The following is a 255,831-nucleotide window of genomic DNA, read 5'->3' on the forward strand; positions in this document are numbered from 1 at the left end:
CGATGAAGCGGACGCTTGCGGGTTTTGGTCTTCGCGTGCTGTGTGACCCCGCCCCCAGTCGCCACGCACGTTGACACGCCACTGTAATGTGCAGTGATTTCACATTAGTGTGTGTCGCGCTGTTCTCGCAGGGGACCCGCGCGCCCTGGATGTCAGACCCCATTCCTGGGCTGCCTAATCTATCACGGCTGAGAGGAGTAGAGAGCCGTGTCCATCCTCTGATCGATCGCCTTGAATACAAATTTCCCTTTTTGTTTGCATGAATACTGTGTTGCCGTGGAAGCGGGTGGCTTTCCCCCCGTGTTCCTGCGCCCACTTTTCTTTTGCAGGAAAGGGGGTTTTAACGCTTCCAGCTCCGCTGAGGAGGTCTTTCCCAACAGCTCCTGGACATCACTGATGCTGGAGAAAAAGAAGCCCGAGCTTCCCCCTTTTCTCCTGACAAATAACCTGACATTTTCCACACATGAGTAAAAAACTATTCCACATCGTTACATTGATAAGACATTTTAATATCCTGCGCAATGACAGCCACAGAAAGGCCTATCTATATATATATATAATATACTGTTTAAGTTTCAGCTGAAAAAAAAAACATATCAGCTTTGAATTGTATACGATCAGCGAGGAAGTGAGAATGTTTCTTATTTGGTTCTTGATGTACAAGTGCTGGATGTGATACAACGTAGCAGGGCTGCGATCTGAAGGACGTTTCACACGCAGGAGGAGTTGCCCCGCAAGTCCTGCACGGCACTGACCGGATGGCCATGTCATTCAAGGGTCTGTGTGAGGACCCTTCTTCCTGGGGGGGTCACTGCTGGTTGGGTCCAGACTCGGATAATTAACGCCGTTAATTAGCGCCGGTTTATTGTGTAACGGTGGGAGGGGGAGCTGCGGTTCGCTGTGCCCCCTGTGGCGCGGCGACGACCGATCGTAAACTTGACGTGCGCTTGTGCGCGCGCCTGTGCCCTGTGGAAATCTGTCGCGCGCGCGACAGCGCACCGCCTGCGGATGGTCCGCAAAGACGGTCGCGTGGAAGCCGCCGACCGGCGCTGCGCGTGCGAACGTACGGACAGTGTTTAAGGACTTGTGAAGGGAATGCCTTCGAGGAAAGGCAGCGCGCGGGCACGCACGGGACCGGAGGAGCGGGTCGCGCGCCGAGACGCGCATCTCAGACCGTCCGGATCGCGAAGGGAGACCCGCGCAGGGGTCACGATCCCGTCCCGTGCCGCTTATTAACAGCGCAAGCACCCTGCTGCTGTTATAATCGGAATGGGATGTAGAGGACACACTGGACGCTGGTGTATGTGGCACGTACCGTACTGTATTATACAAATGTGCAGAAATGAGGTATGATGATAGGGAGAGGAACACGCGCGCGGGTTGCGAAGCAAAAATTCCATCGAAAAATAAACGGGTCCCCGAAAAGTGCGAGTTCCGGAAGAGCACAGTGTTCATGGATTTTTTAATCTTCTAAAAGTATCTCCAGCGCAGGTGCTCGCAGTGACAAGAGCAGGAAGAGAAAACCAGGTAAAACATTTGCTTTCACTGAGGAACCCCCCCCCCCCCCCCCCTTCCTCCCCGCGGCCCCCCCCGCTTTGCCTTTGCTCTTATAATAAAACAGACGGCGAGTGAAGATGATGAACTTGTGAAAAACGGCTTTCTTACCTGTGACCCGCGGCTTGGAAGGAGCTGTGAGGTGCCACTCGAGCCACGGAAACAAGTTGATTTGTTCCAGTAGTGGAATAAGGCGACTCGGTCCCGCGGACGGCGGCGTCCCTGCGCTCCGGCGGAGACGCGCCCCCTGTCGGACAAGAGCGGACGCCGCTTAAAGACGCAGGGCGCGCGCGCGCGCTCGCGCACACCTCCGCACGCTGACACACAGTGAGACGCGCATCCTCTGCAGCGCCGCGGATACAGCAAAGCCCACCCTGCATCAGCCAATTTTTATTTGCAAACAACGATATTTATGCATAATTACTTTGAGGCGCAGTTTTGATAAATGGCCTCTGGAGTCTTCGTTCTGAGGAGGCAAAGCAAGAGCAGGTGCACGGAGGGGGACCCCCTCTCACCCCCCCAAGGAGTACTGGCAACCTATTGAAAATATATGTCACATATATTATATGTTCCTCCACGTGTGTGTGATGGGTGGGGGTGCTGGAGTCAAGTACGATGTTCTAACTATCATGCAGGCTGAAGGTACTGCAGTGTTGAATAGAACTAATCACTATCTATACATACAAGCAAATTGAAAGCTCCCACTGGAAAATATTGGAATACTGCATGTTGCACATATTCCTCCAGAATTTGCATTCAACGCACTGCGTTGGGCGGCTCTCGGTCGGGTTACATTCCGCACGTCCGTCGCTCAAAGCCACGCGGTTGTGGGTTTGTCTTTGAGATGATGGAAGATGAAAAGCAAAGTGTGAATGAGACATTTGGCACACCTTCGGGTCTCCCGGCTCTTGTCCAGCAGTCAGGTAAGAAACGTGCGTCCAGCGGAGTGGGGCGGGGGATGATGAAAGAGACCGGAGTCGAACCAGTGACCAAATGAAAGGGGCCTTTGATATGACCCCTCGGTGAGTCGCATAAAGAGCACCATTGTGGGGGGCAAAAATACTGAAAGACAGCCCTGTGATCGTGCGCGTGCGTGTGTGTGTGTGTGTGTGTGTGTGTGTGTGTGTGTGTGTGTGTGTGTGTGTGTGTGTGTGTGTAAGTGTATTTGCATGCCATGACTAGTGGCTCAGCTGCTTTGCCCTCCCTCTTTAATCATAGTCATTCTTCCATATCTGGGAGGAAATCATTATTTAACTAATCTGCCAGAGGAAATAAACGTGTACAACCACACATACATGTTAAAAGTTCCTGCTGTAACATATGCGTCGGTCTTCCAAGCACACACACATAAATCATTATATTTATTAATTATAAGACTTTAACTTTTTTAACCACTAAGATGGCATTTTTAGGCAAAATTGACCATTTTAACCAGCGAGTGTGGGAAATTTCAGCTCTGTATTTTGGGTTTTCTCTACATTCAGTTAGTTGAGTGAATTGATGCTATGTGACAATTTGACTGTACCCAAGAATCACGTGTCCACATCCAAATCGCTCCTTCTGTTGATGTGATGCAATGCTTTTTTTTTTTTATATTGTTCTCTTAGATGTACATCGCTTTGAGAAAAGTGATAAATGAATAAATGTAAATTGCCTGTTTACCTGTTTATATACACTATGTAAGGGGTGGCCGGTATGTGGGCTGAGGGCTGCTAGAACATTTGTATAATTATTGTTCTGCCATACTTAACATAAATACTATGAATTTATTGAACGACATGATCATACGCATACTGCAAGTAAATGAAATAAAACATTGTTTTTCCAATGAGACACACAGTTTTTCACTTTGATTTTTACACATCTGTACCCATCTGTATAAAGCTTAACACTGTAAGTCGCTTTGGAGCAAAGAGTCAGCTAAATCAGCAACTGTAAATGTACGCCTGATGGTGGAACTCGGTGAGGTGTCTTTATGAAAATTCCCGTGTAAATAGAATACATCACATTCATTATTTTTTGTGTCGAGTGCTGCTAGCGCCCGTGCGGAAGTCCCATAGCTGGTGCGGTGCTACAGCTAATAGCAGCAGAGAGATTGTTGTCAGCCCCTTTTACACCATGTCCTGTCATGTTTGAGCTCTGCTGAGAAAAGGCGTACGAATCTGAACTTCCACGATTGTTATGGAGTCATCGGGGGGGAAACAGTGGCTACAGAAAACAGTAATGAAATTACTATATAACCGCAGTAAGATAGTGAAGTTGCAAAAGGGAAGGTTAGTCAGTCCATCTATCCATCCATCCATCCATCCATCCATCCATCCATCCAACCAACCATCCATCCATCCATCCATCCATCCATCCATCCATCCATCCAACCAACAATCCATCCATCCATCCACCCATCCATCCATCCATCCAACCATCCATCCATCCATCCATCCATCCATCCATCCAACCAACAATCCATCCATCCATCCATCCATCCAACCAACCATCCATCCATCCATCCATCCATCCATCCAACCAACAATCCATCCATCCATCCATCCATCCATCCACCCATCCATCCAACCAACCATCCATCCATCCATCCATCCATCCAACCAACAATCCATCCATCCATCCATCCATCCATCCATCCAACCAACCATCCATCCATCCATCCATCCATCCATCCATCCATCCATCCATCCATCCAACCAACAATCCATCCATCCATCCATCCATCCATCCATCCATCCATCCATCCATCCATCCAACCAACCATCCATTTCCATTAACAGCTTGTCCTGGTCGGGGTCAAGGGGGTCTATAGGTTATCCTGGAATCACTGGGCTCAAGGCTGAGGGAGTGTACACCGTGGACACGTCATCAGTCCATCACAGGGTAGGAAAGGTCAGAATAACATTTTCAACACTGAAAGAAACAATTTATTGTTGCAACCAAACATATCTGTGCTCCAAATGAAGGAAACAGCCGAAGGACCCGGCTGTAGAAGTTAGACTGTTTGCATTTTCTTCCATCTCCCATTTCCCAAAAGTGAACTTTTTTGACAAAAAAGAAATCAGTTTGTAAGTGAAATACAACAACATAGCCCTGCAAATCAAGTCGTCTGACAGAGAGAGACAGGCGAGGCGGGCAGGAAGGGCCAGACCGAAACCCACACACACACACACACACACACACACACACACACACACACACACACGTGCGCGCACGCACACACACGCACAGGAGATGAGCTGGAAGACGCGGAACAGGGCAGGGAGACGGCAGGAAGGAGGAAGGCAGGCCCACAAGCTGCAGCCCACGCCGCGTGGCGTCACTTTCCCAACCCGAGATGATGCGCCCCTCAGCAAGGTACTTAACCTCAGCCGCTCGGATAGGAAAGCATCCGTCCGGATGAATAATGCGTGAGATGTAAAGCTGGGAGCATCGCTACATTATTTATTTGCTTCTCAAATGCCCTTTTCCATGGTGAGTGGCATAGCTTACATTCTACGCTCGGCCCCGTTATCGAGTTTGTGTGTTTACCGAGGAGAGTGAGGGTTAAGTAGTTTTTTAAAGGCATATGGCGGAAGTGTTCCTCTGGGAGTGTGTATCTGCAGTCATGACCACCATACTCACATTTCTCCATGCTGCCCAAAAAAAGACATTGCAAAAAACCACGGTACGATAGTTGTCAACTATTATTGGGAACTTAGATAGATAGATAGATAGATAGATAGATAGATAGATAGATAGATAGATAGACAGATCACCACCCAATGCTTGTGACCTCTCCTCCTTCAAGCCATTAGCACATCTCTTCCCTTGTCTGCTCAGGTCTCCTCTGTCCCCAGAGAGACACCGAGAAATTCCGTCATGAGCTGATCCACGAGACAAATTCAGCACGAGGTTCGGAGCAGCAGTAAAATGAGGCCCGGTATTGATCAGCTCCTCTCTCTCCCCCATTGTCTCCTTCCCTCCCTAATTCAATTCAATTTGCTTTATTGGTATGACAGATGCATAAAGCTGTTTCCAAAACAGGAACTCGGATACAAATGTTCACAGTATCCATTAGATATGAAAAATGAATGCCTAGAATAAAGATTTGAGCTTTCTAATTTTGTTTTAATTTAGTGTTAGATGCAAGCAGAAGAGATTGAATCCATTCATTCTCTGAATATAAATAACTTTAGTTTTTTCCCAACATCAGTTAAACATGCATTTTAGTGATATTGAGATATTATGGGCATAATATGCGAACAAGCGAGGATGACGGAATGCAACAAAAGGATCTTTCTGGGGTGTTTTTCAAGCTCTGTAAGCAGCGCCTTATAGATTGGAATTATGACAGTTGTTGTGGAATTGTCATGACATCAGTGGAACGTGTTGTCAACGCCATGGAACCCAAGTAAATTATTTTATTGATCAGACCATGAGAGGGTCAGTAATAACAGTGCAGCTTTATTACCATAAGGCAGTCAGTTGCACGGAAGATGGACATTCACAACTGGGGGTCATTTCACCGTGGTCATGGTGAGGTTCCTTATCTCGACATCACGACACAAGTCCCATATCACCGTGGTCATGGAGAGGTTCCTCATCTTGACATCACGACACAGGTCCCATTTTACCGTGGTCATGGTGAGGTTCTTTAGCTCGGCATCACAACACAGGTCCCATTTCACCGTGGTCATGGAGAGGTTCCTCATCTCGGCATCACAACACAGGTCCCATTTCACCGTGGTCATGGAGAGGTTCCTCATCTCGACATCACGACACAAGTCCCATATCACCGTGGTCATGGTGAGGTTCCTCATCTCAGCATCACGACACAGGTCCCATTTTACCGTGGTCATGGTGAGGTTCCTCATCTCGGCATCACGACACAGGTCCCCTTTCACCGTGGTCATGGTGAGGTTTCTCATCTCGGCATCACGACACAGGTCCCATTTTACCGTGGTCATGGTGAGGTCCCTCATCTCGGCATCACGACACAGGTGCCGTATCACCATGGTCATGGTGAGGTTCTTTAGCGCGGCATCACAACACAGGTCCCATTTCACAGTGAGTTCCCCTCAACAGCTGTGCATCATCAAAAGAAGCGGTTGCACTGCACTTTACCTCAGCAACAGTCATCTAGCGAGCAGCTGCAGCTGGAAGGAAGGGAGCCTCTCAATAGAGCGGATTTATTCGGGCAGACCGCACGCGAGCGCGGGCGCACGCTCCCAAAATCAGCGAAGGAAGCGTCGGTGCTCTCGATGACACATTGTTCCCCGAGGAAGATGGAGGTGCCGCCTTTAAAAGGGAAATAATTTCACGTCCTCAGCAGCCCTTTTTGTCTTTCATCCGCAGACTTGTACTTCGCATTTCTATAGAGAAAGCGCAGTTTGAGTGTTGCATAGCTAGGAAAATTTACGATAATGGAGGAATAAGCATTTATGAATTTTTAATCTCCTGAAAGGACTTCCATCACACGGGAATGTCGATACTCTGTAAACACATGCAAGCTTCACAATGCTCCTATCAGCTTCAGCTGTCTTATTTATAGGCATTATATATAGGCCATAATAAGCCATTTATGGGAGAGTGTCACCCTTGGGAGTCAATGGTCAGAAAAGATACATTTGGGCAAGCAGGAGACCTGAATTTTCTGGTATTCATGGAGGAGGTCAAGGTAACTTGCTGCAGATGTCTGTAACTTCCAAGGCTGAACAGCGTCAGGAACCCTAAGGAAGTGACCATCGCTCAGCGTCAGCGCATGTCCAATATTCCTAAATCTGTCTTCATGGAGATCTGATGTTTGGCTTTGACACCACATAAGAAGAGATGGTTGAGGGTGCAGCATGTTTTGTTAATTTAAAGACCGTAGTTCAAGTTTTCCAAAATGGTTAAAATGATAAATAATCATTTTTGCATAAAATAATGTTGTTGGCAACCAACCGAAACATTTAGCTTGGTTTTATCCGTGTAATTAATTGCATTTAGGGACGTTACATTCGATGTCGGTAAGAGTGCCAACGCTCTATACAGCCGTAAGTTGTCAGCCACACTCACAAACGGATAAATTGAACTTTGCCGTTTTACCGTGTGATTTCTATCTTCTTGCTCATTCAGCCGCCAGGTCATCAGATATCTGGTCATTTAATTGATGCCATTTGTTACTTGGTCAGCTGGATATCAGTTCATCGGTTTGATCTGAGACAACCTGCAGACCCCAGCGGCACGTCAGCGTTAAATAGAGTTACGTTGGGCGGGATACAAAGCAAGAAAAAGCACAAGAGACAAGAACAACACCGCTCCTGAAGTCATCTGCGTTGCTATGTATTCTTTTATAAGCAAAGATAAAGAAATGAATAATTTTTCAGAAAAAAAAAAGTATTTCGAGGCGCATAGTACATCTGTTCACAGCTCTGCAGTAATAATAGTAATAATGTAGTCATAACAGAAAGAATAGTATATTAAAAAGTAAAATTCATAAGAGTACACCCACTCCTTGATTTGTGAACATCCAAGTACGAATGTGATCTTCTGCAAACCCATTGAATTTTTACCATTAAATTTGATTTCCAATCAATTTTTCTGGCGATACAAGCGTTCCCCGTATTGTACGAGGCACATTTTAGCAAATTTTGCAGTTGGCGGCCCGTTTCCTTTTTGTGATTGTCATTGCTGTTAAAAATCAGACTAACGTGAATCCTTCAGTAGACTTATATGTCTCAGTTTTCACCAGCGTTCTAGCTACTGAGCTTTTTATTTCGTTAAGGATAATTTATGATAAAGCTGAAATAATTTTGTACGTGCAATATTTTTGTCTATTTTTCTTTGCCATACATACACGAAATTCAGAAATACATACAGTAAACACGTACCGTGCGTTGATGGGTATGTGAATGTACGGTATTGTATTTGTAACGGCTTAAATTGTTTCGCATTTTGATAATTGCATTCTCTGGTGCGATAAGGTGAATTTTTTTTTTTTATTGCATTTGGATTTTTTTTGGGTGATTTTTAAGTGTACTCGCGCCTAAGCCCTGCTTGGAACAAGTCCGAATTTCCCCCCTTCAGAAATAATGGAATTTTGTCATTTCGATTTATAGATTTTCGCCGGATTGCCAAGTCAACGAACATATTTCCAGAATCAAATTAGGTTTGTAAACTGAGGAATAGGTGTATATTTTAGTAGATATTGTCAGCGGAACACTTTATTAGAAGGCTTGTGTATGACAGCAGAGCTCAATTTACCGCCTCTTGGTGTGGCAACCGGCACCGCACAGTGGCCAAGAGGAGCTTGAGGAACTTATGGTCGAGAGGAGCCGGACCCGGAGAGCGACGGCGATGCCCTCGGACAGAGATGAGCCGCTGGGACCGGCAGCTAAAGACGGAGACCCTGAGAGGAATCGTACGAGGAGCAGCTGCCGTCCGTGAGCCGCCCCTCGGCGCCGCTCATCTCGTCGCGTGACCTCGGAGCAATAGGCACCGGCGAGAAACAGGATTACCGAAAAAGAAACAAAACATTAAGGCGGCCGCCTTGCCCCCGCGCCTCCAAATGCAAGGAACGGCTTGTGATAACAAAATAATGCGTTTTAAAAATAGTTTGCCAACAGAGATTTCGCTTGTGGGCTTGCTTTTATGTAATTTCTGCTCTCTCCACTTCCATCCTCAGTCTCAATAAGAGCAAGAGCATTAGTGGAGGTGACCTCCTCACCTCAGAAGACCCCCGCTGAACCCACCAGGCTGGGGCAGAGAGCCGGGGATGGCAGCCAGGTGACCGCTTGTGTGTGTGCGTGTGTGTGTGCGCGTGTGTCCTCGGGCCTCCGGCGAGAGTGTGGCCACAACTATGGTTACGCCTGTGGGCGGACACATGGAACAACATTCCCTGAGCAACCGCGGCACTTCAATGAGGTCGGAACAGAGATAATGGATCTCCTCAATAGCTGCTAATCTGCCTTTAGTATTCCTCCGCTGCGGAAATGAATAAAGAGAAAATAGAGGGGGGTTAATAGTGCGGAAAGATCACTCTCCTCCTCATTTGCCGGGGCTCCCGATGCCACGAGGTGCCAGGATCTTCTGGAAATGCTATTACACGATTGGATGTGAGTCTGAGCCAAGAGCAGCAGCCCAGGATATTCACAGAGCTACATGAAGCTGTTGCAATGCGCAGCATGTGTATGAGCACAGTCGTATATAAGGTTTGTGGAACTGCGTGTGGACGCAGAAATGCACGTAATGCTCATGAACATGGCAGCATTGAATATTTGTGGAAATGTGTGAAGATGATACAATGTACACTATGCAGTATATTTTAACATAGCGGTATAGGATATTCACGATGATCTATGTATGTGCCATAACGTATATGTAGCACGCCGGGGCGGTCTGAAGAGGGGGCGGAGCCGGGGACGGGCCGGCGGCGGCTGGAGCTAATCGTTATCTCTATTTCTTTCCCCGGACCGGCCAGTGAGAGAAAAAGAGAGAGAGACCGAGGAGCCGATGACTGAGCGTGCCCCGAGATGTCCACGACCCCGAGCACGACCCCGACACCGACCCCGATCGCAACCCCACGGACGAAGTTCCCCCACGGTCTACCCGTTCCCTGTCCCCCCGTTCCCCCCTACGTCACCTTCCCCGCACGTCCCTGAATAAAACCCCCTCTCACGAAACTTCCCACCTGTGCCGGCGCTTCCTTTTCACACTATATTTTTCTGTATATTTTTGTCAAGCTGAGGTTTGCAATAAAGAGGTTTGCTGCAGACTGTCAGACTGGCAAAGCAGCATAGAGGAGCTCCTCAATCTATTGGCGCCACCACTCAGTGTGTTTCCCAAGGCCTCATGTACTGGAGACCTGGACGGATTTGTCTCGGATCTTTAATATATTAGTACGAGTATTAATATGTAAGCACTGTGAGCCGGTGGGAGGTTCAGCCTAGGGCAAGAGGCGGAAGCATCAGGATGCACAGCCCCCGGGGACCCACCTTTGCCCTAACCGAATTGTGACGATCGGCTGTCGGCTCTTAAGGATCAATTGAAGGGACTATGAAGGCAGCTACCCTAAGGACTTGGGAGGGTAGTATTAGGGTGGTGTTTTGTGGAACAGGTCAAGCGCATGGCCCAATGAACAGCAGCTTCGGTTTGGTTTTGTGACTTATGGCCGGAAAGCCCTGTTTTGTTTTTCTTTTTGATTTAGAGTAAAACTCCTTTTTTGTTTAAAGTCCTGCTATCCTGTGGCTTAGCCCAACCCTACGGCTTCCCCTGCCCCAAAACTGGCCACGGTACTGAATACATTAGTGTTTCATACCGGGGGGGAGCGGTGGTGCACCAGGTTTGGCCGGGTCCCGCTCTCTGGCAGGTCTGGGGTTCGAGTTCCACTTGGGGTGCCTTGCGATGGACTGGCGCCCCGTCCTGGGTGTGTTCCCTTGCACCCTGTCTTGCCGGGTTAGGTTCCGGGTCGCCGCGACCCAGCTTGGCACGAGCGGTTTCAGGCAGTGTGTGTGTTTCCTAGTGAAATGATCATTCACAGATCGCACGCTTACCTTTTCGAGAGGTCGCCCTGGTACCTTTACCATTTCCTTTTAACGCACAACTGACATGATAATGCACGGTCATGAAAGATTTATCCATGTTGTCACGAGGAGTCAGATTTTTGGTTGTTTTCGGAAACGCTGCGGCCGTCGCAGAGCTTAAATAAACCTCCTTTCCTCAGAGAGCGCCGGTTACGAGATGTCCTAATGGACACGACTGTGGCAAAATGACCCGCTGAAGATGGAACGTCACCCCGAAGAACCCGTATCAGTAACTCGATTTGTAATAACCTCTGTGTCGCTCGCATCATTACGTTTTCGTGAAGCTTTCTTGTATTTATTGAAGCTTTGTTATTACAACAGCGCGGTCCTCGGGTCGGAAGGGGTCTCGGCGAACTCGGTGAACTCACGCCTCTAGGCTTTCGGCCCTTGGTGACGAGATGACCCCCGTGGTTGGACCGCCCACACTCGGGCCCGGCAGCTGTCGAAGGGACCAACGGTGCGATCTGCTCGGGGGGCGGGGGGGCCAGTTCGCGCAAGAACCATCCCAAGCCCTGGGCTACTCATTTACTTCGAGCCTCGGTAAGAAAGCAACAAGTGGATGTGCTTCATCACCCCAAAGTTTGCCTCCAACTCGGAGAGCGAAAGCAAACGACAGACGCCTCGGGCTGTTTTATGACACATCTTCTTCCTGTTGCGTGCGAATAATAAAATCGACAATTAACCTCATATTTAGCGCTGCTCTCCGAGACAGTCATCCGTGGGCGAGCTCCTCGCCGAAACTGTTGTCTCTCCTATTAGCTTCCGAAAAGCAACTGGAAAATTCAATTGAGCATAATAAGTGAAAATGTGTGCTTATTGACACAGTGAAACGCGGAATCTGCACCACTAAAAAGAAATCCATTAACCAAGCGGTCAGACGCAATAGCTGCTGCCACCCATTAATGCAATTAGTTGCAAAGTTGTCTTTTTGCACCGCGCTTCTGTTTTCTTAAGGGGCATTTCAAAGCAGCCATCGTGGCATGTTTGTTCCCACTAAGTGTTCTGTTTGCACGTGGAAAACAATTAGCTTTGCAAGGATAATTCTCCTCGAGCGTTTCTGGGAGACACTATTAACACCTCGGAGCTAAGCATCATGTAAATGGACTTTTTGAATCTCAAACAATTCTTTTTTTTTTCTTTTTTTCTGATCCAGGATCCGGAGACATGAGGGAAACGATAAAAATTGCCTATAAAATCAATTAACTTGTAATTGAGTCGGTTGCCTTTTTTTTCCTTCCCATACAGGGAGAGACAAACCTTTCGTTCTCGTAGCAGAGCTAACATCACGAGCTTCACCCTTGTTTCCGCGGCTGCCGTAGCCAAGGGTTCGGCACGCCGCCGGCCCGTTCTACCACAGACGCTCAGGAGCGAGGCTCATGTTTTGGACGGTTTCCATGATCAACATTCAGAGGAGAGTCGCCTCTCTCCTTCCCTCCCTTTTCTCTCCGTTACGTGAAATTAAAGGTTCCCGCACAGTCTATAATTAGTCGACCGTGACAGTAATTAGCGGTCCTCTGTGCGATGCCACTTCGCATTACAGCGGATGGAATATTTTCTTTAGTATGCCGACAGTGCTCGGCCCAGCGGCAGGGTGCGGCGACAGACACCGTGCGAAGGGACCCCCTGCGTAGTCGCCGTGGAGCGCCGGCTGCAGACATCAGGGCTGCAGAGTGGAAAGAGCAAGAAAAATCCTGGTCAATAAGCACTAAAATTAGACCAATCTTCTCGCTCTGTGAGTTGCAAACATCGTTTGAACTGAATGGCGGTTGGCGCGGCAGGTCTGGCCGACGCACGCCGTGCGGCGGGTCTCGGGTTTGAGTCCCGCTTGAGGCGCCTTGCGGCGGACCGGCGTCCCGTGCTGGGTGCGCCCCGTGCTGCCGGGTTAGGCTCCGGCTCACCGCGACCCCTCTCGGGACAAGCAGTTGTTCACAGCGGACAGATGGATGATTATTAGTATTAAAATTTCGATTGACATATCCAAGTCTTTCGTGGCAGAATTGGTACAGGTCATCAACGTTCGCATTTAATCACAGGTACTCCAGTTTTTATCTCATGTTAACTAGCGTTTGGCCTGTTGTCACATTTATTTCATTAAACTGCACTGGAATATCTAGCACATTCTTCTGGAAAATGTCAGGAAATATTGTATAAAACCTGTTTAATTAAAAAATGACCGGCAGCAGCATTCCAGTAAAAAAAAAGGCCGCTGTTGTTCCTTTCTTCTGCTCGTAGGGAGGTTCCTACTGCGCGTGGGAAGTCATCTCGGATAATGTCTCGCTCTCAGATGCGGGCTTAAGCGGCGTTAGACGGTGGCAGAAAACGTACTGGTGGCAAGTAACGCGATAGGACTGTTTCCCTGAACAGGATGTCAGTCTTGCAGAGCCGCCTATCAGTATCTGCGATGCTGAGCGTTAGATAAGCACGGGTTCGAGAACTCGAGTCTTCCCGGCGACTCTGCCTCGGATCTTCGTGCGAGAAGCGCATCCGGCGGGGGCTTCGCCGAGATGACGCGACGGCTTTTCTGCGCTCCGCGGGAAAGCGGCAGAAACACCCGCTGTTGAGAGAAGAAAGACAAGATTATATCAACAGAGGCTTTTGCGAGCAAGACTCTGCGTTGGATCCCTAGTAGAATCATAGGTGTTTTGTTTTTAATGCTTTTAATGGAAAAGCATGACGACGAATAATTCGGTTAGGTTGTTAATGTGTCAGCGTGAAAGCACCCTTCTCTCCACCAGCTGAGTCAAACTTACGCTGAGCTACCCATTTACACAGTAGGGTAATTTTTACTGTATCAGGTACAGCATAAGTACCTTGATCAAGGGTACTACAGCATGAAGTGGGATTGGAACCTGTGTGAACCACTGTAGTACTTGCTGGCCCAGGTTGGGAGCTACGGAAACATGAACCATGTGGAGCTGGATTACAAGGCACTAAGGGAGGGGGCAATAAAGCGCACGGCGATGAAGTAACAAGCACTCGACAGAACATTGACCCAAGAGCGGCGATTTCTTTTGCAGAGGGTACTCATACATTCCTAATGAGAGCATCTTGCAAAGGGAGTATGAGAAAAACAAGGGATGAAAGACAGAGAACGAAGTATTTCGTCCCACTGTGTGGTCAATTGGAGAGAGGGAATCGAGGAGCAGATTGACGGGGGGGGGGGGTGAAGGATGAAATGAACAAGAGAAGAAAGCTTTGGAGGAGAAGGATTAAAAAGCTATTGATCGAGCTGCGCAATCATTCCCTCATAATTTGAAGCCATGTTTAATTTATCCCAGCGTGGAAAGAGATGGAGAGACAGACGGGGAAGCAGGAGAGCAAAGAGAAAAAGAAGCGGACGGATAGAAAACGGAGTGACGGTTGGTGCTGGGGGTGGCGGGGGTCGGGGGGGTAATCACTGATTGACCACTCAGCAAATAATAACCTACCCATTCATTCAACACCTTAATCTTATACCCATTCAGTTCCACAGTTATGTATTAATATGTGTCATTATTACATCATTATTCTTTATAACGTAACATTACTGCGTATCAGTCAGTCTGCAAGTTCTTACCGCGGTCGTACTTAGAGAACATAATCCGGCCCAGGCAGATCTACACTCCGGGACCTTTAAATTACTCCAGTGGAATAAGATTATGCTGCATAAATGCATGGACCTGTCAGTTGCTTTTGATAAACTGCTGGCCACACAACAACAACATCAAGAGCAATATAATAATAACAATAATAATAATGATGATGATGATGACGATGATGATGATGACTCATTGCTCATCGAAATCATCACTCATTATTTGCCCAACTCAGTCGCAGTGATCCAGAATCTATCCAGGAAGCATGGGGTGCACCCAATAGGGGATGTTAATCCATATCCGTAATAATAACGATAGTAATAATAATACTAATACGTATTCGTAAGAAGGCTAGATACTGTATTTTCCAGTGGACGTATTGTTCTTTTCCGCAGTCCCTGCTCCCGCACTTGTTTAGGGAAATGATGTCGACACAGAGGATTGCAAAGCGCTTTCTGAACAGGACAAATGGCCCAATCATAAAACCATTATGTTCACTTGCCATGACGAATTTGGGCGCACATGACGGCAGCCGCCGGATTTGCCGGGCTCTCTGGAGCCGCTCTCTCCGCCTGAGTCATGCCTGTCGCGGTGTGGCTGTCTTCTGAGCCCCCCCCCCCTCGGGATTAGTCGCTTCTGGATCCTTGACAGCTTCCTCTCCATTCCTGGACGCTCAGGCGGGGGTCCTCGGGGACCGTCAGGGTCTCGTCTATCTCGGGATGTCAAATAAGAGTGGATTATACTTCTCGTCACACTTTGGCGTTTCCTGAGCGGTGACATGGTGTTATGACAGGCTGCTGTCCTACAGCGGCACCGTTCGAAGGGAGGTTTGGAACAATTAAGCTTGCCGACAAGCGAAGCACAATTATTCCTTTTCAAAAGCACATACGATAAATTCAAATAAGTCCGGAGTCCACCAGCATGGCGGCACGTGCTTTGAGGTGGTCTGCGACAGGCAGCAGCTCAGACATCTGTGTTTGCAGTGCTTGTCCACGATGAGCTCCCCACAGCAATGGATCACATTCACTCACACGAGAAAACCGCTTGTCCCAAGCGGGGTCGCAACAAGCCGGAGCCTAACCCGGCAACGCAGGGCACAAGGCTGGAGGGGGAGCGGACACACACAGGATGGGACGCCAGTCCATCACAAGGCACCCCAAGCGGAACTCGAACCCCTAACCCACCGGAGAGCAGGACTCGGTCCAACCCACTGTGCCACTGTGCCACCGTACCCCCCATGGATTATGTTCATTTTTTTATTATTTCACCTTCTTACCCTCTTTACTTATTAATATTTACTGTTAGTTACCCATTATATTATTCATGTCTTTTATTGTGTTGCCCTATAATAGCATTTTTATTCCTTTTATTCACACGTGGCAGACATTGCTGTGATATTGCACACTATGGAAGGTTCTAGAATGCAAAGCACCAGTGCATAAAAGACCGAAGACGCATGCCTTCTTTGACTCACACTAAGGTACATCAGTGATGGTCAGCGTGGGCTGCAATGAAGAGCAGCGGCGCAACATTTTTCACCTTGATCGTGCCTCATCATTGAGTCCGAGCCAAGGACAGCGTGAAAAGAGATCCGCTCCAACACCAGCGTGGGTCACTGAAGAAGAGCCGTCTGAGGGCGACCGCGGCCGGGTCGACCCTCCAGGACGGAGCACAAATGGAGCCCTTTGCAAAAAAAATGCCACCGGGAGCAGACCGAACCGCTTTGCTACAAAGACCTGCAAAGCGCTACGAAGAACCGCGGCCGCCCTCGGGTACCACCCTGCAACAAGATGTTACCGGGAGAAGAAACAATTTATTTCCCTTCACACAAAATGAAAAGATATCTGATTGAGACAATAAATGGATGAGCTCCTCAGCACATTAAAACATGTTTTAGAAAAATGGGAATTACTAATATACCTGTTATCAGATATTCCTTCATACTGCATAACGGCATATCAATCAGGCTGAATGTGCGGTGGGATTTCATTAAGAAAGGAAGTTTTGTGTGTGTGTGTGTGTGTGTGTGTGTGTGTGTGTGTGTGAGACAGAGAGCGAGCGAGAGCCAGAGTTTTGTAACTCCGTCAGATGGCTCGTACATTTTTGCAGCTCTCATCATAAACAGCATTTGTATAATCCATTTACATTTAAATGTACTCTTAAGATTTCGAAGCTTTTGTAACTTAATGACTTTTTTTAAGGGGGAAAACCGAATGAAAAGTACGAAACGCTTTTGCGTCAGCCTGGGAAAGTTTTGCGACATTATGTAATGGGGACGTATTTAAAATGAAAGAGAAAACAATTTTCTCGCCAGCAAAGAGCGCAGCAGAATCAGAGCAGTCGCTGACGGGAATTGCCATTAGTTTGTTTCATTTTTGTGGCTATTCTTTGTTTACTCAAATTAAATCTTGTCGTGACAATTGGTGTGTGACAATGGAAAAGGCAAAACTATAAAGAAAATAAAGGAGGCAAATTGTGTACACAGAGTGATTTGCCTGCGCATAAATTGCCTGCCTGCAGTAATATGTATATGAGCTCATATTTTGCTTCTCATAGCAGCAAACTGTCACGAGTGGAGGAAAGAGCAAAGAGGACGGAGTGGCATGAGAAAGGCAGTTATTCCTAATAAGCATTAGGCGACGGTAGCCCCAGCGTGTTAAACAACCATTAGTGTTTTCATCAGCAAATTTCAAGCCGCCTTTGACATAGCAGGAACGCGACGTTGACTTCCGCCCTTAAAAAAAGGATCTCCTTAGCTTGACTACATTTACGTTTACATTCATTCACTTAACAGATGCTTTTCTCCAAAGAAAACACGCATGAACTTACCGGGGACTTAACTCTTCTGGATTCGAGCGCGTCGTGCAGGAGACTGGTTCCGACGTTTCGCTGGGGGCTATGGGTTTCCCGCCGGGTCCCCCGACTTTGCGGGCTCCGTTCTGACTCGTCATCTGGTGACTGCGCATCACCGGAACCAACTCGTCCGCGCCCCTCCGAAACCAACTCGAGTCGAGGATACCGAACATCACGCGGCACCGGCCTGACACACTCTGGCTTGCCCCACACGCACAGATTTGTCCCCGCATCCCGCATCACCGAAACCAACTCGTCCGCGCCCTACCGAAACCAACAGGCCACTGAGTACAACTCGAGTCGAGGAGTCACGAGATCCCCACATGCGCCCTCCTTGTGACACGAACGTACTCCGACTGTTACTCACGCCCTCCGGCCTTCGCTCGCGCCCTCCGACCTTCCGGAACCAGCGTCCTACACGTCGACGCGGTCGAATCCAGAAGAGTTAAATCCCCAGTCAGTTGACAGCAGCCGCGGAAGCCTAGGGGTTTTGATACATAAACGTACGTTCAATCGATTCATCTCGATACGTTCAATCGATTTCCTTCCACTGGAGAAACACGTAACGGGGAAATGTGGGAAGTCACGTTTCCACAGCCCAACGGAGCGCTTTCGTCTACTTGGGCGCTTTGCGGAGTCAATGTATGGAAATGTCCAGGTCGGCTGCCACCTTCCCTCTGCGGCTCTGGATGCTTAAATCAGCACAAAAGCTACTTTCCGAAGGCATGATCTCATTTAGGCGCCTTTAGATTTTGCACAGTTGGACGATTCCCCTCCTCTGTTGTTTGCGCTCGAGCCTAAAAAGATTTAGCGCCTCTAACACGTCTTTATATAGCAGCCCTTTCAGAACAGGAATCATTCTTAGAGTTCGGCGTTGGGCTTGGTGTAAAACAGCGATTGCGGGAGCTTACGCCGTCCTGTTTTTGCTTTACAAACAACACCATGTGTCAGGAGCGTGTGGAAGAGGAGGGGTTCGCTTGGCTATAGTCTCTCAGCCAAATGGTGCCGAGGCCTGTTGTTACTGATGAACCTGCTGGAGGGGATGATCGTCGCAGCGGCGCCACCTCCGCCGTACGAAAACCCACGGGGCGTGCAGAATCGCGCACGCTCATTGTAGCCGTCTCCGTGTCCAGGCTGCCGGTCCATTCCCCGTCCAGGATATGTCGAGTGTTACAACACCCATTGTTCCGAGGCAAGGCAAGCCCCCCACATCTCTTCCCGCGGCACGGCTGATCCGAACACCAATCATAGTAGCTCCTCTGCTGCCCTGGCGTCCATGCTCAAGTCCATCCTTAGCACCAAACCTGCGACCAGCAGTGGACTCGACAGCGAACTCCGTGGTCGCAGCTCAGCCTGATGCTGGTGTTGTATTTTTATTGTTTGAGTTGATGTTGTGTGGAAAGGTGTTGTTTGTATTTGGTTGTCAACTTGTAATTGCTGATGAATGATTGGCATTGAGTTTAATTGTACAATTTGAAATGCGATTTCTTTCATCAGCAATTACAAGTTGACAACCAAATACAAACAACACCTTTCCACACAACATCAACTCAAACAATAAAAATACAACAGCTGGATCCCATGGCGTGGAGCGCCGACCAAGGAGATCGCCGTTGTGGTGTTTTACACCAAGAATGAATCCTCGAGAGTTTTGTAAAAGAAAGGTTCCTGCTGGCCTGTAGGGTTTAAGTTGATAAAGGAAAATTGTTATTGGTTAGTTCCTAAAAGAAGCGGGAACCGTTATTGGGGGCACTATATATAACGGGGGCTTTTTTCGCGCGGACGCAGATGAGGTTCCGCGGTGTGAAGTGAGTTTGTGACGCGAGCTACTGTTCCTAATAAACTCTTTGTTTGCAGACTTTAAGTGTTCCAGTGCTTTGTTTCAGGGAAACCTCCAAAGAACGGTGTACCTTCCTTTTCGGACACCACAGCCGTCAAGCCGACTGGTGTGCAAAATGTAGACAAACACCCTGTGCGCTTTTTGTAGTGTTCATTTACGGCATCGGTCACGTGTCCACGTTTTGGAGAGCACGAACGAAGAAATTACCGCGGAGAGCGGAAGGATGCTCTGTAATGTCAAGAGCCAAGAGGAGCCCCGGGTCTATTAATCGGCCTCATTTACTCTGCGTTCCCTGTGTGTCTGACAGCTTGTTTGCTACCCAGAATGCAGTGCTGGCCCGGCCCTGGAAATGAGCACTGCAGGGCTTTTGAAGTGCCAGGATAGCAGTTCGGGCACAAGGGGTAGGAAGCTCAGGCGCCGGCACGAGCGTTTCCGCAGAGAGGAAGCCCAGGTAGTTGACTGTCACGGTTGAGGGTTCAGGGAGTCCAGAGAAGTACTATGCGTCTCGCACCTGCTTCCCAGCGGAGGTCTGACAATACTGGTGCCCGCCCCCCCCCTTGCACCCCTGCCTCCTCCACCCCATAGCACCCTCTTGCTGGGGTTAATCTGTTCCCGCTTGGGTCACATTCTGCACTGATTGAAGGTGTTATCTGATGGAGAGGCAACAGGACGGTTAAATGGAATGTCAAATGTCCTCTTAGACACCCCGGCACAGTCCTAGAAATTACTGAACAACTGCCTCCTATTTCCCAGCACAAGCCTTAATGGCATTTTATGAAAATCCCAATCTTCTCTGAGAGGGTGGAGTAAAAAAGAGCAATAGGTATTCATCTTCCTCACTGTTTTGCACTATTAAACTGATACAGGCAGGACAAGGGGACGTGAACGCCTGCCCTCGATGCAATTTCCCCAAGTTTGTTCCGCAGCACATCTCATAAAAAGACCTCCTGGTGTTCCCAGACTGAACTAACAGTGCAGCATTTTTACTATTATTTTCATTTTATTTCTTTTTCAAACAATGAGCTCAACTGAGGCAAAATAAACCCAGGCTTCACATTTGCTGCAGGTTATTCTGTGCCCTTACACCAAGGGAATTAATCTTTAACAATAATTTTAATTATTGTTATCCTTATTATCATTTTTTTTCCCGAATTATTTTAATATATAAATTTTCTACATATGCATATTTTAATAATAATTACGGTATATATAGTTATTATTTAAATATTTAGGCGACACCTTTATCCAAAGCATTTACAGCTTATAAAAACTTCTGCCAATCAAATGTACAGATAGAGCAAAGATTCTGCTCCGTCTTGGTTTGCACCGCCTATATTTATTACTCATGTTCTCTCAACAACCACCGTATTGTTGGTGCTTCAGGGTGACTTGCAGTGCACTCTTCCTTTATCTCTTCAATTGTTATTTTTGAATTTAATATTTACTGTGTCTGCAGCATTTTACGTTACACGATACACTACAGCAAAGTTCTTACAGGTATGGACCCAACCATACTTCAGGGTACTTGCCTAACTAGTATGCTCACATTTACAGCATTTACACACACATTGTCTGAATCGCTTGTCCCATACGGGGTCGCGGGGAGCCAGAGCCTAACCCGGCAACACAGGGCGCAGGGCCGGAGGGGGAGGGGACACGCCCAGGACGGGACGCCAGTCCGTCGCAAGGCACCCCAAGCGGGACTCGAACCCCAGACCCACCGGAGAACAGAACCCGGTCCGACCCATTGCTCCACCACACCCCCCGTTTACAGTATTTATTGTATATTTATTGTTATGCTTGTTGTTAATCATGTAGGTAGCTCTGAGTTGTTTCTACGCAGCACCATGGTCCTGGAGGAACGTTGCTTCGTTTCACTGTATGCTCTACCAGCTCTCTATGGTTGAAATGACAATAAAGCCTCTTTGATTTTAACACACATTCGCACACTGCAGGCAGTTTAACATCACTAGGAACACTTCTCTTTGGACTGCGGGAGGAAGAGCTGTGAGGATGACTCCTCCACCGAGTCATCGTAAGATGCTCCGGGCATTTTCAGTGCTTGATTTTCTTTCCAGTCAAGACAATGCTGACTGTTCTATTCTCAGTCTGCTGGCATGCAGACAGTTCCTGGGTACGAGACAAGAGGCAATGATCAGCGGAGGAGCCAATTCCACCGACCTCCCCATCTGGGTCTCAGTCTAACGCATGAATACAATTTAATATGGAGCTGAAGGGACACAACTACCAGCTGAGGAGGGGTCACATTGTCCCTTTCTAACCAATTACGACTCATAATGTCCATTTGTCTGAAAGTACGGGCTATTCTTAAAAAAAACGTCTTTTTATAAATTTAATATTTGCTGCGATGGACTAGCATCCCACCCGGGGTTTACCCTCTTCAGCCTTGTGCCCTGTGTTCCCAGGATAGTCTCCGGATCACCGCGGCCCCGACTTGGACAGGCGGTTGGGGATAGCGAGGGAGTGAATGAAATTTTGTCTTGTCAACAACAATGGCCAAACTGGACACATAGAGATCAAAAACAAAAATTCCGGAGGGAAAAAGCCTAAAATCTCGTTTTCACGACGGTAGCCAGGTTACAGCCAGCGAACAAATCATCCTGCCTAGACCGGCAAGCCTCTCACAGAAGGGGATCACTGGTGCGAAACCTTCACTTCGTACCGCAGGGATGAAACACCCCGGCATGCTGCATGAATTATCGGCAGACTGCGAGCGAAGCCTGGCCAGATTGGATGCTTCCTGCAGGGGAGTTATTAAGATGTATCCGATGGCGGCCGGCCGCCGGGATAAGGCCTCGCCTCCTCGGAATGTGAATAATTTGATCGGGAGCCCGGCACCGTGGAGACGAGCAGAGCTCCGTTGTCCCGGAAGCCCGTTAGCGGAGTCTTTCCGCCGCCTTCCGACACAAACAAATGACCCCCGCGGCGCGGCTGATAGCGGGACTCCTCAGAGAACCCGCTCTCGTCCAACCATCGGGTGCCGTGCGCTTACAACCCAGGACTTAATGTAGATTGTAGAAGTGAGCGGAATGAATGCTAAGGAGCAATTGTTTCAGAAACAAGGTAAGCCACTAGCCAGGGGCTGTCCGTTCTGTGAAATCGCAAAGAGGTGTGTTCTGCATAGAACAGATGTTCATCGCGGTCCTGCAGGGAGTGTTTTCCGAGCCACGGTGAACCGAATGACTCCATCCAACCTCTAATGGTATTAAAGACATGCAGAAGGAAATAGTTTCAAACCAGAAGCTCTGTTTAATTGTCTGGGATAGTCTATTAATAGTCTTTAATGTCATTACCCTTATCTTTGAACGCTGATGTGATCATTATACAGATTATTATTGTTTCCCTCTTCTAAGGATTCTAGCTTAAGATTTAAGGGAAATTTTGCTTGGGAGGTAGTGATGACATACTCCGGGGGGGTTCATGAATAAAACATCTCTCGGTGCTGTAGCAACACAGGGGTCTGTCACAAGGTGCGTGGAAAGTCTGTAGCTGTCGGGCCATTGGCCTTTGACAGCTGCAGGAGAACACGGCATTAGTTCTTCAGGACCGAGGGGCACTTTTTCAAGGATGTCAACGCCGCTCTCCCATGTGGATATGGCCAAGGCCCGGGCCAGATGTTGCCATATCAGTACGTCTGTAAAAAGTGCCTGGCTTCTTCTCTGGAGTGGAAGGTACCAAGTGGAACATCTACTGTAAGGATTCCCGTAGATGAAGCATATACATTGAGGAGAGCCGAGAAGAGCGGTGCTGATGGCAGGCACTGGGTCTTAAGACATCAGCTCCACTAGCAGAGCCACGTGAATTATCGTGTTCCATATCCAAGCAGAACACCAGCAGCTTTTTACTGCTCTCTATGTATAAAGGCACTCATTATTATCATTACTGAGTTATTGTTATGTTCCTGTTTAGATATTTTATTAAAACAACTCAGATTAAAAGGTTTGTTCACTGCGCTTAAGCAGGCTAAGTCACTTTTCAGTGTGCAAGGATATGTCAAGATTATTAAGAATTGTTTTTAAGATTTTTAAAAAAACTGAAAAACAACAAAAAAATATATTTCCATTGGCATAAACCAAGGATTTGGTCATCGCGCCATAACAGTGTCCGTTTCTGACGCGGTCACACTGCATATGAACGTGAAATTTGGTAAATAGATAGATGAAGACCATTGATCTCAAAGGAAATAGCGCATCTATACATGTCCTGCACATTTTTTCACTTGTTCTTGCTCCTAAGGTAGAAGACCCCAGCGGTGGCTGACATCGTAGGCAAAGCCATCAGGCTGAGTGGATTCTGCAGTCTGCTGGAAACGCTATCCCGTGCGACAGAACCGACGCTGGGATTCAGAAGAAAGATAGTCATCCCAGGAATAAAGGAGGTTAACTGTCAAAGTACACTGTTTCGTTCTTCCTGTGGTCCAACATGCGAGACCACCCCCTTCACCATGGATATCTAAAAGTACTTGAAAAATTAAGCAAAAAAAAGCCGAAGTGATGTATTAATTTACAAGCACATTTTACTCACAGGAAATCACTGCTGGGCAGTGAAAAACACTCTGACTTTCTGATTCTGTATCTAGCATGTACAGCCTGCGCCCCATGTTTTTGTTTTCCGGCTCCAAGAATGATCAGTTAGCTCTCACAAAATGACTTTGCCTGTGGTAAAGTCGAAACCCGTGGCATTCACATGAAATTAGGTTGCTGTTAAAATACATGTGGATACACACTGACACCCTTTGCATGAGTTAACTTGGGACAAAAGGAAAATTAACACAGTGTAAAGTATGATGAATTGGGAGTGAAGACCAATGACCTAATTCAGGATAGATCTAGGTTCAAAATGTACTTTAATTTGTGCTGTTTTTCTGTTTGGCGTTATGTAATGCACATGCAGCGCCGCACAACTCACGGTAAATTAACCTGTCCTAGAACAACCTCAACTGGTGTTCCACAGGGCTTAGTGCTTGGTCCCTTACTATTCACCATCTATACCTCTTCCCTTGGCTCTGTCATTGTCTCTCACAGGTTCTCCTATCACCGCCATGCCCAGCTTGCCTTCTTAATTTCCCACAAATATCACTGATGTGTCTTGTCATATCGCCCCCATCCACTCAGATGTCTCCAATCTCCAAGACTGAGATCTTCCACCTTCCAGGAGGTCAGTCTACCTGTCAGGAACTTTTGATCAAACGGGACTCATTTCATCTGCTTCATTACTCAAAGTCTGAGAATAACGCTTTTAAATCTCTACTCCTCCCAAAACACTCAGGTCATAACTGTAGATACATCCTGCATTGCTTTGTTACTTGGACTCAAGTAAATTTTTGGAGAAACTTTTCAGAATAAATGTTGACATCAATACTCAAGTACATTTGCAACGAAAAAAATGTACTTGTACTCTTTACCCATTTTTACCCTCTTTTTTGTAACTTTTGATTTTTTTCACGTTTAACGGGTTAATTTTCTTTCCTTATAACTGGTTAAGTTAGTCTTCCAGGCAACCATGGCATCCTCTCCAGATTTCACCAGCTGTTGTTGGTTGTTAGTCACACTTATGGTGAATTATTAAAAATGTGTTTTCACTGTCATTTGATGAATTGTATTGATTTCATTGGCCAAGTTTACTATTAGTGTCACCAATCCAGAGTAAAGCTGGAGTTGCATTTCATTCCACCTTGACTGAGTCTCTTTTCTATCTTGATGTTAGATACACTAACTGTGCTTAATCACAAGTCTGTATCTAAAGCTTTTTGTTGCAAAATGTACTGCTTTTATTGGACTTTGTATGTCGCCTTGAAGAAAAGCATCTGCTAAACTAATAAATGTAAATGTAATTACATTAGGGAGTCTGATCACCTTATAAAAACAAGAATGTGGGCAGTGCAGTTTATAAATCATTGAGGCCAGACAGGTGATGATCCCCAGGACCTGCTGCCTGCTTCAGCAGAAAGCTGAGAAAGGACAGCGGATCACCTTTGGGAGATTAAAAGCAAACAAACAAGCAGCACTCTGCCTGTGGCTGTCGTACGTGACTTTCCCCACACTGACGAAAGGAGGCATGACATCAGACGGAGCCACAGGATGAGCCTCCAGCCAAACGGGTGCTATGAGATGAACCACATGAACTACATTGCCCCCTCACCTAGGGAGCAGTGGTGGAAAACTGCCATCACAGGTAATGACAGGAACCTAGAAACCTGACATTATTGTTCTTTATTGTTTTCCTCCAAGACAAATAAACACAAAGTGCAGCGATTCGATGCCTTTGAACATGACTCAAAGGATTCCGAATTCAGAGCACAATTTCCCCCTATTCCTTGCAGAAGGTTAAGAGCCTCATTTCTTTACAGAGCATTTGTATATTATTCAGAGGCACTGGCCCCTTTGCTGGAGATTATGAATCTAGGTTCAGGATTATCATTAGCTGGAGTCTGGATGAGGTTTTAGTTGAAACTAAGGATCAGCGGAGAGATTTAAATGTATTATATAACTGAATTTCCTACACCAGGCTTATTTCTTTGCTGGTATAAGGACTGATTTTCCATTACATCACATTTATTCATTTAGTGACACTTTTGTCCAAAACAACTAACAATTATTTATACATTTATACTCTAGCAATTCGGGGTATTACAGTAGGAGGGGGAATCAAACCTGGGCTCTTCGGGTCCAAAGGTAGGAGCTCTAATCTCTGCGCCACCTGATGCCCTTGTCACAATAAAGATGCACGAAATGCAATAAAAATATCATGAAACAGGAGTGTCTAAACATGAACAGTACCATAAAATTCAACGCTACATCTTATGTTCCCACTGTTAACTGGGTTTGCTTATGTGACTGCAGCGCTCCACTGTCTGCACAGGTACCACAGGTGTGCACAGTTAACATCACGTGGTATTGGGCACAGTACTAAGTATATTACATTTCTGAGACTGCATTTAATACATTATTATCAATAAAATTAATAAATAATTACAGAAATTTCATAATGATACTGAGAAAATTATTATTCCTTCAGTCAGTGTACATCATGCGGTAAATATATTATATGTTTTTCATTGTTGTACAGCAGCGTATTGAATACTAGCCTGTTCACAAAAAATAAATTTTTTATAGTGAGGCAAAAAATAAATACATAATTTTAAACATCATTTTATGATCATAATTTATTTCACAAACGAACCAATTATGCATTGAATTTATTATGACTGTGGAGCACATAAAACTGTTTACCCGTTTTGTTTTTTCCGCATTATCACATGATGAAAGTATATTTTTATTTGCAAATAATGTACAGCTGCGCGAAACCTGCCGTTTGAAAGTTGACCGTGAACTATCAGCAATTGATTAACTCGGTCTTCACGTTTTACATAGGTCCTGTAACGACTCTTACGTCATTGTCAGTGTCTATGGATGTTGTAGTCTTTTTCCGGCACATCTGCCTTCTTGAAGACGTGCGCCCGTCCAATGATAAACTACAATACCCAAGCTGCTCCGGGGTTCCCACTGATTCGCTTTGGACTGGCGGAGATACTGTTCAGCAAGTTTCCGACGTTCTTGCGGTTTACTGAGGTAAAAAATATATAATTTAGATTATTGAGGTAATATAATCACCTTATTTTAACGTCCACGCCAAGAAACTGCGAAAAGATATTATCGACGTGGTATCTCAATGGTCAGTCTTGCCTTTGAACCTTTTGCAGTCCAGTCTCTGGTCTATCACTCACTCAGTCAGAGACAGACACTCACTGACTCAGACGTCAGAGTCAGTCAGTTGCTTGTTTGTTAATTTATTTCGTGTTTCTGTGAGAAAAATAATAAAACACGCTTTTAAATATGTAATTTAGATTTGGTCACACTGTTGTGGACACGTGTGTCTCAGTGTCCAAGCTTGAAGCCCGGTTCGTGATGGCTGTCACCCGGTCACGGATATAATATAACTTAAGTTAGTTATTGGGTTTTTGATTAGAACATTTTTCCTTCATATAATCGATGGGACTCGCAATGTGTGATGGGTAAATTAAATAAATAAAGGTGATAAACCAACACTCCAGTAACACATGCCAGTTAAAGTTTGCCCAGTGATGCAGTCACATAATGTGTGACGTGGAATTTCTAATTATACAGGAAAAGTAATAATAATAATTATAATATTACAACCATCATATGTAAGCTTTCTTGCCATTTATAAAAGTATTTAGCTGACACATGTGACGTGATTTACCTATTTATGGAGCGGGGTAGTTTTTGCTGTATGAGTTCAGGGTAAGTACCGTGGTCAAGCCAAGGGTACTGTAGCAGGTTAGGATTAGCCTAGGCCACACTGGGTGTCGTTCAGGAGCTCATCTCGGGTTGAGTTCCAGTTAAGGGTTTGCGTTTCGGCAGCGACCACGGTTACGTGTCACAGCTGTTGCTGCACAAAAGAACACATGATGTAGTTGAGCGTCCGTTTACTTTCTTTCCCTGATCTCCTGTCCGTTGCTTTGTTTTGCAGCCTCTGGGTCTCTGAGCGAGGGATTGATGGTTCCGCCGCGGCTGACCGGCGCGCTGCGCTCCTTCTCCAATGTCAGCAGGCAGGATGACTGGACGTCGGAAGCGTACGACTTGAAGGCAAGTCATTCCCGCTGTGTGCTTCCCGGAAGGGAATGGATCGGCAGCTTTCAAGTGTCCGATGCTCGGGTACATGCCTGAAGTAAGCTAAAGCCCTTTCTAGTATCGAGAACTTGAAGATATGATATGGATAGGTAATGATCCCGGAGGGAATTGCACAAACTACAGCAGAACGCACACAACCCTTAGTGAGAAAACATGCGTGGTGATAGAAGGGAGAGCACACACACACACACACACACACACACACACACACACACACTTTCAGAACCGCTCGTCCCTTATGGGGTCACGGGGAACCGGAGCCTACCCGGCAACACAGGGCATAAGGCCGGAGGGGGAAGGGGACACACCCAGGACGGGACGCCAGTCCACCGCAAGGCACCCCAAGTGGGACTTGAACCCCAGACCCACTGGAGAGCAGGACTGCGGTCCAACCCACTGCGCCACCGCACCCCCTGAAGGGAGAGCAAAGAATAAGAATTAAACATAAAAAAAATAAAGCCCGCAGTGAGCGATGCGAGAAATTGACTCTAGTGTTATGTAAGATTATTAGCTTTTTCTACTTTTAAAAAAAAAAAAAAAAAAGTTTCTCACTCTGGGTATTTCAGAATTAATCTCTTTTCCAAATATGTATCTGTGCCTTTATATGTTGGTCAGGCCGCGTACATATGCATGATAAACATGTCAATGGTCATGTTTAGTAATTTAGCCATTAAAAATTGTTGAATAGTGGATTAACTTTTATGCAGATTCTCATGGGATGTACATTGTCACATTCCACCATATAAACCAAATTAACTGTAGTTGAGAATCACGTGTCTGGATCCGCATCTTTACATCTGATGAAATGCACTCATTGTATTTTTCTCTGAGATTTACATCACTTTGGAGAAAGAGAGTCTGCTAAATTGATAAATGCAAATGTTTTCAGTGCTTGTATTATGGAGGAAATGAAATTGATTTGTTTACTGAAATTTGATTTCATTTGATACAAAGGAATGTAATGCGACTGGCCTTGGGTGGATGACAACATGATGGGGGACGCGATTAAAATGCTGCTCAGCAAAACAAAATGGCTCCTTCTGGTCTCCACACCTTTTTTAAATATCTTTTTTTTTCAGTCATCTATTTATCCCAAGTGTACAATTTAACAGCACCACCCATCACATGCTTTTTCAGGACAAAAGGTGGATTTGATGCCCATGTCCTGCAGTTGTAAACTGCACTCTGCAGTATGAAAATGTGAGCGAACAGACTTGTCTGCTCCACGGTGCTTGTCCGCTTGTTTAACACAAATGGAGTGCCGCGCTGCAATGTTGTTAGCTCTTTGACCATGGTGCTTTTTTTCCCCAGGTACTAATTTGTACAACAGCTGATTTCAAGGTCAGTTCTGCTCACGTTAATGCTATAGGGCAACAACCTCGCAGTTTGATCAGTTCTTCCACGCTGGAAAATTTTGTGAGGATGAGGAATGGTTTTTGGAACTGCTGGTCATTGGGAAGCTTTTAGTTGTTGAGTCTTGGTTGCTTATTTTATTTAGTTATTCATTTAGCTGACAACTTTCTCCAAAGCAGCTTTGCCCGTTTGTACAGCTAAGTCATTTTTATTGTATCAATTCAGGGTAAGTACCTTGCGGCAGGCAGGACCCTGACCACGTCCACTTGCTGTCTGACCTGACTGGCAACACCTGGATGGGACTCTAACAAGGAATGAACAACAGGCGTAGCCAGTAGAGGGGATCGATTAAAGACGGACTGGCAGGAGAGTGAGTGGTAGGCAGGCAGGCAGGCTTGTGAGAACTGGCCGGCTTTCTGTAGAGCCTTCGCTTGCTGAGAGTTTACGTTAACTGAGGCTTTGGCTTCATAGTTTTGTTTGTTCCTTAGTTTGACCAGGAGACCCCTTTTTTTGGGTGTGCTTCTATAATTTTGGAGGGAACTTTGGTTGACTGACCTTGTTAAAATGGGTTAAAGGAATAAGAACTGCAAGTCATGTGACCATTTCTCAGCACTTGATCAAGGGTCCTACAGCAGGCAGATCTGACTACTGCACAATCTGCTGCTCTATAATTTAATCACAGTTTCATGAGGCTCCTCTCCTTTTGCCCTACTGACAGAAGTGGTTCAGCAGTTCTTTCGTGTTACTGTTTGGTTTTTTGGGGTGCGAGTGGTTATAGTGCCGTGGTCAGGGTCCAAAGGAGAGAGCGATCCCATACCAGCTGCATTCCAGTGCTGGGCTGGGGTTCAAGAGTGGTCACTAAGCAGACAGTTGCGCAATGGTGCAAGAACTCCCTAACCCTCCCCACCTTCTGCTCGGTGCCACCTCAGCCTGCCGGTTTTTCTACACCGCAGTTTATTCCTGCAAAACTTCGAGATTATACTATCAAAGCAAGTGTGCGTGTGTGTTTTAGCTCTGGAATTTAATCGAGTGCCAGCATTTAATCATTTAAGTATTTTGAGTAGGATAGGGACACCTCATGCTTAACATCCTGCGAAAGATTAATTGGGCTTATGTGGGGGGAAAAATGCAAAGTTTTAAGGCACATAGAAAATGCTGATGAGAGTGAAGTGAGACTGTTAATATTACGGCGCCCGGTGTCCCCTTCCACCTTTGAACCGCGGCGGATTGATATTCCTTTCAGAAGGGAGCCGAGTGTGAATATTTAACCGAGTGTATCGCTTCCTCTGCGGGCCACTGGAAACCCCGCAGTCAGCTATTCTGTGCAATGTGCACTCACTGAGCTGTGAGATAAAGACCAGCTCGCAGAGGATAGTTGCTCTCTCCTCCCTGGTGTGTGTGCCGTTGGGAGTGGAGGTGGTGCTTATATCTGTTCAGTGCCACCACTTCTTGCCTTGCTCTTTTGGGCTGGGCTTAGTGCCTTTCAGTGGCGACATGGTGAATGGCCTCTTTCACTTGGTCACATAACAGTGATCAACAAACTTTTTTTTTTTTTTTTTTTTGTTGCTGTTGCCTCCGAATAACATTTAGTGACTTTAACTAAATCACATGCCCTGAATTCAAAAATGAAACTGTTGTATCACCTAATGGTTTTTTTCAATGAATAATTTTTTATTCAGTTACTGAAAACACATTCATCACATTATCTACCAATGCTCATGGCATCTCAACATGTACTTTTTTAATTCAAACATGTAAAAGATAAATGTGATGTTAAATATTCTCTGATGCGCAAAACATACTTTAAACTTGCAGTAAGAAAATGCTTACTGTTTCATTTAAAAAAAAAAAAAAAAAAAACTCTTTCTGCAAGTCTTTTGTCTGCTACTGGATTTCAAAACTTCCATGATGAGATTCCATCAGTCGTGTGTTTGGTGACCATCTTCCTGTACATCTTTTCTCTGTGGCAGGAATATCTGAATGGAATCTTTTTCCATGTGCGTCACTCATGACACCCAAGTAAGGGAATGTTTTTTTTTTTTTTATAAAGTTTATGGTGATGTCGCCCCCCCATACCATATGCTCGACAGCCTTAACAACCACCATACTAAAAGGAACAGCTTCGACTTCAATGAATTTCCTTATAACAGAAAAACTTTAGGTGATGATAAACAATGCATTCTGCGTTGAATGGTGTAGTTGATGAGCCTGAAAATGTGTGTATTTCTCTTGTCTCCGGACAGGAGCCAGCCAATGTGTGCAGCCAGGTCTTTGCTGAGCTCTGGCAGTGCCGACACCTGGCTGATGGGTGTGTGTACGTTTTTCTTGGCAGTCAGTTTACCGAACAGTAGTTTTAATTCTGCTCCTTGTATCTTATTGCAGTCAAAACGGTTGCAGAGGCAAGAGCTGTTCTCCAAGGAGGGCCTGACCTGGAAGAAGGTCACGCAGTTCTTCCGGCAGCACCTGGATAAGGCTGAACAGCAGACTGCTGCCGAACAGCTGAAGCGCATCCTGCAGGCTGCCAAGCAGATAGGTATTTGACTCACTGTCCTAAGATACAAACAGTCCAGCAGGTGCCCATTTGGGTCCATCAGACATGGTTGCTTTCGTGTACATTTACGCATCTAGCAAAAGCTTCTCTACAAAGTCGTATACAGAAGTATATTTCTCGTGGCCCTCACCTTGTCATCCAAAAAATGTGCCCTTGTGAGAGAACTCTTCCTGGCAGAGTACCTGTGTTTTTTTTTCGTGAAATGGGAAGTTTGTCATTTCAGCTCTGTTGCAAGTTTGCAGCATTTAAAGTGTAATGTATTTTTTTTCCCCTCCTCATGTTTCAAACACAAGAGCCAAAACACTGTGCTGTGGCTCATTTTCCGCACAGGTCATGGCTTGATAGACGCATCGTTGCCTTGGAAACAAAGTGATGGATTTCAGAAGTGATGGACACTGTCCTTGAGCGGTCTATTTTCCGTGGCGCTTAGGAGGGAGTTGGGACGCCTCGCGGTATAGCATGCTCCGTGCTGAGTGGAAATAGGCAATCGGCTTTCTCTCCCTGAGAAATACACGTTTGGCCAGCATGTGCCGCTGCGAGAAAGAAGCGAGTTGATGCAAATCTAATCTTGTTGCACGTTGGCTTGAGCACGGTGTTATCTCGACACTCCATTCGTTGGCATAAAGAAGAATCCGTGCTCATGCAGCCTGTTGAATCTGGGCGCATTTCCTCTGTGTTGGACACCCCTCGTGAATCCCTACCTCGGACCCGGCTGGGGAACAGAGGGTTATGGGCCACGGTTTTTTAAACCCCTCAGTTCGGCTACACACACCCCCCCACCATCCCAGGCCTGCTGGTTATTATTTCTTCTCAAGAAAAAAAGGCAGTTCTGCAGAGATGCACTTCAGCAGGAAACTCAGAAGGAAAATCCAAAAATATCACCTGTACAGAAGAAGTGAATTCAGACAAAGTGCTCATTATCCAGACTTTACTGTCCCCTTTGTATGCAGAGTCTTCTTAAGTACATGTTGCCTGAAGGAAGTTGGAGACGTAGTTCATGTGTAGTTAACAGGGTAACTGGTTTAATGCGGAAAGGGAAGCTGTCCCTGAGTACGGTGGTTCTAACAAAACCAGCACAGACAGTTGAGATCTTGATGAGTTTGCCCCTGTGCATGCAAAGTGAACTCTGACCAACCCATTACACATTTGTACATGTTCAAGTCTTTATCTGTATTGTACTTTAATGTTTTTTTTTTTTTTTTGTGTTTTTACCGTGTATAGCTAAGAAGTGTTAATCTGAGTTAAATCACGACCACTCTAGTCCTAGGCTTGCAAAAACAAGACACTTTGATTAATTTTATGTAATCCGATATCTAATGTTTTTTGTGCATTTGCAGCTTTTAACCATCCAGGGATGTTTTGTTTTGATTTGTTATGCTTTTGCAATATTAGTTCAATTTGCTGAATTAGAAACATGTAAATGCTCATCTACTCACTGTCCATAACTATTTGTCCAGTGCAGGTTCATGGTCGCCTGGAGGCTTTTGAGGAGGTGTAAGGTTTGTGGCTAAGGATACCGGTCCATCACAGAGAGTCATGTAAATCCTTTTGAGGATTACTATTTGAACCTGTAGACTTCAGTAAGTACAGGGTGTTTTGGTATTCAGTCTGCCTTTGCTCTTATTTGCTTTATTGAAGTAATTACTTGAATAGTAATTTTCATAACACGGGTTTTGAATTAAGTTAGTTGAATATGGGTTCTCTTCAGCCTACTGAACTGTGGTCTTTGCAGCCTGAGGTTGGGCTCCCTGTTATAGTGTTAGAAGCAAGGAGGCTTGAAATCTGTGTGGGTCACTGAAATCTCTAAGAAAATGTGGAAGATGGTGACTTATGTTCCTGACCAACTGTGTCCTGAAGGCCCAGCACTCTCTGACTACAGGCAGCATGATGCCAGCATTGTGCAAGAGCTGGCTCATTGGGTATGATAAGCTTCAACGCCAATATTAAGACATGGTGCCCTTATGTGACTAATTATGTTTAGAATCTAATCCCCCAGTTATGCAGTTTTCCACTGTTCATACTTCCTGTTGCATGGACAATACAGTAGGGGTGAACTGGGAGAGTGGCTGCAGAGGTTGGATTCCTGTTTGCCCAGATAATCCCTGCATCCTGGAGAGAACCTTTGCCTTTCAGTGCTTGTAACTGTAAGATCTTTGTGTTCCCTTTGAAATACGATAAATACTCAGTGCCGAAAATGCCTGGACACAAGAGGTTAATCTCTCGTGTAGATGTGCAGCGCGATGAGGTCGGCGTACAGCAGCAGCTTTTCCAGGAGTGTCCTCTTAGCTTCAGAAGTGAGCGTGCCTTGATGCTGAGCATACACTTCCTTTATGTGTGCAAAAAATGTCTTGAAAAAATGTTACATAATGGGGTAGCAAGTGGTGTAGCAGTTTGAGACTTGCACTCAGAGGATTTGGTTTCGCATCCCACCTCTTGCTGCCTTGTTCTTGATCAAGGATTTTACCTTGTATTCAGTAAGTAAAAATTACCCAGCTCTACACACAGGTGAATCGCTGACAGAAGCTGTGCGTTAAGTAGCTTTGCAGTAAAGTGTGAGCTAAATGAATGAATGTAGATAAATATAGACTTCAATAATCAAATCAACATGGGCGCTGTGTTAGATTATACCAGCTCGCTGGAAGACTTTTGTTACATCTTTATTTCCTTTCCATATGCATCCCTGATTTATCTCTTGGTGATGACTGGCAGCCTTCATTTTGCCACACGTGAGCGCCTGGAAACACCGCTGTTAGATCTCTTTGGTGCAGCCCGTGGCCCGATTCCTCGTATCCGTCCCAAGCTGAAAGTACCTATCGAAATGAGCCATCAAGCATCGCTGTAAAGCAAATGGGGGGACGGTTCCAGTCCATTTTAATTGGCTTAAGTCATTTTCATCTGTTGGCACTCTTCTTTACTCATCCTCCCTACCTTTGACATTTTTTTTCTACTAATTGGACAATTAGCCTTGATTCTCATTATTAAACTCTGCTGGAATTGGTGGGAAAATGGCCCAAGTGAATAGAGAGAATGGATTATTTTAAAGAAATGGTTCTTTTGTCATTGACTGCTCACTGTGTGAGCTCTGTGGTACTTCCCACACTCCGTTCCTCTGGGTCACATCATGTTAGAGCGTCCCGTATCTGTGAATGTGGTTCCTTAACCTTTGCTTCCTGGGTTCAGTGGCTGTAAAGCAGCTTTTTGTTTTGTTCTTTTTTACCTGGCTCAGCGTTAATTTTTTTGTGTCCATGGGAGAGGTAGATTTTACATTTCACCAACAAATTTTGCAGCGGTCAAATTTTGCATCCCAGTGAAAAGACAAAAATGTAAATATCTAGGTTTAAAATATCAGGAGCTCAACACAAACCTTTATTGTTTGAGTCTCCCTTGTACAGCCTGTTTTAAATCCATCTTGGCTAGGAAATGCTTCTTTCCATTAAGACAAATGTTTCTTTACATTTTGTTATAACTTTGCCTCTAATTCTCTCAGACCCTCCTGCTTCAAAAAATTCAAAGACTGTAGATTCCTTCTTCAAGCATGGTCTGTGTGACATTTTCATTACACGGTGCTACTGACAGCATTTCCTTGTGCCCAGTAGCACAAGACACTGGAGCAGATTTGCTTCATTTGACAAATATGGGTGCTTTCTAGTGGTAAAACTGTTTGAAAACTAAAGCGCAGATGATGATGGAATTAGTGATATTTCACGGTTTCTGATATGACTGAGATTGTTGTATTCCATCAAATGTAGTGTTTTACCTTAAGTTATTGTCCACTTGTCCTTTGCACAGATATCAGAATGATTATGCCTGCCCTGTTATGCCTAGTTTAGCATATGATCCATCCTGGACAAACGTACAACTGTTACTGTCAAGTTCAGTTATATTGTTACTTAAGAAACTTGTGTATGTAATAAAGGCACGGAGGATGTCGGCGTTGTCTCTCTGTACATTTGCTGTGGTGTGGCGTTTGAAACGGGTGGGTGTCTAATACCTTCTTTTTCTCCCAGTGGGCACAGACTTTGGCCAGGAGACTATTGAGAGCGCAGCCGTTTTCCTTTTCAAGACCTTCTACAATAAGGACCAGGTGGGCCATGAAGAGACCCGAGCCATCAAGCAGATGTTCGGACCCTTCCCCTCCTCGGCAGCTGAGGCCTCCTTTGCTGCTATCGGCCAGCTGGCTGCACTGTCTGATGAGGTCCAGCTGGAGGCCTTTGTTCGAGCCCAGGACTCCCGTCCCTCTCTGGACCGCACCCCCTTCGGCCGCAACATTAGCTTCTCCTACGAGAGCTACGCTTTGGACTACCTCGAGGGGGTGCCCTGGGCGTGCCTGGAGGATGGTCTGAGCCGTGACATCAGCCTAGACTTTGACAGGTTCCTCAGTGGCCAACAAGAGAACCGGAGGGACCAGCTGGCAGATGGTGCCTCTGCCGTCAGACCTCCCCGTGGAGCTGTGTTGCGAGAGGAAGTGGATAGGTACTTGTCCCAGGGCAACATGGGCCAGTCCAGTGCTGAGGAGCTCTGCACCTCACTGTTTGAGATGTTGGCGTCCCACAAAACGGACGACGAACTGCAGAATGAGGTGAGCCCATGGTCCCTTCTGAAGCCTCCGCTCTTCAGCATGTCCTAAGCCGTTTCGTAACTTTAAGTTCCTCTGTCATGATTCACTGACTGTCTCCAGTCGTCAGTTTGCATCTTAGCTTCCCTTCTCCAAGTAAGGTACACACAGCAGAAAGACAGGGTTATTCTGCTTTGGTCTTGTTCACAAGAGTGCATCCAACTCAGATTCTTGATGATCAGGCTCTTGCAGGTTTTTTGAACATGTAATTTAGTTTAAATTCCAGATGGCTGACTTAATAAATTAAAAACTGAGGCTGAATTGGAGGGGGGGAGCAGCAGTTACTTTTTGCTTTTCTCAGGATTGAAGTTTTGTGCCCTAGGTTTATAATACAGTTTAAAAGCTCTTGTTACGTGCATGTCCCTTGCTGAGATGCTCCAGTGTCTACTAAAAGTAGGCCGGTCGTGCGTTTCCAGCTACGTGTGTGACCTTTGCTTTGAAAGTAGTCTCACGGTACAGGCAGCTTGAAGAGCATTGCCTTGTTGAATGTTCGCCCTGAGGTGAGGGTGAAGGCGAGCCAACTGGTAAAGGTCAGACGCTTGACCCATGGAGGAGGAAACCCCAGGGAATTCAGCAAACCGCAACACAACCACAGGTGTTTGAAATTGGTTCCTACTGCTTTTTTTTTCTGATGTTTGCGGTGCCAGTTCTGGGATGGTATAGCAACTGCTGTTTTCTTAGAGCAATATTCCATATTCACGAATTGGGAGCTGCTGTTCTAACACTTTTTGTGGGCGACAAACATACAGATTTTTGAGAAAAGTATTGAAACCCGTGGAAAGCTTCAAATTTTGCAGTATTCGAAATTATACTTTTTTGTTTTACTGCAGATTCAGTGAGAATTAGAACATTCAGATTAGTTGTCAGCAGATGTCTTAATGTTAGTGCTTTTAAGTGTTCATATCCCTGTACTATGATAGTTTTCAGTTTACGCAGATGGAAATTACCCTGATGAGGATAAAATTGCCCTACTTTTCTGTTTTGTTGGTGCACCACTGTCACAGTCACTGAATAAAACCCCGAAGTATGTTGTAGGGTTATTGATTAGGCAGTGAAGCTGAAGGCAAGGTGTGAAAATGAAGACAAGAAAACATGAGGAAAGAATTATAGTGGTACAAATGCACTGATTAGAAGAAAGGGTTGAAAATATCAGTGTGTGGATATTCCGGTAGGCACGCGTGGCTCAATAGTGACAGCATGGAAGTAGCTTCACACAACTCAGACGCTGCTGTCCTTCAAATCCCCATCATTAAAGATTAAATGACATATGTAAGGTAAGTAGGAAAAACTAGTTGTATCTGTTTCTTCCTCTGTCTCCAGAGTATCACATTCTTTGCTGCTGATGTTTGCTTCATGTGTTCTGGTTTTATGCAAACTTGATTTGATTTGCTCACTTCATTCTGAATATCTTTAAAATATGGCCAAATAGAATGTATAACCCCCTGCCCCGACACCTAAAAGGTGAAGAACTGAATTTCTGCTTACTTTTGAGTTGTTCAGTTATGTCACACCCATCTACATTAATGACACTTTCCCTTGTTTCTGAGGGGGTAAAATAGCCCTGTGATACATTCTTTCACTTGAAGGTGTGTTTTTTGTTAATCTTAGTATAGTATAACAGGGTCTTGTGATTTATCAACAGCTCTGCTTAACACTTGCCTTTGTGGGAGGGTGGAAAGAAGGGAACTATTGCTCCAAAAGAGCCGTTTCACATCTTGGCACACGTGGAATGTGCCAGACTGCAGCATAGGGGTCCAGCTAATGCTTGAGAAAAGGTTTTGAGAGCAGAAGAGACCATGGTAGTGCTTTTTTGGCCAAAACTCAAAACACCGACTCGCACAAAGCGAGCACTCCCCATGTCTGAAGAATCCGCATCCCCTCAGTGAAGTCTGCCATCTGTATCGAGAACATCATCCTGTATAGGTTGATGTTCTCGTGGAAAACCTTATTAGAGCTGAAGGAAAGATTTATGGACCAAAGTACATGGGAATACTGTAAAAGAACTTTACTGTGTTTGAAAAGGTGACGTTTTGGAGAAAAATAACTTGATCTCATGCTGAGGGCCAAAGTGACATCACATAGCTCGGGAATAAAGACGTGGAAGTCCTGACCTCAAGCCCACGGATAATCTGTGCCGCTGTTTGAAAACTGATCTGGAGCAAGTCGGCCGGGAAGCAGGGCTGAACGTCCCTCTTAATCAGTGTGCAAAGCTGGTAAGCGCATACCCCGCAAGACTTGAAGCATTTTTTGGCAAAAGGTAGCTCTATGAAATATTAATGCCTGCGGTCTGAATGCTTATTCAAGCAGTATGTTTCAGGTTTTCACTTTCTTTATGACATCTAGTGACAGATAATTAATTTTCTCGATGCAGTGTCTCCGTTTGAGCAAGTAACTTTGTGTTGAAAATATTAATTGGAGAAAGATGTGTTAAGTGTCAAGTAACATGTAAAACTTTCCAAGGGTCTGAGTCCTTTCAGGACATCATTGATGAGGATGTGTCACCAAACAGGTTGTCCATGATGGGCTGTTCAGTAACCCTTTTTGGAGGAAACTGAACACACGTTAAAGCTCCTGCGTTTGAAACAGCAGGCGGATTCTGGTGGATGGGAGAGGATTCATGGCGTCCTGGGCAGGACTCCCATCTGATAGTAACAGGTGCTTAATTCAGCCAGCTCTCCCAGAGCTGAAACCAAGGTCACTGCAGAGCTTAATTAATATCCTCTATCTATAAAGAGCTCACTGTTGGTTCCAGCAATGGTGGATTCATTCCATCTGGGCTGTCCTGAAGGGGTTGCTGAATCTGTAGACATATCCCAAAAGTTTGTGTGCTTATTTTATTTATTTTTTTTTCCCTGGATCATTGTCAGAACAGCAACCTCTTACTGAGCTTACTCAGGGAAAAGCGGTTTGGAATATTGTAGGGAAAATCAAAGAGGTAACAATGGGGCTGAATGGCTTCTTAAACAGGTGGCTCTTGGCCAGAGGTCTTAAGTGGATGTGTTTCATAGAGCTCGATTGACTCTAGTCTCTAGGCCATGGTTGACACACTCTTAGAGTGTGTCTTGGAAACCTCAACACAGACAACATGTTGTTGCTGGATTTCTCATGAACACTATTGAGAAACTGATGAGAAATGGAAAGCAACTGACAAAAAGGGAATATTTTGGTTTGTCAAGAGCAGGGTGTCTGGCCCATGAAGAACATCTGTAAAGTAAAATATACTTTACCTACTATAAATACTGTAAGTTTAATTAAATTATGTGATGTTAATGAGACACACACTATACTGGTCAGAAAATATGAGTGACAGCACAGCGAAAGTCGGTGCTACTGTCCCCAGTCAAGACTATTGGCGTATATAGTATACTAATATATACTGAATATAATGCATAGTCTGTAGGTACTGGTGGACAGTGGACCTGGTGTCCCCAGTCAGGGCTCTGCTGGAGTCTGTGTGCTGTGTCTGGCAGCAACTTAATCATATTCCATGGCAAGGGTTGGCAGTTTTTTTTTAATAATATCATTGATATTTGCTTGATTTTGAGTGCTGAACACAAAAGATTAATTTCAGTTGAGATGGGCTGGTCTGGTCTACACTTCTTTATTGAGATGAACAAGCTAGTTTGATATTTAGTGCATTGGTTTTAGTTCTTAATGTAATCTTAAATGATATTATGATATGAAATGAGCATTTACATTTGACAAATTTCAAAACCAATTTGGTAAAGGCAAGGTATCCAGACTAAGAAATAAAGGTGATGCACAAATTGTATTTTCTGAGATGTACGTCGCTTTGGAGAAGAGCATCTGCTAAATGAATAATGTAAACTTAAGTTAACTTTGGCACATTAGAATCGCAATTTGTTAAAATAAGCTTATTGTGACAGACTGTGGCTTGCTGTATTGAGAGCTCATTACAATTTGGTTGACACTATTATTATTACTATTAATAATAATAAAATAATAACAATAATAATAATAATAATAATAATATTGCAGTGTTGATTTTCAGTTTATATGTGACTTAAAGGAAAAGTTCAACAATTTCTCTTTGCACTTTTACAAGAATTGTCTGGCAAGAAAAGTATCCTGCTGTATATCTATCAATGTGTTTGAATGACAATATTATATCTTGGTAAAAAAGCGGATGTAATGAATACTTTTACATTAGTAGAATAAAATCATTTTCGGATTATACATTTAAGATCCATTAAGTCACAGATTTTTACGTGTACAACCCTCGAACCAGATCACAATAGCGTTTGCGGCCCTTGACCATAAAGGGTTGAACACCACTGGACAAGGGAGTGTCACTAATGATCAGTCCTGAGGGGGTCAGGTCATATACAAGTATGTAGTTGACAGCTTATTGAGGCTGAATGGAAGCACCTGGTGTGTACAGGTAGGAGACAACTGACCTCTTGACAAACTCTACATCTAATGTCCCTGCACAGCTAGCTATCTATCTTCCCTTTTCAGAGCTGTGACGGCACTCCCTGTGGGTTGAGGGTTGTGTACAAAGGGCACACAATCAGAGGCATCCCTGCTGACACCCTACATCTCTTTTCAGACAGGCTGTCGTTGCTTGTACACCCCAACTCCCCCACACACACACATGCGCACACACTCTCGATTGTGTTCCCTCTTGCTGCACAAGCTGGGAGTTGTCGCACCTGAGCTTCAGCATGAGTTCTAATGTTGTTCACGTCGCTGACATTTGGAGCCCAGTACCCCCCTGCTGACGCCTCCGACGGGGGAGATGACTTTGTGCGGTTCTGTGCCATGTGCTGTTGCCTCCGCCGCCCTCCCCCTCCCAAGTCAACACTGCGCTTTAAAGGTTTCCCGCTTCATGAAATCTCTGCCATTAAACCTGCAGAAAGTGAGGAAGGGGCAAAAGCAAGAGCTCTGTGCCATTTCAATATTTCTCAGTTTAGAGTTTGTTTCCCAGCCCTCTGGAGGGAGGGACAGAGCGGGCTGCTCGACAAGGCTACGGAACAGCCATGTCTCGAGTCACTGTTTTAAAGTGGGGTCATTTAATATAGCTCGCTGTGTTTACTACAGCAGCCGGAGGGCTTCTGATAGCAGTAAAATATGAAGACCACACCCTGTTAATATATTATCACACCCTCAGGGGGGGTCACAAAAGAATAGAGCTGGAGGCACCTCTACTGATGCTTCTCAATCACACAAATGCGTACGTACAATATTGACAAGTCATTATAAATAAAGCAGAAATGGTGATAATTACAGTAATAAGCATCATTGTGATTATAGTAATCATAGTTGATAATTGCTGTGTACGTTGGCAGGTATTTAAGTAAATGTCCATGATCCTTACTGGGAAATTATACATCAGTGCTGAGTCTGAGAGATGTTGCCATAGGATGTGGGAGCATGTCCTGTCTGGAAATGGAATTATGTAGCCAATCAGAGATTTTATTCCCTTTTATTTTGCCCTTTATAATTTAAAAATGTTTTATGAAGCAGCAGTTTGTTAAAATCGTAGCTTGTAGCCACCTTCTTTCATTGTACGGTGAGCAGTTTCACTGAGTGGTGTCAGGGTGTCCAAGTGGAGTGGTGGGTGGGCCAGCAGGTGGGGTAGTGGTTAGAGCAGCTGCATTTAGATTAAATGGAGACAGGTTTTAATCCCACTTCTGGCTATAGTACCCTTGAACGAGGTATTTACTATGAGTTGATAGAGAAAAAAAATTATCCAGCTGTATAAATGGATAAATCAGTCTAAGTAGCTTAACGCTCTAAGTTGCTTTGGAGGCAAGCACCCGCTGAATGAATAAATGTACTCCACGTGCTTTAGGGTTGCCCTGCTTTAGGGCTTACAGACAGCCCCTCGCAGACACTTGAATACTTCCCTTGAGAAGGTCCCTCTACGACACGACTATTTAATGTGCAAAAAGCAACACTGGGAATCTCTGCAGCTTGTTTGACCTTTTTCGTGCTGTCTGTGGGGCTCCTGCGCCTGCTTTGTGTGGTGAAAGGTACAGAGCGGCTTCAGGGTCTCAAGAAAAGAGCACATGTGGTTTGCGAAGTTGTTCTGCGGGTTTTATGAGAATGAGAAACCAGAGTAAACTGTGGAGCTCAGAAAGCCAGGCGTGAAACTTCTTTACCTTTGCTTGCCAGGTGCTTAAGCTCTTAGAGGACTTTAAATGTGTTGACTGAAGAAACACAGCCACGTCTTGCAGAGACAGAGGGAATGTGAAGTAATTTTCTAAACAAAATAATTGTTAAATTTTGTACCTGTGCAATGGGTTTTGTCCCTGATTAAAATTCAAATTAAGATTCTTCTCCATCAGCAGGTGGTTTCCCAAACACAGAGCCATATATTTTTTTTTTTTTTTTTTGGTCAGGTTTCAGGCACGGAGCAGTTTTTCCACCCCCCCCCCCCACGTGATCTTTTATGATTCGTGAAGGAGGATGACGTGTTAGCACTTTTGATATTTAATTACATAAAAGGAGACGCTTTTAGAGATCGGGACTGTAATGAGATTCGTAGAAATGGGCAATTAAGAGACCGCACTCCCGTCCCTCTCCCCCACGTAGCAAGAACCTTGTACATTCCTACATTTTAAATTTTAACAAGATGGTACAGCAAGTACATGCAGTATTTCTTAATTACTGTGGCCCAAGAGGCTGTCCGTACAGAGAATGTAATGTGGCACCGGCTCCACTCTCGGAAGGATCGTGAGGAGTCTTGGCTCGTGCAGAAGAAGCGGTGTGTGTTTGGAGCTTTGTGAGCCCTACGCTGTGACCTCTGGAGTGTTTCTGTGAATGTTTCTCTCTTTTCTTTAAGACCACGTGCCCCTGATATTACGTCTCCCAGAACTCCCTTTGTGGCTGCGACTGCTGCCCGTTGCCCTCTGCTGTCGGAATGCAGTAGCTTTGGATGCTGAATGGGAGATGGGTGGTTTGGATTAGGGTTAATGCTACTCACCACTTTTCCTATCATGTTGTATTGCTGTAAACTATAAATCAAGGCTATTATGGTGATCAAATACAGATTTGTAACATTAGGTTGTCCAAGTCCCCACAAATGGCCCTGCTTTTATATATTTGTATCTCTGACTAGGGGGAGGGCAACTCCTGGGTTTGAGGGGTGTTTTGAGGGACTCGCAGCTGGGCTTTTGCTGCTCTTTTTTTAATGTAACGTGATACCTTTCCTATATGCCTTTCACCAGCTTATTTTTCCCTGAAGTGCATGGTATGTTGTTTAAAACTGGGCCTGTCCTGGGGGTTCTGGTCTGTCTGCTGTTGAACCTACACCTCCTGTTCTCTCTCAGTTGTTCGAGCTCCTGGGTCCTGAAGGCTTCGAGATGATTGAGCGCTTGCTCCAGCGACGGACAGACATTGTGGACGCACTTCTGTCTGCTCCCCCCGACCAGAAGCTGAGCCACCTGACAGGTGAGTTTCATCCCAATCGGGTAACGGGGACCAAGATGTGTGCTGGTAAAGCGGTCGGCTCACGTCATTCTTCCTGTTTTGGTGTCCCATACCATGGCAGGAGGATGTGCTGCATTTCCTATAACTTTAGAACTCAGTGGTGTCATGAAGAGCGCTTAATTGTTGCTACTAAGCCCCACAGCCGCACGCTTGACTTGGAACCCAGTTGTATGTCTGTGCAGGTTGTATGTTCTCCTTTTATTTCCCACAATTGCTTGATGTGTTCCGGTTTCTACCCACACATCCAAGACATGTTTGCTCAGCTGTCACATGTGATAATGTCAGGGGCCAGTTGAGGCTGTACTTTGCCATCGCTGCCTGACACCCCAGAGAATCCCAACCCCAGGATGAGGACTGACAGTTCTGCAGCCATAGAACAGGATTTTCAGTGCGTGGCAGGACAGGGTTTGGACACAACAGCATCCCGGGATGCCTTTTTTAGACATGCGGTGCTGCTGTAATATTGCAGCATTGTTACCGCGGTGCTCTGAGGATGCGGTTCAGCCGGGTATCGACTCCCTCCTGCCGATCCCCACCTCTCACTTTGGGCTCTTTGAGCACTCGGTCAGCCTCCCCTCCTGTTTTTCTGTGTTCTTGTCAAGAGGGTTCATACAGGGGAATGCCATTATCAAAAAAATAGTCCATTAGGTGAAGCTCAATTCTTCATTATTCTGTTGCGTGTAACTTATTTCCCTGCAGTCTTAGTGGAAATGGTAGGGAGATAAGACAGCATGGAGTGGGGGATGGCAGTTATCAGCAAATATTAGACAAATGGTTGTTGAGAATCTCTCAGCACCCGTTTGGTCGGGACGCTTTCACAGTGTTTGTTTCTCAGGCAGGCCGGTGGCTGTGTTTCTGTTATTACCGCAGAGCGCCGTGCTGCGCCGTGTCCCCCCCCCCCTTCCCCTTTATTGTGGAGACGAGTCGCTCAAAGGCTGATTTCTACTCCTTAAGAGAGAAGAAAGCTCCAAGGGGACTGAGATGTCTGTGAGAAGATAAGGATGAATAATTTTGTCCATGCAGGAGCTGCTTGCGTTCCTGTATTCGCAAGTCATCAAAGGCTTTTTTTTTTTTTTTTTTTTTTTTTTTAAAAAACGGAGAAGTCAAAGCTTTTGGGTTTATTTATCTTTCAAATCCTGAAAAGCTACATTTTACAGGCACTTGCTGGTGATATGGGAAGCCGAACAGCTCCTGCTTTCATTCCTGACTGGCCTCTCAAAGTGGTCACAGATTGATGAGACTGCCACTGCTACTTGTCACGTATGAACGATTCCGTCAAGGTTTGGAAGTGTTTTATAGCGGGCTTTATTTTTTTTGGGCTCCACGCAATGTGTTGACAGCAGTGTTTGGGCTTTAATGTAGACAATTGAAACTATGTGGATGTGGAATATTGGATTGTTTTTGGTTCTTTCTGGCTGATGGGTTGTTTGGGACTTGACACTGACTCAAAGGCTGTACTTTCTTGCCACTCCTTGCCTGTTGTCTTAGTCGGGTTTATTAATAGCGTATCAGAGTGGCATTGATTCCTTTGAATGAGGTCAGGGAGAAACAGTCTTCTGAGCTGTTGTGCTTAGGACCCCTAGAAGATGCTTGAAGTCTGTCAGCCATGACCAGTAGCTGCCTGTAAGAACCTCCCCTCCAGGCCCCCTTACCAACATTACACACTTCATGTTAAACCTTTCGAATTTGTTTATCCTCAGGTCATGTTCTTCTGTATCTTTGCCTTTCTCCTGTCTAGGTGAAACATTTAAATTACCAGTGTGTCCCTGGTGGGACTGGAACTCATGACCTGTTGATACAGTGGAGCGATACCTCGCTCCTCTGGAATACATGGGTCTCGTTAAGCTGAGGTTAATTGTTCATTTTGAAGGTTCCGGTTTTCCGTGATGCTCCCATTCCTTTGTGTGCTGACGGGAGAAGGTGAGGGCTTGAGGGTTGCAGTTGGGAACTTTAAAGCTCTTTCAAGCTAATTGTGACTCGTCGTGAACATCTCAGCTAACCGTTTTAAAGAAGAAATAACGAGTAACGAGACAGTCTTTCCCCAGTGCTTATCTCTGTTTAATTTTCTTAGCGGTTTACTTTTGATGTACAGTGATGCACAAAACTCTTGCTAAGGAAAATAGAAGATGTGTGTTCCACGAGTCAGAAAGGTCACACACCAGACTGCTCAGGGATTAGGGTTACCTTGGCAACCGCTGGAAGAGGTCAGAAACCAGGCTAAAAGTTGATGTCTTAATTTCTCACTATTTGCATGCAATTAGGATTGTTGGAAAAGGGCAGTGCTGGATAAGGTGGGTCCTGGCAGGGCAAAACTCTTCCTTCAACCTTCTTTATTACATAGAAACTCCATTGATAAACCCAACATTTGACTTTCTTTCATAGTTGAGGGGATTGAAACAGGCCACCTGGTGCAAGGTGGTGGTGCATTCTCATTGGCTGTGTTAATGCCGAGCATCATGGGAACTTTAGCTGTGGTTGTCATTTTAAATCAGCTCTTAAGTGTCTCTCTCTTTCTCTCTGCTCTTCTATACATGCTCTTCGAGACCTGTGTCAATATTACAATATTGCGATATATTTTTTTTTTTAGAAGGCAGTAGGTGGCGTACTACTTAAAGCAGCTGTCCTGCATGTTAAAATCCTTGTTCTCCTGTAATGCTCTTGATCAAGGTACATACCTTGAATAGATACAGTAAAAATTACCGAAATGGAAGGCGTTCCTTCTCAGATAGCTGTCAGCAGGCTGGTGCCTGTCGGAGCCCAGGACAGTCTTATAGCACCATTGTCGTCGTGGTAGAGAAGTGTGCATATATGAAAGGGCTCTTGGAATGGGTTTCTCTGTCCTCTCTGGCTCCCTTGGCTGCTTCTTTAATCGTTGCACTAATGATGAGTAGTTTTAATTGTGCTCCGTCTTTGCACGTTGCTAGGTGTGGATTAAAATATGTTGTGATGGGCAGTGTGGGGTGGCGGACCAAGGTCAGCCGCTTGATCTCAGAGTGCATTACGGTGCATTACGTATCACCTCACTCTCATTTTTTTGTTGGGGGGGTGAGGGTTGTTTTAATGTTGCTCAAAGCTCTTGTGCATCCCTTTTACATTTGCTGATGGTTAAATCCTAGATTCAGCCTTTTACCCAATTTTCATAATTTAATGTTCCTTCCTGTGCCTCTTGCACAATTGCCTCAATAAATGGTGTCCTACTGGTTTTCAGAGAGCCCAGCGGCTGTGGTCATGTGCTTACCATAAGCAGCAGTGTTCGAGCTGATCGCCCTGATGGTTTGTGGGTGTTTAGGACTTGGAGACAGACCCGTTGGCTCTTGGACATATCATAGCAGTGAGCTTCTCCTCGTAGGAGGAAACTGGTCCATTTGCTGCTCCACCAACAAAAGGAATTCCCCCTACAGAGGAGAAGCCGCAAAGGTGAGGGAGGGCCATTCGCTGTGGTTATCTCATCAACTGTTACAGGAAGACCCTTCCTTTGGGGTGGACCTCTTTGGATTCCAGGCCTCCCTTCCTGCTCTTCCACTCAAGTCCAGCTCGGCAGGAAACAAACAGCATGCATCCCCGACCGCTTCTAGGTCTGAAGGTTTTGGAGCCTGTAATTGGAATGAAAGTCATTTGTGCAACACGCGCTGTCATGTAGCTCAAGACGGCGCTTGAGTAATGGGCCACATAAATTCTGCTTGCATGGCAACACACACGGGGGGGAAGAAAAAACACCTACCACAGAAAAAAGTAATTGATGGACGCCACATTTAAATGTCCAGAACAAATACTTTTGAATTCCAAAGAAACTAATCAAAAAAGAAACAATCCAATCTAAATGTATTTGCTTATCTTGTAAGAAATCCTCCGCTCGGTGTCGGACTGACAGACACAAATGGGCACATCACTTATGTTGGCATGCATAGCGGTGGGGGCGCCGCCTGCCTTTTGGCTGTCACACAGCACTGAGCAGACGCAAGGAGCTGGGCTGTCGTCTCTCCTCATCGCGCACCTTGACTCTCTCTGAATCGTCACACCGCTGCTGTTGTACACCTATGGGAGGTGCTGACATTTAAAAATTGTCCAGGGAAAATATGGCAAATTGTTTAATTTGCTGGATGCGGGTTTGAATACAGCTCAGTGTTTGAGTCGAGTTTGCACGCTCTCTCCGTTTTCACATGGGTTTCCTCCCAAAGACATGTTTCATGTCTCTAGTGTGTGTGTTAGGGTGCTCTGCTGTAAATGGGTGCTTGACCGTAAGCAGTTCAACATATTGTAAGTGAGCTTGGACAAAGGTTACTTTACTCAACTACTAGTTAATACTGCTAGTAATATAACTGTTAGTAATTGTATGTTGCATTGGAAAAAATTGTCGGCTAAATTACAAAACGTAAATGTTTCTCTTCAAGGGCAGGTGATGCTGGAGACAAGATTTTTTTTGAGGCCTGTACCACTTGTCTTTGAGACCAAACGGTGTCATATGGCCATTGATAAATAAAAATTTCTCAAGAATCAGCTTCTACGTATTGTTACCAAATAAGGCTTGAAGACTTAAGGGTTGTTTCCTGTTGCTGTAACAAAAATAACATACATAGAAACATAATTCTGTGTAAACAGCTCAAGTATGAACTTGTTAGAACCAGAGGAAAGCTTAGGCTCACCATGTGAAATGAAAACACAAATGCGTGTCACAAAATTGGAAGGGGGAAAAAAAAAAATCCACAGTAACAAAATGAAGTATCTGGCCCATTGTATCCTGCTACTATTGCTCTGTGTGTGTGTTTGTGTCTGTCTTTGTGCGTGTGTTCATGGGCCAGCGCTCACGGCAAAGCCTGTCTCTGTGAGTGACAGAGCTTCACTTTAGGAGGAGTGCCGACCTCCAGTGTCAGAGGATTAGTGAAGGAGCACCCCAGGGGTGGAATTCGAGCCCCAGGGGCAGCTGCCGAAAAAGATGTGGTGTGTGTCTGAGTGTATGGGGGGGCGTTTGAACATTTTTACAATTGCAGTTCAGGCGGAAGGAAGGGCCAGGTTGGCGTTTTGGCCAGACAGTTATGACTTCACTTGTGCACTCAAAGGGAATAACCGCAGCTGTAAATGTCCATCATGCCCCGGGGGGGGGGGGGGGGGGGTTTAGTTATGGACCACCGCCCCCTGGTGTCTCTGAGGTGCACTGCAAACACAAGCACCGTTACTCCTCCTAGTGGGAACACAGGTGACTTTCGAGTGGAAGTGAGAGTCTTCACAGGGTGGTGGATGAGAGCTGTACAACAGAACACCTGAAGGGTCTACTGTCACACTTTCATGCAGTTTCACCCAAGATTATTCTGTACTGTAGTCATTAACTTAGCACTCAAATAGTGGCGTCCTCTACAGTCAGAGATCACTTTAGCAGCTAATTAAAATATATACCTCTCTCCCACACCGCAAGCCTGTTTTTAGTGCACCTTTTTTTTTTTTTTTTTTAACCTGTCACATGGTCATTTTACTTCCATGTATGTCCTTCATGCAGTCTTATAAACACGAAAAGGTTGTTTCCTGACAGCAAAACCCCTAACTGCTGATTATATCAGAGCATCAGTCAGCACAATTCATGTAGTATGACTGAAAATTTCAGTATCTTTGGTGCAAGGCATCACGGAAGAAGTACTTCCCACTTCCTATCACGCAGAGTCTGAACTGATCACAATAGTTCAATATGACCTTAATAATCAATTGAACTAGCAGATTCAGTACTATCATTGTTAATTAACATTTGGCTTTTAATCAAAGCAACTTGTGAAGCTAAGCTGTGCTGATTTACCCATTTATACAGCCGGGTAATTGTGACTATCAATTTGGGGTAAGTGCACTGATCAAGGGTACTGCAGCAGAAGTTGGGATTCAAACCTGGGTCCTTTGGGTGTAATGTGACTATTGCTACCCCACCTCTTAGAGTGAAAGACATTGGCAGTAATCTTGTACACTTTATTGCTTCATATCAATAAAGAAAATCCGTGAGTCGAATGAGTGAGAAACGGTTATTAGGAATGAGTGAATGAAAATGTTCATAACATTAAAAAATATTTTGGTGTTATTGTTATGCATAAAAATTCCTTGTATTCTGGTATTTCAATTGTAAATGACATTTGGTGGTGGTGGTGGCAACACAGTTCTGCCTGTAGATCAGGAGAGAAAACATTAATTTGTCCAATATTTATTTATATGCTTCCCTGCTACCCTGATAAACATTCTTGAGGTTGTGAAACACTTTGTTTGGTTTCAGCGGGAGGAAAAGGGGCTTCATTTGCATCATGTGTGTCGGCTGGGCTGGCGACTCCTCATCTCCCATACTTTGAAATGTGCCGTCAATAAACAGCAGCTGTTAGGCTGTCATCAGCCTCCCCATGTGCTCTTTATGGTTATTGTTATTATTGGTTAGTTGCAGCACGAAGGCTTTTATCCAAACGACTCAAATAGCTTACAATTATTGCAGTTTTTTTTGCACTTTAATCATTCATAAATTTCGATCTCCACATCCCGGCTTGGCAGTTCAGGTTAAGCACCTTTCCGAAGGCTGCCACGGTATTTATTGCCAAGGTTCTTTAATGAGTAACCTGTAAACCTCCGTCCCTTGAATGTGTGCCGCTTTCTGCCCTCTTGCTCCTTTTGAGCACCTTTGCGCACATTTTATTCATTGCCGTGAGAAATTGCACATAATGAGCATCATGACTCCTCAATTTGGGACTCCGATTTGCCTGTCTGACTCTATCAAGTGTGCGTCTGCCCCACCCTATCCCCGCTCCTGTGTCGTGGGCTCCAGTCGAGGGCCGTACGGTACATTAAGGGATTAGAGGTCTGGGGACAGTGGTGCTGTCAGCACGTCAATGGAGCTACTGCTAATTTAGTCAAGAAGCTCCTATGAGAGAAGAGCAGCGTATTTGGGTTGTGTATCACAGAGTCTGTGTACTTTCATACTGCTCCTTCACACACCTGTCTTGTTTTATTGGATTAGTTTGGCTTTGCCGTGTGCGGTGCAATACAGAATACGCTGTAAAGCCCCGAGTGGAAACACCAGTGTCACTCATGTGTGCTAAGTGCCCGTATAATGGGCTGAACTGTTTCCTGCTCCCAGTCACGGCTGGCAGGGATCCCTGCCCGCAATTGCGCTGCTGCTCCCCCCTTTCTTCTTTCCATAGACAACTCTCCTTCTTTCCTCTGGGTGAGACAGCTTCCTATTGTCTGTTTCTGGGTGAGATGCGTTCATTTGGTGTTGGGGGTTCCACCGTCTCTCTCTGAGCTCTTGGCCGGTGGTGTGGGATGCCGCACAAAGGTGTCCAGCTTGTCCCTGTTGCTCCCCCAAGGTGTGTCCCTGTATGTTCACAGGTTGGTTTCTACTGGCTATTTCCTTTTCCAGCTGGAGTCCACCCTGTGGACACTGCTGTGAGCCCTGACCTCAGCACAGCAGTGACTGTGGAGCCTCTCCACTGTGGTGTCGCCACAGAAACGCACCTCTCCTGTTCCAACTGTGGAGCCCCCATTAGTAGCCTACAATCACCCATAGCCAGCTCCTCATTTAAGAGAAGCGATAATGATCCAGAAACTTCTTAGGCAGGACCTGAAACTAAATGGCAAACATACACTGTGCTCTTATCTGCCGTTTGTCTCAATCAGCGATTCTGTTTATTGGCAGAAAGAGTTTTTTTTTTTTTCTTTTTTTTTTTTTTTTTCTTCTTGTGCAATGTGATTTGTGTCCCTTAGGGCTCCTGTTTACTCTGCTAGAATAGTGCTAGAAAATGGAAGCGCCTTCAGTATTGGCCGGCAAGTGACCTGAATGGGGACAGCTGCCGCTGGGCATGATTGGGTCGGGGTTGGACTGGTGTGGCCCATTAAAGCAGGTGAAGAAGACGAGTCAATAGGGAAAGGTTCTTGGTGCAGGATCTGTTCAAATTCCCAGAGCTAAAAGCTGCTAGTTCACTAGAAGTCTTTTTAAAGATACCGTGAGCAACGCACTACTCTCTCTCCGCACCTCAGCACTCATGTGCCGCCCGCCACACGGTCAAGCTCCGTGCCACCGCCATTCTAGAGGTGTCAACTGCACAGCAAAACCGGTGCACAGGGATGGTGCACAAAGCCGCAGGAAGTGCCTGCGGGCGTTGGTGTGAGGTGGGGAATGGAAATGGCAAGTAAGAGCTGAGATCTCCAAGGGTTGCAAACAGAAACAACACTTTAAACAACAAATTAATGCCTTTTTAAAAAAAAAAAAAAAAAAAAAAGGCCATGGGGTTCTGGAGGCAGCAGCATTGCAGGGCCTTCAAATGATGGAACGTGGTGCCTTCCGGCCCACTTCAGTCAAGCCAGTCTAGTGGTATACCGCTGATGGGTTTCTTTTTTTTTTTTTTTTTTTGGGCTTGTGTTACTTTTGTTTGTGTTTACTGGTGTCTGTCTATCTGACACTTTTTTCCAAAGTGACTTTGAATACTAATCTGGTTTCAGAGACTGGCCATTTGTACAGCTGGGTTGTATTTACTGCATCGGTTCAGGGTCCCATGATAAAGGGTACTACAACAGAAGGTGGTGTTCGAACCCACTTCCTTCAAATGTCAAGGCAGCAGTTGTAACCACTATACCACCTGCTGACCTCTTTTGTCAAAATGCCCAGAGGGTGTGCAGCTGAACTGTGGTGTCACTGTGTCTACTGGTCATTTTAGGGATTGCTTGCCGAATTGTCAAGGGCATCATAAATGGATAGTTGAACTTGGGAGACATGGGCTCTTGTATGTGCTGAACGGAAGAGCTTCTTGAGCTTAATCACATGTGAGTTAACGTCCTCGCACAGAGTGAACGTGTTCTGAGTCTGTTGACGGTAGCGTGTTTGTGCATGTATGGAAGTTTGACCCGTTTACCGTTTTCTCCTGCAGAGGGTGGCCGCAAAGGTAACGGAGAGGGCAGCAAGCCAACCTATGGCTGCCAGGTGACCATCCAGTCAGAGCAGGAGAGGCAGATGCTGAAGGTGCAGCGGCGGGAGGAGAAGAAGAGGCGGGAGAGGCGTGGAGAGGAGCCCGATAGCAGCGCTGTTGTGGACTCGTCCTTCCACTTCGACCCGAAGGAACTGCGACTGCAAAGGTAACGACCACCGATACCTCTGCATGTCTCTGTTTCTGCCGTCGTTTCTCTCGCTGCCGCGATCCTATCTTTCGTCAGGTACCGCCGTCCCCTCCTGCATATTTCATCAGGGCTCGGCCTCCCATGGAAAAGAAAATGAAAAGTTAATAAAGTGAAGAGGAAGGGGAGGTGGCGTGGTGGGTGGGAGTGAGCGTGCTCGTGCGTTTTGGTCACAAGTGTTTGGTCACATCTTAACTTTTCCCCCTCCTCTTTAACTTAAGGATTTCTCTAAAAGTTTAATTTTGCCGGATAAAAAAAGCAGTGATCTGTTTAATTAAAATTTGCTTGGCCAAATCCACATGGTCGGAGGGAAAAGATTAAGGAGAGGTAAGCTTGGAGAGCAGAGAACAAAAAAAAAAAGACCCCAGGGCTCTATCTCCTCTTCAGCCTGCCACACACGAGCACGCGCACACACACCTATTTCTTAACGCATTACCTGGAGAGGGAGGAGCAGCGGCGGGGGGGCGGTGAACGACAGGGCCCCCTGCTTCCTCACCTGACACCAACCTGCTGAGCTTCACTTGCCACCTAGTGGGACTGAAATATTGATGATACACACGTAAGACCATCTGTGTGTGTCGCACACCTTCTCACACTGCTTTGTAAGATGGCGTAAGCCACTCTTTCTGGCAAAGAGCATCACTCCGGTTTAATTATCTCTGAGCGCACACAGCAGGCAGTACCTGCCGCCCCTCCGATAACCTGTTTCAGTGTGGTTTATTATTTTTTATTTCCCCAGCTCCGAGAGGTATCAACTCCCCACCCCTAAGCTGTAATGAATCTGGTGAGAGAATCCGTACCCAGGAGCTGTCAGGAGAGACATGATCTTGATCTAGCTGAGGCTCTCTTAAACTCCTTATAGATTGATGTCATTGATGTGCTGTTTGTTTTGAAAGCATCTGTGGTCTTGTTCAGGTTGTTTCTAGAACCAACCTCAAAGTCGCACTCGTCTCTTCAGGAGTAACCCCCAGTGGAACGGTTTCTCCAGTGGGGGTGATGAGCATGTTTAACAGGACCATAGATGATCTCTGGGCCATCCTCATGTCATGGCTCGTTTTTACAGAAACTTTAAATAGTTTTGGCGCTAATTTGCATCCAGGCTTTTTGTTACGATTCAAGGGTCTGTAAACTGCTGTGTCACACCTCACCTGCCATAAGACTGTGTGCGAGACGTGAACGCTGGTGTCACTCCGCATCCTTCATGATCCTGTGGTGGTGTCGTCACTCCATGTGCGTTGGATTCAGGTGCTGATAGTCGTGTTCTTTGCAGACGCAATGATGAGACGCATAGATGTGAATTTCAGGAATTTTTTTAAAATTTTCAACTATATATAGAACATCTCTCTTTTGCACACAAAGATCTATACCTGCTTACCATAGTGATAAACTTGCCACCCTAACACTGAACTGTACCTAGTTATTGTTAACAAACATCTAGCTGCAGTAACTCCCCTTTTTAAACCCCTCTTCCACAGTGAGAATGGACTGACCCTGGAGTAAGAGACTAGAGACCAACATTGTTCTGATTACTTTCTCTCCGGCAGCTTCTCCAGCCTGTGTAGCAGTTGCTCCGAGATGTTCCCCTTCTACTCTGTATCAACAAGTCCCAAAACCATTGGTCTCACCAGTCCTTTATAGCCTCACTTGTTATTGCTTTGTCTAATTTTAACACACACATTTGTACCAGTAGTGGTTGTACATTTCAGTGCAATTCTGGGTGTGTCGGTCCTGATCTCCTGTCCAGTTGACTCTTGTACTCAGGTGCAAAGGGATATGTCCAGAGTTATCTTGTAAGGCAACCACTGGACACTGAGTTACTGTATCAGGCCGCGTGCCCAGGTTGATCTTGTGTTCGACCATAATTTTATGAACCGAGGTTCTGATCACCAATGACACCCGGCATCCTGACTGTCAGTCCGAGTTCTTTTCCATTAGTCAAGTTAATGCATATCCATCATGATACTTGTGTATGTGTCACTCTGCATTTGGATACATGCTGCTCGCTCCTAATTGGTGAGTGTGAATGGCATTTTCTGTCGGTCTTGATATGGATTCTGCTTTTCGGACCTGCAGAGAACACGCCCTCCTCACAGCCCGTCGCTTGCCGCTGCTTGGTCGGCAGAGAGATCACCAGCGGATCCGATACCCGCATGTGTACGATGCCTATGCTGAAGCCACCAAGATGCCTGCCTTTGTGGGTGGAGCCAAGGTGAGATCAGTATTTTTTTAAGAAATTTTCTCTTGACATAGCAACAAGAACAATCACTGTAACTGTCCTGGAGATGGTTGCTGAGATCCTGAGGAGTCAGGATCTGAATAATTCTAGTAATGTGTTGAAGTATAAAGTCCAGGAGTTGAAAGTCCTTACTTTGGCATTAAATTTTGCCACGGGGTGTCGCAGGAGAACAATGTTCTCGGGTTACACAGCCAAGCTGAAGCGGCAGGATAAGTGTCCATCCAGGTGAGGTCCTCTTTACATCTGCCACAGATATGACATTTTGCCTTGTCCTCTGTCTTATGTTCATAGAATCCTCATCAGATGGTGTCACTGGTCTCCACCGAGTCCATTTGCACACATTCTGTCATTTTGCTCGTTGAATTGCCTGTGCGCTCCATCCTTTTCTCTGTTGTGTTCCTTCTCATAATGCAACGTGTTGATGGACACTGCTTTCTGTCAGTAATGAGCTTTTTGGGATGTGTGTAAGGAGCATTAGCGCTCCAACTCAAAGTGGCGAAGAAACGCACCATCCTGTCCAGCCCTGAGAGCCGGTGAAGGACGAGGGAAAAGTTGTTAGACGGCTGTACACAGTGGATTTCAAAGTACACTCCTGTCTTCTTTGGTCTTTTTTTGGACATCATCATGGCAGCATGTCTAGCCTTTGATGCTAATACATATTTTCTCTCAAACTGCGGATGGATTTGTGTTTTCTGTGCTTTTGCATCAAACTTTTTTCTCTGGGAGAATAAGAATTGGCACAAGAGTTAATTATCAAGTGGGAGTAACAAATAAAAGTTAAACCAACATGTAAAAATAGCGCAGTAGTGCTTTATTTACTGAAATACAACAGTCAATTATTTATCATTATCACTCAGAAGATTACTTGGTGCTTTTCTTTTATAATCCCTTTTTATGATCTTTTCAATTTTTCTTCTTAGATTTTTTTTTTCTTCTGTCTTGTCAATTTGCATAAATTAATTTGAAGGTTGTTTGAATTGCTGCTGAGAATAGGTGCATCAGCAGGGATGTCTGTATCTGCAGCCTGTGTGTGTGTGCTTGTGCGTGCGCACACGCACGCATGCACGTATCAGGTTCTAGGGTTAGGAGCTGACAAGTGCCCACTTGGGTTCCCAATGAACCCCCGTTAAAGCTGTTTTTTGCTTTATCAGAAGTTTTTCAGTACTTAAGTAGAATTTTATGAGAAGCATGCTTGCTATGATGAAAGTACCAACTGTTTCTTAATACTTTAATTCTTGAATTACTTCTTGTTTACCTCAACACATATTAATTAAATGGATATTCTTTAAGGACCTGCAACATGGGGCTCCTAGGATGTCAGCTGGTAGTTTTGGATTGTGTTTGTTGGGGGCACATCCACACGGAGGTTAATGGACAACAGAATGCAATTAATATCCTGACAGATTATATCCAAACAGAATAGAGTCAAAGTTAGATAATGTTGGAAGGAAAAAAAAAAAAGTCTTGCAATAGACAGGAGGCAGGATCCGCGGAGGTGAAAATGTGTAGGACAGCATCTTTTAAGCAAAGTGTTTATTGTATGAAATAAAGGAATTGGTCTGAATAAGCAGGTGGAGAAGTAGATAGCAGTGCTGCCTTGCACCTGAAAGGCCCAGATTTGAATCCATGCTGTAATTTGCTTGATCAAGATGATTACCCTGGATTGATACAGTAAAACTTACCCAGCTGAATAAAAGTCTGCAAAATAGGTAAATGTGAATGAATACTTTTTTTAAACTCACATTAGATGCTCAGCCTGTTAGAGAGCAGTTCAGAGGGTCAGTGTATATATATTGTGAAGCTTTATTGAATTGTATTTATATGTACCTTTCTAACCTCAAACTGCAGTTGTAATGTAATTTTGTTTGCCGAGTTGTGTTCCTGCTGTTGTAGGACATGGTGCTGATCTGACTGGAGCATTCATGTTTGTTGGCTATACTCTGCCCACAGTTGCTCTTGCCCGAGGGGATCAAGCGGGAGAACAGCAAGATGTTCGAGGAGGTAGTGATCCCTCCCAATGAGCCTATGCCCATCGGCTTTGAGGAGAAGCCTGTCTACATTGAGCAGCTTGATGAGGTTGGTGAACGTCCACGATGTATTCAACTAGTTAAACGCCTGCATGTTCTCCTCTGTGTCCAATTCCTCTCACACGTGACGTCCTTCTTGGTAGGTATTTGGTCTTCACTTGCACACAGTGGGACCCTGACATTGATTATTAATCTGTCACATTGGAAATTAGCTCATACGTTTTCCCCCGATTTATTAGCATAATGAGATTCTGAGAACTGATCCTGAAAGCAGTTCTCATACACTGGTGTTTAAATTGCAATTAATTGAAATGGTAAAAATTATCATGTAGCCCTGAGCCTGTTTTTCCACTTAAATATGGTAAATTTTCACCTGTTGATATGAGCAAGGATATAAACAAGGACGCACTTGGTTATCGTATCTGAACCTAGCAAAGTACCTCCCATTGTGGAACTATTTGTGAAAGTATGAATTATTGTCAGGGGGAGCGCGATGGCGCAGTTGGTTGAGCCGGGTCCTGCTCTTCAGTGGGTCTGGGGTTCGAGTCCTGCTTGGGGTGCCTTGTGACGGAGTGGTGTCCCATCCTGGGTGTGTCCCCTCCCCCTCCAGCCTTATGCCCTGTGTTGCTGGGTTACGCTCCAGTTCGCCGTGACCCTCCTTGGGATAAGCGGTTTCAGCGCGTGTGTGTAAGAATTGTTGTCACTTGTAACATCCAGTGGATGAAATTTAATATGCTACATTTTCATTGAGGGCATGTGTATCTGCAGTCATGTAAGGGTAGGCAGCCCATGCTGTGGTAGTGTCTGATGCCATTCACCATGCAGTCCTCTGCATTTTCAACGGCTCTGTTTTCCAATTAGAGGTTTTTTCCCCCTCATGCTGTGTTTCTCGTAACGGTGGGTTAGGTAACTTATAAATTGATCGTAAGTACAAATTGCTTGTAAAAGCAAGCGCTTGTAATTTAAGTCTTAGTTAACTAGAGGAAATGTGTGTTTGTACAACATTACAGTTGTCACTTGTTGTCTTTTTCTGCACTGATGCTTCTGTTTTGTCAGCTCTGCTGTGCGAAGGTCCCCAGCAGTTGCTGTATGCTTTGGAGAAAATGTCAGATAAATGAACAAATACCACAGATAATCTAAAATAAGAAGTGCATTTAATAGACACACACATTTCTGCCTGGTTTGCTAACTCACTGTGTGTCTCTTGGTGTTGCTTTTCTAACTAGCTGGATGTGCGTCATTTTAACTGCTTTGCTGTATGACATGGTGTGTAGTGTTTGCTTTAATGGCACTAAATAACTGTCGTCGTTTACTCTTTAACAAGCATGGTGGGTGGCAGCATGTGCAGTGTAGCTCCTTAAGGCATTGAGTGGGAGGGGCTGTTTTATGGTTCTGTGGTATTGTACTGTGATCTACTGCGACATGACTGTGTGCCTTTATTGCTTGATTCACAATATAAAAGCATAAAAATAGCTGTGAGGTATTGCCCAACATATTGCCAGTCTCAGAACAGGGGGTTGTGATTCTGTCCTCACTGTGGGTGTTTGTCACCTACATGCCACTCCCCTGTAAGACGACAAACGTGCTGTCCCCCTCATGTGGGTGTGAAGTTGGTGCTGCTGATCTGTGGCCGGACCTCACTGTGCTCTCTGGCATCGGGTTTCGCACTGAACAGAGCGGAGGAAACGGAATGGTTCTTGTGTCTTAGCCGTTTCTTATGTCTTTTGAGCAAACAGCTCACACACAATTGTCTTTGTTTTAGTAACTGTTGGTTGTGCACCAGGGTTGTTGCGTAGCCAACCTCTAACTTGCCAACACCTTGCTAAGTCAGTCACTCGCTCTACGCGGTGTGTTGTTGTAATTTTCTCTTTTATGCGGTACATTACTTTTATTTTGTGTTACAGATTACAAATGAAACTCTGGAACTCCATTCAGTTGTATTTGACGCATACATAAAAATAAAGCAATGGTAAGTTGTATTCTAATGGTGTGAGGTTGAGTATTGATGCACAAGGGCCAAACGGAGGGGAAAATCATCAGCGCTGGTATATTTCGGCTTCAGCCTTGTTTGTGGATCACAGCATAGCCTGCAGGTGGCATAGCAGTGAAGGAACTAGACCACTACACTGGGAGGGCACATTGAGCTTCCCTGGGAGAGCAACACTGAGGGCTCTGTCTTCTGGACGTTTAGCTGTTGCTTTTCACAATGCCTCTAAAAAGGAGTGGACACAGGAAGCACCTATTTGTCTCCTGGTTTTCCCATTTCCTGTATTTCCCAAGTAACTGTTCATTAGTGTGCAAGGAGGAGGAGAGGATTTGCTATAAGCAAACAGATGAGAGACAGTGAAATCGATGGGCACTCCCCATTTTTCCATGTTGCAAATGCGAAGCGTAACTCTTGTATCATTTAGCAAAAGAAAAAATGGAAACCGGGCCAAGTGAATCCACTCAGTTTTTTTCAGTTGCACATTATTTTTGTATAGAATATTTCTCCTCCCTTTCCTGGTTTTGAAAGCTGTATAATTTTTGTTATATATTTCTGCTGGCAGCCATTTCAAATCCCTTCCTTTCTGCAGACTTTGTGACAGAAATAGATTGAAATCATGCTACTTCATCTGAGTGATGTGAATTAGCCCCAGTGAAGTGTGGGCTCTATTCATTATTAGATAAAGCTTCTTGAATTCTAAAACAAAGTGCCTCCCCCATATACATCAGCGTTGTATAGTAGCTAATAAGTCTTCACACAGTGTCCGGGAGCCCGGAAGGAGGCACAAGAGCACGCCCACCTTTTAATACACAACTACTTGTTTATTGACCTCTGTAATGGGTAGCAAGGGCACAGTGACCAGTGCTCTTCAACAGCCACAAAAACACTGAAACAGCAAATTTATTAGTGGCCCCTTCTTAAGTAATGAACCCTGGGGCTCAGACTTTCTTTGTGTGGCTTTACTCTTGGAGAAACCTTTCTGGTCACCTGTAAACTGAACCGCAGCTCTCATCTCCCTTCACAGGTGTGTCTTACATCGTCCTGTCTGTCTCTCACTCATATGGTCCCCAGTGGATGGTGGAGTCTGGGTCTATGGGTTGTAGCTTTGTATGCGTGCATTAAACTAGTACAGCTGGTCCTTCATTTGCAACAAAAATATAAAGAATTAGCATGCATGAATGCTAAATTGAATAAGAGGGCTTTGTTATATTTTCTCCCTAATTCTACACATTTTTCATGTTAAAATAATACTAATGTAGAATAATATACAGTGCACTACTGTAATTATATTTTCATGCTGCACTATTTTCATTTGCATTTTTAAATCTCTTTTGTTTTTTCTTATCAGCACCACCAGTACAGTAATTTTTTTACTTTCTTGCCATTGTAAGTAAAAAGTGACTTGAATGGAATTGCAAACAAGTTTTGTAAACAAAACAGTCACTGTTACACACTGAAAAACCAGTTGAGACCCAAACAATGGCAAACAGCCAATGTTGTAGTACAACAGATGGAACGCTTGTTGTTAGATGTTATGACCAGACATTTGGACTCAAACAATAGAATAGGGTTGAGGGAACAGTCATCATAAGTCAAGGACCACCTGTAATATGGTGATAAGTATTCCTACAGCATTGCTTCTTCTGCCCGTCCCTCTCAGTTGAGCCTCGTTTTTAGAACAGATACTCTGAGAAACCAAAATGAATCCAAGATCATACAGTTCTGTCTTACCATGGGTGGAGGATTGACCTGAACACGTACCGTCTTTTGCGGGAGATCGGATTCAAGGAGTTGGGTGCAGTCCTGAGGGAGGGAACCACCAGTTTTAGAGCTAGTACTGAGAGGCAAAAATAAGGCATGTGGAGCCAAATGAGGAGATGCAAGATACCAAACTGAAGTCGGTATAGATGCAGGGAAAGAGAGAATACCAATGCCAAATAGTGAGTCTCCCATTGCTTCTTCAAACTTTGGTGATGACTGACTGCTGTAAGCCCATCCCCTTTGTGAGTGGGGTACCACATGCTGAGAAACCTCGTGGGCTGTGGACTCGAGAAGTAGTGTCCTGGAGGGACCCTGACAGCTCTTACAGCTCCCACCTGATGAGTGAAGTACATGAAGATCTGAATGATGGGTAACACCATCTCAAGTTTGTTGACCGGTACAGAAGGAGCAAAAGGGCGGAAGTCATTGGACGTGAGATGAAGAAAGGATAGAAAAGGAGGCTACTTAAACATCCTGCATACTGGTAGAAGCAGGTGACATTCTCATTCTGAAGCTAATCGGATCACACCTGGATGCCTCCATAGTGCCTTCCTTCTGAATGACTCCTTTAACATGAGCTAGGATCCAGTCGCAGCTGCACTATCCGATCTTGCGTTGGAACGAGACATATTAAGCCATTGTTTTCTGCAGTCTCAGATATGACAAATGGATAGTGAGAACTTCATGTTTTACTAACTCTGCAATAACACTTGTCAGTCAGGGATGGATTAGCTCTAGAGTTGCCAAGGAAGAGGAGTGATGGGGTGATAGATGTATAGACTGTCTCCTCTGTTTCTGTGTATGTTGTAATGCATCACCTGGGAATCTTTCATTTGTGCTTATATCTTCTCTTGTGCAAAGCAGCTCTAATATAGTTCATCTATATTGTATTGAGCCTATTATTATTAACAACCTTTTTCAGCTGAAGCCTTAGTCTAAGGCCATTTAAAATCTCAGATAAGCAACTTTAGAATGATTTACCTATTAATACAGCAGGGTAGTTTTTACTGTGTCAGTTCAGGGTTTGTACCTTGATCAAGGGTACTACAGCAGGGATGTGAACCTGGAATCTTCAGCTTGAAAGGCAATGGCTGAACATAACAACCCTAATGTCTCTGGTATTCCATGGTAATGTTTGCTTGCTGGGTTTCTTGTGTAATGAGATACTTACTGTCGGAGGTGAATTGTGCTGGCAGTAGGCTTTTTGGGCACAAGCTGCGGCAGCACGGTGGTACAGCGAGTAGCGCTGTTGTCTCGCAGCGCCTGGGTGGTGTGAGAGGACGTGGGTTTGGTCCCCGCTCAGTTTGTGTGTAGTTTCCATGTTCTCCCCGTGTCTGCGTGGGTTTCCTCCCACAGGCCAAAGACATGCTGTTCAGGTTCACCCATAGTGTGTGAGTGACAGAGAGAGTGTGTTCCACTGATGTATGGATGAGCGAGTCAGTGTAAGTAGTGTATCTGGCAGTGTAAGTCACCTTGGCGAATAAGGTGTGTGGGCTGAAAACACTACATAGTTTGTTGAAAGTTGCTTTGGAGAAAAGTGTCTGCCTAACAAACAAATGTGAATGCTGGTGCTGTTCCTGCGGCTGCCCGTGTCCCCCGATGATCCCCTGCAGGATGCGGATGGAGACGGGCAGGAATGAGAGGAGAAGCGACTCCTCCCTGGAGCACTAACTTTGTAACCACGTTAAGGAGTCTGCATAGACCCATTCATAAATGAATCCTCCCTGATTGCCTTTTGTAATCCCGTTTTTACTTTTAATTCATACGGTTTTTAATTCATGCTTTCTTCCCCCATAATAGAAGTGTGTTAGTGAAACTATCAATGTTGAGGTGCCTTGTCTCTGGTTGCAACACCTGGATGTAGAGGAGTATGATGTAAAGGGGGATGCTGGCTCTTCATTCGATGTAGAAAGGGGCGATGGGGTGCACTGTAGCAGCCAGCAGTTGGGATATTGTTTCGAGCTGCTAACTTCCAATCAAAGGACCCATCTCCTACTGTGTAGCCCCCTTGATCGAGGTACTTGCCCTAAATCAATAGAGTAAAAATTACCCAGCTATATAAATTGGTGAATCACAGTAAGCAGCTTAACATCGCTGGGACATGCTGGGGTTTGGGAATGACCATATGAGGAGTGGCAATGGGAGAATTTGCAGCTCCTTTTATTATTTTTTTCCACACATAACAAAATACAGAACTGCAACCAAGCACTTATATGAGTGAAAATGCAACCAAGGCAGTAAAGAGTTGACAGGACCACTCAGTCTGACCAAATGAAATCAAAGCAGCAGCTGCACTAAACTTCAGACTGGATCACACACTGTTTTTATAAACAGAAATTCTGAACCAGCACCCTGTACTTTCAGTGAGTTGCTTATTGGATGATTGGCCGCACCTGGGGCTTATTATTGCATTAAGCTGCTCATAGCTACAACTGTCATTCATGTGGATTGGGCATGGTATGGCTTTAGTTGTCACAGTTGCTTCTGACAGAAAGGCATTATCTAAATAAAATGTAAATGAACTGTAATATTAAAGCATGGGTTGTATTCCAGTCAAATTTGACAAATTTTAAAATTTCATCAGTCATAACTATGGCTTCTTTCATCAGATTGCTGTAAGGTTTCAAGACAATCCTTCACACCAGGCATTTGACAACATGAAATAAATGATCAGTTTCATTCAAAAGTTTATTCACATTTTTTACATGTGTGATCTGTGTGGTCTGATCTGGTTGTAGGAAATGAATGGGTGACACTGTAATAAATAGCAAACATCAAATGCCAGGTTCAGGAGTACACACACTCTCGCACTCACCTGTGCACATACAAGTGGAACCATTTTATGTAAATGAGGTCTACAGAGCATAAACTCTATGAAGAAGTGTATAAGTTGTGATGACTATAAAGGAAGTTGTTTGAAATGTGATCACCTGTGTTTTGTAACAACTTTTTAAATCTGAAACACAAGTGAAGGCTTAATGGCAGGATACTGACATAATCCATATTTGTATGTTTTCTGCTTTGCATAGCCCTTATTTTATTCCAAAATAATTTTGAAATAGAACTTGTAAATGGTCCTCCTCATTCTTACATTAATTATACTGTGCACTACTGGGGCTCAAATAAACAGAAGAGCATCATGTAGAAACTCTTGGAGGTAGTGAATAAAACTGGACCATAAATAGAGGTGGAGCCCAAAATAAACACAGGGTAGCATTAAGTGAAGGCCTCAAGGAGCGTGGGACTGAAGGTCCTCAGCTGTGGCCAGGATTGTGCTGCAGGGCATCATCACATGTGGTTTTGTCATCACCTGTCTAGCGGAAAGAAGCTGTCTGAGGTTTAATTGGCTTCTTCAGTACCGGCGCAGTTTGGACCGGGGATTCCATCGACAGGTGTTTCAGACTCCTTTGAGAGTAGGGTAAATAAAATCAAGTTTTTAAACACAATTTAACTCAAGATTTGACTCCATTACACAGTATGCATTTGTTTTGAAAAATCCATCAATGTCATTACATTGCATTACAGCACCAGATACTGTATCCAATCTATCTCACATAGTGTATAACCTTCATTTAATCATAATTACCCATCACTGTGGTCATCTTTGCCATCTCTGTCACTCTAGACTGCTGCATTGCTCTCCTCGTTGATGTATCTTATCAAAGACATGGGATTAACAGTATACAGCATGTGCTCCAGTTATTTTTGTGTCAAAGGGTCATTTTACTTTTCCTTCAGGCACCGAAGGATGGGGATACCTTCCATACTTCTCTTGCTCATATCATGATTTTTTTTTTTTTTTTTTTTTTTTTTTGAATAGGTGGACATGGCTCAAGCAAACATGCACTCTGCAAAGCATTAAAAGATGGGGATTGATAGTAGCTGCTCAAACGGTCAAACCCAAGGCACAGTTACTGATGGCTGATGAAGGTGATGTCTCTGTACGCAAAATGAGTTAGGTCTGGTACTTGATTTAAGTCCTTTGATTTGTTTGGTTAACCCATTTTGAGAACCTATGAGAACTTGGCATTGGGCTTTCGGTGAACATGGATTTGATGTCTATTTTGAGCACAGGGAAACTGCACTTTGTGTGTCTGTAATTCTGAGCTTGGTGATGATTCAGGATGTTCAGTAAATTGGTAGCTTTGTTTTGTGGTTTCACACCCATTTGCTCAGTTAACATCTCCTTTAATACCTGAGCACCCCCAAACAATGAAGTTTGCTTCATCTTTGGATACTAATGTCAGAAGAGCAAATTTTTCAACTTATCAACTGATTTATTTTGAGTAAAAGAGCAAACTGTGAAAGATGTGTTTTTTTGTTGAAAGATGCCGTCTCCCTTGATGATGATGGCTCTTCATAGTGCACTTAGCAGACATCTCTGCAGTTTTTTTGCAGTCATTTGATGCAGCTTGTGTACTGCAGAATTAAATGTATTAATTCACAGCTTTTATGCATGCCGTAGTCTAAAATTGCAGTTGCCGTTGATTTATGTTTAGTTGTGCAGCTCTGCTGTTGGGTGCTTTGTTGAAAAGGAAGATCTCAGTGTGGGGTGCTGTGTGTATGTGTGTGTTGAACAGCACCTGCTGCTTGGATGGTCTTCAGCCCGTTAATTCCAGTTACATTCTTGCTTTAATGTTTTGTTTATCCAAAACAGAGGCACGTCTAAATAGAGGTATTATATCACTATAAATTTATATTAAGTTCTAGATCCAGTGTAAAGGCTGGTTTAGCTGTTTTTGGATCTTGTCTTTAGTCTGACCTTCTGATACATTAATGAGCGTGATAATTTTATTTCCAACAGATGTTACTTTTACGACATGTTGAGGATGTGCGGTGATATCATTAAAAGACATGAAGGTGACCGTCTTGAAACTGTTAACTAGGACATGGCTTTTTCACAGATAATACAATAATATTGACATAGTGCTTGCTGCGGTGTCCATGGTGTTTGGTGTACCTCAATATTGATGATACCAAAGGCCTCAGGCTCCGCCCACAATCCTTGCAGTCGGACATTTTCTGAACGCTTTGTTTCATGGCTTTTGAAATGGACATGTATTATAAAAATTACAGTAATCTCGCACAACCATGTTGCATTTTGAATTTGGTGCTATATATAATGCTGGTCACCATTACGAAATGGCAGTAAAAGGGCGATTTGTTAAGAATATCTTATCGGATGCCTTAGAAACGTGCGGTCATGTTGAAGAAAGGTCATATATTTCTGAGCTGAAGGCCTGAAATGGAGTGATTGTAATCTGAACACTGCTTGGAGAAAAGCAGTGAAATGGGAAATGGGAGTAGCAGGGGAAGGACATGAGAAACGGGGATCCCTTTATTTTTTATCATTTAGTTTGAGGAGGATAAAGCTATGGAGCAATGTCCTGCAGGCAAAGTCAGACTGTTTGGTTTGTCTGTTGTTATTAATATAATAATAACAATAATAATATAGAGCAAGGTAACTTTTCTGCATCAGTTCAGGGTAAGTACTTTGATTGCGAATACTATAGATGACATATGAGTCTGGGTCCTCCAAGAGGAAGGCAACAGCTCTAACCACTAAGCCACCCGCTGGCCCTTTCTGGCCTCTTGTGCTCAACTGTTGTTTACTTCCCTTCTCACTATTCCTGACTGCATTTACCTTCGAACCTATGCATCTGTCCCAGTTGTCCCGTTCCCTCCGGTTCTCACCTGTCTTGACTCATTTATGTTGACCCCTGAACACAAGGGGTCTGTGTTTCCTCAGCTGCATTCCTCTCTGTCTTTTGCAATGTCATGTGTTCTGTCCTTGAGCTACACCTCTCTCAGCTACTCTGTCATCCTGAACACCTGTCTTTTGTATTCTGTCCTCTGGTTGATTTACATGTCCCTTTCTGCAGTGACACCTGTCTTACCTTTGCATACATGACTCTGGGGCAAGTAGTCTGTACTCATTTACTTTTCAGCTTACCTTGTAATTGGCTTAATTGGCTTGTAAAAAAAAAAGTGACTTAGTGTCACATCTGTCTACTGTTACATAAACAGGCCCTTTAGAAAGTTAATTAAAAACTAAAATGTAACCTCTTAATCTTATTCATTTCTGACACTTAAATACAGCATAGTAAATTACTGTTGTACTTTATATTAATTGAAATTTGTTACTTTATTCAGTTGCTTGGGCTAATTTTGATAGTTAACTCTATTATTGCTAAGTAACAATTTTAATATGTCAAAATTAAATCATGTCCAGAATCTGAGCAGCAGCTAAATAAATGGGATTTAAGTGCACGTGGAAAAACAGCCTTAAACAGAGCTCACTGGTGCTATCCCATAAACATACCCTTCACCTGTCCTGGTTAATAAACATCTTTCTAATGAGTGCTAAATTCCACGTGTTCCACAGATCATGAAACCGAGATGTGTATGTGTGTCTGTTTGTTCTCTGGCCTGGTCATTTGCTGTTCCGCTAGCTTCGGGTCTACAGATAAGCTGTTGACTGCAGCTTCCAATTAAATTGATCAAGCTGTCAGTTGGTATGGAATGAAATGGAACCAAAAAAGTAATTAAAGTGATTCCACACAAACACCCAACAATTACATCCCTTGGTTTTCTCACTCCTGGGGCAGAGAGTTTAATTAGTGCGTCAGCTTATGGCATTCTCGCTTCTCCACAAAGGAGATGAGCTAGCCATGCCTTTCCTTTTCTTCTCCGCCTTGTTTCTCTCTCTCTCCTTCTCACACACACACACACACACACACACACACACACACCAGAGCCTTAAATCCAGGACTAAAATCTACAGCAGCACTTTTAGTGTTTTGGCATTTTAAATTCTTCAGTAGCGAAATCTTTGGACTAATCCACGGGGCCTCAATTAACATGGCTTATTTTGTTTTGCCGGATTCAAATCTATAGCTCCGCTATCCCCAGTCGGCACGTACGGTCAGCCGCTCGTTTATCCGCTGCGCTAATTAGGCTTTGGTTTTCGAGCGAAACCAGAGATCTCATTGGTGGGGGTTACATGGGCAGCAAGCCTTCCAGCTGCTGTCCGGATAGGTGGTGGAAGGGGCTGTCCACTGGTTGGGGAAGTTCTTTGCATCACACTTTTACAGAAATGCTTCTTCTTGCCCCCAGGCAAATTGTAGAGTATGGGCTTCAGCTCATTTCAGTCTGCAAAGGACTAATGTGGATCAGAACACAGACAAGAGGGAAACGGCAGCTTTATGACCTTTCCCCAGGTCTCTGAAATACCTTGACCCTATCCTGTCCTGAGCTAGGAAGGAAGATGGTGCCTTGCTTCAGATGATCTCAGTTCTATAGCCATTCTCTGCTCAGTATCCCAGGGTCTGCTGGCTTTCTCAAGACCTCAGTTAGGAGATGCACTTTGTTCCCTCCTTTCTTACCCCCGATCCCAAAATGCAGGGCACATTTCTTTCATTGAGTGCTAGTAAATAAACATGTTTGTATTTCAAAGAGGGCATGAAGCAGCTGCTCTCAAGTCCTGATCTGAAGCTCTTTCTTTTCCATGGTCCTTCCCTCCTTGTGGCATGAAACCCAAAGCTACCAGCTGACGTTGATTGCTTTTAAGCGATTCCATTGAGCTAACTGTTATACAGTCATTAACAGTGTCATGGTGACAAGATGCTCTGAAAATTTAGCTGCTACATCATGTGGCCCCTGGGTGGAGTCGTTTGACCACGTGGCATATTTGAATGGGGAAGAAAGGAAAACAGTGAAGCGATAGCACAAGATCATTAAATGATGCCAACTTCATTTCGATATATATACGTTACCTCAAGGTGAATATTGGGGCATGCATTCATCTACATTCATTTGCATGTCTAATGAGTACAGGGACACTGGTGCCTCGTTGTAAAACAACCGAGTCCATTAATCACGGCACGAGGAAGTGGCTAAAGTGAGCGTGACAGCTCCGTCTCCACGACGACGGCGGAACGCGCCGAGGAAGAGAGGGTGAAGCCGCTCTGCCTCTAATTCGGAAATGAATATTTATAAGTTTGTGCTTGCAGGATTTAAGGGGAAGCAATCCTAAAAGCTTTGCCTTGAGGGAAATAATTGGGTCGACACAGAGAGCCGCACATCTGCGCCGTAGCTGTGCAAGTAGAAGACTTTGACGCTGCGCGCGTTTATTGAGGAGAAGGGGGAGAAAGAGAAACGTTCTTTAAGTGCTGTTTTAGAACAGCGGAAAAAGCTCCACTGTGGTCTAAATTAAGCCCTAATCTTTTTAGTTGTCAGCCCTCTTTTTTTTTAATCATTTTCCCTGAAAAAATTCTGCCAATGGGAATATGTATTTGAGCTCTCTTTTCAAGTGGAGGAAGTTGCCCACACTATATGTGACATCCTCACACTAGTTTCCATTCACTTGTTCGTTCACCCACACAGTCGTACAGACACCGGCTCGAGGACACCCGCTTCTTGCTGTCCCTTTCCCTTAGCTACATAATGGTTCTCCTACGCACGCATGGAAACATGGAACAGATGTGGGTTTCAAGTTTTCCATGTTTCTAGTACCTGCTTTTTTTTCAGTTTCAGGACTCATTTAGGTATTTCTCTGTTATAGTTGTCCTCTGGGTCGTCCTGCTCACAGCCCGACACGTGTCCTGTATTGTGTGACGTAGCAGTTTGAACATGTCAACTCGTGCTTTTAGGAGTTACAGCATCGAGACGTGTGGAGATGGACTTTTGTAACTAAAGCTGCTTTGGCTGAGGCACCTGGGTGTCCTTTCCGCTGGACTTTGACTCAGCTGTTGGACTTAGGTTCCCATTTTATCAGTTTGATTTAAGTTGCAAGTAAGTTGTTAGTTTTTGCTTTATTTTAAATTTACTTTTATGCAGCAAAAAAATAAACCCAAACATACAAGCAAGTGAACATCAGATTGACCAGCGAAAAAAGTTATGGAATGAGCTAGTCGAAGTCCTGACGTGAATCTGATGTTGGGCCAAAACCTGAAAGGAGCTGTTCTTTCTCAAAAACCAAAAGATCTTGCTGCATTAAGGCAGTTTTGCATGAAAGAGCGTGATGAAATTCCTCCACAGCAATGTGGAGACCCTGGTCAAAAGCTACAGAAAGGGACAGCTGGTAGTGTAGTGGTTAGAGCAAGTGCCTTTGGACTCAAAGGTCGCAGGTTTGAGCCTCACCTCTGGCTGTAGTACCCTTGAGCAAGGTAATTAGCCTGAATTGCTCCAGTAAAAATGACCCAGCTGTATACATGGGCAACCTTAACATTGTAAGTCGCTTTGGAGAAAAGTGCCAGCTAAATGAAAAAATGTAATGTTGAAAGTGTTTAGTTGCAGTCATTGCTGATAAAGGTGATACATCCAGTTACTGACTTTAAAGGGATGATCACTTTTTCCACGCCCATAACTTAACATTTCATTATCTTTCACCACAAAGAAAATGGCATAAAAATATTACTCCTGTCACATTTTCCGTCAGGCTCCATTCATATGCTAGTAGAGCTGATGGAGATCTGATCAAATTTAACAATCAAAGCTGCAAAAAATAGAGAAGTAGAAAAGGGGCAAATGTTTTTTTCTGGAATGCAACCCCTCTGTTGGTCCACTTTTCTGTCTATTACTGAAATGAACTACATGTTTATGTCACAGGACATATCTAAGGAGAACTGCTTCACCATGAGCCTTACCAAGCTTCCTTCAGAAGTGCTCATTCCCACGTGTTTGTGTTTTCTCCCTGGCATCTTTTGTGTGTGGGACTGGTGCAGAACTAAAGTGTTGACGGTTGTTTGTGTTTATCCTACAGTATTCGGTGCTTTGGAGGAGAAAACCAGGGGCTTCTGTAGCAGCCTCTCATTTTCACTTCACTCTTGGCATGGCTTTTGCAAGCTGTGTGTTTCTCAGTCTTAGTGATGCATAGATGCTCACACACACATTTGCCCCGACACACACAGGCATGGAGAGAGAATGAGCAGTTACACTTATTCACTTACACTCAATCAATTATGTACACTTGCTTCTACACTCAGATGTCCTCGTTTGTATTCCCTTCTTTTGACTCAGTCTCCTTCACACACTCCTCTGTGCTCCCTCCTGGGGGAACCAGGCCCTGCTGCAGTGCATCCCCTCAGCCTGACTGTCAGGATATGCTCCCTCATCATATGCGTCCTTCAGCCTCCTGGTGCAAATGGGCTCTAATAAACCTGCCCTCTGGTGTATTAATAACCCGCTGCATTTTGTCTTTACCACTGGATGCCTGTGTGTGTGTGTGGGGTGGGGGTATGCAGCTTCACATCATGAAATAGATGCACAGGAACGATGACATCAGGCCTTTATCACCCCTCCATCCTGTCCTTAGCTGTGTACCCACTCCTTTTCGTTACAGATGAGTAGTAGTCTGTCTGTATGTGTGTGTCCATGTGTATGTCGCTGCCTCTTCACACAGCATGGAGTTGTGTTGAAAGCCCCACTGTATCCTTCAATGTATTTGTAAACAGGATGTGTTCCTGTCCCCAGGGGTCCCCCGCTCCAGTCTGATCTTCCTCATTAGCCAGTCGGGGGTGTGTTCTGCCTCCGTTGTTGGAAGGAGATTGGTTTATATCACTTGAGTCAAAGGCAATTATGGCTGATCATTGAAAGATAATCACCGGTTGGGCCACTGATCTGATGACACACTTTCTGACAGACAGAGAGCTCCCTCCAAGCCTCAAGCAACTGTTACACAGTGAGGGCACACGAACACGTCTCTTTGCGCTCATCGTTCTGCACACATCCCGTTTTATAAGTAATACTTTCTTATTGCTGTTGATGGCTTCGAGTGTGTTGTTCTGTGTGTGTGCTTTCGTTAATTTGGCATTGCTTCTCTCAACTCAAATGTTTGTAACATGTAGAGCAAGTGTGTGTTAGTATACCAGTACACAGGTTGGGGGAGCAAAGGCCCAGGTTTGAATCCTACCTTCTCCTATACCCTTGATCAAGGTGAATTTCCTGAATTGCTCTGGTAAAAATTACCCAGCTGTATAAATGATTAAGTCATTGTAAGGCGCTTGGGAGAAAAGCTAAATGTTAGTTATAAAAATTGTACTGAATCTACTATTTCAGTTGTCATATAGCTTTATATTAAATGACGGTTGTTATTCGTTGAGATTGTCATTGTGACGGAAAGTAGTTCTCGAGTGTTGCCTTGTGCCAAGCACTATTTTATGTTCGTAGTTAAATGAATTTGTTCTTTTAAGTTTAAAACTGTTCAGTGTCAGTAGCTCAGAATTGTAAGGTGCTTTGGAGAGAAGCTTCAATGAAATGATTAAATGCAAAGATGAGCAGGGAGAAGCTGGTAGTAATAGTACCATTGGGTTTGTACCAGTTTGAACCCTCTCTTTTCCCATTGCGGCCCGAGAAGCAGAGAATGTGGTTCCTCACTTAAAGAACAGCCTCAGACTGAATTTTTCGCGGTGGACACAGCGAAGTACATAAGCAAGGAAGCATGACCGGTGAGAGGCACTGTAGCTGTGAGCGTGTGTATGAGTGTGTGTGTGTCAAACTGACAAGCAGAAGTTGTGCGCCTCATAACACATTGCTGCTGGACCCTCCCTGCGACTCGACCCAGCCTTTAGGTTACAAGTCCGTACCCATAGCTGCTGTGCTGCATTACTGAGTGAGGCCAAAGCCACATCTAATTGTTGTGTTTTTGTGCCCCACCCCACCCAGATTGGCCAACTTGTGTTCAAAGGGATGAAACGGCTGAACCGCATCCAGTCTATCGTGTTCGAGACGGCCTACAACACCAACGAGAACCTGCTGATCTGTGCGCCCACAGGCGCTGGCAAGACCAACATCGCCATGCTGACGGTGCTGCATGAAATCCGCCAACACCTGCAACCGGGGGGTGTCATTCGCAAGGACGAGTTCAAGGTGTGCATGCCTCACCACAAGTACTGGAACCCCCTCAGTCACATATACATGCATGCACTCAGACCCCAACAGTGTTTGCCCTTGTAGGGTGGATTTTTGGTGAGGGACTGGGGAGACAAGGCCAGCTGCTCATGAGAAACAAATATGGTGAGGTGAGGGGGGACACCTGTGCGATCAGAATTATCTCGCGCTGGTTCGTCTCTGTTGGCCGGCCATGTAAACAAATAAACAAATCGATTGTCCTCTAAACTCCCCCCCCCCCCCAAGCACTACAGCCAACTAGGATAACTACTTTTCATACATCACTATTAAACTTTTTCATTCTAAGTGGCCGGCTTCATATTTCACAATAAATTGTGATTTGTGCTGGTTGCCTGGGAACAAATGATACGACGGTGTTTACCCATTTATCATAGCTGTGTCCTTTCACTCTGCACCCCCTTCCCCCCGACCCACTGTGCTAACACTCTCCGCAGATCGTCTACGTGGCCCCCATGAAGGCCTTGGCTGCTGAGATGACAAATTACTTCAGCAAGCGCCTGGAGCCACTGGGTATCATTGTCAAGGAGCTGACCGGGGACATGCAGCTGACCAAGGGGGAGATTCTTCGCACACAGGTATGTCTGCACGGATGTGCTCTGCTCTGCCCTTCATTTTCGAAGTCATGTGTGTCCGCAGGGGTGTTACCCCTCCATGCCTATTCAGGTGTTTCTCCCCATGCTGTGTAGGAATATGTGTGACCTTGTAGGTATATATAGGTAAACACCTGTAACACCTCTGGACAGAGGACTTTCTGCAGGTATGAGCACATCTGGCTGTGGTCTTGAGGTAGCTGTTCACATCTTCACAGGGTTGAAGTCAGTGCAGTTTTTTTTTTTTTTTTTTTGGTCATTTATTTACCCTCTGGGAACATGTTGATGTGTAGAGGACTGCACTTGAGTACGTTTATTTCTGTGTCTGTCTGTCTTTCGCGGCCCAGTTTTTAAAATCCCATAAAGGCAGAAGTATCCAAGGATGTGTATTACCATAGGAGTGTGGTGGCGCTGAGCTGAGAGCTGTCTCCCATTCAGAGGATATCTCTTCGGGCATTTTCGGGAGAATGTGAGGCAGATACGGTGCTGAAGGAGTAAGACCCTGGACCGCTGCAGATTTCGGCTACATTCAGTGTCTCATAAATGAATTTCTTCACTATCCTCCAATTCCATTCAGTCTGAGGCACAACGGCTAGCTGCCACTGTGACATACGGCCCTACACAGACGCCAATGTAGACACAACTGCAGAATTTTAAGGTAAAACCTTCTTACGCTAGCACACACAAAGAGGGTCTCACATATTCATGTAGGCAAACATAAGTGTACTTACGCATCCGCATTTGCAAAAACTTGGTCATATGGTGATCATGTTTGCATTTCTCTAGCACACCTTGGACCGCATTTTCTGTCAGTCTTCATTCTGCGGAGCTGTATGGCTGTTTCCTCCTGTCGAAGGGGCTGAACAGGGGTTCAGCTCAGCTTTCAGCTGAACATGTCAAAGTGGTGTCAGTCGTTGCATCAAAAAAGTTGAGATTAACCTGTGTTGATGACCTGGCTGTTTTTTTTCTTTGTTATCCCCCCGTGTTCTTTTTTGTAACTGGTATATACTGCTTCCCCACACCCCATATCCTGTGTTTTGTGCTCTCTTGGGGTGCAGAGCTTTTCATTTACAAAGCCTGCTTTTATTTGATATAACTGTGTTGTGGTAAGTGTTCAGGATGATGTTTGTGCCAGTGCTCCCAGCGTGGACAGCTAATTGATTTATTCTCCCCGTGGTTCTGCTGGTTTGCTTGTTCTGCGGAGTGGAGATAGCATCACAGCTTCTCAGCATTCCACAAGAGGCAGCGGAATTGAAGGATTGTGGGTAAATCCACATGCAGCAGCAAGGCGTTTTACTTTTGCTGTGGCCTTAATATAAAATGATATATGTGGAGTTTTTAGCCATTGCAGAACAGCCATTGCAGTTTTCAGCAGTGGATAGGGCTATGGACCCAGGGCCCTGTTTCATATGTCCAGTAAATATGTTGAGCAGATACCTGCTTGCTGTTGCCTCTTTACCTTGGTGGTCCTCCCAGACATGGAGGATAGCTCAGCACATTGACCTCAGGGTTAAGTTAAGGCTCTTGGGTCATTATGCAAGGTTTTCATGGACCTGCTGTCAGCGTGGGTATCAGCTTACTGTGGCCTGCTGGGACATACTTGCTTTGGCAAGTGACCAGACATGGACTGGCTGAGTTTATTTTTTTACTTTCCCATAACGTGTAATAACAATAAATAATCGCAAACAAAATATAAATGCCTTTTCAGTAAGAACTAAATGCAATTAAGCAAAGAATGTTACAACAAATCAAACCAAACTTTTAGCACAAAGCTTTAAAATTGTGTCTGACTGTGAAATTGAAACAATCTGGAACACCTGAGAATTTAAACCACATCAAGCATTTTTCACCCTGCTCCCACCCAGCCTTTTAAAAAAAAATAAATAAATAAATTGTCAAGTGGTTCTTCAAATATGCCACATTGGCTGCACCTGGTGCTTGTTTCCACCTACCAAGCTCACACCTGGTATGGCTACCAGTCTGGGTGGAGAGTGTGTGCGGGTTGACTAGTGGCTGCATGTTGGGCATCAGGCTGCAGACAGAGGGCTCAGAGTGCCACACATAAAATGAGAGGGCTCAGCAAGCACTTGGGTGCAGTAGGACAGGAGTTAGATCTCTGAGGGACAGTTGGTGGTGTAGTGGTTAAACTTGCTGCTTTTGGACCCAGTGGTCACAGGTTCAAGTCTCACCACCTGCTGTAGTATCCTTGAGCAAGATACTTACCCTAAAATATCCAGTAATATTACCCAGCTGTAGACATGAGTAAATAATTGTAAGTAGCTTAACGTTGTAAGTCGCTTTGGAAAGAAGTATCAGCTAAATAAATAAGTGTGAATGTAGATCTCAGGTGGGAATGTAGCAGAGCTGCTGACACCACAATACACCCCCTCATTGGCTGCACTCAGAAACTCCCATTTTTACTTTTTCATGTAGCTTATTTCAGTAAAGTGGCTGGAGGTGAAGCGTACAGCTTCAGGCTTTTCTGCTGTCCTTCACTTGTGTATATCCTTCTAGTGTACTGCATCAGGAGAATGTTCTGACCAATCAGAAGACGATCAGCACATAGCTAGAGGATGCCTGGACCAATAAGATTGAAGCAGGTGCAGAGCAGCATGGGAAGGATAGTATGGCTGGTGGCGGGCAGCTCTGCAAGCGGAGGTGCTGCCCCCCTGGGCTTCCTGCTGTCTCTCCTAGGCGTTTAATTAGTCATTAGAGGAAAGGACGCTCCCTCGTCCCGCTGCTGCTTTTGTGCCGAGGCCATGGAAGACGCCCGCTGAATTTCTTTGACATTTTCACAAATGATAGGAGAATCTCCCCATCGGAAGAACAGAGAAGCTCTTTACCAAAGACCTCCGGTCCTGCTGAGTTGCTGTGGGCTGCCTCTTAACGCTGCCCGCTCTTTTCTTTTTCATCATCTCTTGGGGAAAAGCATTCCAAGTGTAAAAAGCAGAAAGTGTGGTTATTACTGCAATGTGAGAATTTGTTTTTTGTTTGAATGAAATGAGTTGTCATATTTGCTGCACAATCCCTTACATTAGATGTTGTCCCGTCCCCCCCCCCAAAAGAAAAAAAAAAAAAAAAGAAAAAAAACAGCGCACCTTCTGAAATGCTAAAGTGCCTGCTGGAAAAGGGAGTTGGCTCAGACTCGCAGAACAAGCCGCGTCCAATAAATCACACCACACGCTTTGGATTTTATCAGTTTTTATAAATTGTACCGAGGAAGCAGAAGTAATAAAGGCGGAAGGTGTGTTGTGATTAAGGCAGGGGAAAGGGGTACAGTGAGATGCCAGAGAGAAGTTACCACGTACCCATGGGACGATGGTGACTCCAGGGCTACCCCAATCTCTCAGGCAAAGCAGTCTATGCCCAAGAGGCCGACGAGGGGTGAGCATGATCAATAGGGCAGCCTCTGCTCCCTCAGCAGAAAATGAAGGTGATTAAACTCTTAAATGAAATGAGACCCCATCTCTCCTGTTGCTTGCTCTCACCCAGGTTTTGCAAAGATCTCAGAAACAGACCAGCAAACAGACGTTTGGTGCCCAGTAGAGTACAGAAGGGGTCTCCTGTCGAGTCTCTCTGACACATATGCTGGAAAAGTTCCTAGGTCCCACTGGAGGGATTGGACATGCCAACCCCCTACGCTGCAGGTCCTTATTATTTTCTCCAGGATGGCACTCACTTAAAGGCCGACCGGTCATCCTAATGAGTATGAGCTTGGGGAGACGGCCACTCCTTTGAAGGAGATGTTTCCTTTCTGTGAGGGTGGTGGCATGTCGTTCACATTCTCCATTGTTTGTCTGTCATCAGTTCATGTTCAGAAGCTGCGACTGTTATTTCTGCTGGGGCAGCTGCTGATGTGAGACTGATTCTATTGCTCTCCCAGAGTTCTATGCTTTTTTCAGAGAGAAAAGGTGCTGTAGAGAGCTGGGGAGGGAGGAACCCAAACAAGAATTTGAGGAATATCCTCGAGGAGTAATTGGGCTGCGGTGGCAGCAATGGCTCATTTGACGGACGATGAAAAGGGCCATTGATGTAAAGTGTCGGCTGTAAGCAACAAGCATTCTGAGTGCCTTGGCTGACTTCAGGGCTCATTTCTAACATCTGGGTTCCGACTGCTCCAGACAACACCTGAAAGTGTGGCCTGTATATTACTGCTCGCTGGGACTGTCTTTTGACTTGGGAACTAGTGTGGTTTTGCTGCGGTCTTGAAAGTGCGAGCTGGTGGATTGAGTGCACCCTCGGTCCTGATTGCTGCCGAGCAGACAGAGGGCTCATAAAAACAGTTTATAGGCTGGCGTGAGTAATTGTAGTGAAAACAGTGCTGAAATTCACACAAGGGAAAAGATATGTGCCCAATTAACCAGTCATGGACCGAGCAAGGTGGGTCGGGTGTCTGTGGCAGCTAAGGCACGTGCCAAGGGGGCTGTGAATGGACAGGTGGTCGCTGACTCTGCTGTCCTGTTCTCCGAAGCCTCCCGTTCATGCCCAGCGCTCGCCATGAAACGCTCCAGCTGGCAGCACGTACCAGCAGAATACAAAAGGCAAGCAGTTGCTCCTGCCACTCCAGAGAGGTTAATTACCCAGCAGGGCATCTTGGTCATTGGGGTCTGCGCACGTCTCCTTATCGAGCCCCTCAAGATGTTTGTTATCTATCGATCGTGCAGTCACCCGGGAAAGATCACAGGCTCCACAGCAGCTGACTTCACCACGGTCAGGGTATGTTACGTTCCGTTTCTTTTCTTCTGTCCTTGTTCGATTGCATGTGCGCAGCCCCCCAATTCTCCAGCTGACAAACTCAGCCGCTTATCTCCATCTGAGAGCTCCCCACACACCCTCCCACCCACTCACCAGGAGCTCTTCTCCCTTATTTGAAGTTGCCATGACAACTGCTGTTGTAGTCTAGCAGGCTATTATGTTGAATGCATAGCAATACAAAGCAGTGTTTGTGTTCTGCACGGGAGTTGCGTGAAAACATCGATCCGTTGTCACCATAGAATGTGGAAAGTGACCGCTGACGACTTCACCACAATATCCGAAATGGAAGGCATTCCTGCTCAGGTGCGCATGTAAACAGTGTGCACGGGGGTAAATTTTTTTTGCCTGCCCAGCCCTGGGGACTTGAGTCCATGTGCTGCCGTCAAACACGTGTCTAGCTGCCACCCACAGGGGCTTGTCTCAAAGCCCCGAGGGTGACGTGGAGGAGCATGAAGGGTGCTGTAAATCTCAGGAGGGGGATACTCTGCTTCTACTTGTGTGGACTGCTGCAGTGTCCACACATATCACTTGCTCTGCTGGTCCACAGCTGGCTTCAGCTTCCCTCTGGCTTGATGTAAATGTGGCCAATTAAACTGCAGAGCTTCGTCAGATTCTCGTTTCCAGCTTATTAAGTAGCAAAGTCATTTTTTTTAGATGTCCATTTAATGTGAGATTCGTACATCCTTTTCTGTTCCGCTTATCCAGTTGAGAGTGGTGTAAAAATGTATTTTTTACTTATCGCACTTGTAAGAAATAGTGATTGTGTCTCTACGACGTGGCTTGTGGTCCTAGTAGGGACTCGTGCTTTGCTTTTAATGGAAAGGAGCAACGCAGCGGTTCTCACTAATGGCAAAGTCGTGTCCGAGTGTCGGTTTCAGAATGGCCGGAGCGACACGCCTAGTAATTGTCTAGATGTGCTTTGATTTCATTCTCGCTCCTTTGGCTGTGATGCGGCTCTCTGCTGCATCCTGGGTCGCCTGAGGTAGATGCCTAGTACGCCTAGAGTGCTCCCTCGCTCACGCCTAGTCATCTGTTCCTCTTTAATCGCACTTAAGACGTCGCGTCAGATTAGGACCAAGAAACAAGCAGCCTCCTCTCAAAGCACCTGATCAATGTTTGATGCTAAGACTGAATAAATGACGTGGGGCTGGCTTACAGTGACATTTTTGTGATCCACCTGCCAAAGTGTGGCCCACGTCTCTGTAGGGCTGTTCGAGAGTTTATCGATTGGAACACATGCAGATGTGCATTGGTTATTTATATGTGTCCTTATTTACAACACTAAGAATTTCATAAACTTTATCAAGAGAGCAACCTTCTCAGGTGTCGGCGTTGACTGTTACTGCATCTTAGAATATGAAAACATTTTAAATTTCTGTGGGTATTGGGTATACACTTGTACCCCTGCTATTGGGCTCAGTTCTTAATGGAACAACTTTTTTTTTTGTTTAAGTAAACCTTTTTTTGTTTCATATGGGCTCAATTAAATTGCATTCCTCTAACTGAAAAGGTCATCCAGATTTCACCAAAATATTTTAAAAAAAAAATAAAAAAAAAATGCTGCCCTCACCAGTGGACATTAGACTAAAGGGCCTTTTAAATGGTAGGAACTATTAATGCATATTGAACCTACTATAAATGCTACAGATTTTAGTTACTTTAAATCTATTCATTTATCAGATGCCTTTCTCCAAGCGATGTATTTTCTATGAAATGTACAATGTGTACATTACATTAGTAGGAAGAGAGGTTTGGATGCAAACGCACAATTCTTAAGTGCAGTCAGCTTCTTTTCATTGTATGAGCCAATGCTCATCACGTGAGTAGCTGCCTAAAACTTTATCAGAATATCCATGATCCTTGGTTACCTTCCTAGTATTTTTTGGAGATATATATACATATAAACATATACATTACATTACAGGAGTAGCTGCGTAAGGGTGTATCCATGCGTGATCTTAAGTTATAGTGCATGAACATTTACACCTTACATGAACTTAAGAGATCATGGGTGAAGCGAATCTAGAAAAGGTGAATTTTAAGACCCTTATTAAATATGGACAGAGAATCAGCAGTTCTGAATGAGAGGGAGAGGTCACTCCACCACAAGGGAGTCAGAACCGAGAACCTTCGTGCTTTACCTTTTGTGCGTGGGACCACCATGCGGGCAGATGAAGAGCGTAGCAGTCTGGTAGGAGTGTAGCGGGTTATCAGGTCTTGTAGATAGCTAGGAGCAGTTCTATTGATGCATTTGTAGGAAATAACCAGGGTCTTAAATTTGATCTGGGCAACTATAGGAAGCCAGTGCAGAGAAATGAGTAGAGGAGATACATGGGAACGCTTCAGCAAGTCAAACACATCTCCGGCAGCAGTGTTCTGTATCAGCTGTAGAGGTTTGATGGCAGTAGCGGGAAGGCCACTGGAGAGAGTTACAGTAGTCCAGGTGGGATGTCATCATGGCCTGGATAAATAGTTGTGCAGAGTCAGTTGTGAAATAAGGACAGATCCTGTGGATGCTATGCAGGAAGTATCTGCAGGTTCAGGTTGTGGTTTCGATGTGCTGAGAGAAAGATACACTTCCCAGACTCTTAACTGAAGAGGTAGGCAAAATGAATGAGTTGTTCAATTTGATCGAGAGATCATGACAGAAAGACAGGCCAGTTGGGAGGTGTAGGATCTGTGTTTTGGGGAGGTTGAGTTGGAGGTGGAGAGCAGACATCTATGCAGAGATGTCCGACAGGCGGGCAACGATGTACACAGAAATGTTTGATGCTCCAGATGGAAAGGAGAGGAAGAGCTGGGTATCATCAGCATAGCAGTGGTAGTTGAATACATGGAGGCAATGATGGGGACAAGGGAGGAGGTATAGATTGAGAAGTGCAGAGGACCCAGTACTGAGTCCTGCATGACACCGGTTGAGAGAGGCAGAGGAGAAGAGCGGGAGCCCCGCCAGACCATTTGGTAGGATCTGTCAGATAGGTAGGACTGAAACCATCTTAGTGCCGTTCCTTTGACCCCAAGCTGACTAAGAGAGGAGAGTAGAATCTGGTGGTTGACAGTGTTGAATGCTGCAGATGGGCCGATGAGAGAGAGAGGCCACTCTAGCCAGCTGGAGAGCATCAGACACTGCCAGGAGAGCTGTCTCCAAGTGACCAACTTTGAATCCAGACTGATATCCAGTGAGGAGATGGTTCCGGGTGAGGAATTCAGATAGTTGATCATAGGTTGCCCGTTCTAGAGTTTTATACAGGCCTGTAGTTTTGGACTGAGTAAGGGTTTCTTACCAGAGGTGAAATGAGGGCAGTCTTGAAGGCAGATGGGAAGGAGCCAGAGGAGAGCAAGAAGTTGATGATCTTGGAGATAAAGGTGGAGACTTGTGGGGAGATGGTCTGTAGGAGTGTTGATGGGATCAGATCTAGTGAGCAGGTGGTGGCTCTGTGTGATATTAGGAGGTTGGAGATTTCAGTTTCTGACAGTGGCTTGAATTTGGAGAGTGTGACTTCGCAGGGATGTCCAGCGCGAACAGGGCAGGGTGATGCTGAGAACTTGTCCATTATTGCGTTCACTTTGTCTCTGAAAAACAAAGCAAAGTCATCAGCAGTGAGAGAGGGAGGAGGAAGGGGCGGCAAAGGACACAGTAGGAATGAGAAAGTGGCAATAAGTATGTGTGGTTTTTTTAGTTACAGGCTGTATTTTGTTGTGGAAGAAGGTTGTTTTAGCTGAGGACACAGTAGAGTGAAAAGTAGCTAAGAGTTGTTTTTAGACATCCAGGTCCATGCGAGTCTTGGATTTTCACGTGGACCTGGATGTCGTCACTCTGTGGCCCGGAGTTTGGTCTTGTTAGCACTTAATGTATGAAAAATGTTAGCATTGTCTGTTGAGTGTTGTGCAGCAGTAGGGAGAGCGGACAGTGTAGGAGAGGCAAGGCAGGAAGGCAAGAGAGATTTTAAGTTACGGCAGAAGCTGACAATAGGTGCAGAAGAAGGAGAGGGATTTAGGGGTAAGGCACGGTTGGAAAGAGATGAAATGATCGGAGACATGCAGCGGCGTAATAGAGAAGACAGGACACCGACAGTTACGGGAGAAGACAAGGTCAAGGCAATTGCCAGCAGGGGACTGGGACTGGAAGAAGTCAGAGGACTGCGGGAACGGCAAAAGGCCACTTGCATGAATGTCCTCGACATGCAGGTTGAAATCACCCAGGGGAATCAACGAAGCGTTGTCCCCTGGGAGAGCGCTCAACGCGATGTCGAGGTCATCCAGGAAGTGACCGAACAGGCCAGGACAGCGGTATGAACAACCGCAACAAGAGTGATTGGGGTAGTGATGGAGACAATGGTAATTGTCAAATGGCAATTCAAAGGAGGACAGGTCATACAGATGGAAATGGAGATCAGAATATTCCCACCGGGGAGAGATGAGCAGACCTGTGCCTCCACCTTTGCCAGAGGGACGAGGGGTGTGAGTTAGTGGGTGTGGGTCTGGCTCTGTTGTCTGGGGTGATCCAGGTTTCAGTTAGAGCCAGGAGGTCCGGTGAGAGATGGGAGGCATAGTCGGCTGGTATGGAGTCAGACTTTCTCACAGCAGACTGGCGGAGTCCCATGGAAAGGTTAAAACAGGACAGATAGCTTGACAGACAAGGATAAACCAGGTTACTGTAGCAGCGGGAGCGTCTGAATCTTTGGTAGTGGTGGTGTTGCACAGTTTGGTTGCCGTAGACAACTTTGATGTTTGACTCATAATCCCTCGCGGAACACGATGGTGATGGGAGAATTCACGTAGTGGCGGAGCCCTCCCTCAGTGGATTGCTGCAGGTAGACTCCCTTGTCTTCACACCCCAAGAGGCTGCTGCTACCTCTGTCACTACAGGTCACCAGCTGCTATTTGAACCAGGCTAATTCACGTCAGCTGAGTCCGAATAGAACTCCTCCGACAATGGTAACCAAAACAAACAGACGCAATTAATCGAATCGACTGAGTCACACCCACTCTACAATACGTTACACAGTATTTTTGCTTTTACACGCACCCTAACAAACTGCAAATACATAAATAGAGTCGACAACTGAACAAACGCACAACCGATTGCTTCTATCTGTTCGTACAACTACACGAGAAGAATGCGTATTGGGATATAGCAATAGTAACAAATAAACTTACCAGAATCACAATGAACTGCTGTGACGATCCTCTAACGCAAAATATAACATATAATGCATAATGAGATTACGACACAGTGAGATCGTATTGACATTCATTCATTTAGCAGAGGCTTTTCTTCAAAGTGATGTACATGTCAGTGAAAATTTTCCTGAATCCCATGATAATGCAGTTAGATGCACGCATCTAAAAAAGTACAATAAAAGTAATTTTTCAGTATAGACATTTAAGATTCAGGATGTCACTCATGATTTTTTGTTGCGCAGCCCTCGAAGCAGTTCACAGGAATGATTGTGGCCCTTGGCCAGAGAATGTTGGACACCCCTGAAGAAAATGATAAAAGCTCTGTCTTTGTCGCTTTCATACTGACAGATTCGTCATCCTGTTCATCAACATAACAAATAAATGCAATTGACATGTGTGAAATAAAACCTGATAATCATCCTAGCTTCTTTAGTCATGGAAGCCATTGTGCTGTGTGATATTCTATAAGTGGGCCACGTTTACATGATGGTGGTGATGATTGTGATAACTTTGTCTGCAGCTTGACCATGTTGGCCAGTCCAAGATCAGTTACTTTATTGTTGGCTGGAACTGCTCCTTAATGCTGCATTTCCCTTAAAAGCCCACATTGTAACGCCAACCTGGGGAGAGACTTTATTCATCCCTGTGAGCTCATTCATGTACCGTCCTCAATGGCAACCTTTCGCTCTCTCCAGATGAATAACACGTCATCTGTAATGTCATTTCCAGCCATTATTCCATGGCGATAATACAATCGTCAATATCATCATAAAATAAGGAAACACAATATAAAAATGCAAAATAAGAAATCAAAAGGATGACAGTTAAACAGGACATTGAAGAAGATGGGAAGAAAAGGAGAGTTGATATGGGGGAGGGGCTTGTGCAGTCATTTGTTGTGTTCTGGGGGTACAGAGCAGGGGCTTCTTTGTTATTACCATATTTACCATAAATCATCTTACATTGTGCTCTGCTATGTAGACGATTTATAGACAGTTTTATCCCCTGTGGTGCAGATCTTTGTTACATGTATAAACTGTCAATTTGCTTTGTTCTCCATAACCCGTTAAAGGAATGTCCACTAACTTGGGAATGATTGTTACAAAATTAACACAATATTGTTAATTAACATACTGAAATACATAATGAAACAATGTCATTTCTACAGGTGACTGTTGCGTTTTTTAAGGGGTTGAGGAACACTTTGGTTGTTTCTATTTTTTGACATTCTCTGGTGGTAAAACACACGGTCAAGTGTGTTGTGACAACTTGATTTGAAAACTGTGGAATATGAAATACATGTTGATGAATGGGTTGGAAAAGAGCAGAAGAGAATTGACTGGCGGTCAGTCCCGCTTGCGGTCCAAATGGTAAGGCCCTGCAGTTGTTTGACATTGAGAAGATTACTCCGGAGTAATGGGGCGGCCACCAAAGGATTGTGCGTGGAGACCGGCCGAAGGGGCAGGTGGGCGGGCAGGCGGGCGGAGGGCCTGGTGATAAGGACCCTGCGTGGGAGGAAGAGTCCGACAGCCCAGTGATACAGATGATAGTGCTGATGGGGTCTGTCAGCTGATGGACTTCGGAAGGCGGCGAGTGGCCTGAGAAGTGTGAAGTGGAAAAGAAAGTACCAGGATGAGCCATTTCCCTTTCAGCGCTGCTTTGCTGCAGCGGGATTGGTGACTGGGTACGGTCCGCTGGGGCAGATGAAGGTATATATAATATTGAAGTTCAGCTATGTCAGCTGTTTTAACCTCAGTGTCATTTTTGTATTTAGGAACTTTTCTGTTTGGCAGTCCCCCTTCATTTGCTCTCATCCCACTGTGACTGTGACTTTGTGTTGCTAGTAATTCAGTTTACTTCATAGCCATGCTCCTGCCCTCCGCTCTGCTGTGTGAGCCGTTTTGGGGTAGTTGAAGGAAAAAGAAACACACACGATATGTTTACATTTATGAGTCGTGGTGGGCAGGAAATGGCAGTTTTGTGGGTGCTTTATAACTACCACTTAGAAAAACACTCCCTCCACTACACCTGTGCTCATCCCTTCCCTCACTTGTGATTCTCCCTCGTGTCATACACGCGATGATTTGCGCTCTCTCTCTGGGGGTATCAGCTTGACAGACAGCAGTCGGAAGAGGAAGTGAGTCTCACGTTTGGCTCCTTTCCACTGAAGGGAGACATCTTTGTGCTTGTGGTCCAGGCCTGCGTTCATCACTGCTATGTCACATCACTCTTGAGGTAGGGCTGGAGTTGCCAGGTCAAGTGTCAGCCATCCAGACATGGGGGAAAGTACATTATTAAATCATACTCCTGGAGACACATTCTGTATGCTGGCCTTTGCTCCAGCTGAGCTTTTAATTAAGATTAAGCAAACTCTGCTTTCAGGTTTGCCTGTGATTTGACAAATGTTGACAGCTGAAATCTTTGCATTTTCACTAAAATTTTCAATGATAAAGTATCACGGAACACAATTTGATTTACAAGGACTTGGAGGCTCTGTTTCTGCAGAAGTATGTTTAACCCTTCAATAGGGTAAACACTTCACTTGCTTTAGCATAAATTTTCCTGTCCTGCTAATGTGTAACACTGAAGGTGTCTAAAGATGCTTTTTATGAAAGTGTTCTTAACAGTTAGTTTGATGTTCAAAGGTGCTCTCACCAAGGACAGGTGCCTTCAGAAGACACAGCCTTGTTTGGAAGTTTCCTCCGCTGTTTGGAACTGACCTTGGCACATGATGGTCTTCCTCTTTGTGGCCTGTATTCAAAAGTTTAATATTTCGTGCCATAATGACCATTTTTGTACTGAGCAAGGGTCTGAGTGACCTTCGGTTTCACACTCCTGAGTTTTTTTTTTTTTTTTTTTTAAAAAAAACACTATGGTCAATATGTGTAAGTTAGTAAAATACAGATTACTTTCTCCTTAGGTGTATTTAAGAACAGTATGGACAAACTCTTATAAAGTTCCCACAATATGGGGAAATTAACAATTTTTTTTCCCTCAGTTCAACCACCATTTTTCCTGAACTTGAATGAACTAGGTTGTCAGTGAAGGTGACATGAAACAGAGCAATAAACTGATTGGTCAATAATAAATCATGGCCAGTGGAATCCACAGAGTACCACAGACAACCGAGAGGGTTGACTTTTGGATTCTTTTGGGCAATTGTTAGTTTGGAAGAAACCATTAAGCTTTAACATGTACTATGAAAAAATAAAAAACAAGAAGGTGATGGAAATGTAATGAACTGAAAGTATTTTTTTTCTTTACAAATGTAGTCAAAAGGAAAAAAAGCATTGAGGTGGAAAAAATAACTCTAAAAGTACTTTTTTTTTTTTTTTTTTTTTTAAGAAAAAATACTAGTACAAGTAACAGAGTAAAAGGGGTGTATTACCACCTGTCGCTGCTGCTTAGGTCTAGATTGCCTCTCCTTGTCCGTGGGAGCAATAGCAAAGGGTTTGTATTGTGATGCGCTTGGTTACTCGGAAGTACGTCTTTTCACTCATTTACAGCAGATTTGAATTTGTTTGATCTACATTTCTTATCATCACTATGGTAGAAAGAGAGAGGAACTATGGATCTATTCTTTCCCCAACTCCTCTTTTGTGGAATGAAAAGCCAAAAAATAAATAGCTGACAAAATCGCTGGACGCGTAAAGCTCTTTCCAAGCCGACGGTAAGCAGACACTGAGGCGCTTGCTCTCTGTAAGACAAAGCAGGTCTGTGAAATGGATTAACAGGCAGATCAAACGAGTGATGGTGATAATCTGTCACATTTCCTCAGGCCATTTAATCCCTGTACAATAAAGATAAAAACTGCTTTAGTAAAATCAGGCTCCTTGAATTAAATTTCTACTAAACTCACTGAATTCATACAGGAGCAGGAACATTTCCATTTCTTTGATTTACTTCATGCTGCAATGCAACTGAACAAGGATCGTCTTTAAATAGGCATCTGTTTTATTTAGCTACGTCTGTGTCTTTGGGTTTTTTGTGCAGCTCCGCATAGTTTATTAAACCATTTGTAGAATAGTTATTTCACTGACGAGGAATCGTTTTTGTCCCCATATAAAACACGTTATTTCCCTTCTCTGACCTGAACCAGTCTAGCAGTATTCCTCCTACAGATTCCCACTGAGGCCTGGTGTTTTTGCACTACAGACCAGCTGTAGATGATGAGGAAGAGGCGTCGCCAACGTTTGAACCGAGGACGACCTCAGGTTGAAAGCCATCTTCAAATTCTTGCTTTATCAAGTATGAGGTGGATCGGGGCGAAAGCAAAGAGAGAAATGAAAAGTGCATCCCACTCTTGTCACGTTGTTTTATTTACTGTGGGGAGCGTGGCGTTTCCCACAGCATACACATTTCCTTTGCGCGGACAGAATGTTTTATTTGGTAGTGGTTTAAATATCCTGTGTGTGACCTCTGCGTCCTGCTGGTCAACACTCCTTTCCTGCTTTCATCTCGGCCACCCGCCTTACCTTCCTGTGGCGCTTCTGCGCTGGTGTGTTCATCTGATTCACGTGCCAGGTACGGCGATCCAGAAGTCACTGGCTTTCTCACACTTGCAGAAATAAAATTACTGTAGACTGTCAATGACTGGCTGCTCTTACTATAGCACTTCACTGCCAGATTCAGGTTTTTTGCTTTTATGACTGCTGGGAAGTGGTTTTAGGGAAAGAAAATCAACTGAAACATGTTTACCTTTCTTTAAGTATCTGTTGCTTTTCATTTAGTTTTCTCGTTCTTCTGTCAGGTAGTACTTAGGGAGACAGGTTGGTTTCTTGACATTTGCTGGGTCCATGTCCAGTGTTGGCCCAGCTGCAATAAATATCCCAGAAAGAGGGACTTGGCATAAATCAGTAAATGAATAAATACAATTTTGTGCATTGGCATATAATTTTATCATATTCTTAAAATAAGCATTGAAATATTATTTTAAGGACATATTCAGTTTTAATATTGAGGTGATGTAATTGACAAATTTTCGGATCGGTAGTTGAATGATTTCGGTAAGTGCGCAACCTTTAAAAGCTTTAACTGTCTGTTTTTCCTCTAATCGTTTGTGCTGTTCTTAGCTGGTGTTGAATTGATGCCCACTGAAGCTGGTTTTGCTGTCTCGTTCATCTCCCCGGCGGCTTCACATTCTCGCGACCCTCCGTCACTGGGGCTCCGGACCCAGCAGGAGCCGTAAGGGGCGAGAAATTAAGATTCCTACCATCAACATGTAGGCAGCGGGAAAGAACCAAAAATCTGACCGCTGAAAATGAGAAAATGCGATTCAGAAAGGAGATTGTCTAACTTAATGAGCTGGGAAAGGGTGCTAATTTATGTTGCTCAAAGTTAATTTCCCTTATCTGGAATTTGACGTTAGACATAAAGTTACACAAACTTTAAATGATTTGGTGGGAAAGGAGCGTAAACTTTAAATCTAGGGCAGAATGTGGGAAGTGCTCGCTCACGATGGTGCTTGCTTTATGGGCCGCACCTGAGAGTTGCTGCAGTAATGGAAAAAGAAACTGTGCGACTTAATTTCCTATTTGTTTTACAATTTAGAATAATTTTTTTCATTAGTTATGGTTTAGTAATGAGAGGAGTTTGTTGAAAATATTCATGCTTTTTCTGTTTGTATTGGTGTGTATGTGTGTTTCACCATGGTAATATTTTACACCCCCCCCTTCCCCCCAGCACTCTGTCAGCAGTGTGGCGTCAGCGGAGCGGCCTGTCCTTTGTCCCTGTGCACTTCATTAAGGAATGCGAGCAGGCAGCCACTTCATTAGCGTCGAAACTGACCGCACATGTTGACCCGTACAAGTCCATCTTTTCTAATTGGACGCTCCGGTGGACCACGGTTCCCTGCCTTGCTGGCCTGCAGGCTCGGCTGGGTTCTGCCACAGTGGCTCAACCTCTGAGTTTTCCCTTCATTCTTTGTTTGGGTGCAGAACTAATGACTCACTGGTGCAGGGATTGAAAAGAGAAACAGACGTCAGCTCTGAGAATGTGCTGCGGTCTCGTCCTCATGTAGACCTCATTCGCCTCCTGTCAGGCCATGATGGCGAGTCAGAGGTGGAGCCAAAGGCAGGTCGGTAAGTGTGGCTCTGGCTTGGTGTGTGGCGTTTACATTTGTACTGCTGGAAGAAACCCTGGGGAGACATTATACCAGACCGCACGTGATATTATTATTGCTTACCTTGTGAATAAATACAGAGACTTTGCTGTTGTGCAAGAATGTTTTTATCGTCTTACATGAACAAGTGTGTGTCTGTGTGTATGCTTGTTTTATAAACACACTCCAAGGTTCTTGAGATATAGGTTCAGATTGAAGCTTTGCTCTTGTCATGTCATCTTTGACAAGGCATCATTCACTTGTCTGCTGCAGCACTGAGTGCTCCCTTGGCGGTGACAGTGGTCACCATGGTAACGGCAGGCAACATCAACCGGTTGCAGGCAGACACACCTTGCCATCACTGCACCGGATAGTAAAAAGTGGGCTACCCGCGGCCTAGCCCGGCCCACCCAGCCTACACACGCACGCACGCACCCTGCACCCCCAGGAAGTTGATAAATATTTGCGCCTCTGAAAAGGGGAAGCGGACAGGCGAAAGCTGGGTAATTATGAGATAAGTTGTGGTGCGGGGGAGATGTCGTCAGAACCGGTTGTTAAGGCTCTGTCAGACGTTCCGCTTGGCTGGATACATTCTGCAGCCCCCGCCTCAGTTCTACTCTTGTAACACGCTCGTGCTGGTTGGCTCTGTGCACGGAGGGGGACGCGGGGGGCTGTCGCGGAGCTGGGCGAGTGCGTTCACCGCGAGTCCTTCGGCTGCTCCGGTAACCGGAGAAACGGCTGCACTTGTTCCGTTGACTCCGCTGACCGTCCAGCACTGGACAGTGGTCACCCAAATGACTGTAATGAAATGGTTCAACATCTTATTTCTCCGCGATCAGCGGAAGGGAGTCGTACGGCTGTTTTTGGTGATTAACGGAAACACTTTGGCCTCGTACCAGAATGCTAGGACTTCCATTTAGATTAGCAGCAGCCTAATTAACACCCGCACACTTATTTTCCGTAAAAGTGCCGGTCTCTAATGGGTGCAGCAGATTGATTTAAATGCAAACTGGAGAGGATTTAATGAACTGCCTTTACAGAGGCGGTTTGAGAGGAACTTCCCCGCTCACAAGACAGGTTGGAGAACGGCACTTGCACAATTAATTATTCATTGCTGTTCTTTTCTTCTAAAACACAGCTTAATTGCATTAAAACAACAACACTTAGAGAGCGAGGAGTGTTTTGGGATGCTGTGTGTGTGCAGTTAAGGAGCATGTGAAGCTGGGAGACCTGCAGTAAAGCAGTGACTGGTAGAGGATACTGTACATTAAGGTGCGGTAAAGGTGATGTAATGGCAGCAATAAAGATTCAGTTACAGGTGAAACAAAATCCCAGGGACCTGCTAGCTTCCTAATGAAAATGTGTTATTGACGCGCTGTCAGTTAACATGTGCTAAATGCGTAATACATGATTAGGTTAGGGTTGTGCGTGACGCTCCTGTGACCTTGTCACAGTCGGTCAGTGCTTAACTTCTGATTCATATTCGATCCCCTAAACCGCCACCTAAAATTTCTGAAAGCTGAACAGTATTTTTGCGTAGCTCTATGTTTTTCCCAATAAACAGAACTGCAGAAGACCTCCCATTACATGTCTGGCAGGGTGAGAAGCGACTCCCAGCTGTGAGTTCACTGCTCATTAATGTTGGCATTTTTATTTTCACAGGACACACACTGATTCACTGTATTTAAACTAGTGGTATTTGTGACGACATAGATGGCATGGGGAAACGGCCCAATGTAAGTCGGGAAAAACCGGAGCGTACTGTCAGGTTCCAAGTAAACCGAGAGCAAGAATATTAAGGCAATTGTGATGTTCTCATTAAAATAATCTGAAGGTGGAGGTGAGAAGGCGTAATGAATGTCGGAATAGACTGTAATGTTACACTGCACGCATACCATGAATGTTACCTAAGTCTGTGAGCTTGGTTTTTGCAATTCAGCTCACCACACACCCGGGGTTGTAGATTTGTGATTGATTGCGGTTGTGTATCGACAACTCGTGGAGTGCGTTCAGCGAGTGTATACATGACCATCTTAGATTTTCAAGGCGTGTGTTTACTGGCGATGGCGTGCCATCTGCCATGAAGACTCTCCTTTCGTTCCGCTGTCTTCGTCCTTCTCGGATCAGGTGAAAATACAGGCGTATGTCAGGAAGCCCTTGGATTCGACCTCACCCAGTCATCTGTCTTCTTCACAGGTGTCCAACAGAAAGAATGCACACCTCCACTACAGTGCGATCAAACCTGTCAACAGCAACACACATGTACACACACCTCCTACGCTCGTTCTACTGAAACATTACGGTCAAATAACTCACACTTTACATTGCACCCAGTGTGTTTGTACGGTAACCACCAAATCACTTAGCGACAGTTAAAGGACGTTGTGACATGCGGCACACACACCTCATGAGGTTCACAGTTCAGACATTAGTTTGCAGTGTTTTTTGAATGTGCCATTTCTCACATTTGAAAGGCAGGGTAATGGGGACTGATGCGGCATGGATCCTTCACTGCACCTTCAGGAAGTTTGTCTGTTTATCGTACACTCCCCCCCCTCCCCACACTTCTCCCTCCAAAGCAACTTACCTGTTAATCTTCTTACACTCATTTACCCATTTGTATAGCAGAGTAATTTTTACTGAATTCATACATCATATACTGTAAGGCTTAGAAAAATGTAGCAGTGTTTTCCTGCTGATAAAACACACACACACACACACACACACACACACAGAGAGAGAGTCAGAACCGCTTATCCCATATGGGGTCTCGGGGAGCCGGAGCCTAACCCAGCAACACAGGGCGTAAGGCTGGAGGGGGAGGGACACACCCAGGACTGGATGCCAGTACGTCGCAAGGCACCCCAAGCGGGACTCGAACCCCAGACCCACCAGAGAGCAGGACCCGGTCCAACCCACTGCGCCACCGCGCTCCCCCTGCTGATAACTAAAAAAAAATAAAAAATTATATATTCTAATTAATCTGCTGCATTTCCCCAAGCAGACTTAGAATATTAAGCTACTTAGCCATTTATGCAGCAGGGTTGTTTCTGCTGTATGACTTCAGTGTAAGTACTTTGCTTGAAGGTACTGCAGAGGGAGCTGGGATTCATACCTGGGCCCTTTGATTGCAAGGCAGCACTTGTAAGCACTACATCACCTGCTACTCTTTCATGAGCAACACTGTTGGAGGTACTGGTGCTCTGCTCCCATCAGGGACTAATGCAGTGTGTGTTTAGGAGCACCCGTGTTCATCCCGATTACTGTGTGTATGTACAGCATGTGCTTTTGGATTTGTGTAGCGGTCATCATCACTTCCTCCGCAGTTTCAGCCTCTATGTAGTGTTACAGGCTCTCAGGTGGGTGGTGGGTGAGATCCAGACTCAGCAGATCCACACAGAGCCCTTTCATGTGAATACAGGGAATCGATCTCATGTGCAGGCCACTGTTTTCCATTACAATGAAGAAGTGACCTATGCGTGTGTGTGAAGCGGAGGATTTCTCCTAACTGGGAGACAGCCGTGTTGCTGGAGTTTCCCAGGGGCGGAAAGCGGAAGGGTGCTCCAGCCAAGAGGGGGGCGGTTAATACAGCGGCGAGTGGAAGAACAAAGCCGATTAGCTCACACAACTCTGCGGCCATCGCCGCTCGTCGCCCAGGCGTGGTCTCGGGAGTGGAGTCCACTCCCATTTAAAATGAAAAACAAAATAAAATTCTGAAACAACACCCACCGGTACTGTACTCACATCCGTGGGTGACGGCGGGAAGGGATCGCGTTGATTGTTTAATGCAGTGCAGTGTTTTGGGGAATGGCCCCAACTGGGCAGCAGCGCGCTGCCAGCTGATGGAGTTTTCACACTGGCGGTCCCGTCTGGGTTCCCAGCATTCCTCTCACTCCTCGAGCAGGCTGTGTAATGAAGTGCGGGCAATAATGCTGCGGATGGAAGCTCTCCCTCTGGGATAGATTGTTCCAGCACTTCCACAGCTTGGCAACAAATGCAGCGGGTATCTTATTAACAAGTGGGGTTTGGGTCCCCGCCGCAGGGACCCCGTTGCAGCAGCTCGCTTGTTCAGAGGCCGGGAGTGTGTTAGGTCCAGAGGCATGGTTGTATGTGGGCTGCCCACCCAAGGCCTGCCTGCCCAGTTACAGGCCTCTACCCAGATGACTGCTGTCTGCATCGGTCTCATCCGGTGCTTCGTAAATCCCTGTCTCAGCCAGCGTGTCTTGGAGCCTCCAACCATCCCAATTTTAGTGCCGTTTTCCTTGAGCACTGTGGAAATACTGCTCTCTGCGTTTGTGAGCACAGAGCCAGGCTGCCCACGGGGGTCCACACCTTATTGTTGCCGTTCTTCGTATCATTTTATTGTTTGATCAGCACTGCAGTGTAGAGCGGTTTTAACATTTATAACATGGATTTATATAGCAGCAGTTGAGGCTGAGTGTCTTGCTCAAGGTTATGACAATTTCAGACCCTCTTGGGTTGTGAGCCAGCAACCTTCAGGTTATAAATCTGTTTTGGTGACAGCTGTGCTGCCTGCTGCCCTGCAGTCAGACTTTTGCAGTCCGACAGTCCCTGTGCTTTTTGCCTTATTCCGACTCCGCTCTCCGTTCTTCAGATGCTGGTGACGACCCCGGAGAAGTGGGATGTGGTGACCAGGAAGAGCGTGGGAGACGTCGCTCTATCCCAGATCGTACGGCTGCTCATCCTGGACGAGGTGCACCTGCTCCATGAAGACCGGGGACCTGTGCTAGAGAGTCTGGTGGCCAGGACGCTGCGACAGGTACATTTACATTTATTCATTTAGGAGATGCTTTTCTTGAAAGTGACGTACATCTCATAGAAAGTACAAACCACCTTAAGCCACCTCCATGGCACTGTCTTGTTTGTTTACACCGGGTGGCTGCGACAGCTGTCTTTGTCCCCCTTGCTCATGTTGGGAAATCTTTGTCTCTATTGGTGTCCAGGAGATTTGGAGAAGCAAGTTATGTGTATTGCTATGATTTTAACACTTTTATTTAAGTGTGCTTTTGACCACCTACCTGATTCAGGTTCTCTGCACCGTCTCCAGGTACATAATATCCTGCTGTAGGTTGATGGCCTTTACCTGATTGCGATTTGTAAGATAACCTTTTGTGTTATTCCAGCGAATGTATTTATCCCAGAGGCAGCCTCAGCCAACACATAAACTGAGTAACCTTTCAGCTGAAGAAAAATGGCTCCCAGTCGACAATTCATTCTTTTCGCTGTGCTTTTTTTTTTTTTTTTTTTTTTTAAAAGGGCTCACGAATCAAATCCTAGATTATTCCCCGTAAGACCCCCTCCCCTCTTTTCACAGCTCAGGACCCTCTGTTTATGGAGCAAGGTGCTGCTCCTCAGGAGCGTCATGGCCAATATGTGGCACTCGCAGGTGCTCTGCTCCCCTTGTGGGAATTGTAGTTCTTACTCTGCAGCCATTTTTGAGTATACAGTCATCAGCAGCCTTATTTCTCAAACTTTCACTGTCCTGAACCCATATAATAATATGGTCTTGTGTCGCTCAGCTGCGAGGAGGTGCAAAATTCAGATTCGATCTTTGTAAAATATGAAGAAATGTTCTGTAAATTGAAGAAGAGATATTGAGACTTGTTGTAAAGTCAAATTCTCTTTTTTATTAAGATCTTGTGTATTGAATTTACCAAAAATAAGTTATTAACTGTATGGGAATGGCTCATAGGCATAGTCCCAGAAAAACCTATTCACTATCGCTTGTTTTGTTTAGTATGGCAGCATAGAGCGGAGTGCAAAAGCCAAAGCGGGAGGACAGAGTTTTTCTGCGCCGAGGGGACCTTCCCTCCGGGCTGACGGACGGGTTAATGGGAAAGCAGTGGAGGCCTGTGCCCGCTGTTCACTCAGTTCACAGCCTATTTGCTTGAAGCTTAACTGATATCACTTCCAAAGGGCTGAGTCAGAGCTTTGTGTGACCCCTGAGAGCGCCGGAGAGCGAGGGTATCACGGTGGAAAGCCACTCCGCTGCACACAAGAGCACTGGAAGCTGGCAACGGCAAGGGCTCTTATTCTGTATTTGACACTTGGAACAATGGAAGATGAACAGTCCCCTTTATTAATGGCAAATTTTTATGAGTTTATGTGAGAAGATCTTTAGCTGCAGATCTTATTTTTATCTCACAGTGAAATAGTTGCCTGCTTTATTTTCGGAAGCCTCTCTGATTTGTGATTAGCTGGATTATTTGTCTATGATGTTGTTCAGATCACCTTCCACTGGTAAACTTTTTAAAAACTTTTGGCTGAAAAAAGCAAAACTGGTCCTCATCTTACAACTGGATTGCATTCTGCCAAAATCCCTTCAAACTGTATTCTATAAACCACCAGAATATATAAACAATTAACATGCACAAATGCTTTGTTGTATTATGGGCTTTGTTATATTCCTAAACTAATTTCATGTTAAAATAATACTAGTATAGAATAATAAAGTACGTCATTATATATAATGTTACTGTGTTATTTTCACATTTATTTATCAATTTGTTTTCTTTTGTTTTTTTCTTTTCTGTGCCACATAAGTATTCAAGTTTTTGCTTGCTAGCAATCGTATGAGTGGAATCACAAAAAAATTATGTAAATAATACATTTTAAATTTTTCCTCTTTCGAAACCTCTGTCACTGATAGACACATTGACTGAGTCAAGAAGAAATATGGTTACTTGCTGCAGCATGGTCACCGAATGGTATTGTACAGCAAATGCAGCGGTCAGCATTAAACGTTATGACCAAACATGAGGACTCAAATAAGATATTGATGTTAATGAGAACGACTCCCCTGCTTAGGGTGTCTTGTGACAGACTGGCGTCCCATCCTGGATGTGTCCCCTCCCCTTTCAACCTTGTGCCCTGTGTTGCCGGGCTAGGCTACGGTTCGCCGTGACCCCGCTCGGGGCTAGCGGTTGTCAACATTGGTTGGTTGCTTGCTTGTTAATGGGATAGCCATTGTAGGTTACGTGTGTTCTAAGTTGCATATGATGTAAGTTGAGGACCTGTCCACCAGCAGTTATGGAGTTGGGACTGTCCTGGTGTCAAAGGATTCTTCGCTAGAGCTGTGAGTGAGGTGGCCTGGACCCTGTCGAATTCTGATTTCATGAGCCAGGCTGCAGAAAGTTTCTCTCAGCCATTTTCTAGAATTTTCTTCAGGGTTCCTGAAAAATGTTCCTATACTGTAGCTAATGGTGTCATACCCAGGCACATGTCAGCCCTGAGCACTTCACCTTTTGGTTCTTTTTCTCTCCCCTATTACCTTAGGAAACTTCCTTTAGACTGCACATGCGTGTGTCTGTATTTCATCACTAAGTGTCATGGTTACATACAGTATATGCAAGTTATGTGTGTGTTTTTAACACCTTCTACGTAGTCCCATGAATAATTGCTGTGTGCCACAGAGTTCGGTTCGAATCCCTGTGCCACATTAGCCCTCTGAAGTGAGGAGCCTCAGTAGACAAAAACAAGGTGGTGGTCTTTCAGGTGGCTGTGACAGCTCGGGTGTGAAGCCATCCGCTGCTCTTAGCAACACCTACAGTTGCTTACACACGTAGCTCTCTGTGTCTGTGTGTTGTGTATCAGTGGGGGGAATGACTGCAACTACACTGGGAGTGGAAAAAAATAAGTTTTTAAAGAGGACAACAGCAAAGCTGAAATGGTTTTCTCATGTTCTCGGTTTTATAGAGGTACGTATGCAAAGCCGGGCCGATGTCGTGGCTTTTTGAAGGCATTCTTGTTTTTAAAAGATTTTGAATTATGGATTGGAGCATAGTAAGCAAGAATGTTGCCTCTGGAGGTTAAAAAAAAAAAGAAAAATCACTGTATTCATCAATAATATATGGAGGTAAAGCTGAAAGAAATCCAGCCCTGGAGGAGAACTCTTTACCTCTGAGTTGGAAAACAGAATAAGCTGTTCATGTTGGCTGCACAGGGGCTGTGTTTCTCGAACCCTCTGGAGACTTTCGGTCCCCCTCATTGTCCAGTGGGCCCTCAAAGCTTTATTGTCAGCCTGAGAGCCACAGCGGAGAGTAGGAGGTGGGCTTCGCTGGGGATCACTTGATCTCTGTACTCATATGTCCTTATGATAAAGGTGAGGATGTGGTGCAGTGACGTTGCGCCGAGATGAGGTCGGGGTCTAGAACTTTCTCTTGTGGCTGGAGCGCCACTTTAAGTACACTTTTGGCAACTGGTCACTTTCTTTCGCACGCGAACACAATTATCGGTTCTTGTTCTTCCAAAGATGATGCGTATCCACTTATGAATCGATAAGGTGTAGGGGGGAGGAACGACTCGCTAATCAAGCTGTTTAACTCATTTTGCTGGAACGCTTCTGTCAACACACTTCCACTCAACTACACACAGTAACACACCTCTCCCAAACTCCAACATGTTGCATTCATTATGTAGGGATGGCAGGTAGTGGAGTGAGCAGCACTGCCCTCCTTACATCCAAAGGTCACAGGTGCAGATCCCACTTCCTGCTGTAGCCAAGGTACTCAGCCTGATCTGGGACGGTACAAGTACCCAGCTGTATAAATGGGTAAATCTTTATAAATTGCTTAACATCATGAGGTGCTTTGGGGAAAATTGTCAGCTAAATGTAATATATCAGCATAAAGTAGATTATTGTACAGTCAACACATATACACAGTGGTACATAAAGCAGCAGTGTGGATCTTATAATTTTAGGACACAGCATATGTATATTAACTTACTTTCATGGTTGAAAGCAGTACATGCATTGGATGGATATAGTACCGTGTATAGTATATGTTGACCTTCCTTATTTTATTGTACCACTCAGATAAGATACATTTTTCTCTTATTTTTTTTTTCATTTTTTGTTTTTTTGTGGTGAAACGCGTTCTTTGCGCACCAATCTGTGGGTCTTCACACTGCACTCTTGCGAAGGATGCATTTGTTATAGCCAAACCAGCCCTGCTTGACCCCGTGCACACTGCACTCAGCACCTGCACACACAGAGTTGACATGAGTTAATAATTTAAAATTCTTCAGACTAGTCACATCTCAACAATCTTGGCCAGTCACGGAGAACCCACAGGTATTCCTACAGCTCCTTACACACTCGTGGACATGATGGCTCCCTGGAGGCAAAGGTCCCCAAGCAGAGCCATCAGTAACACTTTGGCTGAAGTAGGGTGTGATTTATGAGATGGTCAGTGTGGCTGGTTTTCATTGTGGATGATGTCTTAATTGGCTTAAATTAGTTCTAACAAGAGGAGGCTGGTTTTTCAAAAATAAGGCATTAACTTGTGTTTAAATCATAGACTTGGAATGCTGGATAACATTATTGTTGCTTCGCAGAGGTGAGTGTGATGTTCTAGGATCACGGGGGTCCGCACATAAAGCGCAGAGACATTGTGCCTACATAGCAACATCTCTAGAAGTTAAAAACACGACCAGGAGACTACTAGGTTACCACCTATCATCTCCCTTTATTATTACTCATTCCATGCATATGCATCATGCTATGTGATTCTCTGATTATTAAAGCTTGAAATGATTTGGTTGGAGATGACCGTTCCGCAGGCAGTTGGCTAAGTCTTGCAATCGGAAGGTTCCTGGGTCAAATCCCACTCTTACTGTATAGCCCTTGTGGGAAGTACTAACCCTGAATCGATTAAGTATAAAACACAGCCGTGTTAGATGGGTGAGGAAAAATGTTAGGTCACTCTGGTGAAAAGTGTCAGCAAACTGAATTGCAGGTGGTCCTTGCCTTACAATCGTGTTCCCTTCTAGCGACCTTGTCAAAGTCAACTTTGTCGTAATTTAATTTCCCCTTATGCTTCGTTATATCAACCAAAAGGATTCATAAACAATTAAAATGCACGAATGCTACATTGTATAATATGGCTTTATTTTTTCCGTCAATTTCACACATTATTCCTGTTCAAATAATATTGAGCAATAATTTAAACCCAGTACAGTATATTTTCCTGCTGCACTGTAATTTTCACTTTCATTTCAAGTCGGCTATCCTCTGCTTTTTGTTTGCAACCCCACCAGAACACTCCTTTTTTTGCCTGATAGCAGTTACAACTAAAAAGTAACTGAAGGGAATTGAAAATGAAAAGATTTATAAATAAAACGCAGCTGCTGATGGACACAGTGACTGAATCAATGGTATGGTGCCTTGTGGAGCACGACGAGTACAGTGCTATGGTACAGCAGATGTAGCAGTCGGCGTTAGATGTTACGATCAAACGTTGGGATGATTACTACAGAATAATAAGGTTGATGGCATAACCGTCGTAAATCGGGGCCGTCAAAAGTCGCATGGGTCGTAAGTGGAGGACCAGCTGGAGTGTGAGGCGGCGCCTGTGTTGGACTCTGTCCCTTAGATCAAGGGCAGCCGTGCTGTCCTCCTCCTACCGCGCCACAGTGGGGGAAGCTTGCAGTTCATCGACACATTTATCATAACAGTTGTGGACGGTGGCATATGTTGGTCGTGGCAGTGGCTTCTAATGAAGGATCTTTTTTTTTATTCTGCGTCAGTAATACTAAGGAGCTGCATGTGAATAAATCCTGGTGTCGCGTTATGTTATGGAGCTGACGGGGGGCGAAGAAAGAACCATCAACGATAATTACGGACTGCGCTGAGCCGTAAAGCTCCGCTGTGCCGTGGCTCTCGGGAGGAGGAACCCGCTTGCCCGACCGACTGCCCGTCCGCCCACAACCCCTTTGTCCCTTTGGTTCCAGGTTGTAAGAACCGCCCTCCGTCCCCTGCCATCATGTCATGGGAGAAGGCAAAACAGTGGTTTTGCATGGCTATCTTAGAAAGTTTTCCTGCTAAACAATGGTGTTTGGTGCAGGCGAGAGTTTGGGGGCGCTGCGTGAGGAAGGGGGGCTGGCGGTTGAGGAATCGGTCCTGAGCCCCGTGTCTGCGGGCTGTTCCATTAATTCTCATTGAAAATGTCAAGCTGTAGTCTCTGCGCTCAGCAGCCCGCCCTCTCCACCGTGTACGCCTGGCCTGCTTGTTTACCCACGATGCACCTGGAGGATCAGAGGCTCTACTCCTGTCTCCCTAATTAGACACACCTGACAGATTGTCTTAATTAATACTTGTTAAGGGATTACGAATTATGCTTCTAACAAGGATGCAGCAAGTTAAGAATAGTCAATTGCATGAGCGCTGGAATTAGCACCTCTTAGCATCCGCGCTGTAAAATGATTCGGTGCCCTTTATATTTGAGGAGCGTTGTGGTTTCAGATTACCTGATATCGCTTTTTTAGACGTCCTTCACAGTGCTTGCGCATCACGGTGAAATGTAACAGTCCTCTGTGATGCTGCAGTGGTAGAGCACAGTGCTGGTTACTGGCTGCCTTTAGCCAGGGGACCAGATGACTTGTGTCCTCCTCTCGTTTGGTGGCAGGAAGATGGGGATGGGGACAGAGGGAGAGGAGCCTGGAGAGCAGCCTGTAGACGAGAGTGATAGAGGAGAGAAGTACAGGGAAGAGCAAAGATGAATGAAAGTGACGGAGAACCAGCAGATGGGTGTTTGATGCGAGTTAGCCACGCTGGTCTTTTATTCTCAGAGGGAGGAGACATGATGCGGATGATCGGCCGAATGCTCATCCGGGCCTGCGTGCGTGAATGAATGCTCATGCTGCCTTTGGCTGCTGTCGGAGCCCTCATTTCTGGCCTTTGTGTGCCATCCTGCAGGACGGACTCACAGGTCAGGATAATAAAGAGGCAGATTGATGACCATTCAGTCCAGGTCCGTGTTCGTGGCACAGCCCTACAGCTGTTTGTTTACTCACACGTGGACCTCATTGGCACATGCATCTCCCAGATAGTCCAGTTGCCTGCGTTTAGAACCAAATCAATGCCCCTGGCTGGCTCATGGACCATCTTGCCAAGGGTACGAGTGACCTCGCTTTCTTCTGATAGCTACCTTTGCGCCTGTCTCTAAAAGCAATGTATGTGACGCTCCAAGTGTGTGCTGTGACTGCACTGTGCTGGGGTCATGTGGGTGTCTGGATTCGACTGCAGTGCTTTACATTATTCGTTATTCATTTATGCACATTGAAAAGGTGGTTTTTCGGGAATGGAGAACCTCTCTCTTTGTACCATTGATATCCTCATCCCTTGTGCCAGCGGTCCAGCTTCGAGATCAGGCCTGAAATGAAGAGATCACACACCGAGCTGCGTCTGCCATTCTAACAGGTGCACTTAGTATTCATGGCCTTCGCAGGGCCTTAGCACTGCTGTCTCGGGCTTTTGCCCATAATTGCTGTCAATTGATCTACAGCTTCATTTAAAAACGTTGCCTTCCAGCTTGTGCTGCAGGAGCCTCAGCTTCACTGTCTGGGGAATTGCGTCCGAATCAGAGGTGAGATGAAGTGATTGCGGTCACTAATGTGTTGCCATATGGGGCTTTTGGCAAGGTGCACGTTACCTTTTCCTTTCTCTTTAGATGCAAAACATTTTTAGAGGCAAAAGTTTTGTTCCCCTTGAGTTCCAAAAAGAACTGTGCAGAACTAAGGTGATGTTGTTGTTGTTAATATTATTATTATTATTTAATTGCTTATCTTAGATTGCTTAGACAGTTCTCGGCAAAGTGACTTGTCCAGCTGTATGTTTCGCTGGAGCAGTTCAGGTGGCTCAGCAGTCCTACAGCAGGACATCAGTAAGCTGCTTTCAGGTGACACGCCTGGTATTGGTTTCAGTGTATCTGCTGTTTTATTTGGGTTTTGTTTAAAATCCCTTATGCTTTATGGTTTGCCTACACAGTTTTCTCACGTCCTGTCTGCAGCCCTCCCCAGTTCCACTGCTGAATGTTCAGTGATAATGCAGGACGGGTATCTCTCAGCAGAGGCTCCTGGTTTCCTTCTTTCTCCTGGATCACGTGCTCAGTGTCTGCAGTTGAGCACAAGGTGTGCGTGCTGGGGAATGGGTGCGCTGCCACTCAGTCATGATGTATTACGGGGAAGAAAAGTATTGGATTTTTGATAAATAATTGCAGCCGGTAATTTAATTTGTTGATATTGCTGAAGTATACACAGCTTCATTCAGGAAAACAATCCGTGTGTCAATATCTCAGCGAGCCGGCTGCAGAGGTGCCAAACGGATCCTCGGCAATTAACTGATTTGAAGCGATAAAACAAAAAAAAAAAAAAAAACATTGGGAAGCAAGAAGAGAATGAGAAGGTGAGAGAAGGATGCGAAAGAGAAGGGAGAGACACAAAGGAGGCGAAGTATGCTGAGAGATGTCTGTGGTGGAGAGTGAGGAGTGTTAACTGGTTCTGCAGGCCCATTATTTTCACACTGTGCTACACAGTCGCGTCCGAGGTGCATCCCAGTTGCAGCTTCCAGCTGTCCCTTCCACACGCCGTGTGGGGTCCGTTTCGGCGGCCGCTCAGAAGAGGAACGTTCAATTTCCCTTTCTGGGTAAATGTCAAATTTGCACCTGCCCTTTGTCATAGGTCCTGCACAGAAAAGGCGAAAGGTTGTCAGAAAATAGGGTTTGCAAAGGAACAGGCAAGTTAATTGTCAGCTTTCATCCGAGTGTCAAGTTAATGACACCCGAGCGGGGTGATAAGACTGGGTGCGAAAGTGCCATTTGGCTGGCCGCTCGGCCCCTGCTGTGCCGCACGGAAAGGCGGCCTGCCTCCGCACCGAAAGCACGAATAACAGTGATGCATGGAAAGAGGCTTTAATTATTGAGGCCATTATCACGAACGTTGCTGTTCTCACAGTGGTGATTACAGGGACTGCTATGGTTAAGGGCTCTGCAGCAGAGGCTCATGGGGGGAAAGCACTGCTTTTGCCGAGCACTCGGCTGCTCTCCCAGCATCTGCGGAACTATAGCAGGATTCTCTGTTACTATTTGGTCATCCACGGGACATACGTTGTACCTTTCCTGTTCAGTTGGGTGCCTCTCCAATTTTGGAATATGTAGGAAATGCAACGGTAGGTAGATGTCCTGGTTTAAAATATCCCTGTAAAATGTAGTCAAAGAAAGGCAGTCGGGCACTGTGGGAAAGGTCTCTGATATAAAGAATTCCCTCGAAATGCAAAATATTGGGATTCTTTCACTTTATTTTCACCAGTTTCAATGATTTAATGATGCAAACAGTGACACCACATGATTTCATTATTACAATTGTGGTTGTCATTTTCCATTGAGTTTATATTACATTTACATTTTTTCCATTTAGCTGACGCTTTTCTCCAAAGCGACTTAGTGTTAGGATTCCTACAATTATTTACCCGTTTATTCAGAAGGTTAATTTTTTTTTCCTGTAGCAATTTAGGGTAAGTACCTTTCTCAAGGCTACTACAGCTGGAGGTGAGATTTAAACATTTTACAGAAACCTTGTGATCCAAAGGCAGCAGCTCTAACCACTGTGCTACCAGCTGCCCCGTTTCCTAATATTTTTAATTTATTGTGCACAGACCAACACACAAGAACAGACGGAGAAAAGATAGGCAGAGCATCAGTCAAAGATCCTCAATGAGACAGACGGAGACGGTGAATTGCATGTCAGAGTGATGGATTCAGAACGGCAGGCAGTTGATCAAAAGCACATGCACAAACACAAGACAAAAATGTACACACACCCAGCATTATAGCTCACAGAATACAGGTTGGCTGATTCAGTGATGTAGAATGAGCCGAGATATATCCTTGCACTTGCATGGTGGACAAACATCACCATGCTTAGAGGTCAGGAGAGAAGCGTGTCTGAAAGAGACGTGTTTTGTGGCCCTCCTTGAATTTTGTTGGGGATTCAGCGGCTCCGAGGGACACATGGAGCTCATTCCTCCACATCGGAATCAGAAACGACAACCAATGGGTTTTGGATTTTGGACCCCTCTAGAAAAGCAGACATGATGTGCCCATGTCCTTTTGTCCTTATAAAGCACTTCTTTCTAGTGAGCTGAGAATTCTCTTATGTTGTGAGTGATGGGGAGAACGACGTGACCAGTGGCATGACTGCAGTAGAACGGTCATTCGGCTCTGCGAGAGACAGAAACCGCTTCTTCTGTGGAATTCCTTGTGAGCGCTGGCCTCCCTCACATTTGTCACAGCGGCAAGATGAAAAAACGCCGTAGGTTGCAGAGGGGCAGCTGGAGGAGGGTCACAGAGAGAGGAAATGGAGCGCTGGCGCAAGTCCATTCACTTTCGACTTCTTGTTGTCGTCACTTGATGGCATCCCAGGCAGTTTGACCTCCTCTGTTTGCTCCCACATAGTGAAAGAGTTTTGTGAAGCAGGGTATTATGGGATGTGACAGAGGACAGGGAAGATCATTCGGGAACTGTTTTATTGATGGATAGCCAGCAGGTGGCAGCGTGGTCAGAGTTGCTGCCTTTGTAGTCGAAGGACCCAGGTTCGAATCCCACCTGCGACTGTAGTGCACTTGAGGAAGGGTACCCTAAAAATAACCCGGTTGTGTAAATCACTGTAAGCAGATAAGCTGCTTTGGAGAAAAGCTTCAGATAAATGAATAAATACAGGACAAAAAAAAAAAGCTGAGCAGCACCTTCATGTTGGAGGAGAGGCCCCCCACAAGGGGAAGAAGCTCTTTCTGTATCACATTCGTTTATGAGGCCAGAGTCCTTCCTGAACAACGGGTGTTCTGTAATCTTGATACCTGGTATGGGCGAGGTACTGCATCATCTTAAATGCCTTACCAATCTTCTCTGTCACGCAGGCCACTGGAAGCGCCGAGATAGTCTTCTGTGCTATGGCCATCGCTTTGTGTGTTCTGACAAATTCTGCTGTGTACAGCAGTGCAGGTCCAAGGCTCTCCTTAGGTTAAATGGGATACAGTGCCTCTTTACGTTTACATTCATTCATTTAGCTGACACTTTTCTCCAAAGCGACTTACAGTGTTAAGCTTCTAACAGCTATTTACCCATTTATTCACCTGGACAATTTTTTTTGTTTTTTTTTTTTGGGTAAGTACCTCGCCCAAGGGTACTACAGCTGGAGGTGAGATTCAAACCTGAGACCTTTAGGTCCAAAGGCAGCAGCTCTAACCACTGTACCACCAGCTGTCATCATTCAGTTTTTACCTCTTCTCTCTGTCTGTCTGTCTACCTGTCTAGTCGGTATTATGTAATGCGATGTCCTTTCTGCAAAAGACACACTTGTCTTTGGAGGGGGACAATGGAAAGCCATACCTACAGTACACGTGATATTTTGTGTGTCTCTGGAGCTGCTGCTCTTTTTAAGGGATTGAGGGTTGTTTTACTGGTGTGTTTAAAGCTCACTGAAAAATAAAATTGCAGTTTCACAGGTTGGTAGAACTTAGAATAGTGGTCACGATTTTAGTTTTCACATTGCCAGCACTTTGATCCCCCCCAGAGTCTAATGCAAGTCTTTACTGGAGAGACATTATTGCTTTGAATGCACTGTTGAAGTGGTGGTACATGGCTCGAGTGAACTTTGTCGCATTCCCGCAGGTGGAGTCAACGCAGAGCATGATCCGCATCTTGGGACTGTCAGCCACGTTGCCCAACTACATGGACGTTGCCTCATTTCTGCACGTGAACCCCTACATTGGCCTTTTCTACTTTGACAACCGCTTCCGCCCCGTTCCACTAGGCCAGAGCTTTGTGGGCATTAAGACCACCAACAAGGTGAGAGCAATGCGGCAGTCACTACTGGGGGGCTGGGAGACCAGTCTGTGGCTTGCTTCCAACTCAGGGCACTAAAGCAATGAAATTTAAAAAAGAGGAAAGAAAAAAGGAAAAAATAATCCATTAAGAACAGGTCTCTTAGAAGGTATATGCAGTAGTAAGTTTAAAAAAAAATATGCAATATTCATGAAGCCTTTTCAAAAGCATACTATTCGGGGTCATTTCCTGAAGGACCAATGAGATTCATTGTGATTAAACTGTACCAACAAAGGAAACTTTTGTGGACGTGATCAAGCTTAAAAATTTACTTTGTTTGTTTTTGTCCTGTAACAAATGTGGAAAAGTAAAACTGTGTTAAATAAATAAATTGATTAATAAATGAAAATGAAGGGTTTGATCGATATGACCAAGTTACTTTATGTTGATTTCCGATGTCTATCTCCCTAGTAGTGAAAGTGTATTTATTATTCTTGATGTCTTGGACTGCTGCTGCACTGTAACCTGGTTCACAGAAAATTTAAAAAAAAAAAAAAAAAAAAAAGAGAGAAACTGAAATCTTGACCCCCTATCGCATTATGTCGTGCTTGTGTGCAGATGGTTGTGGTCTCATGTATGTGTTTGTCTGTGGGTTCAGATTCAGCAGCTGCATGACATGGACGAAGTGTGCTATGAGAAGGTACTGGAGCAGATTCGCGCTGGACACCAGGTGAGGACTCACACTGCCCATCCTGCACCATAAGTCAGGAGCCCATCATGTGGAAGGGGTTCAAAGTGCTGCTGTTATGACATGTAGAAGCTCACTGGTCAGTCGTCACCCACCTGCTTATTGGGGATTTCTTATTTTCGTATTTTTGCTTTTGCAGCTCCAGATAGTTTTTCTGAGCAATGCTGGCTGATGAAAAGATGTGAAGCCCACAGCTCCATTCCATCTCTTCTTTAGTTTAATATAGACCAGGAAGAAAAAAAATAATAAAATAAATCACGTTGCAGAACAAAACATTTCTTTTTTAAGTCTCCCGTGCAGACTGTCTTGGGGATAGGGAGTCGTGAGTTTTGGAAATGCTGTAGGAGTAGCTCAAACATTTCCGTCGAATTGAAATGAACGTTTCACAGGGAACGCGCAGCTTTGTCTCACAGATCAAAATGTGTCGTTAGCATTTTGTCTCTCTTTTTTTTTTTGCTTTTTCCCCACAAATAGCTTAATGGCGGTGGTGATGGTGGTGTGGGTTGTTCTTCCAAACTCAAAAAAAGAAAAGGACGATAATGGATGCGATAGACCTCAGATCTCACCACGCTTTCTCTGGAGATTTCCCTCCCCCCCCCAAGAAAGACGACTTCTTAGCGACTTTGAAACCCAAAGTAAATGTGTCTGTTTTGTGTAAATATAGGAACTTCAGACACCTGAAAGGACTATCTCAGTGTTTACATGGTGTCTGTCAGTCTCCCTGCTTTCTGCTCCTCATCATATTGAAGCGTGCCCTTTTTCGGAGAAAGTGGAGCACCACAACTTTGGACGGCATTGTTGCAGGTACAAGAGCCATGAATTCTGAGTTGTGCCCCTTCTTACAACATCCACATGTCACATAGGGAGTTAGGCATGTACTGGAACGACATTAAGTACACAATGAAACTGCAGGTGTTTCTCTCACTCCACTATCGCTGTTCCTGTAAATAAGTGTTGGACTCGAGTTCAAGGAGAAGTCAGCACTGGATCTGGGGCACAATTCGAATGAACTTTGGAATTTTACATCTCAATTTTTGGACCTTTGTCCACAGGGTGCTGTGATAACCCTAGCTGACTATTGTACCCCTTTGCCTTTGACGTGTTTTGTGTACTGATATGAATTAGCACTTTCTTAGCATATTGAATATGTCTTATATCAAGGTGGGCAGCCCATCCCCTGCCCTCAGGACATTTCTGTAGCCAGTAAACCGCAGAAATTTTATTATACTGCTATTAAAAATTGCTGTTTTGTTTCAGAGCTTTAATAGCATTCGAAGTCAAATAATATACACAAAATGTATTAACGTATTTCAGTGAAAACTGTCACTTTGCTTTTTATGTTGCACGTCTTTATGCATTAAAGATGTACAGCGTTTATATGCATCATCTATTGGCGTAGATGACGTACCTGACAAAAGGCAAAACTACAGAAATTGTAATAACTAAGTGAGAAGCTTGTGTGTTTCTCACTCGCCGGAGTACGTCATCTGCACTCTTGACATTTTGGTTTGCGCCAAACCATCAGATGGCAGCTCTACTGAACGTAGACAAAGTTTTTAATGCAGCGCATAAATTGCATAGTACACAATCTTACAGTGATGTACGTTCATGCAGTAATTTGGAAATATTCAAATATTGATAACACATTAATTTGGTTCACCTAAATTGAGTTGACCACATAGTTTTCCACAATGGCCATGGGTTAGTGGGTTGCCCACTTCTACTCTGTATTGCTTTGACTCACTTCTGTTCTGCTGGGTCAAAGGGGTGGGGAAAAAAGACATTTGTGTTTTGTTGTGGATGCTGCTGTTTTTCAGTGTTTTCCAAGTGAAAAAAGAATAGTAGGATTTCACTGAGTGGGATGAACCCTCCAGGAGGCCCTATTGAGTGCGTACCGCTGTGCAGTGTGCGACACTTGTGTTTTTTGTTGCGTCCGAGTTGTGCTGCCTAATGCCGTGCTGTGTATGATGGCGTGTGTTGGCCGAAGCACGATGTGCTTTCAGCTTTCGGTGTGTCACCTTCAGGTTCCTTTTTCGCTGTCAGTGTACAGTGTAGGCACATCGCTCATGGTGTAAATGTGGGAAAAGGAAAGAAACCATTTGCGAAGAAAGATGAGATGACATGTTGCCAGTGGCTGTGCAGAAATAGCTGCAAACGACTGTTTCAAAGCAGGATTCAGGGGTTCAAAGCCCACGTATTGTAACACATATGCTTGTGTTTCTATAAGTGTACGGTGAAAATCTTCTGATTATCTCCTCGATTTTCCACGAAGATGGGAACCTGCAGGTAAGTTTTCAGCCTGATGCCGGAAACCGGCGACCTTTCTACATTGCAGTCAGCCTTACAGTTCCAGATCTGTAATGCTTGGCTTTTTGTCAGCTTGATTAACCCCTTTCTTTGATGACAGTTATTAATTGTGTATCACATGACAGTTGTTTCAGCACACGTGGGCTGTGTGTGTTGGAGTGTGTGCTGTAGCAGGTGGTTAGCAGCACAGCTCCAAGAGGTTTCCCTGGTCTGATGCCCCTGAGAAACGGACTCCCAGTGATTCAGTCAATTGTATAAATCATTAAATGTGAGCAGCATAATTTTCCATAAACATTTAAATTTTTTAACTGAGCAATTTGCTTTGATTAATTTAGATGGTTTTCTTTAAAGCAACTTACAATGTCAGAATAATTTCACTGATATACCCATTTATACGACTGAGTAATTTTACTGGAGCAATTTAGGGTAAGTACATTACAGCAGAAGGTGGGATTCGAACCACTAACCTTTGGATCCGCTGCACTATCTTACCTTTATAATTCACAGCCGTGTTTAATAATTTGGAACACATGGGGGCCTTTAAAGCTCACTCTTTTCCTTGTGGCGACGGCTTGTAGAAACGCAGCATTTCCTATTAAAGGAACAACAGCACTGACACCGAAGGCAACGCCTGGATACCATAAGCGGCACTTTCCGCGCTTGGGTCCGAAGGGCTGTAATGGGATATTAATCAGAGGAGAGTTTCTGCCTTGATTCGTGTGGTGAAGCTCGGCATCGAAGGTCAGATCAGGCAGCGTCGCCTTTTCACTGTAGCAATTTCTGCCTCCGCCACGTTCCCCGAACTCAATTTCTGAGTGCCATAAATCACAAAACAACGCCGCGGTAAATACCAGCCGTACGCTCGGAAAAGCCCTCTTCTGCTGCCGTTTTCCTGAATTAACCCCCTCCCACCCAGAGCGGTGTCTTTCTCTTTGTCTCTCTCTCACTCACTCATTCACTCAAATTTGGACTCTTCCTGTCTGCCCTCAGGTGCTGGAAAGCTGCCTGTTGGAAATATTGTAAGATCACAAGATCGAAGGCATGTTAATTACTCTATTAGCATATGTGCTTTTGCCCCACCACTGTGCCATAATCTGTTTGGGTTCTAATTGTGGGAGCCGTGTTTTGTATGTACACTCAGGCCTCGCTCCATTCTTGTCGGCTCACGTGTCAGACGCCAGCCAGGGGTGGGGGGTTAGGTATTCAGCTACGTCTTAACATGATGAATGTTTATCCTCACCTATTAGGCAGGAACCACTGGAAAACAAAGCTGGTGAAAAAATCAGCACAAAAAAGCCATTTAGTTGGGAAAGTGCTGAGGCGCAGGGTTTGTGCGTGGGGTGGGATGGCGAAGGGCGGTGGGGGTTGGGGGTACAAACTGCTGGAGGGTTGATGGGTTGTGCTTTTTGGGTGCTGTGCACTTGGTGCTGGGCAACAGCTTAAATAGCTCTCCGTCTGCATTTCCGTTTCAGCCTTGAACCGAGTCTGCGTGTCGAGCTCCGTTCACACCAACCCTCAGCCATTGACCCCGAAGCCGTCGAGATGAGAACGTAGTTGGGACATGGGGGTGGGTGAGGGGGGCAGAGGGCCGAGGCGCACGCCGAGATAAATGGGATAATGGGAGATGATACAACAGAAGGGTCTTTGATTATACAAGGGTCTTTGGGAGAGGTGCTGGGGAGCGCGGTAGGGTTTTGTGTTGGCTCTCGTAGAGGTGATGCTCTCCCTTTGAAGGCTGAGCAACAGGGGCACAGAGCGCAGATCGAGTGCGGTCACGTGACGCCAACATCATGCATAATTCATGGAGTTTCGGTGTCAGCGCTGAGCATCCGACAGCAGCTTTAATCGCTCCTGATTTAATCTGGCTTTTTGTGGGAGAGCAGCGTGTGTGTGTGCACGGAGGGGGATGTCTCACTTCTCACTTTTACGTGTGTGTGTGCGTGTGCGTGTGCGCGCGTGTGCGTGCGCATTCTCCTTTGTGTAGTTATTTACGTTGCCTGTATAAGGATATCTGAGGTTTTTTAAATCCTTTTTTATCTAGGTTGTGTGTGAGCAATTAAACTGGTTAGTTAAAATCAGAGTTGCTATGCTGGGCTGTAAAGAAGCACATGCTCAAGCACTGAGAGCTTTATTTTGTGTAATTTTTCCAAAACGTTTTGTAGGCATTCCTGAATGTTCACTTTTCTAATGTCTCAATCAGTATTGAAGCGCAGAACAGGACACCTGCGGACCCTGTCCCTGCTGGAAATAACAGCCGACAACAGCAGGGCCGACACACTGGTGGAGTGTGTGCACCCAGTCACAGTGAAACCCCCTGGGAACCCGGCAGAGTGGATTATGCCACGGCCGTGAGCCATGAGAGGCAGAGGCGGTTTCGGTCGCCCCTTACTCAGCCAAATGAGGCCTGAGTGCAGCGAAGATCTCCGGTCAGGAGCGCCACTTCCTGCTCGTTGCGCTGACCTGGGAGCACAGCTGAGGCTGCTGGGAGGGGAGTCTGTGCAGATCGGTTCAGGCTCAGCCCAGTCATGCTCTTGCCCATTTACCTTGGACTGTGCTGTAGGGTTTGCTAGCCTAATCCTCGTCGCCTAATCACTTCACTGTTTGCAGGAAGCAGTAATGTGTGTGGTTTTGCCCTTTACTCTGGTGATTTATTAGCAAAATTTTGGCAGCTGCTAGCAGATCTTGCCATCGGTCTCTTCGAGGATCCATGCATTCAGCTGGATCAGATGTATGTTTACTTTTGGCAGCTGTATGTTGGACACTTTCCTTGCAGGTGCTCCGGATGCTTGTGTCCACTAAGTCAGCGGTCTGGCCTCGCACAGCGGGCAGCGGGTCTGCGCTAGCAGATGGAGGTCTTTCCCTCATGCGCACACGCACTCACAGGTCTGAGCCTCACACCACTGCTGGGAAATTAAAAGCGGGCTATTGAGCCCTTGTGTTCCCCCCCATCTGCTCAGGCTAATTAGCTTCAGCACCCCCCATATCCCCCTGGACAGAAGGGATGGATGGAAAGGATCAGCTATCCACTTTGTGCTCCACCTCAGCCTCTGCTCCGGTCCCGCCTTATCGACACATGCCCTTATTACCCTCTGAAAACCCTTCTTCCACCACCTTTGCAATGTGAATTACGCTCCCAGGATGTCTGTGCCTTCCTTGTCCTCCACTGGGAGGCGGACCGCACTGTTTAGTCGTAGAAGAGGTCGAACCTGCATAATAACTTTAATAACCTCTCCGTCTCTCTCATAGTCTCGGTGTACAGTACGTAGCGTCTGTCGGTGTCCCACGCCTTCGGTTTTGCCCTCACACTGTATCCTGATCGACGAAGGCACGGCCAGCAGCGGGAGACCCCGCTTGTGTGTCCTCTACGGGAGTTGGGTTCCTGATGTTAGAGTTCAGGAGACTGCCGTGAGACATGGTGTTCACCGGTTCGCATCCCTCGCACGTTTGTTTCATAGCGGCGCTGTCAAAGTCCTGATCTCAGTCTCAAGTGTCATCAAACCAGGCAGTATCACCCAGAGTAGATTTGCCTACAGGAATGGACCAGAATCACTCCCAAAAGGTGTGCAGGGATGGTACGTACTTACTTCAGAAGACTTCAGTCTGTTTCTGCAGCAAAAGGTGGTTCTACTAAGTATTAATGTGAAGGGTTTGAATTCTCACCAAGACAGCATGTTTCATATTTAATTTTTTTTTTGAATTATCAGAATCACTGTCACTTTAGAATGTATTTTGAGTTTTAGTGTGTTTAAATATCAAAAGAAATTTCACTGTACTATCTGTGATCCCGTAAAATGAGAGAATTGGTCAAGGGTCTGGAAACTTCTGGAAGGCACTGCATGTAAGCAGATAATCAATAATAAAGTAATTTGCGTTAAAGCATGGAAATTTTAAAATAAAAATTCAAATCTTGCGCACTTCAGTGACGTGGTTACAACCCAAAGTCTTGTCGAAGTTGTGCAGGAGCTTTCTGGCAAAGAAAGGCTCAAAGTAATCACCTGGCCTACCCAGTCTCTGGACCAGCAGATTTTTATGGCATTACTGGACAGAAGAATGAATGCAAAACAACCCGCAGGATGCCTTGCGTCTTTGGGAATTGCCGCAGACGAGCTGGGAACACATGCAGTCTGATTTCCGGCTGAACCTTGGTGACTGACCAAAGCTCATGGTAAGAACTATTTTTGTGTACGGGGGGGCGCGGTGGCACAGCGGGTTTGTGCGGGTCCTGCTCTCTGGCGGGTCTGGGGTTTCAGTCCTGCTTGGGGTGCCTTGTGATGGACTGATGTCCCGTCCTGGGTGTGTCCCTTCCCCCTCCAGCCTTGCGCCCTGTGTTGCCGGGTTAGGCTCTGGCTCGTCGCGACCCCGCTTGGGACAAGCGATTTCTCGTATGTGTGTGTATTACCTGAACCTGTTAGTCATGGTGTACTCAAACTTTTGACAGGTGCTGTAATAATGTGAGCAGAGATGGATGTATGTCCAGCAGATGTGGGGTATCTGGTTACGTACTGGTTAGAGCCGCTGCCTTTGGACCCAAAGATTGCAGGTTTGAGTCTCGCCTCCGGCTGCCGTATCTTTGAGCAAGGTCCTTACCCTAATTTGCTCCAGTAAAAATTTACCTGACTGTATAAATGGATGAATAATTGTATGTATCGTAGCGCTGCAAGTTGCTTCCGTTTGGCCCTTTTTCGAAATGTGGCGTTGGCGCCCTACTCGCCTCGAGCGATTGTACACCTGTGTACGAGTCACGAAGGCCTGCTGAAACCCCATGTCTAAGGGCCTCTGTCAATCACAACGAAAGGTTGTGTGTAACACTGTGAGCGAGACAGAGCGGTGGAGGTTCTAATGAGAATCCCGTTTCGGTCTTCAGTGTGTCGAGTGTTCAGTTCAGCTGTACTTTTACTACAGCTCTTTGAGAGTGTGTGAAGTGGCACTTTGTTTTCACATCCATGTGGGGGACAGTACAGACTGACCCTGTGGGTGAACACATTAATACAGTGACACATAAACACACACACACACACACACACACACACACACACACACACACACACACACACACACCATTGCTGCAGGCTGAGGAAGCACACACACATCACACTGCTCACTGTACACCACCACCACCACCCAGTAGCCCTCTTTCTCGCTCTCTCTTACACACACACAGAAAAATCATATAGTGTAAGCTGTATATTTATATAATATTCATTCACTTAGCAGACTGTTTTCTCCAAAGCTGCTTATAGCCTAAAGCTGGCGACAATTATTTACCATTTTATACAGCTGGGTACCTATGTAAGCAGCAGCAACAAAATGTCTCCAAATAATGTGCTCTCTTGTCCTTCCAGGGTCCCTGTAACAGTCTTGCTCAGCCTTTTGTGGAGATTTTGCAGGATTGCGTGCGTGCGTGCGCGCACACACACACACACACACACACACACACACACACACACACACACAGACAGAGCTGTACCGACTGCAATAGGGACTGTTCTTCCAAGGCGTAATATTAAATTGTCAGAAGTGGCTGTGACAGATATTAATTTCATCTACGAGTGTGATGGATGGAATTTCTTTATGATCTGCCCCCCACCACCGCCATCCCCCACTGGGTCTCAGGACGTCTCTGGCAGAAGGCAGACGGAACTTTAATAAGCTGAGGACCCACCAGTAACGGTCGCGACGCCTCCGTGCCGGCGCACGCAGATAAAAGCGATTTCGTAAATAGCATTTGCTCGGGAGATGCTGCTCTTTACCACGAGGAGCGCGCTCTCCCACCCGCTGTCTTCCACTTCTGCAGCCCAAGCAGGTGCTGGTGAAATTCCCCACGGGTGGGGTGGGAGCAGGAGGCATGCTGCTGTTCTGCGCGCGCGCGCTCACACACACTCACTCACTCTCATGTGCCTCATGTCTCTCCAGAGGCTGTGAAAGCAGATAAAGTGAACCCATCACAATAAATCAGTGAATCTGCTAGATTTGTTTTGCCCAACTTTATATCCCTAAAATTTGCCCCAGGTAGCAAACAAAGCGAGTTCAGTAACCACTGTCGCTAACAGGCTTCCTGTCTATAGAGCTGCTGCTGTCTCTCCAACTTGAGCTCCCTGCTCCCTCCCAGTGGTCCTCGGACAGTGCTTTGCACAGTTACCGGCGTGCCCGCTCCCTTGTGACCTCACTACAACCTCGCTGCCGCGCGGACACGCGGGGAGTGTTTGCCTAGAGAACTTTATTCTATTGCTGCTGTCGTTTAATTCTCAAGTATCTTGAGAAGCCTCCAGATACACCGTCTCGCCTGTCGCCATGGAGACGCACTCCCCTGATTCATTGCAGCCGATGAGGCACCGGTAACAGCGCAGCGCGTTCCTCCTGCATCCCCTCGCTTCATCTGTTCCTTTTTTACCCTCCTCACGTGGTCTCCCATGTAAAGGGCCGCTTATTGATGTTGCTTGTGTTAGAAGCGCAAACATTGGTTACTTAACGTTTACCATGTTAGTCCATTGTGCTGATGGCACTCGCAAACATTGCGGTACTTTTTACTTCTAATGCAGAGCAGCAGTGTTCGTCCCCCTTTAGCTCACTTTCACTGTCCACTATGCAGTGTCCTCTGTCCCCCTTCAGTCCCCTTCACTGTCCACTATGAAGCCCTCCGTCCCCCTTATGTCCACACAGTGTTGATCTGCAGTGTGCAGAGGTGGGAGACCTCTGATGTTGACAACTTCACGGCCAGCAACTCCTTGCTGATGCTTGTGGATACTTTACTGTAAAATCTCTGATATAATGCTCACCTGTGATGTCGACTCTTGCTATAATGTACACGTTAAAATTATGTGTAGTGCACAGGTTTACTTCAGGATCAGTTTAGAGACTATTCATGACATCTGAAAGACTTTCTGGAGCTCCTTTGATTTATGCAGGGAATAATTACCTATCATTATCTGTGTTTATAAACAGCAGCTTCCTCTGTATTTGTTCAGACTTTTTTTGCAACCATGGGAAGGGATACATTTGTTGAAATGAAGGAAATCTTGAAAATAAATTCAAAACATTTTTCAGAACCGCTCGTCTCATACGGGGTCGCGGGGAACCGGAGCCTACCCGGCAACACAGGACGTAAGACCGGAGGGGGAGGGGACGCACCTAAATTCAAAACAGCATGTCTTTAAGTTGTTTATAGATAATCATGCTATAAATAGAACTGTAAAAGTCGTGTTTCTGCTTTGTGATGGTCACGTGGTCAGTGAGCCCCTTTGGAAAATTTCTTGCTGTGAATAATTTGTACCTAACTTTAAAATGAAGAAATACATAATTTTTCTTTTTTTCTTTTTCTTAAAAGCATTATATCTGAGATTTAACATATACCCCCACCGTCTAAAGGAAGTAGTGATTTGTTCCGCCGACAGAAAGTACTCTGTGAACAAGCCAAAAAAAGCGCACAGACATCAATGTGCTCCCTGCTCTGCTTTAATACACACACCCAGGATGGAACGCGTGCTGGAGGCAGGAGCCACTAAATCTGCTCACCGGTAATGCACTGTTACGAGCGGCCCAGTTTACACTGAAATAGAGCCACGATGAATGGAGCCTCAGATTACCCTGCAAGATTACTCCATATTTTCCGAGGCATGGCGGTTCTTTTACATTCACGTAGCGGCACATTCTGCCCTCTTACACAGAGGTGTAGCTGGGGTGGCAAACGTGCAGCACGTAGAGGGTGTTATCAGTTCACTTGGGTGAAGGAACGGTAGTATTCACGTTAATTAACACAGTAAATTTGCAGTTAACAGCAGTGCTGAAGGGCAGAATCAGTCAAACGCCACGCCTTGGTTTTGCTGATTAAGGCTCAGTGTGTGATTCCTTAGTTTGTGTTCTAATCTAAACAGGGATTTGATTCAGCACTTCTGACAGATGCTGGGCTGCGATCCCAACGGTGTGGGCAGCGTTACGAGATGAGCAGAGTAAAGAAGGGGTGAGGAAGGTGCTGTTCAGTGGAGCTCTGTGCATAATGAGGTCCCAAGCCTTGTACTGCCGGAAAAATTAATATGCACATGTATTAATGTAGTGACATCATGGATTTCTGGTACCTTCAGCTGGGTTTGGATCCATGGCTCATTGACTGGAGGTTTTCTTTTTTCCCCCTACTGTAGGTTTTCCTTTTTTCTTTCCCCGTTTGCTTTCTGAAGTTGCTCTTGCGAAGGCGTGTTCCGCGGCCTGTGAATTCTGCTAATCCTGGATTGGTTTGGTGTAGTAGGTGGCGTAGTGGTTCCAGCTGTACCTTTATAACCTTATAATCGACAAAACTGGGTTTGAGTGGACCCCTGTAGTAGTCCCCTTGAGCAAGGTACTTTCTCTGAATTGATTTGGTAAAATACCCAGCTATATAACTGATTAATTCTAGGTAACTCATTATACAAAAACAGTGTAAATCACCTTGTACAAAGGTGACAGTTTACATTTATTCATTCAGCTGACGCTTTTCTCTAAAGCGACTTATATTTACCCATTTGTACAGCTGGGTAATTTTACTGGAGCAGTTTAGAGTAAGGACTTTGCTCAAGGGTACTACAGCCGGAGATGAGATTCAGACCTGTGACTTGTGTCCAAAGGCAATAGTTCTAAATACTGCACTCCCAGCTGTCCTAGCTGTATCCCAACTTGTAGACATGCTGAGCATAGGAGAGCTGTGTATACCCTCTTTCTACTGTGTTTTGCTGTGTGACACTGGGTTTCACACGGGAATGCTGTGCCTGTCCTTCTCACCAAGGGTCCAAAAATCTACAACCAGTCAGTTCTCAGAATTGGTCCTGGTGTGGTGGAATGAGCTTACTCTGTGCCTCAGAGCTGCTAAATCCCTCCCAGCTTCCAAGGAGAGCATCAAACCCATTTCTTTCAGACCTAATCTCCTGACACCTTTGTAAGTTAGTCCTTCACACCTGCTACTTTTTGCCTGTTGCCCTGTTTATATGTCATTTCCCTGAAATATATACACTGTGACAATGGCACCATCAAAGCAGTAAGCTGTGTTTTGGTGATTGTGTGTATGTTTATGCCCTGGTGTGTTGGCAGTTAGCTGCCCTGGGACTATGGGGAACATTTTGCATATGTTGAAGTATAGGGCTGCCCCCTGTGGGCTCTAAGTGCACTGCAGGGCTTGATGAAGCTCATACCATCGTATGTGTGAGTGAGCGTCACTGAGGTACTGCAGGTTACTGCAGGTGCGAGTGTTAGCCTGTCAGACACACTGCCCAGGTCTCCAGTGCAGTTTCCAGTGATGAACTTAATGTGTTCCTGAAGCACCCTAATGGAGTGCCGTTGGTCACGTTGAGTGCTCATTTAGACGTATGATTTGGATATTGATAGGGGTGCGCTTCCCCACTCACCAGACCGGTTCATCTCAAGTGTTGTGCAGTGTACTTCTACACCTAAGCCATTTATATATTAATTTCCCCAGGGATGCTGTTATTAAGCACTTTTCTAAAGAGTACAGCCCAGCTCAGACTGGAACCTCGTACATCTTGGCGAAAATACATTGTGTGGATTACATTTAGAGAAAGAGACATGGCTGCAGACGTGTTTCTTAAGTAAACCTAGTTTGTTACTTTCCAGTTGATGCACCGATGTTCATCGCTTGAGTAGGTGCATAAAACGCAGGATAGATGAATCCTGATCACCTTTCTACAATTTTTTTTTTTTTTTTTGAATAAGGTACACAAACATTCACATACAGTGCAGGAGTAGCAGCTGTGTAAAGGCTTATCTGAGCATGATCATAAAGTTATGGTGCATGAACATTTACACCATATGTGAGCTGGAGAGATCTTGGCCGAAGTGCATCCAGAAAAGGTGAGTTTTCAGACCCTTCTTGAACATAGACTGTTTTTGCAGTTGTGAGTGAGAGGGGGAAGGTGTTCCACCACAGCGGAGCCAGAATTGAGAACCTCCGTGCTTTACTTTTCGTGCGTGGGACCACCAGTCGAGCCGAAGTAGACGAGCGAAGTGGTCTGGCTGGGATGTAGCGGTTGATCAAGTTTTGTAAATAGCTAGGAGCAGTTCTATTGATGGATTTGTAGGCAATAACCAGGGTCTTGAATTTGATCTGGGCAGCTATAGGAAGACAGTGCAGAGGAAAAGAGTAGAGTAGATACGTGGGAATGTTTCGGCAAGTGAAACACAACTTGTGCAGCAGCGTTCTGTATCGGATGTAATGGTTTGATGGCAGTAGCAGGAAGGCTACACATGAGAGGGAGCTGCAGTAGTCCAGACAGGATGTCACCATGGCGTGGAAAAGTAGTTGGACAGAGTCAGTTGTGAGGTAGGCTTATACTTGTGGCCTCATGTATTCTCTGATGTCCACTGATGGATAGAGATTTCGGCGAAGTTCAGCGAGAAAGTTGATTTTGCTTTGAGTCCAAGTGTCTGTCCGCATCATAGGGAAAGAAGCTGAGTCTGCTTTCTGTTGAGAAGTCCATTATTATGCCTTGAATATTAATGGGCACTTTATGTCTTTAGTAAAAGTTTGATACAAGAAGAAAAGGAATTCTTTTTTTTGTTTGGTCAGTTAGAACTTTATTTCCTGTTTGAAAGAAATTTTTAAAGAAATGCAGTGTTCTGTGGATCTGTGTGTATCCTGTACTGTTGTTGCTTTAAGCAATATAAATGTTATATATAATTTCTTTGCGTGCTGATGGAAATGACGTGACGCTAGAAGGTTCTCGCGAGGTTTGCTGTGTCTGTCTCCTGTTCATGAGGACAATCAGAGGGTGAGCGCAGTGTTTTAAGTCCTTGTCATCTGGCCTCTTGTGCCCATGTGTGTATCAGCATGTGGGACTCTGTGCTTGGGAAAATCCAGTTGTCATCATGTATTTGGAAAAGGATTAGTTACTGTCAAAGTTTCAGTTCATTGGGCTGCCGTTGAGTGCAGGTACGAGTACATCCATCAACGTGATCGGATAATTAATGCGATAAAGCGTCCTGCGTGCTCAGCCCTCTGAACGGTGATCACCTGCTGTTCGTGTGGAAGGAGATGGTCTGAGAGGTCATCACAGATACCATACCTGAGGGCATGGTCAAGGAAGGGCAGCAGATGCAGCACTGTATGGTCAATGGGGGGCTAGCAGCGCAGTACGGCCATTGAGGGGGTACATACTCACTGTGTGAGGGGAGCAGTACTTATGTGGTCAGAGAGCGGTCATAAATATAGTAAACATTCCTTGGGTTGCAAACATTCAAACTGCAAACCCATTCAATTTACTATCAATTTGTTTGGAGGCAAATTGCAGCAATGTATTTTTTTTTTTTTTTGTCACCTATTTTGAGTTTGGGGGGCATGGTGGCGCAGCGGGTTTGGCCGGGTCCTGCTCTCCGGTGGTCCTGAGGTTCGAGCCCCACTTGGGGTGCCTTGCAGAGGACTGGAGTCCCGTCCTGGGTGTGTCCCCTCCCCTTCCAGCCTTCCGCCCTCCGTTTCCAGGTTAGGCTCCGGCTCACCGCAACCCTGCTCGGGTCAAGCGGCTTCAGCCAGTGTGTGTGTGTGTGTGTGTGTGTGTGTGTGTGTGTGTGTGTGTGTATTTTGAGTTGGCACCTAGCAGTCCAATGTTGACACGGAGGGATCATATGTTTGTATCCCTTTAATGGTGCTGAGCATTGTGGGGACAAATACCATATTAGTTCATATTTTATCTCAAGGTGGTTGTGTTGTGTGTTGTAGTTATTACTTCTGAAAGTCAAACTAATCTGAATCGTTCACTCGTCACCTTCTTGCCCCTCAATTCTCCAAGTAGTTAACTTGTTTGAAAATATGGTCCTTTATAGTTTTAACATCTAATAGGCCTTCTTTCTTTGCACCACACATATTGTACATAAATAAATGTATGCCTGTATATAGTGCAGAAATGTAGAGAACGTTGATGGTTCTGTGTCCCAGCAACACCACCGCAAGGCGGCAGCAGAGTTAATGTACAGTAGCACAAATTTACTGTTCCTTGGAATTTCTGACATTTAGCCAACAGTTTGTCACTCCCATGTTATGTAACCCAGAAACCATCTATATTTTCCTTTGCAAATCAGCAACAAATTTATTTCCTGGGACAAATTATATTCATAAACCAACGGACAGGTGTATACTTTGCGCGGTTGGTCGGGGTTTACAGTCCCTGTAGTTGTACATGGAGTGAGGTGGCAGAGGTGTGGTCAGTGAAGGTTTCCATACACGTTACCTTTGTGCGGTCAGTGGGAGCATGAAGCTTCTGATCGTGTGTGGTCAGTGGCTCTGGGCTCAGCAGTCAAGGTGAAGGGGAGCTAAGTGAAGCCAGATGAGAGCTCTCAAGCAGCCTCTAAAGCTCCACGCAGCTCAGGTGCTTCTCTTAGCTTCTCCACTTCTCCTGAGATGTTCACTAAAACCTCATCTGATCCGCTCAATCCCACCCCTTTTTTTTTTTGTCCTCAAGACAGGGAAAGTGGAAGTGGAGTGTTTTTTTTTTCCTCCTTTCTTTCTTTGTTTCTCCTTCCCCTCTCCCCCCATCAGTTGCAGTAGCACATGTTTCCATGCTGATGGTGTGTACAAGGCTCTGGTGTTGATCATGTGTGTTTGCGCGTTTCCTAAAGGGTGATGCTCACATTGGGCCCTGTGTTCATGGGCTGAAGGCCTGCAGCCCTGGAACCCACACGTGAGATACTGAAACTGGCTCTAATTACACCCCCTGAGAGGCTCGAGCTGCTACTCCTGACTCCACATCGGTTCTCCTCTCTTATCTGCATAATGTGGCACGCAGAGGTGGGCTGCCCAGGTGCTTGGACCCCTTTAAGGTCAATCAGCTTGTGACCTGATCGCTGCGCTCCTCCTCATCACCTTCTGCATTTGTCTAATGAAAAATAACAAGCGGTCACCCAGTTCAGCGCGCTGACCTTTCACTACCGGTGGCCATTACTGCCTCTGCCCGTACCAGGGTAATTGTTATCTTCAGTGTGATTGAGTTTTAATTCGGAGCTGTTAAACCTTTGTTCCGGCTGACATCTGCTGCATCCTAGGCGTTGGAGACAAAACAGTTACCGGCTCATCTGAGCCGATGCGTTACATCTGCCTCTCTTCCTCTGGTCAGACCCTCATTTTCAGGTTTATGCTCTTTGTGTTGCAATGTATTATTCACTTTTCAGGTTGTTGTTGTTGTTGTTGTTGTTGTTGTTTGAAATCAGGTGAGCAAAGCGTTCCCTGCCCACTATGCCTCTCTCTGCACACTGGCTTCCTGCAGCTGCGTGTGTCATGTTAGACACTCTGGGCATGGTCAAAAAGATGAACAAATGTGCACCCCAATACTTACAGAACCTGATCTGTGTGCCATGGTGGCACAGCGAGTAGAGCTGCTGTCTCACAGTACATGGGTGGTGTGAGAGAACGTGGGTTCGATCCCCGCTCAGTCTGTGTGGAGTTTGTATGTTCTCCCCGTGTCTGCGTGGGTTTTCTCCGGGTGCTTCGGTTTCTTCCCATAATCCAAAGACATGCTCTTCAGATTCCCCCATAGTGTGTGTGTGTCACAGAAAGAGTGTGTTTCACTGATGCATGGATGAGTGACCCATTGTAAGTAGTGTATCTAGCAGCGTAAGTCACTTTGGTGAATAAAGTGCGTGGACTAGTAACACTACATAGTATCCATTGTAAGTCACTTTGGACAAAAGCGTCTGCTAAGTAAATAAATGTAAATGATCACTCCCTCCATCCCAGCAGGAGCGCTGTGCTCCTCCACCTTTGGCCACTCGGTAGTCCCACTCACAAGGGGCCCAAAATCAGAAGTCTTCGGGTTCTCTGTTTTGGCTTCGCTGTGCTGCAATGAGCTCCCTTTGTCCCTCAAAGCTGCTAAATCCCTCCTAGCTTCCATAAAGGGTCTGAAACCCATCTGTTCCAGGGCTATTTCTCCTGATCTCATAACTGCTTAATAACTTGCATGACATTATCCAGTCTGTCACGATCACCTTTGTATGTCCTTTTAATTCTATATGCAGCTCTCTAAAGCTATTTTCCTGTTGTAAAATACACTTTGTTTACTTGGATTAGTAAGTCAGTTTGAAGAAAAGCACCTGCTAAATGAATACATGTAAATGCAAACATTTTCACCACAATTAATCATGTCAGAAGCATACATTTAAATCTCTTTAGCAGTGGGCCTTTTCACTGTATGGCGTCTGTTACCAACCTATTCGTTGTACTGTGATCTGTTACGTCCCACTCGTCCTCTGTGTCCAGTTTGCCCCGAGTGACTCGTTCACAGAATTACGCCCTGACACCTTACACTAGTGTATTCACAGCATTATGTTCTGCTGTGTCACATTGCCGCCGGACTCCCTTCAGTTCTATCCCAGCGGTCTCTTCGCACACTTATTCATCAGTGTGCGTCCTCTGACTCCTGGCTCTGTTACAGGTTGTTGTCCTCTTTCACTGACTGTCTTATGCACCGGGGTAATTCCGTGTCATCTTTGACATCAGGACAGGGCACTTTGTTGCCTGCCTGGAGGACATGGACATCATGGTCTTTCTCTCCAAAGCATTAGCGAACGTTTTTCCCTCTGGGAAACGGACCGTGTGGCCCGCTGCCACGAGCACCTTTTGGCTTGTGTTCAAGGTTATTGTTTCCTTTTTATTGCTGCACTAAAATTAGCACTCATAAATACAGACTAAGTGTCATGACAAACAGCTCATCTCAGTTACTCGGACGACTTGCGGCTACCAGAGAAACTTGAAAAAAGTATTTAAGAAAAAAGAGACACTTCTGTGGTTTCTGATTATATTGAGTGGGGAAAATGAGCATGCGCTCAGGCCGATGTGCGGGGTAAGATTGTGCGTTTCAGACCCACTGGGGCAATGTTTCACTTGCAGACATGTTTCTTATCTACAGTAAGACCAGGCATGTGTGTGCCAGTCTGCTTCCTGTTTATAGTCACCTAGCTGAGCAGGAAGGGTCCTGTTGTGCCTCCTGTGCATCTCCGTGACTGGGGTTGTTCACGTTAGTGGCAGCACATTAGGGATAGCCTACAGGTTGGTGCTGCTGTCTTTGGACTTGGAGCACTTGAAGGACCCAGGTTCAAATCCCACCTCCTGCTTGTAGTACCTGTGATCAAGGTGCTTGCCCTCAATTGATACAGTAAAAATTGCCCAGTTGTATAAATGGATTAGTCTCTTTTAGTAGCTTAATATTGTAAGATCCTTTGTAGAAAAGTGTCGGAAAAATTAAAAAAACATAAACAAGTTTAAATACATGGGGCAGCTGGTAGCATGGTGGTTAGAGCTGCTGCATTTTGACTCAAAGGTTGCGGGTTCAAATCTGACATCTAGCTTTAGTACCCTTGAGCAAATTGTTTCAGTAAAATTGCCCGGGTGCATAAATGGGTAAGTAATTGTAAGTAACTTAACATTGCAAGTCGCTTTGGAGAAAATCATGAGATGAATGAATACATGTAAACATGTTAAAAAATAAATAAATAATAATAATAATAATAATAATAATAAAAAACATCTGGGGGAAAAAGTAAAACGTCAAAGGCGGTGAGGATTGAGACTGCAGGTACCAGCACTGAAGATCCTCTATAAAACAGATGTACATTGTGGTGAGAAGATTAAACTGTCAGGTTTGCTTCTGGTGGAAAAGTCAGTGAAAATAACTGTTCAAAGAGAGATGGAGAGTGTTTACATGGTCCAGAGTACCGAGGAGCCCCAGCGGAGTGGGTGTGTGGAGAGATATGGACTGGGGTCTGCTACACAGTCTCACACGTACAGCCAACCTTTTACGTCACTGGATGACAATAGCTTTAATTTCACCTCTGTCAAATAGCTCTTACACAGATACACTGACAAGGTGGTGCTCAACGCATGACTGAAATACGTGAAAATACTTTGAATGAAAAAATATGAGCGTGTTTCAGAGTTCTGCCTGTCATGATAGCCTGCGACATGGGTTTGAATCCAAGTTGCGTGGCACACAGGACTGCACACCACATCCATCACAGCTGCACCTGGGTGGGAGACAAGGGTCAGGTGCGGCCAAAGCGAGTGATTTAGAGTGGTCTGGGAGAGAAGTGAGGAGACAGGAGTGCAGAGCATCAGAGTGGTATGGCTGTGACAGAGGTTGAAGGATCTAGATGAACAACTCACTGGTGCCACAAGTCCCTCTGCATCTCGACTGAGCAATTACTTCAGAGCGCTTTCAAAGTACAATAGCGCAAGGTCCTCTGCTTCCGTTTCATAACTCTTATATTTTTGCCATTGATTGTTTTGTGCTCGTTTATCGACAGCTTTGCAAGGTCGCCCAGGGCCTCATAAGAAAATTGAGGGTGCTTCTTCAGAGTCCATGGTCCACCTGAGCCACCAGGCCGCACATGTATGCCCCATACACACCTTTCTCGTGGTAATTAAGAAGAAGAGCACAAGATGTTCATGAGCAGACACATTGATTGTTGTGACATAGCTTGCTGGGATAAAAGCAAGGCTAGCGCTGTTTGTACAGCTCAGCTGTGGCACAGAAGTGGGATTTACTTTCAGCATAACCTTCCATTTCATCCAGTAGATGAAAATGGGAAGAATGTATATGCACTTATATCCTCAATTCCGTAGCGCTGCTGTCTCACAGCACCTGGGTGGTGCGAGAGGACGTGGGTTCGATCCCCACTCAGTCTGTGTGGAGTTTGCATGTTCTCCCCATTGTCTGCGTGGGTTTCCTCTGGGTGCTCTGGTCTTCTCTCACAGTCCAAATACATGCTGTTTAGGTTCCCCCATAGAGTGTGAGTGACTGTGTGTGTGTTCCACTGATGTATGGATGAGTGACCTGTTGTAAGTAGTGTATCTAGCAGTGTAAGTCACCGTGGTGAATAAGGTGTGTGGGCTGATAACACTACATAGAGTTCATTGGAAGTCACTTTGGAGAAAAGTGTCTGCTAAATAAATGTAAATGTATGTTTCTATCTATATGTATACATCGAAGTTGCCAATGTCCCTAAGACTAACATTTCCTAGTTTATTTTTGGTTTTTTCCACAGTTTTATTTTCTAAAATTCTCTGTTGTGAAGTGAAAATGCCTGTGTTCCACTTTATGCCTTTAGAGGGCAGGTATGCAGATGCGATTTCACCTAGAAAATGTTTTAGTACAGCTATTATCTGAGACTTTCGCAGAAGCTACCCATTGAATAACTAGGGGTATGTGTCTTTTACTACGCTTTTTTTGGTTGGAAACTGGAAAAAGTTCAGATTCCTGCAATCAATTTAATGTGATCCATTGGTTGCTTCCCCATGGCTGCTTTTGTGGAAATTTACCATAAGGTGTGGTTGGCATTTAAGGTGAAACACTTAAATTCTCCCCTAAGCATTCTCCCCTCCTGATCTTCCTTCACACTACAACTCACCTTCCTCTTTTTTGTACACCTTCAATGTTAAAATTGAACCTCTGTGCAGTTTGTATGTCCTGGGACCATGTGTGTGATCACTGTGTTGCAGGTGATGGTGTTCGTCCACGCCCGGAATTCCACGGTGAGGACAGCGCAGAGCCTCATCGAGATGGCAAAGAACCGCGGCGAGGCCTCCTTCTTCCTGCCGGAGCATGGACCTGACTATGGCCAGTGTGAGAAGCAGGTGGGTTGCTGTCTTGTGCCAGCTATTTTACAAGTCGTCAACCTCCAGCAGTAAAGGTGTTTATGTAGTGAACGAAATCTCTCACACAGGTGTAGTATCCCATATACATTGTGCTCACTAGTTACAGGTGATCGTAATTTGGTAATATTTACATTGCTGCTCGCAAATTATTCAACGAAGGCAGAATTGGATGTAGGTGCTGGAGGGGCTCGAGTTAGGAGATGTAAAAGTACCGCTCGTGTCAGGTCCCCAAGTCCTCAGGAGGAATAGGGGATAGAAAGAAGCCTCTTTTCTTGGGCAGCGATTCCCAGTAGCGAACAACACCATTTGATTGGCAGTACAAAAAAAGATGCAGGGGGCACCACACTTGTTTGGGTCCTTGCAGGATATCATGTCCTGGGCACAAAGGTGTGTTTGAGACTTTTTTAAATTTTCTTTTAATTTAAATTGGACAATAAGCGAGGCTGTAGATTCTCAACAGAGCCTGTGGGACCCTCTGAAATCATTTAGGGTTTGTTCCGTGGAGTGTATCAGCAGAGCATCACGCAGCACAACTTGGGCCTGAACACCTCTTGTCTCTGGGTATGGCAGCCGTCAGCCTTGATGGCATCTCTCTGTGCACCTGCACACCCAACATCGTGCCAAGGACAACGGTGTCTCACACATGTCCTTTTGCTCAGGTGAAAGAGTAAACTATCACCTGCACTCTTATGCAGCTTCATAAGAATAATCCTCACTTCACTGTTGTGTTCATGCCAAAAGTTCACACTTACTCACACACTGCTACACAAACTGTACATTAGCTGCACACCCCACCTTCTCCCAAAAAAAAAAAAATGTAAACTTGTAACACGTTTCACCCGATGAAATAAAGAGCCTCACTTGACACATCTCCACCCAAGCATGGGAAGTGGAGTTCTTTCAAATATTGTTGGATGAAGGTGTGGTGGTCTAATGCAGTGCACTCGCTTTACATTCCTCCAGGGAGAGTTTTCAGTTGGAAACGCTGAACGGTTAGAATAAAGCAGCCCACTTTATGTCTGTGTAATTTTTTAACAACTAACACCTGACCCTAAAGCTATGAAGTTGTAAACTTGTTGGTGACCCCTGAAACGGTGACAACAGGGTTGAGAGAGAAGAGGAGAGCACAGGCGGACCCTCCAGTCCTGCCTGAACCAATCGGGGCTCATTAGTTACTGTCTAGCCCGGCGGCCGAGGCCACTGTGGCCGCTGATCAATACCGCAGGATGATTGATTTTATTTAGCCAAACGTGATACTGTAAGACAGGGAGTCGATAATCCGCCTCGAAAGCATGTCTGCGCAGAATTTCTCGTCCTGTCATGATTTATTACTTTCCCAACATCGTCAGTCCAAATCGAAGGCTTTCATCGGGCCTGCGCCAGTGCTCGCTGGCTCTTGCAGCACTTTGTTACAGAGCACTTTTGCGCACGTTGGAGTTCCTGCAGCACCAAGATATGGGCAAGCCTCTTTTCTGGTGTGTGTTTTGGAGGAAAACCCCACTGGAGTTAAAGGTCAGCAGCTTATCTCCTTAAGTACATCATAATGGAAAAAGACACCACATTGGGGGGTTTAAATCCCACCATTGATGTTATTGTTGAGATCGTGAGGGATTTACACTGCATGTATGAGTGACGATATGATGCGTGTGTATGGCACATCTCTCTTCCATAATGTGTACATCAAATTATGACTTATACACCTGGTATCTAATCAGCAGGAAGATAGATTGGTGTATAGTTCGGTGTAAAGATAACTAGATGGCTATATGGATACATGAGCATATAGATGGATAAATGGACATGTACATGGCTATAAAGACTGACAACTAGATGGGTACATGGATGGATGGATAGACAGCTAGATAGAAAGAAAATAAAGAAATTGATCCTGGGGGAAATAGCACAAAGCTACAGCAGCATACCTGCAAAGGAGACCGAGGCCACTGTAATAACACAGGAACAAGCAAAGGTCATAAGTGTAAACAGTGGAAATAAATTAAAAGTTGGACAATGGGAGTTCAGCGCCATGGAGACAGGGAGGGGACTCATTGTAGAACTTCATGGTTGCGAAGGAGTGAGTATGGGCAGCATAGTGAAGAGACAGGTATTACTTAAACTATACTGATGTCGTTAATGCAGCAGGTCTTCATTTGAAGTTAAATGTATTTGAAATGCCTCTCGTTCGGTCTTGGTTTATTCAGACTGAGCGTCAGATGGAAAATGGAAACATAGGACAGGTCACTACTGGGGTCTCCGGAAGCATCTTTCTGATTCCTTATAGGTCACCAATGCTCTTGGAACAGTACAGAGTTTGAGTTGAGCCTTTTTTGGTGCCTCTGAAACTACAGTGACACAAAGAATTGCCTGGTTAGTATTTATACCAAAGTGCACATAGCGTGGTAGAATAGTGTGTGAAATATATTTTTGTAATGAATGAGTAGCTTGCCGAGTTGGTGTATGGAGGGCCAGGACGCCATTGATCTCTGGGGGCTGCGCTGGGCTCTATCTATTTTGGATGCTAACGCCATATTTAAATATCCCCCAACAGGCTGCGTGTGATAAATTTAGTAACCTTTCTGCTCTGTTCCCTGGTGCTTCGCCAAGATTAATGCCTCACTCAATGCCTTCTGTAATGTTTTTTCTATTTAGAAGAGATTTATATTAATATAAAGATCAAGCCATTCATTTGTATTATTCTTTTTGGCAAAAGAAATATTTACAGCTGATTATTTCTCATCTGAAAATAGCATTCATTTTCTTTCTGGAAGAGTGGTTAAAATAAGTAAGTAAATGTAAGTTGATGAACAGTAGGATCTGTTTTTGCACACCACTGGAGGGGTGAGGGTGGCAGCAGCAGGTCTGTAAGGAGGAATCATGTTCGAGGTGGGACTTTTTACTTCTTCACCAGGTGCTTTTTGGGGGGGGAGTGTCACAGTAGTTCAACTGATCCCCAGGGATGGACCCTGGCCTCCACATGTCAAACAAGTTGTGCATGTGGAAGCATACAGTACACATCAGCTGTGATTTATTTTTTCCTTCGTTCAACTGACAACTTTGTCTGAGGTGACTTAGTGTTAAATAATTAGCTTGACCCATTTACACAGCCAGGTGTTCTTACTCTGTAAATACCATACCAACCCTAGGACCATTGGACTGCAGGACTCAGATTGCTACACTGACTGCTGTCCCTTACCTATTTAAGAAAATTAATTAATCTGTCTTTCTCTAGGTTATTTGATGACTTTCAAAAAGATTCACTTAATTGAAAAAATTTCTAAGTAATAAAAATAAATGTAGGGATAAACAATGCTTACCTTAGGCCAGGTTAGCTCCGTTGTCATGGAAACAGACTTCGGCTGTATGGTATGACCCTGTGAGTTTCGCTTGGTATCCATAGGCGCTGAGTGTCCCCTTCCCAAATCGCTCGGAGCCAAAAGGCCCTTTGACTTGCGTGTAGTGCTTGTAAAGGGGTTAAATTCGTGTTTATTTTCCTATTCCATTTTTCTTCCACTCACAAAATCGGTTCCATTTTAAAGGTTGCCGTGTCATGCAAACAGCTTGATTAACGTTGGGAAACTTGGACACTGTTTTTGAAACGAATAATAACTGGTTGAAATCCGTTGCGATAACCCAGTGCATTGTGGGAGTGAGCTTAACACAGCCCCGAGTCCCCGGCCCTGGCCTGGAGCGCATCATCACGCAAGGCCCATCCCAGGGTGCAGAAACGGACACCCACCAGCTCCAGAGACAAGCTGAGCGCGCTGCTTGTTAGCACAGCTAAAGTGCTCCGCATTAATATTCATAGGTGTTTTAATCTCTCTTTTGCATGTGCACTGAAACATTGCACCTATAAGGTCAATTATATAATTTGGCATTTTTTATCCTACTTAGCAGACCCAGGTTATTTGTCAAATCTTTCTGCTTATTCCTGCTGTTGTTGTTAGTTTGTTTTATCTGAAGTTCAGAAGCAGCTGTCAATCAGGCTTAGATATCTTATTGCCTCAATTTGAATAATTGATAGAAAAATAGGAAGAACATACTAGTTTAAGAAATGCCTTTACAGATCTTGCCCATTAAGTAGAGCTAAGCGACTACTTTGTGATTCGTTAGGTAACAGGTTGTTAATGTTGAACGTGTGTCGCTGTGAGGGGATCTGACTATCTCAGCAGGACTGAGGCTGGATTGGGGTTTAGGGTTAGGGCAGGGATACTGTTAGGTGGATGGCAGACAGAATGGAAATAGTGCCGTACAAAGGGCCATGTCGTATATAGAAATAGTCATACCTCGAGACACAGAATTTGCCCACGATTTGCGAATTTGACCCGTTATAATCTGTTACTGTCACCCTGTTTGGTCTGTCCAGACTGTGTCAGTTTGTTTTGAGAGTGTGAATTCAATAAATGTGGCTGAGAGTGGCAGTGCTCAGTCACCAGAAAGGATTTGGAAATTGTTGGCTTCTCAGGAGCAGAGACCAGAGTGCCAGGGCTGTGCAGGATGACAAAACCTGTGGGGGTCCAAGGCCACCTGGCTGCCCTTTGCCACACAGTTAGGGTAAAAATGTTCTTCATCGGACACTTTCCGGAAATGCCGGGAGGTCAATGAATTGAATTCGAGTTGAAACAGCCTAATGAGTCATAGGTTTCCTAACAGTCTTAGGTGTGTTGATGCCCCAAAGAGCTTTGCACAGGATGAAAGTTTCATGGGTCCTGTAGTAAATGGTTCTGGTAGTCCCACATTGGGGTAGTAAACACTGCTATGGCTGCAGAGGCCCAGTGCTGTGTGTATCAGTGTATGTTAGAGAGACTCACTGAGACCTACTTGTCCTACGCCTGGACTCGAGAGCCACAAGGTGTGCTGCTTTTTTAGTGTCGCCTCCCAATTGCTTTATTGAAGGTAATTGCTTAGATGGTAAGTCACCTTACCCAGCTGTCCAGGGTAGATCGTTTGCCACTTTAAAAAAGCCGCATGTTCAGGGCTGCAGTTGTGGACGCTTATTCAAGCTCATTCTGTCTCCCTCTCCCTCTGTCTTTGTGTCTCACTGCAAGAAGGGGCCCTCGTTGTGCTGACTTGCCATGTCCAGGCTTCACTAGCTCTTCTAACACCTGACATTTTTGAATGTGGGCATAGCGCTGGTTTGTGGATAATGCTTTGGTCTAGTGATGCTCGCACTATTTAGCACTAAAGATGGCAATTCTTACTTGTTTACACCACTCAGTGTGTCACATTGTGCAGAGAGGTACTGTAACATCTTAAAGGTGTGTTTTCCACTGGGATTGTCTAACACTGTGGGTACAGTGATTTGATAGCCCCTCTACAAGTGTATGGAACGGCTACGTGTACGTGGCAGCAAAGTGACACCTGTTTTGGTACATAGAGCCCCACTACCCTTTGTAGCAAGCCCAGAACTTAGCAGTAACGGGCAGCAGGTGGCATAGTGGTTTGAGCTGCTGCTGTGCACTTCACCACGAAGGACCCAGGTTTAAATCCCACCTCCTGATGTAGTGCCATTGACAGAGTTAAAATGTTTATTGTTAGAATAGAAGTGACCCGGCTGTCTAAACGGATAGATGATTATAGTTTGAAAGTGAAAGTTGCTTTGAAAAGCATTGGTTAATTAATGTGACTGTAAAATGTCATGGTTAAAGTTCTCAGCACCTGCCAAGCTTTAGACTGCCGTTGGTGATCTCTACAGGAAGGTGCCGTTTCTTGATGTTCCACATGTGGGAATGTCTCATTATGGTGTGCCGCCTGTAACCGCAGCCATCGTGACCCTGCCAGTGCCTCTGTGGTCACCACGCCCTAACTGCACCGCCTGGCTGTGTCTCCAGCCCTATATGGCTCTCTAAGCACACGCCAGGGGCTCGGCATGCCCTCTGGAAGGGAGCGCTTGACGGTGTCCAAACTGGCTCACTTGTTACCACTTTCGTCAATTTCATTTGCATTCCAGCATTTCAGCAGGAGGCCATCCGCGGGCAGCACGATCTCCTGCCGATCGGAATTTTTGCTGCGCGGGGAGTTGCAGTGGACACAAAGAGACATCTAGTGCCGAGGATTCGGAATTGCACCATGTAGGCCGCTCAACTGCGGCCCCATGATTGATGGATTGATGCCACTGCTTTGCTCGGGGCAGCATTTCGTCGCTCTTTCTAATTGAGGTTCCCCCTTCAACATCCTAAATCACTTCAAGTGCCTCCTCAATAAAAATATCTCTAATTCAAATTTATATTTCCAGCTTTTCGTTTGTGTGCGAAGCACGCGTTAAAAGCACCATTGCACAGACAGCACCCGAAGAAAACTCAGGCAGGGCTACGGTGCTTTACCGTATGATTTACCATATGATATGTTCTGCATATGTTGGCTGTGCTAATGGCTGCATTCTTCGTGCTCTTCATTTGAGCAACAGAGAGCCCCATATGGCACACAGGGGAAGACCAAGAGCCTAGGAAATGTCAAGTGCAGTTTGCACTGGTCTTCCCCAGTGACCATCAGCCCCCAGATAGGGGGAGGGTCACGTCCTCATGTTGCCTTCATAGCGCCCTGGTTTCTTACAAACTCCGCCTCTTGGCACTGTCCTGAGCATTGTCTGTACGTTTACCTGAGGTCTTCCTCTGCTAGTCGCTTTCCTATGACAAAGGAGTCGTGCCAGAGCAACGAGCCTGATTGTCCAATCAGTGCACACTGCTGTAAGCTTTTAAACTGATAATAAACTGAATTTCAAAATGTGAAGAAAGAGCCCTAAATTGTAGCCCTTGGACTCGTCCTGTCCGACATACCCAGAATATCTGTGTAATCTCTTTCCTTTTGTCTCTCTCTCTCGCTCTCTCTCTCACAAACACCCACCACACACAAATAGAAATGTGCGACTGGTAAACACCTGCTGTCAAAGCCTCTAAGTGGGGAAATAAAAGCCCTTTGAGTACCCCTGGGATGCCTCTCCAGTAATAAGGAGATTTATTATGGATATGTGTGCGGCGTGACTGTGTTCGTCCAAAGACGCCCAAGGGCTGTGCGCAGCACTCTGATGCTCCCTGAACGTTGCAGGTCCTTTGTCGCCACAAGGAGTTTTTTATTCTCAGGACGTTCAGCCTTGCTCCAGACAGCAGGGATTTGCTGTTGTCTTAAGCTCCTGCAAATGAGAATAATTTATATGCTTTTGTATCATGGAGAAATAATTGCTCAGGACAACACTTTGATGCTGGAATTTTTCTTATCTGTTCAGTGTCCATTTTACCTGTTTATTTATATATCCGCTTTATGGAGCCGCTGATCAGACAGCCCATAGAAATGAAAGAAACACATATAAAGTCCCTGACAGTGTAGATTGTGCTGTGGTTTACTGGGGAGCACTTGAGTTGTAGGTGGCAGATTTTAACGGTGGGGACTCAGCCGTGGAGCTTGAGGAGAACGGAGGTGAGTTTGGTGGTTGAGAAGGTGGAAGGCAAAACAGGAGCCCCCCCTGCGAATCATAGAGGGAGCTAAGTACTGTACTTAACCAAAAGCTCCAGTTACATAAACAGATGCGCGCTGAAAATGTAAGCTCTGGAAGTCACTTTGGATAAACATGTCTGCTGAGCAGCTGAATAATGCAACAGCAGTAATGCAAAAGATGGATTTATATTTAAAAAACTTACATTGAAGAAAACAATGCTACAACTACACCTTAAAACAACACCATCTGGTAGTTTTCTTGAGCTTTTCCGATGTGTGTAAACAGTTTTTTTTCATCCAACTGCTGCTGCTCATGGGAGTTCTGACTGAATGAGCGCCTGTCAAATGGAATTACAGTAAAAGATGACCAGTGTGCGTTGCTCTCAAAGACGGTGGCACATTACATTCTCCCAGCCTGAACTCCCTGCCTGCGCTCAAGACTCAGACTAGGTAGGGGATTTTAGGTATTGGAGCTGCTGCTGCTTGTGATCCCAGAGTGAACACATGGGGTGAGCCTCACGAATTCAAGTTTGGAATTTGCTGGTGGGTTCCTTGGTTGGGGGTGGGATCAGTTTTCTCCTGCCCACAGGGAGCCTGAGGTTCCAGTGATGTATCAACCCAGCAGGGAATCGATGGGAAGAATTGGTCATCCAGGAGGGTATTGAGTGTGTGTACACGTGCTGCATGAAAAAGTGTGTATCGGTGCATGTTTCTATGAGGACCTTGACTAACAAAACTTATAGGAGAATATTTGACAGTTGGTGAAATTAAACTGGTAATACTTTTGTTTTCAGTTTAGAAAATGAAATGATTGACTGTGTTGCTCTCTCTCACTCTCTGAGGACATTCCTGATTTTTCCATACAAAAATTGGTTGGGAGGCAAGTGCGGCAGAATTACATTAGAACGTGTAGCTTCATTAGTGGAGGTATGACAGTTGTGTGGTAGATCTTGCTGTTCTGGTAGAATTGTGGTAGTTGAGTGGTAGGTGTGGCTCACTGTTGTGCAAAAAATAATTTCCCCTTAAGTTTAATCAACCTAATTAAGGAGGTTATTACAGTCAGCTGTCAGACAGTCGGACCTGTCCAGTATAATTTTCAACTGTTTTTCAACCTTTGCCTGCAAAAGCAAAGTCGGCAGAACTGGGATTCACAGAGGCACATTATGCCATCCTTTAAGGTAAGTTCTGATGGCTTTCAGAGGTCTGTAAAAGATTACACAGCAATTTCTAAGACTCTGAACCTCAGTGAAACCATGGTCAGAGCAATGGAGAATGAAGTAGTGAATTCATCCAGCAGTGGGCATCCTGGCAAAATCTGTTCACCGGAATGGTGTAAAATGAACAATCTCAAGAAAATCCATAAAAACAACATCCAGGAAACTGCAGGCCTCTCTTTCTTCAGTTTAACTTTGTGTTCATGCTTTCACAAAAAGAAAGACACGGTGCAAAAGTAGGGGCACGTTGGACAATAGGAAGGCAGAAGCTATTGCTCACTAAAAAGAACATGAAAACCATCTATAGTTTGCCAAGAATTTTCAAGATTTCTGGAAGAATGTTCTGTGGCCTGATGAATGAGAAGTAGAACTTTTTTCATCACTTCGTCCACTTTATATCTGGCAAAATCTGAACATGGGGTTTCAGAGTAAAAAACTGCAGTTGGTGGCAGTGTGATGGTCTTCGGATGTTTTGCTGCCACAGGACCTGAGTGCCTTGTTATCACTTGAAGGAGCCATGAATTCCTTTCTGTGTCAGAAAATACTAAAGGAGAATGTCAGATCATTGGTTTGTGAGTTGAAGCTGAACCACAGGCGGGTCATGCAGCGAGGTAATGATCCCAAACATAAAAGCAAGTCAGCATAAGAATGGCAAAAAAAAAAAATCAAAATTAAAGTTATGGAAGGGCCTGGCAAGAGTCCTGACCTAAAACTGGTTGAGATGTTGTATCAGGACCCATTAATTTTGGAAGTAGTTCTGCATGGAGTGGACCGAAATTAGTCCATAGGGATGTGAGACCCTGGTTAACAGCTGCGGAAAGTGTTGAGTTGCAGTCATTGCAGCTAAAACTGACACAACCAGTTACTGACTGTAAAGGGATGATCACTTTTTACACCTATGACTGCACATTTTATTATGATATGAGCCAAGCAAAATGCCATAAGACTATTACTGGTGTCACATTTTCCTTCTCAGACTCTGTTCATATACTAGTAGAACTGGCAAAAAGAACTGAACATCAAAAAATGGAAAAACGGAGAACATTTGAAAGGGGCTAAATATTTTTTCCACAGCTCTCTAGGTGTGGCCGATCTGTTAGGGGTGTGGCTCTTGTGTCATGGATCCTGCCACTCTGGCAGAGGTGTGGCACCTTGAATATGTCAGTTTTCCAGAAGGGGATTCATGATCAAATAGCTACAAGGTGTGTGTAGCTCGTAAACAGGTGAATTATGGAAATTGCACCCCTCCCCACCACCACCACCACCGCTGAGATAATGAAATCCTTTTCCATTTTCACATTTCTGGCTGTGCTGAGGTGGATTATGGGATATCAAAGAATGATTGGAGCAGGGAGCTCAAGGTTTTTAATCTAAATATTAAGACAGTTGATTTGGAGAGTAAACACAGGTCTGTTTGAGCAAACTTTAGGAAGCCATGCAATCACAATTGATATGCAGATCACATTCATAGAGATGTAGCAGCACAGACACACAGGCGTGCACTTAAACCAATTCCGAAAGGAGAGGTTCAGAGAAACACACACATATATGTGCAATACATAAACACAGAAATACGTGCTGACACACGCGCGCTAAACTCTTACATGTAGACTGAATCGCACACGTAGACACAAAGGGAAGATCACACGCAGGAGCTGCGTGCAGCACTGTGATGGCTGCAGGCCCTGTTGTCAACTTTGTTTAAGGCACCGTTGGCGGCTCGGCCGGCTGGCACATTAGCAGTCGGAGCGAACGAAGGCGATCATCACACAGCCGCTTGGCCTAATCTGGCCTGATCACAGCCGCCATGCGCTGCCACCTTAAATAGAGGAGTGCTGTCGGCCGCTCGCTTCGCATTCTGCCCGAGCCGAGCCGACCTAATGCACCGCGACACCACAAAGCAAACCTTATCTTTGGCATTTCAATTAGGCCTTGGTCCATACACATGTGCACGCGTACACACACACACACACACACACACAGAGTGCAGAAGAAGACTCGAGAATACACAGGTCTGGAAAGTCCTGCTGCATTTTTGGTGTTAAGAAGGGTAATTCGCCCCTCCACATCTGACAAATTGGTGGTCCAAATTTTAAAGTCACTAGGTTCTCGGTTTTAGCTCCAATGTGGATGTCTTTTAGACCCACTTCTCTTCCGATCTCCCAGTGGGTCTGTACATTTGCATCACGTCATCTGTCATAATCACCCTTTTCATATCAGTCTCTCTTCTAAATGCACCAGCAAAAACTGGTAGTATTAGACAACAAACTGACTCTGACAGTCGTGTGTCTGTATCTGAGACTCTTAATCTTTTGGAGGAATGCACTTCTGTTTACTCTGATTTACTCATCACTTTGGAAAAAAGCATCTGCTAAATGAATAATGTAAACGTAAGTATAATAAGATTGAAACTAGGAGCCTGGAGATGAGGAGACGAGAAGGGAAGTTAATGTCTTTTCTCATCTTACAGCTGTAGTGCGTTTAATGAGTTCAATAGTGAATGTTTCATATCGTTTCTAAACCTGCTCCTAAGGTTAAAGGTCACTGCCAAGCAGTGTGGTCTCATCAGTTGAGCTCCATACAGGACTTCATGCAGTGGGGACCCCTTATCATAGCTGTAGTAACTGATAAATGGTGTTTGTTTCTTCTGTGTGTATGTGTGTTAGCTTTGCCAAAGTTTGTGTGTGTATATACTCCTCATGGAATGAGAGAAGACGGTACATTCTGGGAACTAGCTGAAGAGACTAAGGAGTTGTCTTGCAGCATGCGGAATGATGCTGATGATCCCTGTCCAATTGTCATAGCAACCGTGATCAGTGGAAAAACGCAGTACATATAAAAAAAAGTGCAGATCCATCTTTTTTACACTAATGGAGTCCACATCCATGCGTAGATACACTTTCAGCCCCTTGCACATTTAGGGCTGGTGTGCACTTAACGCTCGTTAGTCACACACTTTCGTGAGCACACGTACACAGTCTCACAAACCCGTGATGAAGGGTACCGGAGTGCTGCTTTGTATCGGTACACTTTGATTTCACACAAGTGTCAGCCAAGGCAGCTTGCACTTGCTGCCAAACACACCAGATCTGTGGTACAGCACACACACATACACACACACAGACAGAGGTAGGCAGCAAGACAGCGGGAATGGTTTGAAAACAGCTCTCTTGCGTAGAAGCGTACGGAGGAGAGCCCTCTCTGACAGCCGTCCACAGCCCAAGTCCAGGCCTAACAGGCTTAATTAGCCGATCAACACATTCCCAGTGCGGAGAGACGCTCACCGCAGAACCGAGCGCTCTGGAGGAGGCAGCTTGTTAGGAGACAGGAGGGCAGAACTCATTATGGAGCTCCTCCAACCCTTGAAAACCAGACAAAGGCATGGCACTATCCTGAAGCTCAGCGAGCACAGGGTCTGTCCACGCGTGTGTGTTCAAGCAGTTTACACGCATGCAGCACACCAAACAGTACAAACACTGATCCAGACATCCAGCATCTTCGTCCATTCCACGCATAACAAAACGTTCAGCAAAAACATATGCTTTCTGGTGGAGATATTATATCATAAAACCAACATATAGTTCCATCTCTAGTTCCTTCTGTCTGCCGTGAACCCTTCTCTCAGTTTGTACTCTGGTAAACTGAGGAAGGTGACACGTACATACAGGATATGTTCTTCACCCTTCGTGAACAAGGTGCAGATGAGTGGAACTGGAGGGACAGCAGTGTGGCTCCATGCCTGGCCACTTCTCTAGAGGCTGTGGTGGGACACCTGCATCCCTGGGGCAAGGGTGATGATGTCGCTCATACATACAGCCTGTGTGTTGGGCCAGGAGATGCTGTGAACCTGACTCTTGTCACGGGTATGCTCTACCTGAGGACCGCTGGGAGACTGAAGACAGCATTACATCACCAGTCCTGGTGACAGCGCACAACCACGATCAGTTCTGTTGTGCCATGTGATATTGGGATCGAGGTCAAGAGAATGCTGGGCGGAAGTCAGAGCCATGCGGATTATTCGTGCTGCGTTGACAAAGTGTGAAAGGTCAAATTGCCTTTGGTCAGCTCTCCTCTCCTTGATCGCTTCTTTCACCTGTGACATGCTGTCCATTGTATTAAACAGTGTGTGTTTAGGCTCACACAGACACCCTTCAACAACACAGGTCACCATTTAATAATCCTCTGATAGACCCAAGAAGCGGCAAGCTTGATGTCTTTTGGCTTTTCCCAGGAGAATGCACCATGATACTCCATTCTTTTAGGGGTTTGGCCTTTGGGAAGGGATCTGTGAACGTCATGACGCTAACCAGCGCTGGCTGCTTTGCACGTGCCCGTAGACGTCGTCTATATTGGTGTTCTAGAATGAATCAGGCGTGTGGGGTGGGGTGGGGGGGTCCGGCAGACGCTCCTCTAATGGTCTTTTTCATGATAGAGCTGCAGCCTTGACGCCCATTGACCTCTATTTGGACGGAGAGGGAGAAATCAAACTATCTAACGGGGTGGTGATTATTGCCTGGGCAGGTTGCGACCTCCCCCACCGCAGCGCTGCACCACATGCATTTCAATCGCCCTTTTCCCCGCAACCCACTCCCAAGCTGTGCGTGGGTGTGCTGCGATGGGGCTTCTGGGGTGTGTTTGAATAGGGTGTTTGTGCCTGTGGTCTTTTGTGGGCATGCAAGTGTGATCCTCTCAGGTGGAGGAATTGTATTTATATTTATTTATTTAGCTCCTTACACTGATTTACTCAATCATACTACAAGGTAGTTTTTTTCATTTTATCAATTCAGGGTAAGTACCTTGATAAAGGGTATTACAACAGGGGGTGGTATTCGAAGTGCAACGTAAGACACACACATTGTTATGGATTAGCAAGGTCTTTTATTTAAGATAGAACAAAGTAAAGAACAAAAGTGCTTAGGGTTTTATATTACTTGGTTACTGTGCCAGTGTAGGAACCGTTACTCAGTGAGGTAAAGCTGGTCATACTGTGATAATGGAACTGGATCGGGGTTTAGGTTACATATTCAAATCCCCAAAGGGGTACAGTTTTAGCAAGGCACTTAATCTTCAGCACCCAACTACATAAAAAGCAGTAAAACTGATAAAATTGTAAGAAAGTGCTGAATTACAGCATCTTTTTAGGAAATTAGTGCAGTGCTATTCCAGTCACGGAGCGGTGAGTGAGCAGCAGCAGACACAGGTTTCAGGAGCCCATCCCCCTTTTACACTACGAGCAAATTCCTTGTGGCAGTAATTAAGAGGATTATGTTAATGAGCCGGTGTGACCCTCACATTAGACATCCTCCTTCCAAACTTGAGCATCATTCCTGTCATGCTGTCCCCATATGGGCTTCGTTCATGCAGGCTCTCGACCAGGTGATTGCCGGTTTTGTGTTCTGCTGGACCTGCTGGTGTTCTAGACTGTAGGTTTACAAGGTGAGGGTGTTTGTTCGAAAAGCAACTGGGTTTAGAGATGTTGCTGTGACCCGTACTGCATGTAGGATAATATTGTGGTGTATTCCGTGTTCGAAAGGGTGGTACGAATACTAATGGTGGTGTATGTTGGGGCACTGTTTGTAATTAGAGAGACTGTGGTTCGAGCCAAAACCCGCATCCCTCTCGTTCCCCTGTGAACAGGCAGCGGTGCGAGCGGATCAGGGTGTGTGAACGCCGACACAAACCCCCTTTGCCGAGCAGGACAGGCTGCCCCCTGCTGTCAGCGTTACTTCTGCTGTCTGTGTTCCCATGTGCTCTGTGTCGGCGCCGTGCAGAAAAGTTTCACCTCTGAATTACCCCGTCCAACAGTGTGGCTGATACGATGAAAACATGACACGCGTTTGGATTTAAACATCAAGCAGTTGCCCTGTCAACTGAGACCCAGGCAGGGAGGATGAGGCAGGAGGTGGCGTCGTGGTTAGCGGTGCCACCTTTGGACTCACGAGCCCCAGGTTTGAATCACACCTCCTGCTGTAATGCCATTGATGAAGGTATTTTCCCTGGATTGATAAAAATTCTCCAGCTGTATTAAATGGGTAAATCGCTTTAAATAATGTCATACTGCCAGTGGAGACAATTGTCAGATAAAGGAATAAAGTAAGTACTGTGCATCGTCTCTGAGAACTAAAGTGTCGCTTTGCTTAGTTCTGTAGATACAAAACACCTCTCTGCTTGTGGGCCCAAACGAGTGTGTGTGTTTTCCTTTCCCCCATGGAAAGGCACTTGACTTTTCACGCTTTCACACGGTGCTTCGTAGGCGTTGCGGCATCGTGGTTTCACAGATCTGAAGTTTATGCAACCCTGCCAAGAGCTTTGGTTTGCCGTTAAAGTAACAAGGCGAAATGAGTGATGTACAGTACACAGAATTATTATTATTATTTAATAGCAGGATTTCCGGGGATGCCTGTGAGTGTTGAGATGACCTTCACCTGGTTCATTGGCACTTCCCACTGTAATTTTTCACTTAACTGCTGAACAGTTAATTTCCTTTTGGAGAAGTATAACTGAGCCCAGCAATAATTATTAGCAGAGCATAATTAGCAATATCCATAGACCTCATTTATCCTTGTCCCATACAACACAAATTGTCTGAAGCAGTTGATAAAAATATATATGCTTTTTCGTACAGCAGGCTTATTATTGAGTACAAAGGCATTTCTCCCCATTACACTGCCATTTGACTGGGGGAAGAGTTGATGTAAGAACAGCAGTGGCCTTTGCTGTGCTATTCCAGCCTCTGACAGCTTTTTAAAAAGAACTATTCAGTCGCATTATTAGGCACTTACTGCATGGCTTTCGGGCCTTTTTGTACACTGGTACACAGAAATTCGATGAAGGAAACAATCATAAGTGAGGGTAATAAAAAATTAGTGGAAAAAAGGCCAGTTGTCAGTATTAGATTATTCTAACCAGTAGGTTTTAGAGAAAACAAGTCCCTCCGTGGGCATAAAAAGGATGAAAAGAAAGTGCAGTTTTTAAAACATTTACTTCCCCTTCTGTGCTTCCATGTGTTTCCTGTCCTGAGTGTGTTTATAAATAAAAAAAATATATATATATATATGGAGCGGCACGATGGCACAGCGAGTAGTGCTGATGTCTCACAGCACCTGGGTGGTGCGAGGGGACGTGGGTTTGATCCCCGCTCAGTCTGTGTGGAGTTTGCATGTTCTCCCCGTGTCTGTGTGGGTTTCCTCTGGGTGCTCTGGTTTCCTCCCAACATCTAAAGACCTGCTGTTCAGGTTCCCCCATAGTGTATGAGTGACAGAGAGAGTGTGTTCCACTGATGTATGGATGAACAACCCACTGTTAAGTAGTGTATCTAGTAGTGTAAGTCACCGCGGTGAATAAGGTGTGTGGGCTGATAACACGACATAGAGTTCATTGGAAGTCGCTTTGGAAAGAAGCATCTGCTAAATAAATAAATGTAAATATATACATATATTTTTTGAAGTTCAGACACCACAATTACCTTGGATGGCTACTGTGGAATCATCACCAAGTTCAGAAACACTTATTTGAAACAAGTGAAAGGGAGCGGTTAACCAGATAAAACACACGTCATGCTCCACACCTGTGGCAGAAAAGGAGCCTCCTAGTAGTAGCAGTCTCTTTTTTTCCGCACTCATGTTTTACTTTCTACATCGACGCGATCTGTGTTTACGATACCAATCGATAGATGGGAGTAAAACACACCAAGGCAGAATAGAAGTGCGGCACCACTTTAATTAAGGTTGTGTTTATGGCTCCTCATGGTGTGTTTTTAATTCAGAAGGTGGAACGCAGAACCGTCAGTCGTGAAGCACTTTAAAATCAGAACCTCAGAGTTTACGACAGAAACCAGCAACGGGTTAAGTAACAGCTCAATAAGTAAAAAGCTTAAATTAAAAGCTTATAAAAGAGACTGTAAAAAAAAAAAAAAAAAAACTGCTTTCCTCCTTTGTTAGTATGGGTTTGTTCTGTAATTTCTGTTGAGTTTATACCACATATTACAAAACAATATGTTGTCGTTGCCATGCATGAAAAAATACTTGTGTAACATAATATAAAAATTAGTATTTTTCTATAGAATATATATAAATTAATGTATTAAATGTAAACGTTTTCATATTTTGATTAGGTGATGTACCTTTCCAGCTTGTGTTTTTTCCCCAAAAGAAATATTGGTTATTGGACCCTGTCACATGGGGCTTTGCCTAATGTGGTGATTTCACAGTACAAATGTTTAAAACGTGTAAAAAGTGTAAAACCTTGTTGTACCTGGAATGGGTGCACAATACTTAGTGTTGAGTACATACCACAGACAGCTGTGTGTTGTTTTCAATCGACACTGCACACTCTCTGCTTTGTAACCCCAGGTCCAGAGGTCCCGAAACAAGCAGATGCGCGAGATGTTCCCGGACGGGTTCGGGATCCATCATGCTGGGATGCTGCGCCAGGACCGCAACCTGATGGAGAACCTGTTTTCCCGCGGCTACCTGAAGGTCCTGGTGTGCACTGCCACGCTGGCCTGGGGTGTGAACCTTCCTGCCCACGCTGTCATCATCAAGGTGTGTGTCTGTTTGCCAGCACTGCAAGGTTGTTTCATAGCCTCCGCTCTCTCTGCCAGGGCTCTTCACCAGCCTCTGTCTCTGACTGTTACTTTGAGTAGGGCACCCAGATCTACGATGCCAAGCGGGGCACGCTGGTGGACCTGGGCATCCTGGATGTGATGCAGATTTTTGGGCGTGCTGGACGCCCCCAGTTTGACAAGTATGGCGAAGGCACCATCATCACCACACATGACAAGCTGAGCCACTACCTCACCCTGCTGACCCAGCAGAACCCCATCGAGAGCCAGTTCCTGGAGAGCCTTGCCGACAACCTGAATGCCGAGGTGGGGTGGAGACAGAGCTGGCCAGTTGTGTGCTGCACTAAGCAAAGTCTGCGATGATCCGCAGATGTTGACTCAGATTCATAATTAATAGAACGGTTTCACAATGAAACTGAACCATTGCCTTTTGCATGTATGCAGTGAAAGACACAGCTGTCCACATACGAATGTAGACAGCTGGAAATGGAATGCAAATGTGCTGTCCAGTCACATTTCCATTAATTTTTATTAATTTATTCATTTACAGATGCTTTTCTCCAAAGCGGTGTACGAATCAGGGTGAACAGAAATGCATGTATGGATCACAAGCTGCATAGAACATGTCGTGAGATAAAGGCAGATCCTGCAAATATTTTACAGGATGTATCTGGTTACGGCATCAATGTCTTGCGAGAAGTAGAAACTTGAGTCGACTGTTACTCCCAGGCTCTTGACAGATAAGACAGGTGAAGTGAGTTTCGTCTTGTAGATTGTGGTCAGTCATCCATGTGGGCAATCTATTTGTAACCAACACAAGCGCATCAAGAACTGTGTCATATTATTACCTGATTTATGAGCACGTGCCCTTCATGAACTAGAGATGATTAATCAGTGCTCTGTAGGAGAGCAGTGTCAGGTCCTCTTGGAGAGCCTGTGTGTTTTGGGTGGAGCGCCTTTCTCTGCAAGAAGAGGTGGGCCCTCACGTTAGGTGCTGGTGTTGATCACTAGATGGCAGTACAGGACTTGGAACTGCAATTACGAAACCTCACCCTTTCAGCACTTAGAAGGGTTGCAGCACAAAACATTTTTTCTGGGGCGTGTTTCCAGTTTTAGGAATCCGTGTGAGAAATACATAAGAATGTCACACTGTCCACACAGGTAGGTTAGGGTTAGAAGCATGGGCAGAAGGCTTTGAGATTCCACTGTCTTTCTAGAACATTCCGTCTGCAGTGCCTGAGCTTCCTGGGACAGGCACTTTGTGAAAGGAGGGCTGAATGAGAGGCCGAAGAGACACTGCAGGTCCTAGATCCTTTTCTGCCAGACAGAATGCAAGTAGAATTTGCAAGCTCACCGCAAGCAGCCCAAGTGGAGGGAAGTGTGGGTGCAGTTACATGTTGCAGGCACAGGGGGCAGTGTTGTACAGAGTTGTACAGGCAGTCTTTTCTCACAGGTATCCTTAGAGGAGTCACAACCAGTGTGAACATGCGCACTGGAGCATGTTTAGTTTTGTTTAGCACTGTTGCCTGCCAAAAAACAGGACCTCACTCCACCTTGCGGTCCAGGCTTCTGGCAGCCGCTGGAAGCTTCTGGGCCTCAAGAGATGATGTTTTGGCAGATCCGCGTTGAAGCCATTCGCCCAACTGTGTCCTGTTAGTCACCAAGAGTGGCGGCTACTGTTCCCCACAGTGTTTGTGTTGCTTTGTGGTTTTTGACCACCCTCTAGTGGTGATGCAAAGTGCATGCTGCCAGAAACAGGAACGTTCTCACTTGAAGCAACATGTAAAGGCAGAACCGGGATAAGGCTGGGACATGTTTCTGACGCTGCTGTGCCTTCAGGGAGATGCAAACAAAGAATGAATGTCTGTTCTGCTGAAGGTGGCGCTAGGGACAGTGACCAACGTGGAGGAAGCTGTGAAGTGGCTGAGCTACACGTACCTTTACGTTCGCATGAGGATGAATCCACTGGCCTACGGCATCAACCACAAGACCTACCAGGTACCCAGCGCAGCCTGCAGCTCTCTCTCTGTTGTAAAGGTCACGTGGGGTGTTGTGTGTTCATAAGTCCTACTATTGCGCTTGCTCTGTGTCCATGTAGTTAGTATTGTAGGAGTTTGTAGGTATACTGGGTCCTCGACTTAAACACTTAAAGTGGGACTAGAAGTCTGTCTGTAACTCCAACCACTTTATCATACTCAATAAAAGCTTCATAATGCAGGTTTGATTTATTCATCAGTCAGGGTTTGTAGAAACCTCAGGAAAAGTTATGACAAATTAAAAAGAATTGCTGCAATATTTTTTTTTGTTCATTTTCAACTGAGTGTCTTATGCAGGGTCACCGGTGTTCCAGAGCCTATCCACACATTACTGTTTAATGCCCATTGTTGTCTCATTCATCCCATAAATATCTTCATCTTGTTATTGATCTCTTGAACAACAGAAACCTGGGTATGGAAATGAGCTGAAGTGATCCAGTCCCAAATTCCAGCTCTGTTTGGGTGAAAAGAAACACTGAGAATAGACCGAGTGCTTGAATACAATTTTTCTTTGAAAATGTATACCTGAGGCATGTGGACCCAGAGTATTTGTTGAAATACATACATTGAAGTGGTTTAACCTACTTATGTATGATTCTCTTGTAATCTGTTAGTAAAAATGCAAAGCATGACAAAACAGCCAAGGTGTCTGTTTCCCCATGTGTGCCAAAAGCTGTGGCAGTTTTTTTTCTAACCGTGCCAAAACTCAGATGCCTCCCAGCCTTAGGTATCACTTTGCTCCCCTGTGTTCAGATGGACCCGGGTCTGGAGCTGTACCGGCAGGAACTGGTTGTGGAGGCGGGCCGCAAACTGGACAAGGCCCGCATGGTCCGCTTCGAGGAGCGCACCGGGTATTTCTCCTCCACGGACCTGGGCCGCACCGCCAGCCATTTCTACATCCGATACAACACCATTGAGGTACGGGATGTCGGAGCCGCGCCCGCATCCCTCCAGTGGCACGTTCAGGGCTGTCTTCGTTTACTTTCCAGTTGTGCTCGGTTGCTGAAATAGTGTAAAACCTACACTGTTTATAAGTAGACACCCTTCTGTTGGAACTGTTGGTGGAGGAATACTCTGTGTGTCACTGTTGCCCTACAGTCATCTGTGTGTGTTAGGAAAGCCTCCTCCACCATTAAATAAAACCAGGAGCAGGAATGAAGTGGGCTATTACAGGTAATACTGGGGGGACACTACTAGCATGGGTGTTTGCTCATGTCATTGTGTTGCTTTGTTCTGGGGCAAATCCACAAAGCATTATTAAGCAGTCCCTGGATCATGGTAATTACCTCAGTGAATCACATTCATTAGTTTCTTCTTTTACAGTGATACTTGCAGTTTTGTCGCCTATGGTAAAAGAAATCTCTATGATGATGCAGAATGGGAATAAGTAATTTACCATGGGACTCTGTCTCGGGTGTTTTTGACAAGCACTGACCCTCTGGCTGACAGCTTCTTCTCACTCCCACCCCACACACACACCCTGTGAAGACATTCAATGAGCTGTTCAACGCACAGAAGACCGAGGCAGACATCCTGAGCATCGTATCCAAAGCTGAAGAATTTGAGCAGGTCAAGGTGAGACACACGGTTCCTGTTTCAGTGTCATCTTCCGGTTGTGCTGTGTGTCCCACCACCGGGAGACGACCCCAGTCTGATCTGCTAAAGGAGCTCCCGATTCCACTGGCCCCTCTTTCCATTCCCATTTCTCCTCTTTCCTTGTTTTTCACCTTATTTCCCATACATTTACATTCATTCAATTGGCTTGTCTCCAAAGCGACGAACAACTCCTTTCACCAGCCCAAACACTTTTTGTAAACGCTGTTTATACGGATGGAAAATTTATGATCAGAATAATAAAATATATGTATGCTTTTAGTACTTCTGATCATTTTATCTGTACATGTGCAGATTGTGTTATTCTTCATGTGTTGTACATGGTGGTTCAGTTTCAGCCTGGAGGTGAACGCTGTTGCCTGTCCAGGTCACAGCTGGGATGATGTGGCTGTGCCTTTGCAGAATGAGAGGTGCCAGTGGGGGGGCTACAACTGACTGCTGCTGCTTCTTGATCGACAGGTGCGCGAGGAAGAGATGGAGGAACTGGAGCACCTGCTGCACAATCACTGTGAGCTCCCTGCGGCAGGTGGCGTGGAGAACGGCTACGGCAAGATCAACGTCCTCCTGCAGACCTACATCGGCCGTGGGGAGGTGGACAGCTTCTCCCTCATCTCTGACCTGTCCTATGTAGCTCAGGTGAGACAGCATGTCTCCATCTCTAACATCTGGAAGGTGTTTCCAGACAGTCCACCTGCACTCAGTTATGGAGAACTGGCCAAGCCACTGGAAACCATCGTCCCTGCAAGGTGCTGGGGACACTGGCTCTTTTTCCAGCCCAGCTGCCCTATTCACATCTCCCTGAACATTGGTTTCTCGCTTCGAATCGTAGGATATACTAGCAAATTGATATAATTAAACCTGTTGTGACTGGGCAGCTTCTTCCGTGTCACCTGACTCCTCTTGCATAGCTTTGGTAACCATCCGTAACAGTTGCTCTTCACCCAGGATGTGAGTGGGAGCCTACTCTGTTCTGTACACGGCATGTTTGAGATGTGCCTCTTCCGAAATGACTCCTTAAGCCACAACATGTGGTATGCATCTCAACACAAAATTTATAGCAGTACTTATTATCCTTTATCAGGCACCCATAACTAGACTGTAAATGCTCGGATCATGTAGATTCATGTATATTGTCTTCCTTCACAAATATTTCCATCTTTTTTAAACTAAACAGATCTTTTTCACTGCCCACATCAATCTTTGATTATGTTCCTTTGGATTTTTTTTGTTGTCTGTTAAAATCAAATTATTTGGTTAGTCTGGCTATTATACATTAGAGATGGTACGTATTTCACAGTGACTGGGAGCCAGGAATCCTTTGTGTTCAGCCTTTTTTTTTCCACCCGTATCGCCTCCCATCCTCTGCTGAACCCATTTATCTCTGGTTTCCCGCGGTAACCGATTCCATGTGTCTGAATATTTGACATAGTTTCAGCGAATTCCCTCTTTGCTCCTAATTCGCTAGATTTCAGATGTGTCCCGGGGATTTTTGAACCGGTTGCCCATTGTGCAAAAAATGAATGTGATTCCAAATCCAGACCCATCAGCTCACAAGTTTACTCTCACACCGTTGGCTCTGAGCTCACTGCTGCATCTCGATGGATTTAGCAACTGTCCAGAAGCGGTGCTCCTGCTGCTCTCCCCCACAGCTTCGGCGTGTATTAGCGAAGCAGCGAGACGCCAGAACACCGTGATTTGAAACATTGAGCCTCCTAGGATGTTGGGTGCAGTTTGCAGAAATCCTCTGAGAAATGGTGATGTCGTCGCTATCTTTGTTATCCTTTTCAAAAAAACAAATGTGTAGTTCTCTGCTGCACAGTGACAGCAAGGATGTGAGCAGCCTGATCCAGAAGCATTTCAGTTTGAACCACGGGGTGGCGCTGTGGGTCAAAACTTTAATTTCAACATCCTCTTAGTAACAGAGGCATGAAATGGGGCAGGTGGGATTGTGGTTAGGGTTTCTCTCACTTCCAACACAGTGAGGCAGAGATGGTTAAGTTATGGTTACCGGTCTTTAGATGGATGGATGGATAGATAGGTTGATAAGTAGATAGATTGACTAATGTGCTGCTCCAGGGTGCCGACCCCTTCCTCTTTTTGTCTTCACTGAAGGTACTCCTGCTTGGCTGTACTTGTGCGGTTTTTCACTTGTTCCCTCAAGATCGCATTCAGTTGAAATGAGGCAATGCCATGCTGACCATGTGTTGTTCATCTCGACAGAATGCTGCCCGTATCGTGCGGGCGCTCTTTGAGATCGCACTACGGAAGCGCTGGCCTGCCATGACATACCGCCTACTGAACCTGTGCAAGGTGATCGACAAGCGTCTGTGGGGCTGGGCCCACCCACTGCGCCAGTTCTCCACGCTGCCCGAGACGGTCCTGTCCCGCCTGGAAGAGCGCAAGCTTACCGTGGACAAGCTCAAGGACATGAGGAAGGATGAGATTGGTATGTGTGTGTGTGTCCTCTCTCCCTGGTTTCACTGAAGACCGTGCAGTGTGCATCAAGGGTGATTGCCCGAAATGAGGATGCTGGCAGTTGCCTTATAAATCTTACAGTAGCGATCCCTTGAACCTCTGTGTTGCTGAGATCGATGGATTCTACTACACTAGTGTTTGTGTTTCCATGGTGATCCCCCGAATCCAAGTTTTTTCATGAAGGAGGTAGATTCTTTTACACTTGTACGTTTCTATGGTAATCCCATCCCGGAATATGTTTTTCTTGTTAAAGACAACAGATCCTAGAGCACTTGTTTATTTCCACGGCCATCTCTTGACCCACCAGTTGTATCGCTTAAGTAAATGAACGCTTATGCTGCTGGTTGAGTATGGCATTCCATGTTTCACCATGTTGTCAGTAAATACCCACATCCAGGGGTAGTACATTTATTTTAAAAAAATAAACTTCAGATGTATTCAATTCATACTTTGCAAATGTAATTTTCAGTACTTACAGCTATAACTTGTGCTGTTAACTAGTTTGTATTTCAGTTTTTTATCAGTGTGGCAAACCTTTAGTGCCTCTTTCATAAACAAAAGTATGTTATTGAGGGGTCAGCTTTTTTAAATTTTTCTTTTTTTTAACACGCAGGTCATATGTTGCACCATGTGAACATCGGATTAAAGGTCAAACAGTGTGTTCACCAAATTCCTTCCATCCTGATGGATGCAACCATCCAGCCAATCACACGCACCGTCCTCCGGGTCAAGCTGACAATCACCCCTGACTTCAGGTGGAGCGACCAGGTACGGTGACTGTATGGCTTGTTTAACTGCAGCAGTCTTTTATAGTTTGTAACCGCCTGTCCTAATGCAAGGTCACCGTGATCCAGAGCCTATCCCAGAGGCACAGGGCACGAGGCAGGGTACATCCCGGGCACAGGGCAATCACTTTCAAACACGTACACATACTGTGTTTTAGCACTTCGGGAGGAAATCAGAGCACCTGGAGGAAACCCACGTGAAAACACTGGGAGAACAAACTCCCACTTGTAATATGATAGAAATTAATTACTTTATGCCTTGGCTTTGTTGCTATAACTGCTAACACTTGTGAGCATGAGGTAAGGTTTTGTTTTGAAGGCTACGAGTGGAAGTCAAGATTATGCTTTGTCTCATTTTCAGATTGGGGACACTTCTGTGAGATTAAGGCTTCAGAAGGGTTTGTTCTTGCTAGGACAGATGTTCAGGGGAGATGCCAACATACCAGATGCTCTTCAGCTCCCTTATGGTATCTCCCTGTGTCTCTCTCTCTCGCTCTCTCTCACATGGAGAGATTAATCAAAATATAGTTAATAGAAATTCAGTTGCCTCTCTGCGTTGTGGAAAGCAAAGCTGTGAATGGGTGTCTTTGGTTGCGGTCATTGCAGCCACAGGCGTCACAAACAGTTAAGCGTCAATTACTTTTTCATGCAGTGCCACTTGGTGTTGGATAACCTCATTAAATAAATGAAAAGTTTATAGAAAAGGCATTATTTGTTCACTCAGGTACCTGTATCTTATATTAGACTTCAGCTGAAAGCCTGAGAAGATTTTGTGTATAAGAAATCTTCAGTAATAGAGGAAATTGGGAATGGGTCAATACTTTTTCTTGGCACTGTATGCATTTTTGTAGCTGTGTATGCATGACCATCTACCTGGAACTATGGTGTGAAGACCGCTAGATTGGTTGGGCTCAAAAAAATTACTTCTTGGTTCGCACTCATTTGGCCAAGCGCCACACTGGTTCTCTTTGACTGGGTCCAAGCCTGCATGGTGGATCCTGAGGATGGACAAGCGCACAACATCAAAGTTTATTTACCTCCAGTGTGTTTGTTTACATCACCAACATGATGGATCTTGCATCCATTCATTCCCAAGTCTCCCACCCCCAGGTTGACAGTGGGGGTGGTCTCCCAGGATTCAAGAACATTAAGACATAATTAATGTTGAGGAACATCATAGATAACGTTACAGAACGATGAGCTGTCAGCCCCTAAACTAGGGGAAATGCCGGGGATTATGGCGTTCTTGCGCAAAGATCACCGCCAGTATACTAATGGATTCCTCCCTGCTTAAAGAGGAGCTCCATTGTCACTGCCTGGCACTTGCATGTTGGGTACGATGATGGATGTTTGCGTGCCATTAGTGATGCGTGATCCTAGCATGGGAGAGAAGAAACAGAATACCCGTGGCTTAGCTCTGATCCCCTCCATATGGGCGAGGCCTGCGGACACGTGTCTTGGGCTCGGTCCCCAGCAGCAAATAGAGCGTGGTGCGAAGCACTTAATGGCCGAGCTGTATCGATGAAACACACCTCGCCATTGTCGTATTCAGTGTGTCTTAGTGGCTTGTGTGTTTGGACTCCAGGTGTACAAAGCTCTTTTCCACTGAATGTGTGTTTATACAGTATGTTAATTAGGGCTAAACCCATAGGGCTCAACGTTAACGGCTCTCCAACTGTCTGGAACAGGTAATTAGGGTAAATTTTTATAGTCGGACAGGTAGTCGTCCTGACTCCTATCTGATGGGCAGGCAGACGGTAATTCAAGGTGAAATTGTTAAATTTATTGTTCAATTTTGTTTGCCTTACTTTTATGCATATAGATGTTTTGTATCTCCTGTATTGGAAAGTTTTTACTTGTTATGATGTAGTTTTTGGATTTATAATCAAAACGATTTGCGAATAGATTTCCAGTCCCATTTGTGTGTCTAAGTTGAGGACCCAGTGTGAAATCCCTGTATCGTATCAGCTAGGGCTGTTGACAAGTCAGAGCTTGACACCTGTGAAGAGTTTGCTAAGGCTGTGGTGAAGAAGGTGTTCAGGAGTGAGTAAAGGCAATTTGAGGGAAGGTTCTAGAAAACTCTCCCCTATTCTCCTACATATGCAAAGTCTGTCTCAGAACACACTATGGTACTTGTCTCTTTGCCCCTCTCTTAGGTGCACGGGTCGGTTGGGGAGCCCTGGTGGGTGTGGGTTGAGGATCCTCTCAATGACCACATCTACCATTCAGAGTATTTCCTGCTGCAGAAGAAACAGGTGTGTCAGCTTTCTCTGTTGTCCTGATGAAGCGCACCCCTGCTGCTCCGTATGTCTCATGCACCACACTGTCCCCAGGTGGTGGCCGGCGAGCCTCAGCAGCTGGTCTTCACCATCCCCATATTTGAGCCCCTGCCCTCACAGTACTACATCCGCGCTGTGTCGGACCGCTGGCTCGGTGCCGAGGCTGTGTGCATCATCAATTTCCAGCACCTCATTCTGCCAGAGAGACACCCGCCGCATACTGGTAATGTACCTCACACACCAGTAACCTACCTCACGCGCCCACCATACACACGGTGGGTACTGTGAACTTTTTTGTCACATCAACAGGTATTCTTCATTTGTTCTCACAGCTGCATAGGGCCTTGAGCAGTGAAATGGTTTGTTTACTCTGTTTAGCCCTGTAACTGGGTTGTGTCAGATGCAGTACTGTAGTATAGTTTCACTTTCTTTTTTTTTATAGTAGCATTTTGTGCTATAATTTGTGTGAATCGAACTGTATATATGGCATAAATGGAACAGAATAGCATTGTTTCAGAGATCCTCTAACTGTAAACAAATGTCTGTAAATGTGACTCGCTGTCAGAATGTTCATTCTGAACGTTCACAGTGCCTTGCAGTGTATATCTATACGGTGCCTTCAGGAAATATTCAGCACCACTCCCTTTTTCTTTCCAAATGTTGTTGTGTTGCGTCTGAAAACTTGAATATGTGGAAAAGTTTAGAACATTATGACAAAAATGAACAGCTTGCCTCTCATTTACAGCAGTAATCATAGCCTCAGGTCTGTACTTTGTAGACAGGCGTTTTGCACAACTTGCCCCTCTGTCTTTGTGGGTATGTTAGTACTCTTTCCACATATAGAAGTTGGAATTTTTGAACCATTCCTCCAAGCAGATTTACTCCACTTTTCATGTCAAACTGCCAAGCTAGATTTGGAGCTTCGGTTGCGGCAGGATATTTAAGATTTGGAACCATCCCAATTTTAAAACAACCCAGAGTAGTTGCTGCAGTGTGTTCTGTGTCATTGTACTCCTGGAACGTGGATTTCTCCCTAAACCCAGACCACTTATCACCTGTAAGAGGTTATCCTGCATGATTTTCCTGTTTTTAGCTTTCAGTTGTATTACTGTTTTTATCCCCACGTCATGCTGCTGCCACCACCACCTCAAAGTGAGCCTCAAAGCAGTCTGGTTTCTCTTGGTTCTGCTTGCTGTTGTGGCATATTTCTGCAGTTTTGTTAAAATGAACCTGGATGTGCTTCTGGGATGGTTCTGGGCTTTTTATTAACTCAGGCTTTTTTTTTAACCTCCAAATGCCTGTATTTCAAAGTTTAGTGGGGAGTTCCTTGACCTTCTTGGCAACATATTTGATCTGTTTTTCACTTGTGGGACCTCGTAAATTCTATGCTGTTTATTGTCTGCCGATGCGGTTGAGTACAGCTAGAATAACAATCAATACAGGTGCACTTTTAAATTTTAATGAGATTGCTGAGAAAAAGGTATGATACAAATAGTCGTATTCACTTTCTTTTGAATGCAACTCTGGAAACTCTAAATACATTTTCATTTTTGAATGCCTTTTATGTGAGAATATGGCCATATGCTCAATTTATGTATTAAAAAAAACCAAACATTTACTCTTTCACAAAAAAAAAAATGTACCTTGCAACGTGAGATAAGAAGTTGGGTGAGAAGTAGAACCTTTGTGAAAGCACTCTGTACCTGGTTTGAAAGTGTCGTATAAGAATAGTTTTTCATTACAAAATGTGCTAAATATAACTTCTCACGTTGTCATGGTTTATCTGTGGAGACAAACAAAACAACAAATTCCACACTGTGGTAAAAACCCAGAGGCAGAAGTACAGCACACATTAACTCCTTTGCTGTGATTTGCATGGGAATGACAGGTGACCCCCCCCCCCCCCCCAGCCGCTTTGCGGTGTCCCCATTGTAAATTAGCCTCTGGAACTCATTAGCTCGGCTATAAGCCTTAGAGTTTTAACCAGAGTGATTTTATTTTCCCATGTGTGGCCTAGTAAAGTAAATAAGTATGAATCATTCAAACCCTTCACTGACAATAATGAGGCTCAACGTGATTTTTTTTTTTTTTTTTTTACATTTACGTCTACTTTTATTCATTTAGGTGCTTTTCTGATTGACGTTGCTTTTGCATTGCAGAGCTGCTGGACCTCCAGCCCCTGCCTGTGAGCGCCTTGGGGAACCGCGAGTATGAGAGCTTGTACAAGTTCACTCACTTCAACCCCATCCAGACGCAGATCTTCCACACAGTGTATCATACAGACAGCAACGTCCTCTTGGGGGCGCCCACGGGCTCCGGCAAGACCATCGCCGCAGAGCTAGCCATTTTCCGCATTTTCAACCAGTATCCGACCTCCAAGGTGGGCCTGGCTCAGTAACTCCCCTTTCCTCCAGACGTGTCTCCAGCCATTCACCTTCTGCTTCTCCAACCTTTCCACTTCACTTCTCCTGTAGCTGTTCTTCACCTGTTCTTTCAGTAACCATTCCTTGTTTTCCAAACACTCCAATTATGAATTTTTGCTTTTGAATGTACATCTTTAAATTCCAATTAATCTGACCCTTATTTTCTCAGATAAACATTTACATTTGAGAAAACTTCTGCTGAATCGGTACCTAGCAGTCTAGTGTTCACATCTCTGTGCCACCAAGCATTATGGGAACAAACACTGTATTAGTTCTTAAGTTCCCTCAAGGCAGTCGCTTGCGCTGCGAGTTGTAATTATTGTTAAAAATCAAACTAATGAGAATAACTCACTAGATTAGTCACCTACATTACACTTACATTTATTTATTTATTTATTCATTCAGCAGACGCTTTTCTCCAAAGCGACTTCCAACAAACTCCATGTAGTGTTACCAGCCCACACACCTTCTTCACCAAGGTGACTTACACTGCTGGGTACACTACTTACAATTGGTCATTCATCCATACATCAGTGGAACACTTTCTCTGTTACTCCCACACCTCATGCCTCTCAGTTCAATTTAATTGGAAAACTCACTTGTTTGTTGTGATTAGGATAATCTCTGAAAATATTTTGTATTTGTAACATTTTTGTCTTATATTCCTTTCTCTTCACTGTACGTTTACTACATGCATAAATACGTGCTGTATGTAGATATATATGTATGTGCAGTACTGTATTTTATTGCAGTGTTTGTAACTTTAATATCAGTTGTGAATTTTGGTAATTGTATTTGCTGGTGAGACAGGAGTAATATTTCTTATTGCATTAAGGTTTTGTGGTGGTTTTTAACTGTGCTTGGGTCCTACGACTTAGAATTTGCTCCATAAGCAATAATGATTTCCATTCATGAATTTTCACCTCTCAAACAGGTTTCCAAAAATTAATTAGGTTTGCAAATTGAGGAATGGATGCACTTCCTCTCTTGTGTCAGCAGTAGTTCCCACAGTAGTTTGTTTTAGTATCTCCTGTAGTCCCTTCAGGGGCAGTCAAGTTGGAAAAGGTCTGCCTTGTCACTGGGAAGGCACCTGTGCTCTCCATTCACAGGTGTGTGTGTGTGTGTGTGTGTGTTACTCATGAACTCGTACCTGCTTACGTGCATCTGTCCTGTGGAACGCAGGCAGTGTACATCGCCCCGCTGAAGGCCTTGGTTCGAGAAAGGATTGAGGATTGGAAGATCAGGATGGAGGAGAAGCTTGGGAAGAAGTAGGTTCACACTTTTGGGCATGTGTATCTGCTTGTTTGTGCATGTGGCTCTTTAACAATTTGTTCAAGATGGCTATATCTGTGTTGGATTTTGTGTATGAGTGTTACAGAAATGTTGTGGCTTGTATGTGTGTGACAGTGGTTGTTATTGTGTGCCAGTCGTTGTGTCAGCGTGCTCTTGGGGACTCTGCGCTTGTGTCCCTTGGCAGGGTGGTGGAGCTCACTGGCGATGTGACACCAGACATGCGGGCGATCGCCCAGGCCGACCTGATCGTGACCACACCCGAGAAGTGGGATGGGGTGAGCCGCAGCTGGCAGAACCGCAGCTACGTCCAGAAGGTGGCCATCCTCATCATTGACGAGATCCACCTGCTGGGTATGGCACGTCATGTGTAAAACTCACAACACAGCTGCACAGCCTTCTGGATAGCGCTCACCTGGGTATAGGGTCGCATCACTTCGCATGTGGACAGTGAACACCCCGAGTACATTACCTGTATAATGATGGCTCCCATGGTGGAACTCCACCCTTGTCCTCCTGCAGGGGAGGATCGTGGCCCCGTCCTCGAGGTCATCGTGTCCAGGACCAACTTCATCTCGTCTCACACATCCCGGGCTGTGCGTGTGGTGGGCCTTTCCACAGCGCTGGCCAACGCCCGCGACCTGGCCGACTGGCTCGGCATTGGACAGGTGAACCCCTCAGCCGCCATCCCACCTGGATTGGTCTCCACATCTTTCCTTGCTTTAGTGCTGCAGAATGCCCATGCAGAAGCGAAAAAAGGTCAATACAGTGTGTATGCTGTATATGTACATTGCGGTAGTGGCGCCCTCTAGTGACCCATGAAAAACGGTTTGCACACACAGTGTGTAGGGAGTGATGATGCACAAAATACTGAAAAATTCTGAAAAGAAAACTGATTTGTTTGGGTCCTGCTACACACAAGATGAAAGAGACTCCTAGGTCAGTTAATATCCACATCTGTGTCTGTGCGTGTGTGCACATGAGCATGTGGTTTCGAAAGTGAAGGAAGGTGAAGAGTTATGATTTTAATTTGACTAATGTGGAAAGGTTGCAGTAGCATGACTCAAATGAGTGAGACACCCAGGTGTGAGCTGTACTTCCTTGGGGGGGGGGGGGCTCTCTCCATTAGTCTCTTTTGGATGGCGGGGGCAGGGGCCTCACACTACTGATCCACTACGACGCCTCTTACATATGTGCGGGCACGCACACGCACTGGCCAGCCGCCTCGCGCCCAGGGACAATAAAGAGTGGTAATTACCCCCAGCTGGGGCCTGTGCCACAGCGTGTGTGTCACAGGGACAGCGCAGCCACATACAGGTGCACGTCTGGGATGAGTGCGAACGTGGCTCCTCTTGGGCTGTTTTTTTTTTTTTTTTTGTCCGCACAAATGCGATGTAAACAGTGGATGCACACACACTTCCGCAGTGTGTTCCAGCACAAGTGTGCTTCATTCCTCATTTTTCCACATTGCCGGCACGGGACAGTTTTTATTTAAAGGGTTCTGTAATGTTGGCGGTGATTTGGATTTCCGCTTTCCGCTTTTTCTCATTTTGTCAGGTTGTTTCTCCATTGTTTCAGTTGCGATCCTTAATATGTAGGGTTAAAAAAGTTACGTAGTTAGTGCTATGTTTTATTTGATTGACAGACAGTTGGTTTCTTAGTGTTCACATCTGTTGGATTTTCTGAAAAAGGATGTGTCTAAGTGGTAGATTTAAAATGTTTATAATACTGCGTTTCAGTGAAGATGTCATTAGCTGTAATAAATTGACTGAAAGTCATTTTACCAATCATTGCACTGAGCTGTTAGTTCACTTTGACTGGTTGACTTTCAATAGTTCACTAGTTGATGCCTATTTGGCCCCCGTTTTCTCACATTTCTCTTAGACGCGCTCCAATTTGGACTTGATCACCTGTCTCACCGTAGTGGCACTGGGTAAAGGGTCAATGACGGTGTAGTGGCTCAGTGAAGTGCACAAAGTGTACAGTGTTTAATGTTATTATTTATATTGTAATTGTTGTTATTATTATTATTGTTTACCAAAACAACTTAGAATATTGTACTCTGCATGCACACAAGTATATCCACAGTAGTGCCCCCCCTGGCCCTCTGGCTGCTCATGTCGCACCTGTGTCACACCTGTGTAAGACCGTTTTCCTCTTGTCTTTCAGATGGGCCTCTTCAACTTCCGTCCCTCTGTGCGCCCCGTCCCGCTGGAGGTGCACATCCAGGGCTTCCCTGGGCAGCACTACTGCCCCCGAATGGCCAGTATGAACAAGCCCGTCTTCCAAGGTACCTCATCTGAGTTGCAGCACACAAATACGCATTGCCCATACAACAACCATGGTGGCTTTTTATTTTAAATACCTTCACCGTAACAGGCTGCAAGTGCCTTTTAACTATTTCAATTAATATACAAAGCAGGTGAAAAAGCACTAGTTGTGTATTTTAGTCCTCACTGTTGCTTAATTGTGTTTTTAAATTATCTGCTGATGAGGATTACTGTGCCCTTCTCTCTCTGCTTGATGAATGATGCCCCCAGTGACAGGTCCAGAGTCCCCTTGTCATCAGTAGGATTGATGGGCTCTGGTGGGCTTGTAAAACACAGCTGCTGTGTGTGCGAGGGACAGCCTGCGTCACTCACAGTGTCACACCGCACAGGCTCACACATACAGTCCAGCTTCCCGCTCGGATATTAGCAGTCAGTCCCGATGGTCCCCGCTGACTTTACCGTCCCGTACCGTCGCTCACATCTGCAGAACACCCATAAATCTAGTGGAATGGAGCACCGTACTGGGTCCTGAACACACGTCACCTCATCACAGACACGCAAAGGGTCGAGAAACACTTTCCCCCCGTATCATCGAGGGAACTGGCTGGCATTAATGTTCACATTTATTCATTTAGCACCGTTACCAAAACGATGTACAGCTCAGAGTAAACAAAAGTACATCGACAACAAATGGAGAGACAAAACGCCGACGTGCTATTATTAAGGTACGGTCACTTCACAACAGTTTCAACAGCTTTATTTTTTCAACACATGCTCACAAGTTATTGCATACAGAATGGATAGGGAGTGCATTTGTTTTATTATTTGAACAAAAGAGGGGGTGCGGTGGCGCAGTGGGTTTGGCCGGGTTCTGCGCCCTGGCGGGCCTGGGGTTCGAGTCCCGCTTGGGGTGCCTTGTGACGGACTGGCGTCCCGTCTTGGGTGTGTCCCCACCTCTCCTGCCCTATGCCCTGGTTTGCTGGGTTAGACTCCGGCTCGCCGCGACCCCGTTTGGGACGAGCGGCTTCAGCCAGTGTGTGTGTATTTGAACAAATGACACTGTGAAAGTTAATGCAGCAAAGAGATCAGGGAGAAGTTTGTAAGAAACAGATGCTTTGAGACCCTTCTTTGAATGTTGATAGGGATTCAGCAGCTTCGATGGTAAGAAGGATCTCATTTCATCGTGTTGGAGGCAACACCGAGAATCTTTTGGCTTTTGATTTTTGTTTGGAGTTCCTAAAATGCACTTTTACACAAAGTGGGGAACATGAGCATTTAGTGACCAAGAGCCAGAGTGCTGGAAGGGGGCTTTGGATCAAAGATTAGGTCTAGTGCCCAGTTTGTTATGTGCCCTGAAGAGGAGACAGAGCTGAGTCTCTCCAGTGTCAAGTGCTGGAGGAACCATGAGTGTAGAACATTGAGCAATGGTGCCTGAAAGCCGTGGTCACGCCCTTGGATCTGAATATGCCTCACATAGACTAAACTTAGGCTTTCTCTCTCTCTCAGCCATCCGCAGCCACTCTCCCGCCAAGCCTGTGCTGATCTTTGTGTCGTCACGGAGGCAGACTCGTCTCACGGCGCTGGACCTCATCGCCTTCCTGGCCACCGAGGACGACCCCAAGCAGTGGCTGCACCAGGATGAAAGGGAGGTGAGGTAGCTGCTCGCTCAGTGGCCGGAGGACAAGGAGATCCACATAGTTGGACAGAGCTAATGTAGCCTACGGTGTCGCTGTTCCCCTCGTCGCCCGGAATACAGCCAATCAGTACTGTGGCCCTTCTTAATCACTGGTCTTTACCGCAATTTCAGAAGGAGCTGGAGCCACATCTCCAGGAAAAGCCAATGTCATTTTCTATTACCTTCCTCGCTGTGTTTTCAGATTGCTTCAAGATGTGCGCACATGTTTGGGTGTAATTTCTGGAGTGTGCTGTTATGACGGCTCTCTGTTAAGGAGGTTCCAGAGATGTGCCGCCGTACCTCGGTCACTCTGAAAACCAGCATCTTCTGTACAAGCAAAGAATTCCAGCAGAGTTGGTTTCTCTACCACCATCACCATCTCCATCTACCACTCCCTTTATTTCCTTTACAACCTCATTCAGTACCTCCATCGCATCCATCTCCATCACCTTTGCCACCGCCTTCACACCTTCCTGTCTTCAAAACCTTGACCATCTTAACAACTCCATCCACCTTCCAACAGCTCCACCCAGCATGGCACTGCCTCTACAGGCAGTCCTACACTGATGGTTCAGGACTCATCATGCTGGCCATGTCCATGTCCAGTCTGTCAGGTTGCTGCGGTTAGTGCTCTGTCAAAACAGAAATGTACTGTGCTAAAGGAAGACTGCACTGTGGTGAAAATGCGGTATTTCCACAGTGCTGAACGTGCTTGACATCGCATCTCCCAAGTTGGCTTGGGTTTGATGTTTCGTAAGAGCTGTGGGCCCTGGCTACACAGGGTCTAGCGTAATTGTGAAGGACAGCCGTAATCTGGTCAGCAACACAGTTTGCTTGGCTGCAGAACGTTCCAGAAACTCTTGAGCTTATAAAGTTTCTTTCTTTTTTTTTTTTTTTCCCCCCCCTCCTATCTCTTCGTCCACTGGGAGTTGATTCCATCATTTGTGAGCTGTTCTGCACGATATATTTTTATCATGGGGTGTTTTTGTCACCCTGATCTCGCACTTTTCCGGTGGAGTCTGGCTCCCTGTTTGGAATGAGTTTTTCTGCCACATATTTTAAAGGCGGCACGACTCTTTTTTGAGCAAGGCATGTTTACGAGCCATAACTTGTCTCTTTTCTTGTCAGCACTGTATATTTCCTCCGTGACCCACGACTGCTTTGATATGCAGACAGGCCTATAAAACATCTATTATCGTCTTTTATAAGGGCACATCTTTTAAAAACAAACGTTGGATTTATGTACATGGGACACCTTCACTGAGTTAAGAGGATTTTTCTGCTTCTGCCCATCTCACATATTCTTTCTCATTTGAGACCAGAAAGCATGCTCCTGTCTGTGTGCTGGTAGCAGGTGTGCACTGGATGTGTCTCTCTACCTCTACCTGTACTGGGGCGCATGGACTGTGGCAGGCTGCTCCAGGCAGTGGCTCTTGCAGGTCTCTCAGCTCAGCCTGCCTCTGTGTGTTCCGCTGATTTATGGCCCCAGGCCTGCAGTATCCTGGCGTCGTGCTGTGTGGAACTGCAGTCCCTGCTGTTTAAATGACAGGCGTGTGACACGCGCACTGCCTCCTTCACTACAGGGGTCTCCAGGACTGCCCCGCCCCCCTCAGCCCTCCGTTTTCCTCTCCCCTTGTGTGCTCTCCAGCCCTCCGCCTCCCGTCTCTCTGCGGGGGCCCCCGAAGCGCAAGCTGGAGCATCATGACCTGGCCGTTGGATGCCCATCTCACTTTAGCTTCAGCATTCATAACTGATCTCTCTTACAGAATCAGGTCACACACTTGCTCAGTGCAGCATTATGCATTGTTTCCATCAGCTCTCTTTGTATGAAATACGAATCCTTCTCAGCTGGGTGTCGTTTTTTAAACACATGTGGTTTTTAAATGCATGGTTGGCTTAGGAGCAAGTCTGCTTGTCTATGATGCTAAGCATTGTAAAACTCTTACTGTAAAAACTGTAAGAAATAAATGTAAAAAAAATGAATTTCAACCTTTTTTCCCCCCAAAAAAATTTTTGTAACAAATGCCATCTCTATTTTATTTAATTTTTTTATTCTCTCGTCTATAATCAATAAGGAGTTTATTGCATGTTTACTTTGTTGTTGTGCTGAGTGATGCGCTGTGCTGTGAAGAACCTCCTAAACAGGGCTTGTGTGGTTGGACTGTCAAGTATGTCTATGTTAACATATGCAGGACATTTTTTTTTATCGTCATATGCAGGACATGTATGTAAGTAAAATGACCATGTAACAGGAAAGAATAGAGTTGTCTTGAATAATAAGCTCGATGTATAAAAAAGAGATGCAGGTGAGGTAGGGTACGCACACTGCTCCACACTTCCTGCCACCCCACAGGTGTGAACATCCTTGTCACCATGACAACAGCAGAGAGAGGGTAACACTTACTAACATTTCAGGTCCAGGGGTCCTTTGCCTCTGGAGTAGGCCAGTAGCCGCATCGCCACACAACTGAGAACACCCTCATGGGCCTGGTATCCTACTCGTGAGCCAATGTGTGTGTGCGCATGTGTGTCTTCCAGATGACGGACATCATTGCCACTGTGCGGGAGTCCAATCTAAAGCTGACGCTTGCCTTTGGCATCGGTTTGCACCACGCCGGGCTGCACGAGAGGGACAGGAAGACCGTGGAGGAGCTCTTCGTCAACTGCAAGATACAGGTGCTAATGCACGTTTTGCTGCGGACGGGTGACATGTGTCTCACTATAAGGGACACAAAGATGGTGGCGAAGAAAGGAAAACAAGTTTTTCAGGTGGATCGGTGGGGTTATCAGGCCAGTTTAAGTGACCCATCCTTGGTGGATATGTTTGTTTTTATTTTCAGGTGCTGATTGCCACAAGTACACTAGCCTGGGGGGTGAATTTCCCTGCCCACCTTGTGATTGTCAAGGGGACAGAGTACTTTGATGGGAAGACTCGGCGCTATGTGGACTATCCAATCACAGGTGCTCTTTCTGAGTTCGACATGCCGGCAGCCATGAGTCACTACAGGGGGCCATTTTGACTTAACCTCAGTGTTCCCCACATCTCAGATGTTCTTCAGATGATGGGTCGAGCAGGGCGGCCGCAGTTTGATGACCAGGGCAAGGCTGTAATCCTGGTTCATGACATCAAGAAGGATTTCTACAAAAAGTTCCTCTATGAGCCCTTCCCAGTGGAGTCCAGGTGAGCAGGAGCGCCGTCCCTATTTCTCTGAGCAGTGTCTCTTTTTACTCTTTGCAGCGGTTAGAAGATACAGACTGTAAGAGGCTCTGTTGTGTTTGTTTCCTCCAGTCTTTTGAGCGTCCTGTCAGACCACTTGAATGCTGAAATAGCTTCAGGGACTATTGCCTCCAAGCAGGATGCCATGGACTACATCACATGGACGTACTTCTTCCGCCGTTTGGTCATGAATCCGAGGTACTGCCTGAGCCTCAGACACTTTTCATGTGTGACATGCGTCCTCTTTTTTTCAACTCAAAGTAAATAAAGATGCATCAGCAACAGAAAGAGCTTAGGTACATAAAATTGTTGGCGCACAGCTTTTTTTGTTTGATAGAGTTGTTGACATGTTCCAAAACCTATCTGCAGAAGTAACATACAAATAGGAAAATAGGTAGACAAAAAGTCATATGTCATGAAGGACTATCTTTCAAAGATGTCAGCATCTCTGGAAGAAAACAGGTGTGAAAGAGATGGATTTGAGACCCTTCTTGAATCCTTGGAGGGATTCAGCATCTCTGAGGGGCAGAGGGAGCTCATTCCAGCACACTGTAGCCAAAACTGAGAACAGATTTTTAATTTTGGATTATTTTGAATGGGAGCACCAAAGGGCCAGAGGTAGAGGAGCACAGCGCTCTTACTGCGCTTTAGGGAGTGATCAGGACCTCTGTGTCGTGACTGGCCTTTGACTGTCTTGTAGGCCATTACTGAAGTCACTCGGAGTCACATTTCCCAGTCTTTTATTTATTAAGGATAATGGATCACACTGACTTGTGAGTACTTATGTTGTAGTCCTGCATGGCTTGCCATGTTACCTGATAAATGCAGCCAACATTTAGCTGATGCCTGGAATTAATAGTCCTGAAGGTTGAGAAAGCACCCTTGGAAGCCTGTTTACTGTGTATTCCCTCAGCGGACATCAGATGAATTCGCCTGTGCGCCGGTGACTGATGGAGACTCTTTATGTCCACCGAGACACTCTCACGCCTGTCTTTGGACAACACCAGCACTGCTAACACTATCCCTCGGCCTCAGCTGCCAAGTAGGAGCAGCTGCTTTTGTTCACTGCGTTACCATGGTGACACTTTGGTCAGGGGCGACATCCCCAAGCATCTTGTCCTGTGATGCAGTCTGCCGTCTACCACAAAGTTCCCTTTTCACTTTTTCGTAAAGGAAGGTGTTGGAGGTATATCTGCTATGAAGTAATTCATGTTTTATGGTTCACGTCCAATGTGTCTTTTATGTTCCTCCACTATGATGTGTCTCTGATCTCAGGCCAGTTTGGGTTTCACGTGTGGAGAGTGAATCATCTTTAACTGGCACCTCTCCACAACTTTTATTATAGCGTGGAAGTGGATCGCTCTTTCCCCTGTTGAGCTTCCCTCCACACCCACCTTCAAACCCGCACCACTTCATCTCCGCAGGTCCGACGTGAACGTCTGCGGTGATGTCATTTTCCTGGCCCGGAGGTCGAGGGTCACAAGGGAAGTGCGGACATCTGTGTCGGCTGCAGCAGCATTCCGGCACGCTGGCATGTTCACGGCTGTCAGAGCACATTTAGCTCCGTGGCTCCAGAAGGCAGGTCTGGGGAAGCGCACCACAGCTCCCTAGCATGAACATGCCACAGCTCTGAAGCTCGCGGTCACCTCGACCGTGTCGCTGCATTCCAGAAATGACCGTGCTATACCACTTGTCAGGCAGCTTTGTTTCCCAGACGACCCATAACATGATGGTAGCAGTACAGCCATCGGTAATAGCTGTGCCTTTACGAGCCCCTAAAATGAACCATCGGCTATACTGTTGGGCGAAAATGCCTCAAAACTGAAATTCATTTGAGCAGGAAGCTGTTTGTCCTCCGTTAGGCCTGTTATTTTCTGTGACGTTGTTATAGCTCAGTCAGCGATGAGCCGTGGGGATGGCTTGAGTGATGGTGATAGGAACTGTTGACGTGCAGCGCTGTTAGTGGGAACATCAACATCAAATTAAACCAAATGGGCCATCCTCAGCATCCTTCCAGCGTCCATCACCGTCAGCCGCGTGAGTGATCGGCAGCACTTGGGGGCGGGGTTGTGGCGTTTCATGACGCTTGACGAAGCGATGCGCCCTTTCACCTCAACGCTTATCCTGCTCCACCTCCGGCTGGACCACTCCTTTGGGAAGCTTCTTAATGGCGGTGTTCCTGTGGCACGTCAGGTCACGCTTACCCCCCCCCCCCCCCCCCGCCCGGCTGTGGACTGATTGCCGCCATTAAACAGTACGCCACCTGTTAACTGCCTTGTAAATATTCAGCTGTGGCAGCGAGGCGCTGCCACCACAGACCCTATAAATTAGCATCCTGACAAGTCCATTTGTACCCATAATGCTGATCTGCTGGTTTAAATGTGGGAGGAGGCCTAGCAGACGCAGAAGGACATCCCCTATTGTGTAGCGAATACGGGAAATTCATAGGTTGGGGTGGGGGGGTGAGCCGCACAGCAATAGATATGTCTGGATTAATGAGGACAGCTGGATTTGTCTAACTGTCACAGGATGCCTTCGCTGACATTAGTTTAATGATGTATGAAGTGGAACTATTTCTATGGTTTGAAAGGATAATTTAAGTTTTACTGCCAGACCAGTTTCTTTCAAGACCAGTTTGTTTCAGCGCAGCCCGACTGGTAGGTCTTTGCTGGTCAAGTGCTCAGCTATTGGCGCTCCTGAGTTTCCCCGTGTGTGTGTGTGTGTGTGTGTGTGTGTGTGTGTGTGTGTGTGTGTGTGTGTGAGCTTGAGTGAATTTGTACCTGTCTCTGTGCTTCTCGTCAACCCTAAACGCTTGCAGGTGCCTCCCCACGTCTTCACATGCCTCAGACACCCCCAGAAAGTCAACGATCACGTGCACCGCGTCACCAACCAGCCACCTGTTTGTGGCTACTGCTCAGCACGGTCGCTACCTGGCTTCTGTCACTGTTGCACAGTGTACAGGGACCGCAACGTTGCCCGTATCCATACTTCAGTTCAACTGGGGGCTCCATCCGATGGGGTCCTGTGACTGCTACTGTTTTAATTAAACAGTCCAGAGTTCTAAATATATAATTAAATTAGTTTGAAAGACACATTACATTTTACAAATAATCATCAGAAGAGTAATAGGAATTTTTCAGTCTAAATATTTTAAAATAATGATTTCCTAACATCGTCCTTGAGTTTATATGATGCACACAGAATGTTGTATGTGTTACGTTTCTATTTGAAAATATCGATATTTACATAATGTACTTATGAGCGTGTTCACTAAAGCGAGCGCTAACAAACATGGCCCAAAATAGCCTGGCTGTAAAAAGACGCGAACCGTGTAGTGAGTGCGTTTTTCCCATTTTGTTGTCTGTGCCTTTCCTTCAGTCCTCTGGATCATGGTATGGTTGTTCCAAATATTATCGGTCTCTGTCTCCCCCCCTTTTGTGCTTTATCGGAACAGTATCTTCAGCACAGCTGGTGTCGTAACAGTTACAGACTCAGTGTTATGGCAGACTTATAACGTAAAGGTTGCAGGTTCAAGTCCCAGGAGAGGTCTGTTGCAGTAACCTTAAATAAAGTACTTAACCTGATTAGATCCAGTGAAATATCCAGCTGTATGAATAGGTAATTGTAAGTCACTTTGCAGTAGAATAATTATAATAATTTTTATTTAACTAGTGTATTTTGGAAATCATTTCCTGATTCCTTGACATGCGAGTTCTTGCCCGCGTGTGCACACACACACACGCACACATAAGACCTGCACTGCTAGACGTTAACTCAGATCACAGACGTCTCCAGTCGCTGCTCCTCATGTGGTAGCTTTTACTGCCGCATGTTGGGCATGGAAGCCATTTTTGTTGCACCATGGCTGCTTGGCTAATACTCAGTGCGGTCTGGGAGCAATTTGGCGATAACGTTAAGACTCCCTCCGGGTGCTTCCATGTGATGTGACCTATGATTGAGCCTGCGTCCCAAGTAAGGGCCCCCAATCCACTTTCACTTGGTGTAGAGAGCGCAGCGGGCTGGCCGGTAGAGCCGGACCGCAGCGGCCTGCCAAGGGAGGGCCCACAGCGAATGAGGGCTTTGAGCCTCCTGCATGGCGAACACGTGTATGCGGGGCCAGGGTTCACGCCGCTTTGATTGAATCATCAATCACTCCCCCCGCTAAGAAATTGCGTTCTTACTTCAAGTTTCTGCCGAAAACCAGAAAGAGCCGAGAGTCACCCATCGTGGTCGGCCACATGTCTCAATGTCATTATTTCCCTTTTGTTTTTAACACATCTGTTCTTGTTATTGTAACAGAAAACATGGTTCCCAAGAGTAAGAATAACTAACTCACTTTAAAGAAAGTATGTGCATCATTGTGCCTATAATTCATTTCTAGACGTTACGGTATATTTTAAACATCCAGGTGCCACTGCTGACGTTAAAAGAGGAATGTGATTGGTCCGTCCCACAGCTTGGGCCTACCCACCGCCTGCCGGTCCACTTCAGCCCAGCTGCCCAACTGGGCACTACGGACACCCGGCAGCGCCTGCCGCCCCCGGGGGTGGTCCTAACTCAATAGCAGTATCATTAGTCAGGGAATAAAAGTAATGAGGCGTGACGCTGTGTGCTTCACAGTTTATTTGTAAGTCAATATAGTGTAAAACGTGCTTATTTTACATGTTCCGGAACTTTTCCGGATTGTGTTTTACTGCCGTGAGTTATTACCTGGTTGGTTTTTAAACGCATTCCCAGTCGGTTTCTTAATGGCCCACAGGGAGGACTGTTAAAGTGTCACCGTTAGGCATCATGCAGAATTAAAACACCCACCAGCGTGTTACAGGACACCTTCACTGTGCTCCGATAGCGGCTATGTAGTGTATGTGCAGCAGGCGGCGTGCTTTCATGTATTGCCTGTAAAACATGATGTTTTACCTTTTCTTTTTTTGGTTCAGCTACTACAACCTGGAGGACATCAGCCATGAGAGCATGAACAAGTTTCTGTCCAGCTTGGTGGAGAGAAGCTTGAGAGACTTGGAGTGCTCCTACTGCATAGAGATACAGGAGGTGTGTGTGTGTGTGTGTGTGTGTGTGTGTGTGTGTGAGAGAGAGAGAGAGAGATGAAGTGGTATCTACATTGACATGGATTTGTCCTCCAAAGAAGCGTAGAACTCTGGGTGTACAAAAGTGCTTCCCACAGCAGATGAAGCGCTTTAGGTACAGGCGCAGGATTATCAACTGTTTTGTTCTGCCTTTGTTAGCTCATATTACCTGAATACGCCATCACAGTAGTCATTTCCTAGAAAACTATGAAAGATAAATGAAGATACACTATTATCTTTTGTAAAAACATCTATGGTGTCCATATTAGCTCAATCACATTGATAGATAACAGAAAATAATCCAGCAGGACATGACTTAAGTAAATGAGTGATGCAGGAATAGCAAATAAAAAGGTAATCATAGCATATGCACTCATTTATGGAGGTGTCAGATCAGAAGAGAGAGTCTGAAACAGAGACTCTTCTTGAATGATGGAGGGATTCAGCAGCTCCGAGGGGCAGAAGGAGCTTATTCCACTTTTATGGAGCCAAAATCAAGAACAGACCATTAGTTGTGTTTTCCATCCTGCTCTTACATGATGTGCTCAGCTGTGCTTCTGCTCTGATGTCAACTTTCTTGCAGAAATAGTAATAATCACAGGCAAGCAACCCCTTCTTTTACCCAGGATGACCGCACGATTGAACCCCTGACCTATGGTCGCATCGCCTCCTACTACTACCTGAAGCACGAGACCATGCGGATGTTCAAGGAGATGCTGAAGGCTGAGTGCTCCATCCCAGACCTGCTGACCGTTCTCACAGTGAGTTCACATACAGACCTTATTATCGACCACTAAAACCGCCTTCTGGACCGTGGCCTTACAATTACCGCATAAATTACCCAGCTGAACATAGCAGCCTGTTGCTTCTTGTGAAATTTCTTCCTCATTATAGTTTAGTCTCATACTGGAGTCTGTACTTACGAAAATGACTCTGATGATAGTTTATGGTTTTACCTATTGCACATGTTTGATTTGGATGTTAAAGTAGAGCAGTTTAAATATTTACCCTCTGCACTATAGCTGCTGTGGGTGTGCCTCAGCCACTCGCTGCCCGACACACTGTAGTTGTGTGTGTGTGTGTGTGTGTGTGTGTGTGTGTGTGTTTCATAGCTCTGATAGAGCATCTGCTTTTAGATTTCATTATTTTTTAATGTGTCAGTCAAATGCTTTTTCCCTTCAGAGACAGCACAGACAGCAAGCGCAGTAATTAATTCAATTATCTATGTTTTTATAACATTATAAATGTCTGTCTTTTTATTTAAACAACCAGTCGTGCAAATCTGCGTTGTGTTCATGCACAATATGTTGATGGATTTATTCACATTACAGCAGATAAGTATCTTTTTGAGTGAGTCACCTCCCGAGTAATAGATTTGTGTTGAGATTTTAAATGTGTTTTACAACAGCACAGACATCAACAGTGCATTTTGCATTCACATTTATACCTTCAAATGACATTTGTTTCCAGAACAAGTTAAAATGTTGATTCATCCATTTATACAGTAATTTTTACCTAATAGTTCAGAGTAAGCATCTTGATCAAGGGTACTGCAGCAAGGAGTGGGATTCGAGTCCAAGTACTTTGGGTGCAGCAATGGCAGCTCTCAGCACTACGCCACCTGAGCATTTGCTGCAGTGAAAATGAAAATCACTCGGAGCGCAGCCTATTTGCCACATGAATCCATTACGTATTGTGGTGCCAGACGTGATAAAGAACGAAAACTGAGATCTTTTTTTTTTTATCATCTACATTTTCATGTCTGCACGCATATTTTGTGCAGGTGTGCTTATTAGTTTTCCACATACATTTTTTTCTTTTTTCTACACCCATATCTCAGCAATATAAGAGCGCACACATACACGCATATGACAAATTAGCACCCGTGCGCTTGTGCATCATTAGGGAGACCTGCCGCCATGCCCGTTCCCTGGGCACCTCGGCCATTGTCTTCCGCCGGGTCAGTTGCAGCCGCGGCCAATTAGCATGCAGAGCACTTTCACACTGCGATTGTTCACTGATGACACTGCATCTGTCTCAGATCGTTAAAGGACCCCGGTGACCCAGCAGATTCCCGCTGAAATGTTTAAGGCACCGCAGACACATCTCCGGGGGTGGCAGTTTGGGAGGGGTTAGTGTTCTCATTATCAGACAGTGTTACAGCTTCCATACAATACCAAAAAAAAATGTTTGGTGAAACGAAGAAGCCAAAAAATGTCACGTTCGGGTTCTAGTCGCTCCTGTACAATATGCAGAAAAGTTACAAGAAAGTGCGTGCCATGCTTCTGTGCATTGAAGTAAGCAGACCAGTATCAGCTTAATGTTTTGAGAAATTCTCAAGACGAGTTTGTGGTTTAATGATTTTATCAAGCAGTTATGTTTTTTCAACCATTTATTGCAGTGACACAGAAGATTGTTTTTCCTTGCACTCTGACATTTCTCCCATTCATTCAGCTGGTCATTGTTCCAGTTAGGGGCCTTGCTCCAACACCTCTGTGTGGAACAAGGTTTAAATACCCAGACGTGAATTCAAGTCAGAAACATTTTTATTGTCACTATTATTGTTGTTGTTGTTGTTGGTATTAATTTGCGTAGTTCAGAGCAGAGCTGTGACACAATGAGTATAGTGAGAATACGTTGGTTCTCATACATACAGGTACTTATTACAGCTCATACAGACCAGTGTAAGAAAATCCAAAAAACGTGACCTGATCTTCTAGGGTTCGCTCACGTTATTCCACGGACAGAGTGGTCACCTTTCTTTCGACTCTTGGTCCGCCTTCCTATGTGAAGGTACTTTATGATGGAGACCAGAGAGGCACAAATCAGGCTTTTTATTAAAGGTCTTTTGGGTTGAATGAGTGTCACTGCAGTGTGTGTGTGTGTGTGTGTTTATGTATAAGAGAGACTGTAGCAGTCTTCAATTCAAAACACAGCCAAGGTTCTTCCGCAAATACTGTGTTTTATCAAGATTTAGACTTCTGGAGTGAGGTGTGTTCTGTTGATGAAATTGGAGCACAAAGGATATTCCTGTAAATGGAAAATGGCAGTACCTCTTGTTCAAGGTAAAAGGAGAAAAAACAAACGTGTCCAGTCCTGGCACCTTTACATTTGAAATGCACCCTTTGGACTGGGTGTTGGTCCTCATAATACTCCTCATAATTACACTGACCTCTGAGATGATAAGTATAATTGGGAAACTGGGTAATTGTACAGTGAAATAAGGGTGTAACCTGGGTAAAACCACCTGTCATATTGACAAAAACAACGTGAAACCAGAAAAAGCTAATTAGTTTTTGTTTTTAATTTTTTTTATTATTATTATTTTTCTTATTCTTTCTCCAGAAACCAAACACACTGACAAGCAGCTGGTAATTGAGTTACGTGCCGGAGTTCACTCATTTTAGTTAACTTTTTTAAAACAGCTTTTCTCTAAGTTTTTTTTTTTTTTTTTTTTTTTTTTTTTTTTTTTTTTTTTTTAAATTTTTTTTTTTTTATTTAATTTCTTCCCAAGTCATTTAAGCCGGCACAGGTATTAAATATAAATGAATGGGACAAAATCCCAGTTTAAGCATGGCGGGGTGTGTATTTTATAAAGGAGAAACAATGTCAGTTTGTAAAAGCACACTCCTGCTTGCTCTGTGCCAGTTATGCACACAAACATTTACGTGAACAGCTACTTTTTTTCCTTTCATTTGAGGTCCTTGGTTTCTTATTTGTATTGTTAACATTCCCCCAGATTAATATGTTCCTTTTAACTTCTCCATGCAGCCGTCTTTCACATTTAATGAATTTTTCAGCATGGCTGTTGTGATACGTGTTCCAGTGAGCCGTTCACTGCTCTTCTGCACTCATTGTTTCTCTCCCTCCGTTTACACGCATACACACTTTTCTCAGCAACACACATCTGCTCCGTTGTTTGCTCTGATAAATGACATTTGGAGCAGCAGACGAAAGCTCGCAGCCTGTGCCCTAACAAATCTTCCCCATCCGTCGTGAAGGACGACTGCGCTCAGGGAGGATGCTGCAGAGTCCGCCTCTTGAGAAGCATTTAGCCGTCATGGACGTCACGGTGCAATAATCGCTGAGATCAGCAGCAGGGAGAGACACACACTCCTCCGGTATTTGATCAGTGCTGGAGAGCAGTGAAATAAGGCCGCTCTGAAGCGTCCCGTGTTTCCCTGTGAGGGTATCTGTTTATCTTTTAAGAACTCATAAATAACTCATATATGGGAAAGGGGAAAAAAAAATTAATGATGACCTCAAGGCAAGTTTTTTTTCACGTGAGCAAGTGTAGCACTTCTTATAAATCTGTGTCACACAGCGTGCTTGTTTCTGCAGTAATTTCTTTATTTCCGGCCAGGACAATACCATTACACCAGCAGTCAGTGATCGGAGCTCTGAAGCTCTAGATGCAGGTTCAGAAATGCAGTGCGTTTACTGAATTTCTAATGTATTCATGAGTACATAAAACGGAGGAAACAACCTTGGTAAGCTGCAGTACATGAGGGCGTTCCTGGTAAAAACAGCAGGCTTAATGCACCCCTTGGAAGGAAGGGATTTTCATTTGGTGGGGTCCTCCAATTCCATCGTGTCGTTTCCCCGCTGTCAATCATCTGGTCCTGCTGCTTTCACAAGCATACGGTCGGGCCCGTTTTGTGACGTGTGAAAACCTCGATGTGACCCCGGGCCAGTGACAGCAGGGTCACCACAGTGTCCATTGATGAAGGCCTCTGAAAAACAGCTCAACATCAGCATCCTGAAAGTATGAGTGGTAACTTGAGTCCTCCCTCGAGGGGGACGCAGCCTCTCAGGCTCCTCTATTGGTTTACCAGGCTGTCCTCTTGTCTGTGCTGGAAAACTATCACCATGTGCTCATGACCACAGCTTGAGCAATGATCTTACCATATGGATTCACTGCTCCAGGATCAGCGAAGCTTTTATTATATATTCTTTTAGCTGACGCTTTCCTCAAAAAATGTTTGGTTTGTACACTAAGCAAATTACTATTATTTATCCATGTGTGCAGCGGGATAATTTTTACTCTATCAATTCAAGTTGAGTACCTTGCTCAGGGGTATTACAGTGGGAGACTGAATTCGGTTCTTGGCCTGTCTAACCACTATGCCACCTGTTGACCTTCCAACTGTAATGCTGGTAAATCAGTAATGAGTGAATCTGAAGTTATACTAGTCAGAGGATCACAGTAGCATCCCTTCAGTTTAAATGTCTTAAGATTTTTTGTCCTTGTCGACTTTGAAAATCAGCTGCACGTGAGTTACCCCAGAGCAGTTTGCACAACCACATTACTTTAGAATTACTGCTCCACCTCCTGCTCTGTTTTTGCTTTTGTTTATGTCCTGTCAGTGCATTCATACCTGGTTTTTCATACAGACAGTCATAGATTATTATTAACACTTACTGATAACTGGTTGGGATTTTCAAGGTGGAAAAATAGCGGCTGTAAAATAAATCTGTATGCATAATTTGGAACTGCCGAGGGCGACTGGTAGCGTAGTGGTGAGAGCTGCTGCCTTTGGACCCGAAAGTCACAGGTTTGAATCTCATCTTTGGCTGTATTACCTGTGAGCAAGGTAGTTACCCTGAATTGCTCCATTAAAATTATCCAGCTGTATATGTGGGTAAGTCGCTTTGGAGAAAACTATCAGCTAAATGAATAAATGTAGTAAATGTCAGTAGAAGAAGAAAAAGATAAATCTATTTTTTTAATACAATTTTCTTACCTTCATTGCAAATATAGAATTAAAAAAAATACTCTTGGGCATAGAATGATGGTCTGGAAGCTTCTTCAATATAGGCCCATGTTCATTACAACACGTGAAATTCAATAAAGCTTCCCAGACACGCAAGTGAATTCAAAACAGCTTTGCAGAGGCAATCAATAAAAAAATATATATTTTCCAGGGACAACCTGTGCAGAAGTGAAAGTGAACATTTTAATATCACACTTTTTCCTTTATGTTGTTAAGAATCATTTAGGATGATTTTGGGGTGAATGTGGGAATAAACTGGAATTTTTGTCTGTAATAACAATAGATGAAGTAAATTCTCTTTTTGCATTTCTTCTGCCACTTATTTTTTCTGCAATCTTTCTTCTCATGCTGAGAACGGAACAACTACAATTTGTTGCCACTACTTAAAATTTCTGCACATTTCTTTATTTTTTTTCTTTGAATTTTTTAAATAGCAGCCTGTATTTGCCATAGTATCTTTGTGCCGTTCACCACGTTTAGTTTGCTTCATGATTTCTAACTTCTTAGTTATACTTTCCAAGGGTTGTGATTTGTTGAGACGGTCCCTGTGATAGGAAGTATTTACAGTATTTGTTTTTGTTACAGAAGAAATGTAGTATTTGTGTGCTTTGCTGAGTAAATTACACAGCAGACAATGAATAAAATAAGTGTTGAGGAAGTAAAATGACTGCGTAAGTGGACAAAAATCCTGTTGTGCTGAATAGTAACCCTACTGAATGGAAAGATGTCTGTATATTTTTATAAGCCTTTGTACAAGACCCCGTTACATGAGGGAAGACTTTATTGTAAAGATACTCAGATGCTATGCTCAGATGGATCATGCAAGGGTTCACACCACTGGACTGCTGATCATCTCTGCAGGTCCATGGGAGGAAAGAAATCAGGTATGGAATACATCAGTGGGGAGATACTTTGGCTGCACACGTGTCACTGAAATGCTGAGAGCATGCTACACGTCCTATCCATGTGCATGTTAGCCCCAGCAGTGCGGAAGGAACATCATGGATCTGTGTGCTTCCTGTGGTCAAGCCCTACCTGTGACCTCCAGCTCTGGGTCAACACAAACTTGTTACGGTTAAGGACCAGGCAGAGCATAGTTGAGACGTGGATGACTCGGTGCACTTTTACATATTACAGATCATTATTAATAGCTTTGGAGAAATGTTTTGGATAAATGTAAATGTAGTTTTTTTATGAATTTTTTTTTTATTATTATTATTATAAATCTTAAGATTTTGTGGAGAATCCATAATCCCTTATATGTTATTGCATGAGTCCTAGGATGTCCAGGAAGACAAGCTGCTGATTGCCTCTCATCACGCTGACTGGGACACAAAAACTTTACATGTGTCAGTTCCGCCCCCAGCCCCTCCCCCTACTGTTACCCTGTCGTGAGAACAATGGGCACTAGCGGCCCCGCTGCCCTTAACTCCCTCCCCTTTCTGCAGACACAGAGGGCCCCCAGCTACTCATTGTACCTTAATTACTGTGGTGTTTCTGCTAATGAAGTAATCTGTAGCCCCCTGTGATTTTCTGGGGACCCACCATCCTGCAAGCTGTTATATGTGAGAAAAGGCTGCAGATTGAGATGCCTGTGAGCCAGTGTTTAGGAACTGTACTCTGTACTCAAGAGCTTTTCTCCTCCACCTCTGGCCGCTTGGTGGTCCCCTCCAAGTGAGACTCCACAATCAACAGAGTGCAGATTCTTGCTCTTTCCTCTGATGAGGTAGAATGAGCTCCCTCTGTCCCTCTGAGCTGCTGACTTCCTTTCAACACTCAGGAAGGCTCTGAAAACACATGTCTGAGACCCACTTCTCTCCTTCTCACCTAAGTTTTCATCACCCCATTGGTTACAGTCGTGATGTATTTCTTGTCACTACAGTATACAGTTATTCTGTCATGTGCGCTAATGGAAACGTTGATATTTGACAATTGTGTGTCTGTTTCTGTAACTCTTCACCCTTTACTGATGCACTTCTGTTCACTCTGAGTTTTACACTGCTTTCGAGAGAAGCGTCTCCTAACCTAGATTTATCGTACATAAATTGTGTGTGGTTCTTTGGTGATCTGAGATGTGCTGCCATTCACTGATCCCCTGTGGTACCTGTGTTTGCAGTAGCAGCCTTACACACTGCTGAGGTGTTCTTGAAGGTCCACAGCCTGTCCCCTCTCTTGGCCCACACTTTCCCCTTCTCCATTTGTCCTCTAGAGTGCAGAGGAGTACGCAGAGCTTCCCGTGCGACACAATGAGGACCAGCTGAACAGCGAGCTGGCCAAGCGGCTCCCCCTGGAGGTGAACCCCCACTCATACGATAGTGCCCATACCAAGACGCACCTGCTGTTGCAGGCACACTTCAGCCGCGCCAACCTGCCATGTTCCGACTACGGCACCGACACCAAGACCATACTGGACAGCGCCATCCGCATCTGCCAGGTATGGTTTCACACCTGTGTGTGTGTGTGTGTGTGTGTGTGTGTGTGTGTGGGGGGGGCGGTAGAGGAGCAAAAGCATACACACAGGGACTCATTGAGCTGCAGGTGTACAGGTGTCCATGTGCTTTAGCTGATCTTTTTCACACGGTTCTTTGCAGACACAATGATGTGGTACAATAAAGCTTTTAAATGGTTTATTTCTGCTCAGGATTTTTCCAGATCCAAACCAGCTGTGCGCAGAGCACTTTGGAAACACGTCAGATGGACATGCATGACGCTGAGGTGTCTGCTTGCCTCCACTTTGCTTTTTTCATACACCTGGTACTGAAACAGAAACCATCTAGGGTCTTTGCGGTCTCATATCCCAGTGTGTGGAAGGTGACCACTTAGAGAGGGTGCTCTTTTCTGAATTTCCTACAACTTTCTATCACAATCTAGTGACACAGCAATAAGCACAATCAGTTAAAAAAAAAAAAAAAAATGAATGTGTATAATAGGACAAGAAAGTGAATGGTACATAACTGGATAAATAAGAGAATAAATAATGAAAAATTAAGGCACTCCATGTTGTCTATCTTCTCCCTCTGTGCATATTCTGCTCTTCCATCATCTCCCACAGCATCTATGTTTTTTTAATGTGTACATATGACACAGCTGGTAATGTAGTGGTTAGAGCTGCTGTCCTTGGACCGCAGGTTCGAATCCCACCTTCAGCTGAAGTACCCTTGAGCAAGGTACTTGCACTGAATTGTTCCAATAAAATTACCAAGCTGTATAAATGGGCGAACAGCTGTAGGTATCTTAACATTGTGAGTCGCTTTGGAGAAAAGCATCAGCTAAATGAATACATGTAAATTGTCTCTGTCCATTGAGCCTTGAGTCCAGTTCAGTTTGCGGATCGACTCGGTCTGTACATCGCCTCTTTGAGCCGAGCTTCCATCACACTCCCGTACACTCACTGTCAGGGGAGGTCATTGTCGTCAAACCCAAATACTTGCTTTCATACATCATAAATCCTCTTCTCATGACGCCGTGATTTAAGTGCTGAATGCATTTCCACGTGGTGAGAGAAGAGCGCAGGACACTTCCTGGAGAAGCCGAACCTGCTTGAAGTAATTAGGTGCTGATAGTCTGGAGAAGGGCCCCCAGATGGCTCTGTGGCGCTGTGAAGGGGGCCGCTTTCGTGTACAGGTTGGCCCCATCATGGAGTCCCCCGGGGCATTGTAGACACACGGTGCAAACAGCGTGGTGTTTGTGTTTACAAAAGCTGTGTGTGTGTTTTCCGGTTCCATTAAAGAAACCCTCGTGTAAGAGTGTCCAATCAGCTCCCTGTGATTACATTCTTTGGAAATGTCTATTTTCAGAACTTATTTTCAAGTTCCTACAGATAAGCCTACGTGCCTCCAACCCTACATTTTTTTGCTAAATTAATAGAAATTAAAAACAGTTTGAAAATGTGTCTCTGGAAACCAGAAAGATTGTAAATTTGAATGAGAGAAATGGGTTTTGTGCAGTGTGTTGGATCGGCAGCAGGGTGCCAGAGTAGCAGTGTGAGCAAACAAGGTTGGGTGTCTTTCCTCCTGCAGATCAGACATACGTCAACTAACACTTCAATCACGTCTAAACTCTCATACCCAGACACTTGAGCTAAAGGGTTGGTGTTTTGTGTGTGTGTGTGTGTGTGTGTGAGAGAGAGAGAGAGAGAGAGAGAGAGAGAGAGAGAGAGAGAGAGAGAGAGAGAGAGAGAGAGAGAGAGAGAGAGAGAGAGAGAGAGAGAGAGAGAGAGAGAGAGATGTCGAGTTGTCCTCCAGACAAAACAACCTCCACCGTGCAGCGTCCATCCACACACGACATCTAGATCCTTTTAGTGGCCTCATCAATAGCTTCCCACCCTGTTCACTGTTGCTGTTCTCGCTTTCTGCACTTATAAAGTGATATCTGATTTTGACGACTGGCATTTGTGGAAGAAGCCATGCCTTCAGCTGGGCTGGTACAGCATGTGGCATCTTGAGCTTAGCACAACGGACACCTGGTGTCCCTCTGTCAAAGACAAATGTGAACGATACAAATATGAAGAATGCAAAGAAATAAAGGAGCACAGGGAGTGAGATGAGGACCGCAGTAATGGGCAATACGGCACTCCACTGTTTTACTACAGGTTTCAGGGCAGCCACCCCTCGGGGGGACGGCGTGGGAGGTGTGGAGCTGTATGAGGAATTACATCATGGCTCAGCTCATCGATGAGCCCTCATCACGTGACTCCCGACACACAATTCGGTGCCCTGCTCTTACTGCCGCTGATCTGCTAGTGATTACACATGTCTGGATATGTTTCTGCTTTTCCTTAAATGTGTGTTAAAGTTTTTTCAGAGGGGGCCGTGGGGACCCTGCCTGCTTCATCTTTGCCCTTAAGCAAGCAGTTTGAAACTTGTTTGTGTTTACTGTAGTTTCTATGGCTGTGGTTTCCCTTACTGGCCATTGGGGCATTGTACTTGGGGTAGCACATGGTGCAGTTGTTGTCTTGGATTCAAAGGTTCAGGTTCAGTCCCCATCTACTGCTGTGGTACCCTTCAGTAAGGTACTTAGCCTGAATGATACAGTAAAAATTACCCAGCTGTATCAATGGGTAAATCAGCGTAAGTATCTGTAACATTGTATCCTGCTTTGGGGAAAAGTGTCAGATAAATGAATAAGCATAGCTAATGTTTGATGTTGATTTGCTATTTCTGTCAGTTCCAGTGATTTCACTACAAGTTTCCACACTTCCTAGCATGAAAGCATGGAAAGTTACCCCGCTCTTATGTGTGTTTCTGGTCCCTTCTGTGTCTTGCTCAAAAGGAGTTTCGCACCTGGACAAAATGACCTCCACCGTGCAGCACGAACCCACATACAGACACTCACCAGCTCACCCGCGGTATACACAGAAACACGTGTTTGCACGCGCACACGCATTTCCACACATGCACGTTGGCTCGTGCTACAGGCATTTCGAGTAGATGCATCTCAGTCTGGAACAATCTCACTGCTTTCATCTCTAATGAAGCTCCCACACCCAACACCAATGTTTGTGCTGGACGTCCCGGCGTCCCCTGCAGCCCTCCCCATTACCCCAGAGATGTGCGTAGCAGCACCCCGATCCTGCAAGCCGTTTAGCGGCCTTCTCGCGAGGACCCTATCTGTCTCATCCCCCTGGTGTAATGAGTAATGCCGAACCCATTTGTGTGATCAATTTTCTCAAGCGGCTACTGTGAAATGTTAATTACAACTTTAATTTGTCCTGCATTAGCATTTTGATTAACTTGTGGGCCGGCTGGCACACTTCAGCTGCTTTTTAGTCATAGTTACAGCGAGGAAATGACTCCTCTGATTAATTACGTGTGCCAGGGCGCAGCTGAGCTCCGTGAGCTTCAACCTTGCGAGGATGAAGGTTCTGGAAAGATCAAACGAGAGGGGGGCGTAAGGAAGGAGTGGGAACCGCAGGAGACGGGAAGGAGGAACTGTTGGCAGCACGGTAGAGTCAGTGCTCCTCCCTGCAGACCCTACCTTGTTTTACCCCAATCCAGAACTGTGCACCCCCCCATCATCTCCCTCCTATGGTGCTTTTCTGTGTCAGATGTGGATGAGCAGCGTTTGCAGTCTTTAGTTTCCGTTTTCAGTCAAACTCATAGCTTATTCATATTAGGCAGTGGGATGTCAGTTAAACTTTACTTGCATTTGTTACCATGGTAATGTAGCTCAGTCGCCAGCTACGCAGATGTACAGCAGTCTGTTACAACCAGAGAAGAGGAGGGGTGTTGGACACAATGTTTTCAATGTTTTCTCCACGAGGCCATGTTTGTACAAGAGCTTATTGAAAAGCTTTGAGACCATACCTGTCATTCCATATCCGAAGGGTTCTCGGGGTTGGGAACCGTTTCTCATCCAAGGTGCCTTCCTTCAAACTCTATACACTTTGATCTGCATTAGATGGAAACTTCCTGACATTGCTCTCCTCATTGTCTCTCTTCCACATGCTTCATTCAGAAGTCTCTACAAAAAGAACCCTACAGAAGTGTCTCTGAGTCCGTAACAGTGTCCTCATTCTCTGGTCCCTGTTCATAGGCCATGCTGGACGTGGCCGCCAACGAGGGCTGGCTGGTGACGGCGCTCAGCATCTGTAACCTGGTGCAGATGATCGTCCAGGGTAGATGGCTTCATGACTCCTCATTGCTCACCGTGCCCCACATTGAGCAGCAAAACCTCTACCTTTTCAGGTAAGCAGCTGTGCCACACCTGATTTATAGTGTATCGCACCCGCCTGGCCTCCTAGCGTTCTATTGTGACCTTACCCAAAAGGAGGTTCTCTGATGTTTCATAAACCCAGGTCACAATCCAACTCTGAAAGAGCCAATGATATGATAGAAATGATTTTTGTACCATTTAGTTATTAAAGTGATTAAATTCAACCCTCCACATCTTTATATTCAGAATTTTTCTGTTTGTGGTAAACTGCCTCTAATACTGACACAAGTTGTTTGTGATGACAGGTGAAGGTACCCTAACCCTAAACGATGTCACTTTCTTTCTTATTTCAACTAAAATTTTTGAGACCTTTGAGATTAATGTACCTTAGTCATGAGTTCACAAGTTAGTGTATCCTGATCACAGACCATAACCACACATAGCAGCTGTGTGTAACCACTGTGCCGACATTCCCAGGTTTTAATTACTCCTCTCAAGACCCGTTGCTCTTCACGGTTAGGATGGTGTTCATGTTCTTCATCGTTCATGACTGATATTTCCACAGTGGAAACCCCGGGGCACTAATCTCCCATCCTTCTAGCTCTCCTGCACATACCATCAGCATCACTTCATCAGATATGACTCTTGGAGGCAGTGTTCACATACATACATGCCCTAGTCATGAGGTTGCTGGGCAACATGTTTCCGAAACACTGGGTCTTTCACATACTTGGTGCCGTCTTAGGCATGACCTCCTAGTATGGCCGACACAATAAAAATGAAAAGAGGGAGATTTGGGAAGTGTGATATGGAAGGCTGGGATGATAGCGGCAGCATGTGGAAGACTTTCTGCAAACGAGCCTTTGCTCAACCCCTCTGTTTCCGGACAGGAGGTGGGCACCACGGCAGGGGAAGGACAGGTCCGGGGGCTACCACGGCACCATCGAGGAACTGCCCGAGCTCATTGCCGCTTGCGAGGGCCGGGAGAGCACCTTCGCTTCCCTGGTGGGGGAGGAGCTGCAGCCCGTTCAGGTCTCCCAGGTGATGGCCTTACCTGCCTCTGCATTCCCTGGTCAGGGTTGCTGAATTAGACTCTCCGCATCTGCCACTGTTAATCACCGATGTTGTTGTGTGAGAAGAGAAGCTTTCTTTTTTCCCAGGAAGTTCAGGCATCTGAAAGATGAAGCCTGGACAGCAGATTGTGAGGATTGTACAGTGTGGGTCAGAACTGTTCAACAGTCCTGTATGAGTGTAGCAGTCTCTGCCTGATTGACTCACTGTCTGCCATCAAATATTTACCTATATCCTGTGCATGGAGCTTGTAACACAGCACAGTGGGGTCTTTGTGTGAAGTCGTGTTGAGCTACATCAACCCAGAGGCTCCTGGAACCCCTGATCTACCCACTTTCCTATTGGGTCCACATGTACCCACAGTGCAACACAACGCATACTTTCAGCATATACTTTCCCTGCAGCGATGACGTGCTCTTCAGGGACTGTGCATTTGACTCCGCCCAGTAGTAGACATCGCTGTCTGGCTCCTCCCCCATCAGCCCAGCTCCGCCACTGCTTGTTGTCTGACAGATCCGTCCTCAGCGCTCAGCGCCCAGCTTTGATGTTTTACAGCGCCAATTTAAGTGCTAATACTTTTGGTGAGGAGACCGTGGCCGGCGTCCACAGCCGCATCAGTATTCGGGGTGCGTCCCCCTCCTCCTCACGTCTCCGTACACTCCCATCCGGAGTCTGGGCCCTGCTAATTAAATAACGACATGCGGGCGAGCGTTCTCATTTGATTCACTCCGCTTGGATTAATCCTCACATAAATATGTTTGGCTGGGTGATTCTGTCTGTCTGTCTGTCTGTCTGTCTGTGTGTGTGTGTGCGCGCGCTATTTGTGTGTCCACCACTCTGTCAAATATACACACCTCATGAAGATGTACAGGATCCATGTAATACATCACACATAGTCTGGATGTAACCTTTGCTGTGTTATTAATATTAATATCAACTATTACAGATTGAGCATATGTAGTACTATTGTGTAAATGCAATAAATGCAGTAGTATAAATACTGTATACATGATGAGCGCAAATAAGGAAGTATAAATATACATGCGTGGTGTTACATTTGCAAATGTAAAATTAAAATGATGATAAATGTATACAGCTTACATAAGAACTGCAGGAATTTAATAATAATAACGTAGTGTTATTCTTGTAAATAAAAACGTCAAAAATACATTATTTATTACTTATAACTACAGTAAAAAGTATAAATTGGATATAGTGTGTTTTATAGCACATATAAACCTGAAAGCTACAGTTATTAGTTATTAACAGTTCTGCAGCATTCATTTATTAATATGCACTTCTAAACTGTGTGCAGGTTTCTGTTGTGTGTACGTAGTGTCTAGAGAGTTATTCAATCTCAGGTTTCTTTCAGGTACAGTGCATTAGTGTAATCACTATATTATACACACTTTATTGGCTTCATGAAGGTTCATGGCTTTGCCTTCTTCAACCAGCAGTTTGTAACTTATATTTACGTCTGTTCACTTAGCTGACCTGATGTAATGTTAGCTTTGTACACCCAATTGCTTATAATAATTTACTCATTTGTGCAGCTAGGTAATTTTTACTGTATCAATTCAGGGTAAATACCTTGATCATGGGTACTGCATCAGAAGGTGTGATTCAAACCTTCAAGTTCAAATGCAGCCGTTCCAACCACTATGCCACCTGCTGACTATTACAGAAACCACTACTTCCGCTAGTGAACCAGTCTTTTGTTCTGAGAATCGCAGCCACTTGTGTTTTTCAGTGAATAGAGGATGATGAAGAACATATTTTCACTTTAAGGTAGGTCCCCCAGGGGAGGAGGAGGAGGAGGAGGAGGAGATGAAACCATGGACATTTATGTGATGTGGTGCAGCTTACCTATATGTTCTTCTGCAGGCCTGGTCCTTCCTGAGCCACCTGCCCGTGGTGGAGGTGGAAATGAGCGTAAAGGGCTGGTGGGACAAGTCCCCAGAGAAGACGGAGCGACCTCTGCCTGCCGCCGTGTCCGATATCAGGGATGAGAGGAATTGGCTTCCTGTCCACGCTGACCAGGAGTACGTCCTGCAGGTCAATCTGCGCCGTGTCCATATGGGCCACCAGAAGGTGAGTGTGTCTTTGCTCTGCTGTAAGGTGTGGCTTTCGCCCAGTACCCATGTCTTACTCTAGATCACGGTGAGAGTGTGTCGTTGATGTGTCCCCGTGCGCCGCAGAGGAAGCAGGACAGCAAGGCAGTGGCGCCACGGTTCCCCAAGGCCAAGGACGAGGGCTGGTTCTTGGTCCTCGGAGATGTGGAGAAAAGAGAGCTCCTTGCTGTCAAGCGCATTGGCTTCATTCGCAACCACAGCACTACCTCCATCGCTTTCTTCACCCCGGAGAAGACAGGAAGGTAAGGCCATGTGGTGCATGTCTGAGGCTACAGTCCGGGTCAGGTGACTCCAGCACTCCAGTGGAGAGCAGCTGATGCAGTAATTTGTGTAGCCATGAGAAAATGTGATGTTATAACAAAGATGAACCAATCGGAGCCCCCTCCCCAACTTGTATTTGCAGGTGCATCTACACCCTCTACCTGATGAGCGATAGCTACCTGGGCCTGGACCAGCAGTATGACATCCATCTGGGCGTTGCACCCGCCAGCATCGCAGCACAGGTGAACAGCGAAATGTCACATCCTATGAGTGACGTCGCCTCCTAGCACCCAGTCTGGCTGCAAGGAAAGTGTCTCTGGCCTCAGAACCTGGCGTCTCCCAGCATCCTCTGCTGCACTCCTACAGCTTACCCACCATCAACGGGCTCCAAAGACCAGAGAGACTGATGTTAAACATGCCGTCGCTCCTCACGGCAACTGTGACAGATCATTACAAAGTGTACCGGTGACACGCTTATTTGCGCTCGTCGAGCGTATCGACTCTGCCAAAGTGTAGGAAACACGCATTTCCTACAAGAACCCTGTGTGTAAAATGTGTTAACAGAGATGAGTATGAGAAACAGAATGAGCGTTTTGAAAGAGAAGGTTTGTTTTCAGCCTGCAGTGTGGTAAGCACAGTGACAGTTCACTTCTGGGGCCCTTTCTGCTATGGTTGCCCATCAACCCCCGCCTTCATGTTGCTTCCTTTTTTAATTTTTGTGCCATCTGAAGTTTATGATGTGTTCTGAAATTAGTACATAGTCAGTTTGAAAGTTTGGATAATGTTTACATTTACTTTTACACAAACATTTAATGTAGGTGCATGTAAGTATGGCTTCATTACTGTAAAGAGTGGATATGAAAATGGCCTTCCTGGTAAATTCCTTATAATAGCCTGTATTCTTGATAGGGGGGAAATGCATTCACTCACATTTGACCATTGTTTGATAGAATTTATGATTTTGTAAACACTGCACACGCACACATACAGCTGGTTTAAAAAAGCTGTGGTGTGTTGTGGGCTGTGGAGAGGTGGCGTGAAAGCTGCGTTCATGGTCTGACCGCAGATGTGTCAACCGTGCCTCGCTTTCCACACCTCAAGTCCAACGTGCCGAGGTGTGACGGTGTGTATGTATGTGTGATTGTCACAGGGAGATGCATCTCCTCCTGTTGGGCCCAACCTATAGATAGGGACTGAATGAACTCCATGGAACAAATGCTATAGAAATGTCTTCAGATATTTCCTGGATAATGTCCGCACATTAATGAAGATGTCTTAAATTGAAAATTGACTCTTGCAACACTTTTCCTCCCACTGACTTGTTTAAAAAAAAAAAAAAAAAAGTAATTGTTTTCACATGACATTTATGGTCTCAGCAGCTCAGCTTCAGCAGCAAGTTGTGCCTCACTCTCCTGTCTCTGACCTCACATTGCAAGATGCAGAAATATTTTGAATTAAAAGGAGCTAAAAAATAACTTATTTGCTCAATTAAACAAGAGGCTTCCTTTGCATTTGCTACCTTTTTCTTCTCTACTTCCTGTCAACACGAATAAAGTGAAATTAAACAGCTCACTGTGTGTTTGCCCACATGTGTTCTACCTTTAATTCCATCCATTACAACAGTTTGATGTTGCTTTAAAAGGTTGTACGACCAGCATTTTGTGGTGGTGGTGTTGTTATTATTATTATTATTATTATTATTATTTTACAGCATCAGTGGCACTCAATGTGCTACAGTGTGTAATGAAGTGATAAAGTATTACGATCCTGCAGTAAAACCCTCAGCTCCATTACTGTCCCGCCATTACCATGTCTGTCTAGTTATGCTGATGGAAAGCAATCAGTTTCATGGTAATTTGTTTTAACTTGTCTTAATTTTGTTACGTTATGCTGAAGTGAAGGTCCGTTTTATTACTGTAATACAGGAGGTCCATTCAGCTCTCCTCTTTCCCACTTATTGTAAGAGGCTGCATAACACTGACATTTTTACTATGGTACAATTTCACTTTGTTATATTTCATGCCTTCATTATTTCATTGTAAATATATTGACAATAACATTTTCCTTAATCTTTTGTCCAAGGTGACTTTCCATGACAGACAATCAAATTCGCAGTGATTTATGTATGTATACAGCCGGTTACTTAAAGTACAGTACTAATTCAGGGTGAGTATCTTCATCGAAGGTGCTACAACAGGAGTGGAGTTTGAATCAAGAGCCTTCAGACTGCAGGGCAACAGCTTTAAACTTTACGCCCCCTGCTGCCCCGCTGTGTCTTTCTTCTCGTAACAGACTAATAATCTTAAAAAAAATTTTCAGTAAACAGGTACTCTATGTATGTCTCACACCCTCAACTTTTATACTGGAGTCCAAAGCTGCCCAGAGCAGGGTCACGACTGATCACATATTCATTGCTCCTCACAGGTGTCAGAAAAAGACCACCGATCAGCGCCACTTATTTATTCAACATGCATTAATCAAGGCAATTGTTTCAGAACGAAAAGGAGTTGCAAATGTGCAGTTTGTCCCTGGCTTTTCAGTGGTAACTTAGAAGTGAAGGTGAGGTCCATTCCTGGAAAAGCTATGTGAGAACGGATTACTTCAGGCCAGTGCTCACATCACTTCTGATGGTCATTTTTCTTCCTAATTGTTGCTTTATGAAAGGAGAGTGCAGCCGACCTGTCTTTATATAACCTGCATGCCAATTAATCCAGCGGCTAAAGGCAAGATGAGCTTTTAACATAAACCTGTACAAATATTTTCCCTCCCATTTTCCCATCGTTAACATTTTGGCTAAATAATTCAGCCGTGCTGGGATGTTTTCTGTTTACACGCAGGAAAAGGATCTCTTCTACACTTGTCCTCCGCTGTCCCTCTGAGGATCTCCACACTTCTGGTGTCTGGGCTTAAAGTGCATGCCTGGTGGTGACTGCTGATGGAGCACGTGTGATCCTGGGCGCGCTCGGCGCCTGCGGCCTTTGGGCCTAGAAGCAGCACATGGCGCACTTAGCAGGGGTGGAAGGGAGCTGGGAGAGTGACTGTGACAATGAGACGTCTCCCTTTCTCTCTGCAGCGCAGACGCACCACCGAAAAGGAGGAGAATGGCCTGCAGAGAAGAGGAGGGTCTCCGGTTTGTCCTCAGCGTGGAAGGTCACCCAAGGTCACTACCTCACTGGGTCTCCAAGCTAAAGGCGGAACTGCTCAGTCTCCACTGTCTCTCACTTTATCGTCTGCACTGCGATTTAGCAACATGTTGTATTCATAAGCAGAAAGGGACTGAAGGCTTCAAGAAGCACAACCGCAGAAAATGTGCTGCTGAGCTTCACCCAATCAAAAAAAGGTAAAGCACGTATTGATGCCTTTCACACCGAACAAATGTACACGCAGCACATGTTTGGCCCATGAAAAAAGATGCATATATTATGTGAAAGATGACTTTCCTGGCATTTATTTTCATTTTATTACTTTATTTGCAAGCACTACAGCACTATTTCAAAGGGACTCTGAGAACAATAACAAAAAGTTATTTAAAAAGCTTCATGTAGTGACAGTGACAGGCTGCTGGGGTGATGGGGAGGAATTGATTTGTGCTCATCTATTGATACTGTTGGTCCCTTCTGTGTGTGTGTGTGTGTGTGTGTGTGTGTGTGTGTGTGAGAGAGAGAGAGAGAGAGAGAGGCTACTCAGCTCTGCTGAATTCACTGCGGAGAGGACATATCTTATGTAACTCGTGCTCATATGTACAGTTATGATACAGTGACAAGTGCGGACAGCCAGTGGGAGACAGCGCTGTGAACCTTGCACCAGGGGCCAGCACAGGATACACATTTTTACATCCCTTCACTTTGACACACATGCTAAAACATCTGAGCAAGTATATATTGTCATATATTATTATTTCATATTGCTTCCTAATGTGTATTATAGGACAGCACTAAAAAACGACGTGTTGTTGTTATTATTATTATTATTGATGATGTTATATCGCTGGAATTATTATGGACAACTAATAATAATTTAAAACGGTAAGTCCGCCTGTCCCAAGAGTGTATTTCTAAGTTTCTAGAAATAATACGTGTTATTCGGTGTACGAATGATTTATGTAGCTTTCCGTGTAATGACGGTACCCGTACTTGTGGTGAATACTACCATTCCGTTTCACAATCACATACACCTTTGGTGTACAAGAGAGCGCACGAGCTCACCTGCTGGGGCCGTGCGCCGCCCCCACCCCCTCATTAACATCATCCTCGTTTAAGGGCACAAACAGTTTCATTGTTCATTGTTTCATTGCACCCGGCGCCTGCTTTCTGATCCAACCTGAACTCTTCTCTCTTCCTCAGACGCCCCTAACGAGCTGTAAATCGGGTCTTCGCGAGCGGGTCAAAAGCGCGGCCCCGCGTCACGTGAACGCGCACGGCCCTCAGCTCAGGTGGGTTTCGCATTAACGGACCCGTTCGGCCACACGGCGAACAACGGCCTGGAACCTATGGAAGTGTAAGAGTGTGCGTGTGCGTGTGCGTGCGCGCGCGCCAATTTGTATGTAGCCCTTTTGTGTGTTTCTAGTTAATATGAGCGGTCACACTTGGCAGTGTGTGCGTGTCACTCACTGTACACACTGTACGCACGTTCCGTGTGCAGGAATCACGCTCGTCCTGAACTCACTTTATAACAAACTTTGTGCGGGAGAAACGTCTGTTTTTTTGTGTCTGTGAACAAAATTCCTACGTTAAACATTAATGTCCCTGTTTTTACATGATCGTCTGTAAACCGAATATTTATTTCACCATAAAGCGGGATTGTAAGAATCCCTCCTGCTTGCTCGGTATTTCATATTCAACATAAATGTCATATATTGTTTAATTTCGATGCATGGAAATCATGATCATTGTGGGAGGAAAAAAAACTAAGTTATGTTCGATGGGAGAAAAAAAAATGATATTGGAACAATAACCTGAACAAGGGCTCGCTTAAAATTGTTCATTTTAAATTGTTCGTTCATCATTCATGAAAGGGAAGCAAGCAAAAACATTTATCCATTTTTAATTTTACAGGCATATTTACATTTATTTATTTATTTACCATTTTATGGATATGTTTACTTTAAATTTTCTAAATGTAACATCGGAACATAGATGCAATAAGAATAATGGTAAGCACAAGAATCAGTGCATTCATTTAGAAATACTGTATTAGGTTATTATGGAGTCGCTCTGGAAAACGCGAGGTGCAGGTTATTTTTCCAGTCATAAATAATAATCCCGAAAGGATGAATAAAAGTCCTCGGCGCCCTATGTAACAGATATTATTACTGTACATAGAAAGAGGACGGTGCGACTTTCGACCTGTAGGTAGTCAGTCAGTGAGCGAGAAGATGCGCGCTGGAGAGGAGCGGCTCCGCAAAACGCGCTTCGCCCCCGGTGCGGAGCCTCGGCGCTCCGCTTTGGCGCGCGGGTGTCCGGGACGGGGCTAAATCTCCGCTCTCGCTCCTCAAGTGAGCGCTTTAAGCGAATAATCGGCTGTGTCTGATAAAAGCCTCCAAGCCTTGGTGCAGGTCCATGATTTCCTCCAGAGTGAACTTTGCATGGCCCACGGGTTAGTTCTTACAATTAATATTCTCTGTCTGTGTCTCCCGAAGCCCAGAGACGTGTCCGGGAGGGAGACGAAGGTCCGAACGGCCACACTTGTTGGCGCCCAATGAGAGCAGGGCTGGGGGTGGGCAGAGCCGTGGGGGCCGGCGTGCTGAGCAGTGTGGACGGCGTGTGTGCGCGAGTGAGTGAGTGAGTGAGTGTGTGTGTGCGCGTGTGTGTGTGTGTGTGTGTGTGTGCGCGCGCGCAGACAGGACAGGACAGCGCGGCAGGGATGGAGCCACTTCGGACACGCGCACATCGCCGCGTTAGACAAGAGCGTCCCGAGACGTGCCCTGCTCTGCTGCGTCCGCTTCACACTAACTAATCGAGCGACCAGTCGACTAACCGAATCCTCGAATAACTGACTGGGGTGAAGACCGACATCTCCACGCTCCCGAGTGGCAATGAAAGTCCACTTGTCCTCTCCTCGTGAAGGTGAGTTGGAAGAGCGCGCGCTCGGACGCATTAAACAAGCGCTCTTTGAAGTAACTGCGCTGCGGGGGGGCTGTTGGAGAGCGGCATCTGAGAAAGAAAGTGTGGAGAATTTACGTCGTCTTCACGTTGCTTCTCCCGCTTTCAAATTGCTCCCCATCGGTACGAAAGAAACACGCAAACAAATAATAACCTTTCCGTAGACTTCATGTAAACGTGTCGATTGTCATGAAATGTCGTCAGCTGAGTTTGACAGTCCGATCTGTTCATAGGTTGGAAACTGTTTAATTTGGACAGAGAAGTCTGAAACTTGATTTTGTAAACATTAAAACTTACATTTTTTTTAAATTTAAAATTATTTAACATGTCGTTTTTACGCGTTTTTCAAATTTTTTTTTTACAAGATTTCATGTATATTTGTGTATATTTTACAGATATCTACATATATATATATAATACACACAGAGACACGCGCATACATGCACGTGCGTGAGCGCTTTCTTCTCCTTCATCCTTCTGCAGCGCGACTCCTGGTTTGTTTTTTTTTTTTTTTTTTTTCTGTCCTTTTCAGTCGCCTGGCGGAGGACTCCGGCTCTGGAAGTGCAGTGACCATCGAGCTGTCCGGTCCGGTTCAGTCACATGCGACATATTTTGGGGAAATGGCCCGAGCAAAAGGCAGACTTGTGATTAAGATGTGAAGTTTCCGGACTCATCTTGTTCATCATCCTCATCATCATCATCGTCGTCGTCATCATCATCATCATCATCATCATCATCGCGGCGGCTCCGGACGCTCCTTCGTTCTCACCGCGTGGATGTGGCTCAGGAGGCTGCGGCGGCAACACGCGCACCGCTGCGCCTCGATGTGCGATGAAAGCGCGCGCGTGTGTGAGCGCGTGAGAGTGTGTGCGAGCGCGTGCGTTACTGCAGATCTCCCGGAGACGCGCGGATCGGCACGGCCCGTGGAAATGAGCTAAAGGAGACACGTGCGGTGGATGTACCAGAGGGTAAAGCGCGAGGGTAAAAAGAGAAGAGGAGGAGAAGAAGAAGAAGAAGACGCGAGGGAGAAGGATGAAGGAGAAGTCCAAGAACGCAGCGCGCACGAGGCGGGAGAAGGAGAACAGCGAGTTCTACGAGCTGGCCAAGCTACTGCCCCTGCCCTCGGCCATCACCTCGCAGCTGGACAAGGCCTCCATCATCCGACTGACCACCAGCTACCTCAGGATGAGGGTCGTCTTCCCTCAAGGTACGCGTGGCGCTGTGCGCGAGTGTGCGCGAGTGGGCCGCTGCTCTCAAATGCACATCGACATACTGTCATACACAGGATCCATGGCATGTCACACATCGCATGTAGTCCAGATTCATCCTTTGCTGTGTTAACAATATCAACAAGTATTACAGATTCGGCGCATGTGTTATTCTTTCAGTGCATTAAGTGCGCTGAAATATATACAAACAGCACATATACTATATGTATAATACTGTAATACATACTGTATTCATGTCATAAATATACATGCAGGGCGTTGCAGTCGTAAATGTACAACAATAAATAAAAAATAAATGCATACAGCTAATATAAGAAGAGCAGAGGTGTAATAACTAGGTGCAGTGTTATGTTTGCAAAGGGAAAATGAAAACGGAGAAAAATACCATTTATAACACAGTGCGGTGTATTAGGCAGATATACTAGTATGTTTTAGTATATTTTCGCGCTTTGAAGAAAACATTACATTAAATTATATATTTTTATATTTCTTATATATATATAATATGTAAGTATTATATATAATAAATATATAATTTAATAGTAAACTGATCAAACTAATATAAAATATTGCATACATTTAAAAAACATTTTAATTGTAATTTAAATTATTTCCTTTACTCGCCGTCGCGTATAATGTTAAGACTAAAATGTTTTTGTTCAGTGTTTCTCCCTACAATAATACTGAATATTGAATATAGCTACTGCTACTATTACAATTATTGTTATTTATAATATAATACTGTATAATATAATATAATTTAAAAAACGCGTTTCTGCGTTCTGCACTCAGCCGATGATGCGAAAATGTTGCCCAAAAGGCTCCTTGTAACCCAGGTGAAGTAGGTGCACACAAGTCCCCCCCCCCCCCCCCCCACTGTTTTATATGCTCAAATCCGACACGCCACGTGTGTGTGCATTAATAACTGCAATCAGTACATCCAACCGATCAAAAAAACTTACATTCTGACTCCAGAAAAAAAAACATTTAATTTAGTTAATTTTTCTTTTCTCTTTTTCAACAACTTCACCTCAAGAATCTACTCCAATAATAATAACAATAATATAAATAATAATAATAATAATATTAATAATAATAATAATAATGACAAATGTGTCATAGTCCTACAGTTAGAGTTTTCGGAATGGCCACCAGCACGCACGCACTGAAGGACACACACTCCACGCGGCGAGTGTTATTTCCACGCGTGTCCCTGTAGCCCCTCCTTGTCGCCCCGTGCTGTTCCTGCTCGACGATTATCCGAGATTTGCCATCGCCGCCCCCCCCCCCCAGCCAACCCACCGCCCCACCCGGGTCTCAACGGGCTACTTTTCCGCGTGAGCGCGAGCGAGCCGCGCCAATTATCGGAGCCGCGTGGCCCAGAATCTGATCGGCGCGCGCGTCTGGAGGCCTCGTGAGAGCAGAGCGCGAGGGGCCCCGGTGCCTCGAGGACAGCAGAAGGACAGGGACAAAAAAGAAAGACGAAAGACAATAAAGAAGAAAATAAAAGATGAGAGCGGGAGCGGTACCCAGATGATCGCGGGGGAGCCTCGCGCTCCGCGTTGTACCCGCACGCGAGCAGTGTCACGACCTTAATGATAAAACCGGCTTATTTCTTTATTAGCTGCGCTCAATCCAAGATCAACCCGCTCACGGAGGAAATTTAAACAAATATATTCGAGTACTGTTGGACATGCGTTGTATTTCAGTTTTTAATCATCCAGTAAATTTCTATGTATTATATGAGTGACATCATTAAGTGCAACACTAGAAATTAAAATATTCCTGTATTACAGAGTATCAAACTTAAACAGGAATCAGGACCGCTGGTCACGCGTCCTGCGCGTCATTACCATTGTCGAATCTCCTCATTTATATGTTATATTTTTATTTGTTTTTTTTTTTTTTTCTCTTTTTATGCGACAACCATTTGTTTTCAGGTTATCAGTGTTGATGTTTTTTTTTAGTTAATATGTATGGGCTGATTTCAAGGATCTCGCATTTCTTATTTTCTTTATCTTTTCGTGCTGTTCATGAATATCTTACTGGTAAACTCCTTTTCCCAAGTGCTGCAATGAGTAAACAGTGGGGCGCACTTTCTTTCTTTTTTTTTTTTTTTTTTTTTTAAATCCGTACGGCGACATCAAATAAAATTATTTAACTTGTTCCTATTATTATTATGCAAAGTTTTGTCTGCTAGGCCTACAACAGGTGCGTCGAGAGCGTGATGAGTGTTGTTCGCTCACGCTCACACACACACACACACACACACACACACACTTTACATACATGTACATGTGAAGGCAGAGGAATGACACGCGGAAATGAGCCCATCAATGACGAATGAATGGTGCAGTGTGTAGGGCGGGGGAGGGATCCCTCTTTTACCGCGTCTGTCCTTCACCTGTTCCCTTTATTACAGCTGCCGAACGTGGAATTTCGCTGCGACAGTATTTAGTATCGTCTCGCTTTTTATTGTGCTTTATATCGTGTATCTTAATCGGATTCCCGGGTTTAAACACATTGGAACCTTTGTCCTCTTTTTCCGTGTCCGCTGAACCCTTATTCAAAAAACTCAACGGGGTTTTAAAACGAGGATTTCATTTTTTTTTTTGTTTGTTTCTTTTTTTTTTGTTTGTTTTAAAACATATCAATATGCCTAAAATAAATCTAAAATAATACACGAATCTTCTTGCAGTGAAAAAAGAAAAATCTTTTTTTATATCTTCTGGACTTAGTTTTCATCCCTGAATTCAAAATATAACGCGCAAATAAATTTTGCTTTGTACAATGTTAGGGTTATAAAACGCGCTTGATAATCATTCAGTTATTTTTAGTATAAAGCACAAAATAAATAGTAATTTAAATTTGATTCTGGCACCAGAACAGTATCTTACCGTGGTAACTAATATAAAACCCGCCTCAAAGTTTAGTACTGAATTCCACTAACACTCTTTGGTAAAATTGGTGTAATAGCAATATCGTTAACAATAATGAGCCTCATACCACGTAGAGCGAGGGCAGCTTTTCCCCGCAGCGGTGTGTGTTTAAAACGAGTATAAATACCCGGCGGGAACTCCGGGTCCAGGACCAGCATCGGGTCCGAGCAGCAGCGAGCGGAACCGCTAAACAGCCGCAATTACCGCTGTAGCGGAGCCTCGGTGACGCGCGTCGTCTTTACTGACCGACCGCTCAGTAGCTTCTGTGCGGGACTGAGCCTGGCAGTGATTTACTCTCTTATAGTATAGTACAGTACAGTACAGCAGAGTGCTTTCACTGTACCACTTCTTCAGGGTCAATAGCTCGATCAGCCTGGGCTTCCGCGGCAGGAGTGAGTGGGATTCGAAACGGGAACCAGGAGTCACACACTTTTATTTATACATCAGACTCAGTGTTTTACAAATAAAACCGCTTTGCTGTACACAATCGGGGGCGGTTGATGAACGTGTGAAGTAATGCTTTACATTTTCCAGAATGTTCGCGACACGCAGATCCCGTGGGTGCGCCTCGAACGGGCTCCCGCACAAACACTCGTTAACTATTTATGAATGCATTCGTGCGCGAGGCGCGCTACAGGCCTGTTTGAGTTGTGGATAAGGAATAATGTGGTTGTTTCTCTTCTGTAAACGCGCGCACTGCCTGTTTGGTTAATATTAAAATGCGCTCGCGCAGTGTTTGTGTTCCCGCATCTGCATTTCAATGGTGGGCGCCGCCGCCGCCGCCGCTCGGCCTTCTCTTCTTTTCTCTTCCAAAACGGTGACGACATGACAGCAGAAAATATTCACTCCCATTTTTATTCCTTCATGCGTGTTTATTTTACTCTTTTTAGTCGCTTACCTGCAGCATTCAGTTTTTATTCCTTATTTGCTGCACACCAATTGCGCGTGACATCATCATTATTATTATTGTTGTTATTATTATTTTATTCGTTGTTATTATTGGTATAATAATAATAAAAAATACTACTACTACTAATAATAATAATAATAGCAAAATTTATGTTGCAGGTCTCGGGGAATCCTGGGGTCATGTGAGTCGAAGCAGCGCTCTGGAAAACGTGGGTCGCGAGCTGGGATCACACCTGCTCCAGGTAACACTGAACACGCGCCGTGGCGCATTTGCCGCGGTTCTCTTTCTTTCTGCTTCGGGAAAGCGCGTGCTGTGCGCGTGCTGCGCGCTCAACGGAAACTGTCGGAAGGCGCACCCGCGCGTTTCGATAACGGCCTTTTTAACGTCCTTTTTTGGCACCAAAGTGTCAGTTCCATTGCTTATTCGTAGTTTATTCGTCGAACTAATCAATTATTGTTGTTGTTTATATTGTTAACATTTATTAAAACGCTGAGCTGTGAATGTTGAACGTGAATAAATTCCGTACGAAAACACACTGTTGTTGCAGTTAACTGCTTACTGAGTAAGTTAGTGTTGAGCTGAACTGTAATTCGTTTACATTCCGTTTCCTAGCTGTGATTTTGTTTAAATAATTATTAGCACGATTTTGTGTCGATAATCCACTGGAACGAGGCCGTGTGTCCGCCTCTACCCTACTACTCTACTCTACTCTACTCTACTCGTACTGTACTGTTGTAGTGTGTCGTCAGTTTGCCCGGGACGCGCGTGCCGCACCGACACTCCATCCATTACGACTTTGAAGCCTCCGGGGCCGCGAACTGCGCGCGCAGCACGTGCTGCTGCGTGTATCCGTGTGTGTGTGTCGGTGTATGAGCGTGTGTGTCCGTGGGAACCCCCCCCAGGGACGGGATCCTCAGCTGGAAACTGTGGGTCACATCATCATGATGTACCGTAACACTACACTGTCTACCTCGTTTCCCAGGTCACTATCAGGTTCACGCTGTAAAACATATAAAACCTTTTATATAATACAAGAACATGTTACATACGTGTTAAATTTATTTATTCGCGATGATGTCGTGTGTGTGTATGGAGGATTTAGCGCTCGAATCCGGCCTCATCATCTTTTTGCGGACTTACCTCTGCGAAAAAGAAGACGACGCACACGTGACGTACGTACGCAGAAATAGTGGTTTGAGGGTAAAATATACCACTGTTACCTACAGATCGTTTAGAGGATATTGCTGTAAAGCGCTCTTCTTTGTTCACTCTTATTTATTCTGCGTGAACTGAAGTTTGTTTTTCCATAAATCACGTGTTCCGTGTAAATGATTTTATGTACCGTTGTAAATGTGTGTCCGCGCGCTCCTTCACCCACCGGCACTGTGCTCATAAATTCAGTCGTCATTTGTTGTACCATTTTACACAGATGTATCACATTTAAAATAGCTCAGCGCACGGGCAAAAAAAAGTTATTCCAATGAATCCTTTTCGACTGAAAAAAAACTTTTTTTTTTTTCCCCCCCTTTCTTTACCAATAGTGGTAAAAAGGTGGTAAACGTCCGGCGCCCACCCAGGTGAACAGATATGACCTGAACTCACTCGTTATTATGACTAAAAGCAGTAAAACTGGTGTCTTTCCGTCATCTGCATAGATTCAGCAGGATTCTGCATAAAAGTGATCATAAATTTCATTACTTACTTGCTTATTCAATTTTATTTGTTCATTTTTTTATTTTATTTATTTACTTATTCAATTTTATTTGTTAATTGATTAATTAACTTAACATTTATTTTTTTAAGAAATACTTATTTCTGTTTCAGACGCTAGACGGGTTCATCTTCGTCGTGGCCCCCGACGGAAAGATTATGTACATCTCGGAGACCGCCTCCGTGCACCTGGGCCTGTCGCAGGTACGAGCGCCCGCCGACGCACTGTAACCGTGACCGTGCGCGTACGCGTTCTCCCGCGCGGGGTCCTTTATAAGGGAGAGTGACCGCAGTGTGTTTAACAGGTAGAGCTGACCGGAAACAGTATCTACGAGTACATCCACCCTGCGGACCACGACGAGATGACGGCGGTCCTGACGGCCCACCAGCCGTGTCACTCGCACCTCGTGCAGGGTGGGTGGCCGCGACAGACTGCCTGCGATCTCAAATACGTACAGGCATACGGACTCACGTGGATACGTATATGCATAAATACACACAGTACTTACATGCATGCGTACACGCACAGGCAGCATTGAAATGTCATAAATGACACGTAACGATACGTAACGTGTATGTGCCATATATTGACAAGTGTGCTCCCCGACTGTCAGAGTATGAGATGGAGCGCTCCTTCTTCCTGAGGATGAAGTGCGTGTTGGCCAAGAGAAATGCCGGACTCACCTGCGGAGGATACAAGGTCTCCATCTGCTCCCCCGCTTTTCTCACTCTCTTCACGCCTCCTTTTTTCACTTACCACGTTTCCATTTCAAACTTGAGTCTGAATTCCTGAGTTTCTCATTTAATCTTAAGTACATATTCGTGCTGAACATGTATAATATACCAGGGGACAGCTGCTACGTTGTGGTTAGAGCTGCTGATGCCTTTGGACCCAGTGGTCACAGGTTTGAATCTCAGCTCCAGCTGTAATCCCCTTAAGCAAGGTACTTACCCTAAATTGCTCCAGTAAAATTCCCCAGCTGTGTCAATGGGTAAATAACTGTGAGTACCTTAACATTGTAAGTTGCTTTGGAGAACAGCATCAGCTAAATGAATAAATGTAATACCAGCGTGTAAGACCGTTATTATTATTATTGTGATATGCAATGGAAAAAAATGGAGTATGGGGGAAATCGCGTCTTTATTTTGAGTTCTTTGTCTGGTGTTACTTTGTTACTCTGTGCTCTGTGAAGCTTTGGGGAAAAGTATCTGCTAAGTGAATAAATGCATTATTATTATTATTACTGTTATTATTATTGGCAGTAGAGGAAAAAGTCTGAATGGCAATGCTAAAGATGCGTATGATTGTTTCTGGTGGGAAATACGAACAGTGTGCCACTGGAGGAAAGAAGGCGTGTTTGTCAACATTACCATCTGACCTGACCCCTGACCCCCGACATCCGCAGGTGATCCACTGCAGCGGCTACCTCAAGATCCGCCAGTACAGCCTCGACATGTCACCCTTCGATGGCTGCTACCAGAACGTGGGCCTCGTGGCCGTGGGTCACTCCCTGCCTCCCAGCGCCGTCACGGAGATCAAGCTGCACAGCAACATGTTCATGTTCCGAGCCAGCCTGGACATGAAGCTCATCTTCCTGGACTCGAGGCAGGCGCTTCCGTCCACCTCGCCCTCGGCCCTCGCTTGGGTGCCGCGCGGTTCACGTATGGGCTGCGCTGCGTGTCCGAGGAGGTCACGTGCACTTCGTGTACTGCGCACGTTGAACCCTGTGCATGAACATATATTTCATTCTGACACTCTTCCATTTTTCTAGATATACATTTTAGACATGTGTATTTCAGACCGGAATATGGGTATTATTTCAATTTGTTTCGTAAGAAATTGCGCACCTGAAACGTGCGTAACAACTTTTGGGTGGATTTCGAAGTGGTTTGTTTTTGGCTTCGTGAAAACTGGCGTGTAGGTTTTCAAAAACTGCTGTCGTACTGGTTTAGTCTTGGCTTGGCGGAGCTGTATACGTGGTTTAGCATTCCCTGGTTCTTCAGGGAATAAGTGGAGTCTGATCTTTGCCCCTTATATTTTTGGCCATCCTGAAAAAAAAAAATTAAATTCATTAAATTCGTTAATTACTTAATGATTATTGCATAAATAATGTTGAAAATGGATTTTAAATTCACGCACCCCTCCAAGCGATACTGGAACGCGCACATGCAACGCCGTGTCATGACGCGTGAAACATTTTCCGAATTCTTATTCGATCTCTTTCTGATCTTCGACCGATACCATCTCTCCTATGAATGCGTGCGTTATTGTCGATGACGACAAGGCGGGAGGAGCTCAAGGAGTGAAGCGTGTGCTCTCTGCTCGCCCTCAGGGTCGCGGATCTGACGGGCTACGAACCCCAGGACTTGATCGAGAAGACCCTGTACCACCACGTCCACAGCTGCGACACCTTCCACTTGCGCTGCGCCCACCACTTGCGTGAGTCACACCTTCCTCTCTGCGGCGGCGTCGCGATCGTCCGTCCAGGTTGTTTTTCTTCGACTCGCGTTTGCGCGTCGTCTGCCTTTCCGGCGCAACTTGCCGAACTCCGAGCGTTTGTTCGGCCCGTTTACCGGACTGCGCTGTTTTGTGCGGGCGACACTATGTGTGTTCCCCTGACCGCTTGTCAGTTCTCATACCTCGCTGTCTATTTTTTTGTCTCCTTTTTGTTTGTCTCCGCGTCCGTCTGCGGCCCGACCATTAGCCTGGCTCCGAAAATTTGTCTACAGCCTTAACTTGCCCTCAGGAGCCACTCAGATTTTTTGTTTGTCTGTGCCGTTTGCTCGTCTCTCATTTTTTAGTGAAAATTCATTCCCACTGGGCAGCATTAGACATAAAGTGTGGCATAAACGCGAACAAAGCGATAACGTAAGATTTCTCCAAATTTCTTAGCTTGTGTGGCTTAGCTAGTCCCCGGTAGGGTAAAAGCAAACAACTGCTTATTAATTTACCTAAGCAACTGTATATACACACGCCGGTAATGCTCGCTCGGTGATGCTCGGTTATTATTAATGTATGTGTTACTAATGCATTAACGCCAGTACTGTCTCAGATTGCAATTTGGCCGCAGACGGATCGTCGGGAACCGACCCGTGCGTCCGCGAGCCGTCGAGCCCCGGGCTTGTGAAGATGTGCGCTAACGGCCCCTCGCCCCGTGTCTCCCACCGCAGTGCTGGTGAAGGGTCAGGTGACCACCAAGTACTACCGCTTCCTGGCCAAGCAGGGTGGCTGGGTCTGGGTGCAGAGTTACGCCACGATAGTCCACAACAGCCGCTCGTCCCGGCCGCACTGCATCGTCAGCGTCAACTACGTCCTCACGTGAGTGCCCTCAGCCGCTTTGTGTCGGGGGAAGGAGGGCAGAAAGAAAACCGACGCGCTGGGAATAACGAGCCGTCGCTGAACCGATGTCGATGGAGAGCATCCGCTGCCGCGGTTTGCGGTCCATCGGTGTGAGTGAAACGCCTGCCCGGGTGCGGTGAGTCCGCGTCGCCTCTCCTTCTGCCGCGCGCCCCGCCGGGAGCGGGGAGCGAAGCCGCGCTCCGTCCTCCGATCGCACCCGTCGTCAGAACCGGCCTTTGCGTCCGGCTTCGTGCTTACGGCGATCCGAGGATGTGAACCGAACATTCTGAAAGGCGTCGGACGTGACGCGCGTGCTGTTTTCGTAAGGCATTACAGAAAGTGTCTGGCTGAAGGTAATATTTTCAAAGGTTTGATTACGCGAGACGTAATGGACTTTTTGCAGCTGTAAAATGGGCGCCTTCATAATTTGACATTCTCAGCTTTCGAGTTCAATTGAATATGGTTTCATAATAACGCACGATGACTTTAACGTCATTACCGTTTATGTTGTAGCTATTAAGAAACAGATGTGTGGCACTCAAACTGGTTTGGCAGTTGTGCTTAAATATGGGGAATTTTCTGCATCGCTGAACTCTGAAAATAATTGTGCCTTCATTAAAATAACGTGCTTATGGTCTGGAATTCGTAATCAGAATTTTAAAGATTAAGACCGGGAAGTGACGGGACTATTATTACATTGAGTTGGGTGTGTTTGGAGGGAGAGGAGAGCGACTGAATGAGTGAGATTGAGTCTTTTAGTCTTTTCTACCCTGTTGCGGGAACGGTTTCACGTCGCCGTGGCGGCTGGAATTACACGGCGCTAGGTGGTCACTAGATGGATCACTTCGAAAAGGCCGTGATGAAGGTGGAATGGGAGTAGAAACAATGTGGGATTGACACATCCTCATGATTTCTTTGGAGAGGCTTATGTTGGGCAGCAGAGTGTAATCGTGTAGGACACAGAACTGTTACCTTCTACAGACCGATTTGAATCCAGAATTTTTTTTTTTTTCTCTCCTCGGTTGCCGGCTGGTAACTTCATCAACATTTAATCATCACTTTACATCTTGAAGTACATCAGTACGTTGGTGATGGCTGTTTCCTATATGCTGTACAATATACAACACATACACTACACTAGACTCTTATATACTATATCTTATGTACTGTACAAGAATACTATGAGGACAAGAACTGTTGGGGCAACTGGTAGTGTAGTGGTACTGGTTGGCTCTGCTACCTTTGGACCCAGAGTGTGTATTGGGGGTGCGGTGGTGCAATGGGTTTGGCCGGAGTCTACTGTGTGGCAGGTCTGGGGTTCGAGTCCCGCTTGAGGTGCCTTGTGATGGAATGGCATCCCTCCCTGGGTGTGTCCCCTCCTCCTCCAGCCTTGCGCCCTGTGTTGCCGGGTTAGGTTCCGGTTTGCTGTGATCCCGCTCGGGACAGGCGGTTGTTGATATTGTGTGTGTGCGCGCGTGTGTGTGTAAGTGTGCAGTTATGGAAGGTCTTCTCACGCACCCTCCCCCACGTACCTCTTCGTGGAAGTGCTGTACTCAGAGGAATGTGTCCCCAAGTGTTGCTGCGGAAGTGTCGCTGATGGCATGAATGAACAAGGCCCATAAAACAGGCCATTAAAGCAGAGAGGCTGATGCTCAGATTGCAATTAGCGCGGGGGTAATTACGCTGCATATGGCCAATACAAATGAGGCTCCCGCAGCCGTAAAAAATGCGTTTATGACCCGTAATTGATAGGTTATAAAGATAATGACGAGTGACACGGTCTCTCTGCGAGCGCCGTTCCTGGACGCTGAGCGCGTCGACGGCAAACGGAGGAGTCTCCCCTAGCGCGCGCGATCCGGAGCAACACGTCTGTCCTCTGCGGCCAGACGCGCGTTTGTTGCATCAGTCGGCCGTGCTGTTGAGCGAACGACGCGGGCGGCGACCGCGTGGTCTGTTCAAGTTTCGGTCCGGCGGAGAAAAAGTAGACAGAGGAAAAACCATCTATGTGGTGCCAACACATTTCGGATGCTCGTTTGACTATCGAAGGAAGTCGTGGAAAAACTCGACCGTCTATTGACAGGTATTAAGTGCGGAGGACTTACTGGAGGCGGTTGCTGGAAGTCTGGGACCAGAGGTTGTGGAGACCTGAGCATGGCACTGTATAGCCACAGCACTGCTGTCATTTACATTTATTCATTAGATGACACTTGCCCCCCCCCCAAGCAACTTACAGTGTTAAGCTTCCTTTGCTTATTTATCCAGTGATACAGCTGGGTAATTTTTCCTGGAGTCATTTTATCGTAAGTGCTTTGCTCACGGATACTGCAGCAGGAGGTGGGATTCAAGCTCAGAGGCGGCAGCTCTAACCCCTAAACTACCTGCTGCCCCGCCGTTGAACAATGGCACCGTTAAAGGGTTACGGCAGTCAGCCTGGTCACCGCAGACATGGACATCTACCAAGCAAACGAGCACCGCTGCCGTCCGTTCTACACGACACCTTGGTCATCGTCCTCGTCGTCGGTCGCTCTGCTGGGAAGGACGCTCGGCGAAATGAAGCGAACTGAACGGTATCTAGCGATCCCGCTGCTCTGAATGTATATGAGACGTGGCTTCGGCACCACCGGTCAAAAAGTGACAGATTTAGGGAAACGGTGCAGTGGCCTTCCGTGTGCGAAAGTGCCGCCCCGCAGACGCCGCGAAGGACTCAAAGTCCACGGCACGGTTTTACCGGCTCTCCGGAGTTTGGGGCCCGCAGAGAAATGGCGATTTTCTCGCTCTCTGCATCGGATTGTGGGACCACGGCTCTCTGGGCTCCCTGTTGTATTGCGCTCGCTTTACCGCTTTAACGCATAGTCATCCCGATATACGCCCCCTTCGGTTACGAGAATATGGCTTTATGAGGAGCTTCATTAAACACCCCTTCTGGGGATTATGAGGCGTTTCTTTGCGTTCGCGAGTACCGAATTTCGGTTGTGAGCCCCTGCCAGAGTGTGAAATAATTAGCATTGTTTTCGCTGATTTCTTTTGTCTTTACTGCTCGCCGTTTGGCATTAAAAGTTGAATTAATGCATAAATGTTGAGCGCAACGCGTGCGTACGTTGCGTTTGTGAACGATGAAGTGTACGGTGCATTGTAGCTACGAAAGAGCTGAACGCTCACAGGTACGCAGTCATACGGTATTAATGGCGGGAACTGCACTGTTGTGGGGGGCTGCGGTGCTGCAGCGGGTTCGGCCGGGTCTCTGGTGGGTCTGGGGTTCGAGTCCCGCTTGGGGTGCCTTGCGATGGACTGGCGTCCCGTCCCGGGTGTGTTCCTTCCCCTTCCAGCCTTTGGCCCTGTGTTGCCGGCTTAGGCTCCGTCTCACCGTGACCCTGCTCGGGACTAGCAGCTTCAGCAGGTGTGTGTGTGTGTGTGTGTGTGTGTGTGTGTGTGTGTGTGTGTGTGTGTGTGTGCGCGCACTGTTGTGTTATAATAACCAATGGTAACTAGTGAAGTAACTTTCCATTTTAATGGGATCTGACAACATTTCAGCGTAAATGAGTGTGACTTTCGAGGCTCAGGGCCACTTATCAGTATTTACCGTCGAAGCTAATGGTGCGTTTTTGAGTTATGAAAAGTCATCTTATGAAGAGTTTTCTATTCACTTGGGGGGGGGGGGGGGGGGGGGGGAGTACTGGGAAACCTCAGACAGCTGTGTATGTGCGGTTGTGTTGTTGATCAGACGTGAACTGTGAAGAATGTACCGGGTGTCTGCGTGCCGACATGATTTTGAAAGTCAAGCAAAGTGCGGGGCGGGGGGCAGCGGTGGATTAATATGTCCGGTTGATAGGGCTGTTAGTGCGAAGGCGGGTACCGCCATCCTTTGTGCCCCTCATCGTGCCCTGCGGGACGAGGGGACGTTGCACGCTGGTGTGTACGCGGTCTTAGTCGCGCCCAGACGGCGGAGTGTCTGCGCCGCTCTCGGGGCTTATCCGAGCTAACGATCCTGTTTATGGACCTGGCGGACAGCACTTCCAGGCCTGAGCAAAGTCTCCCAAACTTCTCTGTGCGGGGGGGAGGGGGCGATAAGCGCTCGGTGCAGAAATTGAATCTGAGCTCGACGCGCCGCGTTCGGTCGGAGCGGTTCCGCCGGAGATCCTCTTCCGCCTCCGGAGCTGATCCGTCGCAGGGAGCAAAATCTATACCCCTTTTCGGCGGAAATCGATTCTCCCTTCCCGGCCGCGACGCGTCCGGGATTTGCTTGTGGGCCCAGGCTCAGTTCGACACGCTCCTTAATCTCAGTGTGTATTTGAAGACTGCCCCCCCCCCCCGGGCACGCGTGTACTAAAGCCTTCTGCAATCCCGTGCGAGCCGGCGACAGCGCCGGATGCAAGGCCGCGACAAGCAAGGCAGACGCCGGAACCTTCTGTGTTCCGCAGGCGTACGCAGCAGCGTTCCGTGTCCCGGAGCGCGTCCCTTGGGGGGGGAAGGGGGGTCTGCGCTGCGTTTGCGGCAAAGTGTAGGGAACACGCTCGCCGCAACGATCACGTACGCACATACGCATACGCACGTCAACACGGAAACGTGGAAAACAAATAAATGTGTGTAAACATTCCCGCGTGTGCACGCACACGTGAGATGCTGCACGACACAAAGCATTAACATCAATAGTCATTAAGCAATAATAGTTATTATTTTAATCAGTAATTAAAGTAGCTCTACAGCTGGGCTGCAGGTTATTATACAGGGGCTCTTGAGGCATCTCTGTACTACGTGGTGAATATATGCGATTTCGGTGCTGTATGCGGGATTCATAATTTCATATGCATTTTCTTCCTGGAATGCGTCTCATGGTCTGTAACAAAGCGGGTTAATTAATGGTTTAAGACAAGTTCAAAATTGCTCCTACTTTCCACATTTTCATGCTCTCTCTTTTTTCCATCCCCTTTTCAGCTCATTATTTTTCATCTCCTTTTTCTAATTATATAATTATTGGTGTCTTGCTGTAATTTTCTTTTTCTTTTGTCGTTTTATCTTGCGGTAATTTTCAGAGCGTTAATATTCTAAATTTGTGCGTAAAGTAAATTAAAAGAGCTACAGGGCCGTGGGGGAGCAGGCGGTACGGTGGTTAGAAATGCCACCCCCCCCCCCCCAAGGCCTTTACCTTGAATTGATAGAGTAAAACTTACCCAGCGGTACAAATGGGTGAGTCACTGTAAGCTTAGCACTTACAAGTCACTGCGGAGAAAAGCATCAGATGAATAATGTGTTTGTCTTTGCTTCACAGTTAAAACCCACATATGTTCTTAGAGGCAGTGTGTGAAGATATTTTAAAATGAAAGATGCTCATTGTTATTAATAAACAGTGAATTTAGCGCCGATTTGTCACTCTGGGAATCGGACGGGAATCGCCCTTATGCGTGCTCTTGTTCGGGTCGGTCTGGTCTCGCGGGCGCTGTGTCCCGCGTGCAGGGTTTTCTCGAGTGCAGCCCACTTTCTGGTCTCGAAATCATTTCCACGAAGAAACACTTGAACGCTCGAAATGCAAACCCCGCCCCCGACGCGCGTAAATTAATGCGCGCTCAGTCGGAGAGGCCAGCTTGACACCGAGATGATTCTCCCGCACATTGAGCGTTTCCTTCCTAATTGGTACCTCTTACGGGTCCATGGAGCGTAATCGACAGCGCGATGGAGAATAGTTCGCACCCGGGATTCATCCTCAATTACACAGGCGGGTCTGGCCAAATCAATAGCGCCTCGGAGGATTTCTTCAGGATGGAAAAAAAGCAAAAAAAAATATTTTTTTTTAGTGCATTTTGACACGATGCCTTGTATGTTAGGCTGCTGAACCACCGTCGTCTTTTACTCCTTCGTTTCCACTCTCGTATGTCACTGACCGTTTGTCCACGTCAGGGTTGCCGTGGTCCGGAGCCCATCGCGGAAACGCAGGGCGCAAGGATGCCGGTGCGTCGCGGTCTAAATTGCAGTGACTTCAGTTACCATTTCATTGTTAGACTTCTTATTTCTAAAATAATTTTTCACTAACTTTTTCCTGCTTCTGTCTCTCTCTCCAGGGACACGGAGTACAAAGGGCTCCAGCTGTCCCTGGACCAGGCGACGTCCAGCAAGCCTTCCTTTTACGCCGGCGCGGTCTCGGCCGTGGCGGACAGCCGCAAGGCGAGCAAGAGCCGCGCGGCGCGCGCCAAGGCCAAGTCTCGGCTCTCCCCCTATCCGCAGGTGAGCGTCCGCGAGCGCCGCAGCTAGACGCTCCTGCGGTGTGCCTCGGACAAAAAGTAGCCTCGCCGCTTCTTCACGTCGTTGCCCGGTCCCTTCCTGTCCCCGTATGTCCCTGTAGTATCCGGGCTTCCATACGGAGCGCTCCGAGTCGGACCAGGACAGCCCCTGGGGCGGCAGCCCGCTGACGGACTCCGCCTCCCCCCAGCTGCTGGAGCACGGGGAGGGCCCCGAGCTGTCCTGCGCTTACCGGCAGCCCCCCGAGCCGGCAGCGCTCTGCTACAGCCTGGCGCTGCACGAGGACCGGCACGGCCACGGCCACGGTCAGGTCTGCGACCGCGCCCGCTGCGAAGCCGGACGCTACTTCCTGGGCGCGCCTCAGCCTGGGCGGGACGGCTGGTGGGGTGCAGCGCGCTCGGTGCTCCCCGTCCCCAAGTCGTCCCCGGAAAACAGCGAGGGTTACGACAGCAGCGTGCCCCACGTCGCATCCGTCCACAGCCTTCACGGTGAGCGTAGGAGGCCCGGAGGCCGTTGCCATGACAACGGTCAGTACGCAAAGCAGAATGTTTACATACTACACGGGTTTATTTTCCATTACCCGTCTTAGTAGGAATACACATATCCTAATATTCATGCGGTCACGGATTTCCATTTATCCAAAAGGCAAATATTAATGATATGTTAGTATGTTAATTTGTGCTAATTGTTGTGAATATGAATCCTAAAGAAGAGGAGCAGGTGACGAAACTCATCTGGCAAAAGTGGATTTTTTTTCCCCCATTTGAATTAATGTAATATCTGTACCCCTTAAACGGGTTTTTGCTATACGCACCGTCAGGAGGGAACTAGGTACCGATAACGGGGTGAATTTACACCCTTTCGACTCTTCGTGTTCACGGGTGTTGTGCAATGAATATAAAATTTCCAGGAATAGCTTCCGTTACCCTTTAGACTCAGTAACAAATACAATAAAATAAGTCTTGAATAATTTCAGCATTTATTTACAATTAAGAGTAGAAGACCGAAGAAGTTAAAATATAATAAAATGAAAAGAAAACTCGTTCCTTCTCTTCCGAACGTAGACCTACAAACAAAATGAGACGTAGAAAGGTGAGGAAGCCTTTCGTGTGCAGGCCTCTTACGCAGGCCTCTGTCTGCTGCAGCAGCCGTGTGTGCGACTGAAAAGAGCTTTGCAGAATGCATTGAATATTAATGGAAAGAAATTGTTTTCTGGGATCATAGCACAAGAAAAACTGCGTTTAAAAAAAAATATGCAAACCAGAAGGGTTCGGTCTGTACTGGTGCTGCGTGCCTGTCCGTAGAGGCCCTTTGCGCCGCACCGTCTACCGCGGGTGGCGCCGGCACCTCTTCTCTGTCACCTGTGACACGCGACCCGTCTTGTCCGCAGCGCGGGGTCACTGGGATGAGGACAGCGTGGTCAGCTCGCCAGACGGGGGCTCGGCCAGCGACTCGGGAGATCGTTACCGTGGCGACCCTTTCCGCGTCAGCCCGCACGAGCCCAGCAAGATGGAGACGCTGATCCGGGCGACGCAGCAGATGATCAAGGAGGAGGAGAGCCGGCGGCAGCTGCGCAAGGGTGTCGCCAACGGCCTGGCTAAGGGGCACGCGCCTGCCTACCCGGCCCATTTCCCGCAGGGGGCGCTCGTGCGTCTGCAGCACCGCGACGCGAGGGCCGCCAGCCCGGCCGACGTCCGCGAGCCCGGGGTCAGCCCCACGCCGCTGTCCCGCATGGGGAGCCCTGCCGCCGACCGGCTCTCCAAGCCACGGGACTACCTGGCGGCGGAGCTGTCGCCCACCTGCTACGGCGCGCCTCACCCCCGCCAGTGCCTGGACAGGCACGCGTCCTACTCTCTGACGGGCTACGCGCTGGACCACCTGTACGACCCCGAGGGGCTCAGGGGATACTCGCTGGGCTGCGCCGCCGGCGCCCACTACGATGTCACGTCCCACTTGCGCGTGCCGCCCGACCCCCCGCAGGGCCACAAGGGCACATCAGTCATCATCACCAACGGAAGCTGACGGCAGCCGGGATAGCCGAGCCGTCCTCCGCCGCGAAGACACACGCCGCGTTCGATTTTGGTTTCCAAGTGCGTTAGCCTTTCTCCCGCCTCTTGTCGGGCTTTTTGGTTCTGCCCTCGGACGATGGGGGCGTCGCCGCAGATGCTCTCTGCCGCCTGGAGAAGGGACGCCGAACGCACTTGCGCGCCGTTCCCCGTGTCTCCTGCTGGCTCTCACCCGCCGCCTCCGTCGCTTCTGGGGAAAGATTAACCGAAGTCGGCGACCTCGTCGCGGGTCCATCGCCCGGTCACGGTTCCGTTAGCATTTTATGCCGGCGAATCGTTCGCACTGAGAAAACGCAGGCAGGGTGCGTGCTGCTGCAGCCTGCTGCAGCCTGCTGCAGCCTGTCGTGTTCACACGCGCTCATTGTGCCCTCTGGACGGGGCACGAAGGGTTGAAGGCAAGCTCCCGTAAGACGCGAAGCACCCCGGTCCGCTTTACGTTCGTGTCTCCTGGTGCGGGTGACAGGAGGGCGAGCGTGGAGTGCATGTGGAGCACGAGGTACCCTGGACACTGGAGAGCGAAAGCGGTGCTCTGGGCATATTCTCGCGCACCCCGCTGCGCCGGCCTTTTTTCCCCAGTTAAAACGAGAGGTGGAAAAAGCGCTGGGCCGCGTGAGCGACACAACCCTTCTGTTTAAATGTCCGAACGACTGTTCGATTTGGCCGCCGGTGTTCCTCAGACAGCAGAGCGGCGGCAGCTCTTCTTTTACACTTATTTATAATGTAAATATCTTGAGCACAATGAGATTTGAAGTAAAGGTGCAAAAAAATGTATTTATTATGTGAATGAAAAGATGTTTTTCCTTTGGGTTTTGAAATATAGTTGCAATCAAAACAATGGCGTTTTCGTGTGTGTTTTTGTAGAGCACGGAAGGTCAACTTGTTTTTAACTTAAAAGAGCACGTGTCTCGACGTTTTGTTTTGGGCAGAGAAATCTCGCAGATTATTGAAAAGCTTCATATTTGGCTTGAACTAATTCAGATATTTTTATCGCACTCTATCATTATTATTCTTATTATTATTATTATTATTAATAATAATATGTTTATTATTACATATAGCTATAGACAACATATTTCTTTTTTCTGTCCGAGAATACTTGCCCAAAAAATTATTGGCAAATTCTAGTCAAGGTTATCCTGTAATATTGTACTCTAACATACAGTTTTGTAAATATTCCAGTAGCGTAACAGTTGATGACAAATGTGAGACCAGCTGGGGACGGTGGGGAAATTGTGGGTAGCTGACATGCACTGGTCATTTATTTTTTTTTCTTGAGTTATGGAAATTGAACTAATCATCATGTGCATTTAAAGACACGTTCAGTGGCCTTTTGTTCCTCGTTCTTTTTCCCCTGTTACTTCCAAACACGTCGGATGTAGATCAGCTCTCTAAAATTTAGGAAACGAGAAGTTTAAAAAGTCGAATAATAAATACCCCCAAAGCTCCGATGCTGTTAGTGCCGCAAATGTCACAGTATGTTTCTTTTTTAAACAACAATTTGAACAGCTCACCTGGGAGCCTTACGTTATATATGGCCGTGTAATAAAAGAGCAGATTAGAATCGATCCTGTGGGCCCGACGGGTCACTTAACACACAAGGCCCGTCACGCAGCCCCCGAGCGTCCCGCTGTTTGCTTTAGTGATTTCGGGGGCCGCTCGTATCGCTGCTGCCAGCCAAGGCGCTAATCTTCGCCGTCTCTTCTAAAAACTGAAATGAAGCTAAAAGTGCACACGGACATTTTTCTCCTCGATATTTCCATTTTTATTATAACGTGCCGTGCAATGCATTTTTTTGTCCAATGTGTTTTAAATAAGAATTAATAAGACTTTATCTTTCGCTCGTTATTCAAACATGTAAATTATGCCTTTTCATAATACATGTGCATTATTTAAATAGTAATTCAAAAAATGTTATAAATGAATGGAAATTGACTTCTGTTGCTATAAATATAGTTTTGTGATGACAATAAGCGCTGGGCGCGCGCAGCGCTAGTTACCAGCTGTTACTAATAGTGCCGAGTTTCCACATTTATTCCGCTGCTGCCTCCACCTGACACTGCAATATTCCATTTATTTATAGAATTGAGAACATGTACAGCTGTTCCATTCGGCTCAGTCTCGGTCTGCTGAGATGTCTATTTGGGAATCGATTTGCCGAGTCCGGCTCATTCCAGGAGGCGCGGTCATCTGAGGCGCCGGTGGGCGATCCCTCTTGGGCAGGTTAAAGGTGCGAACGCAGCGCCGGACCTCAGCCCGGGTGGCGAAGGTGCAGGGAAGACGGTTCCGGAAGGACGACGGTGCTCCATCCTTCTCTGCGGATGGCCTGCTGCTGAGCTCTGCCGCTGCCCTAGCGTCATTCACCAGCCTGTCGCCAGCATCTTGGCCCCGATGGGACCCCGGGCCCCCCAGCCAAGTTGCACTGGCGCCACCATGATCCGCATCCAGAGACATCGCGCCTGTTGAGGAGGGCGTAGGAGGCACCGGCAGAGCCAGCCGTGGGGGGGGGGGGGTCATAGCCGGGGAACGCACCCCTGATGTGGCGGCCTTTTCCTGCGGTAACGTCAGGATCAAGAGCCCAGTCTTACTCAAACCTCGGTGATACCATTCATTCCTTCTCACAACAATAGCCAGCTGCTATTATAAATAATAGCAGGGTTTCGACCTGCAGCTGAGCAGTGGCTACTTGTAATAATTACAAAGGGGTCATGACAAAGGGTTTCTCAGATCTTCCAGAAGTCTAGTCTGGGAACGACGAAGAGACGGGGGGAAAGTCCGAGTTAGAACATCGAGTTGGTCGCTAATGGACACGCCGTCGAGTTTGGAGCCTCGCCTCAAGAAGGTCCCCCCCCCCCCCCCCCCCCCTCCCCACACACATCCCGGATGGGGGAAATGAAAAGCAGAGTGTCCGTTTCTCACAGCAAAGAAGGCGGCGGCGGCAGTTGGGAACACAAGGCCCCGAGGCTGAGCGCAGACCAGGTGGCGGCCTTTTGACGCCCCTTGCGCCATGCTTGGCCACGTTCGCCCGTCTTCTCATCTGCTGCCGCCGGTTGTCCGGGTTGCATTGTGACGACAGGTTTACAGACAGGGGACAGCAGGAGTGGGGGGCAGGGCAGGGCAGGGAAGGGTCCCGGGAATGTGGGATCTCAAGTCCTTCAGCCTGGCTGCCAGACATGACCGTCTCCACCCCTTCTGTCTTTTTTCTTTCCCAAGATCTGCAATTCTTTCTTTCTCCCTCCATCCGTGCTCTTCGAAAGCACGCAGAGAGCCATTCGGTGACTGCCCAAAAAAAAAGAGTGGAACAGCATGATTCTTATTTCTGCATGGGGTAAGGCATTGAATTAAGACACCAGGAGATGGTGCAATGCAGGAATTGAATGTTCTCTCATTTCACGGGAGAAATGTAACAAGTGAGCTGCCATCTACATGGTTGATGCTGCCGTCATCTTATTTGCTCCTCTTTTCCCATGTGTTTCTGAAATAACACCTGTGGTTCTAGACTTTCACACCATACATCCTAATATCAGACAATGAATTACCTTATGAAGTATTGGGGGACCAAAAAATCTGAGCAAGCGAACTCGGTCGGGGAACTGTTAGGCTTGCTTTAGGGAGGAATTTGTCACACGTGTGACCACCACCGGAGAAGGTAAAGAAAAGTTAGCTCATCAGCAGTGATTTTACTCAAGAACTGTCCATGACACGTTTGCAGTTAATCTATATACCCCTGAAAGTTTTTAAATCTGTTTTTGTTCACAACTTTGTGTTATTTCAGTGGAGCTACCAGCGACTAATTTGCATGAGCAAATCGCTCTACCGTGTCAAACAGGGCCGGCTTTATTTTAGACGTAGATACATAGAGGTCATATAGAAAGCAAAATGAAATTTTCCATTAAAAAACACTTACTGTATCTGAATATTATCTATGTGCTGAATACAGATGTATACTTTAATGACTGGAAAAAAATTATTTTGAAGAGTGAAGTGGGTTAAGGGGACACATAGATGAACAGCTTTTACTGTTTGAAGAAAATGTTACCTACAAAGTTACAAAGACATCAAAGACATGGGGCAGTGATGTATCATGGAATGTTTATGCGGTATAGAAGTCAGCAGATCTTCCTCAGTTTCTAATAAAACTTTATCATTATGTAAGGTTTAAGTTCTCTCCCCCCCCCCCCACAAATTTCAATTATTCTCTATTTCAGTAGAGAAATTGGGCAACCCCAAACCTTGGCACCCCTTGGCGATTGTCTAGATTTGCCTCATTACGAAACTGGACCTGATCTCAAATTTATACAAAATTTGACGATTGAAAAGAGGGAATATGAAGTTAAAGAAACAGCTGGACAAATGGAGAAACCGAAAAGACACTGCTAATAGAAAATTCATGACTAAGCGTTTCTATGTATTTTTTAACTGCGAACGGAGGAATATGAGTACTCTTGACTACTCTTGGCTAAATGAGCGTGAAGGGAAGGACGGAAAGGGGGCGGAGCCGGAGCAGACGAATGGGAAACCAGAACACCAGCAGCCCAGATGAGGGGAGTAGAGGAATGTGTGTGTATGTGTGTGTGTGTGTGGTTGAGTCTTGACAGGCCACCCTAACAGCGTGATTGATTTCAGGTCTCGAGACCAAACTGTTGAATATGCATGTGTCAATTACTGGACTACCCTCAGGACCCTGCCGATTCAACCGTGTAACTTGTCATCTGGTGAAATGGCATTTTTCATTGAATGAGTAATGGAAAGAAGTGGCCAGTTAACAATTTGTTTTTCTTCTGTTTGTTAGATATGCAGATCGAGTGCATGCTACGCAGATTTCTGAGGGAAACAAAGCTGCAGTTCCATTACATGCCTGTCGCAAAGTGCGACAGTGCGGCTCAGTGCCATTGATCTCCTAACAAGTCTGCTGAAAAGAGAGAAGCTGTTGCCGTCTGACAGCAATTTAAAGAAGATAAAGAGGAAAAAGTTTTAGTGATTGTGATGCTGTTTTGTCTCTCGCCAGCTTTTGCTGGCACGGCTCTGTGCGCGTTTGGCTCTTCTCCCTGGAGGAGATCTGATTGGCTTTGACACATCTCACGGGAGACCTGATTGGCTCCGACACGTCTCCCAGCCTCCCCTCCAGGTTAGCCAGCTCCAGCGGGCGCGGCTCGGCTCCAGCCCGGCTCGGAGGTGCCGGCCTGGGTGGAATCCGGGAGGTTGGAATCCGGGACTCCTGCCAGCAATGATGGCAGCAGTGTTTTTGTTTGTTTCCTTCAGGGCGGTGCCCAACCGCTAGTCGCTCTCTCAGTCGTTTTTGCTAAGGCTTCTTGCGCCATGCTGCAGATGCCGTCACCAGCGAAGCAGCTTTAAACCAGAACCAGAACTGAAATAACGGTCTGGAAGCCCTGTGCTCTGTAATTCTGCTGCCCGTTAAATTAGTCCCAAATTTCCATCTTTAATATTCTCAGGCTTCCCCTTCTTTGTGAGATACATTTTGTAGCAGGGGAAAGTGGGGGGGGGGGGGGGGGGGCATGCAGCTCCTCCATGTGTGAGGTCAGAGTTCATCAGAAAAAAAATGGAATGAGTACTAGAGACTTTGGGATGAATGGTGGGGTGGTTCAAAGATGCGATGCAATATCATAAGCACTGAGACACACAGAGACCAGGTTCCCAGGACTTGCTGTGCCACATGGCTCGCACAATCTATTGCTCATAAGAATTATATTCATTTATTTCGCTTTAGATGCTTTTCTGTAAAGTAACTTACACTGATTCACCTACTTATTCAAAAAGGCTTTTTTTTTTTTTTGCTGAATCAATTCAGTGCAAGTACCTTGGTCAAGGGCACTACAGGTGGCGTTCAGTCCTGGATCCTCAGAGTTCAGAGGAAGTAGCTGCTTCCCACCTGTGCTCATATCAGACAGTGAAAAAATGTCTTCTGCAATATGACAGGAACAAAAATATTTGTAGAGTACTCGGTCTGAGACACATTAGGTAAATTGTGGAGGGTTTTACATTTAGTCGTTCTGATGAGACTGGAGTCATAGATTGGCGAAAGGACTGAACTTTTGGAGGGAAATGAGTTCTGCAAGAGTCCCTTCATCACCACTTGGAGAAGTAGCGCAGTAGGTGACTCATCTACCTGAACCTTGGAAGTCACACTGACCCCCCTCTGAGCCAGGTATACTTTAACACAACATGCCGTGAAACCTGCCACGTCCCACCTGAGACTACCTTCGACATTAACCGCGTGGTCATTAACAAGATGGGCTGTTAGCAGGGCGGGAACTCTGTGCGAAGCTCACGGACCCAAGATACATGAAAGGTTTACTGGAGCCGGAGTGAAAGTACACAGTGTCACCGCAGTACACCATGTCAGCGATTCATACAGACGTGAGGACTGATGAGCAGCCCGGCTCCACGCGGCTGGCACCGAGTGCGGTTTCGCCGCAGATGAATGCAGGAGGCTGCTGAGAACAGGATTCATTCGGTGAAATAAACACCAGACACTGAAAGGGCAGCAACGTGTCCCTGGCTGCTGGTGGCGCCCTCGCAAACTGAGCGTTTCCACACCGGCTCCGCTTCACAGGAGGCTCATTGCTTCTGCATGTGTCCATTGCGCAACTCTTGCGTTTCACTCTGTTGAAGTATATTCGCTTTTCCGCCGCCTTTCAACTAAGTTAATTTTTTTTTTTTTTATGCTGTGCAATTACAGTTGACTTTTTAAGATTAATCAGCATTAATTGGCATTTCCCTAAATTAGGCTTAAGTGTATAATGTTCAACAAAACGTGTAAAGATGAGCTGTGCGTGTTTTTTTTAATGTGATTAAAACCTTAATTATCAACATGGATCTTCAGCAGTATTTGGTTAATATGTTGACAATTTTATTCTGACTTCTATAGGCCAAAAGAACGAGAGTTGGAAGTAAAAGCATCCAGAACAGTCGGTAACTGTGCAGTAATACAGAATAGGGTCCTTCAACTATCCCTTTGGATCAATGCCTGGTCCTTCTTTGAGAATATTTAATGATTTTCTGCACTGTTGTTATTTACCATGTGTGTATCTTCGTGATGTATGTTCCGAACCACAGCTAGGATGCGGAACTTTGTGTAAAATCGTGTGGCTGATGCCATACAGCCAAAACATGTTTCAAGCTATGCAGCAGCAGCAATATTTGGGATTTTAAATATTTTGTTTTTAAGAGTGAAGCATTTACTTTCAAAATGAAATGATTTTGCCAAATTCTGTAATTTTCACAGAAAAAAAAAGCCAAATGGATTCTTGGCTCCTTAAGAAAGTGACATCCCAGCTGTGGTAGAAGACTGCGGAGAAGGTGGAAATGAGTCAGCGATGGTGCAGATCAGCTTCGAGAAACGAGAGATGTGCTGGCCCGGATGCTGTCCGACAGAAGAGGTGCCGATGGGCGACGTGGACACTGGTGTCATTACCTTGTTCCGTTAGCAGGAGAGACAGGAGAGGGCGTGTGCAGCGTGGGTAATCCCGCATCATTTACCACCATCTCAGGGGTGACCCGGCTCCTGAAACCGGACCCCACACTGTGCCGGTCCAAGGGTGTAAACAGGTGAGGGAGATGCTCTCATCCCCTTAAGGAATGTGAGGGTGTAAAAATAAGCTGGCCCTACCCCCTCTGATCCAGCCAATCAGCAAGGATCTGCTGTTGTTCTTTTCTACAGTAGCATCACGGGTGTGTCAGTGGGGGGTGGAGGGGGTGGAGCCTTTCCAAAAAAAAAAAAAAAACACCCACCGCAGGGATCAGTGACAGCTACCATAATAGGACACCCATCACTTCAGAGTGTTAAAGCCACATTTCGGAGAGGGCAGTTCCGCAAATTAGCTTCCACCCTTTGCAGTTTCTGGCAATTTAGAAGCAAAAATGTACCAAACACAAAACTTTGGACACCAAATTGATTCCTCGCAACCAGTCAATATCACGCGGGCTTTTCCTCCGTTTTTCCCGGTGAGACAGACTCGACCGAAATGTTTCGGAGTTGTTGATCTATGTCTTCGTCAACAGTTCTTCGGCGACTGCGGAGGAAACACAGGCTTTTAATTGCTTCAAATCGTTCGTATTTCCTGGGTCTTTTCACTGAGCGCCCACGCTTGTTGTTTGAAAAGATCATGTTGTCTGAAAGTATCGATCCTCATTACTCAAGCAAAGTTGAAAGTATTAGTTTTTGGGATTATCCTGATTGGTTTCGGGCTTTAATATTCCTTAGCCACGCCACCCGCCCCCCTCCCAATGTGTTTAGGCTGAAATGTCAGAAAATGTCACGGTGGACAACGGACAACACAGTAGCTTCCAACAGTCATCAGGGAAAGGTTACGTACACACAGTTCCGCGATAAGTGTATCGGGCTTATTCGCAGTGACGTTCTTGACAAGCCTCGCATACTGGTGGACACGCACACACACGCGTCCCTGTCGAGGTTAAGTTCAAAATCCATGCACTCATCTCTGACTTCCTTAGAAATAACCGGATCACAAGCGGTTTCCTCTGCATCACGGCTGAGATTGTTCAATAAACCCTCGGGTCGTTTTCCGGTCAGATTAGTCCATTTACAACTTTTATCTATCATAAATATAGATCGTTTCATCTATATGAATACAGTAACTCTTCATGAGATCCTCCCATCTCCATCTGAACGCATAAAGTTAATTATCACCAGTGTCAGTGAATTTTACAATTTTTTATTCATGTTTTCTACATGTGTGGTGTGTGTGGGTATAGGAAGTGACTGGATGAGATTATAATGAACAGCAAAGAGCACCAAATACCATATCCATGAGTTTTCTCTTTCACTCACTCACTCACTCACTCACTCGCACGCGGTCTTATTTCAGGTAAATGAGGTCTGGAAAAAAAGTATAGAACCTGTGATAACGGCTGGGAATGAAGTTGGTTAAAAGGTGCAACACAAAATTAGGCTATAATCTACTTTAGGCAATAGTTAAATTTATTGGACCCCTGAATTTCAGATATGAGGAGTAAAAATAAAAAGCCATCTTGAACAAAAGGGTTAAAGATGAAAATGGAGTCCAGTCATGAGAGACGATTTTGGCACTTAAGTTTTCGTGAAAGGTCAGTATTTAGGAAAAGCCTGATTAACTTTTATGTTGGCACTTAAACGATTTATTGGCTATTAAAGATGTGTAATTATAATTGATTATCTGATGCTCTAGTTTAATAGTACCGAGAAGAGCCATTTCATGGCATTGCAATGTTGCTGTTTTGCATCAGCCATTTAATTTCCCCAACCCACGTTCAAGGGAAACTCGAGTAAGTTAGCAGGGTTGGCCGAAATGACTTCGGCTGAATTTTTAAATGTGCAATTTATCATTTATATTAAACCCCATCTCAGACTCCAAGGCAACACTGTCCATCTAAAACAACTGTGCAAAATGTGACCTTTGAAAGCGACCGGTGTCGGGTGTCCACGGAACTCCGGTGACCGTTGACTTTAACCGCCCACGCTCATTGTGATATTTGGATTTCACTCTCCTCATTAGCCACTTGGATAAGGGAAGTTATCTGCAGATCCGTCTCCGTGTCATATTTACGTCGAAGCAGTGCAATTACTCAGGAGGGTTATGTATTCCTAGCAGAACTTGGAAGGAAATGACATTATCGGTGGCTCTCCGGAGCCGGCTTCCCGCAGCGCTCTGGCCGCGCATCAGTGGAATGGTCGGACGGCTCGGGTCGCGGTGGCCTTTCCGTGAGCGCCTTTTCCTCACGCTCGGTCTAACGGGCTGGATTTGGAAGGCCCTGTCCTTTCAGTCTCATGTTTATGAAGTCATGCCGGATAGATGACCCCCCCAGCATGCGCGCACAACCCACCACGGTGGAGTCAGGGGAAGCAGACAGCCCTGACGCTTGCGCGGCCCTCTTAGCTCGCGCATTCCTGGGCAACGCGGGTGCGAGCCTTAATGCCCTTTTACTACGCCGATAATCCCTCTGTTGCCAATTTCACGCACGATTTATAAACAGCTTGAGCCCTGGTGTTATTTTCACAACCTTTCCCGACTGATATCGCGGAAACTGACACCCCCGGCTCCTCCTGGTCCGCGGTCGGGGGTTCTGCATGGATGTCAGATGCTGCTATTGTTATCATTCACTCGCTCCTCCAGAGGCGCGCTGGAGCCCGGTCGTTGGATCGGCTGGACCGGGCGCCCGTGTTCTGTCATGTTTTGGCGCCAACTCGTGTACTGCCGCTATGTGCGTTAAAGGGCGTGGGTCTGCTTTTAATATATCCTCATTTCTGAGATTTACTTCAAAGGACACAGTACCGTAATTCTGCATCACATCAGTTATGACATGACATGTGTGATAGAGGTTGATGTTAATGCCAACAATAATAACAGTAATTATATTTATATCATTATACAATACATATTCTTATTTTTATTATTATTATTACTTTTATTATTATTATTATTGTTTAATATATTAATAATAACCAATACATCCCGTTTCAATAACCGCTTTGCCCTGAGCAAGGCTGTGGTGAGCCGGAGTCTATCCCAGAAGCACCGAGCGCAAGAGTGAAAGGGAGTACGTCCTGGACAGGACGCCAGTCCATTGCAGGGTAATTGAGAAATATGAGGTCAGTGGATATGTTTAAATATTAGATATGTTTAAGTGACGTATTTTGTTTCTCTCGCACCTGATTTCCCAGGTGGGAAAGACTGAAGGACCACACAGCTTTCACCAGGCACACGGGGACAACCAGCATCTCTTACGGTGCCCTTTGACAGCTCTCAGTGTGAGCGATTGCCCAGACTTCTTATAAGGTGCTCATCGTGTCTCAGTTGCTGTGTGTCATTTACCCCACTCTTTGTGGTGGTGGCCTGAGAGTATGAGTACACCTGGCCCCTGGTGACTGTGACAACTTCCTGCCTGTAACAGACGCCCCTTTATACCAGTGCAGCTCCTGTCTCACCAGCCTTTGGGAGCCCCCACAGCCAGAGGTCACGGTTGGCAACTAGCATGCAATTAACGTGCGGCAGATCGCACCATGGCACAGCCATCGCGGTAACAAGCCACGCCCGTGCGACCAGGCCACGGATGGACATTCGCACGAAACTCGTGAGAAAGTACAAAATATCCCGCCGCGGATACACTGACGCAATCGCAGATGGAAAAAACACGCAGGTTTGACGCGGTAAAAATCATTTATTGGGCCAGCTGAGAGCTAATTAAGTTTCACACGACGGTTAGTCTCCAATCTTTCCTGGCACATGTCAGCGGCTCCTTACTCTCCGCTCGGATTAAGGATTCCTGCCTTGTTTAATTGTGGTTTCGCATGACTGAAACTGCACTGAAGAAAGCAGGTACGCTTCCACCGATGTGTAATTACTGCGGTAATATATATTCCGCAATCTCATCTTTTCCAAAAATCACAGGGAATTACTGGTGCAAAACGGTTTTCCACTGGAAAAAAAAACAGATTGGGGTGGGTTGGGTTGGGAGGAAGGGGGCTGATGCTTTGCTGGGGGGATTAATTGTTGGAAGAGTCTGAGACAAAGCCTGGATAATACGATCGGTGTGCTGGAATGGGGAACCGTACCCATTGGGGAGTAGTCTAGGGGGTCTCGTTTACATCAACTTTTGTCATTTCGTCCAAAATTTGGCCTGAAGGTCAGTGCTTAGATGCAGGTGCGTGTGATTTGGAAGACGGAGTGGCATCCGCTTCACACGTGCATATGTGATAAACATCACAAATTGAGAAATTTGAGCTTCTTCAAACAAGAGTCGTCTCCGCTCTTTTAAGGGCAGCAGGTGACGTTGTGGTCAGAGCAGCCGCCTTACAGTTAAGGATCTAGGTTTGAATCCCCTCTGTTCTAATGCCCTTGATCGAGGTACTTACCATCAATTGATACAGTAAAAATTTAGTCTAAATGGGAAAATGTTTGTAATTTTCTTTGGGGAAAAGTGTCAGATCAATAAATAGATGCAAATATATTCATTATGAGAGACTGCTTGTTCTTTGACACAAGCAGTAAATGCAAAAAAAAAAAAAAAAAAAATTCAGAGAACACAAATCATTTTAAACAAATTAAATAATAGGCATGCAAAATGAAATCCCAAAGTTCAGTGTGAAACAACTGAGCTGCGATTCAGTTTCAGGGCCTCTGTGAGCAAATTGTCGCCCATGTGCAAACCATCTTCAGCCATCAAGATGTTTCTCTGCCTATTATTTATTCACGTACTGTAGCAATTTGCCATAAACCAACGGAGCTCCTCACCGTGGCATTCGCAAAGCCTTATGTGAAATGCTTTTTTTTTTTTTGCACATTGTAGCCCACGTGAGGACTAATCCATTACAGATCTACAGTAGAAGAGCTAACTTTGGCTGCAATGTCTTCTCCTGTATGTACGGGATGCGCAGTATTTACACATTGCTTTACCGCACAAAAGCGAGTAGATCAACCGTCTACAAGGAAAATTTTACCTTCATTTTTGCATTATGTAAAACATAAAACTCAATAGTGTTTATTTAAAGTTTGATCCACTTACCTGATTCCAAAGTTTATGGAAAGTTAGACCTCGGTGCCATTCATATGCACCTTTTTTATATTCTGTAATCGCCATATACTGGAGTATTTACAATGTCTCTAAAACACTGGTGCTGCAGGTATAGGTGGGAATTTGGATGCTGCCGGGAACTCATCTATAAGACGCTTGAGAAAGTCCAAGAAATTTCAGGAGATCACAGCTTCTGTGCTGATTTGCAGATATTTGACAGTACAGTATGTGCATTCGATCATTTCAGATATGGCACTATTGAAACCAGGTGAGTGACACAGGTGGACAGGTGTGTGTGTGTGCGTGCGTGTGCGTGTGTGTGTGTGCTGCTGCAAATTTGCATCCAGCAGGAAACATCTCTGGACAAGAGTCCGGCACAGATGGGATGATGATGAAAATTCTGTGGTGTGGTTCCCAGGCCCATCCCTTCGTCGTGGTGGTTGAGCGAAGCCTGGGGATAGACGTGTGTAAGGGTAAATATATGGGCTTATTGCGGTGCACCTGTACGTTTGCCCGAGTCTGTGCATCTGTGTCTGTCTGTATTTAACAGTACGTGCATCTCTGTGTGTGTGTGTGTGTGTGTGTGTGCGCGTGTGTGTATGCGTGCTGCCAGGTCAGGGAGTTGCGAGGGTGCTTGGGGCCATCTGTCTCTCCGGGAGGGCCTCAGAGGGCGGTGCTGTGCTCCGCACTCAGAGGAGCCGCGTGTTTAAGGAGATAATGGCAGACAAAGGGAGGACCATCCTGGGACGATGCCCCCATTGAGAGGAGCCGCGCCTCCCTTGTGTTCCTCGTAAAGCCCCCCCAGCCCTGTTGGAGCACATGGTCCCCATAAAAAAGCCACCATTCAGCATGCAGCAGCTTGGCGGTGAGGGTACCTGGGGGGGGCATGCCCAGCCGCCGACCCACAACTCTGTGTTTGACTCTTTAAAATACAAATTGCCTTTTTGTGGAGTGGATCTGAGATTAATCGCGGGTGCCAGTTGGTGCTGCTTGTTCAAAGTTCCTGATCTTCTCTCCCGCTTTAAGGCTCTAATGACGGCGCTGGAGATTACGGGGAGGCTATAGGTCCCCCGCACACCGCATCATGCATTATTTATCGAGCTTATGCCACCCGCCGGCTTGCTTCCGACGCACTTCTACATCTGGGTGTTTTTTTTTGTTTTGGAAACACCACAAGGTCACACCTGGGATTCAAACCTATGCTGCCTGGGGCTGTTCCAGGTGACCTGTCCCCAAACTCCCTCCATCACCAGTAGAATGGACAAAGTGGAGATTAGTGTTTGGCATCTTTTACATTTTCTGCCGATGATTCTTGAAACGTATCAATTTTACATTTATTCATCTAGTTGATGATTTTCTCCAAAGCATCTTACAATTATTTTCCCATTTATATAGTTTGGTCATTTTACTGGATCAGTTTGGGGTTAACACCTTGCTTAAGAGTTTGATTGAGTTGGTGAGACTCAAACCTGTGATCTTCAGGTCCCGAGGCAGCAGCTCTAACCCCTACGCTACCGCAAATGCGACTAATTTTATTGTATTTGTTACTCCTTTTTCACAAAGGGGAGATGTTTGCTGCAGTTTGTTTCATATCTTTGCCAAGAGTCCAGCAGATGGTTCCTACTGGGAATCAAACCTCCCTCAACACCGAAACAGGTGCCTTGTGCTTGATCAGCTGCTGAATTTAAATAACTGACTCAGTGTGCTCCAATTTTTTTTATTTCTACCCATTTTAGGATTGTGATCAGTGTTGGGGTTGGGGTTATGGTTATGTTAGAGCCTCTTGCAGGTCCCCATGCCAGTCTCTGCTCTCGTTTTGGCTCACTTTGACCAGCCATCTTGGCCCATCAATTTCCCGTCTTCCACCACTTGTAACACAAACTGCCCGGCTGACACTCGAAGCGTCCCGTGTTCCAGAGCTCGTTCCTGATACATACAAGCCTGCTTTTTCTGATTTTGCACTGTATAGGACTCAAGGGGTGGCATGACAGGTGTGGTCAGTGACAGCCACTTTGTCACAAGTTTTGGAGAACCAGAACTTGTTTCCATTACAATGATGCCAGAGAGTTGGGTCAAATGAAGTGGTCCTTGGAGTGCATTTGAGCCATTCTAGCTGGAATTAAGCAAATCCTGGCAGGCAACCTCTCAAAATGTGTGTGAGCAAGGAGCAAACTCTTTACTTTTCCTGTAGCACCTAAAGCCCTGGCAGCACATGGCTTTTCCCTGGCAACTGAGATGATCCCTCTGGCTTCGTGAATGTTTACAGAGCGGCCGCCCTGGTCATCATTACCCGTGTATCTTCCTCACTTATGTCCCATATTCGGGCCATACTCGTGAAGCACACGGTATTGGAGTCCTTTCTCAGCCAAGGTATTGGAACCTGCGACCTGGATTTCGGTTATGGGTAATAAGGTGGACGAGAGCTCCCGGACGCCTTGGGTCACCGCCTGCCAACCATAGAAGAGACAGAAAGGTGTAAAAAGACTTCATCGAATGGTGTGAAGGTTGGGACAGGGGACCAGCTTGCCAGCGCAGGGGGCATGATCGCAGCCAATGGGATCGCAGCGCTGCTTCCTACCTGCCGAGCCAAAAAAATGCCCCCCCCCATTTCTCCTTGTTAACAAACAAGCGTTAAATTGTGTTTTTCGAGAGCTCCTCATTAGTCACGCATAATTAAAGGAATTCCCTGCAGATTCCAACATCTGCTTATCCAATAACAGCAAATTTTGCTTTTAATGTGAAATGTCTGCGCGCTCCTCTGGGTTTCCTCCAAACGGTATAATTCTTCCCACGTTTTTGAGTGCATGCATGGCGCACGCGGCACCAGATAACTGTTTGAACCTTGAAAAAGACAAACAGGCGAGTTGCAAGTCAATTAAGGTTCTCGCCGGAGCCGCTCCAGATGTGGGGGCCATCTGTTTGTCTTGCTTTGTTACGGTTTCGGGATCGAGGAGTTGGGCGGTGGGGGTTGCCTCAGCAGAGGAAACTCTTGCCCCGCGCTGTTTACTCAGCGTAGGTCGTTCAGTTCTCTTGACACGCTCACACACCTTGTTCCCAGCTGTGTGTACGCAGACCCGAGGACAGCGTGCAGACACACACCGAAGCACACACAAGTAACTACGATCTGAAGCGTAAAGTTCTCGCCTCGGGCTCTCTTTGCAGAGCGTATGACCCTTCGCTGATCTTGGCTGTAGAACCTGCAGTAAAATACTGTCTCTTTACCCCTTGAACAAAATAATGTGAGATGTTTCCACAACAGTGAGCTGTGAAACAGTTGGCTGACTGGTAAATTCACATTGGTCATCACCACCTGGGAGAACAACAGTTGACGTGTTGAGCGTGGGAACAGTAATACATTCCCCTGCTAATTTGTGGCTGGAGCTTGAGGACCCCACCTGCTCCAGTATCTCCCAACCCTGAAGAGAAACAGGACTCACCAAAGCACAAGCTGCCAGATTGGTGGCAGTCCATTAAATGACAAAATTAAAACCGAGACACGGCGCAAACCTCTGCTTCACGCTCGCTTCTGGGATTCTTGGCCGCACCTCATTAAGTGACGACGGTCAGGTGTGTCATTCCCCAAACCTGGTATTTCGCACCACATGAACACCTCCTGCCCCGTTCCCTACCCAGCACACCTTCTGAATCTAAGGCATGTCATCAACCACGACTCCTTCCAAGAGCTCACACTGAAATTTGGAAACCTGAACAGGGCGGAAAACGGGTGGGATTCTAGATGATCTGCGTTGAAGTCTTAGCTGCAGAGCTGCTTTTTCTGGTTGCCTTAAAAGGTGCAGCAGGTTGCCACCCAGGTGCAGGTGTAGGAGGTCTGGGGTTGCAACAGCCATTGAAGAAGATTCTGTGGAAGGTGTAAGTTATTGCTGTCTCCTTTTTTTGCCAGTTCTTTCCTAAAACAATTCATGAAGACTGTTCTCTTAGATGTCCAAACTCATTTAGGAAAACCATTCGTCATAAGATATTGTTGTGTCAGGACCGTTATTTTTAAAGCTTACGCAGTGACTGTTGACCAGATGACAACATCGGTTGCAGTTTCTCCACTGGACCTTCCTGATGGTCCTCGCTGGCCGGGAAAAAAAAAAAAAACTGTCGCATTATTAGAATGAAATTATTATATTTTTCAGTTTATATTATAGATAAAATATAAATGACATGTAATTGAATAATTATTAAATTATTACAGGAATAAAAAAATAATCAGAAGGGTACTGGTAGCATGTGTTTAACACAAAAGCAACTTAATTTCCAAATTCCTTGGTCCAAATCTCATGTGACAGCCCGAAGTGAGGAGTATGAAAAAATAGCAGGAAAATCTGTGGATGCACATCATGTGGCTACAAATGTGAAGGAATTTCTTGGGGAATGTTCTGAATCCTCTCCCGGAGTTCAGTCCTGGCCATGCGTTGCCTTAAAAGAGACTTTTTTTTTTTTTTTTCTTTTTCTGGAAAGTTTTAGGAGGCGTCAAGAAAAGGCTGTGAACTGGAATGGGAGCGCTCCCGGTCAGAGTCCTGCTCCCTCCGTACAAGAAAACATGAGAGGCAAGTGCTTGACACCTTTGCTCCCTCCCTCTCTCTCTCTCTCTCTCTCTCTCTCTCTCTCTCTCACACACACACACACACACACACACACACACACACACACACACACACACACACACACACACACACACACTCACTGCCATACATGCACACGTGGACATGCAGCCTAGGATACCCTAACCATATAGGACGCGTGCATACGCAGATTAGCAATATCAGAATAGATCAATCATGTGAAATTAAAAAAAAGTGTGTGCTTCAACCACACTTCAGAATCAGCATTCTGCCCTTTAACACACTCGTGTGACTTCAAATAGGACGAGCACACAAACACGGAGGCACGCGTACAGGACGAGGTTTAGCTCTTTCTGGAGGCCGAAAAGGGAAACGCACAAACATCCTGAAGATTTGCAGTGCTCTCCAATAAATAGCCCTTGTAAACAACTTTTTCATGTCCTGTCAAGGCTGTCTGTTACAAAGAAGGGGATGAAAATGTTTCAAGATCTTTCAACTGTGGCAGCGAAGAAACACCGTCCCCTAGAGGCCAGGAGGAGCAGGGTAGGGATTGACCAGAAAGCCAACGCACTGCTGCCAAGGCGGAAGCCTGAACCAGAGGTATGGTCTTACAGCATCTTGTACCATGTAGGGCCTTCTCACCTGTATCAGCTTCTGTGTATCCGATCAATGTGACTCTATTAGGAATTCGGATTTGTCTTTTGGCGCGCGGCAAATCCTCACGCAGGGTGTCCGTGACATTGACCCCTCTTGAACTGTGTGCGACATTGAGACTACTGGGTATCGGGTACATGGTGAAAGGTATGACAACTCTGTGCCCCTGTCCCCCCCCTCCCACTGGGTCATTCATCTTCCCCCAACCGCCAGGTCCCAGCTGACCTGTCACTCTGTCCAAGGACTGCTCTGGTCTTCGGCGAGATCCTCCATCACATCTGCTCATCATCTTAACCCTAAGTCTCACCCTGTACCGTCACACAAGGCATGGCCTGAGAAAGTACACACACACACACACACACACCGTCAGTAGATACTCACACGGAGATGTGTTCACACTCTCACTCATGCACAAACATGCACATGGGCTCAACTTTCAATTAGTCATAAATAGGATTCCCCCCTAATTATTTTTTAAATTCATTTATCTGATACTTTTCTAAAAAGCTGGAATGTTAAGCTACTCGCACTGATTTACCTAGTTATAGAGCTGGGAAATTTTTACTGCATCAATTCAGGGCAAGTACCGTAATTGAGGGTATAACAGCAGGATGTGGCTTTCAGTCTTGGCTCCTTTGAGCGGACGATGACAGCTCCAGCCGAAGCACCACCTTCTGGCCGCAAAACACCCTTTATTCCATTCTCTCTCAAACACACAAGTTGACACGTTCTCGTGTTTTTTCTACAGTGTCACAGTTACAATCCGTCTCTTGTCTTCCATCTTATGCTCTTTTTCTGTTCTTCTGGTCAAGAAATGTCAAAGTTGTTCATTCTTGCAGATGTTCTTATCTTAGAATTGGTCAGACATCACGAGTTTGAGACAGAAAGGAGGGAGGGTGTGGGGCCAGGGCAATGTGCGGGTGTGTTCTCAGGTGTCTGGTCTGACCATTCCATTGTGTGGAGTATTTGCTCTGCGAATCAGCTATCTCCCCCGTGCCCTGTGACACGCCTACATAGCCCTGCGTCCCCTTTCCAACACATCCCTCATCACGTGGATATCGATCGCCCGCCACTGCTGGCTGAACCTTCGAGGTCCATCAGACTCCCGCACCCTTTCCCTCGTTGCTGTGGCAAGACATGCATAGCTTTTTGCTCAGACTCACTGCAAGGAGGGTTTCCCAGGGTCAGGGTTCAATCATTATATTAGATTTCTGGAATTTTCCTGAATTGTTCTGCCGCTCTAGGGGCTCTTCGGGGGTTTTGCAGCAAAGAAATTAGATCTGTTGAAGCTGGTGACGTTGCTTGTGTTTTTTTTCAAGACGTCGGAGGTGGCATAGCTGTTGAGGAAACGAGACCAGAAGCAAAAATGCACATTAAAGTCCTGAGAGAGACCTCAAGGGTTTACTCTTGATTCAGATATACTGCATATTTCCGTGAAGTATGTCGTTCTTTGAAAAGTAAGCATCAGGAAAGAGTCGGGCAGTGAGACAACGTAAGACTTTAGCAGCCAGGTGCCTGCTTGGTGCTCACTGACACATTCAACGTACTGGACACCAACGCAGCAGGGAATCTTTAAAGTAACAGTTTGCAATGGTTATATTAATTTTTAAAATTTACACAAATTACTATTAATGTGGTGCCAAAAATCTTTTCAGATTCTTATATGTATGTATTTGTACTGAATGTGCGCTTCATCAGCATCGGGTTGCAGCGTTAAGGTTCCTGTGGAGCTTCACACCCCTGCGGAGAAGGAGAAGGGGGGTGTGAGCTTGGTTCAGATCTCCTTCACACCTGGCCTTACGGTGTACATCATCTCTCTCACTTTCACTCACAAACGCACACTTCCCGCGACGGTAGCAGGAGCAGAATCACACACCATGTGTCGTATTACTGCAACTTCTAACTTCTGCTTATCGTGACTGTAGCTGCTTAACAGACACTTATCCCATGACGTTTAAAGAAGCGTTTCCTCTTTGTGCATCATCTTTAAGCTCTGTCACTAAGAACTTGTGTCAAAACAGTAACAGCTTTAGAATGATTATATTCATTCATTTGTTTTGCCCTTTTCTCTAACGGAACTTACAGCATTAAGGTATTTAGAGTGATTTACCCATTGATACAGCCAGGTGGCTTCTAGAGGAGTGATTCAGGGAAAAATACTTCGCTCAAGGGTGGTATAACCACTGACTTAAGTGACTGTCTCGTAACAGTGATACATCTGTGTAAGGAAAAATTGCAAAATGATGTCATTTAATTGAAAAATGATACTATTTATGTGCGAAGTAAGTTCAGTGAAGTATCCCTCCCTTTGCCTATCTTTCAATCTTCTCGGCACAAGTCTTTCCGCTTGAGGGGGATACCCTAGTACACGTCGTAAAAAAAAAAAAACACTCGAGTGAAGTAAGCCCTGTGAAAGTGAGCCCCCCACAATGTGGGGGTCCTGACTGCTTTGAACTGCCGTGGGGGGAACGGGGGGAGACTCGGGAGACAGTTGTGTTCCCGGGATCTCGGAGGTCCTAAGTGTTGAGCGCGTGGCGACCCGCGGGGGCCAGCAAGGAGGGCTCCGCTCAGCCTGGCGGCACTACCGGCGGTGTCGCTTGTCATCGACCTGGGTGGTGAAGCCCTCGCCGCCTATATCGCTCTACGCTCCTAAGCCCCAGTGTTCTTTATCAGAGGCAGGTCCGAACAGGAAATCCCTCTCAGGATTTACAGGACCCGGTTATCCTCTGGGTTCTTGGGGCATCTAGTCCTGTTGGTTTAAGGCCAACGCGTTGCCCTCGCTACTTTAATGATTGTAATAATATAATAGGAAAATACGTATGTCATCGTATGAGGTGTGGTGTAGAGGTTCGAGTCACCACCTTTGGAATGGAAGGACCTGGTTGGAATCCCACTCCTGCCGTCATACTCTTGGTCAATGTACTTACCCCAAATTGCTAGAGTAAAAATTACCCTGCCGTATAAATGGGGAAGTCCTGAGGAGTAGCTTAACATTGCACTCCAGTTTTGAGGAGGGTGTCTGCTAAATGAGTGAAGGGGAACGTAATGGTAATAATAGAGCGTATTCTGTGTAACAGCATAAATTATTCCAAGCTGTAATCCAGCAAAACGTCCGGTCTCAGGGTAGCCGCTGTAAATGAATATTAAATGAAATAAACATTCTCAGCACTTCAGAAAACATAATCCAATAAAAAGCTATTTTTGCTGGAATGCCCACATAATAAAGTGTGTTTTACACGGTTCTTTGTGGGCGCAATTCCTCATCATAGCGGGAAGTGTAACGCTGCATGTCGCTTCGGTTAAAAGCGCCTGGAGAGTAAACACACAATAAAGATAAAGGCGAGCGAGAACCCCGTGTCCGACCCAGTCGTCTCGGGGCTCAGGCGAACGGCGATGCCGAGGTCAGCTGGACGGGGTCGTAAACGTGCAATAAGCCTGGTCAAACACGCTCTATCTCTCTGACCCCGACCCCGCGGTCGCCGGGGCCGTGCAGACATTCCGCCGTAGTGTGTGAGCGCGGGAAAACTAATGTCGAAGCTGTGGTGCACTAAGGAAAGAGGCAGTGGGTGGTAATAAATATTGTAGAGCCTACACTTGGGCAGCAGAGAAAAAAATTACTTGGGATTCGACCCATGTAGCGTCTCTGTCTCGTTTGTGTGTGTGTGTGTGTGTGTGTGTGTGTGTTCCTTCTGTGTTGACACGGGAAGTCTCAAACGGTCCCAAAGCTGTTGATGTGACACATCCGTGTGTGTGTGTGTGGGGTCATACAACAGTGCGAGCCGCTCACGAGAAACTTCGGGTTCTGAATGATTATTTAATACGGAGGAATGAATGACGGTTATGGTACCTATTCACTTGGTTTCCTCCTGCTTATCCTGGAGAAGTTCCCCATCATGTGATTAGTGGAAATTATACATATATTATGAGACGAAAAAAGTGACGTTTTGGACTGAAATGAGCAAAGGCCAGTTAATTGTTTAAGTATTAAAAGCGGCAATAAAATGAGGCCCCTGGCACCGGTCGGTCGGAGCGGTTCTAGCTGTCGTCACTCACCCTGTTCGTGTCACTGGGGCAGTGGTACGCCTGGCTCTCTGCAGGGCTTTCTGGGTAATCCTTGCCCAGCTTGTTCCCAAATTAGCACCTCAGTGGTGGTGCTGAGGTGGATCCGGAAGAGGAACGGAGAATCTGGGTCCAGCTGGGAGCTTGGCTGGCGTGAGGTTCGAGGTCGGAGCAGCATTCTGACGGGTGTTTCTCAGAGGTAACAAGCTCTGCCTGAACGTGTCCTCGGGGACGGAGCAGGGCTACCTGGGCCAACTAGTCCCGCCGAAACGGGGAGGCCCGTCGCTCGGGGAGCGAACTGGAGGATTGAGGAGTGACCGGCGTACGAGAGACGGCGGGGGCCCTGAGAAGGGGCACATAGCCGGAACGTGTTCTACACCGTTAGAAACACGCAGCCTTGGTGTTGGGTTTCATCTGCTGAGTGAGGGAACGGGGCAGTTGTAGGGCATCACTTTTGAAGCCGCGTATGGACCCAACGTAAGGCATCAAGGCAGAAAACCCTACGTTAGAAAGTTTGAGAAGTGCCTTCGTGATATCCTGAAGTCGTGTGTGTGGGGTAGAGGATTTACACGAATGGACATGAGGTATGAGGTGTTGGGCGGACGGTGGGACAAGCCGACCGGTATTGTTTTTGATGTAAATGCACCGACTCGCTGACGCATCCCCGCCCCCACCCCCCTGAGTCCGCTACGTCTTTATTTCACGGCTGACAGAGTGCATGCCAACGCTTGGTTCGGAATGCCGTGCCCCCACCCCCCAACCTGCCCCCCACCACCCCACCCCCAGCAGTGATTTATGGCTCGCAGCTGCATGAGGAACCCCAGTACTACCAGCTGCACCTCAGATGTGGCCTCCTGACAAACCCATCCCCGGGTTTGGCGGCCCCGCGGCTCCCTCGCGGACAGAAGAACCGGGAGCATGGGTACGGAGGAAACGGAGTAGGCGGGTAAGAAAGAGAGGCATCGAAGGAGGGAGGGGGGGAAGGAACGAAACAGCAGGGGGGTGGGATGCCGATCTAAGAGGTCATCTGAATTCCGGGCCCGATCCCTCCATTGATCGAGTCGATGAGAGAAAAAGCAAAATGTTTGGCTTATTTCATAAGCCAATTAGCTGTGAGAGAGCCAATTCTACCAGCGCTATTGACCCACCTGCGCGGAAAGCACTCGATGAGCGATCGATGGTGGCTCTGTGATCGGATTAGCCGGGTAATCAATGCCACGCGCTAATATATTAACAAGGTAATTACGGCTCGGCCAATGAGGCGGAGGTGCGCCGTTGCCCCGGTTGCGAGTTATACACACTGCATGTCCAAGACCCTTGGAGGGAAGAGACGACTCAGTCCCGCGCCTTCCCCATCTCATACTCGTGTGGTATGTGCAGCACAGGCAGCGGGAACTCGGAAGGGTAACCACTTTGACCCCTGCACTGTGTTTGAAACCACTTTCTATTTTTGTTGCCCACTAAAATTGAAAACCCATCATCTCTTTCATAACATAAATCAGTTATAAAGTATTGATGATCACCTAATGTTGTGTTCTACCTTTTAACCAGCTTCATTCCCAGTCACGATCACTTAGAAGTTTTACGTGTATTTTTTCGAGTTTATGGTCTGTATACTTCATTTACTTGAAATGATAGCACTTGAGTGTGTGTGTGTGTGTGTGTGTGTGAGAGAGAGAGAGAATTCGTCAATCTGGCATTTGGTGCTCTTTGCTCTTTATTATAGTTTCACCCATTAATTTCCTCCACCCAGGTGTCAGCGCATGCACCACACATGTACAAAACCTAAATAAAATATGTAAAATACAGTTCAGCTGGTGGTTATTAATTCCATGTGTTCGGATGCCCGATGTGGAGGAACCCCGACGGGGTTTAAATGGCATTTAGCGCTTTTAAAACAGTCAACAATTACCTTTTTAATTAATAATTGCACGAATTGTATTTCCTACGAGATGTACGTCGCTTTGGGGAAAAGCATCTGCTAAATGAGTAAATGCAAATGTACTCTATGAAGGAAAGAAATTAAAAATCGGATTTGTTTTTATTTAATGCCGGACCGGCTTACAGGTTTTTATAAATGAATATGCTCTCAACGAGCATTCGTGAGTTTCGTGTCAGAATCCATAGTTCTGTGAACCCAAGCAAAGTATCAAAACCCGCAGGCTTCCGCGGTTGGTGTCAACTGATTGGGAGTTTTGTACGCGGTTTCATCCAGAAGTACAAAACTTCCAGTCAGCAAAGCAAAGTAATTTACTAACGCCCTGCTTTCATAGGAGTAGTAGAAGTGGGTGTTTTGGGGGAAGATTTGGCAGCTCAAACTTGGGAAGGACTCAGGGAAGGTGAGAAGAGGGGGAAGGAGACAAAGATGAGAGAGAAGATGAAAGAGAGAATAGGGAAAAGAGTCGAGCCTTTCTGGAAAATCGGGGAATGGAATAAATTTGTCAAAGGGGAGACAAAGTGAGGAACACAGAGAAAAAGAGAGAAGCACGGTGGGAGAAAGAGGGGCGCTATAAAAAAGACATGACAGCGCTCTATTGCGTGCGTGTGTGCGCTCTAGCAGTTAGAACTCATAGTCTAAAGCTCCTGGGTTTAAGCTCTACTGTTATAGTTCTCTTAATTAAGGTCCTTATCGTGAAATAATACGGTGACAATTACCCAACTGTATAAAAGGGGATATCAGTGTAAATATCATTATTTAATGTTGTAAGCTGCCCTGGGCCCAGGTGCCAGCTAGATAAAGGCTCGATATAATTTTTGACTTGAGTTTTCGCTGTCGTTACCACCATTACCATTATTAATAACATCGTGAAATGAGTATTAATTTTACGACGGCTATAAGAACCACTTCTTTCTTCCAGAATAAATACGCTGCTTTTCCGGCGCAAATGTATCATCTTGGTCACGAGAATAAAGTCGTCCTAGTCGGAACCCGACGGAATGAGCGGCGCGTCACCGCACGAAGAGTCCGTGCCCATCGTCTCCTCTGCGGGCCCCATCAGGACGGAGGCGCTAATCCCGTCGCTCACGGCCCCGCGGCTGGGTGCCAGATCATTTCCCGGGCCCGCGTTCCCAGACTGGCGCTATTGCAATTGCACATATTCGGTGAAAGTGCGTGTTTGTGCACGCGTGTCCCTGGGTTCCCGGACGCTCTCTCTGGGTCTCGGGGATCTGATGAATTCCGTCTTCTTTTAAAGGTTAGCACGGCACGGTTCCTTTCGATTCTTCCCGAAAGAAGTGACTGAAGGTTTGGTGCCGGGGGGGGGACCATTCATGAAAAATGGATAAAAATGTGAAATGGGACTTCGTTCCGACCGTTTGCGCCGTTCGGCTCGGTTTTGGAGCATCGCGCGAGGAACGAGGCCGCGCCTTGTAAAGCTAAGTATTCTCAAACACTGTCACGTTTAAGAGATTCGGCATTCTTGTTAACTGTTAAAGGGACATTATTCCTTTGAAGGGCTCGACGCTTTTGTCTGGACGAGGAGACTGGCTTAGGCCGCCTGCTTTGTATTCAGCCGGCCTTTGTGGAGTTGGCTGCCATATGTGCGAAAGAAATAGCAATATAAGTACTTAAGTAAAGTTTATATTTGCGGAGGAATTTGGTGGGCTTTGCTTTACTTAGTGGAAAAACAATAACTAGACAGACGGGGATGCTACCATTATAAGCACTTATGCAAAGTTCATATTTGCAATGGAAATTTTAACCTTGGCATGAATGCTCAGAGGGTCCTACATAATGCTTACTGGAGAGAAATTAGCATTCCTCCCTCCCTCCCTCCCTCCCTCGAAGAGCTGAGCTGTGTTTTCACAATTGGAAACTTATTTACCACAAAACAAGAGAAAGTCTCTAGCCCGTAATTGACTGCCTCCCGCCCCCACCCACCCACCCACCCACGATCCCCCAGCCCGCTTGTTTTATTTGCTTGTTTGTTTGCGTGTTTGATTTGGCAACACAAACAAACGTCTATTCCGGGGGATCGGCCGACAAAGTGTTTTTTCAAGAATAAACGGGAGTCTTCTAAACGAAGGAATGTCCGTGCGGGAGGGCGGAGAACGGGAAGCACCTCGGCGCTTTGCCTCGCGACGAAGGAAGATGGGTGTAAAGCTCAGGGAAGGTGCGCGTGCGTCTGTCCGTCTCTGCGTGTGCGTGTGTGTGTTGACCACTGCTTATGAAACAGGCGAACATGTCAAACGCTCCCATCCTCCATACAAGAACATCGATGAAGAACGTCGTGCCCCTCCCGATAAAAACCGCGCGACCTGTTTGGCCCGTGCCGCATGGGTGTGGGCGCTCGTCCTTCTGTGCGCACGGAGCATCCAGTGCGTATCGCACGTGTGTGTCTGAGACGGCACGCTCAACATCCTTCCCAGCTGACATTTTTCTGTTCCGTGCGATGAAAGGTGAAATAATTAAACGTTTCATGTTACATTTGCATACATTACATTTATTTATGTAGCAGATGCTTTTCTCCAAAGCGACTTCCAATCATGAACTCTGTGTAGCGTTATCAGATCTCAGATGTCAAAGTTCATTGTTAGTTATTTCCTCTTATCATCCATTGAGCCTTGAACAAAAAATATTTTTTTAAAAATTCACTCTTTCATTCACTATCAATAACAGCTTGTCCTGCGGTTCGTTGTGGTGCTCCGTTGCCTACCCCAGAGGCTGAGGGCACCAGGCATGCCAGGGTACACGATGGATGGATGGATGGATGGATGGATGGATGGATGGATAGATTGACTGATTAGATTTATGCATGCTTACAGAATTAACCATCCATTATTTCAGCGGCAAAAAAACAATGACAAAATGCGTGCTATGGCTACTGATCTGTTACACATCAGGAATGCTGAGGTAATCGCCTGGATTTGCAGTCAGATGCCAGCTGTTGGGATCGTGGGCTCGGGATCAGCGTGTATCCACTGTTTGTTTACTTCGGCGGGGGAGCTGTGCTGAGCGCCGCCACGATGTACAACAACATATGAAGCAAGTCCTCCCCAAGGCTCCGTGTTAGCTTCCCATCTGTGAACACAGGCCTGGGGCCCAAAGCATGCTGGGATGTCTTCCAGGGCTGAACTACCACCCCGCGCTGTGTTTACTGAAGAGGCGGGACGGCACAACTTGCGAACTCTTTCTAATTCCCCGAACAGAGAACTGGAAGATACGTCAGTCAGCAGAAATAAAATACACTTTGTTTAGCGTAAGAAGAACCGAGACGCTAATGTGCACATGAGTGGCAGCAGGTAGAATAGTGGCTAGAACTGCTGCCTTTAGGTCCAGCGGCTGCAGGTTCAACTCCCACCTTGTGCTTTAGTGTCCTTGAGTAAGGATGTACCCTATAGTGCTACAGTAAAAATGACCTGGGTATGTAAATGGGCAAATCAGTGTAAGTAGCTTAACGCCGTTAGTCGCTTTTTTGGAAAAAAGTTTCAGCTAAATGAATGAACGTAACGAATTTGAGTCTGTAACACTCTTTGGCGTTGACATATTCATCACCAGCATATTTACAGCATTCAAGATTTTTTGGACTCATCCTTCGCCGAACGCCTGTAATGCGCCGCTTGACGCTGTTCAGTCTCCATCCCCTGCGCTATTTCGGAGTGCACCCCCGAGCACCGTAAAGTCGGAGCATTTCATCCCCGCCTTTTCTCCACTGGATTTAAATTTTAAATTGTGGATTTTTAGCCGAGATCCCAGAAGACGGTCTTACAATAAGAGGCTCCATGAATCCGTAATTCGTGTTCTTTGACGACGGGGACTTGTTCACATCCAATTGTTCCCCATTCGCAGGGATGTATTCCTTTCACACAGATATTTTCTGATTCCCCTCTATTATGTCTGCTGACGTTAATGGGATAAAAAGATCACATTATGGCCATTGATGTTCTTCCAGTGGCTGCGGGTTTCTATGTACAGAGCCATCTGCTGATTTGTGAAACATGTAATACAGCATCGTGACCACGGCCACCCTCTCAGCTGGGACCGCGCCATTCAGCTGGTTTAACCAGGCGTGAGATGGGCCTCAAATACCAACTAAAGACCACTCCTGGCTCTTCTTCCTCCCTGGCAAGGGTCCCGGTGCCCCGCCCGACCCGACCCCGCCCTGGCTGCCAGCAAGCCCGGCGACCTAACGTTGTCAGGGGCAACGAGGCCCAAGGTCAAGGGGGCACGTGGGAGGTGAGACTGAGACAATAGGACATCTGAGAGGCCATCTGGACGAGTGACCTGACATAATTAGTTATTAATCCTCTTTTTGGGGCCGTGATGGGTGGGGTGGGGTTGAGGGAATGGGTGGGGAGGGTCGGAGGTGGATCCGCATACGTTCAGACACTTAGAGCTGTGAAGGGAAGGGGTAATGGTCCAGCCCCATGCTGAGGCAGACTGGACTGAGCTTGACTAGGATGACTGAGAGAAAGTGAGTGGGTCATTGGGGGCTGGGCGGTAGTACTAAAGGGAGCCCGTTCTCTTGGAAACTAAGCTGATTAGGCTGCCATGTGTTTGCTGTTTAGCTGAAGGTTCGGAGGTGATGGGGGTATATTTCAGGCTCATAATTTTGACCCCCACCAGTGCTCAATCCAACAATTTCCAAACTGCCTCTTGTTGGTGCTGGTTGCGTTGACCTAGATGTCAATCCAGTGGGCCACGGTTGCATGCAGTCCATCAGCAGTCAGTCTTGGTGTGGAAGTAAGGTGCCAGCTCAGGAGTAGCTCGCTGGAACCTCTCGCCCCACACAGAAAAGAATGCCCCTGACCACAGATGGACTGCTCTTTACCAGCTTGTCCACAGGTGCCAATGTTCACCAGGCAGACTTGTCATAAAAGCAGTGGAGATTTGTCCGTCACTAACATCTTGACTGGAAAAGCATGGGCAACACGGTCAGGAGCCGTACCTTGACCGGAGCGTGGTTCTCAATCCTAGACCACATCCATATTTAAAGCTGGGATTGAGGCAACTCTGAATCAGTCTGTCCTCCAACAGCATTTCACAGGTAAATCTCATCAATGTCAAAATCTACTGCTACCACACTCCGTGTATGATGTTGGTGAAACAACGGTATATTACAAATCCACTGTTTAACGAAGAAAAATACAAAGCTTTCACTGCAGTGATTTTTGAGGTTAATACCTGCAGCACAGTTTCTTAAGGAAGACATTGATCCCATCCTTAAATACTCTTCTGTATTGTCACTGCTAAATATTTACATTTAAATGATATCCACTTAGAGATACCTCAAACCCATCCCGCCTCAAAGTAAAAGTACTTAGTAGTAGTATATGCTGCCTGTAGCTGTCAGTGATCACAACAGCTCATTCATTCATATCACACCATGGTCACTGATCTCATTTAACTCTGATAAGCCCATTCAATAAAGTCATCCAATTAGGTATTCCCCGAACAATGTTTAAGCTGAGGCTGAGCACATAGATGCGTGGCGGAGGTTCGCGGGGGTGCTCAGATCGGTGCCGGAGAAACTAAGACGGCTCCGAATTCCACGGAGCCCCTCGAATGGGATGCCGGTTTTCGGCTGCGTATGTGGTTCAGAAAATGACCAGCGGCCTCCCTTTGACCTGTAGCTGCTTTATGGCTTCATCGGTGCGGTGGGTTAAGGGTTCATTTGTTTAAGGAGACACATGCTCATTTTGGGAGGGAACTTTTGTGTTTTTAATAACTCTAGGTGCTAATAACCAAGATAAGTTATTGTTGCGGTTCCAAGGGGTTGGTGGCCTCAAGGTGTATTCTGGCCGCATCAAACCGTAATAGTTAATGAAAATGCATAGGTAGATGGTTTTTAGTCTGTGTTTAATTTTGCGTTCATTTGTGCTTGTTTTTTTTATTATAAAAACAAAAAAAGACTTTTGAGGTCTTTTGTTTCTCATTGCTCAATTCTGTTGTTTTTTTTCCCCTAATTGATTCATTGTTTCTGTTGGCAGCACAAGAGCTTTTATTTTAATGCCAGAAGGGCATCTCGAGAGTTGAGTTGAGAGAGAAAAGCACCGGGAAGTTAAAGGTGAACAATAAGTCAAGAAAGTACAGCAGGCCGAATAATATTTCATATTCTGTTTGCCCCTCCCCACCTTCTTGCAACAAACATATACAGACCACCTTCGTGCACATATCATTTACATTTATTCGTTTAGCAGACGCTTTTCTCCAAAGCGACGCGCATCGCATAGAAAAGACAATGTGTTTAATACATCAGCAGAGAGAGAGAACTGGATGCAGACGCGTGATCCTTAAGTCCAGTTAATTTGTTACTTTCCACCGTATGAACCAATACCAAAACACAAAAAGTCTGGCTGTGATGAGCTAACAGTCTTTTCCTTGGTGTGCATAAACATTTCTCCCACACACCAAAAACTGAAGGTGTAGAAATAATGCTAGTCGTCATATAAATGGTTTTTTCCGTTTGTTTGGGTGAGCCGGTAGATTGGGGGGTCGAGCCCACCCCACCCTCATGTTTACTGAGACGAGCTGTAACTGTGAGAAGAAAACAAGCCTCGGGCATCTGGTGAACATGGCCGGAGATGTGAAAGCTGCCGAGTGTAGCGTTAAGCACTTTCAGCTGGGCTCGCAGTTTTACCGTGTTTACCTGACTATTTGTGCCAAATCCTGCTCTACCCCACCTCGCTCACCGTGCCCTGCCCCACGGTACCGGTCCCGGACTGTTATCTCTGGGAGGTGAGATATTTGCCTTGGGGAGAGGTGTGACATTTCAGGCTCGCTTGTTGGTAAACGTACGTCTTGTCGTTATCGGAGGCTGGGAATTTACAACAGCGGCTAATGAACTTCCGATACCTTTAACAGGGTGAGGTGGGGCTGTGGCGGGCTCTGGGAAACCAGCGAAAAATGACCAACGTGCCCATCGACACTTGCTTACGATTTCACGTGCAGCAAAATGTATTCCACCGTGGTGCTCTATCCTATAGGCAGACTCGTTCAGAACACCTTTACAAGGGTGCAAGTAAAGCAGATGACAAAGTCTCGCATGCACCACCGAACTGCAGAAGTCATTATACTGCGTATTAAAGTAATATGTATAACCGAAATAATAGGGATGAAACCAAACATCCCAACTGTCAAACATTACGTGCTTATGCATCCGACGCATCTGTTCCTGTGGCTGTAAAGCAATCGTTGCGGTGTTCTCAGACGTTGGTTTGGAGAAAAGCGTCTGCTAGACGAATAAATGTAAATGCAATATGAGTTTTATTTCAGACCCGTAGCTTTTCAGAGGTAGAACATACATCCTGTCATACGGTAGGAAAATGTACACGAATAACAGACGTATTTCTTTGTACTTGTAAATGTACAGTTCTATCGCAGGGGGCCCCGGAGAGGTGAGCCCATGTCCCCAGACACGGGAGAGTTGGTGCCAACAGGAAAGCGAACCCCCCCCGCGAAACTTTGTGGGAGAAAAGTGATTGCGCCCTGCACTCTAGCAGGTCCCGCTCACCACGTGACACCGTTTGGGAATCGAACCCGAGACGTAGCTCGTTTACCAGGCACTTTTACCAGCTGATCGACCCAAGAGCTCAAGGGCCAAGCAGAGCGGGAAGGAAGAAAAGACACGGGTGCGATCCGATACCGTGGCGGTGATCGGAGCCTCTCTGTTTTTTTTCTATAACTTACAACCAGTGAGCATCGCTGGAAAAGCACGTTAACTATTCACTGTCAAACTAGGTAAAATACATGGTACCATAGCTCTCCCTGAGTACTAAAAAATTTTTAATATACCTTGTAGCACTGTTGCTTTTTTGCTCCACTTCAAGCCCTGGTTCTTTGTATGGCTCATAATACGGTGTTTGTCTTATTCTGTTGCTGTAAAGCAGGATCTGGGTGTTGGTGTGACGTGCAGTATGGTGCCGATGAGTCCCTTTCTCTGAGATGGACCGATGAAGGCGGGCATGTGCGCCAGTCTCCAGCCAGGGATTGATCTATGTAAATGCAAATGACGCACTCCTGACCTCCAGAGTGAGAACAAACGCCGCTGCTTGGATTCTTTGTTCCCCCTCCGTGGCAGAAAAGAGCGGATTCTGGGTGACTTGGGGCAAGAGCCCCCATGAATGACTAACCACCATGTTAATTGACAGCCAGTCCCAACTTCCATCCTGCCCTGCATTTCCAGGGTACTACAACTTCAGCAGAGTGTAAAACTGTGTTGCACAGAGTGGTAAATATATATATATACAGTTGCTTAGTGCTTAAGGATTTGGACCCGTGACCTGATGGTTACCAGACTATACTGCTGGGTGGGTGGCCCTGCTTCTCTTCCTATAAGAAAGACATGACACAAAATGGTTCAGCAAGAAAAACAGTGGGCCGAAAAATTATTAACAAGCAGCTTTTCTTTATTCGCGTTCGATAAATTTGTCTTAGAAACAACTGAATAAATATGCAAAATCACTCTCAAGTTGAACATATACACACAAATAATTTGAGATGATGCAGATGCTAGACCTTTTTTGCAGGAGGCTTTGAACGTCTGATCGAAAACGTTTTCCCCCCCACTTTCAACAGGTTTAGTAATTATACGATGTCATCGGAAGTTGGGTCCTACAGTTCCGTTAAGGTTACGTATTAGGCATTAGCTTTATTCGTTAGATGGCACCTTGATGTTACTGAGAATACACAAGTCATCAGCACTGTCACATCTCAGTTAGCGTCTCTGTTAAATATAGACAAGTAATAATTAGCCATTAGCCCTCTGGGATAGGAGTAAATTGCTCTACTCTGGGGCAATACTAATAGCAAATGTGTTTTTAGAATAAAGTGGTTTTTTAGAATTCTCTGATGTAAATATGCGAAGAGGGTGAAATGTTTAATGAAAACTACGCTTCTCCAAAAGATTGCTGTATACACCGCACAAATACACTAGCTCTTCAACTTGCAAACACTACTGGGACCAGATGTCTGTTTTTAACATAATTTCCTTCTAAATCCAAAATCACTTTTTACTACTAATTCACAGCTGATGAAAGGTTGACAATACAGTATAGTTTTTTTGATTTATTCACGGCGTAGGTTCTTTAAAATCCTCATATAAAGCTATAATAAATAATTTAAAAAAATTACTACGTAAGATTTTACTTTTTTTAAATTTACATTTACGCTTATTCATTTAGCAGATGCTTTTTTTTTTCAAAGCGACGTAAGTCACACAGAAAATTTAATGCAATGCGTGCATGACGTTAAGTAACTTTGAACTACCAAAAATACGTAATCCCGACAACCTCCACCTTATTTCTTACTGTTGACCAATTTATTGCACAAGTCTGTCCAATGTTTTTCAGCTTCTCACCACTTTCAGGTCCCTATATTACCAAGACAATTAATCAAAGGTCTATAATACACACGTCCATCAATTTATTTATAACGATGTTCTGTAAAAACCCCGGATGTAGCTACAAGAAACAAAAACACTCGGTAGGACTTATTTTAACTTTTGATTAATTTCTAGGCACGTTAAAATGACTGAAAATAAAAATAGCTTCTTTCAACAGACTCCTGTTCAGTGCCAGCTGTCGTGTGATAAACGTGCAATGTTCATCATTTTGCTGTTAATCACGCATACCGTGGATCGACCAACGTGATTTATGAACACTGTGGAAGCGAGTTGAATTAAGGCAGTCTCACGCTCCTTTGTGAGTACCTTTCACTGACAACTAACAGATGTCCGCATAAATACATCTATATGCTCGGAGGGTAAACCCAGGATGCTTTCGTCATGCAGCAAACAGAAATTTGAGACAATAGCTAAGCGAAGAAGATGGAGTCAAATAAAATAAATAAATGAATGGGAAAAAAATGCTAAAATGTTCGTAGCTTCTGAAAATCCGCAACTCGAGGAGCACGAGAAGCAACCGCTGCGTGTTCGCTTGGCAAGCCATACTCAAAACGCTCTATGATGTTAAAATCCCTAAGAACCCACCGGCCGTCCTCCCGTGCTTCGTACGGTAAGACTGGTTGGGGGTACACTGGCAAAGCAACTTGTGAGGGTGGAGCTGTAGCTACGGGGACCTCATAGGGGAGTTAGAGGTTGACATCCCTTGGGGTTCTTGGTCTGAGGAGGCTCCTTACCCTCAAGCCAGGCATTTAACCCAAATTACTTTAAAAACAGCTGCGGAGGAAATGTGCAAAAGTGAGCCGTGTAGGCCGTTTTTGGCGATGACATGTGCCAAGAAATAAATAAAAACTATTTGGTAAGTGGAGGGGCTTTATTAATAGAAACCTTCAGCGAGGCAGATATACATGCGTGGAAAAGTACAGAAACTCCAAAGCTCAGGAGTTCAAGCAAGATGACCACTTCGCTGCAACTTTCGGCTTGTCGTAATTTCTCAGCTGCCTTTTTTTTAATGACGGTAGGCCGGGCCTGTAAATAATCTTCTCTGAGGTTCACGCGAAAATGTTTATAAATGACGGTGCTTTGAGCCAAGATCTTCCAGAGGCCTTTTTGAAACTTTAATTAATTCCCAGGCGGCCAACTTCAGTCTGTAACCTCTCAAAGCGTGCGTTTCTTTAACCTTCCACTCTCATCCTATATAGAAAGTCCATTAAGAATGGCACTTTCAAGAGATGGTCTATCTGGACATGCTCACGTCAGCTTGCGCTTTCCTTATTTGTACATTATTTGCATGTTCAAAACACATTATTACATTTTTAACTAATGGCTGCATTTGTTTTAAGGTTACGGTCATATCCATTTATATCACTGCAGAAGTACAGAGGCAAGTGAAACATATCACTCATGGGCAGAAGTTCTGGGATGTGAACTCTCAACCTTTTATATCGAGCCAAGTTGCTTAATTACCACACGACAAACTTCTACTCTTGTAAACAAGGAAAAAGTTGCAACTATGTGCAAAGCAGATATTTTCATGTAAAAAATTCAGCAATAAGTGAATAAAGCTACTACTATAAATGGGTGAGTGTGAAACTTTAAAGGGCATCAATTATTTTCATTAAATTATCTAAGGAACTGTACAGTTTTGAATACTTCTATTAATTTTTATTGGTTTTATTTGGTTTTTCATTCAGTTTTATGGTATGAGGTAAAAAGATTTAACTGTGGAAGGAAAATACTTGAATGGTGGAAAAAATGGATTTGGATCAGATCTTCTAGGTTACTGTCAGTGATAATGCAGCATTATTAAGCAATATCTTTGTGTAATTCACAATATCTTAAAAACCCTAAGAAATGAGATTGTTCACTGGAGTTTGACCTGTCTGGTGGTTTTTCATCACTCTGAAGGCCTTGTGTGCCTGGTGCATTGTGGAATGCAGTAAAATTCCTAAGAATGATGCGATATTAGAACAGCTCACCATGTTTGTTACCGCACCCCTACACTCTGTGTATAATCAACATTTATTTTTCCAAAATGTATTATAATTCCAAGTAAAAAATGTCTTGTAATTCGCAGCAAACACTGATTTCCAGTTCTCGGGCTTCCAGGAGAAAACACATCTTGATGCTTTCATCTGAATACTTTGGCGCAAGTTTCATCTGTCAGACCCTAGAAATCTGATTAACACCCGAAAGGAAAGCGAGAGTGGCTGTAATGGATTAATGACATGCGTGGTGAGTAACACAATGGGCCTTGAGAGGGACACAGAGACACTCACTATCCGGCACTCACAGATGCATTCAGCCAGAAAGGCAGAGACATACAAAAAAAACAATCACAAGCACACTCACAAATAGGTTTGACCACAGGTGAGCAGAAAGACAGAATCGATCAAGAAAACACACACACACACAAATGATCCTCTGAAAGTTCAGGTAAAAACCCTTTTCATCAAAAGCGCACACAAACACAAATTCTCATGAATATGTCGAACCCACACACACACACACACACACACACGCGCAGCCAGGAATTTGACATTCGAAGTGGAATCGATGCGAATCCTAGGCCCGCTAAAGATTACAGCAGTGAGTGACAGCACTCATCTCAGACAGGAGGGACTTTGGGGGGATTAGAGCAAAAATAACAGTTTATTCATCCAGATCCTGGTGGAAAGCCACCTAACGTCCCACATTGATCATCTCTTCACGTGTGTGTTTGCATGCAGATTAGCGGAAGCATCTCTTAGAGTGTCTGAGTCTGTACATGTCCGCACGTGTAAGCAACGTCTGTGAGCTGGAGTGTGCAGGTAGAGGAATCTGAACGGTTACTGATTCCTGTTGTTTACCGCTGCCACCGTCAGCCCCGCTCGAATACAGGCATCGGTAATATTGCGATTTGTTACTCTACGGGTTGTGGTTCAAGTCCCTTGCATAGCTTATACCACAGTAAAAGTGCAAGGCCTTAATCCCGAATTGTTTGAGTAAAACGCCCTGATCTGTCAGTTGCTCAAGCAGATCCTTTGGGTAACAGTATCAGAAAATCAGCAAATGTTGATTACTTTCCAAAAGTATTCATCCCCTTCGGGCTTTTTTACGTTTACGTTGAACCTCGGCGGATTTCATTAGGCTGTTTCGGCACTGATCAACAGAAAAATTGTCTTTAATATCAAATAGAAAGCACACTTGTACAAATCACTTTTGAATTATTATAACTATAAAATATAACAGGCTAAAAAAATGATTGTCTAAGTATGTGCCCCTTCAAGTCAGTTTTAATTAGAGGCACTTTGGGCACAAGTTACATCCTTGAGCCCATTTGGATGAGTCTGCATCTGCTTTGTTTCCATGTGTGATGTGATGCGACTCTTCAGCTCCTGGCTGCTTGCATGGAGTGTCCGAGAGGTGACTGTTTGACTGTTACCTTCTGCAAAAGACCCAAAGACATCGTAATTATTTTTTACAATCAGAGTCCTTTTTCAGACGTGAACGCTGCTTTGAAATCGATAAAGCGAAAGACGCAAAAACCGAATATTCTGCTCTGAAGCTGCGCAGCTGCTGTCTTTGGAGCCAACCGTCTTCGACGGCATAGATTGATCTTTTAAAGACACTTTTATTACTCCACCGGATCCCCAGTGAAATCAAACCTCACACTCCACCGTGTCTGTTTTACTACTTTAGAGGCCTTTGACTGACCGACGCTTGGCATGGGGCGGGGCGAAGCTCGCTATACCCCCTGGGGGAGGGTTTATTTTTGTTGGTTTACTCTGACGGGGTGCTTACTGCCATCCTCGCCTTTCCCGCCCACCTTTGATGCCCCCTGCTGCAATTCTTGACATTCCTCAGCGACTCATGGCACGGAAAGACGGACGAGACCTTCCACGGCGATTACCGCGATGTCGGGCCGCGCAGCTCCCGAGGGACAGGGAGGGGCGCTCTTTGCTTTGCACTGCAGCAGCGCCACCCCCTGCCCCCCCCATAGTGCAGTCATTCTTCATCCTACGCTCTGCCACGGTAAAGATCACAAACAGACCTGCGAACGATAGCGGATCGATTGGGTTGTGGTCAAAGGGCGAAGCCTTTGTCAGGGCAGCTTGCATTTGGCTGGTGACAACCTTGATCAGTCATGTTGCCTTTCTTCCCAGCTTCCTCCATTAGAGAGGGACCAGTGAGGCCAGTTTGGCCAACAAACAACCATATATTTCAGAGAAACATCAAGTTGTTGTTATGAATTAATTATTTTCATTATTATCAACTACTATTTAAGCTGAGCGGGGGGCTGGTGTGGCAGGTTTGCCCGGGTCCCGCTCTCTGGCGGGTCTTTTCGGGGTGCCTTGTGATGGACTGGCATCCCATCCTGGGTGTGTCCCCTCCAGCCTTACGCCCTGTGTTGCCGGGTTAGGCTCCGGTTCGCTGCGACCCTGTTCGGGATAGGCGGTTTCAGACTCTGTGTGTGTGTGTGTGTATTTAAGCTGATGCTTTTCCCTGGGCTACTTGCAATCTTAGACTTGCACTACACTGTAAATGCTTTCTACAATCATTATTATTTGTACATCACAGTACATGCACTCACTCTCTCATATATACACGCACTATGAGCAATTTGGAGTTACCAGTACAGCTGAAATATGTCTTGAAACGTGGACTATGGAGGGAAACCAGAGCACCCTGTGGAGGCCCCTTCAAACACAACACGCGAACTCCATGCAGAGTGATGTGGAGTCAAACCCACACTCAAATACACAGCCCAGGATGTTTTTTGTAAATATTTCTCAATCACGCTGTGCTCATCGTATGAGATTATGTAAAACTGGAATTTTATCGATGCCCACAATGCCATCAGCATTACCCTTCGAAATGGCTAAAAATATTTTGACAGATGCCCGAGTGCTAACAGAGGGAAGCCTGCCGAGGGTCCAGAAACCTTTTCTTCTCCTTTGTTGTCATAGAAACGGTGCACTCGATCCACAATCAAAAACCTACCTGAGAAGTGATACATCAATAGCTGTAAAACCAGCGCTATAAATTTCTTAGCACACTGGCACGGGAGCCGGCAGAGGAGGACCGAAACGTAGGAGATTAATTTAGTTTCCCCGTTTTGCCAGGTGTGGTTTGTGAATCCATAGCAGTTGGGGTGGGGTACATTTCTCTTCTCTCTCAGCTTCTACGTCGAATGCCACGGCATGAGTACAGCGTGTGCATGTGAAAGTTTCCAGCTACTGCTGTGTTTTATGTCGGATAACTTTGGGTGATAATTATCATGGAGTCCTTCCTTTTTTTTTTAGCGCTGTCCTGCCGTTTTTCCAACAAAGGCCTCGGAAATTGTAGTAAACTTCTCGTGCACATGACCGCACCCTGGGTGACCGGATGCTGGAATGAGCAGACAGGCCAGCGCATCGCAGTAATATCTTTTTAATCTTTTCCAATTTTGAAAAAAAAAAAATGATGTGAACTGATTTTCAAGCACTCAGTTCTCAATATGTAGCATAAAAATATTTCTCAGCATGCAGATGGAATTGCCGTGCTCTTTGCAGCAGCCTTTTCCCACTCATTAAGGTCATTAGCGTTTTTCTGCAGTCGTCAAGTATTTTATAAAAATCAAAAACTTCTTTTATTTTAATATTTCAGGTGACTCGCGAAGGTTGCGCAGGACGCTTTGCGTGTCGCCACTCTTTCTTACGCTTCCCTTCATGTGTGTCGGAAAATTACGTTTAACAGTCACGTATATGACCGGTCCCCCTCCCCCCCATTAGTCCCGGCACGTGAGGATAAACTTAAGCACTTATTAAAACATGTATGCTGAGGTCATGCTGAACGGTGGCCTTCCGCTTTTGTGGCACGGAGCGGTGCTGTTCTTCGGAAAGCTCAAAGATGCCGGACCACTGAAGGTGCCCATATTTGAAAACATAAATTGTTGCCAAAGCAGCTTACAGTCCTGTGCTGCTTACACTGATTTACCCATTTATACAGCAGGGTAATTTTGTGTGTCAGCTCAGGGTAAGTACCTGGATCAAAGGTACTACAACAAGAGGTGGGATTTAAATTTGGGTTTTTTTTCCATGCTTTAACCACCGAGCCACCTTCTGCCCTTAAACAAATAGGATGTCTCAACATACAATACATTTATGTCCTGGCCAGGGACATGTGGCTTCAGCCTTAAACCCTTCTAACGTCAGGCGGTTTGTCAGCCCGTGGCCGAGCTGAAAGGACCGGTGGGATCGCGAATTGCCGTCATTGATCCGACACGACAAATGATCGCCCGAGCCCCCCCCCCCGGGGCTTAATCCCCTTATCTTCGGCGAAAGGCCGAGGGAGACCGGAGAGACGAGTCCCGCCAATGACGAGACGCTGCCAGTTGTTGAATTCACGCATCATCGATTTGCCTTTCATCGAGAATTGCCATATCTTGTCACATCGCCCCGTCCCTTAATCGTAAACATGCTTTGGCCGTGTTAATATGCTCCGACGCTCCAAATAAGGAAATCAGCCCGGTGCCTCTGACAGGACGGGGATTCCAGTAGGTAAACAGACACACGAGCTTCCGCCGTTGCCCAGGGATGGTGGAGCTCAGTGTGCCAGCCACTGTTACAATTTTTATGCATATACAGTTTTTCTCATTTATTACTTAACTCATTCATCTGTAATGGGGTCAAGGATTCATTTTATTCAGTTGTTGTTATTATTATTAATAAAAATTGCTCAAATTTTATTGCTTACTATTTTTTAAAAATCCATCTAATAATGTTGTTGCAGTTTTCCTGTAAGAATTGAACATATATTTTATTTATTCATAACCTAAAGGCAGAGTCTACCACAGATGTACGGAACAGAAGTGTGGGTGGAAGAAATGGTTTTTGATTAAATTCCACTACCGGTTGCTATAATCTCAAACCCCCGAGGAGTCTCCGCGAGCCTCCGGAGGTGTCTGTCCGGTGGCCGGGGGCGTAGGGTTGGCCTTTTCGCCCTTCGGTCCCGCTGGCCCCGAAGAGAACCGACGCCGGCATCGGGGGGGAAAAGAAGACCCATTTTGTCCCGCAACATTTTAAGTCAGACGCGTGACTCGTGAGATGAAATAGGGGATTAGCTGGTAATGATCTGGCAACTGGTTGTGAAATTGTAATTATCTATACTGCTTCCTGGTCCTCGCTGCGGAGAGGGTGGGGGGGGCGGCAGGGAAAGAAGGGAATTGCTTTTGCACTTCATAAACAGTGCAGACAACAACAGGTAAATATTTAGATGTGATTTTGTGCCTTTATACTGTGGAATGACTCTAACACGCAATTTCACGGATGGATAAAGATCTAGTGGGTTTTGCTGGCTGCAGTTTAGGGAAAAAAAAACAGCGGTTAACGCTTTGATTCGCGAAACAGGTGAGAGCAGCGTTTTGTCCCGTCCCCTGTCCTGCACACCAAAAATCTGATTTCAATTACGCAAAAGGTTTATGTAATGCATAATTTCCCATTTTTATTTATTTTTTTTTTAAATTACAGATTTTTGGGTCGAGAAAACTGACGCACGTTACGATTTTGGGAATTATTTAAGAACACGTGGGAAACATTAACAAAAGCATCAGCAGAGCTGTGTTTTGCGTATTGCACGCACTGGCGGCTCGATTGGTTCGGACCTCGCTTGTGACCCGATGGCCGAAACAGCGGAGGCCCACAAGTACGGGAAGACCGATACAGGACAGACCAGTAGGTGGCCTAGCGTTTAAGGAACTGGTGCAGCTACTTGGGAAGGTCACATGACCCACATGAGACTCAGCCAACCCCTCTTCTGGAGCCCTAGAGCCTTTCCTCCCCAACTCTGCACTTCCCATACAGAGATGCTCCATCGTCACCCCTTTACACAGCTGTACACCACCGTTTCCCCAGACACACACAGGGCAATCAATACACTCTACGTTCTTCCATTCTTTCCCCTGTCTGTCTCATCATTTATTTATCTATTACATGTATTATTATCCAGAGGGGAGTGCGGTGGCACAGCGGGCTTGGCCGGGTCCTGCTCTCCGGCGGGCGTGGGGTTCGAGTCCCGCTTAGGGTGCCTTGCGATGGACTGGCGTCCCGTCCTGGGTGTGTCCCCTCCCCCCTCAGCCTTGCGCCCTGTGTTGCTGGGTTAGGCTCCAGCTCGCTGCGACCCCGCTCGGGACAAGCGGTTTCAGCCAGTGTGTGTGTGTGTGCGTGTGTGTGAGATTATCCCTTTGTTTTATTTTGGTTGACTGTTTAATTTTGTTGATGTTTTGTTTTTATGCAGACCATATTAATAGGGTTTTAAATGTATCCTATTTATCTTTCTTTTTTATTGTAAGGCGTGTAAAGGTGCTACATAAAATTTAGTTTATTGGTACATTTCAATTTATTCTGCACAGCAGCAATGTTAAGGTACTTAACAGTGATTTACTCATTTATACAGCAGGGTAATTTTTACCATAACAATTCAGGGTAAGTACCTTCATGAAGGGGTATCACAGTAAGAAGAGGGAAGCACATGGGTTCTCTGGGTCCAAAGGCAAGCGCTTCAACCATTATTATTATTATTATTATTATTATTATTATTACTGCATGCTCACACACCCACATACAAGCACAAACCACCAGGTCATTCTTTTTTCATCTTTTCCACGGCTCCTGATTGATTTACCATTCCATCTGTGGTAAATAATAGTTCGGCAGGCCATCAAATCACAGCACGATACCGTGCAGTGGTGCTGTTATCTGAAGATACCTTTATTTTCAGTTTCCATGCACTTTTTTCATGAGCTCGAGACCCACAGCGGTACCGTTACCACCGTAATGTTCTACTCGTACTTTACTACGTATTGCTATGACAGCATATTGTATCAGCAGTAGCAGCAACGAAAGGTGGTGTACGCTTTGTCGCTGACAGCGGAGATGCCGTCTCGGAACACCGCGCTTGGGTACGTGCGGGGAAACCGCAAACGTCCCGTGGCGTGTGCCCCGAGAGCGTTTCCCATGTTGCCCCCTGACAGGGAACCCTAACGGCCTCCGAGACGGGCTGGATTTGCGCCCTTCCCCTCATGCTCGAAGATTCATTTTATGATGTATTGGATAAGAAGGGATTATGAGAAGGAGATTTGTGTATGTTTATGGATGAACCCTCCATGCTGGGTTCTACTGCCCCCTGCTGCACGGGCCCCCAAAGTGCCCTCCCGCCAGCGATGTGCGTGTTTGGAATTGCGAGCAGCCAGAAACAGCGCGTGCGATTTTGTGATTTATTGCAGTATTTTTCCTCCGAGGTGTTACTTAACATCCATCAGCAAGATGACATCCAGAGTCTCAGGTAGAGGCATTCTGGCTTGCGCTGGAGCCCCAAGCAGCATGTACAATGTAGAGAGCGCCCCCCACTGCCCAGTGTACAATACTACAGTCTGACTGCCATCTGTAACCTGAAATATCATTAGCGTACAGTATATCACAGCTCAGGGCTATATGACTGTCAAAAAAGCGTGAATAACATCAGTGTTTTGTCCCTTGTGCCATTATATTGTTTACAACTGTTTAGTAGCGTAGCTGATATATACTTTATTTTTTCTGCATTCTTCACACATTTTTTCTATGCATTTTTTCCTACAGAGAAATTCATAATAAGCATTTTGATAAAGGGCACAACAGCAGGAACCAAACTTGAAATGTGATTTATTGCTCACACAGTCCAAGTGCCTCCTGATCTCCGCTAGTTCACACACTGTAATTTTGTTTCTCTTTGTCCGTTTAATGAGCGATTGCGCAGTTTTGGGCGGTACACTCCTTGACCAGGAGATATTTCTTTTGCTGAGCCCCACCTCATAAGGAATCTTCATTGTAACTAGGAGAAGATTAATAACTCAATGGCCCAACCCCCCCATGCATCAATGTTAGGTTCTTAAGTAATTCCCAATGCAAAGCAAATTAGCATAAATGATATTTCTACATATCTCTTCCTCAGCTGAGAAAATAAAACAGAAATACAAAATATCTGTTGTGTTAATAATAATAATAATAATTTGCTATTATTATTAGAAATAGTGATATTGAAAAATAAAATAATAATATAAATTTTTTCTACTTATTCAATGCAATGAGGGCATGTTGCTTGTTTACACATATGTGTGTGTGTGTGTGTGCGTGTGTGTGTGTGCGCCGTGGGGCAGGAGGGTGGAGGACGTTAGCGCTGCGGCCCGACGCTCAGGGCCGGGTTGGTGCGCTGTGGCCGAGGCACCGGTGCCGGACAGGGGGGCTGATGTGCTGGATTCCGCCTGGTCGTCCGCCGTGTCCAGCCTTTCCTGGAGTCCTGCTGCGCGGCGCCTCCATCTCCAGGTGTTCCCCTCGTCAGGAGACTTTCTCCATCATTGCTGCCCAACCGGCCATTTGGCCGGACTTCCTCCACATCCCATTCCTTTGGAAGAGAACGTGTTTGCGTGCGAGTCTGTGAGCGCGCGCGTTTGCATACGTGTGGTTAATTTCTTCGTTTCCATTGAACAATTCAGGATGAATTCGAGACCGAAATTAGACAGCTCATTGGCCAAAAGCGATTACATAAATTTAGCTCTCCAGTGTCTACGTAGTCTCTTGGGGGTGCTGTAGAGGGTGGTAAATTATCCCTCATTTACCAGGCGGTAGTCTCCTTGGATACAAATATGACAGTGATGTCACCATCCAGATGTTTTATTTGTCGAACGCTCTTCTAAGAGAAGCACATTAAACGATTAGCCACATTTACACAGGTACCACATCGATGCTAATCCAGGCCTCTTGAAGACTCAGACATCATTGCACTGGGAGATTGTGGTTCGGGGCTAAAATTTACCCACAGGTGAGGCACGTAATACATAAAACAGCTCTGCTGAAACGAAATCATGATAGTAGAGCTGACTTTGTATTTTTGGTCATTCATTTAACTCTCATGTCGATTTCTCCAAGCCAGAGCAGAGAGACGTCATCGAAGAGTGGTTGTGTGAAATGTTAAAACGAAGACTCATGCAGCCAAGACATCGGTTGGGAAAGGGCAGTCCACTTGTCCTCACGTGGGGACATTAATGCTGGGGTTAAGAAAACATGCGTACATGTGGAAAGTTACCACTTCAGCACACCCGTACTTTTTAAAGAAAAGAAAAAGAAAGCGATCTGCTTGGTCAGTGGTGTGAAGGAGGAGCACGCGCTCTTCATCAAGGAGGTCAAACTCAGTCCATGCACTTCACTTCAATTATAATATTTGCACATTCACTTCTTCACTCTACCAGCATGATGGTATTTTCTCATAACGATGCATTATAGTAATGGTTTCAGAAATACAAAGGTGGGGTGAAATACATACTAAGGCGTTCTAGTGGCGAACATGTTGGACGAATTACGGCAAGTGAATTGTTTGCTCAAAAACCAGAACATACATCAGTCCTCCATGACTGAAGAAATCTGGCCAAAGCATCTGGACAGAACATCTGGCTCTTCTTACTATCTACCCGTTGCATAGAATCGTGTCTTAAATTTGGAACTATGAAAAAATGCCCATTTTATAAAAATATGGGATTCGGATTACACTCACGTCACATCATCTCATCTCGTATTTTTCGCTTAACTGGGTCACGATTCTTAATGTCACAAATTGTTAATTTATCCGGATTGTCATTTATCCCTTCTCACACGTCAGGTACTGTGCTTTGGCACAGTAAACTGAGGCCGCTTTTGAAAATTTCACCAAGTGGCTGTGTCAAAGGGATTGTGAGAAGCACTGCATTGTGGGAACCGTGTACCCATGCTCTCGGTTGTGTTCTAGCGCTCTATAGCCGAGTTGCTCGAGTTGCTGTTTGCACCCTCTCACCATCAGGCTTCAGTTTTCTTATTCTTCATTTATTTCATTTATTTTCTCATAATTCATTTATTATGTGACATTATAGCCTTTGTTTTCCTCGAGCCAGTCCCCACACACTATCACAGCAAATTTCTTGACAAAATCATAATTTTTAACTTATACATTATGCATATACTTGTACATTATTTTTAACATGTACACATTATTAATTTGTGTACTTTAACATGTTACTAAATTTTTTTCCTATGATATTTGGAATTATTTAGAGTATTTTTCGGTTGAAATTGGGGGACCAGGTAACAGGGCATAAGTGTATACTGTATATGACTCAAGCTGTCCAAGTAGAGAGCTGGACAACCATTGTGTTACAGTTTGACTGAGGCTCATGGGTAAAACCCTGATGTGTATTGATTGTGTCCACTTTCCAATCGCGCATTGTCTTTGTGGCAACGGCAGCTTTCTGGAGTCACAATCCTCACCCACAACTCGAGCACAGACATCAGAGACATGAATGCACTTGAAATATGGAGGACATGTGAATTATTCACACACACACACGGCTCTGCTTCAGCCCCATATGTAGCCCACAGGCCTCACGAACGCTCACATGCATAGCCTGATTAAAGTGCCAACATTCATGGTAGAGAGATCTTTACAAGATTGATTCACAATGATATTGGAGCAAATTTAATTTCACTGTAAATGTTAGTTTATTGAAGCATTATTATAGGAGGGCAAAACTACGCCTTGCAAGTACTGCACGGCTGTGGGCTGGACTTCTTAGATCCCTAGGCAAGAGTCAGCCTAACCGGAGCTCTGACGCCGTAGGGCAGGATAGTACTTTATTAATCCCAGCAGGGAAACTCACAAAAACTTGACTTTAATCCTTAAATTAATAAAGGTAAACATACATATATGGGATTTTTTTCATTTTAGATACAGTTACATACACATTATAAAGTAGGTAAAATAAAATTAGAATTTACAAAAAAATTGTTATTTTTCATGTAATTTTTAAAGAAGAAATATTAACCTGTGTATGCATGGAAGACAAATCCTACCATGACCACTGTATGTAATGCAGCAGCGTGCAGCATGTTCAGGACTTCATTGCATCG

The 255,831-nt window shown here is 45.6% G+C and overlaps 2 protein-coding genes across 4 annotated transcripts; both read left to right on the plus strand.

The window, feature by feature from the left end:
• The first annotated feature begins 26,911 nt into the window (after positions 1–26,911).
• ascc3 (activating signal cointegrator 1 complex subunit 3) lies at positions 26,912–186,788 on the plus strand. 2 transcript variants are annotated; one of them, XM_018757274.2, is made up of 42 exons: positions 26,912–26,962; positions 27,885–28,000; positions 31,781–31,931; positions 35,957–36,528; positions 43,860–43,980; positions 52,899–53,103; positions 55,216–55,351; positions 57,329–57,454; positions 72,818–73,021; positions 73,498–73,638; positions 94,308–94,472; positions 106,159–106,335; positions 106,970–107,041; positions 126,825–126,959; positions 143,974–144,165; positions 144,267–144,491; positions 146,064–146,183; positions 146,975–147,139; positions 147,710–147,796; positions 148,295–148,471; positions 150,056–150,281; positions 150,924–151,078; positions 153,252–153,350; positions 153,429–153,597; positions 155,534–155,754; positions 156,980–157,065; positions 157,275–157,441; positions 157,610–157,755; positions 159,257–159,377; positions 160,864–161,006; positions 163,571–163,708; positions 163,873–163,993; positions 164,081–164,213; positions 164,322–164,447; positions 169,187–169,298; positions 169,960–170,094; positions 177,317–177,541; positions 181,642–181,793; positions 182,652–182,802; positions 184,717–184,923; positions 185,031–185,206; positions 185,368–186,788. In XM_018757274.2, the coding sequence occupies exons 2-42, from the start codon at positions 27,911–27,913 to the stop codon at positions 185,510–185,512; spliced, it is 6,615 nt and encodes a 2,204-aa protein (XP_018612790.1). In that variant the 5' UTR covers positions 26,912–26,962; positions 27,885–27,910; the 3' UTR covers positions 185,513–186,788. The 2 variants fall into 2 exon arrangements, with proteins under 2 accessions (XP_018612790.1, XP_018612791.1); XM_018757275.2 differs by lacking the exon at positions 26,912–26,962 and adding an exon at positions 27,033–27,065.
• A 4,239-nt stretch (positions 186,789–191,027) lies between these two features.
• Positions 191,028–210,077, plus strand: sim1a (SIM bHLH transcription factor 1a). 2 transcript variants are annotated; one of them, XM_029253863.1, is made up of 12 exons: positions 191,028–191,290; positions 191,859–192,533; positions 196,563–196,645; positions 198,229–198,318; positions 198,420–198,528; positions 198,729–198,814; positions 199,521–199,720; positions 200,448–200,554; positions 201,286–201,433; positions 207,508–207,670; positions 207,789–208,212; positions 209,076–210,077. In XM_029253863.1, exons 2-12 carry the CDS (start codon positions 192,359–192,361, stop codon positions 209,705–209,707), a joined length of 2,217 nt encoding a protein of 738 aa, XP_029109696.1. In that variant the 5' UTR covers positions 191,028–191,290; positions 191,859–192,358; the 3' UTR covers positions 209,708–210,077. The 2 variants fall into 2 exon arrangements, with proteins under 2 accessions (XP_029109696.1, XP_018612559.2); XM_018757043.2 differs by having other exon boundaries at positions 207,789–208,173.
• Positions 210,078–255,831: the final 45,754 nt, after the last annotated feature.

The sequence above is a fragment of the Scleropages formosus genome, chromosome 8 (assembly GCF_900964775.1).
Source record: "Scleropages formosus chromosome 8, fSclFor1.1, whole genome shotgun sequence".
NCBI lineage: Eukaryota > Metazoa > Chordata > Actinopteri > Osteoglossiformes > Osteoglossidae > Scleropages > Scleropages formosus.

Coding starts and splice junctions, on each gene's coding strand:
- ascc3 (XM_018757274.2), top strand. CDS start 27,911: ATGGTTCCGCCGCGGCTGACCGGCGCGCTGCGCTCCTTCTCCAATGTC. Junction 164,448..169,186: donor CGTTTGGTCATGAATCCGAG/GTACTGCCTGAG, acceptor TTTTTGGTTCAG/CTACTACAACCTGGAGGACA. Junction 185,207..185,367: donor ACCCCGGAGAAGACAGGAAG/GTAAGGCCATGT, acceptor TTGTATTTGCAG/GTGCATCTACACCCTCTACC.
- sim1a (XM_029253863.1), top strand. CDS start 192,359: ATGAAGGAGAAGTCCAAGAACGCAGCGCGCACGAGGCGGGAGAAGGAG. Junction 199,721..200,447: donor CTCATCTTCCTGGACTCGAG/GCAGGCGCTTCC, acceptor GCTCGCCCTCAG/GGTCGCGGATCTGACGGGCT. Junction 200,555..201,285: donor GCGCTGCGCCCACCACTTGC/GTGAGTCACACC, acceptor CTCCCACCGCAG/TGCTGGTGAAGGGTCAGGTG.